This window comes from Haliotis asinina, chromosome 6, assembly GCF_037392515.1.
Source record: "Haliotis asinina isolate JCU_RB_2024 chromosome 6, JCU_Hal_asi_v2, whole genome shotgun sequence".
In the NCBI taxonomy this organism is placed as follows: Eukaryota; Metazoa; Mollusca; class Gastropoda; order Lepetellida; family Haliotidae; genus Haliotis; species Haliotis asinina.
The window spans coordinates 62,110,586-62,385,207 of record NC_090285.1 but is presented as its reverse complement, the minus strand read 5'-3'; the positions used below and the strand labels follow the sequence as shown (position 1 = coordinate 62,385,207).

The following is a 274,622-nucleotide window of genomic DNA, read 5'->3' as shown; positions in this document are numbered from 1 at the left end:
GGACCCGAGCTGGATTTACACCATCCCTTCAGCTGCTGGCGAGTGTAAGAAATTTTAGCCAAAATTAAAAGAACACAAGTACTATGCTTAAAAATCCTGGAAAGTATAAATTTACTTTGAAAATTTTTGGACGTACGTACCCTCTCAGGAGGACAATAATTTTACAATACTTCAACCCCCTTTGAGGGTACAGCCACCAATGATCAATGTTCCTAATCTATACTACCATCCCTTAAAATACAACTATCTACAGAACATAGCAATTATAATTCAACCAGGAAATCAATTTCCTTTAAAAATCCAATAATTAAATGAGCATTTACTGTGTTAAAGAGATCCGAAAGTGTTTTTACATTAAAATATTTATCCCTTATGATGGAGAATTCAACACAGTCAAGCAGGATATGCTTGACCGTGGTTCTCTCACCACAAGGGATGCAAAACGGAGGATCTTCACCTTTCAACAGGTATGCATGTGTATACCTTGTATGACCAATACGACATCGTCGTAATATGACCTCTTCAAATCTGGACTGACAACCCAAGTGGGTATAACCAACGTAGGGTTTTATCTCATGTAATTTATTGATACCCACTTGGGTGTCCCACTTCTTCTGCATCAGATCACGGATATAAGATCTAATGGTGGCTTTGTAATCACTGTAAGGAATAAGAAGTGGTGTCACAGATTTGTTGAGTGCTGCTTTAGCAGCAAGGTCAGCCAATGTGTTACCAGAGATTCCTACATTGCTTGGTAACCAACAGAAGACGACGTCGTATTGGCCAGTAGCAAGATTATTATACAATTCAATAATTTCAATTAAAAGTGGATGTTTACAAGAAATATTTTTAATAGCTTGAAGGCAAGAAAGAGAGTCTGAATAGATTATATACTGTTTATGCTGAGGGTGTCTTTGAATATATTTAAGAGCAGTTAGTATTGCGTTAGCTTCAGCTGTAAAAATAGAACTGTTGTCTGGTAATCTAGAAGATATTGTTCTGGATCCAATGACAGTGGCACAAGCCACTGCGCCACCGTCCTTGGACCCATCTGTAAATAAGGATTTTGATGATATTCTTGTTTGTATTGTAATTCATTTGTTGCTGATTTTTTAAATGTGGTCAATGTTAGGTCCACTTGGGGCCTGACCAACTGCCAATGAGGAGATGAAAGAAGACGGGAGGGAGCTATGTTTTCCAGCTCAATGCCGGCCGAAGAAAGAAAGGGTTTAATTCTGTGTCCTAGAGGCGGGACAAGCGAGGATTTCTTCGTGTATAAATCCTCATGAAGGGGAGTGAAAACGCAGTTATAGGCAGGGTTAGAGTCATTAGAGTATAACTTAGTAATGTACTGTAAAGCTAACTTTATACGGCGCTGCTCAAGAGATGGTTCATCAGCCTCAACGTAGAGACTGTCAATAGGTGAAGTTCTGAAGGACCCAAGACAAAGTCTTAGGCCTTGGTGGTGGACAGAATCGAGAAGTTTAAGGTTGCTTTTGCAGGCTCCGCCATATACGATGGAGCCATAATCAAGTTTTGAACGGACCAGTGATCGATATAGGTGTAAGAGGGTCGCTTGATCCCCTCCCCACTTTGAGTTGGAAACAACTTTCAACAAGTCGAGAGCCTTGAGGCATTTAGTTTTAAGGAACTTAATATGAGGCAGAAATGTTAAGTGGGAATCAAAGATTCCTCCTTTACAACTCTGATGGGAGTGCCATCTAGAGATACTTCAGGGTCCTTATGTGGCTTATAATTTCTGCAAAAATGTATACAATTAGTTTTGGATTTAGAAAATTTAAAGCCGTTTTCAAGACACCATTTATTTATTTTGTTTAAACACAACTGCAGTTGCCGTTCAATAGTATGCATAGTTTTCCCACGACAAGAAATATTAAAATCATCCACAAATAGCGATCCATCAATTGAATCATTTAAAACTTTTGATAAACTATTTATCTTTATACTAAAAAGAGTGACAGACAAAATACTGCCTTGTGGAACACCCTGATCCTGATTGTAATGATCAGACAGGGTAGAACCCACTCGGACCTGGAATTGTCTGTTATTTAAAAACTTGGCAATAAATTCAGGCACACGACCTCGCAAGCCGAAGTCATGTAAATCTCGTAAAATGCCATATTTCCAGGTAGTGTCATATGCCTTCTCAAGGTCAAAAAAGATAGAGACAGCGTGTTGTTTTGTGATTAGTGCGTTTTTAACAAATGATTCTAAACGCACTAAGTGATCGACAGTACTTCTATTTTTACGGAAACCACATTGTATATCTGTGATAAGGTTATTTGTTTCCAAGTACCAAACAAGTCGATTATTTATCATGCGTTCCATGGTTTTGCAAACACAGCTAGTTAGTGAAATTGGTCGATAATTGGACGGATCAGTATGATCACGTCCAGGTTTAGGTATTGGTACTACTATGGCGTCACGCCATGAGTGAGGAAACTTACCCGATGTCCAAATATCATCAAAAATATTGAGAAGAGTTTCTAGGCAGGATTCTGGTAAATGCTTTAGGAGTTGATAATGTATGTTATCAGCTCCTGTAGCAGTATCATGGGCTTGATCAAGAGCAGTATGGAGTTCATGAAGAGAAAAAGCTTCATTATAATCCTCCCCATTATCTGAATGGAAGTTAATAGTTTTCTTTTCTTGTTGTTTTTTATACTGCTGGAATTTAGGTACATAATTAGAAGAGGAAGAATGTTTAGCGAGGGTTTCACCCAGTTTATTTGCAATATCTGATTTATCCGTTAGTAAATGATCTCCATGTTTAAGATGATGGACAGTAGATTTAGTACCTTTACCTTTAATTTTCTGGACCATGTTCCATACCTTGGACATGGGTGTCCGAGAATTTATTTTGGATACATAATTTTGCCAAGATTGGCGTTTGTTCTGTTTAAAAGTACGCCGTGCTTTAGCATTTAAAATTTTAAATTTATTTAAGTTATGCACCATAGGATGGCGACGGAAATAATGTTCTGCTTTTTTCCTTGCCTTCCTAGCTTGTTTGCAGTCATCGTTGAACCATGGTTTTCGGATATGTGGAACAGCAGAGGACTTTGGAATACACTCATCAGCAATGTTATTTAGTTCATCAGAAAAGCACTTGATAGCATCAGGAACGTCAATAAAATGTTCAGGTTTAAGTTTGTCAGCACATTGTATGGTATATAAAGGCCAGTTAGCCTTTTTAAAATTCAATCTGGATAATGGAAGAGTATCAGATGGGGTCACACGTTTAAGTATAGTAGGAAAATGGTCACTTCCACAAAGGTCATCGTGGACTGACCACTCAAATTCATTAAGTAAGCTGGAGTCAGTTATTGACAGGTCAAGGGCTGAATATGTTCCTGTTCCAGGATGTAAATATGTATCTGCACCATCATTGTAGATACATAAATTATTATTTGAAATAAAATCTTCAATAATTTTACCTTTAGTGTTTGTGGTCGCACTCCCCCAGAGCGGGTTGTGGCCATTCAGATCGCCCATGAGTACACATGGTTTGGGAAGTTCATCATAGAGAGACTGAAGATCAGCCAGAATAAGAGTTGATGATGGCGGAATGTACAATGAACACAGAGTAAGTGTAATGTTCAACGTAAGTCGTACTGCAACTGCCTGAAGGTTTGTTGTGAGTTTCACATGACTGTGGATAACGCCATTTCTGACAAGAATGGATGATCCTCCAGTGGCCCTATTTTCAGAAGGAGAATAATAATTATATGCGCTGAACTGACGAACGTTTAAAGAATCTGTCTGCTTCAGATGCGTTTCTTGTAAGCAGATTGCTGACGGTTGAAAGTCTTGGTCTAATAGATGTAGCTCATGCAAATTATTTTTAAGGCCTCTGCAGTTCCACTGTAAAATTTTCGAAGAAACTATTTCTTTGGGGGGTTTATTGGGGATCTACCCCTTGACTTTCGAGAGGGTGACAGACTATGTGCCCTGTGCTGGATGTTTTCGGACACGTCCATGGCTTCAAGGGATCCAAACCTATTGTATATCTGGATCTTATCTTCTGCACCTTTAGAGGCTCTGCCACTCTGATTTGTCTTACAAGTATCATTGTTTGGTTTCACTTTGGTTTTTGAAACCTGTTTTCCATAATTTCCAAGAGAGAGTGTTGGGGTAGACTGTGATGATGATTTATCCTTTGACACTGACCGAGATTGAACTTCAACTGTGACTGGTGTTTTTGATTGTGATTCAATCGTTTGTGTTGACTGGTGAGGTGAGTATACCTCAGGTGTATCAGTGTCAACCCATGTCAAATCAGTTTGGCATGATGTGGAAAAGGTGGACATAGGTGCAGTTGCTTTTTGACTCGTTCCAGCGGATACTCGAGTAACTGAGGCATATGACTGATTTGGTTCTGGGGTCTGAAGAGCAAGCTTTTTGGCATCAGCAAAACTAATATTTCTGGTGAATTTAATTTTGTTTATTTCCATCTGTTGTTTCCATAATGGACAGTCTTTAGAAAAAGATGAATGAGTGCCAGTGCAGTTTGTACATTTTTTAAAGTTACTATCACAATCTTCAGTCACGTGAGTTTTTTCACCGCAGTGAGCGCATGTTATGGAATTTGTGCAGCTATTGACACCATGTCCATACTTTTGACATTTAAAACACCTCAGAGGGTTTGGTATATAAATGTCAACGTTGATATTGCAATATCCTGCTTTAATTGATGTTGGAGCAGTTGGCGAAGAAAAATGGAATAAGTAGGTATTTGTTGGTCTATTTTCAGAGTTTTTCCGGGTCATAAATCGTTTCACAAAAGTTACTCCTTGGTCCTTCATTTCCGAGGCAATGTCCAGTTCATTCATATCGGCAAACAGTTGGTCCCGGTCTCGCACAATGCCTTTACTTGAGTTCAAAGTTCTATGCGGAGTAACTGATACCGGTATTCCAACGAATAACTCAGTGGACATCAAATTTGTTGCCTGCTGTTTTCTACTACATTCTATGAGCAGAGAACCTGTACGTAACCTTTTTATGTTAGAAACTTCACCAGCAATACCATACACACCTTTTGATACCGCAAAAGGATTGAGTTTTAGAGGTGATTTGTCAAGTGTCTCGATCACGAGAAATCGTGGCCAATATTCATTTGAGTTTGAAGGTCGTCGATCATCATCATCACTGTCCAGTTGACGCTTGTTTCGTTTTAGGGGGGTTTTGTATTCCATAGTAAGTGTATAAGTTTCATCATCCGAGCTCCCCACCCACCACGGAGTATCACAAGGACAATGCTAAAAACAAGCGGGTCTCCAGCTTGCAGCACCAAGGATACCCGGATGATATACTCCAGTAGAAAAATTAAAAGATTAATGATTCCACCAGATTGGCCCATGAGCCACCGCCTTCTGGCATACAACTCTAGGCAAAAACAGACATTAACTTAGGTATTGAAATTCGGAGTCCGAAAGTTCGCCAAGACTTTAAAACATATCAAAGTATAATTTTCAAACTTTGGTGCAACAGTACAATATGTAGCACAGAGCTTGGCGTGACCAGCCGATTGATTGAATTGGGCCTATTCAACCACCCGTCTAGGTGAAGTTAGGGCCGAAGTGGTGTGTTGGGCAACAGGATCACCTAGTCCTTGTTCCAGTGCCCTCAACCACCAGGATCCCCTCCTCCACCGACACAGGGGCGCAACCCACGGCCAACAGGTTGCCCAATTTGGTCGCCTCTTACGACCAGCAATGGGGTGCTGTGGACACATTCTGTCCCGGGTCCACACGGGACGAAATGCTGTGAACTGTAGTGAGTGAGTGAGTTGATATTTAACGTCACATCGGCAATATCTCAGCCATATTGTGACGAGAACCATTATTGTTATACATAATAGTAAATGGTAAAAAATCTGTCAACGAAGGACAGTAAAACAACTAGATTATCGCAGATAGATATTTAAAACTAGTAACTAAATCTAAAACAGATTAACTACAGAGGACGATACAATGTAATAACATACCATGTGATCGGTAGAGATAAGTAAACACATGCACCAGATCCAAGTTTTGAGAGCTTCTGACACTTGACATTAGACTGAGAAGTCGTTGTCAAGACAAACGTGCACACGTAAATGTTTTCCTCAAGGCCGATGCCGCATTCTTTCTGAACTGGAGCATAATTTCTACACCTCTCTCCTGTATACGACTTGCCAAGAAACTCTTCAAATGCCACAGGAATGCCAATCCTATGGAAACTTTCTTTTTCCGCAATTGCGTGCGATACTTGAAGCCTGCGTCCTTAACGGTCTGTCAGTTTACAAATATGAGAATGATTGGTTTCGGCTTAGCTAAGATAAATAGCGTTCACTAACATGGACGCTATGCAGGACCTCCATAAAAACTTTGTCGCACTTTTGCGCACTCGTTACGAGTATGTGCGCACTCTTTTCGACTCTTTGTACTCATACATACGTGTGCGCCCTATCTCCGTTATCAAAACATCCAAAAATAAATGTTTGCAAGCCATCAAACATTTCAGTCGATCGTTCACATATCAGCGGTGCCATTTTGAATCACGTGAGGCGAAGGGGTTTCCCTTCCTACAACAGTAACACCTCGTTCCAACAGTTCCATACCTCGTTGCTTGGTTACAACAAATTTCCATTCACTTTAAGATAAGTAAAACGATTGTAGGGAGAATTTCATTTCCAATCTAGACTGACTGACCACCCTCCTTTTTCTACAGCTGCTTCCGAAGGAACCCGGTGCTGGTGAGTTTTCAACGCTTCATATAATAGTGGATTATTGTTGTCACCTTGATGTTCCATGTGCGTTTCTCTACTACACCTGAATATTTTCTACAAAACACACTTTACTAATAACACTTATTGAATTTTGGAATTAAATAACTGCATGCACACTGCCTGTGTAATGATTTAGTGAGGTGTGACAAAGCTAAAAGTGTTTCAATACCAAATTGGCAATGACTATCTTTGATACCAATCTTTGACAGTCATGACTTTCCTGTGCCAATGAAAGTACATGCTTTGGAAAACAAAATCGGTGCCACTATTTGATGATACAATTTCCATTCATCCTGCGTAGGAACATCTGGCGACCTATATTTCCTCATCAGAACACCATCCCTGTAGTAATAACAAACTGGAACCTTGCAAACCTCCTCAAAAGAAACAGACTTACCAGCCAACTGCTGCACTTCAACATCCGCACCGCACCGCACCGCACCGCACCGCACCGCACTAATAAGCTGCTCTCGGGACAGAATGTGATCGCCACCTTACAAACTATCAGACATGTAAAGAAGGCCTGAAGAGATACTAGTACTGTTCTTTAAAGATAAGTTAGCAGTCTCTACCTCGCACAAAGAATAATCCATGGAAGTACCTGACAAATCATTAATGGAATCATTTGGCAAAGAAGACTTGTAAGATATGCCTTTCGACATTGAACGAGTCACTGCACGAGATAGAAAAAACCGGAAATCCATCCTCCAAGTTTTCTACACTAACTGGCTTCTCTGGAGACTCAGTGATAATTGGATCAGCACCAACTTTGACCCCAATGGGGGAGAGCCAAGTACACCAACTTTCACCTCACCAGAAATCAGATCCAAAGTCAAATTTACAAAATGGAGAGGAGCAGAAGAATTGCCACCTATAACCTGAAGCAAAACATCCGAGTCAGCTGAAGACTCATCAGAAAGAGGCAGTATATCCTTCATAATCAGAGATTGAAGAGCTCCAGTATCCCTTATACCATGTGGTAGAATTATCTCTAACTTCATGTTGCCGATCACCATACTAGGGACCATGGCCATGGGGTCTTACAGTACCTTTGCTACCTGCATGGACACTTCAGTCAGTGGCCGAAATTGAAATAACAAGAATATTACGATTAAAAAAGTCGATAGACTTAAATTTACATTGAATGTTTTGGGACTTACATACCCTCTCAGGACAACAATCTTACAATACTTCAACCCCCTTTGAGAGTACAGCCACTAACAATTCTAGTTACTAATCTAAACTACCAATCATTAAAATACATACATCTACAGAACACATTATTAAAAATTCAACAATGAAATCAATTTCCTTTAAAAGAACAATAATTAAAAGTGAACTAACTGTGTTAAATAGATGCTTAACTGTTTTTCAGTAAAATATGTATCCCTTATGATGGAGAATTCAACACAGTCAAACAGTCAAGCAGGATATGCTTGACCGTGACTCTCCCATCACAAAACGGAGGATCCTCACCTTTTAACAGGTATGCATGAGTAGATCGTGTATAGCCAATACGACAATTCTGCAAAATGACCCCTTCAAATCTGGACTGACAGCACAAGTAGGTGTAACCAATATAGGGTTTTTATTTCATGTAATTTATTGATACTAACGTGGGTGCCCCACGTGTTTTCGATTAGATCAGGTTTGCAAGTTCTAATGTTAGCCTTGTAATCAGAGAATGGGATAAGAAGTGGTGTCAGATTTGTTGAGTGCTGCCTTTACAGCAAAATCGGCTATTGTGTTCCCAGAAATACCAACATGGCTGGGTAACCCACAAAGGAGTGAGTGAGTGAGTTAACATTAAAAGTCACATCGGCACCATTTCAGCCATATCGTGACTAGAACAGGTTGTAAATCCACCAGAATTACATGTAAATTATTAAAATCTGTCAACGAAGGACATTAAAACCAACTAGCCATATCGGAGTAATTTATAAGTAAAACTAGCGTTTTTCTGTAAACCATCAGTTCAAATGCGGACAAGACAGTATACAAATGGGCTATAGATCGCCAACAACTGAAGGTAGATCACCATACCATGGGGACCATGGGGACTCGCATGCTTCCTGCTGGATTTACACCATTCTTTCAGATGTTAGCAATTTAGACATCTAGCCCAAACTTTAAAATACACATATACTACGATTAAAACAGTGGAATGTTTACATGTACTTTGAATGTTGTGGGACCTTCGTACCCTCTCAGGAGGAAAATATGTTAAGGTACTTTAACCCCCTTCGAGGATACAGCCAATAACAATCTTTGTTACTAATTCAAACTTCCAATCATAAAAATATTTATCTATTTACAATACACTTAACAAATATCGTCGCAAAATGACCTCTTCAAATCTGGACTGACACCCCAGGTAGGTATAACCAATGTAAGGTTCTATCTCATGTAATATATGGAGTCCCGCTTCTTTTGCAATAGATCACGGATATAAGATCCAATGGTAGCTTCATAAACTGTGTAAGGAATAAGAAGTGTTGTCACAGATTTGTTGAGAGCTGCCTTAGCAGCAAGTTCAGCCAATGTGGTACCAGATATTCCAACATGGCCAGCAGAAGACGATGACGCATTGGCCAGTGGTAAGATCATTATATAATTCAATGATTTCTAATAAAAGTGGATGCTCGCAAGAAAGATTTTAATAGCCTGAAGGCACGAAAGAGAATCAGAAAAGATTGTGTATTGTTTATATTTACGGTGTATATCAATATATGTAAGAACTGTTAATATGGCATTATCTTCTGCTGTGTAAAAAGAGCTGTTAATGGGCAGTCGAGAAGATGTTGTTCTGGATCCAATGACAGTGGCACATGCGTTCTTGGACCCATCGGTAAATAATGTTTTGTACTTATTGTAGTTATTTTTTAATTGGTTGTATTCCCCTTTATATTGTAATTCGTTAGTTTCAGATTTCTTAAACTTTGTCATAGTTTGGTCAACACCAGGCCTCACCAGTTGCCAAGGAGGCGAAGAAAGATGACGGGAAGGCGATATGTTATCCAGCTCAATGCAGACAGCAGACATGAGTGGTCTAATTCGAAGCCCAAGAGGCGGAGCAAGAGAAGGCTTTTTGTTATACAGATCCTCATAAAGAGGAGTGAAAACACAGTCAAACGCAGGATTAGACTTGTTAGAATATAGTTTTCTTATGTACTGTAATGATACTTATACTCGACTCGAGATGGCGCATCAGCCTCGATGTAGAGGCTGTCGACAGATAAAGTTCTGAAGTATCAATGACACAGTTTCAGACATTGATGGTGTAACAAAGCTAATAATTTTAGGTTGCTTTTGCAGGCTCCATCTTATACGATGGGTCCATAGTCATGTTTAGAGCGGACCAGTGATCTATAGTGTATGTAATAGTGTAACTTGATCACCTCCCCACGTTGAGTTAGAAACGACTTTTAATAAATCGTGCGCCTTCAGGCATTTAGTTTTCAGGGATATGATATGGGGAAGAAAAGTTAAATGGGAGTCGAAAATTTGACCCCAAAACTTAATAACCTCCTTAACAACTTTGATGTGAGTGCCATTTAGAAACAGGTTCTGAGTCTTTATACGGTTTGTATTTTCTACAAAAGTGTATGCATTTAGTTTTCGACTAAGATAATTTAAACCCGTTTTCATGACACCATTTATTTATTTTGTTTAAGCACAATTGCAGCTGCCGTTAATAGTATGCATAATTTTGCCCTGACAAGAAATGTTTACATCATCCACAAAATGTGATTCATCTATTGAATCATTTAGAACATTGGATAGACTGGTGATCCTGATACTAAAAGCTGTGATAGACAAAATGCTGCCTTGTGGAACACCCTGATCTTGATTACAATAGTCAGAGAGAGCTGAAAGTACTCGGACTTGAAATTGCCTCTCGATTAAAAAAAAAAAATAAAACTGTGATATAAAGAGGGGTAAACGACTCCTTACACAAAAATCATGTACATGCCATGCCTCTAAGGGAATTTGGAACCTTTCTCCAAGATTATCGTTTGTTTTGTTTGAAAGTGCGATGCGCCTTTGCATTGAGCATTTTGAATTTAAGTTATGGACAGCTGGATGACGGCGGAAATAATGTTCTGCCTTTTTCCTGGCTTTTCTGGCCAGGCTACAATCTGCATTGAACCATGTGGATTCGCAGAGGTCTTTGGTATACACTCATCAGCTACCTCATTTAAAACGTCAGCAAAAGTTTGAATCCGTTATATCACTGAAACATTCAGGGCGCAGTTTTGATTTACACATAGTTTGATATAAAGACCAGTTAGCCTTCGAGAATCTCCACCTTGTAAATGATGGAGAATCAGATCGAGTAATGTTTGAGTAGATAGTTGGGAAGTGGTCACTTCTTCAAAGGTCATTATGAACAGACCAATCAAATTCATTGAGGAGGTTAGAATCTGCAAGAGGCAAATCCAGAGACGAATAGGTGCCAGTTGCAGGCTGCAGATAGGTGCTTGAATCAACGTTAAATGTGCACAGGTCATTATTTGCAATCTAAATATGGCTTCGGGAGTTGGTCATAGCTTGATTGAAGATCAGTCTGTTGAAGTGTTGAGTGAGTGAGTGAGTTAATATTTAACGTCACATCGGCGATATTGCAGCCATATCTTGACGAGAACATTCATGGAAAAAGAAATGTATGCATATGGTAAAAACCTGTCGACGAAGGACAGTAAAACAACTAGAGTGTCACAATAAGAATTAAAACTAGCGTGAAAAGTTAAAACCAATATCACTATTTGGACAGTACAATATAAAAACAGGCCATAGATCACCAACAACTGAAGGTAGATCATAGTACTAGAGGCCATAGAGACCAACAGTACAGTACTGCTACCTGCATGGTCCCTAGCTGGATTTACACTATGCTTTCAGCTGCTGGCGATTGTATGCAAGATTAGCCACAAATTAAAATGACAGAAATACTACGGCTAAAAAAGAAGACTAAATTTGACTTCAAATGTTTTGGGGCTTACGTACCCTCTCAGGAGGACAATAATTTTACGGTACCCCCCTTGAGGATACAGCCACTAACAATCTCAGTTACTAATTCATCTTTCAATCATAAAATACTTATTTATTTACATGTCAGTCAATAAATTCAATTCTTTTAAAAATGCAATAATTGAATGAAAACTTAAGTTACTAAAAAGGTCCTTCATAGTTCTTGATTTGAAATAATTGTCCCTGGTGATGGAATATTCAACACAGTCAAGCAAGACATGCTTGACCGTGATTATTTCATCACAAGGGATGCAGAACGGAGGATCCTCACCTTTCAAAAGATATTCATGCGTATACCTGGTGTGGCCTCTTCAAACCTGGACCGACAACCCAAGTAGGTGTAACCAACATATGGTTTTACTGCATGTAATTTATTTATACCAACTTGGGTGTCCCACTTCTTCTGCATCAGATCACGGATGGAAGATCTAATGGGACCAGTGACCAATAGAGGTGTAGGAGAGTGGCTTGATGCACTCCCCACTTAGAATTTGAAAGCACTTTCGACGAGTCAAGTGCCCTCAGGCGTTTCGTTTTATGGATTTAATATGCGGCAGAAACATTAAATGACAGTAAAAACTTAGACCGAAGAACTTCCTCCTTAACAACAACTGATAGCAGTACCAGTCAGAAAACGTTCCGATCGTATGCGATTTATATTTTCTAAAAAAAATGTATACAGCTAGTTTTGGATTTAAAAAATGAAGCAATGGTTTCCGAACATGTCAAGTTGTAGAGAACTTTGGTATGCACTCATCAACAATTTCATTTAAACCGTCAGGAAAAATTGGAACAGGAGAAGTTTGAAAGGCATACCAGTCTGCCTTGGGAAAGTTCCATCTTGTATAGGATGAAGAATTAGTTTGAGAAATTGTTGATAATATTGCTGGAAAGTGATCACTTCAACAGAGGTCATTGTGGACTGACCAATCAAATTCATTAAGTAGAATAGAGGTTGCAAGAGAAGAGTAGGTGTCGGTTGCAGGATGCAGATCAGTGTTCAGATCATCACTGCATATATACACAATTCATTATTGGAGATAAAATCTTCCAGTGTTTTACCTTAAGTGTTAATATCTGTACCACCCCAGAGTGGATTATGGCCATTGAGATCTCCCATTAAAACACAGGGTTTCAGAAATTGATCCTGGAGAGCTTGTAGATCACAAAGTTGAAATGTTGAAGAAGGTGGAATATATAACGAGCTCGAGCATATTCTGAAGGCAACATGAAGAGTAAGTCTCATTGCAACGGCATGAAGATTAGTTGTAAGCGAGAGTTTTAAATAACATTCAAAAAAGATCACATACACTCCAGGGGGTGCAAATGCATAAATCACTAATTGACATCGATATAAATGAAACCCCGTTATTAAAACTGCTCAATTCGATCTTTAATTACCTTACGTGAGTGAGTGAGTTAATATTTAACGTCACATCGGCAATATTTCAGCCATATCGTGACGAGAACAATTTAACGTGAAATGGAATATATTTATATCATACAAAAACTGTCAACAAAGGACAGTAAAACAACTAGAATATCACAGAGAATGTAACACTAGTAATTAGATCTAGAACAGTTCAACTATAAGAGGACAATACAATATAAAACTTGGCTTTGGATTGCCAACAACTGAAGGTAGATCAGCATACTAGGGACCATGGGGACTTACATTACTTTTGCTACCTGCATGGACCCTAGCTGGATTCACATCATCCTTTCAGTCATTGGCTTTTATGCGGAGAATTAGCCATACATTAAAATAACAAAAATACTGCGATTAAAAACCTGGAAACCTTAAATTTAGATCAAATGTTTCGGGACTTACGTACCCTCTCAGGAGGACAATAATTTTACAGTACTTTAACCCCCTTTGAGGGTACAGCCACTAACAATTTGAGTTATTAATTTAAACTTCCAATTATAATATATATATATATATCTATTTACAAATCAGCTAACAGATCTAATGCTTTTAAAAATCCTATGATTAAATGAGAAGTGTTACTGTTAAAAAGATCCTTCATTGTTCTTGAATTGAAATAAGTGTCCCTTGTGATGGAATACTCAACACAGTCAAGCAAGATGTGCTTGACTGTGATTCTTTCATCACAAGGGATACAAAACGGAGGATCCTCACCTTTTAATATATATTCGTGCGTGTATCTTGTGTGGCCAATGCGACATCGTCGCATAATGACCTCTTCAAATCTGGACTGACAACCCAAGTAGGTATAACCAACAGTGGGTTTTATTGCATGTAATTTGTTTATACCCACTTGGGTGTCCCACTTCTTCTGCATCAGATCACGGATATAAGATCTTATTGAAGCTTTATAATCAGAGTGTGGAATAAGTGGTGTCACAGATTTGTTGAGTGCCGCCTTAGCAGCAAGATCGGCCATTGTGTTACCAGAAATGCCTACGTGACTAGGCAACCAACAAAGGACGATGACGCACTGGCCAGTGGCAAGATTATTGTACAAATCAATAATTTCTATTAAAAGTGGATGTTTACAAGAAATGTTTTTAATAGCCTGAAGGCAAGAAAGAGAGTCGGAATATATTATATACTGTTTACGTTTCGGGTGTCTTTGAATATATTTAAGAGCTGTTAATATGCCGTTAGCTTCTGCTGTAAAAAAAAAAGAACTATTGTCTGGTAATCTAAAAGATATTGTTCTGGATCCAATGACAGTAGCACAAGCCACTGCGCCACCGTCCTTGGACCCATCTGTAAATAAGGATTTATAATTGCTATATTTATGTTTCAATTGATTATATTCTTGTTTATACTGTATTTCATTCGTTTCTGATTTTTTAAATGTCGTTAATGTTAGGTCAACTTGTGGCCTAACCAATTGCCAAGGAGGAGGAGAAAGAAGACGGGAAGGCGATATAATTTCCAGGTCTATACCGGCAAAAGAAATAAATGGTTTAATTCTGTGCCCAAGAGGTGGAAGAAGAGAAGACTTTTTGTTATACAAATCCTCATAAAGCGGATTGAAGACACAGTTATAGGCAGGGTTAGATTCATTAGAATATAATTTAGTAATGTAGTGTAAAGACAATTTTATACGACGTTGAGTAAGAGATGGTTCATCGGCCTCAACGTAGAGACTATCAATAGGTGAAGTTCTGAAAGACCCAAGACAAAGTCTTAAGCCTTGATGGTGGACAGAATCAAGAAGTTTAAGGTTGCTTTTGCAGGCTCCACCATATACGCTGGAGCCATAATCGAGTTTCGAACGGACGAGTGATCGATATAGGTGTAAGAGTGTTGCTTGGTCCCCTCCCCACTTTGAGTTGGAAACAACTTTCAACAAGTCAAGAGCCTTCAGGCATTTAGTTTTAAGGGACTTAATATGAGGCAGAAATGTTAAGTGGGAGTCAAAGATTAGGCCCAAAAACTTGGCCTCCTTTACAACTTTGATGGGAGTGCCATCTAGAGATAGTTCAGGGTCTTTATGTGGCTTATATTTTCTGCAAAAATGTATACAATTAGTTTTGGATTTAGAAAATTTAAAGCCGTTTTCAAGACACCATTTATTTATTTTGTTTAAACATAACTGCAGTGGCCGTTCAATAGTATGCATGTTTTTGCCACGACAAGAAATATTAAAATCATCCACAAATAAGGATCCATCAATTGCATCGTTTAAAACTTTTGATAAACTATTTATCTTTATGCTAAAAAGTGTAACAGACAAAATACTGCCCATCCTATTGTAATGATCAGACAGGGTAGAACCCACTCGAACTCTATCATTTAAAAAGTTGGCTATAAATTGAGGTAAACGACCTCGCAAGCCAAAGTCATGTAAATCTCTTAAAATACCATATTTCCAGGTTGTGTCATATGCTTTTTCGAGATCAAAAAAGATAGACACAGCATGTTGTTTATTAATTAGTGCATTTTTAACGAATGATTCTAAACGCACTAAGTGATCGACAGTACTTCTGTTTTTGCGGAAACCACACTGTATATCAGTTATAAGGTTATTTGTTTCCAAGTACCAAACTAGTCGATTATTTATCACGAGGAGGTGGCTCGCCACGGGTGCCTAATTACCTTAAATCGACTTGTTTGACAACAGTGCACAATTCTGAACTGCAAACGAAATTTCAACCAATCAGAGCAGCGCGTCTCCGTGACGTAATAGAAGGTACCGATCGATAAGAGCGTCTGTGCAGAATTCCTCTACATTTCAGGGGGTAAACTATTTCGTTTACGGGCTTGTACAAACCTGAAATCGCGACAGCTGTTGTGAAAACTGAAAGCTCTATGTTTTCACAATCTCCTATCATTTAGTTTTGTCTCCTGCTTTGCCTAGTTTCCGAGTTAAAACCCTTATCTACTTAGACGATTTTGTCAAAATGACTTCATGTCGCTAGGTTGTAATCCGTGTTAGATGATATAAACCTACACGTCATCATTCACTTGATGCTCAGTTAATGAATTTATAGCAGGTATAATTAGTGGTAACGCCACTTAGATTACCCGGCAAAGGTCCCCATTTGGCATTTATTGTATCTGGATCGATCAAAGGATTAACCGATAACACGCTGATTGATTAATTACTTTTATAAGGATTTCAAAGGGGATTTGTCAAAAGGTAGTGTTTATGTATGTACATTTACTAATCTATACTGAATACACTTGATTAACCGCCATTACATTGACTGATTGCTCATTACTGGCTAACTAAATTACGTTTTTAAATGAGTGACTCACATTATGCAATTACTTGCCAGGTGTGCTATCTTGAGTGGCCAATGAGACTATACAGCAATATGAAGAACCTGAAACAATACATTTCGTATATTAGATTGTTGAAAGACACATCACTTGGGAAATCTGTAGATGACTTATATATCACTCGTTTTTGTGGATATTGATGGATACATTCCTCGAATAAGCTATGAGCCTGACATTGCTCCTATAACTTTAATTTGTTTTAATTTCAATATTTGCATTTTGTTTTTATGAAGTTGTCGTAGCTTTCAACAGAATCATTGTTTTCGTCGTGAAGTTGTAATGATACAGACGACATACACTAGGGCGTGCGTGCGAGTTGTGATTCATATAGGCAAACTATAAAATGTCTAGATATTACATTTCTGTTATACATTCGCAGATTGCTTCTTTTTGTTAAGTTCAAAAAATGCATACAAGTATGGTTATAAAGTAATTAGCATTATGAGACCAAATATAAAGACGTATATTGACAAGTGTCTACATACTGGTGAGTGAACGTTTAAAAACCAAGTAAATTTAGCAAGTGTAGAAATTTATCGCGAAGTATTTTCTCTTCGACCCCGACCTCGCTTATGTTACGTTACAAGTTGTGTCATGCAAACTCCTTTTGGTCATGATTCAAATACATATTTAACTACTAGTAGAAAGTAGTTTTGCCTTTCTAACTTGATGAAAACAAACCACAGTCTCATTAATTCAAATGGACTTTGGCTCGTGACTTCACGGTTTTAAAGAATGGCGGCGCCCTGTCTGAGGATAAATGCTATTTAAGTTTGTTGTCACAGACTTACAAAATCAAAATTACTTTCTTCTGATAGTAACATGTATTTGATTAATGGATAATAGGATTTTGCATGGCATTGCTTATAACATAACAATTTCACTCATGGAAGCGAGGCGTGGGTCAACTTAATATTACTTACGATAATATTGTGGATTTGACCACAAACTCGTTTCCGAGGAAGAAATCGTTATGCTCATGCAAAATCTTTTTGATCAGCAATGTGTAGTAAGTAGTCTTGATTTTATAACGCGATGAAAACAGATCTCTAGCATGTTCTATCCTGGAAGCGGGGTAGGGGCGAATCATCCGATTTAGTGTATACCACAGGCTTCCTTCCCCAACGCTCGCTTCGCACGCACAAACAACCCATTTAGCACAAACTACGAGGTCCGATGGAAATCCGTGCAAAGTGACACCTTCACCCGACCCCAAGGAGCAACTGACGGCAATACAACAATTCGGCATGTCGGTTGACGTCGAGAAATCAGCAAAATGGCGAGCTTCCTACACATTTTCTGTGACGTCACCGCAGCGCTCTGGCGACAGAGTTACGTAACCAGTCTGTGCTTTCGTTGGCGGGCGAGAGTCAACCAGAAGGCTTTTAATCGCTCGGTATGAATTAACCACACGTTTTTAAAGAATGAGTTTGGTGTTCCGCTTAAGACTGACCACAAGTCTTACATAGGTAATGGTTAAAAGAGTAAAAAAATGCGTTTATTCGTTCTTTGAGGGATTTGATATCTGGTAGAAACGTCAAATGTAAAAAAAATAAACCCAAGAACTTGGCTTCCTTTACAACGTTGATGGGAGTGCCATTTAGAAACCGTTCAGGATCTGATGCGGTTTATATCGTCTACTAAATGTTTACAATTAGTTTGGGGTTGAGAAAATTTAAAACAGTTATCAGTACACCACTTACTAATTTTGTGTAAACACAAATGCAGTTGCCTATCAATAGTATGCATATTTTTAAAATAAAAAATTGATCCATCAATCGAATCATAAAGAACCTTGGATAAACTGTTGATAAAGTGACAGACAAAATAGTGCCTTGTGGGACACCCTGATCTTGATTATACTGACCAGACTGGATAGGACCAACTCGGACTTGAAATTGCCTGTCATTTAAAAAAAATAAGGCAATCGGCATCGAAATTTAAAATCATGTAAATCTTTTAAAATGCCGTATTTCCATGTAGTGTCTGGTAGACACTGCATGCTGCATGTTTTGGGAAATTATCTTTTCGGAGGTATGATTGGGGATCTTCCCCATACCTTTTTAGACGGCGATACGCTATGAACCCGCGGCTGGATGTTTTCAGCCACATCCATTCTTTGAAGAGATCTAAACTTATTGAATAGTTGGATCGGATTATCCAACCCTTTGGAAATAATTTATTTAATGTCCTTTCGAAGATTTATTTCTTGGTTTGTTTTGTTTCACATTTCTTTCAGATATTTGTAGTCAATCATATAACTGTAACATTGCCGAGCGCGGTGTAAAACTAAATTTACCCACTTACAAAAATATACATGTTGATGTCTATATAGAACTTGGCAATTGTGCACGAAGTTTATTATTTTGAAGTTCAAACTCATGATAAACTGAAATGATAATTAATGATTTAATACTGCACCCTGAAAAGCAACATTTGAGCAACATTTAGAAAACCCTGGTAACAGTCACATACTTTGCTGCAACACCTTGGGGAACTAAATGAACACTGTTGTCACCTCAAGGAGAGTAGTTACATTTCAGGGTCCTCATTTGGTTTTGATTTAATCCAAACCGCACTGATGCTGAGCAATTTCCGTGGACTGGTTGAAACCTTTGTTATTGTTTTTCTCCCGTGAGTACCCGGATGATATCCCAGAATTCGTGACCTCTGCTGCGCAGCCGTATGCGCAATTGAGAGTTTACTCATAGACAGATCAACTAAGGAGTCAATTTTCCTTCATTGGTGAAAACCTGATAAACCTCTCATTGGTCACCCAAGATACACCTGGCAACTAATTGTATGATGTCCGCCATTCTAAGTAACGTAGTTAACCAATAATGAGCAATCAATCAATCAATCAACGCAATGGTGGTTAATTCTTTGAAGGGAAGATGTTTTTTTACAGTCACACTTTACGACAGGGTATAGTCACTATAAATTAGTAAATCTACACACATAAACACTGCCTTTTTGACAAATCCGCTGTGGAAGTAATTAATCAATCAGTGTGTTATCGGTTACTCCTTTGATCGATGTTTTTTTTAGTAAGTCAGCTGATAAACCCTCTTGCATCACTTACATGCACATATTAAATAACATATAATACCTTTGTCGCTACAGACCTTAATTTATAATGTTGCGTATTTACTCCAGACAGGACAACTGTCCAATGTTAACCTTTGTTGTAATCTGAGTGGTGTCATCACTAATTATACCTGAGTAGTAGAAAAGTAATCCGTTCAGCACAGACAAAAGCATTCCTGACGAATACAATAGACATTCCAGAGGAGTAATCCTCAAAACTCCTCAATCTATTGAGGATTCACCCTTATATAACAAACATTCCAGAGGATTGAGGATTCATCCTCAAAGTATTCAAACCATTTAACGATATCATTCCACATATGTATCCTGAATACAATAGCATTCCACAAGAGCACCTCTTAACACTCTTAAAACTAGGCAAACTATTTAACCTCAGCATTCCACAAAGCGCTCTTTAACAAAGTATTTAACTATTTAACGATAGCATTACACAGATACATCCTGAATCAACTGAAACCGTTCAAACGATATGCGGTGAACAACCAAGTTATACATTAACCTTTGAGCACCTCGTTAGCTTATAAGTAAATGGTTTTGTAATCTTCTGTCAATATTCAGATGTATGATAGAAGGTAAAGGTTAACTTTATGAAACATGTTCCTACACGCTCCCAAAATTGAACGTCAAAACGCAGACAGGGACGAGGTTACACATTAGGTTTGCTGTCACATCGACTTAGCGGTTGCTTTTGAGCGAATGTTCCCGGTTTATGTACTATGTCATGGCATTGTAATGTATCAATATCCTAGCATCATAGCAAACGTCAACACCTTTAAGTGCGCTCACAAACTCTGTCCACGCATGTAAGACATGTTACTCAAAGGAACACAATAAATGAATGAAACTTACCTTAAGTTGAACATAACAGGGTTTGCATATGCACTCCGGCGTCGTCTTTAGACAGGTCATGTTCAGTTTTTTCAAAAATGCTAGCGTTAACACTTCTAGTTCCACCACACATTTGATATTTAAACACAGTCTCTTCCTAGTTGCTTCCTTAAATATTTCCAGATTGTCCTCTCCTCTCTTCCTCTTCACTATCTTCTCTTTCTTTCTCCTTTCCTTAATTGTTTTCTCTTCCAGTCTCTTCTGTTCTTTTCTCTTTCAGCCTCTTCAGTTTCTGTTCTTTTCTAAACTTTTCACAATATTCTTTAATTATGGGTTGATTTTCTAATATGTTGATTTGTCGATCTGCCTAAGTAGGAGTCTGATTTTTAGTAATTCTTTGGCTTATTTTCATAAAACCTAACACGTTCATATATTCTTCCATCACACAAGCAGTAAACTCTGTCCGCATGTACAGAATATTCATCACATAGATAAACACACTCACATCATACTTGACCTAGTATTTACTGAAACGATGTTCTATTGAAAATACCACAATCTGCCTTGTGGTTACTGAGCGTGGAGTTTATAGGCGGAGGGGAACTTATTTGCAAAAGAACGTGAGCTAGTTTAACAAAGCGCGGTCACTACCCATGACCAAGGTTTTGATATCGGTCATGTACATTTCTTTTTATTGCAATGTCTGTAAGAATACACCCACCATGACTTGTAGTTTTGTTGAAATCTATGTCATGTTTCCCATTTTTCAAAGCTGCGACTGTGCGATATATATAAGATCGTATAAAATCATTTTGATCAAACGGAATGGCTTATCTAAAGTATTTCACCTCCTGCTTCGGGATACGATTTCGCTATAGTTAAAGCAAACCATAGAATATCTTTTTGTTCTACACATATTTCATTCGAAAATTTCAGAGATACCTTTGGATTTATTTTTTCAAAACTTGTATCACATCAAAATTATAATTATCCTTTTTCGCTGTATGAAACACTTCAATTCTGTTCTGAAAATTTAACTACAATTTATCTCTCACCAAATGAATTTAAGGACATCTACCTAGGTTTCCTCAAATTTAATTTCGACCAAACCATTTGTAAAGAATTATTCAGCTCCGTCTCTACTGGCATAGTTGATGTTTCAATGATTATGTTTTCTTTTAGTGCGATGACAAATAAACCACACAGTTGGAGTTTTAACGGTGTAACATATTGTACACAGTTTTCCTTCAGATCGTGTCATTTTGACAATAAATAGATAGAAACATATCAGTTTTCTAATTGTCATAGTTATGTACGGTACGGAGTTATGTTCATGTAGCAGTGTGACAGAACGAAGCTCGGCTTGTTGAGAAAGAGATGGAAGCAATCTATAAGGCATGTTCATGTTTACAAAAGTCACCCTTAATTTGAAAAGAGAACGTATAGTCTGGTTCATAATTATTGAGAATTTTTCTTTTTACTTTGAGCTATCCTAACACCTCAACTGATTCACTGATACTTAAAACTAAGTAATGGTATAAGGGAGGTAACTCATCTTGGCCTACTGAGTATAGTACAATTAGAGTTACCTCCCCTGAATTTGTAGCAGACGTCATTTTCCTCAGCACTGTCAGCAATGTCTGCTGAAGATAGAAGAAGGTTGATTTTTGTGTAATCAAGGAATTGATGATGTAAATACATTGGCAGAGAGAACAGGAACTCCTCTTTCTACTGTGTATAGGATTAGGAAGAATTTTAAAGAGGGAAAGGATTTTGGGCACCAGAAAGGAGCAGGGAGACCCAGGAAATTGGACTTCTCAGATCGCGTCCGGCTGGGAATTTTAGCGTCTAAAAAGCAAAGGGCAAGCATCTCCAACATCAGGTATGAAATGATAGAAAGGGGATCAACAGTTGTATCAAAATCTACAGTTAGAACAAATTTGATTGATCTTGGATGTGAGAAAAAGACTGGAATTCCTTCTCCTCTCATGAAACAAGAACATAAAGACAGGCGTGTTGAGTGGTGTTTGGCACATGAAAACTTTGACTGGGAAAATGTGATTTTTACTGATGAAAGCTCAATATGGGTATATCCCAATAATGTGAAAATATGGACAAAGTCTGCGTCAGCACCGTTGTATCGACGACCTAAATACAGCCCAAAGTTTCATGTATGGGGAGGGATATCCTTATTAGGAACGACCCCGCTGTGTGTGTTTGAGGGAAATCTGACAAGTCAACGCTACACTAACATATTAGATAATTTTCTCCTTCCAAGTGCACATGTGTTTTACGGAAATGACTGGATTTTGCAGCAAGATAATGATCCTAAACACACCGCAAAACATGCCAAGCAGTGGTTTCAGGAGAAAAATGTGACTGCATTACCATTTCCTGCATATAGTCCTGACTTAAATCCCATTGAGAACATTTGGGGGGTGATGAAGGAATGTGTGAATCAAAAGGGGTTGACAAAAATTGAAGACATGACGAGAGAAGTGGTCCGATACTGGGACAGCATAACTCACGAGACACTAACCTCTCTGATAGGAAGTATGCCTACCTGTCTTAGACTGTGCCGTGAAGCTCAGGGAGACTTGATAAAATATTAAATTGTTACCTACACAACATGAAAAGGTCAGTTCACTTTAACAATACATTCAATTTTATCTGATTTGTTCTCGTTTAATAATATGAAATGCTTTAGCTATTCTCAATAATTTTGAACCATACTGTATTTTATCTTGGACAAATGTTTCACCATGAATGTTTCATTGAAAATATATGTCGAAGTTTATTCATAGCTCGTGCGTAGCTGAGAACCTAAGCGACGATGTCAACAACGTACACCGGCCTCGCCTAAAGCTTCCCATTCATACAGTGTGTGACCTGTGTACCGTATTTATGATATATTAGGCAAGATGTGTACCTTTATTATTTTATAAAGGGGGATATTTAAGAGAGGTTATGGTATTTCCCATTATGAAACCTTTGTTTCTATGGTGACTATTAAATGTAACCTGTATTCAATAATTTGAATTAATTGTGGTCATAATGTGCGTGGATGCCCGTACATGGTACAAATATATCCGAACATGAATGTATGACACCTTTCAATAGATCAATTACGACACGCAACATGACTATGAGTGGGGTTAGCAGTTCATATTTACAAACACATCGTCAATGACATATTTCGGATGAATTAACTCGGCTTCACACATTGTCTAGGGTTATGTTCGCCCGCTCTGTGAACAGTGACACATGGATAATAGGCAGGAGGTTGTAGCGTTTGTGTTGAATCCTCTCGCCCTTGTAACGGTAAAATACGCGTTTAAACTCGCCATTGAAACGATGACACTACGTCTTAGATGTATTGCTAGCAGTGAGTGAATATAGTTTTACGCCACATGCGGCACTATTCCAGCTCTAGCACTTTGGTCTGTCAATAAACAAGCATAGATTAGACAATCCAGTGATCAACAGTAGGAGCATCGCTCTGCGCAACTGGGAACCGATGACAGGTGTCATCCGAGTCGACCAGACTGACCAACCGATCCCCATCAGTCTCCAATAGACATGGTATAGTGAAGGTGGATTCAAACCCACACCGTCATCGTTATGACGAAGACTATGGACTAACGTGCAAAAAACCAACCCAAAACAAATCATTCATTTATATCATTTATTGATTTGATTCAGTCGATTCCATACAAACCCGTTACATACGAATGGACAATAAAATTCACTTCATTCTAGTGCACAACAGTTTAGTCACTGGTATACACAGGCTGCTGCTTCTATTGTTTAAACTATAAGTCCGTGTTTTGAAGCACATTTTCGAACTGTTGAATGTGCAATTCACCTTTCCTATAAGCTGTTTTAAGGTCTAACTAATGGTTTTCTATAGTCAATGCTTTATCCTGAGCGATTTCAGTCTCGGGGGGGCCCCAGTTTCACAACTCCTCTCTCGTAGAGGGAAATGCGGCGTTTCTTGTTGCCATTCGAGTTTAAGAACGCTTTTCAACATATGAACCAAGCTGGACGCGGGTTGAAAACGCATCTTCTCCCAACCTGTAGATGCTCACACTGATACAGCGATATCCTGAACATGGATAATTATTCTTGATCGGTTTGCTCTTCCTCATCGTCACCAGCATTATCACCATCCTCTGAAGCCAGGACAGATTCAGTGTCACTTTCTACTTCGGGCATGTCTATGCGCCTCAGAATGTCTTTCATTTTTGGCTTCAGAAAGAGCTTGATTTTCTGTATGAGGGTGGATTGCTCCGTGGAAGGATTCATATCTAACAGACTGTCCAGAATGGCTTGAAATAGAGGTGCCTGTTTAAAGTAAGCAGTCTATTCTACTACGCAATTGAGGCTACAGGCCAGTTCATTTTCCCAGAACTGTTTGATTCGTTTCTCAGTCCATTCTACTGTTCGTCCCTGCTGCTTGTACTTTTTTCTCTTGAGTTTCATCACGCCACGGTGCAAGTTATACACACGCTTCGAGATACATTGTAAACCTACGTTTTGCCACTCCTCGGCTTCTATGGGGCTGGATCAAGTCATGTTGGAGCACGTGAGAGGTAAACACAGACTTTCCACAACCACTGGGTCCCACAACGAGTGCATTCGAGGGGATGAGGAATTTGAATCGTTCTCGAAGATCAGATATACTTGGTAAATGAGGATGTGATGTGTGGGCTTGTGGCGGTGGCTGGTGGGTTTGTGGTTGCAGGTGGGCTTGTGGCGGCGGCGATGGGTGGTGTACTTGTGGTGGCGGGTGGGCTTGTGGTAGCGACGGGAGGGTTTGAGGTGATAGCGGATGGTGGACTTGTGGTGGCGGGTGGGCTTGTGGCGTCGGCGGGTGGTGGACTTGTGGTGGCAGGTGGGCTTGTGGCTGCGGCGGATAGGCTTGTGGTGGTACGTTATGTTTATATCTCCTGTGTCGTAACATGACATCTCTCCTAGAAAATATTTTCTGACAGTCCAAACAGGTGGTAACCCCCATAGTGTTACAGCAAGGTGTGCGATTAGGGAATACGAAGTTTTCGTTTATACCCTTGCCTCTGTTCACGCTGCAAGGCAGCAAGTGCCCGTTCAACAATAGCCTTCACCTCCGAAACATGTTGTGTTCTCACGGGTTGTACTTTCAGTTTAGTCTTTGGTCCCTGTTTGGTTGTGAACATTTTTGTCGTCTTCTTCTTCTGTGCAACCTATCTCTTCTGGCGTGGTTTTCTTGCCTTTACCTTTGCCTTGCTCTTGCTATACAAGAAAATATCTCTGGGTATATCCTCTAGAGCTGTCCTCATGCTGAAAGGGGACGTCTTATCCATTTGCTGCCAAGAGTGAAACTGTCAGTCGCCTGACCTTAACATGGAGTTTTATCCTAGCATTTCCTGTGACATGCACAGGAGGAAATCTTAGAAGACACTCTTTTCTTTAGGGGAGACTTGTGACTATGAACTAAAACGCGAGGGTTTGTGAATTTTCATTTGGTCTGATAATACACACAGATATGTTCTTAACAGTTACATTCATTTAGCATGCAGAATGACGTGTAAACCATTTATATGGGTTGAGCAGTTCTCTCTCTCCAGGGGTGTAATCATGATGCTCTTCTTCTTTCGAGAACTCATTGGGAATTGAAGCTATCGCATGCGACTAACAAATATATAAAAGAACAAGAATGTGTTCTATACAAGTTTTTATTGAGATGCATACATCTATGACATATTTTCTGATAAAATATTCACTTCGGGTTTTGGGCAATTGGATGTCTTCTTTAACATATTATCACTATGTTTCCTTCTCTTCTCAAGTATGTTCATGAAATGTCTTCTTCTCCACAAAGCTGTACATGGTAATTCAAATTACACGTTTGTCTGCACTGTCCTCCATTTCAAGTGCATAAATTACGAAACATTTACAGAGTCAGTATATGTCCCTCAAAGTCCTGTGATATCATGTCTTTCATCATCCCCTCTTCATCATAGTAGCACATGCAGTTCATGAGATCCATACAACACACATGACACTGAATTTGCCCACTATTACAGCTCATGTAACGCAACCTATTGTTGTAACGGCATACACTGTAACTTTTCTGAAGAGGAGTAGGTTTCTCTTCCTGATAGAGATCTTCCATGATTCCACTGGATGAGTCAACAGCTTGTATGCCTGCGGCTTTTTTCACCTGCTGTTCTATGTCCTCCATGAGTTGAGTGTAATCCAACAACCAGTCGTCTATAGTAGGTGTTATGGGCTGAGTCGTGAAGGATGGAGTTGACACTGCTTGAGAATCTTCTCCCATGTTCCTGAAAATGACAAATAAGATTGGAGAATGTAGACCGCAAACACAATAACACGTATTTTCGTAAATGAAAAGCTGTTCCAAATGATATTCACATTGATAAACTATACACTTACCTTGGTTGCATAGGAGTGGATTTCTTCTTTTTGGTCTTCTGTTTCTGACCTCTTTTCTGTTCCTTCACTTTCCTTGGTTTCTTAGCCTTAGCAAGACGCTTGTTGGGTGAATGACGTTTTCTGTTACTTGAATTTCCATCCTCAGAGGTGACAGCAATTTTTGAATAATCCAACATCAAGCTCTTGAGAGCAGGCGATAGCGAGGGGAATTTCTGATCTAGAGTCTTCATTCTCTTGGACATCTCTCTGTGAGTGGTTTTATACAACTCGCTTGTTCGCATCGTCGTTTCGTGCAAATGGAGCTGAGTGTTAAGAATATCCTTCATTTCTTGAAACATACTCGAGAGCAACTGGTCTGTTGAAAAGTCCACATGTTGAAGGTGAAACATCTTCTGTGCCATATGGATTGCAAACGGAGGTGTCTTTCTGAAACTTGTTCACTCGATAATGACGATTAAACTGATTTGAAATGTCTTATACTGAAGGTGCATGTAGTCGCTGATTGGATGTAGAGTGGTGCACACGCAGTTTGGTTGGTTAACACTCTACATCAGTGGAATATTTTATTTATGTTTGTTCACCGTGACATCAATATATTGAATGCTTTCAGGAGCTTTAAGAAATACGTCACTGGAATGCTTATTCATGTCTTCTGGAATGTTATTGTATTCTGTTGAGTGCTTTGACTCTCCTCTGGAATGTTTGTTCACCGTGACGTCAATAGATTGAATACTTTGATAATTAATCCTCTGGAATGTCTATTGTTGTGCTCAGGAGTGCTATTGTGCTCTGGAATGCATTGTGCTCATAGGGGGGATTAATCCTCAATAGATTGAGGATTTTTGAGGATTACTCCTCTGGAATGTCTATTGTTGTGCTCAGGAATGCTTTTGTATTCGTCAGGAATGCTTTTGTTCTCTTAGGAATGCTATTGTCTGTGCTGAACGGATTACTTTTCTACTACTTACCTGTTATAAATGTATTAACTGACCATCAAGTGAACGATGACAAATATTACGTGTAGGTTTACACCATCAAACGCGAGTTACAGCAAGGAAGATGTAATCTCTGTGTCGCATGCAGCCTGAAAACACTTATGGACCTAAACGGTTTTGAGGATACCAACGGAATTTGTTGTTACATACGAAAACCACAGAGGCATTTGCTGTGTACTTGGGTAAATAGGTGTAATCATTTTTTTTTACATAAGAAAATTTTCAGATTTCTCTAAGAATGGCAAAGTCGTTGTTTTTAGTTTACGAATTCAAATAAATCAACTGTGTCTTTTCATTTTCATAGATAATAAACCAGGGTAGCTACCAAATTTTACGTATGCTTTTTGCTATGACAACTGAGCCAACCCTCAAAACTATCTAAATATCTTCCCGACTTAAATGAAACAAATGGCTTGCTACGTGCCTGTAGACATCATATTTTCACATGACATGATAAAATATCGAGGTAAAAAAACACAGAAATAGCATCGAATTGGATCAGTCACTATACCACCCAGGCATCAGAAAAAACTACACTGCTGGGATATTTGTTACAATCAGACAAGGAATACCATGGATAGTTTTAAATAATGGCATATGATGGGCATTCGACCTCTTGACTGTTTAGAAGAAATTCTGCTAATGTGGACAGTAGCCCAGTCCCTTTGTCCGTCACGGTCGAGGGAGCGGGTGTTGACCAATTTGCAGCTTGATTTCGTAATTAGACCGCTGGCGAGAAACATTATTCGCTCCGCATCAGTGCCCCTTTAATTCCGCTCCGCTTCGACTTGACATCCAACGATTGGCGTTGGAGACGCGGTTTCGTCGGAAACTTTTGCAAGTGAGCCGAAGACGATATGTAGGTAAACAGAAAGGTAGTGCTATGAGCGTTCCATTAACCTAGATGACCGCTGACCGCATGTAGTATCTTGAGTTCCCTGAATGTTGTATGCGTGTTTGTTCCGCTGAGGCTTACCCTGGTTACTGGCAGGCTACGAACGAGAACGTCCCCTCACATAAAACCGCCCAGGGAGCTTGTATTTCAAAAAAGTAAGAATGAGTTTAAATTGCGGTCATTCAGTGGTCATTGAGTTTGTTGATACAAAAGAGCAGGCAGTGAGCTAGAACTTCAACCCTCACATGCAATCGATGACCGGGTAACATCAAATTACATAGCATTGTAGCTAAAACGGATAGAATTATCATTTAGACGCCAGCACGTTATCACAAATGAGTGGAACTTGATAATGCCCACAAAATGCTTGACGACGGGCCACTATCATATCCGTTGTTAGGCGAAGTCATGAGTAGCTCAGCTGTTAAAGTTCAATCACCTACGGCTCGTTTGAACTTGAGCTCATTATTTACTATCTGTCTGGCTCACATCCGCCACTTGTACCTGAGCCATTATGCACTTTCTTGCCTGTGCAAACCATACCAATTGTACCATAAATTACAACATACAGCAATGAAAATATCGACTGGAAGTCTAACGTTGTTGTTGAGCACTGAAAACAATGGCGGCTGGTAGTATGGGCAAAGGTCAAGGTCGAATGTCGTCACTCTCAACAGTGGCATCATCTGTGCGGTTCTGTGACCTGTCTAGATTTGTGAAATGTGTGTCAGTGACCTCCGTCGTTTGTTGTTCGCAGTAAATGCTTCTGAACCGATGCCGTTGTTTTAGTCTTATTTTATTAATAATTCTATTCATTTTAGCTATAATAACGGTAACGCTATTTTTCAGGTCATTATCATTTGCAGGAGCCCTCTGTCTTTTCAACTGCCCTCCTCGGGCTTTTGCAAATGATAATGTCCCCCGAAATACAGCTTTACCCTTATGTTGTAATTCATTAAAAAAAACCTGTATTGACGGCTGAGAGATATTTGTTGTTTATAGCGTTGCTGCCTCGTTTTCATGCAGAACTGGTATTAGTGCCAGTACTGGGCCACGCACCTGTCTGTTATCACCATGCTTTCAATTTCTTTTCTTCGTAGATAAACCATTGAAGAACCTGGATATCACTGACATAATTAACCAAAATATTCCGCTGAATGCTGCAATACTGAAAAGAAATCACCTTCGTCGCTGGCATACAAACCCATAGTGGCGTCACATAAACACCAGGTGACCGAGAAATTTTCTTTTTCACTATAACGCCATTCACAAAGTGAGTGAGTGAGTGAGTGAGTTAATACTTATCGTCACATCGGCAATATCGCAGCCATACCGTGACGAGACCAATAAATAATTACATTGTATGTCGAGGATATTAGAAACTAAAACACTGTTGACGAAGAACAGTAAAGCTACTAGTATATCACGGATATCCATTTAAAATTAGTAATTAAGTCTAAAACAGCTTAACTGTAGAGATCGGTACATATAACTGAAGGTAGACCACCATAGTAAGGACCACACCAGTCAAAGCAATCAGTGGTTTTGGTGTAAATAAATATGATTACACCTTGTACTCTTATCTTTTGAATGTGTTGCGAGGTCGACAGTTTCTATAAAATAAGCCTTATCTAAGAATTTGAGTGAATATAGGTTTACGCCGCACTCAGCAATACTCCAGCTATATGGCGGCTGTCTGCAAACAATCGAGTCTGGACCAGACAATCCAGTGATCAACAACATGAGCATCGATCTGCGCAATTGGGAACCTATGACATGTGTTAACCAAGTCAGCGAGCCTAACATCCCGATCCCGTTAGTCGCCTCTTACGACAAGCATAGTAGCCTTTTATGGCAAGCATGGGTTGCTGAAGTCCTATTCTATTCCGAAGGCAAGAAAGAGAGTCTGAAAGGATGATACATTGTTTATACTAAGGGTGTCTATATGTATTTTAAGGCTGTTAATATGGAGTTTGCTTCCGCCGTGAAAATAAAGCTGTTATCAGGCTATATTGAAGAAGATATTGAAATATTGTTCTGGATTCAATGACAGTGGCACAATCTTCATCCTTGGATCCGTCTGTAAATGAGGATCTTCATGTATATTTAGTACATAATTGACTAAATTCTTGTTTACATTGTAGTTCATTAGTTTGTTTTTTAAATGTTGTCAATGTTAATCTAACAAGTAAAAGAGTAAAATCATGTGGCTATCAACATCTTTGGAAACGATAATGGCATCGTTGTATATCGAGTTAGCGCAGCACCTACAAATATCCCACGCATTCATTTATTTCTAGTCGAGAAGGGTGGTACATTTCATTACACAGGGAATGAAGGCTTATACCAATTTCTAGTCAATCCACCCAACAAGATGTACCTCTGCGATTTCTGTCTCCTTTCATGGCTCCTCATCCAAGAAGCAGGGTCATTCAGGGGTAGACAAATTACTCGCCAAGAGACGAGCCATGGAAAAGATGTTGAAAGAGGACTGTTGCAAATTTGGCATGATAAATGATAATTTTCTTTATGAAACATTAACCTCCCTTAGCCTCCTACATTCACTTATAAAATCTGCATGTCTTTCATTGATAGGTTTCATTCGTAGTTTGTCAGACCCGTAAGCGTTGCACGAAGAGTACCGACATTTGACCTATCCCACATATTTTGCACATTGACACGAGCCCTTCTCGTATATTGGGCACGTTTTGATGATTCGGTCTACCTAGTTTGTACCTAGGTTCTGCCTAGCTTGCCATATGGACAATGGTGTAAATACATACTATAAAATGCCTCAGAAAAACAGTGCAACCATATTGCCCACTGCAGAACCATGAACGTTATCCACCGTCCAGGATTTTATGAGTTGTGTGAAGCAATGGTGTCAGCTCGTGCGAACAATCCATGACAATGCTGACCAACATCTTGTTTAGTCTGGATGACGAACAAGAGCAACTCTGGGAGAAAATAGAAAGTGTCGAGGTGGAACAATATGGATAGCCAGAAGGTGCGACAGATGCTTGAACCAACCCCAAGGTGGACCTACCTTTCGTTGACTGCCGTGTTTCTCAAGAAGGCCGTCTACAAGACCTAGAAGCACAACACACTGACCAGCAGACCTGTTAATAGCCAGGCAATCAAGATGAAAACAGAAACGACCAAACCAGTTTCCATGATCAAACCCAGGCACCCCTTCTACATGCAGTAGAAAAAGGAAACGTGCGGGAGAGAGAGAGAGAGAGAGAGAGAGAGAGAGAGAGAGAGAGAGACATGAAATTCCAGTCCGCAATCTTTTACGGGTACAAAAAGGTAGGATTGTCAAGGCGTGAGGCAGAAGGCTGCTCAAAATGACATGCCCAGAATATCGACATCTTAAAATGTATCCATCATCAACATCAAATGCCCTACCCTGTGCCATCTATGCCGACTTTGAAGCCCTCATCAAACATGTCAACCTTGACACACCCAACACACCCGAACAAAGTTCCATGTACATAACCCAGGAACACCAAGCTTGTGAGTTCAGCTACATGGTAGTCAGACGCGACAGACAAATGGCTGCTCCCGTGGTGTACCGAGGTGGAGACGCAGCTCAAACATTTCTTACATCCTCACAACCAAAAGAGAAAACCATCAGGAAAGCTTTGTTGGACCCTACCCCCACGCCTATGACACCAGGGGATGAGCTTGCTCATGAGCGAGCTAGATAGTGTCATGATTGCCAGGGACCCCTTAAAGACGATTCCGTGTGGGATCAATGTTACATCACCAGTCAGTACTGAGCTGCCACCCACAGAGCATGTAACTTGAAGTTTAGAACCAAAACCATACCCATACCCGTGGTGTTTCACAACCTTTGCGGGTATGTTGCCCACCTGTCAGGCATCATGTCTTGATGGTAACACCAAGTGCATCCCCAACAACATGGACAAATATATCTTCTTCTCATTAAGAGGTCTGAGATTCATTGACAGCATCCAGTATCTTCGGTCATCCCTGGACAGTTTGGTCAAAGCCAATGATCACAGATCGATACACTCACGTGTCAAGTCGGTCTTTGCTGCTGAGGTAGGACGTTTATCCATACGAGTACATGGACAATTGGTCTAAGTTTGAGGACATACGGTCACCCCCCATCGACCGCTTTTAATGCCAGTTGACTTGCTCGAACATCTCCCTCGATAACTACCACACCCTCAGAATTAAGGTGATTATCATTATCTCTACGTGAAAATGAACGTTCTCCTGCTGGCCGACATCCTTGAGATTTTCAGAAAAATCTGTTTGAACCAATATCAAATCGACCTTGCTTGGTACTACACCAGCCCTGGTCTGTCGTGGGAGGCGCTCAAAAAAGAACCACAGTTGGAACCAACTGGAATTGTTCACACATCATGACATACACTTGTTTGCGTGGCGGGATTTCTGTGGTCTTGAAATGCTATGCGAAAACCAACATAAGTACGTGAAAAGCTATGGCTCGAATAAGTTCGCCAATTATCTCCTCTATCCCGATGCTAATAATCCCGTAGAAAAAATCACACCCCACTTAATGAACAAGAAAATATATGTCGTGCAGATGTGAACTCTTGTATACCAACACCAATCTGTCATTAATGGAAACGTTTATAAGGACGTGTATGGGGATGTGGCGAAACACATCTATCTGTATGACACCAGTGATTACTCCTCAGATTATGCCCTACACAGACAAATGAATAAAAAAAGTCCTCGGTAAGATGAAAGACTAATGCGTGGGCACATCCATTACACAGTCATCACACAGTCATCACACAGTCCTCGTAAGGTTGTATTCCCCTCGCCTCGCCTCTGGCTCGGGGAATACAACCTTACTCGGGACTGATAAAATCCCGTATTTCCCGAGACACGATGTGATAAGTTATAATATGTATTCGATTTAAAAAGTCAACAACGACAAAATAAAAAAAGTCAAAGCGGTCACGAAATACGTCATGAAAACATATCAAACACACACCCTTTAAACAAGCTCTCTTTCACAATCAAACGTTCAAACATCAAATGAACGCATTGAGAAATGACATCGCCATCGATGGTGTTCATACTTATACATGTGGACATGAGCGCATAAAGTAGAGAAAACAATAGGTGTCTACATCATTGGAATGAGACAGTTCTCACAACACGTGGTCTGTGCGACCTACACCAGGGGGCTATCTAGGTTAGTGGAATGTTCATAGCATGAGCGTTTAACTTACCTACATGTCATGTACGGCTCACTCGCAAATGTTTCCAACTTGAACGCCACTTGCTGAATTTTCAGTTGAACACTCTACCATCAGGCTGTCGGCATGGCGTCTTGGCTGGCGAGCTAAGTGTGTCTTACACGCTCGGGGTTCATTTTTCACTGGGGGGCTCTGTGTGGAATAGAGCCATAGGGGACCCTTTGATAGAACTCCCTCTATATAAATACTTTGTAATAACCCGTTGCTATGCGCCTGATCTAATTTCAAAGTTTTGAGGAGATTGGATTCACAACAGTGAAGCACAACACCTTTCTTAAGTGACTGCAGTTCATGGATTGATACCGAAGTGACCACATTTGTGGATGTACTCTGAAGTGACTACACAATGTGGCTATAACAGTGTGAATTTTCATCATCATTATCGGATTGAAGGAATGTTTTGGATTAACACTGTTCTAGTGTATATGGATATGAAGTCAACTTACTCTCATTTAAGTTCATAATATCCGTAGGAATGTCCAGTGAATCTGCATGCGGAATAACACGGTATTTTTCAAAGCCAGTGTAGATGTCTTGTGGGTGTGACAGGAAACCCATTCATGTGACGAAAACAGATTGAGTCATAATCTGCTATGAATAAGACATTTGCCCACCCATGGTTCCTTTATTAATACAACACATGTACAAAATAACAGCAAATCAAAGCTACGCATTTGTTTACTATCGCACCAGGTGTTGACACAATAGATGTGACTCATGGTCTATATATAGACTGTTTCTAAGGTGTCATTCTTAAAAAGAGACACAAATGTTGCACTAGTTTTAACCGTAACTGTGATATTCTAGTTCTACAATATACACATATCCCATTTCAATTTCAAATCTGTTCTCGTCATGATATGGCTGGTATATTGCCAATGTGACGTTAAATATTAACTCACTCAGTCACAAATGTTGCAAACGTCATAAAAACAAAATGCCGGATTTGAGACTCAATATCCACGCTTGCAACACTAGCACTTCATTGATAATTTGTAAAGCCTTCTATTTTTGCTGCCAATAGATGAGATGTACTGCAATTATCTTTGCAAATGAAATCCCAGCTGACCTAACAATTCCAGCCTTCTGTTAAATGGTGTATGTACAAGAAAGAGCTGAAAGAGCGGGGTGGTAAGTCACTCTAGATTTGAAATGAAAGTCTCCATACAATTGCTTTTCATTTTTCTGAAAAGGTATGGAAATTTGTTGTAAACAAGCAACGCGGTATGGAGCACGTATGTTACTGTTGTAGGGAGGGAAACCCCTTTGAGTCACAAGATTCAAAATGGCTCTGCTCATATGTGAGAGATCGACTGAGCTGTTTGATGGCTTGCACATATTTACATATGGCTATTTGGATAACAAAAATAAGCTGGTGCACATCTAAGTATTAGTACAAACAAGCAACACATACAAACTTTACGTGCACAATAATCGTAACGAGTGCACGTAAGTGTGACTTAGGATTTCCATCATTGCTAACTATGGATGTGCTGCATAGCATTCATAGTAATGTATCGGAGCTAGTTTTGTCTGTGCTACGTTTCTCTGGTTCATAGTGCTAGGGGATAGATGGTGGATTGCTACAATGTCCATGTCTTCCACATTAAGTGCATGAATGGACTTTAGATCCAGAATAGCTGGTTCTGCATCTCATTCGACAGGGATTCCACACATAAGCAGGTTAGACTTCCGTAAGTAGATCTTCCGTTCAATACACGATTTGACTCAATTTCTGTCATCATGGTTGTCTTTAAATTCTGCAGAATCAACTCAGTAGTGGACATGAACTCCCCATGTTCCTGTGCAGTGCAGTAATATCACTTTTAATTCTGTCGTTTTTCTCTGCCGTATGTTCCTTTAAACATTTAAGCTATGAACAGGGTCATGTCCTTGAGACTCGTCGGGTGTGTAATGGCTGACCACGTGGTGTAGCAGCACCACCGGAAGTCAGCTGGAAATAACATAATCTTAAGGGGTCACACTGATAACCAGCATCGGACTTAGTCCTGGACTAAAACGTTTGAAGGTCACAGAATCAGGATGCGGTACGTTTAGGTGTGCCACACGTGCCACTTAAAATTTCGTGGCAACTGGTCATCCATTGTACACTTTAATCTCACCTAGTTCTTCTTCTGTGTTAAAATAGTTATGTCTTATCTTGGCGCTAGGTTACATCCCTATGCACTACTATATCTTCAAGTTTATGTGGAACGTGGTATCCTCTCACATATGTTTTATATATTTCTTGTTACTGTACAGGGAAGTATATTTCAAAACTGCATAACAGTACGCTTTGTGTGACTATCACAGAGTGGATATACGTCCAATGGGGTGATGTGTGGAGGGGCCGGGTATCCTAACTACTGCATTACGTTGTGAACACAATGCTGTTTTTGGACTGTTATAGAATATTAATTTATGAACACCCACAGTATTGGACTATTGTTGTGTACATTGGAATGCGTATCGTGATCAGTGTTGTATGTGTCGTGTGCAATGAACATCGTGGGATGTCCTTTGATAGCTGATTACATTGTAAACATGCTCTAATAATTAATCGTAATTAAGTTTATTGTTTTGCCTGATTATATAAAATATCATCCTATGGCTGTGTAATGAACTCGTTTATTCACTCAGGCCTTGTATTGTGTATGAGTTGGTGTAGCAGAACCTCTTGCCAAGCGAGATAATTCCACAAGCACACACTTATTAAATAAATATATGTGCAACTCATCGTTCACTCAGCTGACAGCTTGGACACCAATATATATTCAATGCACATATTTATTAGCCAATTGTTCGTTTAGCTAAAACACAAGGTGAGGTGAAGGGAGGTTTGAGCAGTAGATTGACTGGAAAAAGTCCACTTCTTCTTTTTTTTCTGCAATTGTGCTGGGTAACTCCGGAGTGGATCTGGGATAGAATGTGTCCACAGCACCCCATTGCTGGCCGTAAGGCGATCAAATTAGGCAGCTTGTTGGCATGAGTGCCGACAGTGTGGTGGTTCAGGATGGTATCCCAGTGGTGGAGGACATAGGTCCCAGGAATAATGTTCGTTAGCCCAGTACACCATTTCGACCATCCACCAAGACGACTGACAGAATTGAGTCTGGTCTATCAATCGGCGGGTGCTGCCAAGTCCTGTGCATGTATAGTTTGCTACACAGCGTTTTGAAATTATTTAACTTTCCTGTCAGTTGTTCTGGCCAGATGATGATATATTTGCATTTCGATTGAGTAACTCCAGTTGAGTCATTTGCGTAGAGTCCTATGCCTGGAAGGTGATGTGGAGCCAAATACCTTTTGATTCTGTTTGAGTATTTATCATACGGGTGTCCTTGGTGCTGCAAGTCAAAAGTCCGGCTGACTTTGAGAGTGTGGGTTCGAATCTCAGATGGGACTCAATCCAACAAGAATACTAGAATCTACACTTTACTGAGGTGTAATCCAAAATATAACCACTTTGACCACTTTCTTAATGCATTGTCCTTGTGATACTCCGTGGTGTGTGGGGAGCTCGGATGATGAACCATGGCGTATGAAAGCTCAACAAAAACAACATATTGACCCTGTTGATACTGACCATAGACAGTCTGCATCGATTGAGTATTGACCGCGTTTCGTTGTGATTAAGACTCCTGACAAGACACCGTTAAAGTTGAACCCCTTTGCAGTATCCAAGGGTATTCAAGGTATGGCTAGGGATGTGAAGAACATAAGACGCTTACGTTCGGGTGCCCTGCTAGTTGATTGCGGGAAACAGCAGCAAGCAACCAACTTGATGAACATTAAATCTTTTGTGGGCATTCAGGTCATGGTCTTTGCTCACAAGACCTTGAACACTAGTAAAGACATCATCAGAGATCGTGATCGATTGTTTACTGATATGTCCGAAATTGACATAGCATCAGAAATGAAAGATCAAGGTGTGCTGTATGTAAAGCCCTTTTCAACCCGAAAAAGCAATGAAACATTCCAAACAAACACGTATCTGTTTACTTTGTCCTCTCCAAATGTTCCTAAATCAGTGAAGGCAGGCTATTGTAACATACAAGTAGATACCTACATCGCCAACCCGCTCAGGTGTTTTAAATGCCAGAAATATGGACACGGTGTAAATACTTGCACACTGTCTGTTGTGTGTGCTCACTGTGGTGAGGAAACACACACAACAGAAGATTGTGACAGTGATTTTAACAAATGCACCAACTGCTCAGGCGACCATTCCTCATTTTCTAAACAGTGTCCTATTTGGAAAGAACAAATAGAGATCAACAGAATCAAATTTACTCACAATATCTCTTTTTCTGGGGCCAAAAACTGGTAAAGAAATTTGATCTTCCAGAAAGTTATGCTACAGTAGCAAAAACATCATCTAAGTCTATCTCTAAAATAACAAAATCATCCACAGGCTGCCAAACTACCTTGACTTGGGTAAATTGCGACTCTCCAAAGCGTTTGTACCCTGTTATATCATCACAGACTGAGGAATCACTTCTTGGTACATCAAAGTCTTCTGATTACAAATCATCATCATCTCATTCACACTCAAAATCTCAATCGACATCTGATAGTCAACAAACTGTGAAAAGTAAACCGAAGCCAAAGCCTAATGCTTCAAAACAAAAAAGTGGCAGAGCTCCTAAAGGGTCACAAAATAAAATTCAATTGTTCAATAAATATGGGTCTCTTGAAGATATGGACGTTTCTGGAAAAGTCCATCCTAGGGCACATAGCTTGTCGCTCTCCAAAAAGAGTGCTGGGTAGATCCCCCAATAAATCCCCCCAACAGATAGTTTATTCCAATGATATTGTACAGTGGAACTGCAGAGGATTGAGGACTAATTTACATGAATTACAGCTATTAGTCCAAGATTTTACACCTTCAGCATTATGTCTCCAAGAGACATATTTAAAACAAACAGATACATTTGACCTTCGTCATTTTAATGGATATCATTGTTTTCACCTCCGGGTGATATGGCCACTGGCGGCTCATTCATTCTAGTCCGACAAAACGTTTTTCAAAGCCCTGTTCCACTTATTAGTAATATGCCGGCTCTTGCAGTGAGAATTACTTTACATGTAGCGTTTACGCTATGCTCTCTCTATATTTCGACGTCTGCCAGAACTGATCTTCAAGCTCTATATGACCAACTCCCGAAGCCCTGTATTATAATGGGAGATTTAAATGGGCACAACCCACTCTGGGGTGGTGTAAATACAAACACTAAAGGTAAATTGTTAGAGGACTTTTGTTCTGACAATGATTTATGTATTTACAATGATGGCTCCAGCACATATTTCCACCCTGGTACAGGGACTTATTCTGCTCTCGACTTGCCACTGACAAATTCAAAACTGCTAAATGAATTCGAATGGTCAGTCCACGATGACCTCTGTGGAATTGACCATTTTCCTACTATATTAAAAGCTGTAACTCCATCTGATGTTCCTCCAACATCAAGGCGGAATTTTAAAAAGGCTAACTGGGCTTTATATGAAACGTTGTGTGCTGCAAAGCTTAAACCTGAACGTTTTATTGACGTTCCTGATGCTATTAAATGTTTTTCTGATGAACTGAATTCCATATCTGATGAGTGTATACCAAGGTCCTCTGCAGTTTCACATATTCGAAAACTATGGTTCAACGATGACTGCAAACAAGCTGGGAAGGCAAGGAAAAAGCAGAACATTTATTACTTACTGATAAATGAGATATTGCGAATAAACTGGGCGAAACCCTCGCTAAACATTCTTCCTCTTCTAATTATATACCTAAATTTCAGCAATATCAAAAACAACAAGAAGAGAAAACTATTAATTTCAATTCTGATAATGGGGAAGATTATAATGAAACGTTTTCTATTCATGAACACCATACTGCTCTTGATCAAGCTCATGACACTGCTGCAGGAGCTGATAACATACATTATCAACTCCTGAAGCACTTACCAGAATCCTGTTTAGAGACGCTGTTATCAATTTTTGATGATATTTGGAATTCCGGGAAATTTCCCTCTTTATGGCGTGATGCTATAGTAGTATCAATACCTAAACCAGGACGTGATCATACGGGTCCATCCAGTTATCGTCCGATTTCATTAACTAGCTGTGTTTGCAAGACCATGGAACACATGATAAATAATCGACTTGTTTGGTACTTGGAAACAAATAACCTTATCACAGATATACAATGTGGTTTCCGTAAAAAAAACAGAAGTACTGTCGATCACCTAGTGCGTTTAAAATCATTTGTGAAAAACGCGCTGATTAATAAACAACATGCTGTGTCTATCTTTTTTTATCTTGAGAAGGTATATGACACAACCTGGAAATATGGCATTCTGAGAGATTTACATGATTTCGGATTGCGAGGGCGTTTGCCTGAATTCATAACCAAATTTTTAAATAACAGACAATTTCAATTTATAAATGGTGTCTTGAAAACGGCTCTAAATTTTCTAAATCGAAAACTAACTGCATACATTTTTGCCGTAAATACAAACCACATAAAGAGCCTGAACTGTCTCTAGATGGCACGCCAATTAAAGTTGTTCAGGAAGCTAAGTTCTTGGGTCTAATCTTTGATTCACACTTAACGTTTTTACCCAATATTAAATCCCTTAAAACTAAATGCCCGAAAGCACTTGACTTGTTGAAAGTGTTTTCAAATTCTAAATGGGGAGGAGATCAAGCTACCCTTCTCCATCTCTATCGATCACTCGTGCGTTCTAGACTTGATTATGGCTCCATCGTCTATGGTGAAGCCTACAAAAGTAACTTAAAACTATTAGATTCTGTCCATCATCAAGGTCTAAGACTTTGTCTTGGGTCTTTTATATTAGAACTTCACCTATTGACAGTCTCTATATTGAGGCTGATGAACCATCTCTTGAACAGCGTCGTATAAAATTAGCTTTACAGTACATGACTAAATTATACTCTAATGAATCTAACCCTCCATATAACTGTGTTTTCAATCCCCTTTATGAGGATTTATACAACAAAAAATCATCTTTTGTCCCGCCTCTAGGACATAGAATTAAACCATTTCTTTCTGCTGCCGGCATTGAGCTGGAAAACATAGCTCCCTCCCGTCTTCTTTCTTCTCCTCCTTGGCAGTTGGCCAGGTCCCAAGTGGACCTAACATTGACCACATTTAAAAAATCAGAAACTAATTAATTACAATATAAACAAGAATATAATCAACTAAAACATAAATATAGCAATTATAAATCCGTATTTACAGATGGGTCCAAGGACGGTGGCGCAGTGGCCTGTGCCACTGTCATTGGATCCAGAACAATATCTTCGAGATTACCAGAGAACAGTTCTATTTTTACTGCTGAAGCTAACGCCATACTAACGGCTCTTAAATATATTGAAAGACACCCTAAACATGAACAGTATATAATCTATTCAGACTCTCTTTCTTGCCTTCAGGCTTTTAAAAATATTTCTTGGAAACGTCCACTTTTAATTGAAATTATTGAATTGTATAATACTCGTAATTTGCTACTGGCCAATACGACATCGTCTTCTGTTGGTTACCAAGCCACGTATGCATTTCCGGTAACGCAATGGCCGATCCTGCTGCCAAAGCAGCACTCAACAAATCTGTGACACTACTTCTTATTCCATACACTGATTATAAGGCTACCATTAGATCTTATATCCGTGATTTGATGCAGAAGAAGTGGGGCACCCAGGTAGGCATCAATAAATTACCAATCTGTGACACCACTTCTTATTCCATATTCAGATTACAAATCTTGCATTAGAGCTTATATCCGTGATCTAATGCAGAAGAAGTGGGACACTCAAATAGGCATCAATAAACTACATGAAGTAAAACCCTCCATTGGTTATGCCTACTTGTGCTGTCAGTCAAGATTTGAGGAGGTAATCAATCATGCGACGATGCCGTATTGGCCATACAAGATATACACATGCATACCTGTTGAAAGGTGAGGATCCTCCGTTTTGTATCCCTTGTGATGAGAGAGTCACAGTCAAGCATATCTTGCTTGAATTTTGATTAATGTGTTGTAGATAGATGTATTTTAATTATCGGTAGTATAAATTAGCAACTGGTATTGTTAGTGGCTGTATCCTCATAGGGGCTTAAAGTATCGTATAATTGTCCTCCTGAGAGGGTACGTAAGTCCAAAACCTTTTCTCAGTTTTATTTTTGCTTACCCGATTTTAAACGTAGTATATTTGTTCTTTTAAAAATCTGGCTAAACTTTCGCACAATCGCCAATGGCTGAAAGGATGGTGTAAATCCAGCTAGGGTCCATGCAGATAGCCAAGGTACTGTAAGTCCTCATGGACCCTGGTATGGTGATCTTCCTTCAGTTGTTGGCGGTCTATAGCCTGTTTTTATATTGTATTGTCCTCTAGAGTTAACTTTTTTAGATTTCATTACTAGTTTTATGTGTCTGTCTGTGATAGTCTAGTTGTTTTACTGTCCTTCGTTGACAAATGTTTTACCATTCTCTACTATGTATCTTATCATTGGTTCTCGTCACGATATGGCTGCAATATTGCCGATGTGACGTTAAACATGAACTCACTCACTCACTCACTCACTCACTCACTCAATAAATTACATGAAATAAAACACTATATTGGTTATTCCTATTTGGGTTGTCAATCCAGATTTGAAGAGGTCATTATGAGACGATGTCGTATTGGTCACACCAGATACACGCATAAATGCCTATTGAAAGGTGAGGATCCTCCTTTTGTATACCTTGTGATGAAACAATCGTGGTCAGCCTGTCTTGCTTGCTTGCGTTCAGTATTCCATCACAAGGGATATCTATGTTAAATCACGTAATATGAAGGACCTTTTTACTAATATCAGTTCTCATTTAATTATTGTATTTTTTAAAAGAATTGGATTTGTTGAATGAATTGTAAATAGATACATGTATATCTTTATTATTACTGGTAGTTTAGATTAGTAACTGATATTGTTAGTGGCTGTACCCTCAAAGGGGCTTGAAGTTTTGTAAAATTATTGTTCTCCTGAGAGGGTACGTACGTCCCAAAACATTCGATGTAAATTCAAGTCTACCAGGTTTTTAATCGTAGTATTCTTGTCATTTTAGATTTGGCTAGCAATTTGTACACTCGCCAGCAGCTGAAGGGATGGTGTAAATCCAGCTAGGGTCCATGCAGGTAGCAAACGTACAGTAAGTCCCCATGGTCCCTAGTCTGGTGATCTACCTTCTGTTGTTGGCAATCTATAGCCCATGTTTTATAATGTATTGTCTTCTTTAATTACAATGTTTTAGTTTTTCATGCTGGTTTTCTATTCATATCTGTGACATTCTAGTGTTTTTACTGTCCTTTGTAGACAGGTTTTTATATTGCACATATATTCCATTTCAGTGTAACGTTCCCGTCACGATATGGCTGAAATATTGCCGATGTGACGTTAAATATTAACTCACTCACTCACTTTCTTAATGACATGTAGAGAGTGATAGCGAGAGTGAATCAGATTGTAAAAGTAACTGACATCTATACATTGTAAAGTTAGTAAACCAAAACAGGCATCATATGACTGTACAAACAATTCAATTAAAACATAAAATGATTGTTTTCCCAGACGTGTTGTTTTCCGGGGCAAGTTCTGTGACGATTCTGTATGTCCATGCTTTGCATGAACGCAACATTCTCTGATCCCCTATTTAACGAAGTTAACTCGATCTGCCGTTTGTGCCATTTGACCTCCCAGGTCATGCATACATAGAGTAGCTCAGATCAAGCTGGACAATCTGTGTGCTGCAGTAATCATACAAACATCGCCAATTGCCAAGGAAGTCATTCATCCCTTTCTCAGTATCGGCCCATCTGGAAAACGAAGATGCAGATCAACTGGGTTAAAATCACGATAAACATCAGCTTTGACGAAGCCCCAAAATTTGTACAGTCCACTGAAAACATAGAAACCTATGCCTCTATCGCTATAATATATACATCAAACTAAATGTATGGGAACACCCTAAATTGTGATTGCCATATATAAACTTGGTGAGGTCATCCATATTTATATAGGTAAATGCAACGTTTCGTGTGCTTAATAGGCACTTCATACGGCATATTAGAACGCGCAGAGAAGCAACTAAATGTCAACGAAAACATTGTCAACGAAAATCAAGGGTGCTGAAACACTCAAAGAGAACCGACTAGTAAGTGGGTGTAACTACAAACGTTAAAGGTCACTTACTGGAGGACTTTTGTTCCGATAATGATTTATGTCTTTTTAATGATGGTTCGAACACATATTTACAATCTGGTACAAAAGTCTTCTCTTGACTTGTCAGTCACAAATTCAGAACTGTTAAATGAATTTGAATGGTCAGTTCACGATGACCTTTGTGGAAGTGACCATTTTCCTACTAAACTAGAATCTGTAACTCCACCAGGCTAACTGGACTCTATATGAAACACTGTGTGCAGCAAAACTTGAACCTGAAGGTTTCATTGACGTTCCTGATGCTATTAAATGCTTTTCTGATGAACTGAGCCCCATATCTAATGAGTGTATCCTCAGCAGTCTTGCATATCTGGAAACTATGGTTCAATGATGACTGGAAACGAGCTAGGTGGGCATGAAAAAAAGCAGAACATTATTTCCGTCGCCATCCTATGGCTCACAACTTAAATAAATTTAACATTTTAAATGCTAAAGCACGACGTTCCTTAATCAGAATAAACGCCAATCTTGGAAAAATTATGTATCCAAACTAAATTCTCGGACACCCCTGTCCAAGGTGTGGAACATGGTCCAGAAAATTAAAGGTAAAGGTACTGAACCTAGTGTCCAACATCTTAAACACGGATATCAATTACTTACCAAAACATCAGATATTGCAAATAAACTGAGTGAGACTCTTGCTAAATACTCTTCTTCTTCTAATTATGTGCTTACATTCCAATTATATCAAAAACAACAAGAAAAGAAAACGATAAATTTAAATTCTAATAATGGGGAAGATTATAATGAAATATTTTCTTTTCATGAGCTCAACACTGCACTTGAACAAGCCCACGATACTGCAGCAGGGGCTGATAACATACATTATCAACTCGTGAATTACCAGAATGCTGTTTAGAAACTCTTTTAAACATTGTTGATGATATTTGGACATCGCGTAATTTTCTTCCCTCATGGCGTGATGCTGCAGTTGAACCAATACCTAAACCTGGACGTGATCATACGGATCCGTCAAATTATCGACTAATATCATGAACTAGTTGTGTTTGCAAAACATATGGAAACACGTGATAAATAATCGACTTGTTTCTTACTTGGAAACCAGTAACCTTATAACGGACATACGATGTGGTTTCCGGAAGAATAGAAGCACTGTCGATCACTTAGTGCGTTTGGAATCATTGTTTAAAGCGCACTAATTAATAAACAACACCTTGAAAAAGCATATGACACAACCTGGAAAAATGGCATTTTGAAAGATTTACATGGCTTCGGATTGCGAGGGCGTTTGCCTCAGTTTATAGCCAACTTTTTAAATGACAGGCAATTTCATGTCCACGTGGGTTCTATCCTGTCCGATCATTACAATCAGGATCAGGGTGTTCCACGAGGCAGTATTTTGTCTGTCACACTTTTTAGTATAAAGATAAATAGTTTTAAACAATTCGATTGATGGATCATTATTTGTGGATGATTTTAATATTCCTTGTCGTGGCAAAAATATGCATACTCTTGAACGGAAACTGCAGGTGATCAAGCTACCCTCCTCCATCTATATCTATCACTACTCCGTTTCAAACTTGATTATGGCTCCGTCATCTATGGTGGAACCTGCAACAGCGACTTAAAGCTATTAGATTCTGTTCAGCATCAAAGTCTAAGACTTTGTTTTGGGTCCTTTAGAACCTCCTGTTGGCATTCTCTACGTCGAGGCAGATGAACCATCTCTTACACAACGCCAAATAAGATTTGCTTTACAGTATGTCACAAAACGCTAATCTAACGGATCTAACCCCACATATAACTGTGTCTTCAATCCTCTCTATGAGAATTTGTATAACAGAACGTCGTCTCTTGTTCCGCCTCTTGGGCTCAGAATAAAGCCATTCATTGCTGCTGCTGGCATTGAGCTGCTGGCAAATATATGTCCTTTCCGACTTCTTTTTTCTCCGCCATGGCAGTTGGTTAGGGAACGAGTTGACCGAATATTAACTACATTTGAAAAGTCAGAAACTAACGAATTACAATATAAATAGGGGCTCCCGTGGCGAGCCACCTTCTCGTGGTGGGTGCTGGGTAACGCTAAGAGCTCGCCGACACCCCCGTAGTTGACCCGGGGGAATATTTGGTCCACCGTACCCGTTTGCCGTGGGTTGCGGCCCTGTGTCGGCGGAGGAAGGGATCCTGGTGGTTGAGGGCATAAGGGGCTTGCCTTATTTACAGATGGGTCCAAGGACGGCGACGCAGTTGCTTGTGCCACTGTCATTGGATCCAGAACAATATCTACTAGAATAACAGATAACAGCTCTATTTTTAATGCAGAAGCAAACGCCATATTAAGGGCTGTTAAATATATTGAAAGACACCCTAAATATAAAGCATATATCATATATTCAGATTTTCTTTCTTGCCTTCAGGCTATCAAAAATCTTGAAAACATCCACTTTAATACAAATTCTTGAACTGTATAAAGGCTACTGGCCAATACGACATCGTCTTTTGTTGGCTACCCAGCCATATTGGAATCTCGGGTAACTCACTGGCTGACCTTGCTGCTAAGGCAGCACTCAACAAATCTGTGACACCACTTCTTAGTCCATACACTGATTATTAAGCTACCATTAGATCTTATATCCGTGATCTGATGCAAAAGAAGTGGGACACCCAAGAAGACACCCAACCTTATGTTGGTTATAGCTATTGGGTTGTCAGTCCAGATTTGAAGAGGTCATCATGCGGCGATGTCGTATTGGCCATACGAGATGTACTCATGAATACTTATCGAAAGGTGAGGATCCTCCGTTCTGCATCCCTTGTGATGAAATAATCACGGTCAAGCATTTCTTGCTTAAATGTGTCGAATATTCCATCACAAGGGATAAATATTTCAAATCACGAACTATGAAGGATCTTTTCAGTACCACAAGTTCTCGTTTAATTCTAGCATTTTTAAAAGACTTAGATTCGATAACAGACTTTTAAATAGATAAATATTTTATGAGTGGAAGTTTAAATCGATAACTAAGATTGTTAGTGGCTGTATCCTCGAGGGGGGTCGAAGTACTGTAAAATTGTTGGCCTCCTGAGACGGTACGTAAGTCCGGAAACTTTCAAAGTAAATTCAAACTCTCCGCTATTTTAATCACAGTATATATGTCCTTTTAAATGTATGGCTAGATGTGCCTAAATTGCTAACGAATGAGGGTCTGGTGTAAATCCAGCTAATGTCCATGCAGGTAGCAAAAGTAATGTAAGTCCCCATGGTCCCTAGTGTAGTGATCCACCTTCAGTTGTTGGAAATCTATATCCCATTTTAATATTGTATTGTCCACTATAATTAAACTGTTTTAGATTCAGTTACTAGTCTTAAATGGATATCTGTGATATGTATATATATATATATATATATATATATATATATATATATATATATATATATATATATATATATATATATATATATATATATGTCCAGACATTGGACTGGCCCTCTAAGTCCCCAGACCTGTCCCCAATTGAACATCTCTGGGACGTTCTTGGTCGAAGGGTGTACGCCAGGGACCCAGGACCCGCCAACCTGGCCCAGCTTGGTACAGCTCTCCAAGAGGAATGGCGGGCAATACCACGGGCAACCATCCGGAAATTGATTAACAGCATGCCATCAAGGTGCCGTGAATGTGTTGCCCAACATGGTGGACACACCGGGTATTGAACTTGACGCCTAAAATTGATTTAGTGGATATTTAAAGCAGTTTCAAATTCGCTATTATTTCATTAGTTCCCTTATTTCCTGTCGGTAGTATATATTAGTGGTTTTACTGTTCTTTGTCAACAGGATTTTAGTTTCTTATATTTGTTCATTCTACAATGACATTATTACTTGTTCTCGTCACGATATGGCTGCAATATTGCCGATGTGACGATAAATATTAACTCACTCGCTCACTCAGAGTCAAAAACAGTTGTGAAATAAATGAAGGGACACTACAGTCTGCCCTTATGCCATAATGCTAGATACTTTCTTATAACAGCAGATATAATAAAAATATTCTCCATGGTCTGAAAACCCTTTCTGAAACTGGCCTGCTCCATGGAGATACATTTTCATGGGTTGTACTAAAAAAATTCGAGAATATCTTACGACATACATCCAAAAGTGTAATTGGTCTATAATTGGCAGGCTGGTTACCATTGCCCTTTTCATGAACTGGAATGAGAACTCCCGATACCCATTCCATAGGATAGTTACCTGATGATAAAATCAAAGTAAAGAGTAGTTGCAGCATTTCATGACATCTCCGCGGAGTGCACTTGAAGAATCCTATAGACATACCACTGCAGCTAGGTGCTTTTCCACAAAGCATTTCACTTACTGCTTTACATATCACCATATAGGAAATATCTCGATCTAAGACCTGGTTGTCACCAATGCTGTCAATCAGATTTACAGATATAGAATCAACAAAATGACTTACAGAATCATAAAAATCAGCTTCGTGCTCAGCAACGTTGGTACCTTGTAACAATTCATAGAAATACAGCGACCATTCCTGAGGTCAAATTACTAATGTTATTACTGACAGCTGGCCACCTGTTGACACGGGACCAGAGGAGTTTACCGTCCTTACAGTACAATGCGTTTTGTAATTTGTCAATAAGTATGCCACATGAATTACTATTACTGAATTTCACTTTACATAAATTCTTGTAATGATTGATAGCACGCTTTTAGTTGAGTTTATTCACTTCACAAATGTGCGCCCTGAAGCGCCCTCCATTCGCTCACATTCTGCACAAGCTTCTTTTGTCTTTCTGTCTCAGTTTCTCTGGTCAGCTTGCAACCTATTGTCTGTTCGTTTTAGAGGTTTCTGTGACACATAACTTGGCACAGAGATCATTTCAAGAGGATCGGGTCACGACAACTGATGTGTTTGTGGAACATGTCTGCAGTGTAATGGGGATGTTATTACTTGTACCCTTACCATACTTTCCTTTCTTAGAATGCTCCATGATGTGCGATCCTTGGCTACATGAGAACTAAGCTACACTCAGTGCCACACAGTGGTATGTGTGCTATATACATGATGTTCTATGTATTCAGGTATATTTGTAATATATGTATGAATAGTATCCATGTTGCTATTCATATATTTGCAATATGTTTACTGGATATTCTAAACGATATATGTATGTAATGAATAGTTCTCATATTATTTACACTACTACATTGTCCGGACTAGTTGTATTCTGTGAATATGTTAATAAGTGTTATATATGCATATCTAAGCATATTCTATCCCTTTTTGTACAAATACCTAGTTTTGTATGTATGGTTTCGGAGTTACTTCAAACATTCCTTTTAAAGGAAATAAAGGCTGTCATCTGTGATCACCAGTAGCATTGTGTTGTGTGTGGTATCTCCATCCACCAACATTCACCGTATCACCCTCTGCCACATGTACGCGGTGGATCCTCTAGGTAGCCCAGGCTCTGACGAAGTGGTAGGTAGTTGCTGTCGCCTTCCATGATGTAATCGTGTGCAATGCTGCCGTTCCCAGTGCGGGCGTTGAAGTCATCATCATCACAGTCAGAGTAGTCTAATCTAAACTGAGATATGTCTTGTTCTAAGTGACGTTAAATATTAACTCACTCACTCACTGTTCTCCTAACGTATCAAATATGGGTTCATTGGAATTGTGACTACTGCCCTCTGGTGAGTAATAGACAGCACCAAAAAAGATGACGGACTTATAAGGCATTGGGATTTTGATCCACAGTATATTGTCTTATGTGATTGGTACTAATTTGATTACACGATGCCGTTTTTTAGAAAGTGGTCAAATGCAACATATGCTCAATTTGGGGTTTCACTTTCTTAGTAAAGTACAGATTCTAATACTTTTTGGTTGAGTCAGGCACCTAATCGCCAGCACACAAAGTCAGCCGCCTAGCCCGCTCAGCCACCGCGACTTCCACAAAGATGGAAGTCGGACAACTGGTAGTCTAGACTGCGTACTTTGTGTACCCCACTGATAAGTGTAAATTGGCACGGCTCCCACGGCCGAAAGCTATGATTACACAATGCCATTTTTAGAAAATAGTCCTATTTAACATATGTCATATTTGGGATTTCACTTTCTTGTAAAGTGCCTGACTCTGGTGGTGCGGGTTCGAATCCCAGACGGGACTCAACCAAAAAAGTACTAGAATTTGCACTTTACCGAGAAAGTGAGATCCCAAATATGACATATGCTGATACTGCAGCAGCTTGTTTTTAATCACAATCTATATTCCACCCGAGTTTCTGTTTGACTTTGGATCTTTGCATCTCAAGTTTTGATGGTGGACATAGACAGTACCGTCACACTTTCACTTTCACACCAGATTTCAAGGAGAACTATAACATCAAACGTTTTGATAAATATTAGAAAGGAATCGATGCGTAGATGTCTCTTAAGACCTCCTGTATTCCATACAAGGAACATGTATTGTTGATTGTCTTGACGATGATGATCGATATAATTTAGAAACACACAAAACAATTACCAACTAACCACCACGTAGTTCCTCCCTGAACTCTTCTGGTAAATTTCCGAATTCAAATTTCAGAATTTCAGGCATGACTTTCATCAACTTTCACTGGTACTTGGTCCCATGTTACACCATGGTACACGGGTGTGTGTGTCTCATAGGCCACACATGTGTGCCTCGTTGCACACGCATGTGACACGGGACTCAAACGTGTTGCATACGTGTTGCACGTGTGTACACGGGACTTTGCACACCCTTGTAACATAGGTGTTACACGAGTTCTCAACGCGTTTAAGGGGGAATTTGTAGGCAGTAGTGTAACTAGATATCTATTGCAAAATTATCATTTCGGTTTCTTCCAGGTGGTGTGAGCTTTTATGTCCAAGTACACTTTACGAGACATACATTACGCAAATGGAAGACATGAAACAGCTTTACCAAAGATGAAATATGCACAGCTATTAATCCATGCATAGTTTACCACCTCGCCACTGTGCCGCAGCATGTAAGCAAGTGCCTCACATTTCCTTATTCGTCATCACGTGTAAACCTTTGTGTTAGCTCACAGCTGTAATTTCCTTCAGGTTTCAGTTGGTGGTCTCAACTAGATGATAACGTTTTCAAGGAAGATGAACTTTGACGACGTGTTGAGACAACTGGGGGAGTTTGGCTCGTACCAAAAATGGTTGTATCTACTTCTGTGTCTACCATCAATACCAATGTCTGTCCAGATAATACAGGCAGTCGTCTTTCTGTTTGCGGTTCCTGAACATAGGTATGCATATTTAGTCAACCGTTTCAGTATTGTCATGACTGCTAGTAAGAAATCTATACTGAACAGCAAAAGAAACGCGACTCTGGCTTTATGTATATTGTTTAAGTAGAAGACATAAACATGAACGCTTACCTTTATGAGAATCCGTGTTTTCGAAACTTGCCTTTTTGCTGTTCAGTGTATATACCCCATATGGGTGTGTCTGCAAGAGAATAATAAACGGATGTTACCATCATTTTCATAAAACAAATGCTGTGATAGAGATGTATTCATGTATGAACTGAGGATTCAAGGATCTTCCTAATATCAATATGCCACAATGCCTCATGATCAAAGTATAACGCTGAAAACAGTTATTCATTCAATGGATGCATGTATATCATATACCGATTTTGTCACATGGACATAGTTTTTATTATTATTACTTTACATCATCCGTGAAGATCCGGGGTAGAACAGATCTTCAGCAATCCTTGCTTGACATAAACAGGCAGCTATGCTTGTCGCATGAGGCGACTAGCGGGATCGGGTGGTGAGGCTCGCTGACTTGGTTGACACATGCTGTTGATCACTGAATTGTATGGTCCAGACTCGATTATTTACAGACCGCTACCATATAGGTGGAATATTGCTCAGTTCGGCGTAAAAATAAACTCACTCACTCACTCACTCAAAGGTCTTGAATCTGCTTGTATTAGCATAATTCTTGTTTATCACACTGTGTAGGTCTTTGGTCCATTCTAAACTGCAGTGTAATGCAGTGTCTAATTTTCGGGTATAATATACAATGTATGTGTAATTATCACAACCGCACTGAGCACTGAAACTGGGAACAGCTAACACCTCTTCCTCCGCTAACAGCCCTTCTTGTCACATTGACCTCTGTATAAAACCCCTGAATCCGTCGAGTAAGCATCGTTTAAAAAGAAGAGGTGCTCAATCCATTCACTCATCATGGCACTACTTACAAGATGGTTCATATCGCAATGAAGAGAGTGAGTGAGTTTAGTTTAACGCCTCAGCAAAGCTCTTGCTATATCTGTACATAACTGAGACTACACCAGACAATGCAATGATCAACAGCATGAGCATCGAGTTCTACCGCATGAATGGATTTGGGGGACCAGCAAATTTTACATGTGTATTGGAAGGTATTTCCTTGTCACCATTACATATTTTAGGATGGACATTTCTTTTCGTATCTCCAAATAAGAGAAATAAACTCTTTGATAAATTAAAACACAAGTGCCGTGTATGTACAACAACAAGCAAACTTTGAAGTCTACCTATGCACTTAACAGAGACAAGCCGTCACCTAACAGCACCCCTGGTATTTTGCCTCATAGTAGAGTTATGCCATGCTCCGAGCCAACGATACTGTGGAGTAAGTCGTTTATGTATAGGGCGGAGAGCCAATCTGATAACACACGACCCTGAACTACCCCCCTGTTTTATGTCAAATACATCAGAAATACAACCACTGATTTCATTGATTTGGACATAGTGCATCTAAGTCACCATAGTTTAACCTCGAATTCCGAAGTTGTAAAACGTATAGAAGAGTCTATTCAACCAAACTCTGCCAAAAGCTTTCTCAATATCAAGGAAGGCACAATAAACTGGTGAATTTCTTTCGACATGGTAGGCAATACTTTCAGTTAGCGTAAGCACTGCCGTTTCCGCCCCCTTCCTAAAAGCAAGCTAGAGTGGGTGGGGGAATTCATTGTCATTTCGTCCATGTTTCAATTCCTTTGAGAAGTAATCTTTCAAAAATGTTTGAGAGAACAGGCGTAAGAGTGATACCTCTATAACAACATGGATCATGCTTGCCTTCACCATTTCCCTAGTGAATTGGTAGAACATTACCAACACTAAAATTATTTGGTACATAATCAAAGGATTTTGAAACTCTAAAGGACTCTTGGATGTCTGCCTCAGTGATTGATAAATTTCGTCAAATGTTTCTCATTTCTGTAACGTTGCTTAGCTGAACAATGGTTTCTCCGAAATGTACGGTTAGCTTGTTTACATTCAATAAGCTTTGTCATCTGAGTTGTGGCTTTTACCGTGAGAAATCAAAATTTTGCGGCAATTACGCACATGAGCGTCCTGTTTTTTTTACGTTAATACTTCCTCTAGTATGACCTTAATTGTGCTTGAAATTTGGAAGTAGGAATTGCAAGTGTATTTGCAGCATATAGATATTCTGTGATATTGTGATACTCAATGTATTCTTCAGGAGAAACATTAAAGTGCACATTTCTAAAGTAATTTTCGTTTTCATATCGATATATCACAAAATCAGTACAGCTTGCTCTCCGCCAATTTGGACGTTCACCATGATAATTTACATTACAAGCGTCCACACTGACACATACTAAGATAGGGCTGTGATGGGACGCTTGTATCTACGTAATAACCTACAACACTACTGTGAAGTTCGAGTTTTTTAACACATAGTCAATCATGCTAGCATTTACTCCAAAATGTGTATGTACAGCTGCTGTCTAGTGACACAACTGAAGGTAGTTGCAATACCTTTCAAGGTATCACGTACACAGATATTGGCATTAAAATACAAGTAAAATAGTTTTGCCAAGTCGCGAACATTCATCACACACGTCTAGCATACATACATGACATCAGAGGACACACTATCTTGGACGATTGATGACGGTAGACGAGCACCAATAATTACAGGGGTGTACCGTTTCTGATTAGTTTAGCTTCAGCGATATGGTTGCTTACATTTATATCTATACTACTGACACTCTTTCTCGCAAATAGCGCAACACCGCCTGCGCCTCGTTTTGAGGTATGCTTGCCCGGCATGTCTGAAGTAAGAACAGGAAGGTAGAGAAGTCATCTTGAATACAAACCCGTATCTAGTCACATTTGCACCTACATCCCTCCCAGCATCAATCAAAGCAGGCTACGTTGGTACACAGTGGAGGTGTACGCGCCCAGTCTGTACCTATGTTCAACATGTGAACTATTCCGCAACGCTCGGACCTCTGTGATTTTTCAAGGACAGTGAGAAAGATTTCGGGTATTTCTGCTTCTCAAGGCACCATTTATTAATTTGGATTAAATACATCTGTAATTGTCTGTCGATGGTATACATATTTTTACCACGATACCAGACGTTAAGATCATCCACAAACAATGACTCAATTGAGTCAGTTAACACAAGTTAATAACTGAGAGACTATTGATTCTAATGCTAAACAAAGTCACAGACAAGATATTGCCATGTGGAACTCTCTCATCCTGATTATTATGATCAGACGGTTGATCCAAAATGAACTTGAAACTGTCTATCTGTTAAAAACTGCGCTATGAAAGAGACAAACAGCCTCTGAAACCAAAGTCATGTAAATCTTTTAAAATGTCACGTTTCCATGTTGTATTGTAAGCTTTATATAGCGAAATATAGATGCAACATGTTGGTCATTTACAACTGATTTTGATGAATGATTCCATGCGAACCAAACATGCAATACTTGAACTATTTTTGCGAAAATTACATTGGACATTCGTGACGAGACTATTCGTGATTTCTAAAAACAACAGAGTGGGGGGTTATTTACACTGCGTTCCATGGCCTCACAAACGCATCTCCTCAATGAAATAGGTGCATGTTTAGATAGATAATCCCGTCCGGGCTTAGGTATGGGAACAACAATGGTATTATGCTACAAATGTGGTAATGCCAGTTGTCCAAATATCACCAAAATTACTTTAGAATGTTTACAGAACTGAGTTGGATAAACGGTCCAGAAGCTGATTGTGGAAGTTATCAGCTCCTGTTGCGGTATCATGGGCGTTCACTGAGGCAGTGTAAAGCTCAGGAATCTGTTGTTGAAACCTGTCTGGGTGTCACATTTCTTTGGCGTGATATCTCTTATAACCAGCTTGTAATCAGTGTATGGTATATGTTTTTGCATGTACTGCCTGTATCAGAAATTCCAACATGACCAGCAACCAAAAGATGTCATATTTGCAAGAAGCATGATAATTCTAAAATTATGTTTACATAAAGTATATGCTGACAGACACATTTTTAATACCCCAAAGTCTTAAAATATTGTTTGTAATTGGACTGTTTATTGGTGAGGTGAGGTGAGGTGTGATGAGGTGAAACGGGGCTTATCGTCGTACGTGACATTATATCGCTTCTATGTACGAGTGGTTGGTTGTACTTACCCAGGCTTTAGCTGAAGTTGTAGTACAAGCTCAGTGAGACACCATGCCGCAGGTAAGCATCAGACACATTATACTTAATCCGAGCCCAGCAGTCCTTGTACCCATTAATGCTGAGCGCCAGGTGTTGCACCCACGGAAAGGGGTGACTGAAACAGCGAAAGATAACAGTAAGTTGTTCAGTCAATCATCAGCTTTTCATGATGTACAAGATGGCGTAGATGACAAAGACATCTGGAGTCATTCTGTGACGTCATATTTTGTGATGCTAGCTAAGATATCTATCTATGATTGATTATCAGAGACACATAACCCAAGCGTCTGCTGGGTTTAACCAGATCGATAATACAGCATAATTGTAGCTCAAACGTGTAGACACTATGTATGTCAATTCTAGAGGGCTAACACAGACATGGAACAACAATTACCATAGTTTGACGCCTTTTAGTGACTGAGTGACTTAATATTTAACTTCACATCGGAATATCTCAGCCATATCGTGACGAGAACATTTAACATTAAAATAAAATATATGCATATTGTAAAAGTCTGTCAACGAAGGACAGTAAAACAACTAGAATATCATAATTTGAATTAAAACTAGCATGGAAAGTTAAAACTGATATCACTACTTAGACAATACAATATGAAAACAGGCTATAGATCGCCAACAACAGAAGGTAGATCACCACACTAGTTACCATGGGTACTTAAAGTACCTTTGCTACCTACATGGACCCCATTTGGATTTACACTATCCCTTCAGATGCTGGAGATGTAAAGTAGGAAAAGTAGGAAAAACTAGCCAAAATTAGAACAACAAGAATACTACGTTTAGAAAGCCTAGTAAATTTACATAGACTTGAAAGTTTTTGGACTTACGTACTCCTTTTGGTATAACACGACAGGGCATCGAAGCCAGGCGGACGCTCTAACAACTAAACCAAGGACGCTCTTTACATTTAAAAGCTCTGGATCTACTGTATGCTTCTGTTGTTGAAAAGGAGCTGTTATCTGAGAACCTAAAAGCTATCGTGTCAGTGACTGAATAGATTTAGTTTTACGCTGCACTCACCAATAATATTCTAGCTATATGGCGGTGATGTGTAAGTAATCAAGCCTGGACCTGACAATCCAGTGATCAATAGCATGTTCATCGATCTGCGGAATTGGGAACTGATGACATGTGTCTTCCGAGTCAGGGAACCTAACAACCCGATTCAGTTTGTCGCTTCTTACGACAAGTATAATCGCCTTTTCTGGCAAGCGTGGGTTGTGAAGAATTATCCTATCCCGGACCTTCACGGCTCGGCAATATGAGTAAATGTTGTTTTTAGTCGCATCTGACAACCGATCAACCCGATCCAGTTTGTCGCTTCTTTCGACAAGCGTAGTAGCCTTTTATGGCAAGTGTGGGTTGCTGAAGACCTATTCTACCCCGGATCCTATCTCATCAGCATTTGTGGATCCATCTGTGAATACAGATTTGTATGTAATGTATTTGCGTCTTAACTGCGTCTTATACAGTACATGTACTGTATGCACTGAAACCGATTTGTGTTTGATTTCTTAAATGCGGTGAGTGTTCGGTCTAACTGAGGTGTTGACGCTTTAATAACAAAGCATGAGGTTTCAAAATATGTAATTCCATATTTTTTCATGCTAATGTTTACAGCACGCATTTTATCCGTGCTATTTTCAACATCAGGTGCGCGATTCCAGGATTTGCCAATGACACCTACGAAATTCAGAACAAAGTTCACGAACAACTCGTAAATCGATCCATTCCACTGGTACCTGGTTACTATGGTGATGAGAAGTATTCCCACTGCCAACTGTATCGGGAAACCAACATCTCCAATATTTGGTCGTCTACAAGAAATATCACAGAGCCTTGTAGTGCCTGGGTGTACGATCAATCACAGTTCATATCCACGATTTCCGAGACGGTGAGTTTTAAACTAATATCCTGATGATTTATGATTCCGTTGAGTTCTTATGCAAGAAGCATAATTCTCCCATGGCACATATTAAGATGGTTTCGGATGTAAATTCATCAACTGATCAGGACGTCGTACTTGACAATATTTCACTGATGAGTAGATGTGACTACTTGTACCACAGACAAACTGTAGCGCAAATGGGTTGCGCAGCGTTGAGAAAATCACCAGTTTTCTTACATGCGAGCGAAGCGATCAAAAGTTGGCAACGTACTTTCCTCTCTTCGGTTCGAAAAATAGTTTTCATGTCAAAATAAAATATCGCCATCATCAAAGGTATACACCCAGTTCTTCACTAAGTTGTGCTCTCACATTTTAAACCCCATGTTGAACAATTACTCACGTTAAATATGTTTTTTCAACATTTTAAGCTCAGCTCGCTGTATATCGGACCGTTCTTCGTCTCCTTCCAGTTTCCGGAGTGAAAGTGAAGAACAGGAGGGCATTATTCCATATGGAACACTTACAGTTACCTCCCCTGCTTCATTCGCCCATTACGCCAGAATCGCTTTATGTAATAAATGTTACGAAAATTCTAACAATAGCGACGAGAGATAAGACAAATAAACTCCAACAGGATAAATTTAAGCAATATGGTATTTCTTCATAATTTCTGCTTATTCTTGTTCCGTCACTTCGTTCAACCGGAAGCTTCCACGGGTAATGGAGCCGAAGAACGATCTAAATACCACGAGTGGTGCTCAAAATGTTGAATAAAACATATTTCACGTGAGTAATTATTAAACATGGGGCAGGAAATCTAAAAGCACAACCAAATGAGGAAATGGGAGTGTACCTTTGATGTTGGCGATGTTTTATTTTGACATGAAAAAGATTATTCGATCCGAAGCTCCCATATGAGTGGACTTGTCATATTCTCTATGCTGCACAACCCCATTTGCGCTACAGTTTGCCTGTGCTTGTACTAGCCCAGACTTAAGCTAGGTTTAATTTGCAAGCTCACTGAGATACCTTGCTGCTGGTCACGGTTCATATCCACGGTTGCAGAGAGGGTGAGTTTTAAACTGCGAAGAATGTATCGTGATGATTTATCATTTCATTGTAATTACACCCATGAAGATCAGGGTTGCAATTGGTCTTCAGTAGCCCATGCTTGTCTTATGAGGGTATTAAGGGGATAGGGAGACCAGGTTTGCTGACTCGCTTGAAACATATCATTGTAGCTCTGTTGCGTAAATACTTGCTCGCGCTGTGCATCACTGGTTTGTCTAGTATAGACTCGATTATTTACAGACCGCCATCAGAGTGATTAAATCTTAAAACAGGCAAACATTGAACTTGAATTCCATTTCACCAACAAAACATCATATGTCTTATTCTATAACCTATAATTGGACAGGTGTTTACATACTGTCTTTGTCATAGGATGAGGTAAGTGATGAAGATTGTTTCACCCAAACATGTAACCATGTGTGTACGGCTGATCCTACTGGTCCAGACTCACGCCGGTGTTTTTGTTTACATCATGGATGGACTGAATGAATGTTAATAACCATGACAACGGCTGATCCTACTAGTCCAGACTCACGCCGGTGTTTTTGTTTACATCATGGATGGACTGAATGAATGTTAATAACCATGACAACGGCTGATCCTACTGGTCCAGACTCACGCCGGTGTTTTTGTTTACATCATGGATGGACTGAATGAATGTTAATAACCATGACAACGGCTGATCCCACTGGTCCAGACTCACGCCAGTGTTTTTGTTTACATCATGGATGGACTGAATGAATGTTAATAACCATGACAACGGCTGATCCTACTGGTCCAGACTCACGCCGGTGTTTTTGTTTACATCATGGATGGACTGAATGAATGTTAATAACCATGACAACGGCTGATCCTACTAGTCCAGACTCACGCCGGTGTTTTTGTTTACATCATGGATGGACTTAATGAATGTTAATAACCATGACAACGGCTGATCCTACTAGTCCAGACTCACGCCGGTGTTTTTGTTTACATCATGGATGGACTTAATGAATGTTAATAACCATGACAACGGCTGATCCTACTGGTCCAGACTCACGCCGGTGTTTTTGTTTACATCATGGATGGACTGAATGAATGTTAATAACCATGACAACGGCTGATCCTACTAGTCCAGACTCACGCCGGTGTTTTTGTTTACATCATGGATGGACTGAATGAATGTTAATAACCATGACAACGGCTGATCCTACTAGTCCAGACTCACGCCGGTGTTTTTGTTTACATCATGGATGGACTTAATGAATGTTAATAACCATGACAACGGCTGATCCTACTGGTCCAGACTCACGCCGGTGTTTTTGTTTACATCATGGATGGACTTAATGAATGTTAATAACCATGACAACGGCTGATCCTACTAGTCCAGACTCACGCCGGTGTTTTTGTTTACATCATGGATGGACTGAATGAATGTTAATAACCATGACAACGGCTGATCCTACTAGTCCAGACTCACGCCGGTGTTTTTGTTTACATCATGGATGGACTTAATGAATGTTAATAACCATGACAACGGCTGATCCTACTGGTCCAGACTCACGCCGGTGTTTTTGTTTACATCATGGATGGACTTAATGAATGTTAATAACCATGACAACGGCTGATCCTACTAGTCCAGACTCACGCCGGTGTTTTTGTTTACATCATGGATGGACTGAATGAATGTTAATAACCATGACAACGGCTGATCCTACTAGTCCAGACTCACGCCGGTGTTTTTGTTTACATCATGGATGGACTGAATGAATGTTAATAACCATGACAACGGCTGATCCTACTAGTCCAGACTCACGCCGGTGTTTTTGTTTACATCATGGATGGACTTAATGAATGTTAATAACCATGACAACGGCTGATCCTACTAGTCCAGACTCACGCCGGTGTTTTTGTTTACATCATGGATGGACTGAATGAATGTTAATAACCATGACAATGGTTCTTCATTGTGTATGATCGATTAAGCAATATATGTTTACAGATGGATTTTGTCTGCGTCAAAAAGTCCTACGTGAGCCATGCCAAGATGCTCGGTATGTTTGGACATTTGATTGGCAGTCTCATCAATGGGCCGTTGTCAGACACGTGAGTGATTTATATCATCTCCATTAGTGATACTTGTGGACCATTCTGTCATTTCGAAACATCACATTTATGGCATTGCGTAAAACATTGTGAGTGACCGCCTAAGTGACTGAATGCATCCACTATCATTCGATGATCATACGAAACATTAGACATAGGTGATGTTGTATTGCAAGGTTTGTGCGTGCCATGCCATGGTACGTGTCGTTGCACCGTCATACATTGATGCTGAGACTGGGACGGAGACAAATCAATCACTAAAAAAACTCTTTTAAAAACGTACAAGATACGATTTGAGTTTGTGAAATCTTGTGATCACAATATGTTTTCAGACATGCACGCCCATTAAATGTTGTCACACATTTGTACGTCAGTTCTTTCTATCATCGTGCTACAGATTATCAATGCATTTATGACCATTACTTGAAAGCAGAATGAAAAATAAAAACAATCTCACCAGAAATCATCAAGCCAGTTTAGGTGCAACTACACATGCCTCTCGTCTCAACACTAACGACCATATGCGTTTACGAGGCTCGACTTAATGTGGATGTAACAAAAGCAGTACATAAAACCTACTACATACATATTCATTTCTGATCTATTTCTTAGATACGTTTATGAACATGGGTGTAAGTCGTGTATGGTGTGAATGCATATAATCACGTTCTTGAATGTTCAAAGTCATGTATGTATCAAAACTAAGTATTTATGCAGTGGAAGGGCAATGTTGTAGTAAAGATGAAATGTCATCGATTTTACGAACACGTTGTGACAAGGGGTCCAAACTCAATTTCAATTAATGGCTCACCTCATAAATCAGCCACCATTGTAAACGTTTGCTTTATTACGATAGGTGTGAGTGTGTGTCTGTGTGTGTCTACGTGTCATTCATTCATTGCAGGTTTGGTAGACGACCGGTTATAATCTCTAATATGTTCATGCTGGTGCTTCTCAGCATCTGTCTGGTGTGGTCCAACACGGCCCCGATTGTCCTTTTCCTTGTTTTCGCATTGAACGCCTTTTGCATTGGCCAGTATCTCGTGTGCTTCGTGTTCGGTATGTCAGTGGGCTGATGAAAGTCAGCTTTACTTAAGTGTTCTTCAAGGAGTGACTGTATTGATTTTTCACAAGGGATCAGTAAACCATTGTCTTGAAAGGGTATTGTTAATACTGTCAAGTGTTCTTGACAAGGTACTGTCAAGGTATTTTCTTTCTAACAGTTCTTTAAGAAATATGTTTGTTTCATAAATAGTCATTCCCGTCACTTGTATACATTGAACTGTCTGGTAGATTAAATTGGTAGAATATAGTTGTCAGTTGCACCTGGTAGTCGTTGTAGTCTTGGACGGGGTAGTCTGAAATTATTGCACCATGAAATTATTGGAGAGAGCATCTAAAACCACATTTTTAAAGTTGTCTACGTATTTTGGCTAGTATGATTTTAAATATAGAATGTTGTTCTTTCAATGCAGCTAAAGTTGTCAAAGGTGCAAATATTTTTAACCCTGTCAAATGTTCTTAATCGTACCGTAAACGAGTATGTATGTAATCTACACAGTTTTGCCATTACAACACAATGTGTATGTTGGATCAGGTATGGAGATAGTCGGTCGCTCTAAGCGTATGTGGGCAGGGGTAGCCATGAACCTCTTCTGGAGCGCGGGGAACATGGTGTCAGCTCTTACAGCCTATCTGTTCCGGGACTGGAAAACTCGGCAGCTGATTGTCAGTGTCCCAGCAATTATCTTTGCTTATTTGTAGTAAGTACGAGAATTTGATGTAGTGTTTTTAAATATAGCACATTCTTTAAAGTCATCACTTCAGTAAGTTCTCTGGATTCAAGATTGTACATTCTGAAACTCTTGACGATTGACAAGGGCACGGCCTGGTGAATAATGACAGAAACATTTAATTAACATGTCTCCTATATGACCCCAACTGTGCTATTACGATACCAGAAATATTCTTATTATAGATCTTGTTATGAAACGGAACCTTAAACTTTAGAATGAACGCTTAATCCACCAGTTGCTTACAAAGTGACACAAGCTCTGAACCATTTGAAACATAAAATTTTAATGTACATTTATACATTGAACTATTTAATTGAAACACGCATTTCCTTGCGTCTTGAATATTGTTATCTGTAGAGGGAAACCATTTAGCCATGAGAATATTATCATGTTCATGTCTCTTCATCACAGCTTTATCCCAGAGTCTCCGAGATGGCTTCTGAAACATGGCAGAAGGGAGGAAGCGAAAAGAGTTGTTGCAAATATTGCGAAGAGGAACAAAGTACCGATAGATACTGACGATCTTAATGAGGTCGATATCGATAAGGAAGAGGTAAAGCAAGAACCATTCTGGAAACTTCTGAAGTCTCCTGTGATGATACGGCGGATGATCATGATCTGCTATAACTGGTACGAGTTCGGTTCCCATTTGGCATTTTGGTTTGACCATAATTTTGTCTATTCAGTGTGTGAAAACCTGTTTTTCAAGAATAGTACCACATTAGTCTGTGGAAGCCAGTTACACTTGCGAGCAAAATAAGAGAATGTGCTTCGTTAGTACGTAAATTTATAAGCTTGGTTTCACAGCAATATCCCATTAATATCATAGCGAGGGAGACTAGAAATGAGCTTCACTTAAACGTAATATTGAAATATGGCCACAATAAAGTAGACGTAATTTTAGTGAGTATATGACTACGACAGAACGTCCCATTTTAAGCATTCGTTCTGAATTTCACTAGGAAAAGACGACATGAAAAACCCTTTGCACTTTGTTAATCATTACTCACTATAGGTTATACTGATTTTTCAATTGAAAGGCCACAACAGAGAAAAACTAACTGTTATTCTTACTTAAGGTTTGCAGTTGGAATGGGTTTCTACGGCCTCAGCATGAACGTTACTAACCTATCTGGAAACATCTACCTCAACTTCTTCTTATTCCTCGTCGCAGAGGTTGCTGCATATATTTCATGTTTTTTTCTAATGGATTGTGTTGGTCGCAAGAAGCTCCTGTGTATATCTCTGTCACTAACAGGAGCAGCTTGCATTCTTCCTTTGATTCCAGTACTAGTTGCTGATACACGTACGTAGCATATATTGTTACTGAAAATCCCGGATGTGTTTACAGATGCACAAAGAAGATTTAAGATGTCATTTAAACGATTTCACACATGTGCATATGAAGGGGAAGTGTTGATATTAAATATTAGAAGGGCACGTTAAAACTGGGTCATACGACACTTCAACGGAAGTTGCACAATCAAGGTTTCACCATTCAAGGAATGTTTTCAAAACGTTTTGAGGAGGGCTTTACGTTTCAAATTTTGAAAACGTAATTATATGCAAGACATGACTTGATACACGTGAAACACTCACTCAAAGAAGTTTTAGTAATTGTGTCGCAATAGTATGGTTCCATTCTCTACATCACTATCTCACGACATACTTATTAGAATACGTCTTTCCTTGGTCAGGATTACTATGTCTTTAATTACATATCTATCGTGAAGGATCAAGATAGCATTTCGAATTCAAAGGAAACGACTTCTGATTTTAGCATTGCATCGTTCATGTATACAATGCCGGACTTTTTCTTTTGAAGCATGGAGATCCATGCAGTTAGCACAGGTACTGTAAGTCACCATGGCTCCTAGTATGGTGATCTACCTTCTGTTGTTGGCGATCTGTAGCCTGTTTACATATTGTATTGTCCAAATAGTGCTATTAGTTCTAGCTTGTCATGATAGCTTTAATTTAAATTGTGTATTCTATTTGTTTTACTGCCCTTCGTCGACAGTTTTTTATAGTATACATATATTCCATTTCAGTGTCAAATATTTCTCTCGTCATGATATGCCGATGTGACGTTAAAAATTAACTCATTCACTCACCCACAAAACTCACTGAAAACTGGAAATGGTAGGCTATGCCTATCCGGTTTTCATTCATCCATCATCACAGGTTTTCTTCCCCTTTTTCCTAGTCTGTTTCATTGTTCATCAGAGTTGCAATTATTTCTTCACATGATGGAAAAGAACAGGCATGTTCATTCAGGCATACTGACGATCTGACATTTATATTAATTCTCTCCGTTAATTCTACACAACCAGCGGAGAAATGGGCAATCAACATTCTCGCCCTCATCGGAAACATGTGTGCCTCTGCTTCCATGTGTACCGTCTACACCTTCACAGCTGAACTGATGCCGACCACGTCAAGGACATTTGGTATGTCATTGAGTTCTGTGTGCTGCAGAGTGGGGAGTCTGCTCTCTCCCTATATTGCTGACCTGGTAAGTTGTACAACATCCTTGTGATATGCATTTCATATGGCTACTTTGTCCAGAGATAACAGAATCTGCTGGGAACGTTTAAATGTTAAATGGATTTGACACTGACTTGCTGATACGATAATCGGCTTTCACGCTCTACGTTAGGATTAAATTAAGGTAAACCAACTTCATACTTTACTTTAGTCACCACCGCCATATGAAATTGGACCTTTACAAATAATCTTGCACTTCAGACCATGTACATATCAGGACGGTTCGGTCAGATTCTCCCAATGCTGGTATTCGGGGGTGTCACAGTCTTGGCGGCACTCCTGGCTCTGCTCCTCCCGGAAACGCTCAACAAGAAACTAGCGGAAACCATAAAAGAAGCGGAGATGCTCGGAACGTAGGTATTCCATAATCACCTCAGTGTTATGCTCAATTTATGTTGCTGATTCAGTAATGAAAACATCTGTCACACCATCGTTAATCTCAGGCCATTAATTCTCAGGTGTGGGAGTAATTGATATTTGTTCCAATTCCATGTCATTTCACATCAGTGAACGCCTGTATAGGTCTCAATGTGCTTTCTGAGCAATGCTTTCATTCGATATGAAAATGTTTCAGTTTTTTTTAGTACTATCTTTAAGTAAATTTGACATTCATTTCAATCAAATAGCAAGAAACCTTGCGAGTCGAATGTAATCAGATTTGTAGTTCTATGTGAGTGAGTTTAGTTTTACGCCACACTCAGCAATAGTCAGCTGAATAACGATGGTCAGTAAAGAACCGTGTCAGGACCAGACAATCGGGTGACCAGCAGCATGAGCATCGATCTGCTCAGCTGGGAACCGATGACATGTGTCAGCCAAGTCGGCGAGCCTGACCACCCGATCTCGTTAGCAATCTCCTGCGACAAGCAATGTAGCCTTCTGCGGCAAGTATGGGTGCTGAAGACCTGTTCTACACCGGATCTTCATAGGCCTATTTCTGTATGACAGCGATATGAAATAAACCCCATGGCAGGACATTGTCTTTTATGCAGAAAGTTCAAGATATTTGATACTGCATGTCAATTCCGCATATGCCGCATTTGGAAATATTTTGGGACTCAGTCCAACAAATGAACAAGAATCTGTGCTGTACTGAAAAAGTGTAATGAATGGCATTGTGTTTTAATGTGGATAGGCTTTTCGGTACATCCATCCACATACCGTAGTCAAGCACGGATGAAGTTAGCCTGCACAGGTTAACAGATTAGCATGTACATCTAATGAGGATAAATTATACAAACTAAGAGCGTACATGAGAAACATTATCAGCAACAAAGGCAACCTGGCATCAAGGTATATATTGTAAGTGACAGGGTTATAAAAAATGTAAAGGGGTGTAACGAAGGAAACACACCTTGTTCGTTCCAGGGCGAATTTAGCAACGCTCATAGTATAAACCCCATTAAGATATGCACTCCTTTCAAGCCAACCGATTTACATAGACAATGAAAACAAATCGAGGCAGTACCTTGGGTGCTGGGACTTTAAGAAGCTCTAAAAATCAAGATTTCCCGATTCCGAGGCAAAATACCCAAGTTTTGTACAGCTCATTTACCTATTTACTCTTCTATTTTATCGTATATACAAACGACATACACATTCTGTCGGAGACACAGCTAACTGTCATAGTACGCTTACGTACAATTATACATCCCAAACACGATTGCGTCGTGCCCAGTTCTTGTGATCAAGAGGCATTGGTGTTGCTCAACACCTTTACAGAATTCACCGAAGACGAAATAGTGAAGCTCATCCGAAAATCTAAGCCAACATCTTGTGTTTAGACCCAATTCCTACGCCACTCCTATTAGAAAATATTGATATTCTTGGGTCTGTCTTCACAAACATGATAAACATAAGCCTCAGACTTGGCATCATGCCCACTCCGTTAAAGTCAGACACAGTGAACCCTCTTCTGAAGAAATCAAATCTGAATCCCGATGAACTTATAAATTATCGGCCTGTATCCAACTTTATTTTCATGTCCAAGGTCATAAAGGATAAGCTTCTCACGAAGGCGTCAGCTATACTCCTTGTCCTCTCATGGTAATGACACGACTAGCTTATTGCAACAGCCTCTTTGCCGGTGCAACAAAATGCCAGATTGGTAGACTGCAACAGGTCCAGAACATAGCAGCAAGAATAGTCACTCTCTCACCCAAGTCATCATCCCTGTGTTGAAGGAACTCCACTGATTGCCCATTTCACAACGGATCACATTTAGACTGTGCATTCTTGCCTTCAGATGTCTCTCTGGAAATGCGCCTCCATATCTGTCCGACCTCCTTTCCCCATACAAACCAACAATATCCCTCCGCTCTCAGAAACATAATCTTCTGTGTATTCCTAAAGTCAAACGGTTACATTTGACCAAAGAACGTTCTTTTATGCTGCAGCTGCGTGTGGAATCATCTCCTATAACATTGGAGAGAAATAACAGAACTTTCAACCTTTCGAACATCGCTAAAGACCCACCTTTTCCAAAAGGCCTTTTTGTCCTGACATCGGCGCTTTGAGCATGCATTATGCCTGGAAATACGCGCTTTATAAATGAACTATTATTATGTTTTACAGATTAGGATAGAATGCAGCAGAGAGGGTTCGGGTGATCCTGGCATAGTCAGGTTGGTAAAGCTCATCGTCAGCTCAGGGCCCTCACACACACAGCCTCTACACACAGCCCAGACTGAGAAAAGGGACTTCTTCCATGAAACACTGCCTGGTCGAACACACCAAGAATTTTTCAGAGTTATGAAGTCTCCCCAACACCGCAGCCTTCTGCATTACCCAGATTGTCAGAAGTGTTGTGCTTCCGGTGGAGAACCCGGGCACTCTCCTGATCTGGGCCAAGAGATCAGGAGGCACCAAACCAAGGGCACCGAGAACAATGGGGAGCGTGACGACAGTGTACTTGGGATGCAAGCAAGACATTTCAAAGGCGAGGTCCGCATATTTATCATGCTTTTCCTGAATCTTGCCAATCACATTACTGTCAAAAGGCCGGAATTTTTTTCTGAGGCTGTATATTGGCCTGTTCCAGAGAGGTTTAAAAGGATCGTTTTCCAAGACGTGACTGGTCCTGAGCAGCAAAGAAGAACCCTCAGTTTCACATTTGAGACCAGCCGATTTCATCCTGGCGAAGGAGTCGGTTGGACTGCTGTTCTGTTCCATACACAGCATGTACACACGATGAAATGGCTTCTCAGACAGCTTCTCCTCCAAGGACCGACCCTGAGTAGACATGGTAAAGGACTTCACCTGGTTTACTCCCATCACTTTACCGTCCAGTAGCACATCGCCATCTAAAAAATCAACCTCAAATTTCAGATTGTGTCCAACAACCTTGGCACGCTTAAAATAGCTTTCATCGTGAGTTTTGACATGCATCACCATGGTATCATCCGATAAATAAATATGTGCAAATGTACACAATAAAATTCTATCATGAAGAGCCTCCACATTCATCAAGCCCCGACCTCCCGTACTGACTGGCATATATAAAGGTATCTGGCGCTTGTCTCGACAAGATGCTCGATAGCTCCTCCCCCTTGTAACTTGACCGACATGAAGATTATTACATTTGTTAAGTCCAAATGTCATGCCAATGTCATTACAAAAGGACTCGACAAAGAGAACCTTTTCTTTCAAATTGGTATCTCCTGTGGCAAGGAGCTTGATGTCATCCATGTAAAGGTGGTCCAGGATGGTAACCCTCCTTCAGTTTATATTCTGAAGTCTGCACCTGCCCTTGCGAGTACATCTCCAGTTTAGTCGAGCGGCAACCCATCAAAGACTTAAGTGAATCAAGTAGCCGCTGAGGGAGGCCAATACACTGAACAAACTTCAGAATCTATTCGTGAGGGACAGAGTCATATGCCTTTTTGTAGTCAAACCAGCACATGGAGACGTCACGATGATACGTTTTAGCCTCTTCCAAAATCATTTTCTGTACAAGAGGTTGATCCTTGCACCCCCAACATCTCTTTCTTCTGCTCTCTATAAGTTATGTCATTGGAAGTGCAGTAAGATCACACGAGGTTTGTCAAACACCCTGTGAATAATCTGATTTGTGTATTCAAACATGTGACAGGGCGGACGTTTTGGGGATCAGTCAAGTCTCCTTTCTTGGAGAGAAGTTTTGTGCGACCTTTGTAGAACCATGGAGGAACAACACTTGTGTCCACAAGGGAATTGAAACATTGGAGTAATGGTGTTTGGACACAAGGGAACAGTTTCCAATACCGGTTTCGAATGCCATCATCCCCAGGAGCTGTATTAGATTTGGACTTTTTAATGACACTTTTCAGGCAATCTGATGAGAAGTAACAGGCAAACGACATAGTTACTTTATCATGCAGGATGGTCATAATCACTGACCAATGGTGCCTCCATGTTACAGTCACCGGGTATAGACCACAACTGTTTCCCGAACCTTTCATTGGCATCCATGGGAGGTCGTTTATCATGCCAGCCATCACTACTTGTCTTAAGTTGAATGTAGAATTGCTTTTCACTATTTCGAAAAAGTTTATTATGTTTGATAAATTATGTTTATTGTTAATAATAATTATTTACTTTTATTATTATCATTATGTTTACCGTTTCAGGAATGAGAACGGGGAGAACACTGTAGATGCATCTGTACCTGCTGAGCTTATTCCTCTTCCGTCTCAGATGAAAGAAAGCATGGTTTAATATTCTAACGATGTCCCTGTCGGAAACAATACACTGGAAATAGCTACATGGAATTGTTATTAGAATTTCGATGAAATACTTCTTATGTAATAAATATACCGACAACCGAAGTCCAATTAGGATACATGTCGGTGCATTGGAGGTTTTTATGAGGCTATAAGGTGGAAGAATATACGCGTCACAGATCGTAACAGCGGAAATTAACGGTGGTCCGACACTTCTTGTACCTAAAACATATAGTTTCGGATCAATCATTTTCAAATTCGGAGACGGAGTAAAACATCCATTTAAAAAGCAGGAATATGAAGTACGTTGCTCATTGATATTATGTGGATTTGACATGACAACGGCAAAAAGTAGCCAAGATCCTACATTTCAACTGAAACTGGAAAAACTTGCAAATGTTTATCAATGGTTCGATAATCCGGTTTTCACCCCTAACTTCTCATAATTCCAAAGCTTCTTTTATTTCAAAGCATGATGTCCCAACATGGCTCAACCACATATTTGTGTATCCATCCGTCTTATGAAGAAATATTGTTTACAAAATAATGTTAATGTTTCAGATGTATATATCCAGGGTGACAATGGCTCGACTATACCTGTATGTATATAAGTTACAGCTGCGGGAAGGTGAACAAAACTTATGCTTGCTGATTAAAGAACAATAACTGCATTCGAACCGACTTTACACGAAACGTATTAGTTAACAAGACGTGATTTGAACTGAAAATAAGGTGTAGTTACCGAGGACGATTACAACACATCAAACAACAGAGTTAACTATGTGCTGACCGGAACAATGATAATATTGTTCTGTCTTCAGAGTAAGAACCATAACAGGTAGGCGCAGCATGTCTATTGGGCAACTCCAGTCTAAGATTCCATCACACTGTTATAATAAACCTGGATGAAAGTTCTAACAAGTGCCCTGGGATAGGGGCTAACTGCCTGTTGGAGAAATATGCAGTAGTTTCATAACATTGCAGCTTGTTAGATATGCGTGGATACGCGTTGTTATTATTAGAATTGATTGGATTTAGTTTAGGCGTAATTAAACGTGGCACGAGGTTTGTCATGGGAATTCAGTGTCTCTTCAGAGAGGTCGTGGGTCATTGTACATATTGCCCGTTGAAAAGAGATTATCTCTATTACCGGTGGAGACATTGTTTACAGCCGCTTTTACATACACACATTAACTTACTGGAGTATATTTGCTCATGTAGGCAAATTTACTTGTGATGTGTAAACTGACCATACAAACGTCACAAACATCTACTCCTGGATTAAAGTACACGAGCCTCAGAGATAAAGTATAAGGATATTCACTATAGGAATATTTTACTCTACTATAAATAGGTTTGGCATCATATTTTCAAATATTATTTCATCATTGTTTTATCAATGGTTTTTCAAAAGACAAAAGTTTCATTGGAATAGACATGTTTTCATAATCTGTTCGACTATTTATATGCGATCATTACATATCAATACTATTCAAATTGTCCTTTTCTCTATCAATAATTATATAATACACGTTGTTCTGAAGCATTTACACGGTACGATCTATACAAAAAGATGTGTAGCATGCGAAAAAATTGGGCATGTTCAAATGTTCGTGACACAATGTTAGCTACTTTAAATCGTTACGACAAAGGGGCTTATCCGTTTCGATATCGAACTGATTTAGGTTTTTACTACATTGCTGCAGACCTGTGAACGTCCGGGGAAGAACAGGCCTTCAGCAACTCATTCTTGCCATAAAAGGCGACTATGCTTGTCGTAAGAGGCGACTAACGGGATCGAGTGGTCAGGCTTGTTGACATGGCTGACACAGGTCATCGGTTCCGAATTGCACAGATGGATGCTCATGTTGTTGATCACTGGATTGTCCGGTCCAGACTCGATTATTTACAGACCGCCACCATATAGCCGGAATACTGCTGAGTGCGGCATAAAACTAAACTCACTCACTTACATGGTTGCACCTTAAGACTCCCTTCAATGTAGAAGACTTGCGACCTTGCTAGGTCGGACTTTCAGCTCGGAAAAGCTACTTAAACTTCATATAAAGTGTGAGCGTCAGGGATTCGAATCCTCTTGAGACAACATGTACGTGTTAAGGTGTTTGGAAGCCCCTTGTTGATTAAACAGTTCAAAGAGACCCACTCACATTTTAGGACTCCTTTTGAAAGATCAACTCAAAGTCCACAATTCAAACATTTATTGACAGAAATAACAGAAAACCGAACCACACATGAGACAATTTCCTCGCTGAAGTCATTGTGGAGGTTCAACAACGTTTCATTGATAACTTCAGGCAAGACTGGGTATCTACGTTAAGAGACAGTTCACGTTATGCCACCTATGTTAAAGACACTTAGAACTTGAAAAAGATTTACCTTGTCTTCAAGGTAAAAACATTAGAAACGCAGTTGTTCGATTTAGGCTAGGCCTTACAAGTCTAATGATCAATGAAGGTAGAAAACGTGATATAGAAAAGTATTTACGATTATGCCCTTGGTGTAGCTCTGGAATTGAAGATGAATTCCATTTCATGTGTTTGTGCTCAGCTTTTAAGTTACTGCGAAGAAAATATCTTGGCGAACAATGTTGTCCAAAACATGTCAGTTATACCGTTTTCACTAATCTCATGGCTACCAAAAATGAAGCAATTTTGTCTGATCTGGCATTATATGTACATCTCTCACTGAAACTAAGACCTTTGTATGATTATTCTACCTGCACACTGAATGTTAACATCCATGTTTCTAATTATTGAATGAGTGATTACAGCTGCATGAATTACATATTGTATCTATGGCTTGTATACAGGCTTGTATATAGGTTTATTTCATCCAATAAACACTTGGTTTGAACTTTGGTTGTTGCACAGGGTCTTCATTGTCTACCTTATTCTGAGTGAATGGGTATTCTGAGCGCTCATGTATCATTTTACAAAGGTTATGGATCAAACAGGAGAACTACAAGAATATCTTGTTCTGAGAGACCAAGAATATCTCAGAGTTTCCAAAGACACGAGCGTCATTTGCACTACCAGACCATACAACATCCATGTCTATGATAATATACGTGTAATCACATGTGGCCTGGATTGGGATCGAGTACCGTCCTGTCCTGTTTAGATAGTCACTATGCGCCATGGATGGTGCCATGGTGGGAATATGGCTTCCATCTACGGCCCCTCTGGAAAAGTAAGGCGAAATGGGAGGTCTTACGTTCACACTTTTCCATGCATGACCTTGGCCTCGTACTTGATCCAACATAAAAACCGTCAAGCCAATTAAATACATCATGCATCCAGCTCAACAAGAGGTCATTACTCCAAATAACGGGACAAATAGGTTTATACTGGCTGTTAGCCATGAAACATGAAACAACCCACAACACCTAAAAACTGCTGTCATTAGTAGGCGATTACTGTACATGACCATCATCACCAGTTCTTGCCAGTTCCCAGTGTATCGGCTGTCAGGACAAGATCCCCAACTGAAATATTTCGGGTCTGAGATCTCCAAGGATGTCTGACAGTTAGTCCTGGCAAGTATTCTCTTTGCCAGTGTTTACAGAAATAATCCGCAAGAACCTGCGGTTGCCGCCACGTGCGCAGGCTATTAATTTCCTTGGGAAATAAATGGTCAGGTCTTTGGAATGGGTCTGCTCTCCCGATGAGGAAGTGGTTGGGGGTGAGTGCTGTGAAGTCGTCGGGGTCAGTACTGTTGTATGTCAGTGGACGACTGTTGAGAACAGCTTCAATCTTCATATTGTAAACCATTGTTTCCCTTGAGAGTTCTTTAGAAGGTGTATGTCTTGTCCATCTTCCGCGTGTTTTCTCAAAGGAGATCGAAATAGCAAAGGGGTAAAAGTCAGTAAAGTCAGACACTCTGTCCTCGTGTCATTTTCAACAAGTCATACAGATTCTGGTTACATTTATCACAAATTCGTTCCAACGAGACACTTTATCAATAGGAAGACGCCTTGCAACTTTAATCGAAAGGTATGAACTGTTTACGTCTGACGAATAGTTCAATTGAGAACAGTGATACAGTCCCGTAATAGCACATGGTGATGGATCATTGCTGTTCACCACCGGACCACAGGCGATTCGCTCCATAAAGACCCTTGTGACCTTGATACGATGACCAAAGGCATTTTTCAGTTCTTGTAAGGCAAGCGCATAGTTGCGACCTGAGTAACTTAGTCCTGATACGAAGTGCTTCTCATCCCCTTCTGAATGTGATAAGGATCCATACGACGGACATCATTTATGCCTGGACGTGAATGCACCTGTACATAAAATTTGCTCATGACGGCAGTCATTCCACTGTTTTACCTATGAATTTTGGTAAGTTGATTTTAGGGACTTTCACTTTCCATTTTCACTAAAGCCTGAGCTAAAACACTATCTGTGTTCACATATCCATTGCCCAAGACAGTTTCCAATCCTGGGTTTAACCTATCGAGATAGGTTACTAAAATGATCATAGCATACCACAACAAAACGTTCTCTTCATAACCTAGCAAAAATCATTCACAAAATATCCAACAATAATATTGTTTTTTAGATAAAAAGTGGTCAATGAATCCAAATTTTTAGGAAAGACATTTGCAAATACATTGCCTTTTATCCCACGTTAAAAATATTAAAACTAAATATCTAAAGGCTCTTGATGTACTAAAGGTAGTTTCAAATGCAAAATGGGCTAGAGACCAACAAACGCTTCTCCACGAAACAGTAATTAGGTCAAAACCCGGTTATGGCTCAGTTCGTAAATCCTGTATTTAAGAGCTTGACACCTTTCATCATCAAGGTCAAGGTTCAAGGTTCAAGAGCATTTAGAACTTGTCCGGTTGTAAGTTTGTTTGTTGAAGCTAAGAACCCTGGTCTTGACCTCACACGAATAGAACTGGCACTTCATACATGAAACTAAACTCCATTCTAATCCATCTAATCCAGTTTATAACGATGTTTTCAATCCCCCCCGTCGGACGTTATACGGTACGAAACCTAACTCAACTGTCCATACTGAACATCGTATAACACATGCAAGTATAAGTTTGTCCACAATTGCTGATTTTAAACTGCCGGAAATACCACCGTGACAGTCGATGGCCATGGTGTCAGTTTGGAATTAAACAAATTGAAAAAGGCTAATACAAATTCAACAAGTCTCCCCAGAACTAAAAATGACTCTACCAATCATGCAAATATATTCAGCTGTTTTTGGTTGATATTGTTAAATGCCATTAGACTCTGTATCTGGCTGACATCACAAGCCTTTTCTGCTGGCTACCCAGTCACGTAGGTATTGTGGGAAATGCTACAGCATATTTCACACCTAAATCTTCTCATAGTGTATCTGAAATGGTCTAAATCGACGAGATGAAGTTGTGATCCGAAGGTGTAGCGTTGGACAAGCTCTTTATACCTACTCATTTATACAGATGGGCAAGGATCCCCCTCTACGTATCATCATCATCTAAATGTATCAATGTGTCATCATAGTCTTATGACTGTGAAGCACCTATTGTTGCCTTGTGTGGATTTTTTGCTCATTTTGCTCATTCACCATCGATTTTATACCGTTCAGACTATTTCTGAAACGTTACATACTATTTCTGACGCTTTAATTTTAGCTTATTTGAAAGAAATAAGATTTTATGATAAGAAGTATTTCTGAATTTCAGTTCTTAGAGTTTACTGTGACAATTAACTTCAATTTTCGTGATCACCTTTATGTTCGTTACCACAGGCAAATATTTGTAATTCGACTAGCGGCAACATTGCAGATGCGGCTAAAACAACATTTACTCATTCTACATATTGCTGAGCCGTGAAGGTCCGGGATAGGATAATTCTTCACAAACCACGTTTGAAATATAAGACGATTATGCTTGTCGTAAGAGGCGACTAGCGGGATCGGGTGGTCAATTGGTTTCGGTTCTCTTGGTTGTGCACATCGATGCTCGTGCTGTTGATCACTGGATTGTCTGGTCCAGACTCGATTATTTGCAGACAGCCGCCATATGGCTGGAATATTGCTGAGTTCGGTGTAAAAGTAAAGTCATACTGTCGGTAGCCAGAGGGATGTTGTTAATCGTAAGTCTAGTGTGTTCTAGCACAAAAACAAAACGTCTCATAAACAAAGTGTTACAATAGAGAATGAAATTGATATACACGTTCAAATGTAAGAAAAAAGGAATAAACACGGCTGTTGCAGATAGAAAACATTCAATAGGTAAAACACACAACACATGACTTATTTTACTAGAAGAATGTCAAAAGCCGAACAATTATTATGTATGTTTGCGAACTAGCTGACCCTTAAAAGCGTAATCATTACCATACAATTAACTAGCAATGGTTGTTTGCCAAGCCGCACTGTTAGAAATATATTAAATAATATATCTCTACGTGAGCCATGGTTGGAGTTAGTACCTTCTAAATTATTTGGTCCTGTTTAAAATGTGTCAGTGTACGATTCACAAGTATTTGGATATAAAGGGAGGTGAAGTGCTGTGATTTAACGTTTTAATGTGTAAAAGTATTCCACTTTCATAACAATAATCCTTGTGCATGTTCGCGCTTGTGTGTGAAAGGTTAATAGAAGCAACAAAACCCTTTCCACATACATCAAAAAGCTATGATAAGAGCACAGCCCATTGTATAAATATGAGTTAATATCCACTTAATACCACTTCGACCTTGACCTGAGAATGGCCCCAGTCCTATCAAACGGCTGGTCACCCCAAGCGCCATGGAAGTGATTCTTAAGAACATTATTACTGGTCTGTTAACTTGCCCAGAGTCCCATGCCAGATGGCCAGAAGACCTGAAGGCGATTGCTCATGGGGCAATCCGGAAGGGCTTATCTTTGGACGATGTTTCCTTGGATTAGTGTTTCTTTAAGCAATAGGCCAGTCGACCCTAACTTCTGGTAAAGTGGCATCGTCCTGGTCGGTCCATGGTGGGTGGATTACCAGGAGGGTGAATCATATATTTCTACCATGGCACCCCGAATTTGAAAAAGTTTACATGGATCTAACGATTCGTTTTATTCAAAAGATGAAGCTCAAGTAACAAGGTTGTAATATGTGCACCTGAGGATAGAATCTTTTTGCTGTAACAGAGGGCATTTTGCTTTGCCCGGGGAGGTGAAAGAAATTAAGTAGCGGCGATCTGGGTGCAGGAAACAAGATTTCACTCACAGGTTCAAATCTCATACGTTCAATAAATGCGTAACGACATTTGCAAAGAGATGAGTTTAATACTGTTCTAAACACAGCTATGTTTTCTCTTCACGCAAGCAGACCATCTTTTGAAACTGGATGTTTTCCATTATGTCATTTTTCATATATGTATTTCCAGCTTTACCATCTTTCTCCTCAGATTCAAGTGGAACTAGTTCAACTGGAGATGTGCCTGTCACATCCTCGTCGTACGCCCTCCTGTGAACAACGAACATGGGTCTTCATGAGTGTGTTCATGCTAGATATACAGTAAGTCAATGCGTATATATTGATATACAGAAGGAAGCATTCGTCCTAATTAAGCCAGTTATTAGACGCACTGTTAACAAAATGCGTTTATTGATAAACAGTCTGTTTGTAATCGTGGGTGATTTCCACCAATATACTCCACATCTGATTTGCGTCTTTAGACTGGATAAAGAAGTTATATAATATACACCTTACTTTCGACACTTCGACCCACAAAGCGTTCGTAACGATACGACCTGTCGTAACTCTGTAGTTTATCATTGGCGCTACATTGTGTGGATCGGGATCCAAGGTAATATGTATGGTGATCATATCTAAAATAATATCAGACAACTGCAGTCAGTAGTTACAAATGTGTATCCTTATAGTCGTTAAAGTATAGAATAAGGAGCGACAGAAATGATAATTAATGGAACAATTTTATTCCGATATTTGCGTTTAAACGCAAGTGCAGTATATCTTTGTATGGTCTTTTCTTGCACAATCAACGTTTCTTTGCATTCTATTTCCGGTTCACGGGACAATAAACACGGTAAGGTTATTTTTTGCATATACAATAGTACCAAGCAGATTAGAATATCCAATGAATGTGTTAAAGCATTATGACCTGTTTCAACAGTTGGGAATGGTTGGGAATGGTTCGATTCCCACATGGGTACATGTGAATGGCCATTTCTGGCATTCCGCGGCGTAAGACTATACACGCACACTCAATCACTCATTCAACTGGCCTTTTGAACTAAAACTGTAATTGATTGGTCTCAATTGACATGATCTTAATACTGAAATTGGGTTGCATATGAAATGAATCTCTTCAGAGACAAAAATGAAGCCCAGACGCTGGGCAAACCACAAAACGACTTTCCATGTCTAATACTGATTCAGCTACAAGAAATGAGCATAAGAGCTGATTGTCATAAATAATGCTTACGTCCCGAGCATCTCAGCTTCCTTGATGGTTTCCGGGAGCCTCTTGTTCAGCGTTTCCGGGAGGAACAGAGCCAGAAGAGCCGCCAGGATTGTGATTCCCCCGAATATCAGCATTGGAAGAATCTGACCAAAACGTCCTGATACGTGCAAGGTCTGAAATGTGGCGATACATGTTAGTTCCTAATTTCAAAGAATGAAGTGAAGATAGGGCTCTGGTTTCCATTAAGACGTAGTTTGACACATTGCTATGGTTATTTTTAATGTAAACACACGACACTGCCGGACCATATACGTACAGGACATTGCAAGGACCACCATTGATGTTGTGTTCAAGTTAAAGAACACGTCCTCCTGTGAGATACATTTAAGTAGACATAAGATGACCAAGGTTCCTCACTGTTTATAGTTGTCTCATAACTACACGTATATCGTAACAGGTCCCACATTTATCTCTCACTCAAGCCATACTTCTTCCGGTTACCTGTTGTTATTTTGTTCTTAAACAATAGTTGATCAGTATACGTGTCTTATAGCTAGCCTGTAACGTCATGGCTTATGTTCTTATTACCTATCTTGAAGTTAACCTACAGCTTCAGAACTTATGCTGTTAATCCATAGCTCCCATACCAGTCTTGATTTAACAATAACTTCAGAACGTATGCTGCTAATCCATAGCTCGGCTACCTATCTTGATTTAACCTACAGCTTCAGAGTGTATGCTGTTAATCCACAGCTCCCCTACCTATCTTGATTTAACTTATAACTTCAGAACTTGTGCTGTTAATCCATAGCTCCCCTACCTATCTTGGAGATAACCTATAGCTTCAGAGTGTATGCTGTTAATCCATTGCTCCCCTACCTATCTTGATTTAACCTATAACTTCAGAACTTGTGCTGTTAATCCATAGCTCCCCTACCTATCTTGGAGATAACCTATAGCTTCAGAGTGTATGCTGTTGATCCATTGCTCCCCTACCTATCTTGATTTAACCTATAACTTCAGAACTTGTGCTGTTAATCCATAGCTCCCCTACCTATCTTACAGTCAGCCAGTATCTTCACAACATATGTTCAAGAAAATAATAGTTCTTATTTCACTTCAACCTATAGTTTCAAGGCTTATGGGAACGTTAATCTCCCATAATTATATCTTAGTTAACCTATAGCTTCATAATGTAGTTAGGTACATCTGAACCGTGTACGTTTCCGCGGTTACCTCAGATATGTTTTATTAAGACATAGACAAGAATCGTGACCCTTGCAAGGGAGGTAACTTGAGGTAATAAATGCAATAGTTGCAACAACTTCAACGGAAGTAAAGAGAGGAAAAGTCTCGAACCAGGACTTGGCAGTTCCGAATATTATTTGAACAGTTTTCGCCAGAAGTGATGTAGTCATGGTATTTATCAAACAAACCCCACACTGTTCAAAGATCTAATCAAGTCCCCCTGACAGCTAAATAAACTACGTGCAATAAAGCCTGCCAGAACTGAATAGGTCATTTTGAGACTTTGTCGTGTTGATCACAGCGGACACAAAAAGGATGACGATCCTTCGTTTTGTGCCCCATGTGGTGAGAGAATTATGATCAAGCACGTTCTCCTTGTCTGTTTTGACTTTTTGAAAACGAAATTGATTTATTTGATTCATGTTGATATGTTTTGTAACTGTAATTAGTCAGTGGATAATTATTTCTTAGAATAAACAAATAACTTTGTTAGCATGTATACCTAGTGATTGAAGTAGCGTAAAATATTTATCCCCCGAACGAGTACGAAAGTTCTCTTTCAGTCAAAGTATTTCTGTCTTCCGTAAATTTAATCGTAGAGAAAATGTTCTTATAAGTTATAAAGATGTTTCAAATTTTCATGCTAGTTTTACATTTACGACAGTGATATTTATTTCATTTTACTGTCCTTTGCAGACAGGTAAGTATATTATCTAAATTTGTTGTATTTAGTTACAGAGAATACTAAACTGTGTCCCATGTGCTACCATATTTACGAAACGAGTGAATGGTCTGGTATCTAACGAACGAAAGCGAAATATGGTGTTACACGTGACATAGTTTTCTACTTTATTTATTACTCATTTAACATGAGGAAAATAGTATCGAGCAAAGCACTTCTTTCCTAATAATTCACCGAGTGTGGTGACACTCAAGTTTCGGCGAGTTATGCAAGGTCTAATATTATTGTGACAGAGGTATTAGCAGTGTGACGTCATAAATTTGACGTCATACATACGGCACCACGCGATGTTATTACACAATGTGTAATAACCTGGTAAAATTCTTAAACAGTGATATCTCCAACGGGTGAGTAATAAATAAATGTACACCATTCTTAGTCACGATATGGCTGAAATACTGCCAATGTTATATTTTAAATCACTCACACTAGATGGATGCTTTCATGTACCACATTTACAACATTCCGCCACCTCATCACATGGCATCGATGTTTCGGACATTCTATTGAACTGCTCTAGATTGGTCTACACATGTGTCGTACAACTCACCAGGTCAACAATGTATGGAGACAGAAGACTTCCCACTCTGCAGCACACAGAACTCAGTGACATGCCAAATGTCCTTGACGTGGTCGGCATGAGTTCAGCTGTGAAGGTGTAGACAGTACACATGGCAGCAGAGGCACACGTGTTTCCGATGACGGCGAGGACATTGATGGCCCATATCTCCGCTAAAGGACACAGGGGCACAGACAGTACAGTAGGTTTGCTGTCATAGACATTAATTTAAATGTTGCACACACGTAGAAATAGATCTTTAGGATTTCCCTCATGCTGTACCTACAGATTAAATACACGTGTGAGCAATGTCAACAATGTAAATTCTGACAATGGATTTTATCGATATGCATTTGCACATATGTTTGGCTGATTGCATGTGTCAGCACAGTTCTTAATTCTGTTTTATGCTGGTAGACATGTTGCAGAGCATGGATGCCCTAGTGATACATTATACTGAATACGGGCAAGCCATGCTGATGATGATTTGGAGATTTTAAGTGGGTAGGGCAAGTCCTTTTGTTCACTTTCAGGGCAAGTCTGTCCCTTTAATCCGAACGCATGGGCGAGTATAAGTCTGTTGATCTGAACCCTCCAGAGAATCGTTTTAGAAGTGGCAATGATACGAGGCCGTAGGTATGCATTACAGACTTAACACATCCGAGGAAATAAAGGACAATATTGTGAAGGAAGAAAGTGCGATATGCAAACTTGTTGTCCGGGAATTCGCTTTCAATGCTATGTCCCATCTCGTTTCCATGTCAGAGATATGTATGTTTGTCATTTCTACAAATGACAAGTGAATGTATGCGAATTCTCGTGATGAAACTTACGTATATCCGAAACCAGAACTGGGATCAAAGGCAGAATGCACGCTGCCCCTGTAAGTGACATCGATATACACAGCAACCTCTTGCGCCCAGTACGATCCATTAGGAAAAAGCAGGACACGTATGCAATAGCCTCCACAGTAATGAACAAGAAGAAGTTGAGGTAGATGCTACCTGCGAGGTTATTGACGTTCATGCTGAGGCCGTAGAAACCCATTCCAACTGCAAACCTGCAGGGCCATTGGAAGACCGAATTGAAGGGATGAAAAGTACTTTTAGTATTATATCGTTAGATTCAATATAGCGAAAGAGAGTAAAATTATATAAGCATTGGTGCAATATGTAAAGTAGTCTCCGTTGATGTTGTTTCAGATATGGTCTATTCTAGTCGCGATATGGGTGAAATATTGTCGACTTTAAATTTTACCTCTATCACGCACTTGTTGATGTGGACATACAGACAACATGGTAAGACTACCTTCACTTTTAATGAACCTTCCCAGGGAAATGTTGCTACTAAATCTCACCTTGTGAAGTAGAGAGTGAGTTTAGTTTTATGCCGCTTTCACTTTTCTAGCAATATCACGGCTGGTTACACCAGAAATCGACTTCACACATTGTACCCTTGTGGGGAATAGAACCCAGGTCTTTGGCGAGACGAACCGAAATTAACATTGAAATACATGAACAACATTGTTTAAACAGTACCTCAAAGCCACGTGCGTGTCTAATCTACTTAACATCGTACCAGTTATAGCAGATGATGATCATCCGCCGCATCATCACAGAAGACTTCAGAAGTTCCCAGAATGGTTCTTGTTTTATCTCTTCCTTTTCGTTATCGACCTCATCAAGAATATCCCGATCTATTTTAGATTTGTTCTTCTTCGCCATACTTGCCACTATGATTTTAGCTTCTTCCCTCCTCCCATGTTTAAGAAGCCACCTTGGAGACTCTGGGATAAAACTGTGTGGTGCATATACGTAAACCATGTTTGTATGCAGCAATACTGATCAGTAATTCATTTGCCTCAAAATCAACAGTCATTATGTCTATTTTTATTTACCTATTTAGGTATCAGGGATTTGGAAACCTGACAGTGTGATGTGACGGGTCCTGAACAGGTTTACGGAGCAATATTTTGTCAAACGAAATCAACGCTATCGTGTCCGATTGGTATTGACAGAAACTGAAACCTTTTCATTAGCACAATAAATAAATTACATCAAGCGTAACATTCACAGCCATATACTTACTACAAATAAGCACACAGAATTGCCGGGACACTGACAATCAGCTGCCGAGTTTTCCAGTCCCGAAACAGATAGGCTGTAAGAGCTGACACCATGTTCCCTGCGCTCCAGAAGAGGTTCATGGCCACCCCTGCCCACAAACGCTTAGAGGGTCCGACTATCTCCATACCTGTTTGCAATATCCGCGATTAGTGTTTATTGTTGGTTGTACGTTGCGGAAAAATGAAATACCTATTGTCCTTTAATCATCAGTGGTCTCATCAGTATCTATGTGTTTTACCCGGGTTTCTCTCGTTTTCTAGACCCTATAGTGAATGAAACTGTGAAATAATCAGACCAGCGACAATCCAAGCCATTGGAACATTATCGGGGATGACCACCCTTTCCTCTTTATACATATCTTACGAAAGCATGGCGTATCTTACTGTCTGCGTGATGCTCTTAAGGAGACGAACTGTCGTCTTACTAACAAAGACATACAAGTACACTGCTCCAAAGAGATACCAAAATAGCATTGTACTATTCTATCCCATATTTCGTTCTTACTTATATACATACACATGAAACCTCTTCAGCTTAGGCCTGTTCTCAAACCCGCCTATTGTAATGTTGCTGGCCTCGAGTTTGAGAGATGATAGATGACTGACCATGAATCTACAGGCCACTTCCTTACCAAATACGAAGCAAACGAGATACTGGCCCAAGGTGCAACAGTGAATGATAAAATCAAGGAAGAAGATCACAGGGGCTGAGTTGGACCACACCAGACAGATGCTAAGAAGCACCATCAGGAACGTGTTAGAGATGATAATAGGTCGTCTCCCAAACCTGCAGAAAACACAAGATAATCTAACGAAGTATTCTCACAGCTTATGGAAATATTTACAATGAAACCCGATAACGTGTACCATACGTAATATGGTAACCACTATCATTACTGGGATAAAATAATTCTCTTTGGTTATGATATGTTGATATCGAAAAGACATACATGAACATGAAGGTATCTGAACAATGTACCTTTGGTTTAATTGTTTACCTTACCCTACAGGACAGTCCTTGTGAGCTTTCCACTTCCCCCAATGAACTACGCACCCCCTTGTAGATAAATAAGGGTGTGGAAATTGGATCCAAGGAAAACGTTTAGCATCAACGAAAATACAACTTGTCTAAAACGCTACAGGGTCAGTGCATTCTGTATTTCAGAGAAGATTAAATCGGCAAACAAGGACGGGGTGTCTTACCTGCTCATTCGAAAACACGGTAAATAGGCTAATATGTTGCCTTTCCTATCTATGCTGTTTGATAAAAGAGCGTAGTTATATTACAGGCGTTGCAAATTACATTTATGGAAGGCCCACCGCTGTATACGTTGACAAAATACATTATTGTTCAGTCGTGCGCATTCGAGGTCACATCTTATGATCTCTATCAATTACTGTCACTGTTTTACACTACTGGCATATTGAAGGCCTGAAAAACTCTTTCCCAGATCGTACAGTTATTCTAGACCAGATTAGGCCCAAGTATTCCATGCATGAAACAGCCGACAGAAACGAGTGGTCAGGATTTGAGTCTGGTTCGATAACGTCGCTGGGTTAGTAAGGATTGAAATGGATGCAATGCGTGATGCCTGTGATGCCCACCTTCATATTGCTGTAGTATTGACACAACCTACATGAAAACATCCAATCAATGGACTGATGCAACAGTTTTTTTAGATCCACCTTTGACCATATCGACTTGGAGGAACAGGATCATTGCTGACCAGCGTGAAAAAACATAAGACAACATAGTGCATTTTCACAATGTCATGCCATCCGTTATGTATACTCACATGTCTGACAATGGTCCATTAATCACACCGCCAACCAAATGCCCAAACATACCAATCATCTTGGCATGACTCACGTAGGAATTCTTCTCGCAGACAAAACTAAACTGGAAGGAATGTAGCGCAATCAAACGTGTTAACGTTAATTAATGTCATACAGAAATGACCGATTCGTTGCATAAAGCCAATAAACTTTTCCTAACGGCGAGAATACCCATAGAGTAGGCAGTCATAGTGATTTGAAATGCTTTAGCATTGATTTCCAATTCATCTTAAGGTACCACCTATTGCATATTAAACACTGAATTTGTCCTTGAAAACTATTTGACAAGTATCATTTCTCCTTGGCTCTTAAATGCCTCTTGTTTCGGACTTCCTTCCTATGTACTCTTAACTGTATATTTGTACCTCTTACGCCGAGTATCCGGTCTGAGTGTAATACAAGTTTTGTTCTGATTCATGGCACAACGTCACCAAAATTCTTATCAGTTGATGCAGTTTCACTCAATTCCAAACTTAACCAACTGAATATCTGTCACAGACGATAGGCTTCTTTGTTTAAAACTCACCGTCTCTGAAATTGTTGATATGAACTGTGACTGATCGTACACCCAAGCATTACAAGGCTCTGTGATATTTCTCGGAGAAGGCCAAATATTCGAGGTATTGGTTTGGCGATACAGTTGGCAGCGGGAATACTTCTCCTCGCCATAGTAACCAGATGTCATGGGAATATAACGGCTTATGAGTTGTCCGTGAAAGGCATTCTGAATTTCGTAGGTGTCATTTGTAAGACCCGGAATAGCGCACCTGCCATTGGAAGTAGCAGATATGAGTAACTTTGCGAAACACGCACCTGTAACAATCATTTGTGTTGAAATGTGCAAGTCAAAGTGCGTTATTTATTTCTTGGAGAAAGCATATATGTTTAAATGTGAAGCAATAACGGAACAAATTTCGGGGTATACATTTGTCATTGAAAACGTACATATTATCTAACCTATCCAAATGTATATACATCCTGGAAACATTAAGTGGAAGTAGCAGTTTGTTAATCTGTGAGCTGGACATAACGATGAATAGTCTTACCTGTGCTCTGGAACCGCAAACAAAAACACAACTGCCTGTATGACCTGGACAGACCCTGGTATCGCTGGTAGACACAGAAGGAGATACAACCATTTCTGGTACGGGCCAAACTCCCCCAGTTTCCTCAACACGTCGTCAAATTTCATCCTTCTGGGAAAGCAGCGCCTGTTGAGTATGAGTGTACTGAAACTGCTGCAGTGACACAGCACGTACCTGAGCACGACCTTAATGACCTGTTAACAAATATCTTCCCCTAACAGTAAATTTTATGCTGGCGCTTTTTTTCTCCACGCCTTGATGACCTGATTCCTCGTTGTCCTTCACTGGTCCACGACTTCTAATATCGCAAAGGAAACCATGCGTGCACGTTTACAAGTTACGGGGGACCTCATAATTCATCGTCAAGAGGTACATACTATTTATATCACAAGTGAGAAAGATATATCCTACTTTTACGGACGATATGTCTTGGTACATTGTACTCATTTAACGTATAATTACATATTTCCATTACACAAAGAACATGCAATATTATCAGCATCATTGTAGAAAGATTTGTGAAATCATAGCATACCAATAGTGTTCATTAAAATAATTTGAACTGTTACTGGGGAGTCAATGCTTCAGAACCTGATATTTTGAGATATACCAAAGCAACGTTTACCTAATTAGGTAAAACTCCCGTCTTGATGTACAAGAATGCACGTACTTGGACAATACATTTTAAGCTATTTGTATACTACTAAACTATATTTCACGGCATGTCGTGTCCAGGTTGAAACTACTAGAATCAGTGGTCATACAGATTATAATGGTTATTTGTGTGGCGCTTCATTTTCATCCGTCACAACTCACTTGTAGTAAACTCCACGCGGACCAGAATGACAAGAATGGCAGTGGTCACGAATGTAATCATTCAAAATAACATAAACGTTATATTATTTCCTAGAAGTTGTGCATACTCAGAAAAAGTTGAAAACTCATCTTTTTCGTCATCTTTTTCGGGTCAGTGCTTAACACAAAATATAATGAATATTCACTTTAAAAACTGTGTTGATGTTTCAGAGTACTTACACACACTTAAATATTCCCTCCCCTGACGTTTATCTTAAAAAGAACTTTACATTCTGTACATTATTATGTGTAAACCTGACGTAGAGTGGGTGAACGAGATTATTGTTTACGCTGTTTTAAACAGAATTCTGGCAATATCACGGCTGGGGACACCAGAAATTGACTTCACACACTGTACCCATGTGAGGAATCGAACCCGGGTCTTCGGCGTTACGAGCGAACGCTTTAACCACTAGGCTTCCAGTAAACAGCATCTGCCCATGGATGTCACTGAACACAAGGTGGAAATCTTGATCAACAACGGAACTGTAAGCTAGACAGTGCATGCATGGGTGCTCAGTGTGTTGTTCCACGTGAGTGGAAAATTTGTAGTACGGGAATGTTTTGTGTGGAAATTAACCGGCCCTGGACATACCTCAACATTGAGGTAAGGAAGTGCTTGAAAAAGGCCACCAAGCGAGACAGTGATTGACGCATTAACACGAAAAATATATAACATGAGGATGGGAATGTGTTTAAGCCAGAAGTGTTGTGAGCGAATAGTGCGTGGGAACAGGGGTGGACATCGAGGGTCAACGATTGTGACCTGCATCTCCAACCCCACACAACTGGATCCATTGTTCTCTAGACTGGACATTGGATGGTCAGTTTGACACAGTTTGCAATTGGCTATGGCGTCATATACATTTCAATCAATCAATCATCAGTATTTAGTGAAAACGTGTGTTGCCCGTGACATTCAAACTCACTAATTTACAATGAACATAGTGCTCTGCAAAAGCTGCGTAAGTGAGTTTAGTTTTACTCTGCTTTTAGCAATATTCCTGCAATGAGAACATCAAACTATGGGTTTTACACTTTATACAGAAAACCATATCTGTACCAACTTTTGAGATTCGGTTATTTCTTCCACTAATTTAACTGGACGATGTGGGAAATGAACCAGGGCCTTCTGCTTGACCAGTGAACGCTTTAACCACTAGACTACCCCACCACCACCAAAAGATATATGAACGGCAGCCGAGGAATGTATGCAGTCAAATTCCGATGAGTCGAATCGCTGGGGACCAAGCAATAAATTCGACTTATCGATGTATTCCAGACATACGTACGTCTATGAGGGTAGAAAAAAGATCATGTATATTAAATAATTCCTTGATTCAGCACATCACATCAAAATATGACACATCAATATATTTGGTGACATAGATAATGAAACCAAATAGTGTATAATAATGAACACATTTCAATACCAGCACAGTGAAATGCAAAATACATGTACATCTTAAAATCCATGAACAAAATCTATCGGCAATAGATGGCGCCACCTGAATCTCCTGTCAACGTTAGCAAATTATATGAAGGTGAATAGGTTCCTTTCAAGTGCAAACTGTCAACTCTTGTGACATTTTCACTGAGGAAATACACATTGATGCTACTGAAGACAAACCAAATCAACTCACAAAAGATTATTCAAGTTCAAAAGTATTTCTTGGAAAGAATGTATTGCTGCTTTTCAACAACTTCTGTTCTGCTGAGTAAAATATAGTGCTGGGATTAAGGATTGAAAGGTTTTCACACAACATTGAATTTCTTTACTGTTCTCCAAGTAAAGAACTCCCAACAGAAAGCTAATATTTATATGCATGGTCCATCTGCTGAATCATGTTGGATGTTACTGGGGAGCACTCCAAGCACACATGTAGATATAAGATCAGGTCAGCAGAATATAGCATTTCACAGAGAAGAGAATGTCAGGTGTCAATGATGTGTAGAGTTGGTCCCTAAGGTCACTGAAAACAAGTGCTCAGGGGTGAACTACACGTCAGCTCCATGAACGTTCTTTTCTAGATTCAGCTGTTTTGCATTGTATTTTGTCAGTATCAATTTTTGTTCACAATATCAATCACAGTTATGTCTGGAGTATTTATATCCGAGTGAGTGAGTTTAGTTTTACGCCACACTCAGCAATATTCCAGCTATATGGCGGCGGTCTGTAAATAATCGAGTCTGGACACCAGACAATCCAGTGATCCACAGCATGAGCATCAATCTGCGCAGTTGGAAACCGATGACATAAATTAACCAAGTCAACCATCCTGACCACCCGATCCTGTTAGTTGCCTATTACGACAAGCACAGTCGTCTTTTACGGCAAGCATGGGTTGCTGAAGGCCTATTCTACCCTGGACCTTCACAGGTTATTTATATCTGAATCTTGTCATGCATTTGTCCAACAACAAAAACAAGACACTCTATCAACCATTGTAATCTTATGAACACTTTGGCAAGTGTGGGCCATACTGAAATCTCAAAAACAGATTTCAACATTACATTAGAAGTAATCATCACACAGCGACCACAGACAACTATGATCTGTTTAATATAATTTACTTGCCATAAATACTACATAATACATGTCAACACATTCAACATTCTTTCAAACATTTATCTGTTAAGAACCAGATGACTCAATATTCTTCACAATTTTCAGTATATTCTTTGCTTGCAGTAGAAGAGGCATGTCAATCATGTTTCCATGAAAGGTGAAGGCTCCCTGAAATATGAAACACAGGATCTGGGTTACTAAGCACACAGTTTGAGTACATTCTGCTATTTATTTAAGTCCAGCTTCATATGTTTTGAGAAGTTTTGCTCTGGAAGTTGTGCTCTGGAAATGAAGCCCACCTCTCCATTCAGAGACAAAGTTTCCATGGAAACCAAGAAAAATAAAAATGACAAAAATCTGCAAATAGCAAAAGGCACCACGGTAGATTCTGTTTCATAAATCTACCAGTTTATGTTGAAAGGTATGGAACGGTTTTCAAGTTGTGCTCCAGAAACAAATCTCATCTCTCCCTTTGGAGAAAAAGTCTGGATTGTTTCCATGGAAACCAGGAAAGAAAATGACAAAAATCTGTAAATAGCAGAAGGCACCACTTTGGGACCTGCTTCACATATCTACCAAGATTTGCTGAGAGATAGCTAGAGGTTTTGAAGCTCTGCTCCTTAAACGATACCCACCCCTCCCTTTCGTGACTAAGTCTGAATTGTTTCCATGGAAACTGAGAAAAATATAGTGAGTGAGTGAGTTTAGTTTTACGCCACTTTTAGCAATATTCTAGCAATATCACGGCGGGGGAGACCATAAAATGGGCTTCACACATTGTACCCATGTTGGAATCGAACCCGGGTCTTCTGCGTGACGAGCGAACACTTTAACCACTAGGCTACCCCACCACCCGAGAAAAATATAAACATGACAAAAATCTGTAAAGAGATAAAGAGTTTGTTTAACAATTACACATTTTTTTAAACTGTTGGTGTTCTTTGTCATAGCATTTTCCATGTTGTGTTGTTCACATTTTGATACAAAGTTCATATCATTTGTTTTAATATTAGCATAAAATAATGTTATGAATCATTTTAGAGCAACCTCTTAATCCATGTAATGTTTTAGATTTGATTTTATTTTCTGCGTTTGGTACTCTCAGTCCCCCATTTTCAACTAATCTGCTAAGTGTTTTTTCTAGTTATCTTATTGGGTTTATTTTGACAAATGAATTTATAGAATTCTGAGTTTAATTCTCTTATAAATGTTGCATTTGGATTAGGGAGAGGTTAGAATAAATCAATCAGTTTAGGCAGTATAAGACTATTCAATACAACATACCTACTTTTAGGTGTAAAGACTTTTGCTGACCATTTCTTCATCGACAGTCACAGTTCTTTCAACTTATCTTTGTATGTAGCTCCTTTCCACCATTTCTGACAAATTGTGCATGAAAATAATCCCAAGGAGAGTAAGTTCAGTTTCATTCCAATTTAATTTACATTTTTACATACGATGTCTTTAGAATTTTTCAGAGATTGTATTTTAACTACTTGGGTTCTGTTCATGTTAAGCTTTAAACCCAAAAATGATGTCATAGGATTTGCAGAGTTCTTAAGGTAAGTTTCTGTACTATCTAAAGCAGTGTTGTGTCATCAACAATTGAGATGAAAGAAATTTTGTATTTCCAATGGTTATTCCTTTTATTTTAGGGATAACTCTGTCAAGTTTTTTTGTTTTGTTTTTTCATGTAGAAGACATAAACAAGAATGCTTACTTTTAAGAGATTTCATTTTTTGGAAACTTGATTTTCTTTTGCTGTTATCCTGGACAAAAATAGTTAGGGATATATGTAAATTTTGAAATCTATATTCATTTATCGACACACACGTAAGATATCAACCATAAAAATACCAATATCCCTAATCTATTTCGTCCAGTGTATATTATCCAGGCAGTTCATGTGAAACACTGGTGCTAGTCATATACAGTAATGATACTTTAGTAAAATCTAAATATTTTTTTAATTTCTACACTTATCCTGCACTACTTACTTCCTGCACTTATTGCTTACGACTGATGTTGGAAAGTGTAGAACTGTGAACACTTCCTGATCCTGGGTAAAGATCAGTGTGAACACATATCACTGGAAAATGACATCTGCCACCTCTGAATAATGCAATAAACCCCTCAGATGAAGATGAAGAGAGGAGGAAGCTGAAAGCACAGGGTAGGCCCTAGCGTAGTGTTTCCCTCGGAACAACTCTTTCACACCCAGAGTCATTATGCTTGATGGGGAGAAATATCATGAATGAAGACACCTTCATGGAATCTGGAAGAATGGTTGACAGAGAGGGATTATATCTCAATGGCACTTTGCATATAAGCCATGTATGCTTAAATGGAAAAGGATCGCAAGATATTTAAAGTGTTATCAGCTATAGAAAAGCAGTTAACAGGCAAGGACTTCCGTCTAACCAAGTGTTACTCCTTCACTGACATACCCACTTGTCATTCCCCACACAACATCATGGTACTTTGTGGTGAACAACAGGGTCATATCCGTCGGGGACTGGTGAGGTGTTGGTCTGGCACTGATGGTTTGAAGTGTTGGACACATAGTGTGGATACTGACTGGCGAAGAATGTGCCTGACGTCAAGACACAAAAACATGACTGCATCAAACTTGACCCAATTAACACTAAGCACATGACTTTCGTCTCTATCATCAGTGGTTTGTAAGTCACACCGTGTAGGCGGTATAGGAATGCGTTGAGATTCATGTTGGGTTGTCAAAACTGTAGCCTGTGTACTCAAGCACTAAATAAGCGAAGCATGCATGGTAGCTCCTGTCAGTGAGGACTGCTAAAACGAAGGGTCTTGCCACGAGCATAAGTGGCAACCATGCCCTACTTGAAACTCCTTCCTGTAAAAATATAACGAGGAAACTGCTAAAACATGCTTGATACATTCTGCGGATCCTGCTTCATGGCACCACAAAAGCTGGAACAAATGCCCATTGTCATACAGGTGCCTAACGGGAGTCCAATGTTCATTGGCAATGCAGTAACAATATACTTTGGTCAAAAAGCAATTGGCACATAAAACTGCCTGCAGATGCAGTGTGTTAAATGAGCTGTTCTGGCGTGGGATGAGACTGCACTAGGATGTTTCCACATCTAATTAGTTGCAGAGGAGCTCTTGACACTTGGTTGCTCAAAATCGGAAACTAACATCTGGTTGGTCATCTGGGACCAACTACATTTAGTCGAAGTCAAGCTGTTAATTCTTGATTGTGACTAAAACATTTGGAAGCAAGACCGTAAGAAACATATTTTGTTTGTAGCACCCCCAGTAAAGGATTAAGCCATCCACTGCCCAGAATGACCATCCAGAGACAGAGACACATAAACTAGTATCTCTTTGTCCAGCATTCATTCTGTGAAAGACACTCTGTCAAATCCTGATATAGCATTTGCTACTAGGAATATTCTCAGATGGATATGGGTGTCGGCTATTTCTGGAAACAGACAAATTCTTGTTAAACCATGCAACAATCGTGTTGCCCAGTGACGGATGGCGAGGGACACTGCCATGAGCTCCAAACAGCTTATAGATCTCATTGCCGAAATCCTAAGGTTATCAGATCTAGTAAGTGCGTGCCTCAATTCTGCATGAAGGCACCAACTAACACATAGGTAGTTTGGAAGTTGCTCAGTCAAAGTGACACCACCTATGGCATCTAAGGACAATTTCACTAAAAGAAAAATAAACTGAGTTAAGTGAAACAGGAGACACAAATGTCCACCTGTCATTCCCTGTTGGACATCAGTCTGGACAGCACACGTGGGATGAGTTTCTAAAATTTGTACCATGCAGCTGTGGGGAGAATTCCAAATGAGAATCTTTTCTGCTTGAAAAACGGTTTCTAATGTACACCAGGGTGAGTAATGGTACAAGGTCTAAAATGTCACAGTTAAGAAGTCAACTCCACCCAGTTAGCATAAAGATGCATGGTGAAAAACAGCTGCTACCTGTATGCAGATTGTGCAATATGGCAGACAGCACACTAAATTATCACATCATAGAAGAGAGGTGACGGTCCTGTATATATTCAACTCTGTCAGGTCTTCAGAGACAGTGTTAATAGCCAAAACAAAGTTTGAGATAGGGTGAAGCATCCATGTGATCTTCAGATCCGCGACTGTCATCCCTTGAGTCTCACACCTTGTAAGACGCACTTGATGGAGAAATACTGTCACACGATTAATTTCCTTATCCTCCTGGGCTGCCCTATTGATGAATTCAAGACAAAGGATTGCGTAAACGCCATGCCCAGTCTTAGGTAGATAGACACATCTTTGAGGGCAAGATGTGTCAGTCTGCCAACGTTGAAGCCAGCGTAGACAGTGGCGCAACCATCAGCTGCCAAACTCTTGAAGATGTGGGAGGTTCTGAACACTGGAGTCACTGGATGTAGTGGAGGTGTCATGTAGTTCCTGCATCTGGTATATGCACTGGAGTGAGTGAGTATGGTTTTATAGGCCACTCACTACGATGTTATATGTGCTAGATCCAGCAGATCTAGTAGAAATGCCATACAGACACTGGAGTGAGTGAGGATGATTTTTATAGGCACTGCACAGGCACTGGATCTGGTAGAAACTCACCTTCTGGTGATGTGTGGTGTTTATCTGGGATCAGGAAGTGATCACAGTTCTATGTGTTTCAACATCAATGATCTGGCACAGCCATGTTTTGAGTCATAACCAATAAATGCAGAAAGCCAGTAGCGCAGGATTAGTAACAATTAGTTTATTGTCCAATGACCGACTTAAAACAAACTTAAAATCATGCAAATGAACATTTGCTCACTTTAGTTATATATTCATGGGATCGATTCCATATTGAACATAGGAGTTACTTCTCATTACTGGGAAGTCACAAGCAAATGACATCAGTGCAAGGACTCCTGCTGTTAACTTTCATGGGTACAGGTAGCCCAGATACTTAAATGTTATTACTATGTTGTAGTATTGCTGTAATTCACTTACTGTTGTACTGTGTATCATGATCATCACATTGTTACAGTAATCAAATTGCGAATGATACCATAACCCAGCTAGCAGTCGACTCAGTGATAACTTATTGTTATTTGATCAAAATTTTTACAAAAACTATTTGGACTGTTTTTGCATCCATGTGGATGTGCTAATAAATTTTGTAGCATCCATTGTCAATATTTATTCATATATGATGCAGGAATTTGTGTCCTGTAAATCACTGCTTGAGTATGAATGAGGCCTATACGTATGTTACTGTTTGATCTAATGTAGACACACCACTATGTCAGTTCATCTGGATCTCTTTATGGAAGATACAATTCCCAAATGTTTCAGAAGGACTGTCACTGTCAGCAGTGATGACATTTTTTCTAGGGATATAGATTTGTAAATCTGGCATACAAAAGTTTCAAGAGATCTGCATACCTTGCCTGACTCTTGGTGCTGTTGAAATGCTGCGACCAGTTCTGTCGCCCACTGCACTCTTTCCTCACTGGGAGTGAAGGCGTCTCGAACTGTGGAGACCTGACCAGGGTGAATGACCTGTTTCCCAGTGTACCCCATCCTAGCTCCCTCCAGTGACTGATAGCGCAGAGACTCTGTATCTAGAGAGAGACAACTTTTATAACACCCCTGAATTACATCTCCCTCAAAGAGTGAGGAAGGTTATTCATGGCTTTTAGCAATGTTCCCAGGAATATATAAACAGCTGACACCCAAAACACACTTCACACTTTGTACCAGTCCATGGAATTGAACATGTGTCTTCAGCATGACAAGTAAATGCCATAACCACTACATCATCTCACCATTCTTCTCCACACAAGGCCAAATACTTTTTGCAAAATACTACTGTCCTCTGAGTGCATGTTTGTCTGTCTGTCCCCCTGTCTGCCTCCATGAGTCTTGTTTAATGCCCCTATCACCAATATTCCAGCAGAATGTGCAAATAAAAAAAAAAGAAGAAAATAATAAATAACTGGGACACTTACTGATATTTCAAGCTATGAGCCATCCCATCAAGGTATCATAACAGACCATCACCCACGTCACAAAGTCACTTCTTCTACCAGCATGGATGAAATCAACATTACAGATGGTGCAACACCAACCTTTGTTAAGACGAAACTATTGCTGTGGTAGAATTCACTGATTCACTGACTTGGTTGACACGTTATCATATCCTTGTTGTGTAAATCAATGTTCATGACGCTAGTCTCTGGATTATTTAAAGACCGCTATGATATGTCTAAACATTACTGAGTGCTTTCAACAAGCAAATCTACAGGTAACCCAGCTCTACAGTTATCAACCTGGTCTGCCACCCATTCATGTTTATAAGGCAATAACAATCAAACGTGGACTAAAGAACTATTTTGTTCTAGCGTCCCAACAGGATAGCACATGTAGTTCCACCTTTGATGTCGATGAAGACCAGGTCAATGGCCTGCAGTCGGAACGCCTTGGCCACCATCACCACCTTCTGTCTGGCATAAGTCAGTTCCCTTGCATCTATCGTCCTGACAGCTCCTGGTACGCAGAAAATATACACTTCAGTCTCATCATCAATACACATAGCTAAACTTAGCACTTATCCACAAGAAATGTTCACTGTCACACTCACACTTTGGTAAATCATGAAACTAATGTCAGCATTTCATTAACGTGAAAAATGCATCTGTACTCATCTTGCATCATTATAATGATGCATCCCAGTCTGACCACGTCAACTTTCGACAACTCAAGACAGAAAACATAAACCTCTTGTCATCTTTATTGCCTTCAGCTTTGCATTTATCATAAGAATACAGAATTATTTAATATGACTATTTAGATATCGCTCACAAAATAATTGACAAATGAGCACTAATTTCCATGACACTAATTGATATCCCTTGGACTTGCTCATCGGCAAATTACTACTACATAAAAACAATGGAAGTGCTGACACTACACATTACATCCAAACAGGTCACTCCTTACAGGTATCTCAAGCAACATGTAATTATCACTGGTTACAATCACTGGTCATTGTTTAAAGTCACTCAAGCACATCAGGCAGACCAGACGTTCTCCAACCACACAGGATCATGTCGCGATCTTTGCTCACCTTGAAGTGTTTCAAGCCAGATTAAGTTTAAAAGTGATGTTATGAGAAAACTTGCAGAAAACAATCACATGATCGAACAAGGCAGCGTAATCAAGATATTGTCAGCTCATTTCCATTCATTGCTTAACAAGGGCAATTCAGGTTACTTTGTAAGTAAATGCCTCTCAAGAACCTAATAAGTTTGAAAATGAACATTAAAGATTAAAGGTGACCTTCAAACTCGCATTAAATTTGTGACGCATTAATTTCATGATTTATACCATGTCTTAAGTGTCCATAAATGACTGTCAGTTAAAGACAACACATGCTGACAGAAAAGAGCCTAACAGGTGTTACCCATCACAAGAATATGCAAAGTCAAGCCAAATGTGCACTGTGATTAATATTTTACTGTGCAGGCTCCTTGAGAATTTCTCTCAGCATAGCGGGTTGGAACTAGAAGGGAATGTCTCTTGGAGCCAGTATTCAGGACAGACTTAATGTTGACTGACAAATTATATATCAAAATCCACATTCCTATGATACATGCATACAAAGCCTTTAACTTGGCAGAATTCTGAGCTCAGTGTTGACTGTGTTGATCAATGGTGTGCCATGTTTTGCAAAACCTTCAGCAGATTCATCATCCATGCTATTAACTACAAATATTGGTAAGAGACTGCGAAGAACATCAACATGGTTGTCAATCTTGATATTGCAATCCACTCAGTTTTAGGTGTTACAATCTGAGCAGCTGTAGACAATATCATTTTCAAGTTCGTGAGCTACTAACAGAGTCAGGGGAAGGACTAATCATATTCCGTGTCTAACAAACATGTACAGTTAAGTTTTATTTTCATATTTCTTACCAATGTCTGCACAGAAGTCGTCTGAGCCAAACACAACGCCGTCCATGTAGAACACACCTTGTATGGAGTATTGCCTGGCCCTCTGTAGAACATCCTGCATGTTTAGAACACCCTGGGCACTCTCTACATAGGTCAGCAGGTATGGGCAGTAGTCCTTCCGGTCTGCAGTTACAGCTTGGAGGAGGTCTGTGAACTGCAGCACCCATTACACACTGATGATAACAGCAATTAACTCAAACTAGTGAGTGAGTGAGTATAGTTTTACGCTGCACTCAGCTAATATTCCAGAATTTGGCAGCAGTCTGTAAATAATTCAGTCTGTTAGTGACAATCCAGTGATCAAAAGCATGATCATCACTCTACCCAAATGGGATACAATGAGTTGTGTCCATCAAGTCAGCAAGCCTGACTACCTGATCCCTTTAGTTGCTTCTTACAACAAGCATGGGTTACAGAAGATCAATTCTAACACAGATCTTCATAGTTCACATGAAACAAGCTTCCTGCTTCACATAGGGTTTTCATCCATGTGCAATGACATTTGTGACCAGGAAAACCTAATTCAAGAGGTACTATGGAATGAGAAGTGCTGTATTCTTTTAAAAACTGATCATAATTCTTAAACAATCAGATGTCTACATGTCTTATAAAGAATGCAAATTGTATGGGAAAATGCAGAATGAAGACTGTACATGCAACAGACAACACACCTCACTCCCTTACTGTACTGATGTGTGTACACAGAACATACTAACTAGTGAGGTATTTGTGAAGTCAGGGAGTATGGAAACCTTTTATTCAAAATAACTGATTCTGTTATATGTACTTATCTCCCATTTATCTTCAGTAAATCAATATTTTTAACATAAAACAGTTTACATGGTTTGATTCTCCATCATGATGTCTGGTCAGCAACTGGTACCATATCTAGTGTTCAGACGACTGTGTTGGTGTCAGTCATTATCACAGGAATAATTTCACAGCATAAATGTCTAGCTTGTCCAACGTAATATTTCACTACCTCTGACATGTGGATTACACACTATTTCTCCACCTCTGACATGTGTCCTACACACTATTTCACCTCTGATATTTGACCTACACCCTATTTCACCACCTCTGACGTGACCTACACACTATTCCACCTCTGATATTTGACCTACACACTATTTCTCAACCTCTGACGTGTGACCTACACACTATTTCACCTCTGATATTTGACCTACACCCTATTTCACCACCTCTGACCTACACGCTATTCCACCAACTCTGACCTACACGCTTTTTCACCAAGTCTGACATACACACTATTTCACCAACTCTGACGTACATGCTATTCCACCAACTCTGACCTACACGCTATTCCACCAACTCTGACCTACACGCTATTCCACCAACTCTGACCTACACGCTTTTTCATCAACTCTGACCTACACGCTTTTTCACCAAGTCTGACATACATGCTATTCCACCAACTCTGACATACACACTATTCCACCAACTCTGACATACACGCTATTCCACCAACTCTGACCTACACGCTATTCCACCAACTCTGACATACACACTATTTCACTAACTCTGACGTACATGCTATTCCACCAACTCTGACATACACGCTATTCCACCAACTCTGACCTACACACTATTTCACCAACTCTGACATACACACTATTCCACCAACTCTGACATACACGCTATTCCACCAACTCTGACCTACACGCTATTTCACCAACTCTGACATACACACTATTTCACCAACTCTGACCTACACGCTTTTTCATCAACTCTGACCTACACACTTTTTCACCAAGTCTGACATACACGCTATTCCACCAACTCTGACATACACACTATTTCACCAACTCTGACGTACATGCTATTCCACCAACTCTGACATACACGCTATTCCACCAACTCTGACATACACACTATTCCACCAACTCTGACATACACACTATTCCACCAACTCTGACCTACACGCTATTCCACCAACTCTGACATACACACTATTCCACCAACTCTGACATACACACTATTCCACCAACTCTGACATACACACTATTTCACCAACTCTGACGTACATGCTATTCCACCAACTCTGACATACACACTATTTCACCAACTCTGACCTACACGCTTTTTCATCAACTCTGACCTACACGCTTTTTCACCAAGTCTGACATACACGCTATTCCACCAACTCTGACATACACACTATTCCACCAACTCTGACCTACACGCTATTCCACCAACTCTGACCTACACGCTTTTTCATCAACTCTGACCTACACGCTTTTTCACCAAGACTGACATACACGCTATTCCACCAACTCTGACATACACGCTATTCCACCAACTCTGACATACACGCTATTCCACCAACTCTGACATACACACTATTCCACCAACTCTGACATACACGCTATTCCACCAACTCTGACATACACACTATTCCACCAACTCTGACATACACACTATTCCACCAACTCTGACATACACGCTATTCCACCAACTCTGACCTACACACTATTCCACCAACTCTGACCTACACGCTATTCCACCAACTCTGACATACACCCTATTTCACCAACTCTGACATACACGCTATTCCACCAACTCTGACATGCACGCTATTCCACCAACTCTGACATACACACTATTTCACCAACTCTGACATACACACTATTCCACCAACTCTGACATACACGCTATTCCACCAACTCTGACATACACGCTATTCCACCAACTCTGACATACACACTATTCCACCAACTCTGACATACACGCTATTCCACCAACTCTGACATACACGCTATTCCACCAACTCTGACATACACACTATTCCACCAACTCTGACATACACGCTATTCCACCAACTCTGACCTACACGCTATTTCACCAACTCTGACATACACACTATTCCACCAACTCTGACATACACACTATTCCACCAACTCTGACATACACACTATTTCACCAACTCTGACATACACACTATTCCACCAACTCTGACATACACGCTATTCCACCAACTCTGACCTACACGCTATTTCACCACCTCTGACCTACACACTATTCCTCCACCTCTATGACCTACACACAATTTCACCACCTCTGATATATGACCTACACACAATTTCACCACCTCTTATTCCACCACCTCTATCCTGTGACCTACACCCATTTGCCCCTGAACTCTGATCTGTGACCTGGACATTATTTCACCCAACAAATAACCTACAGTTTCCCAATGCATAGATTTGAGGCAGACTAACTATTTCCACCATCATACAATTCACCTGTGTTAAATCCTCTACAGTGTCCACTTTAGGCAGGAGTATTGTTTGAGGAAGTCGGTCAGCCTTGAAGATGACCCTCAAGTCCTCCTCAACAAGACCACTGGAAACAGAGTTGACTCTGACAGCACAGTCCACTCCTGAGAAGTCCACTTCATCCAGCATCTGACGGATGTTCTCCCGAGCTTCAGCCTAAAACACAAGTTCGGGGGATTAGGATGTCAAGCACCAAAGAAAGTGGCTTCATATCAGTACTCTGTTCTCACTTGAGACAAGTGACCTCATGAAGAGGGAGACCAAAGGAAACTGGATTGCAGTGGTCCCGCCTTGAAGACATAAGCAACTTACAAGACTGATTTGCTGCGTCTTCAGTAGATACGGTCAAACAGAAGCAAGTCAACGCAAATCCACAACCACTCCCCTCCCACCCTCTCCCCAGACAAACTCACCTGGGAGAAATTCTCTCCAAAAATATCAGCCAAACATTATCTCCTCCCCACCCTTGACATAAGAGTGAACAAAATCCCCCTACTCATCCTCAGCTTTAAAGGTTCTTGTTTAATCCTTGTTATCAAGTTTTAATTATTCATTAACAGTTGAAGAAGAGTTTGAGAAGATTGTTTTAGCATTGTAAACTGGCATATAGTTGGCAAAAAATGGACAAAATCCAAAGGTCTGTGATAAGTTTGCAAACCACAAAACATCATGGAAGTACTTCAGAGCAACAAGAGTGGTAAATAAATGTGTAATGAATGATGTCAAAAAATTGATCAAGGTATGTGCGATGTGTTCTCTGACCATGTTAGGTGCACCAACTGGCAAAAGCTCTGTTTCATCAGAGTTCAAATTCAGTTTATTACTGGGCATCCATTCCAAAACGTCAATGCATGATTGGATACCATGTTTGACTGCTATGAAATCCTGAGGAAGACGACCTTATCTAGGTGTTGTCTGCATATTTCTCGAATTCTTATGCATGATAAGAGATTATATCTGAGAGTGGTGGTACATGTAAAAAACAATACTGGCCACAGGACAGAGCCCCGTAGAACGCCCAGTGGAACGTGAGGGAACTAGGTTTGTACTGCATGGAATCAATTTCAACTCTGTTTACGTCCACCGACAAAAGATTTAAACCTGGTGTAACTTTTAACTACCTTCTGATTGAGGGCCACTCCGTCTTCGCACTCCAACACAGCACAATCCACACCGAGTTTTGGCACTTTCCGCAGCTTGTTCACATCATGTCCAGGTACATACATCAGGGTTCGCCTCGGGATGTATGGCCGATCATGGTAGGCTTCTGACCTGGCTGAGTATTGCCGATGTGGGACAGAGTAGGATGGGCTGCCAGGTGGCGAGGGGCTGAGTAATGGGGGTACTCCGAGAGTTGGTACTGCACAAACTCTGGGAGTCTGTGACATCAGTTGCTTCACACAACAACGTAAATTTGATAGGGTCCTCATCTTCGTCGTCTTGATCTATAACAATGAGAAGAACATGAATAAGCTGTTAGGGTAGAACAACTTCTATACAGTACTGGATAAACTGCATGTTATTAAGGTGCTTTTCGTTACTTCTACATCTTACCTTTGTATTTTTCAGGAAGAGTTCCTTCTGTCCCCCAAATTCTTTCTTCTGCAGATAAACAGTGGCAATACTCAGTGGTTCAACTCAATATATTGTACTTAATTTTTGGGCCTTTAGATCTTTTGTCAGTCCTCTAGTAATTGTTGTGTTAGGTTTTGTAAATAATTCTAGTATGTATCAATATATAAATGTTATTTGGGATGGGGGAATGGGAGGAACTCTTACCTATTTTCCTTTTTAAAAACTTAGTGGGGGTACGAAAGGTACACATACGACACTATGAATATACCTTGATTGATGCCACAATAATACTTTCGCTAGTCTGAGGGTTATGAACGTGTGTACGTTCTTGAATGGAATTCATCGTGATCACCTATTCCTTACCTCATGCAGTTGGTCTTATTAGAGCCTTCCCACCAACATCTGATCTACTGAGTTGACTGACGTAAGCGTGCTCGTATTTGCTCTTGATAACCAGACACAGAAACACTCAGTTCTGCGGCCATGAACTGAGGGGCTTTAACTCGAGAGTTACCTCCCCTTGACCATTGCACTTCACACTTCACAGGAAGTGTCTGTCAGCCTCACGGACTTGATATGGCATAAAGGTAGAATAAGGCAGTGTATGAAATAGCATCTGCCCGTCGGCCCGCTGCACACAAAGTCAGCCGCCTAGCCTGCTCAGCCACCGTGACTTCCACAGAAATGAAAGTCTGACACAGAAAATAGTTTGCACTATTGTGGTAGCTATAGACGACCTCTGTATGTATGGCTCATGATCGTCATGATCAATCAAACCTTAACTTCCACAGATCAGCCAACCCCTTTATCTAACACCAAACGTGATTGGTCTAAGAATGCTTTCAGTGACCAAGTTGTTTTTGTTAAATTGATGTTGCGCATGTTTACTTTTCACATTAAGTGACGTCAGGCTAAAAAGTCTGTGGGGTGTGGGGTGTTTTGGACCCTTTTCCCAGATTTATAACAAATGTGGCATACACCAATTTATTCCGTCCTTCGCGACTGTTATAACCTTCGCGCCATGTGGAACCTAGTGCCGAGGTTTCCGAAATTGTGGCTTTTGAAAAAAACCCTTTCGAACCTACTGTCGACGTTTCTGAAGTTGTGGAATTCTTCAATGACAAATCTCCTGTACTTGTCAAGAAATCTGGCCATACGAAGAAAAGGGAAGTTCTGCACAAGCGCTATCGTCGAAGTAAAAGTCAAGATTTGTTCTCATCAAGCAGAAAACCTGGCACCACAAAAAAAGAAAGAAAGAAAAGAAGCATCTAAGAAAATTAAATCTGCCAAACAAACTGTTGAACGGAAACGTTTCTCCGATGCCAAGCGTGTCTCACATTTCCCGACCGATTCACGGCAATGACGACAGCGTTGATTCGTAAGCTTAAGACAGTGATAGGATAATCATAAGATAAGATACAACTTTATTACCTCGGAGGATTTTTTGTGTCAAAAACGGCCACAAAATGAATATATACTAAATTTATAAAAATACACAATAATTACATGTACAGATGCTGGTGATTCCATACCATTAACCACGTATTCAAACAAGCCGAAGAGTCGTTATGATGACTATTTAAAAACAACAACAGTTTTTGCAAGAATAACACGAACATCGGATGGCATGAAGGGCTGTTGAGCCCTGTTTATTTAAGGGGAGGTAATCGAAAGCGGCCTCCTGATGGAAGTAGTTCAAAATGGTGAGATAAAATACGGGAACTATCAAATCTTATTTTAGTTGCCCTCTTTACAGTCTGGCTCTCATAGATAAAGGAAATATACTCGAAAGACACTCCGGTAAGTTTGGTGGCAGTATTAGATTTTTTAAATGTTTGTTTTCGTTGCGACCCCCGTGCCAACATAAAAAAGGTAAGTCACTACACTTTGAATAAAGGTTTGTTAAAAAAACGGTCGATATGTTTTTCTTAAGCGGCGAAGGAAATAAAGTCTTTAATGTTTGCCTTTTTTCGTAAATTTGATCGGTGTGCTTGGAAAACGACAGTTGTGAATTTAACACGTAGATACGTGTAATGGTCCACTCTTTCAATTTCAGTATTATCAATATAATGAGGGCGTAGAGGTCCCTTATTTTCTCCGACAGTCAACCACTACGTCCTTAATCTGCTTTACACTCAGAAAAAGAAAATTGTCTATACATCAAGATAAGTATTTTGCAATGCCTATGCAATAATTATGCTCAAAATCAGAAATTAGGCCAGTAACAGCGACATCATCTGCGAATTTTACAGTAAGCACGTCACTTATTGACAAGTAGCAGCCACTGGTGTACAAAGTGAAGAGTAAGGGTGAGTAAGTTCGGTTTTACGCTGCACGCAACAACATTCCAGCTGTATGGCGGTGGTCTGTAAATAATCAAGTCTTGACCAGTGATCAACAACCTGAGCATCAATCTACACAACTTGGAGCCGATGGCACGTGTCAACCAGATCGCACGACAGGCATGGGTTAAGGCATGCCATTATTATACCCCGGATCTTCACGGGTGAGTAAGGGTGAAAGTGACACGTGATGCGATATGAGATGGACACCTGTGCTGCAAATGCAAGACGTATGTACTAGATGATGTTGGAAGAAGTGTGCCTTTAATGAGCATAACTTGGGCACAATGCACTCCACCCGACACATCTGCATGTCTTACTCTAGCTCGTGTTGTACGCCAACATTCCGAGTTTTGGCGTCCTTGTCACAGTAAAACTAAAAAATAACTGCCACCAACCTTGTAAATAAGTTGATAAATTCATTTGGGTTAACTCTTATTATTAACTGAACAAAAATGTTGGTGAATGACGTTTCATTCAGAATGACGGCGACTGAACTTCAAACTCTTCTTTCCAAATGCGCAATGTTCACGCAGACAAATCACGTAAGTTGTCTGACGTAATTTTGTAGGCCATTTCTGTTGATAGCGGGGGAGGGGCTTTGATATTCGTTGGATTTAAATGACTTTTGAAGATGTCAGACGCAATGGAACGTGTATAAAAGTAGCATATACATATTTGTACTTAAAATATATCCGAAGGTGAGTTTCGGTATGTTCTCACTACACTGATTTCAGGAGACAATATATACCATGATCATACATATCCTACCATATTTAACTTAGATTTTAAACACTTAGATTGTTGGGAGGTATTTATATTGTTTTTCAGTCTTAGAGAGAATATCTTTTGTAATTAATAGATTAAGTAATAAGAACGTAAGATTCCAAATGCCAATGAAGGAATCATTAATAGAGTAGTTTGGAACAATACTTTTTAAGGTGGTAAGAGGTCCTCCCGTTTTCTCCCATCCCAAGTAATTTACGTAAAAATTAATAACAGAACTCTTTCCTGTGAGTTTTGAACACATGTGGTCAGGTGATAGAACGTCCATGACACTAGGATACCACATAACATGTAACAGATACGTTGTAGCCAAGATATACGTTTGCGTTGAGAGAAGGAGCAATGTATTTTGGGTTGGTTGTTTGCAGTTTCTTGATTTCTCTAATGTTTTGATTTCCTTATATTTTGGTGGAGATGGTGGGGATTTGGTTTTCTAGGGTGGTGGGGTTTTGGTTTGGGTGTGATTTTGTGGGTTTCTTTTTCAGTATTGTTTAAAAAATGTTCCAATCACCCAGTTGCCGCATTTGTGGAACTATGAATATTCATCTAATTATATTAACGGATATTGAATCTCGGACCATGGTTGGTTTGCTTAACCATGGTATAGATAGCTGAATAACGAATTGGATCTTCGCCTATCACTACGTACACTTATGTGACCTGATTTATCTATTCAAGAAGGAAGTGGGATTAAGGAGGATAACTGGTGGGGGTTATCTTGACAAAGGTGGCTACCTAAATATTTGACCTACACTTAAAGGTAGTCATGGGATGAACTTTGTTTTTTTCCTTGTCAGTCATTTGACCTTATATTTTACAAAACACTTTAAACCTTCTTGTCTTTCAGTGTCCATTCGCTTCTGTTCGTTTGTGATGTATAAGTATATAATATAAGTACATAATATGCCGGTCGAAATCCTCAAAACAAAATTACACCACCCGGATTGGATACAATGATCTTTCTAGGTATGAAAGGTCGATTTTAGTGATTCCAGTCAGTTAGTCTGTCCAAATACTTTCAGTATTTTCTCTCCATAAGAGTGAGGATGGTTAGGTAGGCAAGTTGTTACAGCGTTCGCTCGCTACGCCGACCCGGGTGCGAGTCCCGACATGACATAATGTGTGAAGACCATTTCTGGTGTCCCCAGAAGTGATATTGTTGGAAAAGCTTTAATAGCGGCGTAAAATTAAACTCACTTACTTATTTCACAACATGTATCTTTTAACACAAAAAACTCATGAATCACTCATTTCTGTATTCGTTTCCTTAACCAGTGTTTCATTCGAGGAAATACGTTTTCAAGCAAAGGTTCACATTTTGATGACACCCGGATGTCAGTATCCCCATTTCTCTCCCCCTACGCTCCCTTGTGACGCTGTTCCACTTCACTTGATAAATCAGGATATTTTGAACACACTTTATTCCTGGCGTCATATCCGGCAGCCTGGTTCGCCGTGTACGGTGCGCCGACGCTACACTGACAGAGGCAATGACTACGCAATGGCGGCCTTTGCTGGGCATACAAGTGAAAGTGGGGAAGTGAGTTTAGTTTTACGCCTCATGTAGCAATATCAAGGCAACATCACGACGTTGGACACCAGAAAAGGGCTTCACACATTGTATCGACGGTGGAAATGGAACCTGAATGTCGAGTACCTGTGTCTAAGTACGTCTCAACTAATCATCGGATTCCACCAGTACATTCACGCGCATGTTTTTTTGCGAGTTTCTGAGCTTCTTAAGTAGAGCGAGGCTTATGATCAATGTGTATTGCAAAGTGATTGAGTGTGATTTTACGCCGCATGTAGCAATATTCAAGCAATATCACGACGGAGGCTTCATATATTGTATCCATGTTTGGAATCAAACGCCAGTTTCTCCCATATTACACTTAACATACAGAGGGTATTATATGAGTGCCCGTCTTACTCTGTGTTTACGACACGAGTGTCTAAATGTTGTGTCCAGGGACGAGTGACGTAAGCATAATATGCTCTGGGCACGGATACAATATTCTGTTTAATACCGAAGACGTCCATTTGAGGAAAATAAACCCAGATCTACTTTCAAATATAGGCTGGGAGAACGCAGTCTCTGAGGAGAGACATGGCGTCATAGCATTGTTCATGACGTCACGTCACCATGTGATATTTTGCTCTAGGGCATCGTACGAAAAATATGAACCCCGATGTTTTCGACCTCCTAAGTTATTTAATGTAGAACATGGTCACATAGGCGATATGAATGAATTCACCCACTCACAATAATTCACTCTTTCCAAAAGACAAGCTGAAATCAGAAATTGATTGTGTGGCTTCAACATAAGAGAACACCTTATAGATGATCTCAATTAGGGTCAAGTCATTGGGACAAGCGGACAAGTCCAATATTCTTGACGACCAGGAGGCTGTGCTTTGGACTTCAATTTTTTTTTGTGCGGATAATTCTTTCTTTCTGGAATTTTCCATGTCGGTTAAACGTATTAGCACCAGTGTGTCGTGGACGAACGTAGAAACACAAACTGGAGATACCTGGATTCAAACCCAAGGTAATAAATAGCTTTGCTGCCCACCAGAATGACGATCTGTGCTCCCTTAGTCGACTGGGGTTCGGCGTCCACATACGCAGAGTTCACTTAACGCCAGTTTTATTAAATGCGTTGTATTCATATGCATACGGACCCGTGTGTCGCTGAATAAGTACCTCTGTCTTCGTCATGGTATTTCCATTTTAATCTGATTCTGACTCCGATGTCCAATTGTTCTGCTTATGCTGCTGAATAACGTCACCGGTCAGAACAGACCCCAGAGCCACATGGCTGGTTCAAAGCCGACTGATAATGACCTGGTTTTGTTCTGGCGAACAATTGTGACCCAAAGGAAGTACGTTGATCATTCTTTAAGTCACCGAATCCACCATTGCCAGACAGTTATTACGTAGATAATTCTATATTACTGAAATAGTGTTTCACTTACTACTTCATAAACATACATTTCCCATAATTTGATCTTTAAAAGTAAAAGTGAAAGTTATTGAGATTCTTTACAGGTATACGCAAGTAAACATAAAAGAGAGGCCAAGTTACTATCCGTGAACATCCCGGTTGGAATATCTTCAAGAACCATTGTTGATCCTCGTATCTCAAATGCATAGATCGCTGCTCATGATGATGATCGCTGGAATTTCTAGTCCAGATTCGATTATTTTCAGTCGGAAACATTATGTGCGCGAGGCTGAACAAAAAAAGAAATAAAACAAAAACAAAAAAACTGTAAATGTTGTAACCAAGACAACTACGTTAAAGATACCTACGTTTTATTCCTGGCGTCATGCCTTAAAGTAAACAATGAACTGACAGCTGAGCGAGCCTCGGACCGTAGTGGCTTTAGACAAAACCTAATATTAACAATTGAATATTTTAACATTTACACATTTTCACTGACTAACATATAACACGAGAAAGGGATATGTAAAAGAAATGTAGGTAATTTGAAATATTGTAAATATACATGCACGACGATAATGTTTGCATTTGCACTCTACATAACTGAATAAACATGATATTTATTAAGCATCCGCGACTCCAGTAGCTAAAATATGTTATTTTAAATACCATAAACAACTGCCACATTGATTCGGATTCCCAGTTATTCCGTATCCTATTTGGTGTCTATAACTATATGAAATATACCAAGTGGTAAATTCGAACAGCACGTTTCATATTATTCATTAATTCGTGGATGAATAATTCAGAAGGACTTAAACCAAGTTCAGCAAATTGGCAAAGTAATACACTAAAGATGACTTACCTTTAACAACAAACGTGAGGATCTCAGGTATGGCTGGAACAACTCATTGGAGAGCCTTCCCAGTTTTTATATCCGAGACCTCTTGTCCAGATTGGAAAGCAGATCGATCCCGGACTCAACACATGCTGGTCACGTTATGCAGTAGTGCAGCAGAACTTTGAAAAACATGAACAACATGATGAAAAGAACTGACGTAGTCGAAGCAGTGATGGCGATAAATGAATTAGAACTGGGGCAAGATCTTCGCAAAGTGATTTGACCGTCAACCAGAGGTTCTGCAATGAACTGGAATGTAGTTAGTGTTTTGCTCGTACGTTCAGCTTCAGTTTAAATATAGAACGTCAGTGGGAAAGAATACCAAGTCTTGACTATCCTCAAGAAAACATCCATTTGGCGTAAAGGACTCTTTGTTGGCCATTTAACATCAGAAATTCCAAGAGCAAAATGTGAAATTTTGGAAGGGTAAACTCGTATCGGTAGTAATACGTGAAAGGGCGGAGCCCAAGAAGTGACGAAGACGAGCAAGATTGACACCTTGAAGGTGCACAATCCGGTGGTGTGAATCACAAAACCGAAGGGCGCAGGATAAATACAATAATGACATCTTTAGTGGATAGAGAGCATGAACATGGAGTAGCGACAAGACACACGATGACACGATATCACACGATGACTGCCAGGTCAAGTGACAGTGAGGACTTGTTTCTGTAGAAAAGAACATTTGAGGCATCAACAGACATATGCTGAGGTGGTTAGGGGTTTTAGACATTGCGAAAATCGAAGAAATCTTTGATCAAATTGTACGTTTACAATACTGAAGAAGTGATTGCTTTGTGGATGATTACACTACCTTTGTGAAATGATAGTGTATGACGAATTTATCAACTAAAGAAGGAGCTGATGTAGAACTCTAGGCTGTGGGAATGTCGAGAATCAGAAAACAAGGCTAAATAAGGTGGAACACCATGGAGTAGTGTCGATTGGCATGATGCCGTGTTCACAGGCACTGGCAGAGAGATAAACTTATACCTTTCGAAATGTTCGAATCGAAGATGACAAGGAGACTTTATTATGTACACATGGGGCTTGGTATTGGCAAGGATGAATTTGGCCTGTGAGTAGTGATGCACTTCATTTCCCTGGAGCAAGTACAAATTTTGGTGCATATTCGATAAAATGGAAGACATGTAGTTGGCAGTTTGTTCAGGAATTTTGGAGGTATTAGTACAGGTGATAGTAAGTTTTACCCATGCATGATTTGTGCTCTTCAAGATGCTGGTCAAGAGTGTTGGAATTTATGAATTTGGTGGGTTGGCTGGATCAAAAGGAAAGTAATTTAGGCAAAGGCGGACTGAATATAATTGGTATTATTTTTATGCACCGCAGTGGCTGCGAATGCTATTATTACAGTGCATATATTTCCTCATACATTTGTATATTTTTCCAAAATTATTCTTAACGAAGGAAATGCATATATGAGCAAGTCGCTGTGCATAATGTATCTTGTTTATGACATAACTTGTCAAGCACAGCGACTTAGGAAATATATGTACTGTAATACAATTATTTTTTTACTTTTAAACCATTTGATATATGTTGTTGATTAATACCATAAAGTTGAGAGAGGAGGACATTTGGCAGCTTAATGTAATGTTTGATAAGTGAATGAATATTCTTATCATGCGGGTTTACTTCTTCATTGGAGTTCTGGAAAAGGATCCTAGACTATAAAACCAGGACTAAGTTTAATGATTTGTTGTCATTTGTAGTTTCATTAAATTGTAAACCACACCTGCTTCTATAAAGTTTGAGTGCATTTGGATTTGGTACGATAAACCACAATTTCCGTTGCCCAGGTGGCACCCACTCCTTTTGGAAATGCTACCTCACCGCCTAGCAAACCATTGTGGAAACGATTTCACCTAGACGTCTGATATCCATGTCTGTTTCGCGTCGTGAGAAAACAGTTCTTTTAATTATAATTCATGCCTCTAATGCATTATGTTTTAACTATTGATTCTCAAGTTAAAGTATTGACAGGGAATAGGTTCGTGAAAGAGTGTAGCGTGATCAAGCAAAATGCTGGTCTTCTTGTGTCTTGAGATGTAATGAGAGGCTGCAGCTAGATCCTCTTTCATCTTGACTCACACATGAAGGTCGTTTTATGATTGTCTGAGCGCTCTTCTATTACTTTCAGTGTATCCCACTTACAAGCGAGTAACATTTTCTATGTAGCCCTCTGTGAAGGATCCCCGCATGACGAAAGGGCCGTGGAAAGATTATACATCTATGTTGTGTATTTTTTGTGCGTACTAGTCCTGTTTTGAATAGATTTTTTAATGTTAGAAAGGAAACAATGACAAACAACAGGTGTATGTAATGGTTATATATTTCATTGCAAAAAAGTCACCGTAGATCGCACTGACATTTCACACTCGGTTGGTCCTGTCAGCCTCAAAAACAAGCACAGCAGTTCCATCGGGCTAATGTCTCCAATCTTAAAGAACATCCATGGCAGCAAACATCTCGTCGTGGGTCCTGCTGGCTGTTGTTCTTGTGTACAGTTTCAATTTCCCATCATGCAAAAGTCTTGCATGGAGACCCACCTGCGTAGCTCCCTTATGTAGAGCAGGGATGAGTTTTTACAGACCAAGAGTCCGCTCGCCATTTCTGGCGAGCATGAATACATAATCTTATGTAAATGATTTTTAGATTTCTATGATATGATATTATATCAAGTTACCCCTAACAGAGTTGTTGTTTCAGATTGTCTGACAGACCAGTTGCTGACAGCGAATGTGCTGGTGCCATCCATTGCCAGCTTAAGTAGTCGTACAGAGACATGAGGCCTTGTGTGGCAGATTTATGCTCCAGTGTCAGGAAGACTGCTCTGATATGACGGGCTGGGAGGTAGGCCAGGGGCATGACTTCATTTATGAATTTATGCACGCACTGATCGGTCCTGTATCATTTCTGCAATTAATATATTATAAGAATTAAAGTATCATGTGATATCTTTTGAAACAGTTTCATTATCATAATCTGTTCTATATAAAACTGTTGTGGTACATGTACCTGAAGTCCCAACTTTTGTCATTTCCTCCAAATGACCTGAGTGTGGTGGAAAACACATCCACGTAGCCTCACGCTTGGGAGGAGGACACCTACAGCACGCCAGGTGGCAGTCTCACAGTCAATACTCATGACCTTCACTTGAGGAAGGTTGGGTAGGCACTCCAGCAGCTGCCAAACACCTTGATGTAGCAGAGCTTCTTCTGGGTGACAGCAAAGAAGAGAAGCACCATCTTCATTAATAATTTTGCATTTCACCTTTCAGAAAAGCAGGCACAGACGTTAATTCATTAAATGGGTCCTTTACAATCGTGAATGTACCATCTATAAACCAATGCGGGGCATGTGAAAGTTGGGAGAGTTGCCTTTCTGTAGCAAATAGAAGGTGCGCTCTTTAACGTCACCGCATAGGAAATTCTCAAGCAGGAAATCATCTAGAAACTAAAGAAAATTACCCGACGAAAACATGTTGTCTATATAGTTTACTTAATATCTGCGTATATTTTATTACCAATAATCTCCTTACTTTTAAGTACGTTATGCATTTAATACCTCAAAATCCAAGTTCTTTGGGTCTTTAGGCCGAACCAGATTATTGAAGTTTGACACTGCTGTCGCCTTCACCTTGAATATAGATTAGAATCAAGATTAGCTGAATCAATAATCACCTGTTCTTGTTAATTATCTAAAATATTACATAAGAATTCATTTAATCCCATTATCACTTAATAGAGTAGTAGCTAGTTTTAGTCACTTCGAAGCGACAGAGCATTTAAGCCTCTCGCATGCTAATTAGAACTTTAACGAAACGTCTTGACGAGTTAACGCCTTACCTTCAGATTCACCTGGGCCGGTGAAGCGAGCCTGGCTCAACTGGATCATTATGTGTATGGGAACCTTTCACAAATGTGCCTGTATTCTGAAGCACAGTTGCAGCACACTTGGTTCGCCAACTACAACGCCCGTAAACCTTCTGACTTTGTATTTGCTGAAAACCAAAGGAAAAGACATTAAATCAAAACCAATGTTTTAAATCAACAACTAATTGAAACTGTAAAATTAAAGTTATATATACTCTTTTATTATATCATCACTTAAGTCTAATATTCATATGAATTATTTCAATTATACACATTTTAATGTATACCAACCTTTTGAAAATAGGTACTAGTATATCCTTCCCTAAACGAGGCGAGGCTCCCCTTCTGTGTGCCCCTATCCAGCACTGTGTAGTCAACTTTCTCTGGTTCTCCAGGACATAATGTACCTTCTTCAGCTGAAAGTTCCATGGATCTCTCAGCTAAGTCTGTGATATCTTGTATATCAGCACAAAGGTCTTGGTCAGATCCTTCTCCTACAGAAGTCTCCAACGTTACACAGAATGACCGACTTCAGGACTGACAGATGCAGCAGCATTTCCAGTGGACTGGCACATGTGACAGCTAAAATGAAAAGTTAACAATTCCCTCTGTCCACAAGCTGTAAATGTTTTTTCTCTTGACACTCCTGTCTCACATGTTCTGTGGATCCATCTTGTGCAACAATCAAACTTGACACCATAAAGGTTCTTCCCCACTTCCCACACTTTTTTCTGCCACAGTAGGGGAAGTGATATCCACAACAAGTCTGTCCATGATCGTATACTGTCACACATTGACACACTATTTTAGTTTCTTACTGGTGTATAAGACAAAATGTTATGGATGTCAACATCTTCTTCATTATTTACAGAACGTTTCTGAGCTATTCCTTGCCCCTTCGTTATGTATCAGGAATAGCCCAGAAACGTGTAAATAATTAAGAAGAAGTTGACATCCATGACACTTCAAAGTGCCTCTCAAGAACCTTCTTACTGGCGTGTTGTGATACTATTTTTAAAGACATTGTAATTGTCGTAATCATAAATGAAACATATAAACATTAAATCTGTCATTATTTTCTCTCCAAAAATGTGATTAAAACGGGACTAGCATCACAAAATATACACTCGATAGATGTATAGCCTTCTTGATATAATGTTATTATTATTATCATTGTATTTATGTGGGGGCCTTTTAACTTCTTATGCAGCCTATTTGACCTTTCGATGCTTTTATGATGTGGTATGTGGCAGTCTGTATGCAAATTGTGAAAAAAAAACAAAGCGGGATCTCTCTCTCTCTCTCTCTTTCTCTCTCTCTCTCTCTCTCTCCCTCTCTCTCTCTCTCTCCCTCTCTCTCTCTTATGATGTGACAGATGAAAATGTAAAAGGGCTGACATGACATTGCCTATGTCCCCCAAAATATTTTCTGGATAAGTGTGAATAACAAATGTATATAATTACACATACGAGTAACTGCCTACATACATTGTGCTGCTTCTTGGTTGCCATTCATATCTCAACAGGTGTTTAGTCCATAACAACACCATTAAACTTTACGATCTTTCTTCATCAGGAAGGAAAATCGATCCGTGATGTGTGAACAAGAATGGCATTCAATACTGTGACCTGACACTGTGTCGACTACCATCATATAGCAGGTATCTCTGAAATGCGAACCAATGTTTGTCGTTAGAAGTAACTGTATCGGGATTGGGTGGTCAGGCTCGCTTACTTGGTTGACACATGTCATCGTACCCCAAATTCGTAGATCGATGATCTTGATGTTGATCACTTGATTGTCAGGTCCAGGCTCGACTATGTACAAACCAGAATATAGCTAAGTGCGACGTTAAACAATAACCAGCCATCGAACTCTTGGGAATATTAACAAATTGAGGTTTTCGATATTTACCGTGATATTTTTGAATCAAAATGGAGTGTATATTTCATGCTAAGATGAAGTCATATATCATACTCTGATCTTTCATTGTACTTACGCTTTAAGGTAATGTGTTTCTGTGACTACGTACTTGCGTGTGTATGTCAATGTTAATACGTACATGATCCCGTGAGGGGGTGTGGTTCCCCAAATGCACCGTGCTTGTAGGTGTTGTAGGCTTGGGTGTTGTATGCTCTGCTCTTTGGTGTGTTTGGTCCAATAGAACAGTTGCTTAGTCGTCAGTCTGTGGACAAAAGTTCGATTCTCTACATGGAACCCGTGTGTATTGTGTGAAAGAGATTACTATCGTGGTCCCACTTGGTTTTGTTAGAGCTTTCGGTTTCCAAAAGCGGCACAAAACTTTATCGTTCGCTCACATCATTCTAATTCGAAAGGCAGATAACAATAATGAATCTGAGTTGAAGCATGATTGTAACGCGTTCGGTCATTCACTGGCAAAGTGCCAATGCATATATACAGTAACAAGTCTGCATCTTATGAACAATCATTCTCAGAATACGGAAATACGTATGCAATTGTCCTGTTTGTCTTAGATACCTCACGATGAAGGAAGAAAGGAGTATTGCTTCCTCTTTCGAAGCGAAAATTGCTACAGTCAGACGCCAGGAGATCACGTGACAACACGGAAGCCTAAACAGTCGATAAATACAAGCGAGCAGGCTAACTTTACACATCAGCTGTCTGCGAGCCGAGGAGGTTGGAGAGAGATTACGTTAAACATGCCAAGCGCTAAGGCCGAAGTTGTGGACCCCCAAGGTAAGGTTCGAAGGGTTATTTTGACTCATTTTATAGAATTATGTCTGAAAATAGTTTTGTGGCTGTTGTCAAATCGATGGATTCCGTAGACATTGTAACAGCGACATGCATATTAACGGTACGTCCTGAAAAGCTTGCACGGTTGTACAGATCGTTTAAAGGGGGAAGTGTGCCTTTTTAAAAGATTAGGCTGTGAGACACATGTTTGTTGACACGAACAAGTTTTAATACTTTTATCCAAAGGATTGCGTTTTATCATATTCTGTCTGGTGGTGTCTGGGCTATTTTGAAATTGTAATGGCATGTCATGCAACTGAAAACCCATATGTGCAGTCAACATCGAGAAGCCTTTGTTTGACAGTAGAATATTCGGAGATGTTCCGCCGAGACATGTGTCGTCATATCGCATAATGAAGTGTCATACATTTGTCGCGGCCGTTGTCTCAAGTTTAGTTCTTGTCAGTTGGTTCGTTCCCATTAAAGCCACGTTCTCGCAATCTATCCTTTGTCTCCAGCAGTGGCTGTGGCTAGGCGAGCGGCACCGTGTGATAAATGGGAGGGGGTGGTGGTTGGCTGTCTGGGCCTGGTAAGGGCGACCCATACGCAGGAGTCTTGAGTAACGGGACAATGTTTTGAAAGGATAACTACTTCCGCGTCATAGAGATGTAAATGACATAAAAAACAGTGTGTGCTGAGGATTTATACTTTCCATTAAAACGCATTTTCCTGCAAAATTGGAGTAATTTATCGATCGTTTGAGACGATTACTCTGATCGCCGACAAACTCGGCTGTCACTTTTAATAAATATATTGAATTATCACAGATTGGATAAGTATGAATGGCGACGTCGAGTGGCTGAAGTCAGTGTCTACAAAATTCATTTGGGAGTTAACAGCGGAAACGAACGTTTTATATTGAATTATTGAATAAAACGGTATGTAATAAGCACTGACGACGATCCGGTACTTGCAATCTGTGAATATTTTCCAGAACCTTCTAGTAATGTGGTTGTATTAGAGAATTAGATTGGTGTATGAATGTAATGGCGCCACGACGGGCAAACGGGAGAAGAGGCGTGAGTTGTAATATTAGTCTGGAGATGTGTATGTGTGTGTGTGTGTGTGTGTGTGTGTGTGGTGATGGGGGGGGGGGGGGGGAGTTTTGGAAGGCGGAAGGATGGTATTCATCTTTTAGGGAATGTAGTGATTAGTGATGTGACTTTATACCCGAGTACAAAAGTCACTCCTTTAACCGACTTTATACCAGCTGAAAAGGAAATTGATCTTCGTCCAGGGCGAGCTGGATTTAATAATTCTCTCAAGGTAAGGTGTCGTTCTACGTTGACGGTGGTCCCTGTGTGACGTTTACACAGACATGCTAAATATTCCAGCACCCCAATACGAGGTTATTTTGGCTGCGGCGGCGAACCCATAAATCCGATCGATTTGTGCCACGAGTTCGTGAAAATAGCTGAAATTTATTTGGCACTTCACATGTGTAATTATTTATACAACCTTAACACGCTTTGACAAGACGAAAGGTCGCTTCCTACAGTAGTGTGTTTTTGTGTCTCTTTCGTAATGGGCACTGCAGCTAGTCGGCCAGGTCAGGCTCTATACTGCCTTTGAGCCTGGGTTACAGCACGTTGGTGGGTGCGGCAGGGTGCGGCTCTTACATGTTAGTGAGATGGGGATGAGGGTGCTGCCGCTTTATGTATGGTTTGTAAAATGTAGTTAATTGATTAAGAATAGGTTCTTTGAAAAGAAGTATTTCCTCTGAAAGATGAGGCTGAATATGAGTTTATTCACAACAATCTTTATACTGTATACAGGATGGCCATTGAACATTTTTTCTAGAACAATATATTTTTAAAATGTTGTTCTCCTTGGACAAAGTCGTGAGGGAGACAAAGGGTGTTGGCGGTACATTTACAGGAACGTTTGCTAACGATGGATTGGACAAACCAGTGGTTGATGTGATGAACATCGGGTATTGTAAGGACACGTTAACACACAAACAGCCAGCCAATTCGTTTCGACTGGTTATCTATCCACATGTATGTAATCTATTTTCACCGGTTTTCCCAGTTTGGGGCGACTCGTACAACACCAGCACTTGATCCATACATGAATAAATATTTGGAAAACTAATTTTGAAGGGGCCCACGTAAATTCTTCGAGTTACCTAAGGTTCGGCACAACCAACCTTTTACGCGTGACAACCGTAAGATGGACACAGCGTGTTTGTACATGTATATCTAACGGTGACCAGCCTCTGGAATTGTATTTGAAGTCCATTTAGTAAAGGCGGTCCTGTTCCTCAATGGTAGAAACGTTGGCCTGTAACACCTGATGTCCTTGTTCAGAGTCTCAACATCGAAGCCGATGCGTGGTGTTTCTTGCCATGATATTGTCGGAATTTCATCACAACTCACTGATACCTAGTCTCACTAGTTCACTTGAAGATAAACATCGATGGTTCAGATAGGGGATCTAGGACGTGTGACCTTCCCTGTGACCTTCATTGACCACGGGGTACGTCTGAGGCGAATTTTCACGAAGATGTCAAATTTTCAAGACGTTGTCAGCGTTCTTGCTTCTGGTGGGGAACATAGACGTGATAAAATGGAGATGGAGGATGCAGCGATAAATCGACACGTCAATACTTTGGAATTTGTGTTAGAAAAAGAAAATTTCATATTTGTCGAGTTCTAGTAAAATCGTATCGTGCAGGCGAGATGTTTGTGTACATCAGATACAAACAACGGCAAACAAATAGACAGCCACACTGTTGACAGAATCGTGAAATTCTATGTAACAATGTTGAACCAGACGCAGTGAAAACAACACACTATAAGTATTCACAGAACGGCTAACCCGTGAATTGATCTTCAGCAACCCATGCTTGTCGTAAGAGGCGACTAAAGGGATCGGGTGGTCAGGTTCGCTATCTTGAATGACACGTGTCATCGTATCTCATTGTGTGGATAGATGCTCATGCTCTGGATCACTGGCTTTGGATTGCCTGGTCCAGACTCGATTATTTACAGACCGTAAATAGCTGGAATATTACTAAGTGCGGAGTAAAAGTAAACTCACAAGTACCCTCGAACATTAAAGATGTACAGCACACAGAACCACCATTACATATCTACCCGTCGACAAACAGTCAAAGTAAACATTGAAACGTAAATTCAGCACAAAATGTGAGTTGATATGCTGGTGCCTGGTCCATGAATGCTTTTGAGCACATGAAATATATCGGGAGTAATAATAGCATGTATAGAATCATCCAGGAAGTTCAGTTGCCTCGAGAGTGTTGGGGTCGGAGTATGATATAATATAAACTTCCTTGTCTGGCGCTGTTAGTGACATGTCGTTACGCTTTTGTATATCGTGACATTTATTATCAAGGACTTGTTTCAGAAGGGAGTATACAATTACATGCAGTGTACATACTAGATTATCTCACTCGAGTATCTTTTGACATACGAGACTAGTCGATAAAGTTTGAAACCTTCGCTGGGAAGGTGTTTAAAAAGTATTAATTTAATTTACATCAAACAAATAAACCTATAAAACACGGCAGCGATATTAATTGGTGAAATGCTTCGAACGAAATTAGCACTGCCAGTCTGTGTTGCTTTGCAGGATGGCGTCCCTTAGGCACGGGTGGAAATTAGAGTTTTGGGTTCGAATCCCGGTTCTCATCGATTTAGCGCCTGGGTTTGTCTGCAGCATGGCCGTACTTCACGTTAACTCTCTCATTCTCTCACACACGCTCGTTGACACTCACTCACTCACTCACTCTCCATTGGATATATTGCTTGTCGTGCACAGTTTCTTGATGGGTTTCCCAAGTTTCCGTATGACAACATTCAGTTTATCTGTAACCCGACACTTCCTTGTTTGAGGTTAGTTATATGTCTTGTTTTCATGTTCCTTCTAATTCCTTGTATGGTAATTCATGAAACAAACATACAAATGACCTCATGTATTCCCATCTGACTGATATTTCTCTTAATCAAGCAAAGACGGGTTGTTCCCTTCCACATTATCGCCACGAATAGCTGCAACTTTACTGATGAGGCGTTAACCAATATTTACTCACTCCCTTTTTATAGATTAAATACGTACACTAATCCTGATGATATCTCGTTATCTGGCGGGTCAGGGTCTCCATGGTCTCTTCACACCGAAAACCCGAGTTCGATTCCCCACATGGGTACAATGTGTGAAGCTCATTCTTAGTAATCCGCCACTGTGGTATTGCTGTAATATTGTTAATTGCGTCGTAAAACTAAACTCACTCATAGTGTTGCCAATAAACATCAATACACTGACTCCGTTGACTCTTGTGTAGATGGTAGATGTTCTTAGATGCATGTACTTTATGTGCTTGACATTAATTTTATATTGATTCATTTTCCAGTCTAAGTAAACTTATCCTCAGAACTTTTCGTTACACTCCACCACGGAGACTCAGTGGTGGAGTATAACGACATACGCTGGGACTAAGTTTAGTTAGACTGATTCATTTTCCTAAAAAGGAAGATGAATTAATTCATTCCTCTGAATACTTTGGATGGTATTTACGTTAGTCTCTCAATGACGTAGATGAAAACAGATCACATTCCCTTAACAGTTTCTTTATTCTTAGAAGGCATTTCGCCGAAAGAGAATTTAACTTCCCTATCTGACTATGTCATCGTGAACTAACCCACATATCTTGGCATGTGTGTTTGTTTATTCCTAGTATACACATTGGTCTCGAATACTTCGGAAAATCAGAAAGTCATATATTCCGTACATATTCAACACATCCATCCTTGGAGAAAGTCAGGTCAGTTATACAAATGTGTCCGTTAGGATTCCACTTGACTTATTACACGTTATTTTCAACGATTGGTCGAGCTCGAGACAATCCAATTCGTGCTTGAAACGATTCTTGACCACTCTTGTTCAATTTTAAGTGTCAGCGAGTGTAATTACATTGGATGAAAAGGCAAAACGTAAAGATCTTGTAAATGGGAACTAACTCCTTCAAACTGCTTCATAGAAGAAAAAATGACCGCAACAGTAAAATGATATGTTATAAGCATCGATGATTTTAACTCATTACTTCAAAGTATGAACATTTACTGCAATCTTTGTGCACCAGGAAGCAGAATGAATGGTCCCGACATCCTCTACTGGTGTTAGCCAACCAGGAGTCTAATGAGTTGAATACGACCTCGATTTGACGGAAGGAAAGGGGAACTTTAGTTTGTACATTTACACTTCACTTGGCAAATTGCCAAAGTTTTTTTCATTGTGTCAACTCTCTTGTTCTTAATTTCAATAATGTCAGACACAATGTGTTATTTTTAAATAAACACCTACAATCGCCATTTCATGTGCCTCGTTCATCACTGTTGCTAACTTTGAAATAAGACAGGTAGAGCGATAAGAGAACAAAATGGTCATATATAGGTTATACATTTAAGTATATTTTGGGTTTTGTGTACCTTGTGACCCCATTAACATTTTTTGTCATTGCGCCCTGCGGCTAGAAGAGATATGACCGGAAACCGAAATGAGAGACCAAAATATGGAATATGGTGATGGAACGAAATTACCCTATAAACAAAAATATAATGTGTTACTGAGAATATTCAGGTTTGTGCAAGATTATTTCTCCGTGTGAAAAGCATCACTACACAAAGTATCACGTGTTGATAAAAACAGACGGTGTTACACCCAGTGGGTGACACGTTTGCTTGCGCTGACGTACACATTGGTTCGATTCCCCACATGACACTGTGTGCAGCCTGTTAGGCTTAATGCCTAATCGAACACCGGTAATATTCAGCTTTACATTTACAAGTAAACACGGCCCCTGGGACTGGGCTAACCTCTAGCACCCGGTGCGCTGGCTATTTGGAAACACGCCAATCGGCCAAATCGTACATTTAGCTCTCGAACAGTTACAAATCCAATGCTATGTGCTGATTTTTTTATTTTCTGACATTTTTAAGATATAGTCTTGAAAACAGTTTTCTGGCATAGCATGGATTCGAAGCATGGGTCCTGATGTTGCATATACCGAAATCAGTAGCATTGATACAAGTATTGATTCTTCCAATGGTAAATATACATTATGTGAGCCCAATGGCCAAGAATTGAAAACATCCAGAAATATCTATACTGTACTTGGGGAGAAATTATAGTCACTTGAACTGGAGTATATTAAGTAGATTGTAGAGCCACTTCAGAGTGACAGACGGTATCATGTAAGTGTTTCTATTCTCATTACAGTGGTTGTGTAATTGCTCATTCGTTCATTGTCGGGATACCAAAGTAAGAAACGTAATTTCGTTCCGATGCTGATCCATATTTTATATGGCTAATGTCACGTGTTACATTACTCCTTATGTATTCCGTTACATTGCTATGATATTTATTCGATCTACACTGTGATACCTTAAACTTTAAATTAGTGAGTGAGTGTGTGAGTTTGGTTTTACGCCGCTTTTAGCAATATTCCAGCGATATCACGGCGGGGGACACCGGAGAATGGGCCTCACACATTGTACCCATGTGGGGAATCGAACCCGGGTCTTCGGAGTGACGAGCGAACACTTTAACCACTAGGCTACCCCACCGCCCCAAAACTTTAAATTATGTATTTAATTACTTTTGTGAAATGAGACTCAAACAATCTGTCTGTCTCTCTGTCTGTCTCTCTGTCTGTCTCTCTGACTGCATGGCAAATTAATCCACAGTAATCATTCATCAGTTAATCTTAATTCAATTCCGTGTCTAACAATTCAATGCATTATGCCATTAAACCCATTATTATTCCGAACGGTCCATCCCCTGACGCTACAGGCGCCACGTATTGCACGTGCTGTTAGGGTTCATCCATATCCATGGGGTTCTGCTGTGTTTTAATGTCATCGATCATGTGCCAGATCAAAGACGGTATGCCGACTCGAGGCCGGATTGATGGGATCTGAGGCAGCCTCTAGTTTATGTCTATATTCATATGGTATTGATTCTGAAGCAATGAACAATACTAGGGATGGAGAGATATTCCATGTAGACGTTTATGTCATTTCTCGAGGTTCGATAGCGTGAAGTGACTGTGAAGTGAAATGTCGCCCCGGTAGACGCCGGGAATGGCAACCCTCGGGGAGTCAAGATGTGTATTATTATTATGATACCACAGCTCCCAACAAGACAAAAATCGACACAGGTCCTCAACCCCGTCACCGCATTGCATGTATCACATTAGTATGCAGTGTCACTGTATCAGAGAGTGAATGACGTTTTACGCCGAGGCTAAGATCAAAACTAGTGACTGATGACATGAACAACATAGCGACAACCAGTGACGTACAATCAACTATATCAACTCAATGGTCAGCCCAGGTCAGGTCTGGGACAGAACAGGCCTTCAGCAACTTATGCTAGACATAAACAGCGACTATGCTTGCCGTAGGAGGCGCCTAACGGGTCAGGCTCGCTGACTTGTTTGATACATGTCATCGCTTCCCAATTGCGCAGATCGATGCTCACGCTATTAATCACCGGATTGCATGGTCCAGACTCGATTATTTACAGACCGCTGCCCTATAGCTGGAATATTGCTGAGTGAGGCGTAAAACTAAACTCGGGTTTTCGAAGTTCTCGTAGAACGAAGAGTTCATGTTAATGTAAGTTCATGTTTATGTAAGGTACTTATCTCAGCTCTAAGAGAGCTTAAAAAATTTAGACCCTGTGATCTTACGTAAATTTCTTCCTTTAGCTAAACAGCAGCCTTAAAGCAGTAAGTTATAAATGTTACGATAACTAATAATATGAGATCAGTTCTTTGCAATTGCATCTCCCGATCAGCTCCAGATTGCGCTAAATATAAGCTGTAGATAAATATGGATATTTACCCAAAACATCGATAAAGGAATGCAGGCTAATCATTTAATTAAGTACAGCTGTAGCTTTGTTTTATATATATATATATATATATATATATATATATATATATATATATATATATATATATATATATATATATATATATATATATATATTCACTGTCTAGTACCTGTAGAGCCAACCAGTGGATGATCAGTATATAGGACATCATGTTAGATTATATTTCCTTGGGGTTAGAGGCGGCTAACGAGATGGTGAGGTCAGGCCCGCTGACCTGGTTGACACAGTCATGTCATCTGTTCCTAGTTGCGCAGGTCGACGCTCATGCTGTTCATCACTGGATGTTCTGTTCCACACTCGATTATTTACAAACCGCCTCCATATAACTGAAACATTTGCTGTGTGCGGCGTAATTATTCTGAGTTGTATTTGTGAGTGAGCGAGTTTAGTTTTATGCCGCACTCAGCAATATTCCAGCTATATGGCGGCGGTCTGTGAATAATCGAGTCTGGACCAGACAATCCAGTGATCAACGACATGAGCATCGATCTGCGCAATTGGGAAGCGATGACATGTGTCAACCAAGTCAGCAAGCCTGAAAACCCGATCGCGTTAGGCGCCTCTTACAAGTTGAGTCGCCTTTTATGGCAAGCATGTGTTGCTGAAGGCCTATTCTACCCGGTGTATTTGTGAAGTTCTTCGTGATGGAATACAGAAACTGTCAGACACATTTCTCGCTCTAACAGGCACCCTGCCAGGCATGTAACCGAAATATGCTGACTACCTATCAGATCTATCAGTTTCCGTTCAGTACGATAGTTGTAATCAATCACTGATCAACTCAATTGCCCTGTGGGTAATATCTTGAATATCTTCTTTTCAACTGACATTTTCCCACCTTTCACGCCGGCGTCGCGCGTGATTACAGAGATTCTGCTCGAACGGACAAAGTGATACGGGGAATTAAGTGTTTGAAAATACCATCTATTTAGTTTAACGTTCTAATCTCCAGACGAATAAACACCAAGGCCCAATCCGTTACAGGCACAGTCCGAGTGATTCCTCTGTACATTCCTAGAATATCTAGCTGTATGGAATTGCTTTCACAAATGGTTTTATTTTATCAACGGGTTAATTTTGAACACCAGGAGAGAGTATCTATTCATTCAATTACATGAAGCAAAACACGACAGTCACCTGTCAACCAACAACACACAGAACACAACATAATTGTCAAAACATCGCCGAATTTTACAAGTTCATATTTCAACATGTCTGTTGACTGAACTCGCTTACGACTGTGTTGGAAATCGCCAAGCTTGTATTCTCTTTTAATAGGATCCAAATTCGAAAACACAAATATTTGGCTCAAACACCTGAGCTCAGACAGCCTCGCTTCCAGGGCGGTGTCACGGAGCTGTGTTTATTGTAAAGAGCTTGTTGTCGCTGTTGTGTGTATTTTCATGGTCTAAGTCATATTGCTTTTACCTGTGACAAATTCATAGAGCTTTTAAGACTGGTATGACAGGGCGTAGGCGACGTCACGCGTTTACAAGACATCTATTCTCAGATCAATTTGTCCGAGGGCATTAGTAGATGTACTTTGATGTTGTATGACGTTAGTAATCTTGTCAAAATAGCCAAGTTGTTTCCCGTGTTACGGGACAGCGCTGTGGTGATCTACAGTGCTGTTATTTTTGTTAATGACAGCTGATTTGAAATGTATATCGTGTTCGTGAACATCTGATAATACGCCAATGTTGTGTTCCACGTCTGTTCCAGTCGTCAATGATTGTAACATTGTTTCCAATATTCGCGATGATAATGTCCAGTTCAAACCGAATACCTGCTTCACCTTAGGTCTTTTCTTACATAGCTGTCTCGATGTGAAGTACAGACATTATAATCTACTCACTCACTCACTCGACCCCAGCAGAGGACATATCTATTCAGCAGAGGACATATCTATTCACGATGCGAATTACAATGTGAATAGGAAGGTATTCTCACTGGTTTTGTGTCCTTTGTCATTCTATGTAATTCAGTTCCGTGTAATTCATTTACATTGCATGTATGTAGTGAGGGGGATGAACAGTAGGATATCAGTATAACATTTGAAATAGCTGACTTGTAAACAAATTGACTGACCTTTAGGAGAACTGCTATCTCTCTCGAGTACACAAACATCTAAATATTATGGACGCTGTTACACAATATATGCCAGTGTTGGTGTATCGCGTAACCAAGGTCACGCTGACCTGGTTATTAGGTTATGGCGTTGTAACAAAAGCAGCTCAGGGGCACAAGGACAATATGTACTGTGACATTGTTCTCAATGCAGCTGTCGTGATGGTGTTATTATTTTATTTTTTTATATGTGAAAATGAAAAAAAAATAAAAATGTGGACTGGATTTAATGCGAGTTAGTTCAGGTTTAAAAACGAGGTGTATAATCAACAAATGACAAATAGTAAGTAAACGAATACAATCAAATAGATATTAGTCAACTTACTGAAACGTGACGGTTTTGGGGGGTGTGAATGACAATGACGACGAAGTGTAGAATCTATTCGGGAATCAGAACGTCGTATCTCAATACATCTTGCTGACCAATACTCTCTCTCTGTCTGTCTTCTCTCTCTCTCTCTCTCTCTCTCTCTCTCTCTCTCTCTCTCTCTCTCTCTCTCTCTCTCTCTCTCTCTCTCTCTCTCTCTCTCCAGATGTGACTGCCTGATGACCCTCTTGCTCTGTAATCACAAACTATTGCTCTGTAATCACAAACTACCATATTTACAAACTTCCTCTTCCCCCTATTATCTCGTCAGAGAGCGCACGTGATTGCATGGGTCATCAGTCAGATGATCCCAGGGATGCTCACAACACCTCCCACAGCCGGTGCCCGCTTTAAGCTTCCTCCAGGGATCCTAAAAATCCTAGTATCCAGGAACCCCCTACTGCTGACTGCCACAGCTGTGGCTTTAATAGATCTATGTCACCGCGGATTACCCATTCACTGCCAACATTATAGTTTTAGCATGTCGACTTCTTAAGTTAAACTTCTCGTAGGAAGTTCATTACATTTCACAACATTACTTCCGCCAGCCATTTTAATGTTGATTCAACACACTTCACGTACTCAAAAAACAAACTGAGCAGCATTTTGATTTACTGATTAAGGAGAACTAAAATATATGTTGATAATGTCTTCATGGTTAGTTGTAATATTTTTCTTGCTCGTCTCGAGTGCGTGAGTGAGTCAACAGTTAAAGTCACATCGGCAGTATGTCCGCCATATAGTGACTTTACGCTATGATTTATCGATTGTAAGATGTTTGATGTATAGGCCTTCCCGTAGTTCGACTCTACGGCTCCTACGGCCATTCATCTAGAGAATGCAAAGTAATGCATTGTATATGTTTTGTTCCCGTCTCCCCATCATGTTAACGCCAATTTGTTTCAATCATGTTTAGCGAGCAAAGTTGATTTCAAAAAGATAAAAAGTTATCATTAACTTCGACCTATTTTCATCTCCACTCAAAACAGCTACCTTCATACTTGTACTCATGTACATGTATTGCTGCAGGGGAGATACATGAGTCTTATATGTAATTACTTAACGATATTTATAATGTGAAATGTAACTGACTTCGACTAAACAAACCCCTGACTGATATAAGAGCAAAGATCCCTCTGGAGGGTACAGTGGCATGTTTAGGGTAGTGTGGGTCATGTAGTATAGGACATTTTATTTGGATTCAGTTCAAGATTACTTTGGGCACTCGTCCACTTATGACCACGTTCTCCAAGTCAGCTGATGCTTACACGTCTAAGACATGCAGTTTAGTAGTGTTTACTATCGCTGCACATAATTTAAATATATTTTGTACTTTCCCCCCATCTGAATCGATCCCAGCAGCCTATATGTCTCATAGTTGAGTTCAAGAGCTCGAGGGGGTCAGCACCAGTCAGTGTTTGATTGACGGCTCGGGTCACAGATCATAAAATCAATCAGTTATTTGTCTGAAATAGACTGTACTATTTACATGCCGTCGTCACATTGCCGGGAAAGTTCTGATTCAGTCACAAACAAATCATAAGTCCTTTCTACACCTCCATACAGGGAATTCACGATATGAAACAGAAATCGAAAACAGTACTGGTCCTTCAATTATATATTTTCATTTATATTTCGATGTTTGTTTAACTTTATTTCCCTGCTGCAGGTGGAAAGGCGTATGGGAAATTATTGGAGCAGTATGAAGCCAGACTAGATGAAACCAACAAGGTAATGTCTCAAGGATATGAATAATATTTGCAATGTTACTGAACACATGAAACAGGAATAATTATTATGATCATTGTGATGTTATGATGTGTAAGTATAATTCAGGACGTTTAATGACAGAATGATGAACTGTATAACATGAATCATCAGAAATAGTAACAGAGACTGCGCTGACACAGAGGTTCAAACAATGCCATATGCCATCGCGAGTTACGTCCCTTCTCTCATCGACGGAAAAATTATTGGTTGTGATTTTATGGCGCACTCCTATTAGACACTCATTATATTTGCCTCATTTATTTGGGGAAACGAATTTTATGCATTTTTACATAATATAAAAATGTATCATGTATGTCATTGCGAGCAGGGTTGTACGCAACTGTGTTTTGGCTGTCATATCACTATTATAACTAAGTGCACCAGAGAGAGGTTTGGTTGCCCTGACAGTTATTATTACAATTGTTATTATTCAGAGATTCATCGAGGATAACGATTTTAAAGATGTGGAGGACCTGCCCGAGAAACTTGAAGCCTATAAGCGTGAGTTGTCATATTGGTGCATCAAACGCGTGAAGAGGGTCATGCAGGACTTCCGGTCATGTAGGACTTCCGGTCCAACTGAGTGTAGATGATCCAGTACATGTTGTCATATGACCAACGGTGTATTACTGCATACATTACTCAACATCCTGTCGTCAACAGGATATCGTATTACTAGCTGTTGACCACGAATATATGACTCATGTAGATTTTGACTCATTTTAGGTTATTAATGAGAGAGTTGAGTAAATGATGTATCCTGAAAGTGGAAGAGCGAGACCATCATTGGGTTTCGAAATGTTTAACTTTATGTGGGTTCGGACCCTGCACAAAAACGGGTTCAGGTACTAGTCGATATTTAGCGAGTGAGTGAACTTGATTCGTACGCTTGGTTTAGTCTGGAATATTGTCATTACTATGATGCAAGTCCTCTGAGAGTCCATGCTTTAAATCAGTACTCCTGTTTGATATCATTCAATCTTTCTGAAAGATATCTTTTAGACAGTACAGTTCAGAAATTCCGAACAGCACTTTCAGATGTAGTTCTCGCGATCTTCCTTGAAAAAAGAAGACATTTAGGGATATCAAGAAGAAAACCGATTTTGTAAATGTTGCACTTATCCTTAGGTAGAAGATGAATGCCATGTCTTCCTTGTTTGTCCATTGCATCCTAATATCAGATAAGCATACACAAAGAAATATTTCTGTCTGAACCCCCGAACAGACAAATTCAACACCCTCATCTAAAAGATCAATACAGTTACAAATACCATATTACAAATGTGATATTATTTACGACATATACATGAACTACCCGTCAAAAGTTTAGACTCACTAGTGTAAATGTATCCACGTACTTCAATCACAGTTCTAAACTAAATACTACAAAATATTCCACACTGTTTAGAGGTACTGTTTACATATGAACTGATGTATTGTTAAACAAATTCGTAACGTTAAAATCCTTAGTGTAATGAGTTTAATAAATGATGACATAGAGCTTATTCCACCGTAGGATATCCATTGAATCCTCAGCATAATTGCTGAAGTATTCACCTTTCAAATATTCCAAATTATCAATTTCATGTTCTCTGCGTTTCTGCAGAGCCTTGACAAAGCCGAACTCGCCAGTATTATAATCGTTATTGTTTTGCTTATATCAGCAACTATCTTGACAGGGTTGGTCCATTGTTATGACAAGAACATATCAGTGCGATAATGTTACCGCTATATTTCTACCCAGCTTGACATGTTACAACTAAAACCTTGTGTGTAGTGATACCTCTTTAATCCAAACACCTCTTTCCAAACCATTACTCGGGTGAAGGGCCGTGTAATCATATATGCATGTATGTATAAATACGTATATCTTTGATACGTTTTACCTGTGGTAGGTCAACTGATGTGAACACTACTTGACGTATTCCGTATTACATTTGAAACAATGTATTAGAGTATTATGTTTGCTGAATATTTTGTGTATGTGATTTCCATTAAACCTCACTCTTTGTCAGATATTTGATCAATCGTCATTATCTTCTATTTCAGTCAAATTTATGGAGTGTGATCGTGACCATTCGGGGGACCTCGGTAAGTGATGCACCTTTGTTTCACGGTTTGTTTAAAGCCACGAACTGTCACTACCCACAATGCTGTGCGCGCGTAACGATCCTGGTTAGAATTTGTGTCCGGCACCCCATTTGTGTCGTAAGAGATGACTTCCGGGATCGGGCTAGTCTCGCTGACTTGGTTGACACATGTCATTGCATCCCATTTGCGTGGACTGAAGCTCATACTATCACTCGATTGTTTTGTCCAGACTCGATTATTTACAAACCGGGGTCCAGATTTTCGAAGCTCTAAGATGTAAGATAGTCGTAAGTTAATGTCAATCAGAGCACTTACGTCTATCAGAGCGCTAAGAGAGCTTCGAAAATCTAGACCTAGAGCCATATACAGCTGAAATATTGCTAAGTGCGGCGTAAAACAACAAAGAAAGAAGTCTACAATACCAGCTGTGTCTATCTTACCGTCTCCATTACATTATGGCCAAACTATGACAGCTTGATAAGATCACATGCAGAAACTTCCATCGTGCTTGAGTGTCGTTTGATTAGATGACATTTTTTTAAAGCTCGGGTTTTTGCACAGGGTAACACAACAATGAAAGTGATAGTTTGTGCGACTATCTGCTTTTCAATCTCATGAAAGAGACACCACAAATCTGCTTCAAATATTACCCATGTAGGGAATCGAACCCGGGTCTATGAGTTGACGAGAGGACGCTTACCCACTAGGCTACGCTACCGCACTCACTTAGATGGCAGTTATGATGAAACTCCGGCGTAATGAATGTTCACTGTAAAGCCTCCAGCAATGCGTTTATCCACAATGTGTTTGACCCTGCCCTCCCAATACACAGATGCTCCAGATACACTTAAAGACTGAAGTCACGTTTGTTATTTGTGTGTTTATTTACATTATCGTGATGACTATTGCAGACATGATGGATGTGAAGTATATGTTGGAGAAGCTGGGGCAGGCAAAGACGCACTTGGAGCTGAAGAAGATGATCCAGGAGGTGGACACTACTAAGTCCGGCACCATCAACTACAACGACTTCGTCAGGATGATGCTTGGGAATAAGTCCTCTGTACTCAAACTGTGAGTCGTGCTGTCATCAAGAACCGTGTGCGGACGCGTATGTGTATGTGGCGTGTGTATGAGCTTTCCTGTCTGTCAGTGTTTCAGTGAATGAGTGAGTATAATTGCGTAGTGCGTGCATGAGAGAGTGGCGAGTGCATTGTTTCTGTATGTCTGTGATCTAATACAGACTTCCAAAGAGATAGTATGTTATTTCGGTAATAGTTGTGATTTTAAGTATTCCATTCCACTCATTTTTCCCCAAACACGCTTTATCTGTCCTGTTATAAAATCACTAAGTCAGCATTGACTCGTGAACGAGCACAGGGTCACAAGTATCTGTGGCTCTGTTGGTCGGGACTCGTTCGTCACGACGGATTTAGCACCAGGATGGCCGTAATTCTAATTTAGTGGAAAGAGATCTAAATCAAATATCCTGCTGATGCTAACATCCCCATATAGCAATGAGTTCAGTTCCGGTCTTTCGTTCGGTCTGTACTAAGGGACTTCACTATAGTGAAGGTCCTGGTGGTCAGCTATGGTGCTAATCCGGTGTAATGAATTGCGTTCCTTAGTTTTCTAGGACCAGTCTACAATGTGCTCGAATCCCAGTTTCGTCTAGATTTTGATCATCGGTCTTTCCGATGCCATGACTTTCATTAAAATTATAAACGTCCCCTTTGGCTTCCATGTAACTTATTTATTACATAAATATGATATTTTACATAAATATGATACAGTGAGTAGGTATTGTTTTACGTCGCCTTGAGCAATATTCCAGCAGTATCACGAAGGGAACATCAGCAAAGGGCTTCACATGTTGTACCCATTTGGGGAATAAACCGGTGACTTCGCCTTGACGAACGAACGCTTTAACCGCTAGGCTGCCTGCCGCCCTTACACCATGCAGAACTGCACAGCTCTCAGAATGAAATGTCATCCCTGTAAGACTACTGTGATGAACCGACTGGAGATCAGCGTGTTTTACATGCTCTAATAACTGACTTTGTTTATTTTCTCATCTAGTATCCTGATGTTTGAAGAGAAGGTCAAACCCATCGAAAAACCAGTCGGTCTTCCACCAAGGAGAGATATTAGTAGTCTCCCCTGAAAACGCAGATATTGATTACGTCATAACAACAGGATCTCTGGGTCGTCTTCAGTTCATCACGTGACCACCTACTGCAGCAGTCTCTTTGCAATTAGCGATTTCTTCTGCATATTAGTGCTTTGTCAGAACACCTCTATGACGCAGCTCATTTTTCAAGCAACACAACAAATGAACTCGAGAGCAGTTCCTTTCAAACATCATTGATTGCACATACATATATGCAGGACGAGCATCTTTGATAGGCCACAGATTCATGGCATTCTCAACCACTATACATGTACACATCTGCTAAGTTCCTGTTAAATTTCAGTCGTTATCAGTGAGATATAAGAGAGGTCAAGATCATTTTGATTTTTACATTCTGATTTTTAACTACCATTGTACGTGTCTGTCTTCATAGCAACGCGCATATTCGCACAGACATATGTCGCGGAACATGAATGCACAATGTGAGCACTTTTGCAATTAGTTTCAAAGTTTAGCTTATCTTGTTAGACAAGCATAAAACTCGATGCTTCATAATACTAAGGTGTACATCATAACTTATAACTAAAGAAAGAGAAGAGAATTGCTTGGTCCTTGGTTTACTCTGAGTAGTATAGATTTAGGTTGGGTCCTCTTTGTCGATTTATGAACAGTTCGGAAACTGCTTCACTTCTATATATGTCTGTTTTTGTAACTGTGCTAGTGTTTACTCTAGGATTTGTTCGTTTACTGCCACAGCTGCACGCACCTGCATGAAGCCTGGACATTGGCGTTCACATCAAGCGGTCATTTGTACAGATTTACTTTTTGTATATATTGTGAATAGAATTTTGTATCTCAAGAATAAAGAATTGAGAAACACGACGGGTTGCTGTGTTGTATCGAAGCTTCAAATACAGATTTGCTGTAGAACTTTGTAAAGCAAAAGGAATGTAACGACTGTATGTGTGCGTATATATGTGTGCGTGTGCGTGTGCAAGAAAATATCCGTTGTGATTTAATGTAAATTCGATTAATGATGCCCTGTTATTGCTCCATCTTACTGGTCTTCAGTACACCAACGCTTTCCATAGGAGCCGACTGACGGGATTGGTGTCCGGTTCTGATGGTTGGCACGTGTCATCGTATCCCAGTCGGGTAGGTAGGAACTCATGCTGTAGATTGTCACAGGAGTGTCTGGTCAAGACTCGGTTATTTACAGACCACGGCCATATAGCTGGAATATTGCTGAGAGGGGCATTAAACAGCAAGCAAAAAACAACAAACAAAACAACACACATACAATGCATAAATTGTAACATAGATGCGCCACGTAGGCTGTCAATGACAGATCATATCTTTCAATGCAGGCTCGGTGTCAACAAGTAGCATCATTTAATTTTAGTATTAGGGTATTGCGTATCTGCGGACCGGAACATCGACCTAGGGCTAATTAGACACAAAATTTCTCTTCAAGACAACGCACCCTGTACACACATAACGCGTACACACCTTGTTCTATAGGTCCCTTGCTTTGCCAAGAGAAAACATTCCATGGGTAAGCATGATGCGATTAAGATTGGGATATGAAATATATCGTACGGACATAAATGCATTACACATATACGCCCTCTATTTACCGCAGAGTGTTCAAATTCCCCGAATTCCCTCGAGGTGAGAGGTTCACGACGGCCGACTTCACAAATAGGTAAATTGTAATACTCAACTCGAGATTCTGATATATAGTTTATGATCACTGCAACAAAAAACGTAGCGCCGTCAAAAGGAGGCAAATAAATCTCCCAGGCGGTCACACATTAATCAAATTACGTTATGTGTCCGGAGGGATTTTAATGTGAGTATACAGAGATGCACAATACCTGCAAAGGGACCTCTTTCTATCATAGAGGGCAATCTAAGGTGATGATACTCATCGCATTCAAAACAAACTTCAAAATCAAAATCCCATGGAAACTGCAATAATTCAACATAAATACTCGGATCCCCATTAACAGGCACAATATGTTAACCGCAATAAACGGCATTCAGCATTCGATTTGATGTTTAAATGGCATATTTACATTTGCATCATGTATATGTGACTGAAAAGATACATGTCTCTAAACTAATGAACGTTTACAAAGTAATAAATACGGTTCAAAGTTATTATTAATACTTGTGCTGTAATAATGTACAACCGCGATGCGCAGGTTTTCAAACAAGGGGCATAACTCCGCAAGGCTTCAGTCTCAAATCGTCGCTACGAACACACGCAGCCTGTCCCCTCTTGAAAAGTTATTTGCGCAAGTACGACTAACAAATCAGCTATTTGATCCACATAAGAATATTATTGTAGGTGTAAGTCTTGGGTCTGAACATATGCCCAAGATTCGGTTAATCGTTCAATCTTTCTGCATATCATACTTAGTCTGATATGAATGATTCAGCAAATGTCCCATGAGTTGACAATTCTTCTAGCTGTGCGACCCGGATCTGATTCCCATCATGGGTGCAAGTTATGAAGCCCATTTCTGATGTGCCTGTCGTGACGTTATTAAAATTAAACTCAGTCATTCAGTCACTTACTCAATCAATGGCGGCACGGAACAGTCACAAGTCGCTTATGGGAAACATACGATTCACTCTTTAAATAGCTTATGTACCGTGAGACACAAAATGTCAACCGGAAGAAATCGTTGTAAATATATTGATATATTGTGTGCACTTTTTCACAAGTGCGATCAGAGTGGATACAAACCACGATTTGTTAGATTAGCCTACACTTACATCACGACCTTGGCATTCAAAACTGACAAGGATGGACCTCGCCTACGTGGTCGACAAAGCCATAAGGAGCGGTTGGGTAGCCTAGAGCTTCCGTTCGTCATACAGAAAGCCCGGTTCGATTCCCCGCATGTGAAGTCCATTTCTTGTGTCCCAATCGCGATATGGCTGGGGCATTGTTAAAAGCGGCGTAAAACAATACTGTCACTTAGTTCGTCCAAGCCAAGATGTATGACAGTATCATATACGTGGTCTGTCAAAGGTTACTGGTTTGGTAGATAAGGAAACATACAAATGTAGGAATACAAACCTTTTTATATATTTTGTACACGGAATGACGATGCAGATTTGCATTCCAGGATGATGGTTATGTCATGCTGAAATATCACATGTCACCGTATCACGACAGCGTGGGACGTTGTCATAATATCGTCCACTTGTTTGTCGTAGCCAGTCTCCTCTGGTTTCAGCTCTACATATATCTGGAATGCCGCTTTCCGCGCCTCAAAACAACAACCAGTGACACATTCATGTATGATTTTATGTACATAAAATATCCCAATAAATATGCAGATAAACATGCCGATGGCGACGTGCAAGTACAAGCAATATGCCCATTATTAGATATGGACTTTGACAGCAATACTCATTGCAACATCCTTGGGGCTCGCATACATTTGAAATAAATATGTACTTTACTAAAATATATATCTATGCGATTTGCATGGATAAAGTCAAACATTGCTTTCAAAAACAAGAAACGCCCTGAGATGAAATAAATATGGAACTAATATTTCTCAAACACAAAACCACTTTTCACAGGCCTATAATACTTTTAAAAAACAAGCTAAAGATAGAAAACCGTAAGCTTTCAAGCCTGGTTGTCTTTTGCGCTATTAAAATGTGTGTGTGTGTATTATATTTTGTCTTAGCCTGTTAGGGTGTGACGTCGCACGCTCATCAGCCCTGAGTTAGCACCGAACTTCTCTACCTTATTACACTCTTTTGATTGGACGGCTATCATTAGCGCATTACAATCGAATCAGACTAAAAGATCGATGATATCAATGGGGCTTCTTTTCTCAAGTCGACATGTGGTTTGTTTACCAACCAAAACCAACGGGCACAGAGCCAGGAATCATAAATACCCAATACAGGATTCGAACACAGAAGAAGTGGGATGTTTGACAGCGTTGTGGAGTTAAGGGATATTCTATAGAACATTACATGTCAACCAGAAAATGCAAGAGTTACCGTTGTCCTGAGAAAACCTACAGCAACGCTCATGATCAACTGTTGGAGACCTGACCCGTATCTCCGCAAAATCTGCTATTGCCGATATCTAATATTCAACACTTACGACTGCCATTAGACATTACGACGAACGTAACTTAAATGTCTCACTTAAGAGAATGAACAACGTCAAATTTCAAGAGAATCATGATATGCCAGGAAATGTTAGATTATGGTACGTCCATGTGACTGGTATCAGCATTTCAGTCGGAGTACTCTCTCCAACATGACAATGCTTTAAACATGGATTACAGGACTCCACTTTACTGAAAGGAGACCCGGTCTGACCATTTTATGGGGTTCCCTCCCATTAGTCGCACACGTCACTTGGCACACTCCGATTTTTCCAGTTGTAACAGACAACGGTAGCTACCTGAACTGACATCAAACCAGGCCTGACTGCAGGAGGTAAGGTGCAGGGAACTGAAAAAGTATATATGGTGTGGAACGTTTACATTCCATTCTGATTCTCATCATTAGATTGTCCATATACTGTCAGCACGCCTGAACTAACAACGTGGGTATAAATACCTCACTTGTCGTTAACCTTGTGACTTCTGGTCTTAGATTAATCCGCGTCAGATGACGTTGTCACGTGAACCTTTGTTTCAAAGCCGGACAAAGCAACATACGCATCACCGTTACAGTTAGGCACCAGAGCACTATAACAACTATTTTGTGCTCACAAAGCACACAGTGCTTCTTGCAACTAACACCTGTGTAATACTATGTGTAATACTATAGTAAACACTTGCATCTTGAGCACTATCTGATGCTGACGCTCCCTCAATGAAACAACCCTGGATCCACGAGCATATAAAAGATGCACCTAAATAACCGGTGATCAAATAAGAAGCATCTCTAACGCAACCGACAACGCATTGTTTATGTTTGTGAAACCGCCACGCAATTAATTTCGAGGTTAGAATCCGGATGGGCAGCGATTCAGTACGGAGCTACCTTGGTTCCTTAGATCTGACCCCGACCAACTATCACTGCAAGCACCTCCTAATGAAACAGCCCAAACATAAATGTTGACAAAATACTACAAGCTACTGAAGAACTAAAATTTAAAGGAATAACCTAATTAGAGAATACCAAATTAGTATTTAATTTTGTGTTTTTCACACGTACCATTGCATTACATCAGGTATTATAAAATGCCCGGCCAGAGAAAACCTGAATTTGATCAAGACAATACAAACGTCATTCAAATGTTATTGGACAAATCACTCCAAACGTAAGGCCCAAACACATGTACAACAGTCAAATCCCTATCACTTACATGACAATCGAATGAACGGTTTATTTAATGTTTTATCAACGTCAGACATGGGTTACCTTTTTTCTTTCCATGCAGTTTATCGAGTGGTTTTATTCCGACAAGCGACACACACAAAATGATCTACCCTGCTTTCGAGTCTACGGGCAGCTTGCAGTCTTTGGCACACTTTGATATCAACGACCCTTGAGACTTTGTCAGCTGTACGTAGTAATGCAGCATATAATTTACATTCCATTTGAATCATTCGGCATACACATAAACAGTACATTCTCTAAGTAAGGATTTTCAGATAAATATCATCCTGACTAGCTATTCTCGAAACACTGGTAGCACTACGAACTTCGCAAGCCCCTTCTACGCCCATTGGCTATGATGAACGTTAAGAATTCTTAGGGCTACGCACGTTTCGAGAATAAGGGCGCTGGAATTCCTATACATGTACCAGACGGGTGGTTAGGGTAACCCGGTGGTTAAAGCGTTCGCCGAAGACTCTGGTTCGATTTCCCACATGGGTGCAGTATGTGAAGCCGTGATATTGTGCTGGAATATTCCTAACAGCAGCGTAAAGAGGCCTTCACACGACAAACTATAGTTTGCCAACACATGTAGCTGTCACACGTCAAACACAACTTTCGTGTCATGCGAGTGTCACGTCCCTAGTAGTACGGTCTCGTGACAATTTCGTTGACTGCAATTCGTCGTTTCTGAACAACTCGAGTTTGACACCACCAAAAGTTGTAACAATAGAGACCGATCCTATTTCTTGACAACAGTTTCACAACTATGAAGTTGGTGGTGGTGGAGATTTGTTGGAATGTTCACACTCTCAAACCCGTGTTTTACTACATGTGTTGTCAAAGTTTGTCCTGTGAGGGCCGGTTAAAACCTCGCTTACTCAAATACACGACGATAGGTAACAGAACCCTGTTCAGCAATACTGTGTTATCGTTAAGACAGTCGCGACGCTTATATGTTAACGCAACTTATTAACCATGAGTTCACGTTGTGTAAGGAAGCCAACTGTCAGCAATATTAATTCTGTGGACTCAAATGGTTGTGATATAAACGCAGATGGATTTGTGAGGTGTCACAAAACTCCCCGAACGTTATTCCATCATACGCTCATATGCAGGGATACTAACTACAAAAGTAATTCATAACCGTGAACAAAGTGAAAAAGGGTCGTGCAATTAAAAGTTGAGGTCTTTCGGTTGTTTCGGAATGAAATGTTCGTACCCTTTAAAACAAGTAAATCATGAACTCCGTTATCGTGATCTCCATAACAGGTGTGTGTGAGACAAGTTCCAGCATTCACACCACTTCAGTGCCACATTTGTTATCTCGGTCAGCGCTCGCTGGAATCCATAATTATTGTAAATTTTGCATGCGCATCCTAAATGAACGGCGCTGGCCAGTCATTGTGATCAATATGTGATCATTAGCGTGTCCATTTCAACCCCTCACGAACATGTGTAAACTAAATATCCGTTCTGCATGCAATACACTATTTTTTACAACAAAATGGCCATGGTAGGAACTTCATGGGGCGGTATCTCACTTGAGACTGATTATAGATCATTACTGTAAGATCACTTTTTGTGCCCTAGGTATTATCAAACTGGCGGACTAAACCGAGTAAATCCGGAACCTCGTGGAATTGGTTTTAGCTTTATAAACAGATATGACTGTAATGAATGCTCTCACACTACGTGGTTTAGTCACCAGGAACATCTGACGTGTAAAAGACATTAATCTGAATCCACAAAATGGACACTGAATGCAAAGGAGTCAAGTGAAGGTCAGATAATTCCCACAAAGGTCATGTCATCTATACTGACCACTATAACGTTTTCGGATAAAATTCAAGCCGACAGAAACATATCCGATTTAATGTCATTTTGATTTCGATAGCTCACACTGAATGTTGTGCTGGATTGTTCTCGCTGTGATGAAGGTGGCTAAATGTCATGGGCTAACTCCGTGTTCCCCACATCGTTGTTTTCTCGAACTTCAATCTCGATGTTATCCAGTTTGGCGAAAAACTGCAAGAAAATTAGAAAAATATAATTTTATACAATTAGTACGTACATGTTGCAAAGACGCCATAGATATCGTATCCAGTTGTGGCGTTGTCAGCGCCTTACGTCATTTATGAACTGTGAATTACGTGTTTTATCAACAGGATGTATGGGATTTCAGAGCTTAATGGTCCACAAAACACGAGTGTGAGACTCATTAATTCCGTACACTCTAACAAGGACACAAACAGCTTGCTCATAAGTACAAACATGTATTTGCTAGGAAATATGTTCATTGACGTTATCTGATTTGTGTTAGCAACGCCGGTGGGTTCCTTACGGTACATCGTTACCGTAAATTTCTATAGGGATAGTAACTCTGTAGATGACGTCATTGTGTCCGTCTAGGCCGGACGGCTATTCAAAGGATTTTCATGGATTATATTACGAGTAACAATAATAGCCTTCGCTCTAATATGACATCTGAAAGTTGCCTTTGTGGTTTGGCGCCACGATGGCCCTGTAAATAACCAGTTTAACGAGCTAATCAGTGTCAGTGCCGGACCACCGAGAACTAAACCCAGTTTCATGTCACGTGGGTTTGATCAGCACGGGGTATTATGGGTCTAATATTCCCCTGAAATCCGGAAATCCCACGGGGATATACTAGTAACTTACGTGACTGTGTTACAGTTGATAATGCCATACTTGTTGCACATACCACGAGAACAGGACCGTGACTATAATGACCAGTCTCGCCATATTGCAATAGGCAAGGCAAGATGGTGGTAAGCGGAAACCCAGTAGGAACCAGTGGTTGATTACACTCATTACAGAGACGATGTGCTAAGGTTACCAGATGGTGGGTCAGCGCTCATGCTTTCGGTCACTGGATTAACATTAAGTCAGTTGTGTACAAGTACTGCTGACAGAGGTTTTTTACAACCTTCACCACATCTCAAAATAGCCGAGATCAAAACTTAATCATGTCAATTCTCCACAAGGATCTCACACTGGCCGAGGTGAATGAGACAAGGCTTCAACACGAGGACATGACCTAAGCGGGAGAACATACACATGTACAACGAGACTGATAATCCCCGTGGAACAATTCTCTGATCAGGGGCGTAAGCTACCATTATGAGGAAAAGCCCGGGCTAACACGTGATTTGTGCCAAAAGCTTGGACGAACCCATAATGCTACCTAAATATGTAAGTTTTCGAAACATATCAATCACTTGTTTATCTGATCCGATTATATACAGGCTGCAGTCCTAGATATTGCTCACAACAACCTCACCTTTGGTGGTTTTCAAGGTGTCTCGGATGTTTACATGCCACTGAGCCTCTACTGAATGAGTCGTTTATGCTATCAACCACTTGTTTAACTTGCCCAGACTCAACATAGTTCTGCTCTTGCTGACTGCTGCCTTAATCAATATGGACATGGTTTGAGTGAGTACAGCAAATAAAAACAAGTTCCATTTCCTCAACACCCAGATATAAATCATATTTATATTGTAATTATTAGGTTTTGAGGCTTTATTGAGGTTTTCTGCAAATTGGTTAAAACCTTGATTAAATGGATTTAAAGCTCAAAAATCTCTTCTATCATTTCCTCCGCATGAATAATTTTCCCATCTCAAACCTAAATTCGAATAAAGTGTGATATTATTTGACGAATTGGATACAGCTATAAATTGATGAAAACGTTTTATCAAGTTTCCAGTTTTACGGGTTTTAGTGTACTCGATTCTCTAAAGTTCCACCATTTGAAACAACAGTTAATTTTCTATCGATGTAATACAGTCATCACCAAGGTCGTTCGCGTAGATATCGGCGTGGTCCAGTCAGAATGGAACATTGCGGCCGTCAATGTAAACTACTCAATAATATGCGTACATTTGAAAACATATAATGTTTATCTCCTTATTGAACTTCAGCAACAGACATGAATACGACCTTTAAAAAAGAGACTTTCATACAGACCACTCGCGTAACAAAACTGACAATTGATGAACACCCCCAGTTTCCAATGCGCTACTGCCCAAGTTCCCATATGTATTTGTCCTCAAGTTGGCTATGTTATCTTCATCAACATACCTCCTTCCCGGCTTTCTGTCGCCTGTAGTCCGCTTTGATGAATGCTACAAGAAGAAAACATACGTTATGTCAGGCTTACCGTGAGACCTAGTTTTACCATAACATTCCATAACATACGTTATACTTGGGATTGCGATACGTTTAGACTAGCACCAAGTCTCTGAATATGTATGCTTTTTACAGCAATAAATAAACTAGTTTCATCAAGCTAAAGGTATCTAATAATACAAACGATATTATTCAACAACAACTTTAATTTCACTGTGCACTACGTCTGAGATATTAAAGTTTGTATGTCAACCACACATACAGAATAAACAAATTGAAAAACTGAAATAAATCCATTTACATTGAATAGGAGCCTTAGGGAGACCTGAGATTCAGAACCTGAGGAAATCTAGTTATGCTTCATATAGGGCTTTAGCACTGCAGAGAGGGCTAGACGGTACTGAAAATAACGTGTTTCAGGGAAATCTACCGTGAAATCAGTCCCCAGTATAACGTCATGTTAACCGTAACGATACATACTACCCTTTCTTAATGTCACAGTGTCTTCATAGTCTACAATAGGAACTGCCCGTTAAGGTCCGGGGTGCAATAGGCCTCCAACAACCCATACTTCCATAAAAGGAGATTTTGTTTATCGAAAGAGGCTACTAACGGGATCGGGTGGTCAGGCTCGCTGACTTGGTTGACACACGTCATCGGTTCCCAATTGCGCAGATCGATGCTCATGCTGTTGATCACTGGATTGTCTGGTCCAGACTCGATTATTTACAGACCACCCCCCATATAGCTAGCATATTGCTGAGTGCAGCGTAAACCTAAACTCACTCACTCTCTCACTCACTCACTCATTACAACAGGAACATAGATTCATGTCTTATTGTCCAATCTAGTTACCTTATGGTTATATCCATAAACGAAAATAAGCATTCTTCAGGTGTTTTACAAAATCTATGAATAATATAATCAATGTGAATGAATCTGAATGTGTTTCAGCAATAGTACTCAGCAGCTATATCTTCGAGAGCCACATTTAAACGTATGTATGTGGGGTGGTTTTACGCTGCTTAAACAGCATTCCAAATTTAGTCAAATGTACTCGACAATAAGATGGTTAATTTACGACAGCACCAACACACCGAGTACTCAGCTGGATGATCGCCAGTATTAACCATATTCCAGCAAAATCACCACGGGTCACACCAGAGTTGGACTTTCCACATTGAAATATCGTTTTTTTATATCCTGTGCTAGCTATTGCAAACGGGTGTTTGGTTGACAAAATGAAAACACTGTTGATCGTTTTGGGAAAAAAAATCTTTGAGGGTGCTTCACTTAAAGGGCCAGTCAAACTATAAAACATAAAATGCATGGTCTGGTGCACATGACTCGTTAGAATAAAGTTGAATGTCTGAAAACAAGTCATTCTGTTCAAAACAAGCGTTTACATCTAAACAGAAAAGCAGCCATTGTGTGACGGGTTATTTAGGAGATTAAGTATGTGGAAATTTAAGATTTGGGGGTACAGACTTAGAGAAAGGGCAGTATGAAGTTTCAGGACTGGAGACAGACCAAGGCATGATACCTCGGTTAAGGACGCTAGATCGCATCCTTTGTAACTGAGCCTTTTTAGCTGATGGCTGTGAATGATTAATGGGCCATTACCGGGAGCAAGTTGCAAACTAAGTCTATCGGAAATAAGGTATAAATGATAGAGATTTATAGTTCTTGAGTTCAGACGGTTAAGAAGAAGAGTTTCCTACCCGTCATGATGCTGCCGACTAACAGAGCCACTGCTAATGTAAGGTTGCCTGCAAGCACTCCAAAACGGTTCATCATCGCACGCATCCCGATAGTAAAGATGATGCCAAAAAACTGTAAAATCAATAGATTAATACATCAAGTATTGATCGTTCCATTGGCAGTACCGGCGTCCAAACAGTTTAACCGTCTGAGTGGTCCTGGTGGCAAATACTCGATAAGACAATCTATAAAAGGTAAGCGTTTTCAAGACAGTAATATGTTCCTGGAATCGCTATATAATGAAAGAGTGGTTCAATGCGGAATTACTGCACATCCCCAGTTTTGTAGCTATTCTGGGATACGGTCCATAAAACGGTTACAGGTTCAAGGATTAAGTGTGGTATCAATATTAGCACATACATCTTCTCCAGGAGGACCAAGCATCAGGTTTTTTCATAGTTCCTGTTGACGCCAGTCAAACACTGCAACCTGTTTACCCAAACTGGTAAACTGTATGTGACGACCTGGCGGTTAATGGTAACACCGAGGCATACAAATACATACACTGTACTGATAAGTAGGTTCGGTGTTACATCCAATTTAGCAATATTCCAACAACATAATCGTACGCGTGTTGTGTATCAGAAGGCAGCTTTATACATCGATTACGGGTGGGGAATCAAACCCAGGCTTGCGGCATGATGGCCGAACCCATCAACCTCTTGGCCATGGCAAAATATACTTAGTACAGCAATTATAATTGTTATAATAATTATAATAACTGTGAACAATATGCAAACCAACCACAACATAGTTTAAATCGTTTAGTTTAAGAGTTCTGATACCCTTGTTCTTTCTTCACATTAAAACATTGAGCAATTCATCCATAATTACCCACCGTGGATCACGAACGGACATTTCCTAATATCTGTCATGCAGCTGCCACAGACAGGCAATAATGCTCTTAGAGTGTACATTGAAAATTCAAATTTTCGCAACGCGTTTTTTGGTTCTGTGCATATTTTTTAAATAGTATATCATATAGTTTAGTGTTGAAGTAAATATATCCAAGTCGAGTATGACAAATTATTGTCTAATTTTCAAACGTGTCTCATGATTACTTTAAACTATTTTTGAGACACCTTTTTACGAGGGACTAATATAAAACCGGAACACAGATATCGTGTTATGTAACAAAGAAGTATTTCTCACCTGAGCAGATGCATTGAGAAGACCAGAAGAGGTGCCTTCGCCTTCAGGAAATGTAATTTCTGCCGCAAACTCAAAGCCCACTGGCAGATAACCCGTCATGAAAAAACTGAAATAGGGAGACATAACGAGTGATAACATTATCAGTTATTGTTGTACAGCAACAAAGCGTGCAAGGTGATTGATTGCCGTGCAACGCCGCCTCAACAAACTTCTAGCTAACCTGGGCCAGACAATCAAGTGACTGACATCACCAGCATTGATCTTCGCAATTGAATACGAAGACACTTAAGCAACCAAGTCGCAGAGACTCACCACCTGACAGCCGGCGTGTGCGTGTGTGCGTATGTGCGTGTAATACATAGTGCCATCCTGTAATGTTTTGACTTTAAAAGGGCAGTTCTTAAAATTCATTGGATTTAATGAGTCAAACGAAGAAATATTTCATCGATTTCCATACAAGATCAACATCATGTTGTTTACAGTGCCAGAACCTTCTTCTTGTTAAAACACAGCTACAGCTCGTATTTGCTTATGTGGGCGACACAGCAGCTGCTGAAGTAGACATTATGCCATATCGTCTTTGTTCCTTCACATTAAACAGTTAGCCTCAAGACATGATGGAGAGTGAGTAATGGGTTCTGTTGTACCAGCGTTCTAAGTATCTTAAGTTCATCTACTCGGCGGGCGGGTTAAAATTCAGACATGTATATGAAGATATTCCCTAATTTCAGAATAATGAATCATTCATTATTCATCCACTTATAAATCTGAAATAAACAGGCGTTTCCTTTCTTGGCGTTTTCATTCATTTATTTATACCATTATTAAGCGAGTGAGTATTTTTGTAGGCAGGTAAGCTTTGGTTAAGGTCGGCAAGTTTTACATCTAAGAAGCTCTATGGTTCGGCTAAAAGTTTTAGGAGTTTCACATCCTGCTTGAAGTGATGAGTTAAAACGAGTGAGTGAGTTTAGTTTTACGCCATATTTAACAACATTCCAACAATATCACGGCGTGGGACACCAGAAATGTTTCACACATTGTGTACCCTTGTCTTCAGCGTGACGATCTCCCTGGTTAAACAGACTTGTCATATAGGTCGCGAGCATTTTACAGAAGGTATGCAGCCTCCACGACATGGGTGGCCGTCCTGCACAGCATCAGCACATTTAACAGTGAGTAATGACACCACCCTGTACGTGATTCCTTCAACCTCCCACGCCCAACATCGCTGAATGCGGCGTACAATAACACTCGCTCCAAGAACGTACTCACCCTAATGATCCAGCTGTTAAGAATACGATCCAGATGTGACCCAGATTCATGGTGAATGTGAACACAACCATGCCCACCATTGACAGAATGTAGATTGCGAGTGAGGTGCCCCTGGAAATAATTATAAGTATTGTTAATAAGGAAAATGATACTGCTGACTTTGCATTACGAACACCTGAGTGCTGATAAATGGCATTTGTGATGAGGAAATAAGAAGGTCTGTGATGGTAAATCTCATGTTGGATGTAGTTCCAATGAGACAATCTCTACATCAGCATAATTTGAGCTACATCTGTTGTTTCCAAAATCTGACTGAAATCATTTGTTTGGCGTAGATCCAATAAAACAATATCTATATCAGCATAATTACAGCAACATTTGTTGTTTCCAAAGTCTGGTTGAAATTCAGATCACTTCGTTTAAACCGAAAACGCCTATACATATACGCCTATACGTGTCACGCACGCACTCACTCACTCACTCGTCGACGCATGCACTAGTCCACGCATGCCTCTCTAACTCACTTGAATGTCTTGGTCTTGTCCAGCCATATTCCAGCCACCACTGACCCCAGCACCCCTGCCAGGACGATAGTCAGACCAATACGACCAGCGTTTTGTTCCTGGCCCTGGAATGGGATGAGGCACGTCAGAGTATAGGATAAATTAATATATGCTAAACTGTATATAATTCACAATCGCTCACTGCTGCGATGGTGAGCCGTAGGTCAATATGTAATAGATACGAGGACAGAGTCGGAGATGATGCCGTTGGCACATGCAACAATACTGATGACGAAACCACAATCTGAAATGATTATTCAGTATCATTAATACTGTCATTCATATTGACTACACTTGCAAAATTCAACAGCCATTTAACAACAACGATGACTTGTTGCAGCAATTACGATTATTAAGAACGACGTTTTAGAAATAATCAGAAACATATATATGCACATTGTTCCAGTCACTGACAATGCCGTGGTACAGGTGTCCTATGGTCTACGGCGCCGAAATGTGGAGTACAGATGTGCGTCACACATCAGCGGTGGTTCGAATCTTTGTTCATCATGTTCATTTTGTTTGTTAGCACCATAATCAAGCGGTTTCATGAAAGTGGTAAACGTTTGCCACATGCGTCACTCCGGGTTTTCCTCCATCTTGTCTCTTACACACCTTGACATGGCCAGAATACGTAACACCGAGGAATCGATGGGATATTAATTCCGATTACCTAATGATCATTGCGATATTTATGTAAAGCTATTTAGTATAATCATGTATATACAGGCTGTTCGTCACACCTAACTTCTAAACGACACACAAAGACGTTATGTTTGTATCTGTTGTGTTGTTTTGTAGATTGACGAAGCACAGGTCACAAATCAGGCAAAGTTGGCGGCGGATAGCAGTTGGATGGTTGGTTCCGTTTCGCAGCTTCACACAACAGCGTGGCTATGAGGTGGCTATGAGGTGGGTATGAGGTGCTACACTGCTGCAATGTTGTAGACGCCACCTTATACAACTGGTTTTGTTTGAAATATAGCTCTGTTCACCAAGAGGTGAATGGGAACGCGGTTTGTATACCTCTCAATGAGTCGAGAATGAAACTCGATGCGCACACAAAATCATTGACCGACAATACTAAAATAACGTACCAGAATGACCATGGACGTGGGGAACAGACACGTCATTAATGGCCTCATTATTAGATGTCAGATGTATTTTTCTGTGAATGATGTCAGCCTAGAACTCATTACTCATTATTCCTGAAGGCTTCCTCGTCCAGTGTAACCTCCTAGACACATTCCAGTACTCTCCACTCTCCGCAGAGTAATACCACATGGCATGTGTCCTAATGGAAAGCATGTCACGCAGACAGAAGCTATCAACAAGAGCTACTACGGCTTAGAGTGCCGGTAAAATGACACGATATGCTTTTGTACAGGACTGCAACATAAGGATTCGTGAGTTATGACAGTAAGAAATCGCACACGATAATAACCTCTGCGCACCGTTAAGAGCTAGTCAGTATTGCTCTTCAGTCGATGCTTGTCGTTGGAGGAAACTAATGTGATCGTGTGTTCAGTGAGTGAGTAAGTGCGGTTTTACTCTGTTTTTCGCAATATTAGAGCAATATTAGCTGGAAATACCAGAAATGACCTTCACACATTGTACCCATGCTACCACAAAGCTACCCCACCGTCCCTCGGGTGTTAACCTTGTAAATGCATGTCAACGTATCTCGGTTCGAGGCTAATTATATCAATCACCGAACTGCCCACACAAGACCGACTACATAGATACCGAAGTCATCACGGGTGGAACATTGGTAAATGTTGCGGTATAAAGTAAGATCATGCTCTGGCGTAATATAATTGATATTTATAGGGCCATACTAGACCCGTCTAAATACTCTATTCCACACTGCCTTATCATGAGATTCATGTCGATCAATAAACGCCCAATACTCAATACGCAAAAACGCCAACAGTTACATTTGGGGCTGGAACAAAACAAGCATACGTACCTCATAATAGTATAGGACAACAGCATTAAGCAGCGTTGATATAGCATAGTAAGACCCAGTATTGATTCCTGAAACGAAAAGTGATTAAATGTATTTTGTACACAAACACGAACTTGCAGTCATTATACTTTAGCATGATAGTTGCATTAGCCTTGACATAAAACGTTAACAATTTGAAAGGTTAATTGACTTTAAATGATTTACACAACCACGGTAACTGCCTTTATTCATGTACACGCACCAAGGTTCTTCTACTCTTTGATGAGCGATCCACAAAGTTGTCTCCTATAGAATAAGGTCCACGAAGACCACAACCCCAGGACGCCACAGAAATTAAGGGTGTCTTCCACTCTTCATTTACATCATGAACGCTAACCAATATTGCGACTTGACGTGGGGAACAAATGATATTAGCCTGACATTACATTGAATCGGTATGCCGTTCGGTATTCTCTGAAGATACCACGGGCAACGGCGAAAGAGATTTTGCAGTTTCTCGGATGTAATCTATTTTACTGTTTAGATTACAGCATCTACAAGAAAGGTACCCTGACACCGTGAAAGGTGGTTTCTATTTTTCTGGTGAAGGAAATAAGCAATGAAAGCCCGCAGAGTGCGCGGTAACATTACAGTGATTGATGGGACGTGATGAATGAGTCAGAGTTGTGTAGGGTTATCTGGAATCGATCGGAAGGTTACACAAGGTCGTAATGTATAAACCAATAGCCTGACGTAACTCGGAATATAACCTCGCTCCGAGGGAGGGCCATTCGCTCTATAAGGGGAAACGATCTTGAGGTGAAAGATTTCAAGAAAATGAAATGCATAAACTTGCGTTTCCATGACATTCGTCTACACGGAAAAAGCCGATTTCTAGATGTGATGCAAACATTCATGTGCAGGCATCGTTTCCTAATGCGATTTCACCACGTTTGGAATATCTTTAAAGGAACCAGGTATTTGAATATAGTAAAGCATGGCATTTTATAATTTTCCATAAATTTCAAACCTCTATAAATCGGATCACGTAAAGTGCATATGTTCCGGTATGTTGATTCATCATTTATTAAATGACAGTAAAGACTTCATTATGATCATGCATTCCAAATATGTGACTCCTAAACATACAGTTATACATGGCATATGGTTTTCCAAACGGGCTCTCACCTATAGCCATAGAATAGACCAAATCTAAACCTTATTCTAAAATTGAGAGATAGGGATTCACTCTTTCGAACAGTGGCCTGTCTGTGGCAGAGCATGACTGGAGAGACCTGTAATGGGTTTTCACGTTATACCCATTTTCGGTGTTGAACCCAGAACCCCAGACCACATCCCCGCCCACACACCCTTTCACAACAAGCATGTATGTGTTGTTGAAGATCAGTTCTAGCCCGGATCTGTAAGGGTATGAGACTAACCGTAGGATATTGTAAGGATAATGAATCCCGGGTTCTTGAGCAGTCTGAACAGGGATGACAGGTAGTCCTCGTTTTTAGAAGCTTCCACAGCCAGCATCTGAGCCCGACTTGGGGGTTTGGGAGGCGCATCCTTCAGTACTGAAAGATTATCATTAGTTACATGTGTAGACTTGCACAAGTCTGAACAGACTGTCGTGCCCTTTAATTTAGTCTTGACTCTTTAACGGATAGAATTACTGTACATCCACTGACCTAGCGTTCGGTACAGACTTGGAGCAAGGTTATACAATGTAATGCAAGGTTACTCCTCTAAGATATTAATTAAATACAGGGCCTATGTACAAAACCCTGTATTGTATATTTCTGAAGGTTAAATGCTTGAACCAAGTTTCCCATTAGCAACAAACAGTCAGTTCTTTCATTAGTTTTAGACACTAATGTACAAATCTGAACACGGTAGAACTGAGCATCGATTCAGTCATCCCTTGTTCTTCTCTAACGCAACACACACCTACAACAATGGCGATGAAGAGCAGCGTTGTAAAGGCGGCCGTCCCATAGAACATTATACTGAGGTTTCTACCTACATCGTCTAAACTGTCGGAGTTGGGGACTATTTCTGGAGGTAGGAGGAATCCAGCTGCCACACCCACCTACAACATAGCATGCCAGTACAACAGTAGATATAAAGACACAACATAACCTAAAAGTGTAAATTAAAGAAAATATTTCGTGTAAGTGAGTTTTACGATGCTTTTGGCAATATTACAGCAATATCACGACAGGGGAAGCCGAAGTGGGTTTACACACTGTACGGTAACCCGTGTGGGGAATCAACGGTCTTTGGCGTAACGAACGAAAGCTTTAACCACCCGTCTACCTCACTAACGCTGACTGGAGAAACGCAGCTGACACATACACTATATAGGAAACGATGAACGTTCTACAGAGATCCAGCATTTGTCTAGGGGTGTACTCACTATGAAGTGAGTAAGTTAAGTTATAAGCCGCTGTTAAAAACTCCTAGCATTTCCTACTCTGTAGTCATAAAATATCGTTTGATTATCGTTCGATCATACAACAGCTGTGTGTACTATCACAGCATGACAAGAAAACTTGATAGATGTTACTACATTGTTTTGTTTGTTTGTTTTTTAAATGAAGTTCAGTCAGTCAATTTTTCGCTTTTATATATTAAAAGGTTTATGTTGCTTAAACGTTTTCAACACTACCATGATAAAGAGATGTGCAAGAGTGATTGAGTGAGTTTAGTGCCATATGAGCATCGATCTACGCAAGTGGGATACAATGACGTGTGCTAACCAAGTCAGCGAGCCTGGCCAACCGATCCCGTTAGTTGCCTCTTACGACATTAAGACGTTTATGTTTTGCTGTAAAAGTGTATGACTCTTATTGTTTAAGAAGAAAAAAATAGTTTAGGTCTTACAAAGGACTCGGGTATCAAATCAAAACAAGTTAAAACCATCGCAAACATGCCATGCATGCGACACGGGGATGTCTTATTTCACAGCCTTCACCTTTACCACCTGCTAAAATACATCACATTATACGTAACTAACTAGATGTATACTCACCTGGTTGCCAAATACACCTATAGACGTTGCTGTAGATACTTCATTGGGCCCGAACCACACAGCGGCTAACCGTGCAGGGATTCCTATAACCCACATTTGAGCACAAGCACATATTGTCTGGGCAAACATAAGCACCGCAAATCTGTCCCCACTCACACTGGCGCATTTAATCCAGGCCCCTATGGCGTTCAACAGGGACCCAAGAATGTGGCAGATGCGTAGACCCTTCTTGTCTAGCACCCACGTTGCCGGAATGACGAGAACAATGTACGCCAACATGTACAACATCGACAACCAGTCTATGGCCGTTTCCCTCTGGAAGGCGTCCTCGGGGAGGCTCTCGTTGTAGAAGCGGAGAATGACGTTGGCGATGATGTTGATGTGGATCCACTGAAAGGCGCTACTGAAGCTGTAGATACTAAATAACGCTAACATCAGCCATCGGGACCTGTACACCTGTGGATGGTCCTCTGTCGGTTGTAGGTGGTCCGTCAGACCGGGTGTTGTTGGTGTAGTGGGGGAGGTAGGGGTGGTGGGAAGGAGGTTAGCGCTTCCATTTTCACCTGGATCTGTGGAAGGACGTTTTCCTGAAGACTGACCTGAAATATGAAGCATGACATTAAGAAAACAGGTCACGAGGGGGAGTTGTACAAGTTGTTAACCATAACGTCCCACTGTAAACGCTGGTCAACCGACGTTATCGGGAACGATGGCACACATTAGCTAAATTGTGAAATCCTTTGTGAACTATGGTCCAAGGCACTGCTGCTGACTTTTCTAACGAGCTATGTTCAAGTTAAGGGACTGATAGGGCACTAGGGGTGGGTGATGTGCCCGTACTCTATATATTGTTAGTTAATGCATTGCATCTTCCAGGTGAGACTCTGTACTTATGTCCTGGTCGGTCAGAAGTGACTTCACTGAACAAATACCGGTGCAGCAACATGCGCTCACCTGTTCAGCAATACCTGCCATCACTTGACAGTGATTTATATACACATGCTATTGTACAATAGACCCCACATTTAGCACAGATGTGCTATGTTAATGAACATGATTTTGGCAAGGCATATAGAACTGTATGGGAAACATTCGGTATTGTGTAACAGCGACAGTTGATGATCGTCTATATCTATCCTTCTATCATTCCTCCATGTTCATATATCGCTGAGCACTACCAAGGCTAGGTCTGTCTTGCGTTTATCAAGCTGAACTGCAGGCCGATATCAACAAGTATATAATCATGGTAACAGATTGTGTTTTTTTTTGTTTATGACGTATCACAATGTCTCTTGATGATTGGCATTTGAACACTGTTACAATAAAACAGACAAATATGTATTTAATGATGACATTTTCGAAACAGGAAACTTGATGGACAATAAACACCATTAGCAGTCTATAACATGTGTCGGAGTACTCAGATGCACAATGGGTGAGTGAGCGAGTTTAGTTTTACATCGCTTTTATCAATATTCATAGTGTTGAACAACGGGGAATACCATAAATTGGCTTCACACACTGTTTGCATTGGGGAATCGAACCAGGGTCTTCGGTTTGAAGCGCGAACGCTTTAATCACTTGGCCACCCTACAGGATCTGTTTGCAGTGGGGTCATGTGAAGGCGAGGTTGGAGGTCTACTTTAGAAATGTCTACTTTAGAAATTACCATATACATCTATACTGGTAATAAAAATGTCAAGTATCAGTGTGCAGGACTATAGACGTCAACGTCAGAAATGTATGCCATATCAAACTCCATCATTTTCGTAGTAGACGTGAAACCCAACATCACATACAGTAACACAATACATGCCCCTATCTGCATAGACAGGCTACAGTCCACACAAGCCTCACAAGGAAACGTGCTGATTATACCAACCTTAAAAGTAACGGGATGATTCGTGGTATATAGGACAATTAGCATGAATCTTTCTTTCACTTGTTGCTTGTAATTTTTGGACAGAGGCTCCAAAATATTTGTCTACTTGTATTGGCGAGTGGAAATGATTTGACGCCATTTTTGCGACATTCCAGATGTACATCAGTGGGCACGTGAAATCGGCTTCACATACTGTATCTATGTGAGAATTCGAACAGCTTAGGTGTGAAGAGTGAACACTTTCACCACAAACCTACCCCATCGATCATTTGAAAACAAGTTATGTACCACGAGTCACATGCGTCATTCTGGATAATTCAGAGAATAATTCAGCAAAATAACTTACCCAACACAATAAACAATCAACCAAACCCGTATCTGATCATTGTTACGGAAGAATATTAACAATTGGAATTCAATAGTAGTCATGACGTCTGTATACACATGCACAGATATTAAAATAGAGCAATCAGCATTAACTAAAGAGAATTAGCATCTACTGACAACACCTGGTGTCACCACTGATTGATATTTGCATAACATTTTCTGAAACCTATAACGGACTGTTTTGACAAAGATTTGTTATTAATGATATAATTATGAACATGGTTCGGTCGTTCTATTTTTCTAATTGAAAATTCAGATGAAAGAATAATAAAGAATGATAAGCGATTTGTACAGCACGTGGTATCCAGATTGGACATGACTGCTCAACCGTGCTTGCTGAAGTGAGCAGGAAAAGATATATCTTCAGATGAGTTCGAAAAGAGTCTTTCGTCAGAAGGTCTCTGATTTCCCTTCGTAAAGCAATCCATAGTTATGGAGTTGCAATGCATGGACCCTCTTCACCCATCATTGTTTTAGTTTTGGGAGCGCGAAGTAGTTTATCATTGGCTGATCTTAAAGCTCTTATAGGTTTTGAGTCATTCAAGGGCTAACTGAGCTACAGAAGTACAGAGGATCCTTTCACGAAGCAACCTTTCCTAAGGTTTACCGTAACTCCCATTCTTTAACACCACACTAAGGTTATATTACTTAGGATCAGCTTTCTGAAAGGAGACCCTGGGTAATTACCACTTGTGACTACGCTCTGATCTCTGTAACTACAAACAAATATGTATTTTAATTCATTATCCCTATGTACATGATATATATGAAGGTCGTATTTTGATATCGCCCCAATGATTCAATGATGCGCGAAATATTGACAGTTCAGGTTTATCAGCTCGAATAACAACTTAACCATGCATCACACTGACGTTCACAGCGAAAAGAACGACAGCTGGCTTGATAGTGTTCATCCTGGCGAGGCCACCCGCTACTGTCAATATTTAACTTCTGATGTTGTGGTTGTTAGTAGTATGTGAGATATGCGTGAAGTAGTGATGGTTCTGTAACTTTCCGCTCTGTTGACAATGACTGGGAAATGACCGACAGTTGGAATGGTAGTGTCCATCCAGGCGAGGTCACTCGCTATTGACAATATTACGGATTTGGTTGTGAAATATGCACCCAATTTGAAGACCGGGAGGACGATACGCATTGATAAAAGTTGAGCAATCATATTTTACGTGAACCCGCACGCGCGGACACACACGCATGCAAACCGAATTTTAGTTTAGTTTTATTAGGGTATTTTGTTTTGGAAGGGGGGAATGAGGTTGGTTTTGAGGGGAGATGAAGTCACGTTCCACATGTGTAGTTTTCTGGGGTTAGGTGCCTGACTGACAGCCGTCCCTGACAAACATGATGTAAGTAGGGTAGTAGGGCTAATGATAAGGATTAGCCTCCCACACTGCACTGTAACTGGGCCACGCACAACCACTCACAATTACGAGCAGGACACAGAAGTGAATCTTGTTAAATGCCACACTGAATCGACCAGCTATGTAAACGGGAGACAGTTAGTAGATAATGATCATTGTGATGACACCGCGTTGTTGCGGCCTCAAGTCCTTTCAGTCAAAATGGCACTCACTATGGTTGCTAAATGAGAGGGGAGAGTTTAGTGGCCGATAGATGGTAGGAGCAGCGACAGCACGTCATCATTACGGCACATATAGAAATGAATATTTGTTTTAGAGGTACATAGGTTAAAAGGCAGGTACTTTAGATATGCATTTGTGAAAATTAATGTGCCTATCCGTATTGATGATCTGAATTTGAAACAGCACATCAATCATATTGTTTGATTTTGTTTAATAAATCAGTAACCTTGTAAACCTGTAAGCTGTAGGTGCAGGATTTCCTGAACACTGTCTTGAACTGTTCACGTAGTCTCAGTTCAATTTATACTCAACCGAGACTGCAAGAATAGCCCAGCTTCATTTCTCCTGATTAGTAACCTAACCCACAAACTGTTATCATCAAAACGGGATTTCCTGTCCTGGGTACTGGAAGTCAAATGACCACGCCCATGTTGCTGTGAGATTGAGTGTACCAATAAGTCAGGGAATGCAAAGACAGGTTTTCAATAATTTGAATTGTTCCGACCTATTGCATTTTCCTTTAAACGGACCATAGGAAACATTAGTTTTCTGATCTCATGTGGGAACATTGAAAATATTTTGAAGGAAGCTATCGAGCTTAAGCTAAAACTGGAAGGCACGAAATATGTGTGACCATATTATACATGATTATTTAATTACCTTCTAACAATCAGTTATGTGTCATGAGTCGAATAACTGGGAGATGTTAAAACTGTTTGATAACGTTAGCTTCCATAAGAGAGTAGCGATTTGGAGACCGCGTAACATTTTAAAACAAATGTGTAGCTGCAAGGTGTTTGAACAATAAGCTTCTAGATATGGGTTGGTGTTCAAGAAATATACAGAAAGTTTTAAAGCAATATTTTCATTTATGATTAAGCAAATATATCAATTGTTACATATTCACATACTGGTTGATATATAGATTTATTTACACACGAGCCCAGCTGTCATTCAGTGATACCTGTCGCGTTATTCGAGGAATACACGACAAAAGCGCCATGTTCTCGTTAGTGTAGCAGATTGTCTCAGTTTCAGGTAGGGAACAAATTTGAATGGTCATATGTCTTCATCTAGCATAAAGGGCATGGCACTGACTTAAATTAAAACAACAATGAACAGGTATACACATTAACGCTATAAGCGCGGAGAGTTTCAAGTCGTGTAGATGTCAGCAGACTAAATCCCTCGCGATCATGGGTATTATGTTGACAGCACAGACATCAAGATGAATCTGTGAAACATGGGTTCCTGTACACCTGAATGACGCCGCTCTGCGGTGAGAATAAGGGTGTGTTAGACGGACTGGCCAGGGTACACCTTAACACGATGGGCGGGCGTAGTTTCATTCTAAGTAGAATAATATCAATAGGTCCATCGGCCTACATAACACGGAGATCTTATTAGACTGATAGCCAGTGTCAAGTACAGCGAAAACTTCATGTGCGTGCGTGCATGTGTGTTTGTGTACGTTGACAAAAACACATGCATGATTTTTTTATTGTGAATGAGTCTTAAAATCTCTCTGTGTGTATAGATGCATGTTTGGACGTTATGTTTAAACGCAAATGCATATTTAGAACACACACACACATACATACACATACGTGCATACACACACGCACACATACACATATACACACACATACATGCATGTACGCACGCACGCACGCACACACACACATACATACATACATATCCACATACATTTCTCGATAATGAGAGGGCCTCAAACCGAGTTCGATTAGTTGCCTTTTTTCTCACACATCCACACACACACACTCATACACTCACACACACATACACACACACACACACATACACACACACGCACACGCACACGCACACGCACACGCACACGCACACGCACACGCACACGCACACATACGCGCAGCGACATACATAATAAATCTGTTTGGCCACAAGTAACATTTGTAGGAAACTGTTTTTTGCGGAGGATGTTTTCTCCTCTTGATATAATTGCCATCGGAAAATCACAACGGACATGCACGAAACATTCCCATAGACATGTATTTACTTTTAGAGAGTAGAACTAATTGATGTGTGCTTAATGTTAATAGCATATATGATGTTATGATGTGTCTCTCATAGATCATGTTTGTGTGACAGAACGGCGGATGGTTGTTTTCTTAAGTAAAACACGTACGTCTCAGAGTTGACATGCGATTACGGGTATGTCTCAAAGACAATTTAAGGAAACGAGTTGTGATGAAGTTTGCAAAGTGTACATAATCTGGAACACAGCTACAGCGTGTAGTTCTCCAAGTGAATTTATAGGGACCTTTCAGTGGCATGTGGAAGTAGTGCGTCCCTTTGTTTGTGACGCTCGATAAGCCCAGATCAGGTCACTTGTTTTAACATCATAATTGATACATATTACCATTTTCACATTATAAAAAAGAAATAATTTTTTTGTTAAATAATAACAGTCATATCTCATATCTGTGGGTGGGGGAAGGTGATCCCTGCCCCTGCCGATGCCCCTGCCCCTGCCCCTGCCCCTGCCCCTGCCCCTGTCCCTGCTCCTGTCCCTGTCCCTTTCAAAGTACAACTACACTGCTGATTCAAGTTCACTTCTCACCAGCCAACATTTATATCACCACCATGGTCTTCGAGCTAAAAATACCATTCGAGCTTAATAAAATAACAATGTCACCTGCTCACCTTGACGCACAGGTATTTTGACATGTTTAATCTAGACATGAAAACATAAAACAGACCCTATTACGCGAGAGTATGGTGAACCTCTCTTCTCCTCTGAGAGGGAGGGCCTTGACGAAGACAAACAAATCTAACTCGTATATATGATCACGTCTCGTCTTTCAGTAGCCATTTTCGGTCTATTCACCTTGTTTTTCTACACCTTGTCGAAATATATACCACGTAAAAGTTTATGGGCACATATTCGACGTGCCCTGGAAACTCAAGCAACATCATGATCTGAATAAACATTTGTATTAGCAGCTGTCAAACTAAAACGTCTCGTGACCACAGTAACTATGAGGTGATCGAGCTCCCAAACGATAACTGATAAATTTGTTTAGTGTCGTAAAAGACAACTGTGTGAGTAAGCTGATTTCTAATGCCATTGTGTAACTCATTATTCAGCATGATCAGGCGCAGAGTCCATAAATCATTAAATGAAAATTACACAGATACTAATTATAGTAGGTTCCCCATGAAATAGAGCATGTCACTTTCTGTAAATAAAGCACACTGCGCATCCATGGTAGATTGATCTGAACTTGTCAAACTATATAAGCGAAATTGTTAATTTGAACAAAACCTGAATGAAATCATGTATGAATTAAAAACCGATGCCAGTTAAAAAGCTTCCACAAGCTCAACTAATTTAAGATCAACGCCCTTCACCTCTACTGTCAAACGTCTCATACAATACATTACTGGACGGAGGGTACATTTGTTATGAAATATGAATAAAATGGTATGGGGTTGGTTGAAAAGCGTGCAATATGTGTGTTTGGCGAGACGGCAAGGAAACAGTAAGACGGGGGCTCCCATTCCCACAGCTGAACCGCTAAACCACACATCCATGAATGTTAAAGTAGCGCTGTAGTAGTGAATTGAACAAATAGTGTTGACTCACCCATGTTGTCCAGTAGAATGGGTGTGCTCATACACAGACTCCCTCCAGCAGTGGCAGGACATCAGGTTCCCCTGATCACTTGGACAAGACTCCACACATGACCCGTCTCTCACTGAAACTCATCCGTCGTGTGCAGACTCCGCGCTCTCGTGCCGCCATTTTGGCAGCATTAGGTCGCCTTGACCCTGGGTCTTAGATTAACGGCAGGTATTGATCGGAGAGAAGAACCGCTGAACGGCTTCCCCAGAATCTCGGATAAAGGGGCGTTCTTTTTTGTTCGCGAGAAGGCTGAATATTATTGAACGCATGGCTGGGCAGGGTTTTCTTTGTTGCTTGTTATTCTGTTATTTCAAAGATTTGAACTAAAATATATGTGATACTTCATTATTCAGGTCCAAATTACTAGGACCCAGGAAAGGTGGTTTTTAATCATTCAGATAACCCCGTTTTTGTTTTGATTAAAATACGACTTGAATCGTGAATGTATGTATCAAGTCGAGTCACGTCCTTAGTCTCGCATACCAGACCAAGACATGTAGAAGGTGCACTCATAACAAGCACTATTTATACAACGTTGGGTTTAGTGAACGTGCAATAAACGAACTGAACATCGTTTTCAGAAAACAGAAAAATACTTTTTTTTCATTTGTCAGAAACTGCAGTAACCAAGACTTGCAAGATATTAGGTTCTATGTGTGAATGCTGTGTTTGGATATGTTTGTGGCAGGCTATATTCTCTGCTCACAGCTCATAGCTCACAGCTCACAACTCACAATTCTCGGCACATACACACTTAGTTCACGACTCACAACTGGTAACTCTCAACACTGCACACGTGCTTCAACTTGCCGCTCACGACAAGCTTTTCTTCATTTATGTGAGCTGTCAGATAGTCCTGGCTGTGACGTGTCGTTTGTTGTTGTTATTGCAAGAACATACCTCGCCACAAACAACACACTCATATCACTACAAACACGGCAAAACACCCACCTTACCACCCAGTCTACTTCACCTCACAAAACTCACCTCGCATCACCTAACCAGACAACACCTGTTACCATTACAATGCGTTATATATCTCACCATAAAAACTACAAAACACTGACCTCACCACATGTCAATTACCTTACACACCTTCAAACTCACTTACAAAAGCACGCAGCTCACCACACTCAGACTTCATCACTCACATCTCACCAAACCTCACACCTCATCATACACACCTCACCTCATTACATCGCCTGACCTCACCTCACCTAGTCTCACCGCATGCACCTCACCACATACACCTTGCCACACCCTAACTTCATCTCACACATCACCGCATCTTAAAACACGCACCTCACCTCACCTCACCTCACCACACGTATCTCACCAGATACACTTCAGCACACTCACCCCACTACACATCTCACCATACTCAGTTAATGTCACCTAAAAATTACCATACTCACCTAACCTCACCTCACCTCACCTCACCACACTCAACCCACGACACATCTCAACACACTCAGTTAACGTCACCTCAAAAATTACCTTACATTCACCTCACCTCACCTCACCTCACTACGTCTCTATAAGTTATTAACCTTCACTGGGGAGATTCCTCATGACAAGTATATTTTGTATCTCGTCATCACAACTGTGTCTTCTCTTGACAACGCCAAATGCAGTTCATACCCCATGTCTCATAGCTTTTACAAATATTTCTTTTTTATAAACGGTTGCAGGATTTAAAAATAGAATATTATGATGTCGTCAATACACAATCCATTCGCCTGTCATGTGAACGATTTGTGTTTACTCTACACAGTGTAAATATTTCAAATCAAGCCGTCACAGTATAAATATTTCGCCTTGTAAAGGTCGTGTGTTTGTGTAAAGAAATTCCATTGTATTACGAAAGCTACGCTGAAAATTGTACATGCTATAAAACATTGCAGATATTTTAATAAAAAATGCATATGTTTTGATTTGACCGGAGTCAATTGGTGACAGCCGCCCGTGTAAGACTGACGAGCTGGAAAATACAACAAACAGTGCTGATCCTTGTTTCTAAACCCTGGAACCTGGCGTGTCTTACTCATCGGTGGCTTCAGCCGACTGACCCCTTTTCTCGCTCGTCACACCAAAGACTCTGGGTCGAGTCCTCACATGGTTATAGTGTGTGAGGCCCCTTTCTGATATCCCCGACCGTATATTGGAATATAGCTAAATGTGACGTAAACCTAAACTCACTCGATCACGGACTCACACACTCACCTATGGCGCTGATAACTTGCTGTATTATGACCATGTTGCAATATTGCTGACTGCGGAATAAAACAACTGTCGTCTTCAATAACACTATACGTGAGCAAATGCTAACAATTCTACTTCAATTTCACTCCTTTGAACTCAATACGTTTTCAGTTTATTAACATATTACAGCTGTCCTATATTTGAATATCCTTGAATATCTACGTCAAACTAACCTCACCATGTTTGCTATGGTAACGGTGTGAAAGCATGAATAATTTAGTCAATTATTTCCCTGCACATTTCACCACGTGTGCACAAATAGCTTTTTCCAATATACATTGACATGTCTATATTCTGTAATTACAAACAGTACAAGCAATGGCGGAGAGACATATGATGTTAATAGATGTGTTTGATGTCAACTAGAAACATACGATTGGCTGCAGTCACAATAGCGATGTTGTATGCACTATTAACCAACAGTTAGAGGGTGAATACGTTTTACTGACTTAATGAGGCACATGCTGTACACAAGTCATGCATGCAGGGATGCAATTACGTTGACGTGTAGAATACTGAATGTTTTCATCACTCACAGTTTAGTTTAACGCCGCACTCAGGAACATTCCAACTAACATATATGGCGACGGTCTGTAAATAATCGAGACGACCAGAGGATCCCGTGATCAACACCATGAGCATCGATCTACGAAATTAGGATACGATGACATGTGTCAACCAAGTCAGCGAGCCTCACCACCCGATCCCGTTAGTCGAATCTTAGACAAGCATGGGTTGTGGATATATTAGTTCTAACCCGGATCTTCAGGGAACACCTCGATGGTAATATCTTTGCCCCATGGGCAACTACCAGGTTGGTTTTCAAAACATGCATGAAACTACCCTGGTGATTTATTTTGCCAGGAACCGCCATATTTGGAAGGGGCGAAAAGAACTACTGAGGGAGATCTTACTGCTACAGAACACTAGCTTGTGGAAATATCTCCCCGATGTTAAATGGACCAGATTTTATTGCTTATCGTAAGCAAACAAATAATTCGAAAACGTAAAAATATAATTTGAGACCTTGTTTCGTTTCTCTACAGACGTTGCTAATGATTCAGTATGGATGTGACGAGTAATAGCCGGTGTCATATCAGTCTGCCTGGACCACATATACTGATTGATTTTATGAGCATATATTCTGTACTCGTATTATAAATTTTGTGTGCTCCATTTCAGTTAAGGGGTTCCATGAAATCCCTGAGCCATTATTTCAGTAATTTCATGAAACCCCTTGCCATTTTAGGGAATACATGAAATCCTTGGGTGTCACGGTGATTTCACGAAATCACTGACACTGTTTCCCTGGGTTCACCCAATCCCTGAAACACTGGAATGTAAACTAGTGATTGTACTGCGGTCACCAATGTTGGATTGGATTATGTTGCTAGAAGCAGTTTTCAGGTTCACGAACATGACACACATGACTTCTAATCTGAGAATTTAAGAAGTTATAGAATCTAACAGAAACACTTCCTATCAGTTTCGTACTTGTATCCTTTGATCTTCCATCTACACTCAAATCTGAATGAGACCTCAAACGATATTCCGTGATTCATTCTCCTCAGCCTTGCACAAATAGTTTTCAAAACAAATATATTTCGTATTGATATTTTATGGCATGGTGTGTAATTCTAGTTTTCATTAAGCTAGAAAACATTTATGATGTTAAAATATAAATACGTAGATTAATATTAGAATAATCTGTAGGTAAACTGATATACATCCAGTCTCTCAGATAAACGTATGCATGTACATTTACAGGGAAAGTAACGACCCATTCTTAAATTCTGTTCATAAAATGTGATAAAAAAGATCCCAGAATTGTTTTCCATTTTCAGAAGCTGTGATAATGTAGACTTACTACATACTCTAATTTGCTATAGTCTTCATTGGATATATTTGTTTCAGGGTCTGTATGACCTACTCGAGATGTGTGTTAGATCGGTGTTAGGCAAGCAACGCTTGTTAACAAGGGGCGACAAACGAGATAGGGTGGTCAGACCTTGATGTCGTATACCAGTTGTAAATCATGCCCATAGTTTCAAGCAATGGATTTTGTTGTTTTTTTCTGGTCCAGATTCGATTATTTACATATCGTCGTTATTCAGCTGGTTATTGATGAGTGCGGCGCAAAACAACAGTCAACCAATGTTGTTTTCATGGAATGCACAAGTGACTGACCAAGGGTAATTAATACCCGAAAAACGTAAACAAATACTGAAATGCGAGAATCGCCCAATGACGCCATGTATAAAGTGTTTGCCTCCTGTCAGTGTTTGATCCCACGTCCCGTTGACCGCATGCCAAAGGCAAGAAACCACAAACACACGTCTAAGATGTCACTGGCCATTGTCCACGTGAGTAACGACAGATTAGAGTGATAACTAACATATTGTGGCTTTTAGTGACCAGCGTCTGCAAATACCGGAGTTAAGTGCACTTTTAACCTTAGCTGACCCACGCAGGTAAAGCATTGGTGCTCCGTAAACCGTATCCCCAAACAAGTGTTAGCTAAACAGAGGGTATCCCTTGCATGTTATCGCCCACCCGTACCCTTCTAAAGAATTCAACACTTGAAGTGGAGTCTTCTGAATCAAACACTATTCCATCAATCGCATGTAATTGAATAGAACATGTTTTCAGAATGGAACCCGTCACAATATGTCACTGTATGGAACGTTCAACCGGAACATGCTTCACACCCAAACAATATCGTTATATGATCATCCTAATGGCTTTGGAACTCAGGTATTTGAAACGCTTAACATTAAGAAATAGAGTGCCACTGTGTGAAGCTAAACACAAACTTGTTTTAGAACCAAACACTATCGTATTACAATCACCATAATGGGCTTAGAACTTCATGCACAGGTATTGCACAGATATTGCTAGACGGTTTGACGTTAGGACTCGGAGTGATCCAAATCTGCCTTCAACGGACCTCTTTTAATCCACGTTTACATGCAAGGTTGAGGTATTTATATTAATGCATCTGTTGCAACAACCCGTTGCATCCAGTGTGAAATCAACCGTTAGACTGCCAGTTACTTTAGTCCGTCAAGAGGAATAACACCAGCAATCCAGCACGCCATTAGGTCGGCAATGTAGATTAAGCTGGTACTGTACCGGACTTTACAGACGTCATAGACAAGCTGCGTAAACCCCACTGGCGACTTATGTGTGTATACTAATTCACATTTGGATACATACAAGGAATATAGACAACCATAGTGAGAAACGGTTATACAAAATATAAGGAAACTGTAAATTTTATAGCGTAAGTGCGCAATGCTTCAATAACACACACCTGACTATACACACACAAATTATAAACCCAGAAAGCCCAAGCTGCCTGTGACGCGCTACATGGTCAACAGTCATACGACGTATTCCGCCAGGTACCCATTAACTGCTGGGTTAAGCCGGACAATTATGAACAAACTCACCTGCCTAGGGTGAGATCACATGTGACACATGTGCGTCGTTGGGGAACTGGACTCAAGTCCTAGAAACTGCCAGGAGTCAAGCTGACAAACACGGTCACCCATCCAAGGACCGTCCGTGACGAACGTTGCTTAACTTCACCTGATTTGTGACCTGGGTCTCTACTCATGACGACACTACGCCACACTGAGATATAACTTTGCCATGGACTCACAGAGTCGGTGCAATGTACAAGCGATGTGCCTATGACTCTTTGAGAACACATTTTACTACATACGGAGAATTGACGAGATACGTACATAAGTCGAACAAAATGTACATGTCAACACATGTAATTAGAACATTAAACAATATGCTTACAGGGTATTTGCCATGATGTAAGTAAATCATGATCAAGTAAGCCTATTGCGTGCTCAGATCAACTCATTGCGTGCTCAAAAAAGCAATCATTTCCCTAAACACACACTAAGCACGTGTACGCTTCGTAGCGCTCTCTCATCCAATAGATGCCAGTGTATAATATGTCATATAGCTAATGAATAACCAACTGTTGTGTAATACCATACCAAACTATGCCATATAATACCATATTTATTAGTGTGATATTTTACGGCAATATTAAACTAGTGTAATGCCGCTAGACGTACGGCGTCATAAAGGTTTACAGTTATGACGTCAAAATTCTAATGCCCCTGTCACAACGGTATTAGACCTTGCCTGACTCGTGAAAAACTGAGATCAACCACACTGTTGGCAGTTTCTGTTAAATTACGTCGGAGAGTAATAAACAGAAAACTAAACTCGCTCCCGTGAAATATCACTTTTATTAAACTCGTAAAACATTCAGTATGAAACGAGGGAAATAGCGCGTTTAATTAATGGTATTACACGGAAGGTCATTTAGTATCTTCTATGTACAATATTTTGATAAGCACGTGCATTTCAAGCTCCAACATTCCGTAAAATGATCACCGATACATCCTACAGTGGGCTACACTGTACACTGTACCTACACTGCTTGAGAGTATATGGCAGTGTAGAGTAAAACAAGTCTACATTTCACATCACTTGACTAAGGAAATATTCAGTCTTTGTAAAACGTAGAGATGTACTCAAAGTATACGTTCCGAATTGTAAAAGGTAATAAACAGTCACAATGGCCTAACCCTGTTGCTTGCACATTCGTACAACTAAAATTAAAAATTGCATAGCGATTAAATGTAATCATGAAGTGCATTTTATGTTATGCCTCAATTAACAACTCATGCGTATGCCCGACTATTATCAATTAGATGCATTAATGAATTCTATATAGATTTTGTCTGTGTGGCGTGTTGTGTGTTAGATAATAACTGAATGCATCCTGAAGACTGTGTTGACAATACGTATGCAGGCAGTATGCAAATATTGGACATCACAATATATCTGATATTTGCCTAAAAGTATTTCAGTAATATTACACGCATCCAGCAGCTGTGTAGTCTGTCCTCAACACCCGAGAGAATGAAGGTCAAAGGAGTCGAACCGAAGAATGCGTGGGTAAGCTTAGATTGCCTCTGGTCTGAAATTGATAATGATTCTGGGCGACCTTTGGATGGCATTACGTGGACTCAACCCTATACAAATACTTCAAGTTGAATATGCATTCAAGGACCATGATAATTAGACCAGCATGATACACATTTGAAGTGTGGAGATGACAGTTGCTGAAAGATAAGGATACTTTATGGTCTGGCCTCACGTATACACAGCAACATTCCTGGTGGTGTTGAACTTTTGATCCCATGTTAATGTACACCTGATTTCAATGGCTACGGTCATCCGCCATCTATAGCACTGTGGGGATTCATAGTTCGAACTGATCCGCTACATCCTCTGCCCAACATCCTTTACCTGGTCTCTAAAAACCGATGTTGGTCACCCGGTCCCTAAAAAACCTATGTTGGTTACCCCATCCCTAAAAACCTGTGCTGGTCAAAACATTGATCACACAACAGTTCCGTTTCCTGTCGACTGGGTTCCGTCCTACTGCACAACTTAGTGCAGAATTATTAGAATAATTCGTTATACGGGATACATAAATATTAATCAGGATAATCTGATACATCTAAGGACTTGTATATTGCAACATTACGCTCCTTCTAATCCTTGCAAACACGTCGTACAACATGCTCTGTTGCACAGCGAGCTCTGACAAACGGAGACCTGGAAATCTGAAAACGAGACTCTGCCGCTAGATACTTTTGGCGGTCATTATATATATATATCTGATATAACTGATATTATATCTATACACAGAACAAGCGCAAAAAACACATGATATGTGTAAAAAGTGAGCCAGATGCATTGTGAATCATTTTACGACCTCATCAAACAGGGACAGTCTGTGGTGTCTCAGTTCAGGCTATGCTGCCTACACCTTACCGGTGACTAAAAACCTACTAACGTTCTTCTATGTTTTAGTTATAACCGGTTTGCAAGTGTATACATTTTGCTGTATTAATAAACATGTGCATGACATATGACTATAGGTATGGGAAAATGTGAACCCTTATAGAAGAATGAGAGTTCACATCAGCATGCGGCAAGACAATACTGTTGATTTAAAAATGTATGCGAAGTCATTTAATGAACGTTCCTGTGTCTTCTCCTGAACCAGCAAGGAACACTCTTCCCAGTGATGTTAACTTGTCCCCATCATGTACATTCTCTCTGATGACAGTGATGTCAATGTGTCCCCATCGGGTACATTCTCACTGATGAGAGTAATGTCAGTGTGTCTCCATCGGGTACCATCTCTCTGATGACAGTCATGCCAGTGTGTCCCCATCAGCTACATTCTCTCTTATGAGAGAAATGCCATTGTGTCCCCATTGGGTAATACTCTCTGATGACAGTCATGTCAATGTGTCCCCATCGCGTACCTTCTCTCTGATGACAGTGACGTCAATGCGTCCCCATCGGGTAATACTCTCTGATGACAGTGATGTCAATGTGTTCCCATCGAGTACATTCTCTCTGATGACAGTGATGTCATTGTGTCCTCATGGGGTACATTCTCTCTGATGACAGCGATGACAGTGTGTCCCCATCGAGTACATTCTCTTTGCAGAGAGTGATGACAGCTAATCAGATGATAAGGTGTCTTTCATGAAACTACACAGTAAAGAAGATGTCTTCCTTTAGGGAAACCTGTCACCAACCTTGATCATCTGTCGGAAATAGAAATGGAAACTGTATTTGACCGAATATTTTGACATGAAATACAGCATTTTTATGAATAATATATACCAACAAGAAAGAAAACTAAAATGGTGACGGAAACGTCCATGTGTAAACTGGTGATTCGGAACACCTCTTATTTCGAGTCATGTACCATAGTGAAGCATCTGTAAAATCGGGGCCATGTGTCGCTACATCGTTAGTTGTGATGATCCGTAAGTAAGTGTTTATTAATCACTATCTAGTGGACATACTGATGTAGCCTTGTGGTTATAGCGTTCGCTTGTCATGCCGAGGGCCCTAGTTCGATTCCCCACATGGAGTCTATTTGCAGTGTCCCTCGCTGTGACGTTGTCGGCTTATTGCTGAAATGCAGCGTGAAACCATACACTCTCACTCACTCAGTGGTGGAGTGGTGATACCTGTTTATTTTCCAAATACATACATACATACATACATACATACATACATACATACATACATACATACATACATACATACATACATACATACATACATACTTACATACATACATACATACATAGATACATACATACATACATACATACATACATACATACATACATACATACATACATACATACATACATACATACATACATACATACATACATACATACTTACATACATACATACATACATAGATACATACATACATACATACATACATACATACATACATACATACATACATACATACATACATACATACATACATACATACATACATACATACATACATATGCAACAGCTAGCTAGGCAACTCCAAGAGAATTCAATTGATAGCGATACTATAGCAGGAAAATATGTCATATCAGGTGTCAATTTTACAAAACGGGGAACGTTATGTACACATACCCAAGAGGAACATACATATCTGCACAAAGGTAGATGTATTTTAAGCCATTTCGCCTGCACAGTCTTCCCCTCTTCTGCACAATGCCAGTAAGGTTCTTCTGAATACTCTTCCCATCAAACAGTAGAATATTATGTTAGCTGAACAGTTAGTGATGGTCATGAGAGTGTCATAGTAAAACATCGTTTTAGCCGCGGATTTTCCAACACCTTCCTGAATGCACACTAGGACGTACACATTCACAGGACCGTGTGTTCCCACAAACATTGTTGTAATTGCCAGGACAAGTAGCATCAAACTTTTGCTCCCTCGTTCTGGGGATCCGCGCTGATTGTTATCTCCCCTGACAGATCGTAGTCTACATCTTGAAATGACCAGGATGGTGTTACAGATGATTATCAAGAATATGGGAATGAAACCTGTAAACATGGAGGTCATATAGAAATTATAGTCACTAAATCTCCATGTCCCGTTGGTACTGTTACAGCTGTCCACAACTTCCGGTGACAGTGTCGACGGTACGAGGTGCAAGTTGCATAAAAATGTCCAAATTGCAATTCCTAACAGTAACCTGTTCACAACAACATCTCTGGTGTATGCAGCAAACGTGAAAGGTACTGCAATAGCAAGACATCTCACAAAGGAAATTAACACAGTGAGGTACACTTCGAAAGTGAGTACCATAGTTATCAATAATGAAACAACTCTGTCAATCAACATGTTTGAGCGACCATCCTTTTCAATCAAATGCATACTAACACACTTGACAAGGATCAGAAGCAGAAGGACCACATCAACGACGTTCAGATACTTTAACAGTCTCAAGCTGCTCCATTTCATTTTGGAAAGAATGTATGTACTCAGTAAATTTCCAGAGATTCCACAGATGCAAAGTAGAATAGTAGCCACATAAAGTAGAAGAGCATCCATCATGTTTCAACATCCTACCGTGTATCGGAGCAACAATCGTCGAAGCCTCAACGAATGTAACATTTGGGAGAGGGAGAAACCCATGGTTTAGTGATATTTCACATTGTTCATGACCATTGTGTATGCATACATCATGAAAATGTCTGTGCCCAGAAGGATGATACGTTGTTCACAGCACATTAAATATTCATCGATACACGATTCGTCCACTTTGGTTTGTTCTACATGTGATTCTACATGCAATACATGATACATCCTGTGTTGTGCTGTGATCTGCTCTATAACTCTACATGCAATACTTGATTCATTTGGTATTGTGCTGTGTCCCAGTTATACGATGGTGACCTGTAACTGATCGACCTGTTAAACCAACCATCAGAGATTGACAGCATGAGCAGCAAACCACGGTCCCTTCAGACACCATGTGAGAGTTGACTAAGCTTTAAACAGTATTCTCGTCGTGTCCGTGGGATGTGGGAGAAAAGCCCGGGGTGATGCATGTCTGAGACATTAGCCAAAACCCACGACAAACCCTCGTTCAGACAAACGTCAAACCAAGGCAGCCGATTGAAACCTCAATCACAAGCGGCTAGTATGCAAACTGCTGTCAAATGACGTCGGTACCAATTTCTACCGTGGAACACAGTTTTGTATGGTGAACTTTTGAATCATGCAAGATTACAATTATGGTCTGATAAACATGTTCATGACATTAACAGCTTAATGATGAAACCCACATCATGCCAACAAAATCTTATTCTAATCTATTTTTGTTATACTTTGCTAAGTTTCTGTATTTAAATTTCGGGCATGTGAAATATTTTGTCGACCAGTAACTTTCAGGCATAGCTCACCCGACAGACTAGAAAATTTGGAAACTATTTCGCTCACTGCATGAAACGCGCGTAAAATGCTACTTCTAGAGAGTATATTGAAAATCGTTCTATTCAAAGAAGACTTGGCGAAAGAAATGTCTCCCATCTTTACTAACTTTGCGTGATAGTATACGAAACTACATGGAATCGTCGGTATTTTTCATATAAACAAGCCGCAGGTTTTCATGTTTACTTCCCGAATTCCAGACAATCGGCGAATGACAGATTTTGACGAATGCTAACATTACCAAATGTTCGAAACATAATTAAACCCTGTCACATTACACTCACGGGGGCTTACTGTTCCGTTAAGGGAATTATAATGTCATGTATTTGAAATGATGCCATTCAGAATATATATCAAATGACTACAGCGGGACGTTTTCAAATTAGAGGATAATGCCAAATTTTGATGTTGACAAAATGTTACCACATGATGTTTTTAATTAGCGTCGGATATGTACTGATAGGGATATTTAATGATCTAAAATGATACGTGACTCAGAAAACTGCGTTTGAAAAAACCATCACTGTTGTCTTATCCGATCCAAAGTTTAATAGTAATCGCTTGTAATGGTGTCTATTTTCAAATGGAAAAAGTAGCTAGACCCAGAAATATGTGGAACACAGAGAGAGAGAGAGAGGGGGGGGGAGGAGACACACACACACACACGCGCGCGCGCGCATACGTACATACACACACACATACACACGGAGAAAGAGAGAGAGAGGGAGAGAGAACATACATACATACATACATACATACATACATACATACATACATACATACATACATACATACACACTAAGCCAACTACATCAGCAGGCCGGACCATCTCATCCCGGGGTGCTGAAGATCAATATTCCAACCAGGATCTTCACGTGTCATATGTGATGCCGCATGGGTACCGTACTGACAAGCCTAGAATGGTGATGACTTTGGGATTCGAACAGCTCGTAATAATAGACAACGGTTTCTTTAAAATGTAGCACACGAGAGGACACCGATATATGCTTAGAAAGGACTACTAAGCTGTAATACTCAGATCACTCATACAACATCAACTGCTGCCACCTCTCTTTACGCCTTCATCATCCGAAAACGATCTCTTTCAGCTTCTTTCAGCTGAAGAACGTGTGTCGATGTAGTCTCCAAATGCCGTGCCTCGAGTAACTTCTTTATGAATGTCTACTCATGGACACAAATGAGGGAACACATGAAAGTACAGGTGTTTCTTTATTCTTTTTCAGGTCTCTTCACAAGGCATGTATTGCACTGTGCATGAAATTCTTTGAATTCTGGAAAGGAACACTTGTATGTTTATTTATTTCCTTTGTTTCCATGACTATATTTCTTTATGAATATAAAGTGTGACGTGTATTGGTACTTAAATACGTCTGTGCTCAGACAACTGCGAAACTCTTGTAGAAGTGTTTGGGGCAAGACATTAACACTGATCTCCAAGGTGATAGAAGGTAATTCTAATCTCCAAAACGTCTTTTCTTATGATCAGCGACATCTATGTACATCCACACAGCAACTGACTGTCTGTCTTCTCCTTTGTTTCAATTATATCTTAACATTAAGCTATTGTATGACAAACGTGGAATGCTGATGACTTTTGGATTTGAACAGCCCATAATAATAGACAACAGTGTCTTTTGAATGTAACATACGAGAGGACATCGATATATGCTCACCTCGGTCCAGAATCACCTGACCTTGACGTGACAGTCAACTCGATCAGTCTGATAGAATTCGGACAAGGCTTTGTTGTCGACCACGGGCAAAATGACATCCCGAAGTAATGACATGTTTCCAAGAATACAGTTAAGTCTGTGACATATACATATTGATAACAGACATGTTTGGTTTGTCCAAAAAAGATCAAGAAACAAACATATAGTAGATTTCCTCTGCATAGGATATAGCGGCTTAATCTAATTTGTTACACTAAACACACATTTTACCCAATATTGTATTATTTTTCTTTTCCTCGATTTAATGTCAGTATACTGAATAAAATGATCCAGACATGGCAACGTACTGATGGCTCGTTCGTTTGAGGCGACGAAGTTCTCATTAGAGAGTTGCCTACTTTGTGCATGCTAAGATTGAAGGTTTGGATACCAGCACCATCGTCGTGAGTGAGTGAGTTTAGTTTTACGCCGCCTTTAGCTGCACACATTGTAACCGTGTGGGGAATCGAACCCGTGTCTACAGCGTCAACACACGCTTCAACCACCAGGCTACCAAACTGCCCCATCATCCTCGTGTTTTTAATGTCCGTGAGCTGCATTACTTGGAACTGTCCTCCCACACCAGCTGGCACCGGCATACAGCTGGAATGCTGAATAATACTGACTGAACTTTTATACTCAAATCAATCATGATACAACATCAACTGCTGCCACCTCTCTTTACACCTTCATCATCCGAAAACAATCTCTTTCAGCTTCTTTCAGCTAAAGAATGAGCGTCGATGTAGTCTCCAAATGCTCTGCATTATTTAAGTTCTCCATGAATATCTACTAATGGAAACAAATAAGGGAACACGTGAAAGTACAGGTGTTTCTTTATTCTTTTTCAGCTTTCTTCACAGGGCATGTATTGCACCGTGCATGAAATTCTGGGAACAGATGAAGGAACACTTGTATTTTCATGCATTCCCTTTGTTTCCATGAGAATATTTATTTATGAACATAAAGTTTGACGTATATTGGTAAATAAATACAAACGCAATGTGTTTATAAGTTTGGAAGTATTTATCTGTGGTGGGACAACTGCGAAACTCTTAATAGTAGAACTGTTTGGGGCAAGACATTAACACCGATCTCCAAGGTGATGGAAAGTAACACTTATCTCCAAAACGTCTTTTCTTGTGATCAACCAAAGCTATGTACTTCCACACAGCAGTTGATTGTCTCTCAGTTGATTATCTTAACATTAAGCTATTGTATGTTAAGAAAATTTATATGCTGCTACCCTTGACTCGACCTTCAGGGTTATATATAAAACCTGCGGGTTATACTTTGATATATTTTCAGATATTCTAATGTACAAGGGTGTTGGTGGCCTCGTGGTTAAAGCGTTCGCTCGTCACGCCGAAGACCCCGGTTCGATTCCTCACATGGATACAACGTGTGAATCCCACATCTGGTGTCCACAGCCGTGATATTGCTGGAGTATTGCTAAAAGCATACTCACTCACTCACCCTAATGTGCTACTATTAGATTAGTAATAAGTAATAGATTACTAATTATGTTCAGCCTTGTTACATCGCTCAAGTATATGTTGTGACTAAGTATACTGAGTGTGCATTTTATGTGACACCCAACCTGGGAAATGTATTAATTAGAGTGTGTCGTATGTGCTGTATCCATACACATGTTAGATGCTAGCATTGTTTGCTCTGATATTTATCGTGACTAATGTATCTTGTGCAATTCCTTCATAGCTTAACTGTTCCTAGTATTAATGTACTTCAATAAATGATTGAAACATGCCATTAAACATGACTTTATGTGTTCTAGAGACTGCTATCCCGTATTTATGCACTTTTTAGACATATTGTTTTAATGGCAGGTACTATCGGTGGGACAGGGTATGTTTTTCGTTCTTTTGGGTATTTTTCCCTTTACACAAAGTGGAATAGTCAAGACTGGGTATTTTTTGCATAATATGATAATTTGAAATCCACATATTTCTCGACACTTTTAAGTCTCTGTGCATAAGTAAGCTTTGTTTTGAAGTGTATGGGAGCAGATATGAATATATATCAGATGAAGTTGTAATCCATGTATGTTGTTTTCTATGTAACAAGTACTTAATATATGAAAGGCCTAGAGTGTGCGTAAATAAAAAGGCTGCGGGAGACAAATATACACTTAAGTTAACATGTCCACGTAAATAGCACGTTTTTGGTCTATTTTTATTGCTCTGAAAAAAGAACGAAGAGAACAAGCACTGTTTTTTTTCATCCTGAAGGTTTTAATAAGCAAAACACGACCTTACCTTAATCTAAAAGCAAGTACATTTCTCAAAATAACACTGCGATCCTCGACAACTTGTTTATCACAATGCACTCATCAATGTCACGAACAGCTGATCGATGTGTATCAGCCACGAGCCAACGTTGATGCTTGCACGCTGTGCAATAGACACCGAAATCGATCATGTCTTACGACCTCGTGGCGAATGACAGCTGACGAGCGCCTGGTAAACAACATGATATCAACAAACCTGAGCCCTTGAATGGCCGCCGTTATGAAATCTGAGAGCTGGACGAGGTCGCTTCCTCATGTCTTCCTGTTATGTCTATCTCAGCAAGGCCTTGACGTGCTATAGACTCCCTTGTTGTCGGTCTTCCTGTTGTTGTGGTGTACACATGACCGCCGTTGTTGTGAGACTGATATGACTCCGGCGTTGGATATCATGAAGGCTGAAGTCGTGATTCAAATGAGGACATTCTACAGAAAATTACCCTGCTTCTTGAAAGGGTAAGTTGTACATGTGTTTCTCCGATGAGTATATACAGAGAGGTAGTCTGTAAACACCAGTCACATTTACAAGTTCCGGTTTAGCATCCTTTATTCTTTTTAACGTACGGAGGAGTAATTTCCTGACGATGGGATCTACAAAATTAATGCTGTTGTTGTCAAACAAAAGTAGACTCTTACGTCCCGACAGATATAATTATGTTATAAATCTCTGTTGAAATCTCATCTCAATCAACTGAACATTTAGTAAATGTTGATATAATATTTAGAGTAATTATGAATTTTAGAATAACTATTTGATATATTATGACACAGGTGATATTTGGCGGCGTTTCATATTACGTACAGGTTGTATTCCGGTTCATTATGTATTCCGGTTCATTATGTACTCCGGTTCATTATGTGTTCCGGTTCATTATGTATTCCGGTTCATTATGTACTCCGGTTCATTATCTACGCCCATATATACATTTGAACACAATTACATTTATGGATTTTATTGATCTAGCATTTTGCATTGCATGCCATCTCATGTTTCCAATATTAATCAACAAGTGGTTGTTGCTTTCCAAATGATGTAAAACCGCCATATATCCTGCATAGACATCGAGGTCAGTCGGACCAGGGGCTGACAGCATGAGCAGCCGACATTGCTGCCGGGTTAGCATGCCACAGACAACGCGTTTAGATTGTGTAGTCTCAAGTAGCATGGATAATGATGATAAGTGGTGATGATGATGATGATGATGATGATGACAATTATTGGTTCCGATATGGCCGTTACTACTACTACTGTTGCTGCTGTTACTACTACTACTACTACTACTACTACTACTACTACTACTACTACTACTACTACTACTACTACTACTACTAATGATGACGATGTTGCTACTATTGATAATGGTGACGATGTTGCTACTATTGATAATGGTAACGATGTTGCTACTATTGATAATGATGACGATGTTGCTACTATTGGTAATGATGACGATGTTGCTACTATTGATAATGATGACGATGTTGCTACTATTGATAATGATGACGATGTTGCTACTATTGATAATGGTGACGATGTTGCTACTATTGATAATGATGACGATGTTGCTACTATTGATAATGATGACGATGTTGCTACTATTGATAATGATGACGATGTTGCTACTATTGATAATGATGACGATGTTGCTACTATTGATAATGATGACGATGTTGCTACTATTGATAATGGTGACGATGTTGCTACTATTGATAATGATGACGATGTTGCTACTATTGATAATGATGACGATGTTGCTACTATTGATAATGAGCAATATTTCTGAGTTTGATACAAGCTATGTTAATATGACAACACTAATTCCAAAACTGACGTTAAACATTTGAGTCATGAATAGATTACGGAAATGACAACGATGACGATGACGGCGATGATGATGATGATGATGATGATGATGGTGATGATGATGATGATGATGTTGATGTTGATGATGATGATGATGATGGTGATGATGATGATGATGATGATGATGATGATGATGATGATGATGATGATGAATTCAAACATAGTAAAGTGATAATATTCATATCTGTTTATGAGGCAAAAACATTTAATCAAAGTATAGACTAGTATCTACATATAGATACGCGTACAACATTAAATACGGTCACAGTAAGTAGCCATAAGAACGTTTGTTACTATGGATGATTCATCGGGCATGGGACGCCCTGCCTGGTTCTTCAGCTGGTGTACGTGCTGCTATTTCTGATGAAGAATGACAAAGCGGAAAACACGTATATTTATATCTCATATTTCCTCTCATACAACTGCCGTGTTGTTTAAGGTGATCACATAACGCTATAATGAAGCACATCCCCGTTTTTTTGTCGTTGTTGATTTGGTTTGCTTTTGTTGTTTGTTTTGTTGTTTGTTTGGGTTTGTTTGTTTTGTACAATTGCTTTCATTACTTACTGTAACTCCACGACATGTCTAAGGCGTGAACATGATTTGAATTGGTGCATTGTATCCCTAAATGCATCACTTTAGATCATTTTACGTTTTTTAGTAAAGTAGTCATCATAGTATTGTTCACTGGTTTGTGATAAACATATAAGTTGTTGAAAACATTTTGTATACCACCTTAAGTATAAGATATTATTTGTAGAACAGTCCATGAAAGCACACAGTGAAACGACTATATTCAGGGGAGATAACTCTTGTCAGTCTAACAAGTCTTTCAGACTGAGGCTCAAAACCAATTTGATTTCTTATGTTTGTTGTAATCTGGGGTTTGGTTTGAATGGGGCTGAACGGCTTGATGTTTGAGTGTCTTTGATTGGGAAATGGGGTATGTTGTTTTACGCCACAATAAGAAATATTCCAGTGACATGTTTGTTTCAAACAATCCATTAAAAGTGATAAATTAATGTTTTCATATTTATGACTGTTTTCAGCGATGAACAGGTGAACAATGTGAATGCATAACTGCGACGTATAATTATGCCCTACTGTAGCAGCATAAATTACCCCAAAGTCAGCCTCACTAGAACCGCTATATCTACTGAGACACGCATAATGACATATATTGGTTTATACCTATGATTGCTTTGTTGTTGAAATCAACCTAGCTGTCTGACATTGGACTGTAAATGACCGGATCAAATTATGCTGTGACTGACATTCAGTCCAAGTGAGAAACATTGGTATGATTTGGTCTCAACGATTTCGATTCTCCAGACTTCTGGTAGTCCAAACCGTAAACTATAACCAGCAACCGCCCAGTCTGTTTGTGAACCTCACAGTTTTGCAGATGAACATGTGTTTGTTTGTTTATAACTATCCCGCTATCGAATAGCTTCATACACACCACAATGATGACAAATTGTTATATTAACATATAGGGGGTTGCATTGGAAGTTCATCTCCAAATAAGTATATCACTTTACAAAGTACGAGTGCCAGATCAGCTCTCCTAGAAGCGCACGTGAAATCACAACACCAACATGTGCCTGTGTGTCTGAGATTCAACAGAAGGCTGTGTTGGGTGGAACATCTCCAGCTGCGACGTGTCCCAATGACACATACGTCATTCACGAGTCTTGGAAACCGTTTTTGTTTTGTGAGTCGGTTGTTGTGCAACTTGGATACCTTTCAAACCACCTCGCTTTGAGCAACCGGGATAACAACTACTGTATTAGGTCAGATTAGGTGACATGGAATTGAACTTCGGGTTCATGACGTTTACAACACAGCTTGTACCATTACGACCTAAGGTCGATTTTATTCCTTGGATTGAGATAGATGCCCAAGTCAGATACAGTCTACTTCGAGCCTCACAGACTTCACTTATTCCCCTGGCCGTCAGTAGGCAGGGTATCAACACGTGCTATCTTTCAACCGTCGTTTGATATAACAGCATTGAACCACTGACCTCCCTCCCACTAGGTAGAAGATATGTCCACAGGACCACGGATCTATACCACAAGCGCGCGTAACGTTACGATCTGTCGTAAATCTCTTGTTTATCACAGGCTTATGTCCTAGCGCTAACTATTTTTTTGTGGATCGGGGTCCAGGGTTCTTATTCTCGAAACGTTCGCTCCTCTTAGAATTCTTAACTTAGAACGTGGCTAATGTGTTGAGAATGGGGTTAAGACGTTCATAGAACGTTTCGAGAATAGCTAGCCAGAAGGATAATGACGTGTACTGGCCTCTTTCGCTACACAATGTCTTTATGAGTTGAAATCCTTCGGGCATTTCAAGATTCAGCTTTGAATAGTAGCAGTAGAAACGAAAACAGGATTCGACTTGGTTCTCTGTAATCCAGTGATTCGTTTTGCAGTGGATACCACAATGATAAGATTCCTGAATGTATAAATTTCTTAAAGTCGCTTAATCTTCATCCTCGGGCTCTCCTCCAAAATATTGTATACATAATCTTGAAGCACGGATCTAGTCAACATGTATCTCATATTCAACAAAATCACTTGCTCACTTAACTCTAGACTAACGCTGAGTGACTAAATGCATATAATTTGTATTATAACAAACAAACGAACGAACGAACGAATCAATAAATAAATAAATAAATAAATAAATAAATAACTAAATGAATTCTAATGTGATCTAATGTGGTACATGGACTGTGAAACAACTCAGTACCGGATATCGGATCATCAGATATCGGGAAAATATCATATATAACGTTATCAGTAAACTCAGCAAAAGATATGACCTACACGTAAACATTTAATAACACAGTGTACACAAATGTATATTTTCAGCATTGAGTGTGATGTATATTACATATTTGCGCAATCGTATGACTGCATGACTGCCCTTTACGACACGAGGCCAATAGAGGTAGGTTCATCAATGGTAAAGATGTTCGCTGGTCATGCTAAAAATACGCGTTCATTTGTGGAATTGAGGTAGCTTTGCTGTCGATGCAGTCGACACAAACTGTACTTTGTTTAATGACTCAGGTGGCTATCAGACAGAATAACATAACAAAAATGCCAACAGGAGCATCCCACTCTACCGAAGTGTGACAAGTGACCATCAACGACAGGAAATGACGGAGGTGCAACATGATCGCATTGAAAAGACTATCATTACTGTATGTTAAAGTATGGGAACACCGTCGCAGCGAACAACGCCTTCTGCCGAGGGCTGTCTTGATATAAAACTTAGACGTCATAGTGACGTAGATTTCCTGGGAGGAATTAAGTATTGAGTGACCTCATCTCTGCAGTTTTTGCATTACCTTTGAGGACGTGCATTACGATTGCACCACGTGTCACGGTCGATTTGCACGGATGGACGTTGAGTATGGAATATACGGGCACGAATACTTGAACGCAACGTTAAGAACGCTCAGATAATGCGAATGTGTTGAGTGAAACGTCATTGAAGTATATTTATGTATTGCACATATTTAAGAAAACTAAAACTAGATTTTAACTTTAAAAAACTTGTACCCACCCACTTTGATACCGGTCCGTACATTATTTGTTAAGAATGTGCACTTTCCTTCGCTTTCCCTGACACTATCGTCAAGGGGAATAACTCCAAGAAATCGCTAAGGGAAGTTAACTGTGTTTGTCGTTGACGTCGCTGCGGTGAAAGTGTGGGAATAGTGTGGGCTGGGACGTCAATTGTTGACGACTGTGGGTTTTTAATCGATGAGACTAAACGTGTATACGCCATCACAATCAAACCGGACCTAGCAGCTGCGTATCTACGTTGCGCCTGCATCCGGCATACAATCATATCCCAATCAATATACATTGTCATATGAATCCGGGTTCACTAAAATAGAAGCTGCACAAACAATAACATTTATATAATCATTTGGGAACGGACTGAAAACAGACTCAGAGCTAATGTTCAAAGTGATATTACCCAAGTCCAAACTGATGTAAACCTCACATGACACCAGCGATCATAGTGATGCCTAGCAATAAACCATAGGATCCAGACTTGCCAAAGGGGTGCAACTCTGCACGACAAATTGAGGCGGCTCAGAGCCAAGGAGAAGATCGGCACTGTGAGGCTAATTAAACATCAGAACCGTAAAACAATTTAGCTATCTGATTGAACAGTCTCTGCGTTGTACTTGATTTAGATGCTTACCCTCTTTACTAACTACTGATGTCATTACTAATTATTGTGTCCACCTATATAATCATAGGTATAGGTAATATGGCTCTTACGAACAGTGGAATCTTTTTCGGAGGTTAAGAAGGTTGGTTGTTCTGGTGTTCACCAAAGTAACTCTAGATCAGACTGATGTGACGATTTGTCTCAAAATACAGCCCATTATCATCTAAAAGTTTATGTCTATGCATCATGAACAATCCACACTTATTTACAAATATGCTCTACAACATGAAATGTAACGCCACTGACCTTATCTCTGTCTCCAGAGACCCTTGATGGTCCGGGCTAGCATAGGCCTTTAGCAACCCATGCTTGCCATAAAACTTCGACTATGCTTGTCGGAAGAGGCGACTAACGGGATCGAGTGGTCACGCTCGCTGACTTGGTTGGCACGTCATCGGTTCACAATTGCGCAGATCAACGCTGACGCTGTTGATCACTGGATTGTCTGGTCCAGACTCGAGTATTTACAGACCGACACCACATAGCTGGAATAGTGCTGACTGCGGCGTAAAACTAAAGTCATTCATTCATGCTATCCTCAGATATGCAGAGATTACTTAGCCATTGCGAATACAGCCAAATGGGTTTTATTTATGCAAGGGAAGACACCATGGGCAAGAAAGTTCTGAGAACCATGATAGTCAGCAAAGCAAATAATACAACACTTTTAGAATAATTGTATTTATGTTTCACCTGAACAGACTGCCTGGGTTGGGGTGTAAGAACGGGTCTGGTACCAGATGCTTGAACGTCTTTACATAACATGTTGATTATCTTGGTCTGGTAACAATACGGTTAACGTGTTGAACAGTTCTTTTGTGAATATTTGATAGCCGGGGGTTACCTTTGTTTGACGAAGGGGCTCCAGTGTAATGTGAAGTTTACGGATTCATTTAATTGAGCTCCCTGAAGACTCGGCGAACAATTACGACATGGCCTGGAGGTCGTTTCATGAAATATGCATACGGAGTCTGCAAGGTGGTTTTACAGGTGTGCTGGGACCATGCATTCTATTAACTGGAATCGTCGGTTGCTATGATCGTTTAAGATGGACATTCCGGTACAGCGAGGGTTACTTCATGATCTAGCAAACAAGGGCCAGTTCATGATTCAGCACAACATGGATGACTTCATGATCCAATAAAAACAGATTAATTCATGATCCGATAAAATACTGATTAATTCATGATCCAATAAAGTATTGATTAATTCATGATACGATAAAGTATTAATCAGCTCATCATCCGACTGTTGTTGTAACCACTGTAACATCCGGTACAAGCACTGTAACTACTGTTGTTGGTGTAACCACTAACTACTGCTGCTGTAACTACTATAACTACTGTTGCTGTAACCACAAACTACTGTTGCTGTAACCACCATAGCTACCGTTGTTCTAACCACAAACTACTGTTGTTGTAACTACTATAATTACTGCCGTTGTAAACACTATAACTACTGCTGCTGTAACCACTATAACTAATGTTGCTGTAACCACTAACTACTGCTGCTGTAACCACTATAACTAATAGTGCTGCAACCACTAACTACTGTTGCTGTAACCACTAACTACTGTTGCTGTAACCACTAACTACTGTTGTTGTAACCACAACTACTGCTGTTGTAACCACTAACTACTGCTGCTGTAACCACTATAACTAATGTTGCTGTAACCACTATAACTAATGTTGCTGTAACCACTAACTACTGTTGTTGTAACCACTATCTACTGCTGTTGTAACCACTAACTAATGTTGCTGTAACCACTAACTACTGTTGCTGTAACCACTAACTACTGTTGCTGTAACCACTAACTAATGTTGCTGTAACCACTAACTACTGTTGCTGTAACCACTAACTAATGTTGCTGCAACCACTATAACTATTGCTACTATAAGTTTCACAACAGCTGCAAGGTTGTCGCAATGGTGGTAGTATCCTCAGCAACAACAGTAGTAGGATGAGATGGAGGAAGTGGAGAAGGAGGGGTATGATGAGTAGCTGAAGTGGTAGTAGTAGCAGCAGAGGTGGTAGTAGCAGCAGCAACAGTCGATGTAGCAAGTGTCTGTATCCAAACTCCGGGCTGTAGTTATTAGTTTCAGTGTCATTTGTCGTGTCAGAACAGATGTCAGTGTGTTGGCGGAAGAACCTACAGTCCCACCCACGAGAGACCGCCACCAGCCACGGCGTTACATCACCGATCATCTAGTGTCGGTCGGACTCTGTTTAAGGATCGATTGGTAGACAATCCTGTCCGCGTAAACGTTTCACACATTTGTCAAAATTCCATCTGGAAGATTGTTCGCGGAGACCGATAGTGTTTATCAAACATGTCTATTTACATATGTCTAATCTCATGTCAAACATCGAATATTTCAGTTCCATTACGCTTCAATATATTTGGTTCATATATACATATGTAGGTCGATTTGGACGGTGAACTGTCCCCTTTCCTCGGCACTCTTTCTTGTGACTCAGTATAACTTGTGCTTGGGAAAATGGAAAGCATGAAACACCGGGGAACGTGTAGAAAAATATTCTTTAGCCTGGATGGGTTTACATAGATCAAATCTGCATTATGAATACTGCTGTTCGCGGACTGATCTCAATATCTGAGATATGATATCGGTCAGGAGATATTGAATTGATCGGATGACATAATAAAGTGTGAAGATATTCAGGGATGAAAACCATCGTGGGAATTATTACGGCTGATGCCATCGTGATGTTCGGAACGAAGAATATTTCCACCATTGTTATTTTGAGAAAGAACTAAAAGAAACATGTTGGAATTATGCTCACTATGAAATCAGGAGGTATGTTTGTAAAATGTAATATCTGAAATTGTTATGACATCTCGCCGTGGTATGAATATTTATGAGTAAGGATGAAAGCTGTTTCAATGCACATTTTCTGAAGTGCTGATCGATTGGAATTCCGCTGTGCATCGCTGCAACAATTTCTTTTTTACATCTCACACGAGCACATGGAACAGACAGAATGACTTTATCAGATGTGGCTAAACAGGTCTTCCCGGGCTGTTTCAAAGATAAGCGAAAAAATATCGTCATTTAAAACTGAGCTAAGCCACCTCAGGGTTGGGTCCTATTTTTCTCTAACGTTATACGATGAGGCACGTTTGCGTTATAACAGTAACAGAAGACACCATAGCAAAAGATGCGCCCGTATGCTGACACCAGCCAACTATTGTCCGCAACTACTGTTGAGTGTTGATGACTTGGGAAAGCGTGTCGGCGGTATCTGGTGAACAGCCGAAGGCAGACTGTCAGCCTCGGGCGACGCTTCTATATTTCACATGACTGCCGCTTGCAGGGGAAGGTGTGATTAGGTCCAGCAATCTGCTGTCAGGGGTCTACTAGTTGTAGAATGACTTCCTTTCCACAGCGCCCCTCCGATTGATTGTTGTCATTATTTGGTGTCGTCTGCAAGTAGCGGGAAGCAGACGACAGTTTCCCGCGTTCAGAGAGAACGTAAACAACACGGCTTGTAGATCGGTCCTGTTGTGGTGCGTTGGATGTTGGTGATTTTGTCGCTGACTGTTGACATTTGTTGGAAAGTTGAGCACCTGTGGATGTGGATTTGAAGTTCTAATGGTGGAGTTTACATGAACACTAGCCCAGTGGGTTGGTTTCAAAAACAGCCATGTCATTTTTCGGGTCTGCAGTCAAAATATCGACACTAAAGAGGTACGTTACAGTTCATTGTTTTACAAATTGTACGTATTGAACGATGTACATTTTATGAAGGTTGCTTGATCCATTAATTGTTACCAAACACGAATTTGGATTTAGTAATGTATTGATATACACACACTTGAGGATATATGCGACAATGTATCGCAACAATAAGATACAAATATTCATAGTTGAGCTATCGATCGATCACCTGTTACTTACATTCAGTAACTTATTATATTCATAGCACGCCTTTCAATATATTTTACTTATATCTCCAGTGCGTCTTGGTTAGACAGATTATACTAGTTAAGAGTACACCAAAATCTGTTTATTTTCTCAGCCTCGTTAATCCGGTCGCAAGCAAACCGGATAAATTCAGGGCTGTGTAAAGATAGATGCAGGACAATGACTGCATACCGATGATTCGCTAATCCATAAAATTGACAATCATACCTCGTGTACCGTCTGTAGTAACAGTATAGGGTACAAATCATTATGCATAGTTTTCAGTAGCGTGTTGGTACATTTGTACCTGATCACACTCTCGCTCAATGTTCACAATGTAAGGGAGAATGGGGGAACGGGTCTACTGTTGAGAAGATCAACAGGTCGTGTCGAAATATGTGTCATTACACTGCCTAATGTTGTTAGTGTGCAATGCCACCATGTACTCGCTGAAGACTCTCCTCTACACAGGCATATTAGCTTTCCGACCACGCCGTTGACGATCGTTGTTCGTCTTTCACTCAGAACCATTCATTGCAGTTGTAATGACTCAAACTTCTGATAACTTCACCGACTTCCTCATAATTCATTTCCAATATTTACAACAGGCGGCCACAACCGCAGGGGTATCAAATGTTTCAACAAGCAGCTTAACCCTTCCGGAGCTAAAGCTGACTTTGCAGGAATGCTGTTTCCTCCTTTGAAACAAGAGTGTATATTTGTATTCCAAATCATGTAATCTTAACCTTTTCTTTTGCACGGTTGTTCGGTTCACAACCGATGCCTGTCACAGTTCATCAGGCAATGAGGTCAGTTTTGACCGATCTAGATTTTTCAAGGCACTACAACATATGTATGGTGCAACATCGTTCAAGTTTTACATTTCCGAACCCGTGAAGATGTGGGTTAGAATAGATCTTGAACCAGTGCATGTCGGGACTTACAAAACCGGGTGGGTCAGGTTCATTTAAGTGGTTCGCACATGTTATCGTATCTCAGTTGCTTAGGTAGATGATCATTATGTCAGTCACTGGACTGTCTGGTCCAGACTGGTTTATTTACAGACCGTCATCATGTGGCTGAAATATTGATGAGTGCGATATTAATAACTACCAAATGAACCAAAACCAAACTTGTTAGGTCCTTGTCTTATTTGCTTAGAGTTATATGATATCCGCTTCCAGTGGCTGAGGACTCCAGAATCTCTGCCGACGACACGTCACTAGTCTGCTGACAGTTTTATTACGAAACACGATCCTTCATGATTTGGTCATTTCCTGTGAATAGTGCTGGGGAATCACGACAGACGGCGTGGAATCTCGTGCATGGTATATTCTTAATTAGGCAAGGTTCTAAGTATATACCGTTTGCAGCACGTACTCTCTCAGTCACACATTTCGTGAAAAGTTTTCAACAACCTTTATTACAAACCTTTTTTAGTTTTATACAACAACAAACTAAAATCATTATTCTCTCAATGAGCGGTTAAAAGGAGCAGTGACTCTGACCTGTTTGAGTGTCTCCGTTGGTAGTGTTAGTCAACTAACGGGATCGAGTGGTCAGACTCGCTGGCTTGGTTGACACGTATCACAATTGCGTAGATCGGTGCTCATGATGTCAATGGTGGGATTATTCGGTCCAGTCTCGAGTGTTTACGTACCGCGGTTTTTTTGTGCGCAATATTGACACTAAACAGAAAAAACAACAACCAAACTTTGCTGGCCTTGTTGCAGTTTTTAAAACGTTTAATACTTAAGTAAGCTGCAGGTACGACCCGTATGACTTATGTCATACAGGTAAATGCATTAACTTATTTTCTTGGAAATCAATTTTCATGTTTTCATCAACGTTTAGATTATGTTTGAAATGTATATGGAAGTGACATAGATTCGACTGTTGATGACGCCATTTGAGCATATGAAGAGTCAAAGACGTTTCAGGGAAGAGAATCTCACCTAGCATGAATACCTGCATGGTTGATGTCATCAGACACTTAATATGTCGTAGTTTTTTCCCTTAACGTGAAGCCTCAGTGCGTTTGAGGAAAAGACGCCTAGCTATGAGTTCATGTCGTGTTTTGGTTTTGAAATGAATATCTCGGTTGTCCTTCTTTGAAATGTAAATGGTTTGCCACTTACGGTCGATTGCTATGGAGGAACGTTCGTATGGTGCAAAAACTATGTAATAGCTTGTCTTTTTTTCACAGGATGAAACGGGTCGGATCTGCATAAGATCGATTGTGGTAATCAGTCATTTCTTGCAGAAACACACTAAAGCATGATAGAGATTTTTTGATCTACACGAACATCTACACATATTACCAAAGCGTGATTTAGGGTTTCAAAGAGTTTCATCTTCCGGCACGTACACCTTGTAGGGGTGTGGGGGATGGGGATAGGGGTACATTGGGGTCTCATGTCCCCAGCACTTTAGTTACAGTGTGTACCGGTCAAAATTTGGTTACAAGGGCTAGTAACTACATACATTGTGTCGCACAAGTCACCTTTACATCCAAACACGATTTGGCAAGTCTCTCTTTCTCGAAGCTGTGATGATTCTTACTGTCCAACAACCACAAAGATTTGAACGAATTACGTGTTTGTCCCGAACCATCAATATCGTTAATATGTATATAAGGTCGATATATGTGGCTTGTGAAAAGATCCCATCTCACGTGTCGAGATATGAATGTCTTGTGTGTGGATGAACATATTCTTTGTCGATGTATGTGTCTCTAGTGTCCAGATGAACAAATCCAATCTTGGGTGTTAGGATATGTGTCTTTACTGTATAGATGAACATATCCTACTGTACATGCCGAGTTTTGTGACTTATGAAAAGATGCCATCTCGGTGTGGCGCTAACAGACTCCAGTGTGTTGAACACCATCTCATCATCTCATATGTCGAGATATTGGTCCTCTTACACTAACAACTAGTCTCTGAAATGAACATGTTTTACTGAAAAAGACACATTTTCTACACATGCGTGGGCTTTCTTGGATAAATTTGCTTCAGGTTCTGTACGACAGACTATGTTCCTCTGTGTGTAGACAAATACGCCCCATCTCATATGTCGAGATATGGTCCCCTGTGTGTGGATGAATATATCCGATCTCATATGTCGTGATATGGGACTTCAGTGTGTAGATAAAAAATATCACACAACGTTTTAGTTTCCCGATGAATATATCGAATCTGTTAGGTCGCGGGACGGTATGTAGGTAAACATATCACGATATGTGACTCGAGTGTGCCTTGATGTTGACATATAGCACTGTCACACTGTCAACACAGAGGAAGTCGTGATGATGTAGCTGCGCTTTGATCCACCGTGCTACCCTTCAGCAGACACTTAACACATTACATTCCGAGTTATAGTTACCAATGTTACCTTTTGTATGAGGTTCACAGATTATGGTTTACAGTTTACAGTCAACGTTTGTGTCACTTTACTTCCCAAGGCCAACAGATTACAGTCACGGCCCGTGGTACCTTACCTCAAAAAGGTTAACAGATTATAGTCAGCTTTCAAGTTACCTCATCTCAAAAAGGTTAACAGGTTATAGTCAGCTTTCAAGTTACCTCACCTCAAAAAGGTTAACAGGTTATAGTCAGCTTTCAAGTTACCTCATCTCAAAAAGGTTAACAGGTTATAGTCAGCTTTCAAGTTACCTCATCTCAAAAAGGTTAACAGGTTATAGTCAACTTTCAAGTTACCTCACCTCCCAAGGTTAACAGATTGTAGTATTAGGTTCACAGATTTCACACGGAATTGACGTCACCTATCTTACATGACTGTAATAGGTTCACAGATTACATGCGGAATTCAAGTTACCTGTCTTACATGAGTGTGTTAGGTTCATAGATTACACGCCAAGTGTACGTTACCTGTCTTACTGGTGGTTTTATGCATTACTGTATACGTTTTGAAGATTACACATTTCACTCACATTACTTGCCCTGTTTATGTATCTCGGTCGTCTCGCAGAGTGGCATGGTGTTTCAGCAGCATGGCAAATGTTAATTTCAAATTGCATTGAGCACATGCACAAGTGTCTTAAAACAAGACAAAGCCTAATTATTTGCGTTCTCATGATTTATTCTGGGACAAGAACGTCGAAAGAGGAAAGGAATCGGGTGCTATATAAATTCATTATCATTTTAGGGGTCACCTTGGGATGCAAGGAAGGTCACGGCGGTGTTAATAAATTCGAACACGTACTTTCCATAACGACATACAAACTTTGCTATAAACGGTTCCGACTTTTGAATAATGATTCATTTATTAATCCCTGTCAAATGGGGATGAGTCGTGTGTTCTCGTCGTGCCGATGGTGCCCCTCACACAGATCAGAAACGACAAAACGAAATAACGTCAGAAACGTTACACGTTCAAAACGCCATTTTGAATAATATTTGAAACTATTCTCAATAGTTCGCCATAGCCATAACTGAAGAGCACTAGACAGTTGTGTGTTCAAGTCTTTTATTCATGTCTTTTCCTTTACTGCTTTATATTACCGTACTTGCATACCAGAAAGCTTCTACTGGTGTGCGTATATTGGCCTTTAGGTATAACATGGTTGTATTGTTACTGGTGATAGTGTTAGACTGTGCATTTGTCGAGAGTATTTGATGAGTATATTCTTCCAGACATGATGCCGGCGTTAACTGAATTATTCTTGCATCCTGCAGACTATCTAGCATTTGTAATTATGCAAATATGTGCGTTGGTCAGTAATGGGTCAGTTTTGCCCGTGATGCCCCCTGTTAATATGACCAAAGACCACTAAAGGTCACATTAAACGGCCATTACCCAAATCCCCTATCACCGCGTTTCTCTGTGTGTCCATACATTAAACGACTTCCTTCATATGTGCGTTGTTGAGGAAGGTGACAAGATAGTTCAGTGCAAATGTGTTGCCCAGCAGCTAACTTCCAGACAGTTCGACACTTTTCAAGGTGAAATACTCACCTGTAATGTTTCCTGACTACGATGTAGTAATAATCAAGGTCAAGAAATGATTCGCTGTTCAAAAAGACAGAGTTTCAAATCCAAAGTTAAACTAAATTATGTTGAATCAAATTTATAGATCCCCCTTGAGATTTAACAGGTACCACCAATTTAGGATTAAGTCTAGGATTGAGGAATTATTTGCTTAAGCAGTTTAACGTCTGTGCGCTGTTACATTAGTATTTAGGCTATATCTTACAGTTTGATTGTTTTGCCTCAGGGAATCCCGAACCTCACCTTCTTACAATTATTTGAAAATTAAAACAGACATTGCTATAGGAGTGTTTGGACAAAGATGGATTGACGGAGGAGTGTGAAGCACGACTCCTGTGGGTGTTTTGTCTGGCCATGCATGTGATATGACACTCGTTTCATGTAACTGTCACAGCAATATTGATGATGCATTATATGTGGTTAGCAAACATCATGTGTTAGCGTCTCTATGTGGTTACTGTTCATATGAGACTACACATTGATGTCTCCATATAACTTCAGCTCTCATAAGCTACGATCAGTTGATGCTTTCATTGCAGAATGAGAAATACAACCTGACATGGAAACTTGATTACTGACTAATGAGTTGTGTTACCGATTCTGAAGCAGTATCTTAGCATTGCTTTACTCCTGACAGAGCTGGCTGGATACATCTGCGCTGTCAAGAGGTTTTTGTGTTTGTGGATAACAATTACTCTAAATGCATAACGAGCGGTTCGTAATATGAGTTAGTGAATGTTTTGGATTTAGCCAGATTCTCAATCTTGAAATCAAGTCAGAATATTAATATACAGTCTCAGCGTTGTCATGGTAACGCGAAATATGCTTCGCAAACGAAGTTGGATTGTCCCCGATTCTGTGTATATTACTGTAATTAGTCTGGAAACAGGAAAGAATAAGATGTTGTTCTGTTGAGCTATTCGAGATGAAGGAATCTGAAATTTGTACGCTTCTTGGTGTGCATTCCGACATTTCTCGTGAAGTGCAATCCAAATCAATCTTTGACAAAATTTGTCCCGTAAGGATAAACCGAAGTGAAATGAAATCTTTCGCTTGTCTTTCGGCTGTCCGTAATAAGAATTCCTTTAATGTCATTTTAATAATATATGATTAGTGCCGCGGCATGCAGGATGTCACTTCGTATCAGCGGATTCTTAAACGACTAAGGGAGGCAACTCTTATGTAGTGATTGTTTCAGAATTAAAGTAGCGACATCCCAACTGTGATGTATAGTTTTGCCGTCAAAAAGGACCGATAGATCCCTACAAAAGAGGCAACTCTTATACAAAGCTCGCTTCAATGTTTAAGTAACGGCATCGCAACACTTGAGTGTATAATTTTGCTGTCTAGTTTTCCTCAACATTGTTCGACATCCCTTTGATTAAGATGCGTTACTTTAGCAACACTGCCATATTTAACATGCCGATGTTTCACTTGGACTAAACCTGATGTTTATCCCGCGCTGTGAAGTCAGATGAGAAGGTGCTTCCTGATTGCCATCCCGGACTAAGCCCGATATAACTTTCATTGTTTTACATCCGCCAACTACAAAGCCTTTTCTTAGTGAGCTTAGTAAAAATAACTCCGAATCTGCGTCAGTCCATTCGGACATTTGATATAGGATAGGATAAGACAAATATCTGCTCCACTCTGTATCTGACATAAAAGGTCCTAAGGGGAAATCGCGCCAATCTGGACAAATAAGAGACCTCGATACTTGGCTGGAAGAGATATTAGAGAACTTTGAAATCATTGCAGATTTTCAATAACGAATCTCCAAGTATCATGCTAAATTTGTGTTTTTGACGACTTTTTATGGATTATTTAGATTTTGAATTAACAGCGTGTTACGCGACGTCTAACACTTGACCGTAAACAAGGATTTCCGAACACAGACGTGTAATCCTCGCTGTTGAGGGTCTTCACTGTGTTGACTGAATGGCTCTAGACTTCGGCAAACGTTGTGTAATACCGGGCCTAATATGACACCTAAGACATATTTGTACTTCTCCTTTTGACAAAACAGATATTGATAATGGCATCTGATAATGACAGATGCAAGTGAGGGTAGTTAGCCTAGGTAGCTGTAGTAGTCTTGTACCAGTACAATCAGTAGGAATAGTTATTATAGTGTAGGCAGCTGTAGTGCTGTAGTACTTGTGGATATTGGTATCATAGTGTACCTAGGTGTAGCCATGATCCATTAGAAATAGTTGTCATGGGTTAGGTAGCTGTAGTATGTAGTCCTAGTAGGGGTAGTTATCATGGCGTAGGTAGCTGTAATATGCAGTACTAGTAGGGATAGTTATCATGGGTTGGGTAGCTGTAGGTATCCATTCCTAGTAAGGATAGTTATCATGGCGTAGGTAGCTGTAGTATGCAGTACTACTAGGGATAGTTATCATGGTTTAGGTAGCTGTAGTATGCAGTACTAGTAGGGATAGGTATCGTGGTTTAGGTAGCTGTAGTATGCAGTACTAGTAGAAATAGTAATGGTGGGTAAGATAGCTGTAGTAATGCAGTACTGGTAGTCATAGTTAGCATGGATTTGGTAGCTGTAGTATGCAGTACTATTAAGTATAGTTATCATGATTTAGGTAGCTGTAGTATGTATTACCATTAGAGGTAGTACCCAGGTGACTGAAGCACCAACGGACATTGACACCTTGGAACATCAAAAATGATTTCAGTGAGGACAGAATGTCCGTGATCCCTGGAACTTGATGGCTTTTTTCTATAGACGTGGTGTAATCGCCATTAGAATCTCACTGGCAGCTGGACTTGTCAGAATGTCAAACTGAGCCTCACTGTTTTCGCAAATGACAAGTTTATCCTGACTAACCTTTATCATTACTGACACCGGTGTCTTTGCAACCACTAAAAGCGCACCATGGATAAGACATAATATCAAAACATATACTATAGTGAATACCGATCGATATGTCCAGTGCTCTCGGTGTCCTGCTTGCCATTGCTTGTTAGATGAGATGAAGATGATATGTCTGTGTGGGACTCCAGGGATACTGACCTGACAGATCCCCCATGACATGTGTATTACCATTCCTTGAGATGTGCCAGGGGACGAGAAACCTGAAGCTTGTAAACTTATCACACTCCATGAGAGATACGCACGTAGCTTAAAGTACTGGGATATGGTTATGTCAGAGTGAGTGAGTTTAGTTTTACGACCCTGTCAGCAATTTCACTGCGGGAGACACAAGAAGCTGGGATTCACAATTTGCACCGATGTAGGGAAAGGAACCTGAATCTCAGAGGGTCGAACAAGAGTCTTGACCAGAAGGCTTATAGCCTAACTTTCCGCCCACTCGACAAGATATAACACGGCCATGCTGAACAAGATGCCAAACAAGACAAACCCGGATTATGACGCAGGAAGTGAACGCTTTAAGTAGTTACCAACAACACCAGTCACTCACTCACTCACTCACTTGATGGTTTACGTCGTTTCTTACACCAGTCCAGCAATTTCACGACATGGGACACCAGAACTGGGATTCACAAATTTTACCGATGAAGGGGGTCGAACCCGGGCGTAGGTGTTACGAGCAAACACTTTAACCCCTAGGCTAGCCTACTGTCCTCTCAACAGGATATAACATGCCATACTGAGCTAAAAGTCACTAAACCACAATAATAAGTTTGCAAGCAGCTTCCCACCGTCCATTCCATGCTGGGTGTCTTTGAAGTAATCTTTGGGGGTTTAGCAGTAATGGAATCGAGGCGGGGTACGGACAGCTCCAAGGCGTGGAATAGGAAGTTGTGGGGTCTATAGATTCACACTGCAGGATCTGGTAATGTCCATCCAGTGACGAGCAATCCTTGTCGCAGTTTCTATCGTCCCGTTATAGTTTCTGCTAGGATGTATTGACTTATCTGAGGAGATAGCAACTACAAAGTTGTGGTCACAAGCAGCGAGGGTCAAATGGTCATATACGTGTTGATAACAGATGACCGAGTGACGCATAGCCATAATGGTCAAACGGTCACTCACTATGTATATTAAGTTGACATAGTTGACCAAAGGGTCGTTTTTACGTAGACGTAGGTTTCCTGAATAAATCCTGTTAAATCCCGTTCGTTATCGTGCTCCAGTTCACTGAAACTTTGAACAGCAACTCCTGAAACAGAGAAGGGCAGCAACCCTGCATGGCGAATTAAACAATTTTCCACCATAACCCCGCGTCATCTCTAACGTTCAGTTCGATTATCGATGAGTAAACAAGGACAACCTAAACCGGGGTCAGATACAATAATCAGCTTACCCACACTGTCAGGTATGTTTGAATGGCATCGTATGTTTGAGATAATTCAAAGGGACTGGTGTAGCCTAGTGTTTTTAACGCGAGCGCTCGTCAAGTCGAAGACCAGGATATGATTCCCCACATAGGTACAATTTGTGAAGCCCATTCCCTGTGTCCGCGGCTGCCATATCACTGGACTATTGCTGATAAGCCATACTCAATCACTAACACTGCATAATATCATCTTGCCGAAACATCTACATGTATATGTTTTTATACATTAAAGGTCGTTGTTCCAGAGGTCCTTATTCGAAGTTAAAGAAGGAAATCAGCATGTGTAAACGACAGTTTTCTTCCCATGCAATCAAGTGAGTTGGGTTGGGGTGATGAAGTTCCAATCAGTACATCAACGTCTATCATGAACTGACGGATGTAACGAACTGGGTTTGGGTTCCGAATACATGCTGATTATTTAAGTCGAAATGCCTAAAACGAACTAGGGTTATTACAACTAGATTTGGCGGGACCCTTGAAGACTTTGCACCCCTGATGTATTGTATAACGCCTAGCTCTATACTGTGCATTGGGTGAATGTTATCACAAGAAAAAATACATTCAAAACCAAATGTCACCACGACTTGATCAAATGCAATAAACGCGCACCAAACTATACATAATATAAGATAAGATATGGAGTTAAATGAACGTTGTATCAGTGTAGGGTGTAGTTTGACCCAGTGGCAGATTTCACACAAAAACACGACCACATATATATTGCCTCTGCTTATCAGGATTTATAACACCTGTTCATTTCGTCCAGCTTGGCGCTGATTTCACATGGTTGTCAAGCTCTGAGTATGGAATATATGTCAAAATGTCCTTTATTTGATGGTATGGCTATCAGCTGTGTAGACTGGTATCTGGCGCCGCAGGGATATAAATCACGTTCCATGGTCTGATCAAATACAGCAATCTTTCTTACTTTGGCCTCAATGTAATGAGACCAGATCAATAAATACAAACAAGTCTAAAGACTTAAGGATATTATATTTATTTAACATTTAGTCTCTGAAATTAATATATTTTACAGAATAAATAGTTTCGTAAATGATAATAATAAAATATAATCAAAAGTAGGGCTACTTTTAGGGAGACTTTCTTCATTTTTCAGAAACTGTGGTTATCTAGACTTAGCACATATTGTAAACGTTCTTGGGATTTCTCTGACGCCTTCTTGAAATACTGGGGCCGTGTTTGTTAAAGAATATCAGAAATATCAGAAAGGAATAAGAGATGTGTGTTGTATGTAAGAATTAACAAGATGACTTATTGAATCTGACGGTACAAAACAGATCTTGACTGTCATTGGGAAACCTGTAGACGTGGCCCATACGTGGCCGATCAAGGCTACACAAAACCAATTGCAACCAATACACTTCTATAGAAGCAAAGAATATGGATTTTCATGGATTCAAGCAGCATTACACGTGTGCATAGTCTTGTCTTTTAATCTGCAATAAAACATAAATTTGGCTAACTTAACACGTTTTCCTCCGAGTAAAGGAAGGTAACTGCTCCAAATTTACTCTCGAAAAAACATGAAGATACATCATAAGTCGTCATTTTGAAAATACATCACTAGATATTAAAAAAAAACACTTTTTATAATTACTGGTGAAATGAACATGTGAAAACTCAATTAAACGTTTACATTATATCACCCTGTCGCAGCTGGTAGATAATTCAGTCTCGCTAACCGAACAGCTGTTTCTGATGTGCTGTAATATTAATTGAATATCCTGTTAATAGAATATGTGGCCGGGATGTGTCACCCTGACCCTTTTTCATGATACTATGCTCACTATATCAACCACCTGACAACTATTCAAGAATCCAGTACTCGCAGGAAACCTTGATGTAGTTAAGATATTAAAAATTATGGCGTAGGGCATTTGCTTACCATATGTTTAGATGGAATCCTCACCTGTAACAGTACATCAAATATATAAACCAATCATTATCATATTACGATACAGAACTGGGCTTCGTCACGACTTCCAATAATCAGTACACCCGTTACAACTCCCCTAATAAAGCGTTGGTGCTGAGCATTAGCGTTACAATATAGACATAATGAGAACTCGAAATAGCACAGTATCTTATTCAGATTTTGTGAAACCTTCATTCGTCATAAACTAGCTTGAACTGTAACTCCGCGTTTTATGACTGTAGTGTATGACGTCAGTGTACTTGATATTAACACTATACTGGCCTGAGTCTCATCTGTGACATATTAATAGAAACACGGCAACTGTCAACAGGGAATCCGGAGGTACAAATGTGATTAGTTTGCTGGTAATGTGGTTAGCTTAATTCAACATACTGAAGTACTTGTAAGAGTGCTTGATTGAAATCGCACTTCTGCTGGCGGAGAGCTCGTGGCTAGAACTGTCACTCGTCGCGCCGTGTCCAATTCCTTACATAGGTGTAACATAAGTCCTATTTGGGGGATTTCTACTTTGTCATATTACAGGCATTGTGTTACAGCTTGTTACAAGGCATCACAAATGCATGTGCCTGAGGTCTAGAACAATTCGATTCGACTAACAGACCCGCATCCTTCAGTCAGTTGATGGAAATGTTTGGTATTTCAACCAGACACATTTTATGCCCAACGCCGTAAAACATCTACATCCTCTGGACTAAAGCAATTCTGCCCCCTCATCAATGTTCTGATCATGCTCTGGCCCAGTAGGGGAGGGTGTGTCACTGTGCAGAATTTTCAGAAATAATAGTCATTGGTTTGAATCCACGATGGTGATTCTAATGGTTGGTGTGTTGGCAGCTTCCTGGAAGATGTTTAATATCTGAGTGTCTGTTAGCGTTCTACGTAGCTGTAACTCTGACAGTATACACGCAGTTTTGATGATGCCTAACATGGAGCAGACAAGCAATGGTCATTTGCCGATGACGTTCTTGAACTGTACGTCATAGGAACTTCTGTCTCGTGACGTGTTGATAACTTTTGCAATGATTAGGTCAGATTCAGTTTTCAGGTGTATTCTGTCTTATGCATGGCAGGTCTGTTTGAAGCTATGTTGAACCCTACTCGATTAGTGTTCAATCAAACGTCATTGCAGCCAGACAATTCACAAGGAGGTGTAAACGTTTAAAATTACAAGTGACACCGACGACTTGGTTAGATTGTCCGGAACCTGCTGCCCTGTCACATTGCTAGAGTATTTGTCGGTCCCATCAAAGTGGTGAACATCTGAGACTTAACTAACGTTTAGTCTTTGAATACATTGAACACATATAGTTTTTGATAGTGCCAAATTCCAGTTAAACTGAAAAGGAACCCCAGTAAGATGGGGAATTCAGGACCAGGGTCTTCATTCACAAACCACTAAGGTGATCGTAAGTCACTAAGGTGAGCCTAGTGCAGTGTTAAAGAAAGGGAGTTAGTGGTTAACATTTGTAGAGGTTGTTTCTTGAAAGGAGTCCCTGAACGTATAGAACGCCTGGACAAAAGAAAAACGCCGGTCAGAAGGAAGGGCGTTAGACAGATGGGAAAACGCTAGTGAGAGGGAAAAACGATGAACAGATGGGAAAACGTAGGGCAACGGGGGAAAATGACTGGCAAAGGGGATAGCATTACAAAAGGGGAATAACGCTGAACAGACGGGAAAACGCTGGACAGAGGAGATAGCACTAGCAAAAGGGGAAAACACTGTGCAGAGGGAGAAAACGCTGGTCAGAGGGGATAGCACGTAGGCAGAGGAGGAAAAGCTGGCCACAGGGAGGAAACGTATGACAGAGGGAAAAACGCTAGACAAAGGGGAAAACGCTGGACGTGACAGAGGGAAACCGCTGAACAGAAGGAAGAAGGCTGGGCAGGGTTGGTGGGGATGGGGGTGTGAAAGCTAGAACGACAGAGGGAAGAACGCTGGACAGACGGGAAAACGCCGGACAGATGGTATTGTGAGACATGCTAGTTCTGGACCTGCGTCAGGGCTGTAATGCTGGTAGACCGTGATATTACATATAAAATCAAACTCATCGATATAGCTGGAATGTGTGACATACAAACTTTCTGAACCACTTTACATCTACCTCCTCCAACATGACCTACTCTCGCTACACTCCCACGTGAACATCGTGATGCCCCATGAGGATCCGGGCTGATTATTCTGATAGAAGTGTCTTGCATCACAAGGGATCCCGCTGATCGTTTCCAATATATATCTGTGCAATGCCCACTCACTCAGCGTCCTTTAAAGGGAGTCAAAGACTCGGTGTTCTTGTGAAAACCATCACAGATTACCGTACGTGCTGACAGAATGCAACAGTCTTGCAACATATCAATATATCAGCCAGTTTGAACTATCTTAAACTCAACCTTCAACTGAAAATCATTAATGTTTTAAAAGCAAGTCAGTAGAATAAGGATTATTACCATTAACGTTAAGTAATTAACTTCTGACATTTGATGTAGCACGTACTGAGCTGAAGATACCGGACGGAGTCGGAGGAGGGGAGGTCATCACGAGGTCATGGACCAACCGTTAAGATGATTACATCTTTTTCTGCTCAGCGGCCCCATTTCTGTTGTCTCCGAGTTTGCAAGGAATGTAATTTAGTTGATTAGGATTTTCTTTTAGATAAATCAATCCGATTCAGAACTGTACAAGGCGTCTCTTCCCAAAGGCAGTACGTATCCAGTGACTTGTACCATATTGAGGGGCGGCGGGGTAGCTGTGCTGGTGGTAAATTTAAAGTCGTTAACTCATCTGGTTCCAGATTCGGTTTCAGTGCCTCTGTTTAGAACAGAGACAGAAAACAATTTCTGGATATCTTCGACAGAATTAGCAGTGTTTCGGCGTCTGTTTTCAGCCAAATAGCGTTTTGATAGCGTTTGTAAGTTTGGAGGTGAAATTCAAGTCTCAGATGTATATGGCCTATTCTTGGCCGGCAGATTATTAATGAAAATTAAAAGCCATCCTGACAGTGCGCGCCAGATAAACAATAATGGTTGCGTAAAAGTAGCGATGTCAATTTATATGAATATTTTATTACTACATCACTGTAAATTGACATGAATATTGTTTGCCATTTCATGACACTTCAGGCGTCCGTCCTTCATCCTCGCTGACGCTCCTAAATAAATGTCCATCGGCAATGTTTGGTCACAGCGGCATTGAACTCAGTACCTTGGAACTCGCACTGTGCTTCAGTATCGCCCCACTCATTCCAGCGTGTTTCAGATAACAGAACAATATTTCTTTGCTTCCAATGACTGAGAAAATAAACTGTATACTGGGCTCAGACAATTTCTTTGTAGTCCTCTTACAGGTGTAGTAGTCGTCGTCGCTGTCATCATCATCAGCAGCTGCAGCATCAACATTATCGCCGTAGTTATCATTATTAACACGATTCAATTCTAATACTAGTTGTTAACAATTTACCTTTCCTTAATACCTAACAAATTACCAACAGAGAGGAGTCAAACCTTAATTAGAGCGAGCAATGGAACCCAAATTGCCCTGATGGAGTGTCATCTTCTTGGTCGAAGTGTTAATCAATATCACAGTGGTGTTCTCCATCGGTGACTAATGAACGCGAAGAGGTTATTACGACATAAGCCCCACCGGGGCAGGAGGGTTATAAAACAGACTTACCAGGGTGATGGCCTTTTAACGATTTCAAGCTAAAATCGGCGAACTGTGTTTGGTATTTGATTGCATTTATTTCAGCTGCGTTGTCGATGTGACTGACATGTGATTACCTCCACGCCGCGACACATCGTCCACAGTGAAATCATCAAACGTCCATGGTTTTACAGGGCTTTACGGGATGATTGGGTGAGGGGGGGGGGGGGGGGGGGGGGGGGGTACTGCCATGATAGGTTCGTTTGCCATAATGCATATGTGTACAGTACATGAACCCACCTGTGGAAATTCTTTGTTCTCTCAGGTATATATTCCTGAAAATTTAGTTGCTTACTACATAGTGTAACTGGTTAGTTTATTTGGAAACTAGATGCAAATATTATAGTTTCCTTGGAAACCTCACAGTTTTTAAGGTGTAGAAACATCTCCCGTTAACCTATATTACAGATAGCTTGCCTTTTCTTACATCACAAACATTCTTTAAGACATAAATGTAATGTAAGAAACGTCGCTCTTCTTTCGTTGTTGAAGTTCTATGTTTGAAATTTGTTGGGTTATTTTTTCAGAATGCTCACTGAATGTTTCACCCATATATACTCGTGTCCGATTACATCACTGAATGTTTCACACATATATACTGGTGTCCGTTTACATCACTGAATGTTTCACACATATATACTGGTGTCCGTTTACACCACTGAATGTTTCACCCATATATACTCGTGTCCGTTTACACCACTGAATGTTTCACACATGTATACTCGTGTCCGTTTACATCACTGAATGTTTCACACATATATACTCGTGTCCGTTTACATCACTGAATGTTTCACCCATATACTGGTGTTCGTTTACATCACTAAATGTTTCACCCATATATACTGGTGTCCGATTACATCACTGAATGTTTCACACATGTATAGTCGTGTCCGTTTACACCACTGAATGTTTCACACATATATACTGGTGTCAGTTTACACCACTGAATGTTTCACACATATATACTGGTGTCCGTTTACACCACTGAATGTTTCACCCATATATACTCGTGTCCGTTTACATCACTGAATGTTTCACCCATATATACTGGTGTCCGTTTACATCACTGAATGTTTCACACGTATACACTCGTGTCGGTTTACACCACGTGGTTGTACTCTTCGTTTGAATGCAGAAGACGCGTTGAAGCAGTTGGCAAAAACATGTCGATATGATTAAACTTGGTCTTGGATTTCGAAAAAGTCAATAACTGCCTCAAACCTCAATATCTTTCCAGACATTGTAACCTAAATTTACCCTTGGTCTGGTATTAAAAAGGAACGGTTGGCTAATCAAGTCCCATCATGCTTATTGTTTAAGGCTGCAGTATTCTAGTCGTTTAACGGTGATCTGGGAATATTCCAGTCATCGATATCATGAGCACAGGCCTCCGAAATTTGAATGACATGCATCAACCAAATCAGTGAGTCAGAGCACGCAATCCCAGTAGTCATCTTTTATGACACCAGTACAGGTGAAACCAGTAACCGACATCATGGGGACGAATCCAAGATACAGGCAGTGCCATAAACAACTGACATGGTCTTTTGACCTTGAGTCTACACCATGATGGGAAGTTCATAATTGTGACATACATCTATTAAGTACTGGAAATTGTCATGGCAACCATTGGTCAAGTCAGCTATTGCCAAGTTTGGTCCACTTGTAAGAAACCTTTGATCGGGGGTTCGAATCTCATATGTGACCAGGGGTCTCACGTGAGAACTACATCAATTCAGGACCAAGGGATAAAGCCCTGAAACGTTGTCTATACAATAAAGAAGTTGACATCCATAATATTTTGTCTTATACTCGCATCAAGTCAGCTGTTTCTTTTCACGAAGTTGATAAATACAACTAGAATACAAGACCAAGGCATCACGGAGAATGATATTGCCAGAAAATGTACAGACTGAGTAGAGAGGAGTACTCCTCAGTAATGTAGCGGAGTGTTTGTTGGCCCAATAGACGCGGTGGTTGATAACATTTGCTATGACATGTCACAGAATACGCTTTATGTCAGTTTGCTAAAAGTCCAGACCAATATCAAGTTGGATCGAATGTCAGAAAACGGCAAGAAACACATCAAACAACAAAATATGTCTTTGTTCAGCAAGTTGTCACCTTATAAATATTGAAACCGAAATATGTGAATAAAATTGACACGATGATTTCCATAATAAAACATTGTCTTTAATAATTGAACAACGGCGATACGACATCACAACTGTAACGACCAATGCTTAATACAAATGCACCCTTTAATCACCACTGTTGCTCGTATGTCACAACTAATCTAGTCCATCACTCTATTACGAATACGTTACGTTTCCCGACAACTAATACGGGGCAACCTTACCGATTGGTTGATCAGACTCAGTGACGTCTTTAATGTATCCAACATGCCCGTATCACTGGTTTGTCTGGTCCAAACTTGATTATGTACAGATTGACGGTATTTAGACGGAACGTGGTTTCAGTGCGGCGTAAAAATCACGAAAGTAGGCTGTGTTTCTTTTAGACCGACGCTTAGGCCCCGATTTGTTGTAATTTTGACAGTAATGAATAATAACTTTTATATTGGCAAGGAACCCTTCCTGAACCCGTGGAAATGTAGACGTCCTTCATTTTGGGATTAACAATGCAGGGAGGCTAGTCATTCGGGGAAGTAATGTGGTTCTGGTGACAGGCTATATTTCTTTGTGAACTGGTCTTTATGAAACAACTTGATATTTAATGGTGGAATTACTATGAGAGGCTTGCCAAGGAATCGCGAATCGATGAAAGGAAAGGTTCGATTATTCACAGACTCTCATCATATAGATGGGTTATGCTGAGTGTGAGCTAAACATTCAAACAAACTATTTATTCGCCGTTGTGGATAAGACACCTATTGACCTTCTCAAGGACAGTGCTCGCGTATTTGAAAACAAAGCTGACAGTAATACAAGCATAACTAGGGTGTACTTAAGCTGTCAAGTGAACGTGCTGCGAATGGTCAAGGTTATTCTATGCCATTTGTGTAACAGAACTGTTGTTTTTGGCCGAGTACTTCCTAGTGTCTAGGTACGGCCATGCGATCCACTGACTTTCGCCCAGAGATCAATGCAACGCTATTTACATCACCTCGAGTTACCCACGGTCTGTCGGGGCTCATGTTCTCGCCAACAGGGCCCAGCCTGTGATTTAGTAACAAAGTCGCCGCTGCTTCTAGCTACATATGTGCTCAATTGAAAATAGGCTGGAACTCTCATTTGTTGCTGCAGTTGTTTTGGTCGTTTAAGCTTCTTTCTTTCACAGTGTTGTCTTCGATTTAATGTCATATGTTTTTTCGTTCAAGGCTGTTTTCGATGGTTTGTTTATATTCCGTGCAGAAATATAGGCCGTTCGGGCGATTGTCTATTTCGGTGTGTTTTGAGATTGCTATCTTGAGAGCGAATTTTTTTTTTGGCAAATAAATAGATTTTTTCTGGAACCTAGCTCATCAAGATGTTTACGAGTCTGTCTCACGTGCAAGGGGATTGTAAACAAAGTTTTATTCTAGTTTGTTTTATGCTGTTTGTTTCGTGCGCAAGAAACTAGCCAGATTGCTTTCGAACCGGGATTAGAACTACATGCGCGTGACCTTATTTAACCAAACATTCTACTATGCATCTATCTTTGCAAAATAATACACTAGTATTTCCACAGAAAATGGATATAGACTGTGAAGGTAAACGCATGGCATACAGACAATGTGAACTATTATGAAGCATAAGCACATAAGTTGTTGACGTGTTGATTTTACAAAACGAGGTCAAAATGGTTTTCAGAAAACCTGTAATGTTGATGACATGTCCAAAGTTAACGCATCACGGACACACGTGATGTCTGATGCAGTTCACGGTTTTAACTTCAGTTCAGTGTTTCAGCTGAATATTTGACTTGGTTGTGCGTGTGTTTATGATCGGCGCCATTATAAGGTATGCTTCCTTTTCGCAAACACCTTATATCTTTATTTGGTTGTGACCACATGATCATGTAATAGAGTTGGAATTTTGCATCCAACTTTACATTTGGCCTAAATATATTTCTATCTGAAGACTCTGTCGCTGTAATGTACACGTACTTATCCGCCATGCGGATCCTGGCTCTGCAATGTTGAAGCTTCCAACATTCCTACAAAGGAAACATGCATCCGTCAAGCCGGCTTTAGTAGACTGGATAACATTTATAATTATAAGACGTTAAACATTGCAGATTTTGCAAAACAATGGTCTAAGATGAAGTAGTGCGCACAACCGTGATCAAAGTTTTCATAACAAATATATCGTTTTTTTAAATAAATAGCAATTAGTATTCGATGATAGTGTACGTATGCTACGGAAAAAGAGCTTTCACAACTAGAATTCTGTAGAGGAAGCAATCTCATCTCTACGTCGAAGGGGATATTTGCATACATTGTAACTAGTCTCAGGTAATTTACTTGACTTCATATGTCAGGTGCTGTTCCCTTTATGACATGTGTCATGTATATAATATCATGTGAATATTTCATTCGACTAAGCGTGAGTTTGTGACGTGCCTTGTGGCAGGTTACGTTGACCTTTTCTCGAGAGGAAGGTGTCATCTTAGTTAACTACTGTTTCATTGGTATAACATTGCCTGAATCCTTCAAAACACTCAGCTATTCTCAGATATGTTTTACTGTCACGGAAAGCCATTTGTCCCATTTATTCACAGCTTAGGGACTTGAGAACAAGACTATGTTACTTACAAAATCACACATTAACCCAGATCAGGTCTAATCCAGATCTTGAGGCTATCCTGAAGGATCCTTGTATTCGATTCGCCTCAAACGTCTCCTTATGTAATGGTCGACTGATTATCATGGCTGTAGGTCACTAAGACAGAACCAGGATGAAAGAGAACCCAAGTCGCCGCGGGGGATAGGCAGTGACATGGCAGGTCCTACAGGTTGTTCTAAATGATTTTGACCTGGTTGAGGCATGAAGGTTTAAATGTGGCTATTTAAAGAGTTGGTCGTGAGTAGGTTATTGATATACTCACATACGTTAGACAATGCTGTGATGATAAGGCAATGACTGAACAGCAATGTTGTGCTTGACTGCATAAAGGCCTCTCTGTTCATGAAATGACTTATGAAATGATGAATCGTACTTGTATCCAACTCAGATATCCAGAATACGTTTCAAAGTGATCACCAAAATGTCTTGTCTAATGACCATTCATGTACAATTCATGGCGGTTGAATGTACGTGAAGGGGGCATGGATGGGTAGTCTAGAGTACCGCAGTTCGTGCCAGAAATCTGATATCATGGGTTCGAATCACATTTTGACCCTGGTTACGTTTTGTAATCTTTTGCTCTGACGTATACATTAGTGGTACTCTTCAAAATCCCGACGAGCTCCGGGCTTTCCTCCCAGTATCAGGAATTTGAATACAGGTTTTCTATGAAGAATGTAATGTGTATTATACAAAGGGTATACCAATTTCTCTTATGTTCCTCTTATAGCTACGTAGGTGAAAAAATATACACTAACTATTGCGTATATCCTTCTAAATCCAAGTTTTATAATTATCCTTCCGACAACCAACGATTGTACCCTACTTGAGAATCTAACAATGTCATTCCGTGGAACACCAACTTGAATTTCAACACTTGATCGAATCTTAACATCTGTCTATTCGTATGCAGTTTGGTGCCGATGGAATACACAAACGGAATAAGAATTGACTAATTACAGTTACATTAATGAAGACAATTATTCTGGAAATGTACATGCATTTTTGTGGTATAGATGTACAAATGCTAAATACATACATTATATTTTTACTTCAAAATATATTTGTTTAGATGACAAAAATGCAATTGCGTCACGTATTTATTTACATATAAACCTCACAAAAGATGGTCCCGTTCCCTGTCTCTACTGTTAGTGATGTGTGCATGTACTGAAGGGGTATGGAGATTGCCCAGTCATTTAAGGCAGCGCAGTTGTCTGTACGGAGTTATGCCCCTTATGCTCATAAAAGACCTGCGATTGTATGTTCGAATCCCGGTTTCTAGGCTTGTGAGCCGATCCTCGTCAGTTTTACCACAGTGGTAAAGGACTGGCAGGCCTCAGGCGTCCCCGAATACTAAGCAAACCCGCACTGATACGATACGACGTAAGACACAACTCATTCACTCCTAATGTAACGAATTCCCTCTACGAGAGTGCATTCTGTAAGTTCTAAATCTCACACAGGACTTCCGTAATCAGTGGATCATTTATCATTGACATCACAAGACGTCATAGCTACAAAAACGTTAGACGTGGTCTGTAATCTGTGGGAAATTGACAAACTTGAGGAACAAGTCTTCGCAGAAACGTAGATTAACACGAAAAAACATCGAATCGTTAACTACTCACAGCTATGACAGAGAAAGGTAACTGCACGCCTTGAAGATAGCAGAACGTTCTTTGTTCAGAAACCAGATGAACTGACGTCAATCTAGATATGCGACGACGGGACGGCGACAGCACTCCATCGTGCATGTATACGTCGCCGTGTTTTGAGTTTAAAAAGTACCAGTGATGGATGAGACGTTGCCGCGGGTATAACGAGGTTTGTTCTACAAACGATAAAAACCCTCTCCTCACACAAAACAAATCACTGCTAACTCCAGCTTGGACATTTCCACAGAGTCAAATCATATATACTGACAGAAGCAAATAGCGGAACTGTTTGACATTGAACGTTGAGCATTGGGTTTGAGTGTTTGTTGAGTTTGCCTTGCTTACCGCTGCTGTCAACATCTGTATGTAGAAGTCGGAAGCATTGTGATGACTACCCGAGATGCTACCCGAGATACTACCATTCCATCTAGTCAAGAAACAACTCAAGAAATACGTTTAGCGAACACAAATTCAGCCTTCATCACTGAGTCTGCGTTCACCTATTTCAGATCCCATCATGTGTACTGGCACGCTGTATATAAATTAAACGTCAAAATCATTTCAACAGCCACCCGATGTCTCTTCTAAAAGCAGAGTTGACAGTGTTCGATTCCGACTATAGTAACGTGATCGTGTGCTTTGGAACAATGCCGATAAATCAGCACCATCTTTGCTGTATTCTTCTGTGAACTAGGACATGTTTAAACAATTTGTTGGTTATGTAATGCTGACGTATTACAATCTGTATATCTCCTTGCCACATAATTTGAAGTTCATTCATCGAACCATCATGGATTTGGACAGACATCAAGTGTGAACACGTTGAATGATCATGCTCGGGTTAATCAAACAAGACCCATCATTTGATACTTTATAAAGGTCAGGTTTGTTGCAAAGATTAATCGTTTAACTGAAGAAATATACTGTGAATGTTGTGTTTCAAGGCGAGTGTAATTGCCACCATTTCCAACGTGCTCATGTTGTCATTAACTGACATCAATCATTGTCGAGATTAAACTGTTTCATATACACCGTCGTGTTCCTAAATAATTGAAATGGGCGTTTTCCTGTCACGGAAACTAGATTACATTTACAAGCTAAACAAGAGCAAACAGTTTTCTAATAACACTAATTTCAGACCGAACCGACCGAATTTCAGACACACACACACACCCTCCCTCCCTCCCTCCCCCCCCCGAACATGTGTACAAAACTGATGACCTCAGTACTGTCATGTCTTCCTTTATTCGTTTATAAAACGACTGGAATAACGCTTCATTTCCTGATAACATCTTAGGTGGCAGTTTTGAAAACCCATCATGAAATTATGTCATCCCATCGATTATGCAACGTTAACAACACTGGACGTATGTTACGTAACCATATTGATTAATTTGTTCAGTCGGTCAGACGTTGTATGTAATACTGTAAATATAGAGTAATATGATCCGATCTCTTTTGTTGTATCGTGAATGGTACGTGCTGTCTGTAAACTGAAATCGTTAGATGTACGATATAACGATTTGCAGGTGATTATGGGTAATGACTCTAAACTGCACCTGTTAACCATCTAATTGATATTAAGCATAATCTCCGGGGTTGTCGTATGTGATTAATTAAAACCTTCCCTGGTGGGCAAGAATCCTAGTCGTACCTAGTGGGCATGTTCTCGTGATGATATCGTGATTCTGTGAAATATATTCGGAAGAATCAGCTGGAAGACTGCAGTCATCGCTAACCAGGTCTACGGGACTAACTATATTCATGTTGTCCGGATAAGAACATATTTTTTACTTTGTAACTGTCCAAGAACAGCACTGTGAATGATGTACTGCGTGCCAGTCTCAAACTGGAGTCTTTCTTCATGCACTTGGAATCTACAACACCACATATTATTATCAATGTTTTTTATAATAATTAGGTAAATCATATTTCCTCAGTTTGTGTCTCCATTTCATGGCCGGCATATTTATCAATTTGTTCTGTGATGTGCTGTATACTACATAGCGTGGCATCTGTTATAACTGTTGGGCTCGACATCTCTAACACCGATAACAGAAGTTCAATGTGTAGGGGCTATGATGTTATCATTAAAATATTTTACGTCAATCGTTTGAAATAGGATGTGATTTAAATATTACGATCACCATTTGAATAAGGTCATGGAGTGGATGGTTGAATGCCCTTGTTTCCTGATGCATATAAAACTCAAATAGAATATCAACACCTGTGACTGCGTTATACACGCGTCTAATTACAACGAAGAGAATGTCCCTCGATTCATGGTAAGGAGGGTTTCCCAGGTAGTCTGTGGTCACAGTCCATGAAGGGCATATTGTTCTGTTCCGTCAGCCTTTTCTGCAGTACTCAAGCTACAAATGAGTCAAATCTAGATCCTCCATCCATCCAAGTTTCCATCCGTCTGTGCTTGTCGTCAAATGGATCTTTTTATCCCGATACCGTTAGATATTGCTCATACTGCAGTCACCTGCAGACTCAATAGTTTATCAGCAAGTATCTTGTAGCTGGCATTTTGCTGAGTAAGACGTAGCACAACAAAAACCTGTAATAAACAACGATGTGACACTTGAATGAAATACCTGTCAACACTGGAGGTATAAGTAGCGTGTGTGCATGCACCCACACAAACTCTGTCGTGACACACAAGGTTGATGGTGTTTTGCATGTCGGAATTTACACAAGATGTACTTAAGTTTTGTTCAGTCATCGAAATGGTGCATAATAATTGTGTCATGACACAGCAGATATTGTATTGTAGTCTGATGGTAGCGTCCACTTGTCATGCTGAAGACCGGGTTCGAATCCCACATGTATACAATATGTGAAGCTCATTTCTTCTTCCGGTTGTCCCAGGCAGTGATATCGATAGAAAATTGCTTTATGATAAGTCAAGAGACGTGACACCACTCACACATGAAGAATAACATTAAAAGAAATTTATATATTTGGTGTCACTTAGCCTAATAATAACATGTACACGAAATTATGAAATGTGGTAATACATTAAGATTGCGGACTAAGGGAACAAGCGGTTGATCTCGACCTCGATGGTTACCTGTCACCCTAAGCTAACATGTATATCAATGCTCATTGTGTGACATTATAAGTTGTTCACTGGTCACTAGTTGGCCATGGGTTGATGTACCCCCGATGATTGTTTAAGTTACCCTTGCCCTTCCGGGCCAGGGAATGAACAAACGTCGACGGTATATCAACCCATGGGCCCCAAGGGAACAGTGAACAACGTATACACCTCAATGTCAACTGAACTGTTTGAGCATGAGTTTCGGATCGTACTTTTCAGCCAAACTGTGTGAATCAAACGATTCGAATCTTGCACCTTGCTGTTTTCCCCAAAGGTATTATCTTAGTAGTATCTCTTCTAATCTAATAATTCCCTTCTTAATATTCACAGGTAATACATTTGAACGCTTTGTCAAAATTCATGTATGGGAATACGAAACAAATCTTTTCGTAGCCATCGCCAGATTTTGCAGACGACACAAGAAAAACATAATTAGACTGAGTTATCTCCCTTCCATCGATTTGCATTCGCAAAATATCGGTAATTTCAATCATATGATTCAATATAATTCGAAATAAAGTAGTACAACCTCGAAGTACCGAATCAGTTGTCATTGGCAGCGGGGTACGTTAACAATAATAGAATAGCTCTTTACCTATTTATTTATTTCTTTGTTTGTTTTGTTTGTTTGTATATTTGTTTATTTGTCCATTCATCTTTAAGGTAAGCGTTACATATGTCACAGTGTCAACACTTTTATGAAACACAGGGGACACGGATTACCTAGAATATCTGCTTTTGATAACATTTGATTCATCTCGTGATTTAAATTTGAATTGGGAAAGTATGAATGTTATATTTGTCCTTATACCACGAATGAATCCAGTCGTTATATTGCTTTAATGAAGCAAACACCATGCATTCATATTCCCTCTTGGCCTACTGTATAACCCGTGCTACTCGTGCAGACACTAGTATTGTGAAGTCTCAATGGCTTCCTGTCTTCTAAACGTTTCACATCATGAACTGCAGCTCGGCGGTCGTCAATAAATAGCGCGCTAAGAATTTAGATTATTACTACGCAGTCCATGAATGAGGAAGACGCAGAAAATCTGACACTTGTTTTCTGTAGGAACTCAGATTATCAGTCGACGCGGAGGAACGACTTGGCTGTAATCCCACGCACGACATCTGTGCCATGACAAACGACGACTTGGCATTACCTGGGTCTTCACATTCAGTTGGTTGTAATATCGAGCCGGGGATCTCAAACCTACAATGAAATAAGTCGGTACTGTTACACAGCTGACATTTAGAGGATGAGACTGAGAAATATGAGATTTACACATCTGTCCAAGAATTCTAGTCTTTGAATGACAGTGTCTTATTTCTGTGACGTTGTTTAGGTGCATATAAAACCCGGAGTCATCCAATACATTTAATGGTGTGAGGCTGTTCTGGATACTAGGAATATTTACATAGGTCATGTCAAACCAGAAAAAGCTGTGCTGTTTTGTTGATTATCATATATTCATAGCTCGAGGAAATAGTTTCAGTAAACAGATCATAGGCAATCAGATGGAAAGCTGATTAAGGGCTCGCGCATCCTGTTTGAATGAGGAAAACGAGTCATTCCACCGCAAAATCCAACCACGTATGATAATAAACATGGTGTTATTACATGTTCTAGTCAATGGCTACAGTGTTTTGCTGTACAGCTGTTCAACGTCAGACAAAGATTTACTTTTTATGCAGAACGTGAGGGAAGGATGGATACTACTAGTCTGTCTCACAGTCCCTGAACCACATTATATTCGTTACTGCCTAGCCCTATCTATACTGCTACAGCCACAAATGAAGCAAGTCCCTGGTCTGAATCTCCGGTCTACCTTTGACTCCTTTTCAATTTAAATGATCTTATTTCCTACTATCAGAAGTATATAAGCATTGTATATACGGCAGCATTGTATAGTCTCCCTTGGCATATTTATCCCACTCCCGTACACTGGGTGTCATCACTGCTTCTCAATAACCCATCCATATATAATGCTCACCACTATTTCACCATTTCTGTCCACTGAAATCTGTGCCGGCGGATAATCGAGGCTGACCTGTCTCTGCAAATGTGAATTTAGCGTTAGCAGCGCGGACGTCGGAGAAAGCAACTTATATAGCGTTTCAGTTATTGTCCGTAGCTGGCATGGGAGGGATGTTTAATTTATGGTACGATTGGTGAATAATTTGTACAAGATCTGCCAGCGACGTTGATGGGCTTTGATAGTGTTTGTGAAGCGGTGCGTGTCACGTGTTAAGAAGTAATGTGTATATACGTAGGTCAAAATACATCTACATAATGAATGACGTCGTCAGGTTATTCAATCATGTCTGGATGGTACGAGGGTCTCTTGGTCAGTATGTGCTGTCTTCTTACGTCATAGGCTGACAGTGACTTATATGTATAGTGACATTGACATAATGATATACAGAACAATTATATCAGGGAATGATCACTGTTTCAACTGTTTCATAATGGACACTTGGTAATTGATTTTCTCTACCTACAATATCCTTCGAATATATTCTTTTCTTATATGCTTCAATCGAAAGTGTTCTGTGAAACAATATACAGTGATGCGTATTTCTTTAAAAAGGGAAACCGTCGAGAGAAAAAAAACATCCCAGTACATAGTGTTATCTTATTTAAAACACCACTGTGTAGTGAACATACGACAAGGGGTCCTCTCCGAGTTGTTTATTGTGCCTTACTCTTGTACTGGACGATAAATAGCAAGCACGGATTGTATATTTGTTTTATGAGGTTTCAACACAATGTACAGACTTTTCAATGAGGGTAGTAAGATTTACAAGCGTTTACCCGTCATAATGATCACGACTCCGTGAACTCAATCTGATCTATGGACATGGCGGTTATGTCTGATATTTCCTCATTCTCACACAAACACTTGCCCGTCATAATGATCATGACTCCGTGAACTCAGTCTGATCTATGTACATGGTGGTTATGTCTGGTATTTCCTCATTCTCACACAAACACTTGCCCGTCATAATGATCATGACTCCGTGAACTCAGTCTGATCTATGTACATGGCGGTTATGTCTGGTATTTCCTCATTCTCACACAAACAATTGCCCGTCATAATGATCATGACTCCGTAAACTCAGTCTGATCTATGTACATGGCGGTTATGTCTGGTATTTCCTCATTCTCACACAAACAATTGCCCGTCATAATGATCATGACTCCGTGAACTCAGTCTGATCTATGTACATGGCGGTTATGTCTGGTATTTCCTCAATCTCACACAAACAATTGCCCGTCATAATGATCATGACTCCGTGAACTCAGTCTGATCTATGTACATGGCGGTTATGTCTGGTATTTCCTCATTCTCACACAAACACTTGCCCGTCATAATGATCATGACTCCGTGAACTCAATCTGATCTGTGTACATGGCGGTTATGTCTGGTATTTCCTCATTCTCACACAAACAATTGCCCGTCATAATGATCATGACTCCGTGAACTCAGTCTGATCTATGTACATGGCGGTTATGTCTGGTATTTCCTCAGTCTCACACAAACAATTGACCGTCATAATGATCATGACTCCGTGAACTCAGTCTGATCTATGTACATGGCGGTTTTGTCTGGTATTTCCTCAGTCTCACACAAACAATTGCCCGTCATAATGATCATGACTCCATGAACTCAGTCTGATCTATGTACATGGCGGTTATGTCTGGTATTTCCTCATTCTCACACAAACAATTGACCGTCATTAACGATATCTTTTCTTCCATACCAGACTTTTTTATCTGCCCCACTATTCAGGGCAAACGCTCGGCCATTGGTTGCCCAGCAACTTTCACGCGGAACAACACGTCGGCCTTTCCAAAATAGCATCATCAAGTGGCGAGCGTTTGTTTGAATCTCCAGTAATAACACCATGTTCAAGGATTTTTCTTGTGAAATTTACAGCATTTCGTTCTCCATTATTTCTTTACGATTTATGGTGTAGCTATCTCCGAATATACGTAACATTTCAAACGTAGTAAGAGACATGTAGTTGTAAACGCAAATATATCTTGAGCCTGGCCAGGAATTTTACAGTCAGTTGTGTCAGCTGTCACTTCACCTGATGGAAGAATCTATAATGACCCCGAAACGTTCTGTAGGAAAGAATTAAGAAGCTTAAATCCACAAAATATCTTGGTAACTACAAATAAACGCCGCTGAAAGATGTTATTTTAAACCTGTCCAATATAGTTCACACACAGCTGTGTTGTAGAAACAAAAGACAGGTAAATATAGTACATAGTACCAGCCATTGTCAATAGCACAAAGCGAAATGGGAAACATAGCATTTGTATGTACATTTTGAAATGTGGGGACATCACAAGCTAATGACCATCACTATCTTCACTGAAGACATAAATATGGCTATTTACAATAAGCACACACCATCAAATATAACTATTTTCCTGTTACGTATTTTCGTTGATCATTCATTTGAATCTGCCGCGTCAAAACACGAGAAACATATTCCTAAATAGGCAGAGATGTAACAGACACGTGCACGTTTCAACACGTAGAAGTAATTTGTAAAGTAAATTACGAGTTACGGAGAATGTTTAGACATTTATGTTACTTGACTGATCTGGACAAATCAAATCACATTAAGACACTACGCAGTTTCGACATATCTCCTTATCTGTCTAACAGTTAGCTCAAAGAAAGAAGTATAAATCGATCGGGTCACCTTGGGCTACTTAGCTCGCGAGGAGCGGTTATCAAGCGGGATCAAATATGTCAACAATACCGTTGTCGGTAGTAATAGATGGGGGATCATTAGCGACGTTTACATGAAACTGTGAGAGATTGGTTTCCAAATGAGTGTAGAACTGTTTGATTCCAGGGGCTGAATTCAGGCATGTGTGAGATATGTATGACAACCACGGAGCCCCATATATGGTGCTGCCTCTTTCGGTCTGTATTGTTTGATAGGTGGCGTGTTCTAACTCAGAATAACCACACCGTCCATCCACAATACGGAACTTCAGTGTATATTCCTTGTATGTGTGTGTTTGGATTCACAGATGCACTGGCAGTCAGACTGATTACCCTTGAAGACCTGGGTCAAAAATCCATGTTCGTCCTGAAGGGCGACTAACGGGATCAGGTGGTCATGCTTGCTGACTTGGTTGATACATGTCATAGTATCCCAATTACCTAGGTCGATGCTCATGCTGTTGGATTGTCTGGTCCAGACTCGATCATTTACAGACTGCAGCCATATCGCTGGAGTAAAATGCTGAGTGCGGCATAAAACCAAACTCACTCACTCAGTACCTACCCATCAAGATGTCAATCGCTTACGTGTCTGGTCCAAACTCACTGTTTCCAGTGAGCCAAACCAAATTGAGAATGGCAGCATCAATGCGGATCTCTAGAATGATCAGTTCGGATTTTTGATGGTACCAGGTACCGGACCTCTGGCGCCATCAGTGCTTACTCTCCGTAGTATCAATGCTGGCACGTGGTAGTGTCTGGGGCTGATTCCTGGCAGTATCAGTTAAGACTCGTTAAGGTCGTGTCAGTGCGGGTTCTCTGCTAACCATTCATAAACCAATACCATCTCCTCACCTTGGCCTGTGTTGTCCTCTGTAGGCCACTCGGAATGACAACCATACTCTGCACGATCACAGCAGAATTTCTATGGGATCGGTCAGTTATTATTGGATTCGGTGTGTTTGTTTGAACTGTATCACATTTTGCTGATAAATAAATTGTTCCCAAATTAAATCCCCCAGTTTAAAAATTATTTTGACTTAAATAGTTCCTCTGTGATACTGTCGTTGTCGACGTTGGAGACATGTTATGACAGCTTGCATACTGTAAAGTGTGGTCAAATGCTGTTAAAATACGTTGGACGTAAATACATAGGGGAAATTGTCACCGTGAGTGTCGTGATGCTCTGTGCGCTCCTCGCGAATAGAGGATCTGGTTAGGCGATAACAACCTATTGTCAGCGATTTGCCTACTTGAGTGATCCCCCTTAGGAGACTCGGAGATTGTAATGTGGTCGATGAGGTGCCCTCGAGATATGCTTGTTTCATTTTCCATGACAACAGAAATAAGCTTAGACTGAAATCGCCAACAGTATGAGCGGTGTTACGTCTGTACACGTGAACCATTTCGCATATTGGGAAGGAGGTTTGACGCATTTGTATTCTGACTGAACTCAGTTTCCGTACTTGCGTCTACTTTGGAATGTGTTATCTATATGTATTGAGGAACTTAAATATTTTCTATCATTTTATATCCAAAAAATAAGTCAAAAGGGGGGATTATGTTCTTTCTTAGTATAACATATGGTGTCTGTCCATGAAGAGTTCTTTCATAATGAATTTACGTTGACCTGGTCTTGTGCCCCTTAAATGTGCCTTATGTTGATATTTCTGATTGATCGACGTGAATGAGTATATTGTTTAAGAAAAGATTGCGTGTATTATCAAGGTTTTTATTGTATGCTATATTATAGATGCAGACATCGAAACTGTGGAATACTTTGAAGATCAATGATCTAAATTCCTGCTCACATCACGTTTGTCTGACTATGTCCGTGGGTGGAATGTGGTGTGTGTGTGTGGGTGGGGTGGGGGGTGGGGGTGGGGGTGGGGGTGGTGGGGATTAGAATAATTACGTAGCAACGTCCTGTGACATTTAATACGGCCAATTATCACGGATGATGGTCTCGGGCTCGTTTAAAGATTAGATGGACATAATGTCCCTCGAATTGGATGATGCATTGATGAGTATCACTTCATCTACTCACTATAGTCGTACCCAAGTAGTCATGACTCGATCCAGGTGTATGTGGGGTAGCCTAGTGGTTAAAGCATTGGCTCGTCACGCCGAAGACCCGGGTCCCCACGTGGGTACAATATGTGAATCTCTTGTCTGGTATCCCCTATCATACTGCTGGAATATTAAAACTGGTGTAAAACCGTACTCACTCACTCACTCCTGGTATATATCTCGGCAATATAGAATTTCGTATTACTAAGTGTCTGTTACACACAGAGTGCACTTCCCTGATAACGAGCTAAACATTCATGTACAAGGAAACAGGATACACATTTAAGTAATTAGAAATATTTGTAAGCGAGATTCAAAGTTTACAGAGACACAGCTGTTTGGTGTGGTTATAGAGTCAGGGTACGTCTTCTTCTAGACTTAAGGTCACTTTCTACAGTTTTCCAGTTACATCTGGCTGTGTGACCTTGTGCTTATGGGTATGTGTGCGTGTGCGTATGCGTGTGGTCTTAACCAAGCGGGTCTTAGATGTAGGTCACTTTTGTGGAGTCCACGAGTATGGATACGGCGGACCGGGATTCGAACTTATACTATAGGTTATCCTGTGCCTAAGGAACGAGTGTTAGTCAAGGGGTGCCATACTAATACTACCAGCTCATAGTTTAATGTCTGTTCTGGGTTGATGGACAAGACTTAGATACGGAACATTGGTCTTGGAATGCAAATACCAGCATTAGCAAGAAATGTTCGACTAAACGTGTTGTGTCTCCTTTTACAAGAGGTTATGCCTTTGTTCCACAAGCGTCGGAGGGGTAAAGACTACAATGGTATATAAGGAAGTTGTCATTGTATACTACCCGGGGAGTTCAAATGGAATGGAAATGCATGCTTGCTCACTGACTAGGATAATAATAAATTGGACCATGAGTGTAGATTTTGTGACTGGAATGGTACCACAAGTGTTCACGTAGTGAATGTTTAGGTCCTGGATGTATTTCATTCGTAGGTTGTGCGGTGTCAAATGTTACATTTATTGTTTGGTATGTTGCCATGGAATCTTAGTCATGATATGGTCCTATGTGTTTTTACATAGTGAATGGAATTGGCCCACGAGTTTCACTTTTCACGAATATATATATATAAACATTTCTCATGGAATGGTCATAAGAATATGTTAGGTCGGCAGCGTGGGGCCATTATTTCTTAATTTGTGTAGAGACATGAGTTTGCATTGCACGGATGTCCATTGTGTAAGGCTTAATATATATATAAATGGACGTACATCGCTTGCACCATGTTAAGTAAGGTCTCATTCGTATCGCTGTTCTTGTGACGCAATGCACAGGTACTTCCTTCGGCCGTTTCTTCATCGGTTAAGTGTATTATTTCTTGATTCTGTTGTTTTGTTGATATTCATGTAGTTTGATGGAAACGATCGTTGCTCCTGGCCGTCATGCTGCCAAATCCCTGCAAGGATCCAAGTATTTTCCGTCCGCTTCATTTTGTCGTTTCGCCATGGATGAAGGGAGGAAACTCCAGTCTGTGTGTCCTCAGGTGGCACACACTCCAAATTAGATGTTTGCGGTATTCCACTTTCTATTCAAACACGGTCACCTAAATCCGATGGAATGGTAGAGACGCATTTAGTCCCTTAAAAAAACATGTCTTTTTTTATAATATTACCTGAGAAATCCGAAAGGAGCACAGCAAGAGACGTTCCAAATCACTTCAGCTGACTGACCACCTACCTGCCTGCCTGCCACCTTCTAACACAGTAACAGTGTCTTATGCAGTATATCATTTTTTTCATAAAAGAAACCCTGAATTGTGAAGATGGGTTTCTTAGACAATATATCAAATTAGGTAATTTCAAGTCATTGAAGTATTATAAGCATAATTATATTTCTCGGATACTTGGCAATAAAAATATATAGTTAGATAACACTACATTCAGTGACATAGAAACATTTCTTTCACGAAGAGTACGCAATATTTACTGCATGTGTTTTGATTTAATAGTTCAGCATATTTGCTTATTTTTCAGGCTGCATTCAGTTGGTCGAAATGTTTTTCAGAGTTCATCTTGATACAAGGGTGATTATATAACATCCTTTCTATGGCAGCTTGCTGCTTGAGGTAACGCGAACACATATATCGATTTATGTTATAGACAGGTTGTCTCCTGAAACATCGTCACGTGAACATACGGAAATCTACGTCAGCATAGTAGATAAAACAACGCTTAGTGGTCTGTTTTGGAGAATTTTGTTTGTTTACTTCAATTTCTGATTGTGTATTCAGTCACCAGTTACTAGAATGCCAATAAAGCACTTATGGAATAGTTAATTCATTCATTTAAAGCGTCTAAGCTATATAGCACTACGTCTTGCGTCAGTGACGTCCGTTCATAGTATAATGGCGGACTTATCTCTTTTGTCACAGACGGAACCTACAGATAATCAGCTGGAAATCATCACTTTTGTAAAGTCTCTGCATCAATCTCTCCCATCATTAGTTCAAATATATCTACTAACACTTTATTCAAGTCAAACATTGAGTACACAACGGTTTTATATTTACTGTCTTGTTTTCCTGCTGACTGGATTCCGTCCTTTTGCATGCGTAACGTAGTACAATAACCACTCCAGAATTTTGAGACCATCATATTCAACTGAATTTATAGATATTAATCACTATCAGATGATAGATCTCATCACTTATATAGTGCAACACCACACTCTATCTGACGTTATATCAATCACACACGTAATAAGCTCAAAGAACACAATAGCAGGTGTAACATGTGATCCAGATGAATTGTGAATCATTGTACGACCTGTTCAAACAGGGACAGTCTTTGACTTCTTAATTAACAACATGCTACCCAAACCTCGGCATAAAATATAGAAAATTATTTTATTCATAACTCCACATAGGGCGGGTATTTGCTTATTTTGCGGCGTGAAAATCACATTTACCCAAGTAATATCAATTCTGGGAGTTCAAAAAAACGCATAAGAATAACTTAAAACCCAATACGTCAATAATACCTTGCGTACTTTACTCAAATTCTAACCCGGATCTTCTCGGGGAGTGAAGCATGGGTTACTGGAGACCAGTTCTAACCCGGATCTTCTCGGGGAGTGAAGCATGGGTTACTGGAGACCAATTCTAACCCGGACCTTCTCGGGAAGAGAAGAATGGGTTACTGAAGACCAATTCTAACCCGCATCTTCACGGGAAGAGAAGCATGGGTTACTGAAGACCAGCTCTATCCCGGATCTTCTCGGGGAGTGAAGCATGGGTTACTGAAGACCAATTTCTTTCCGATTACTTTTTTTTTTATTGATTCCTTGATTCCTCAGTCAGAGTTCAGTTCCAATTGAGTAATATATTCCTATTTGATCACAGACAGACAGATAGGTGGTTTATTATCGACTCACCTCAAATATTGCATAAAAGTTACATATGATATTGAAATGAACCACATGTTTGGAGGTACGAGAGACTAAACATTAAAAATGTACACGTTATATTTACAGAAACACAAATGAGAACTAAAACGAATAATGCACAAATAAAAACTCAAAACACTAAAATTTATGTAAAATACCCTGAAGTAAATTCAAAATGGCCCTGCAGGATTGACACTTACATGTACACCATTTGGGCTGACCAGGATAAAACATAACCTAAGATATATTATACTTACTTTCTTATTAAAGTACAAATTCTACTAAGAAAGAGAGTGAGTGAGTTTAGTTTTACGTCGCACTCAACAATATTCCAGCTATATGGCGGTGGTCTGTAAATAATCGAGCCTGGACCAGACAATCCAGTGATCAACAACAGGAGCATCGATCTGGGAATTGGGAACCTATGACAGGTGTCAACTAAGTCATCGAGTCTGACCACCCGATCGCGTTTGTCGCCTCTTACGTCACCCAGAGCATGGGTAGCTGAAGGCCATTTCTACCTCGGACCTTCACGGTTCCTACTAAGAAAGTGTAATCCCAAATATAGCATGTGTTACATTTGACCACTTTCCAAATGGCATTGTGTAGCCTTAACGTAGCCTGTGGCCAAGCTGGGGTTTGTTTTTTAGCAATAAATGGATGAGGGTATAAGGTACTCTACTGATCGTTCCATTCTACAAAATGTCCTCGTCTATACATGAGAATTTCAAATATAAACTGTAACTACAGATAGATGTACATGTAAAATACATTCGAGTGAACTGTCGAGTAATCTGGATCCGATTTCCAAAGGAAACAGCCGGCACCGGCGTCCTAGTTAAATATGTAGTTAATATGTAAGTCACGATGACGTAATTGGGTCCGGGTCTTGAAATAGTTAACGTTGTTACTAGGCAACATTCACACCGGAAACATCAAATTACAGCCACCTGCAGCTTCTGCCTATGATGTGAATTGGTATATCCCTGACACATTGTTCATACTGAGAGAAGGTGAACAGCGAAACGAAGACTAAGATTACCCGTCGTTGAAATCTACAAAGAAAATGTCCATAGGCCGCTTCCGTCTTAAAAGTCGTATTCCCGTGGACAGATTTGCGTATTCCGAGGCCGACATTGAAGTTTTTAACGAGGAAAGTTTAAGCAATTCTAGGTAAGGCAGACACGAATGGGTAAGTGGTTTTGGTGTAACAACATTAGGAGAGTGTTCCATGCACTAGGGCTTAGTCTCTGAATATGTATAATCTTGATAATAGGAAAAAAACATTTTAATTGAAAAGGAGCCCCGGGGAGACCAGAAACCTCAGGGAATCTAGACTTGTTTCATTTAAAGCTTTAGCACTGCAGAGAAGGTTTGGCAGTAGGCAAAATACTGTGGTTCAGGAACTGTGAGACAGACTAAGTATTCCATTATCGTCAGCTCGACGGGTGTATGTTTGTGTGTGCGTTTGTGTGTGCACGAGGGAGAAAGAGAGGGATAGGTGAGGGGGTGAGGGGGTGGGCCTCACATGAAGATGGTCGAACAGACCTGGAAAGTAATGAGGGATTTGAACCTACGACCAAAGGATCCTGTCACGAGTAAGGGACACCACTATTTGCTTGAGTTTGATTACAATAACATGATGGTGATGTATGAACAACATTCGACATCACACATACATTCGGAATGGTGGGTGTAACACGATCGCGATCTTGTAAGCTCGGATTAACTTGGACATTATCAGTGATTATCATGATGATCAGCTGATCGTGATATTTTCAGAATAGGTCTGTTTCTGTTAAAGCTTGTGAAAGGAGAGGGAGATAATGTCTGCCATGTATCGGATTGTCGTCCACACCCAGATAACTCGTGTGTGTAATTAGTCGAGACGAAGCACTTGTTACACTGGTTTCAACAACATGGAATGTTGTGGGTGGTGAGAGCACATACTTCAGTACAGTGCAGCACTGATGCGAACATCATCTTAACAATACACACATCCCATTTTGAAAGACGCTTGGGAATTAATCCATTTCCTATCATTTACCCAGAGAAAGCACGCATAGTACATACTGATATCCATGTAGAATAACAACGACATAGCGTTAACCCTATAGCTACCGGAGGCGACGTTAACAATGCATTGTCAATATAGATATGTATCTGACCTCCGTCTTGGGGCAGGTCTTCTGACATATATACGGGGGTACAGAGGTGGATCCCCACTCCTTCCCGCAGCCCATCCCTTTGTCTGTCTCACAGTCCCTAAATCACATAATGATTATTTTCCCTATTTCCTAGATCTTCCTGCGATACTAAAGCCCCAAGTAAAGCAAGCCTGAATCTCCGGTCTCGCAGGGGCCCCTTTTCATTTATAGAGGTTGCTTTGTTCCTATCAAAATTACATATATTAATAGACTAAGCATTAGTCTACCCACGACTCTTTGTAAGAATACTAATCATGTTAGTATAATGACCTATGTTTTCAATAAATACAGCAATTTGAATTACGTTTTGGCACACGAAAGGAAATTGTTTACTTAAATGCACAATTGCTTTTTATATATTCGTTACATGTAGTGTAGTGACAGATTACCTTTTGTTGTGTCGTGAATGACAGTCTTTTTGGATGACCAACTACTTTATTGCATGATAGTGACATTTCGGTGTACATATTTATACCGTTTTCAAGTGTACATACCGAAACGTCCCTCTGATACAATCAGGAAACTGTTCTTCCATACAGACTGAAAGTGTTATTCCTGTTACTCGCAACTTCGAATTCTACAATGCCGACCCGTGAAGGTGTAAAACTAAACTCACTCACTCACTCTACAATGCCTCTCGATCAGTTTATATTCGTATAATCGGTGGTTCTTTTATGTCTCTTCGGGTACATGATTACTGATCATTTCTATTGTACGCGTCTATCGTAAACGTCTGGCTTACATTCAATGAAAGTCATACCTGATCTGATGATCCATGATAGTGAGACTGATAACAGGTTTTGATATCAAATCCAGTGTACATATCATATCTGGAGCACACACTCTACGGTAATCTAACAGCGGCTGCCTTGTACATTTCATGCCCGCTCACTGCTCGGTCTCCATTTCACGAAGGGTCCCAAATGAACAGGTAGTGTCAGTATTCAGTTAACTGTTGTATGTTTCAATATCTGTATCATCCAGGACGACTGATGACATTACGTTCCACGCGGATGTCGTTACGGAATGTATCTGGGGCGATGTAATTTACAGGACATTGACACTGCAAGTTATACCTCAGTCTAATGACCGACTGAAACATTTAAATCTTTGCAGATCATGTCACTATATGGTTAAATTACGATACTACGTTTCTGATTACAGTATTCTTTGTATGCCAGTGGCGACAGGCTAAGTGGTGGTCCTTGCTTTAAAAAGTTTGGTTCGTATTATGCAGCGTCTCCGTTACGCCAGAAACCCGTGGCATTAGTTCATGCAGATCACGATTTGCTCCGTCTATGTTCGTAGATGTGTCGGCACCATGTCCGCGGGTGTTATCAAAGTGGGAAACTTCTACAACCTACGTTTCTCTGGGTTCAAGTCTCACATAAGCCGACATTGTGTGATACAACTTAAACCCTTTTGAAAGCGGCATCAAGTCAGACTCAGGCCGTAATTCGGTCTGTCGGGAGAGAATTCAGACTGGAGTATAACTGAATAGGAACAGATTATATGGAAGCACAACTTCTTAATTGCAGTGAATGGGATGTTTCAGTGTAGATGCTAACAGTGCCATCGAGCAAGTAATACACACAATTTTACACAAGGAGAATATGCACGTGAATGATATTCGCGTTTATACAATTGGCGAGGTTGATGTACAGTGCGTTGACATACTGATAGCTGTGATACAGATAGTGGCTATGTAAAGAGATGGACAAAGAGCAGGGAAGGGTTATATTTGATTGACCTCGGCCTGGATTAGATGATTGTATGTTGTAAGGATTTAATAACCTTGATCTCAGCATTGTCGGTCTGAGTTGTTTGATGTGGACTGCCTCTAAGGGTATTTTTATCTTGTACTCAGATCGGTTGGATTCAAGGATGTTGATGTTTTTTCCAATTGGTGATTTGATTCTGGCGGGATGAGTGTGGACGGAAATGGCTGATTTGGAGTCTTTTTTCTTTAAATTTGCCTGATGTTCCTTGATTTTCGCTGTTCGGGCCAGGGCGTTCACCTACCTCCGACACACCACATTTGCGCTGAATGTGGTAGCTCACGCCCGTACAGTTGGTTTTGTAGTGTCATCTGCAACTGATTGTGTATCATACGAACTAGCTGGATTCATCTATGCCTGATTTCATATGCTTGGGTTTATGTATCTATAGTTGGCCCTGATATGACAGGAATATTGACGACTGTGCCATGAAACAAAATGACTATACAACTGACGTTAACAATGTCATGTTCAGAGATCAGGATATCGTCTTGCAAACTACCGCTGAGTTTATCGCTCGTTCACCCTGACATGCTCACATATTCTGTTTCTGTAACGCTGAGTGTGTGTTTAAAAGACCCGACATGCGCATTATTTTGTCTGCAATATACAACCAACGCGTGTTGCTATCAATCACATGCCTGTCGTGATAGCGAGGGTCATTGTTTTGCTCGCCTGTATATGTTTCATACCAGGCCAGCTGAAGTGCTGATGTCTGTCGAGTGAATCTATACGCTGCAATAGATTATAAGGTTCAAGTCATCAGTGTTTATTTATCATAATATTAATGTGTAAACTGGCTTGAACAGGTGCAATTTATTAAAATCACAAACAACATCCTAACATGTGTCTGTTTAAATGGCAGTCCTTGTAACAGGACAGTACGGTTGTAAGCATTGCCTCGTCAGACCAGTGTCGTTGACATACTTGAAATATGTTGTTAGTTGGTGTCAGAATAGTTCTGGTTGTTGAAATACAAGCAGTCGAGATAGTCGAAATAATGTTCCATCTCACCCCTTCGGCATGTCGAGTTTGAACAGATATAACCTATGGCACTGGTCACAGAGACGGTGGCCCTGTTCGGAGACGTTTGAGTTCAGGTCAGCGTTATCCGACAGCATGTTCACAATATCAATCACTTGACTGTAAGCAGTAAATTGGATTAATTATCTTCTGACGTCTTTCTGTGAGAATATTGTTGACTGCGACATAAATAGATACATACATACTTTTGAAATGGTATCGATATAGTTTCGGATCTATCTATGCGTGTATAATTGTCAGATGCACATGTAATCATATAGTTATCCACGGGTCAACATTTTGTCTGTATTTTGTGTTCTTTGTGCATTTCTGAAGTGTTGGTCTGTGTGGGCTTCAGAACCTTTTGGTCACTCGTGACCAACTCGTGTTATTCCTGGACAAGCAGAATAGCGAGGTTTGGATTCATCTTGGAGGTTTCGGACAGGGGCGAGCGGTGACAAATGCCATTTGGTCTGTGGTGTCTCAACGCACCCGCTTCAAGTGAATGCATATTCCAGATTGTGGTTTGATTGTAGTTCTTGAAAGGTGTTTAATAAGATAAGGTTGCAGTTTGTTTTGATTGTGTTTCAGGCACAGCCTTGCGAATGTGGACATCGGGTCCCGTCTGCCCCGGGGCGTGCGGAGGGGGTCGACCATACCGGGGCTGGGGGTGGGGTCACCGTCCGACGCTTCCAACAGGCAGCAGCTTCTTGAAAGGTACGTCCTGCTTCACCAAGTACGAACGAATAAAGTGCTGAATGGATGGCTGAAATCACTAGACTCTCTGAAACCGACAATTTGACAAACATTTCGTCACATTCTACAGAGGGCGGTGAGGTAGCCTGGTGCTTCAATTCCCCACATGGATACACCCCGTCACCCCCGTGATATTGCCAGAATACTGATAAAAGCGGCGTAAAACCATACTCACTTGCATACGACAAACATGGACGCATATGGTAATGAATCACCATACTATCACGCCAAAGCATATATACCTCTAGTTAATCCTCTTTTGAAGACGACCTGCGTTCATATTATTTGTCCGAACTCCTGACGGCTTGAACATTCATTCCAATGCCTACCCACTTCCCCACCGCACCCCTCGCGCTTCTTAAACACGTATTAGTTACACAAGATACGGTTACACAACCAGGTCCGCTTCCGCCCAAGTTACACCATCATTGTTAAAGTCCTTATCAAGTCAGACATGCATCCAGCTACAGCTATTAGACATGTACTTACAACACTTTCTTTGTGTGTCGGTGACACGGCCAAACCCCGCATGGTGCTCGTTAAGATTAGATCTGAAGGACAGGCCGTACGCAACGCGATGTATATAAGGAGAGTTTCCATTACAAATCAAGCCCAGATTTATAATAACAATTCTTGCCCCTAGTTGTGTCACAGACGACTGATACCGGACATATTTGCATCAACAACACGTAAGCCAAGCGCCCCTGCTGATTGGCTTGTGATGATGACAGGGATTTATACAGGGGTCTTTCAGCTGTTGTTTGTCAAGCCTGTTTATGCCACAGCGCGTACTCTGAAAGAAAGAAAACACCTCACACTGAACGCTCAATGACGGAGGAACGCGGCGTGGCTTGTTTACGACTATTGCAATGCGCTTCGTGGATTGTGATTGAATGGCTTGTAGTGAATAATATCCACGCCTTTAAACGACCAAAAATCAATCACTGGATTAACTTATTTCAGTGGATGTACAGTATACAGACACATGGGAAGACTGTGCTCGGCGCGGAACACACGCGTTTCAGCTGCCGTGTATACGTGATTTAACGTTATCTATAGTATATTTAAATTAGGTTATCTCACTTCACCGTTTTGCTAGAAAGAAGGTGACAGGAAAAACGGACACGAGATAAGAAACTATTGCGAATAATGATGAAACTGTTCCAAGTGTGGATGCAAGGTTCGGGAGATCTGTTATTCTAACACGTCCAGGGGGTTGTTTACCGAGTCAGTGGTACTGGACAGCGAGTTGTGAAACTGCGTCGCGGATCAACGTATTGACGAGGAAGTATAATTAAGATGCTTCTCAAGCGTGTGTCTTGTTTCAAATGGATTATGATAGGACATAAAAAACGAGTGCAAACAATTCAGAACAGGTATGTATTTTAAACAATATTAATTAAAAAAACAAATATGTATTCCTCTGTGTTTGTATAAAACACCGAAAGTATTGCCCACCTCAAAAAACATGTTTGTCATAGTTTATTTTACTTTTTTAAAAAATGATTGTGATTTTAAGCCGCTCAGGCAGTAGTCTCGGTGATAAGTAACCAGACCTCATCTTCACAGTTGATTCCATGTGGAGAATCCAGCCCGGGTCTTCAACGCTAACGACCAGATTTAAAAACCAAATATGTATTTTCTGCTATATGCTATAATATTTAATTACAGCATCCAGGCAGCCATTATTCAACTGTTCCAGAGGAAAAAGCTCAAAGAGAATGAACTGGGCATATTGCAAGAAAACGTGAGGTACGTGGTTTACTTACCTCGTGAAAATATCATGCGCTGATGCACTGATGTTTGTTTTATTTATGTATCATGAGATGCACTGCGTGTGTTGTAAGGGTTGGGGCATGTACTATTAATTTTTTAAATAAACCAAATAATTCGGGGAAAAAAATTCCCTTGTTTAACAAGATTCACAGTTAATTACATGTCACCAAAGAGATTCAAGTGATGTCTTTTTTAACAGGCTATGTCAGAAACACGTTTCAAGCCGGGGAATGTGTGTGTGTGTGTGTGTGCGTGCGTGCGCGCGCGCGCACCGTTCTAACTAAAGCATAATTTCCAAAGAGGACTGCACCCTACATTTAACTCATCAACTGGTTTCAAATCATACCATTCTTCCAAAGACGAAGGAGTGGGAGCTACAATACTTCCCCATCACACCTCAACTGCACGTATATTCACCCTCGCATCACAATATTTACTGTAGCTAGGATAGTCAGCGAAAATATTCAGTGAATTCTAATTTACTCCAAATGCGAGTCATTCTCATAATGCACATTCATGAATTTTATTGAACCCCCGAATCAAATCAATTTGAAAAAAGAAACAACTTTCAGTAAGTCCATTTTCTATATTGTTGCTAATATAATCAACATAATCAGTATATTGATCTTGATAATGATCAATAGTATTCGCGGAAATTCGAAAATATATCGTGCAGGCGAATTTCAAGGCAACATGACCCTGACCACAGTCGATGCTGTTGCGCACGTAGCTGTGCACTCAGATGTTTTGATACACGAGAATGGCCCGAGGCTAGGTGGTGTTGTGGTAGTAGGCAGAACTACATCTTTGTGAGTTAATGTATTGACTTCGTGTGGGTTGTCACAGAGAACGCCAGGGAGCGGAGCAGGGAGTGAAGCTGGGAGAAATCGATATATAATACATAGCCCACTTTACGTTCACCGACTGTTACAGTATTCAGAATCGATAATATTTCAATGTTTTTTCAGGTACCTCGCGGGCACAGAGGCAGGACCTCTTATTTTAGATTATTACAAGGTAAGATATTATTATGGAACGATATCTTGCAAGGTGAGCTTACAGTAGTAACGCTTGACTACAGCCAGTGTTTAGCCGTACACACCCACATAAGTTTCAAACTAATACTCTCACAAGGCCTTGAACAAAGATTCACTTTGAAAGAAACGTAGGTAGTGGGTGTACAAGGCATTGGCAGAAGGCCGGATGTGTGACGTGTGGGTTTTCCCCAACAGGACACCCCGTTAATACTTGGATTGCCCCAATCCCCGGAAGGCGACAGCTCTTAAGAAAGACCAGTTCCTCGATAAATGAGCTCGGCTCTTGCGTAAGGAATCCTTGGCATATGATTCACTCTGTTGTTACCGGCAACGAACAACACATCTTACAGCAAGGACAATGTGGAGTTAGTAAACAACTTTTATTACGCTGTAGACACATCCTAGTTTGTATGACGTCACTGTAACATACATGGCAAGTCGTTGTTAGTGACACGTGTGTAGATACAGGGTGTCCTAGAAATTTCATTTCATAAATGTTTAGACTGGACACATATTTTGCTTGGCTTACGCATTCGGGGACTTAAGAAATCGAAAATTCGGGAGAAAATCAGAACGATATTATGAATTTGCTTTATTCCAACGATAGTGAAAGCAAAACTATCAAAGGGATTGTACATGACTAAACGTAAAGACACGGGAAATGTATTATGACATACACCAGGCCTCGTTATTCATCACCTGCTGACAGAAGATCAAAATGAGTGAAAAAAAACATATACTATGATTTTTTGTCAACCGTTTCTACAGTTGTCGCTATCAAATGTAAGCACCTTTCCCTCAGGCTATGTTCTTAACGGCATGTTGAATGTTTGGAGAAGAGCAATAATACTTCTTAATGTGATGGAACAATAACGCGAACACACAACAGGGAATTAAATTTTGAAAAATAACTTTAGAATAACATCGACACATATTTCCAATTAACCTCTTTTTAAATATACGATGTAGCAAAAATTCTAACGTTTGAATCACCAGCTGTTTCAGTAAAACACTGGTAAAAATCATATGTTCCTCTAGAGCAACGGATTTCAAATTTAACATTGACAGATTACAGAATTCATATATAACCAAAGCTCCTTAAAAATGCAGCATGGGCAGCTGGTGTTTATGCGTGTTCCGGACATCTTTTAAGTAAAATAGGTATTACGAACAAAAGAGTGGTCATTTTATTAATTAAATACACCAAAAGGATATTGTTTGTTAATATTTGTTTATCATATACTTCTGCAGTTTTATATTATTATATTTCGTGCGTCTTGGGCCAAGCTTTCGACGAAACCGATTTCCATGTATTAAGTATTGAAGTTATTTCAGTAATTCTATGAATGTTAGTTGTCGGACTATTGTGTTCTGCTGCATATGTCGACGTGGCAATTTCATCATGAGAACAACGTGCGAAACATTGTTTATGTTCCCTGATATGATACATCTGAAATATTGCAAACACGGCGTAAAATCTCACTCACTGCCAACACACCCTGTCGTAAAGTCGCCCGTCTGCTGGTCGTGTGTGTAGTAATATTTATTGTTTTGCAGGATCAGCTGTTGAAGAAAGGAATGGTCATTATGCGGGAATCAATCAAGAACGACAGAGGTGAGGTCTCTAATAATTGATAAAACATCATACAATTACAATATGAAACCCGTTTTTAAACTCAAGCTCTCCCAGTACATATATTCAATGTATGCAGATAGTAACTGTGTAAATTTTGGTATGTGTAGAAAAATGACCTCGCTGGATGACTCTCTCCATGAGACATCGGGGAACATTCGCATTCCACCTTTGTCATTCCCAACTGCTCACTAAATTCGCATGCGGCAATGTCCTCGATTATGGGATCGCAAAGTCTTTAATATAATTTTTATGGAAGGTTGTCAACGCACGAGACGCCGCAGAGTATTTTATACGAGATATATGCCGGTACGTTTATTGAGTACAGTTGCTTTCCAGGCATAGCCAAGATGTTTCCCCTGTATGTATTCCGTTATACCGTTACAGCCCAGCAACCTAAACTATAGCAAGCTACGTATACTGATAACGCATATGTGATTAAATATAAAAAAATACATTCGATATCACTTTTGCAGCCATTGCCATCTATTTTTCTAATCATTTTGAACAGGCACTGACCTCATGAAGAAGTTGGGAGAAACCTGGGATTACTTCTACACAGAGATACTGCCTGATCTCCAAGCGGTGCTTTACCCTCTCAAGGTGTGTTGAGTGAGTGAGTTTAGTTTTACGCCGCACCCAGCAATATTCCGGCTATATGGCGGCGGTCTGTAAATAATCGAGTCTGGACCAGACAATCCAGTGATCAACAACAGGAGCGTCGATCTGCGCAATTGGGAACCGATGACATGTGTCAACCAAGTCATCGAGCCTGACCACCCGATCCCGTTATTCGACAAGCAGAGTCGCGTTCTATGGCAAGCATGGGTAGCTGAAGGCCTATTCTACCCCGGGACCTTCACGACTCTATGTTTAACTAGACGCCGATGTGTAACTTTGGACATACCGCTAGATCATCACAAATGTAAATGGAATAATTAGCTTGTATCATGACACGTATTTCCGAGAAAATGTCCCGTGGCATTTTACAAGCACATTACACTTAACTAAGATGATGACACAGTGTTGAGACATGTTCTCACTGTTACAGACAACCGGAGCCTCAATTCGACAAGTAACCTTAGTGGAATTCAGGAACATTGTCATGCTCAAAGTCAGCATTGAAGGTAGGGTGCTTGTGTTCTTTATATAATTAATGTATGTAAACAATAACTATGCGCAATATATGCGTAATTTAACTATGCGTGTGTGTATATATATATAGTAACTGTGTATATATATACACACACACACATACACATATAAATATATATACACACACACGCATGTATGTATGTATGTATGTGTGTATGTGTGTATGTATGACATTGTATATGTGTCTGTATCTGCATATAGACTTACTTACCACTATGTGGGCTATATGCGAGCAGCATGTGAATATCTGAGTGTAGACCAGGTAGTTCAGTGATAGCTATTGTGAGCAAAGATTCACGATCCACACTGGGTACTCTAACGCGCCATCAAGACAGTCTCGGAATCTATCATTACGACATGAACTCTTTGTCAACCAGTTGTCCCACTGCCCCAACCTGTTTATGTGCTGGGGCCGATGGGGTAACGCCAAAGGTCCGGGTTTGATTCCCCACGTTGGTACAATGTGTGAAGCCCATTTCTGGTTCCACCGTCATTACATTTGTGGAATAAATACGGCGTAAAACTAAACTCACTCACTTTTTATGTTCAGACAGTCGTTGCATTATCTGGAATGGTGCTGACTGCGGTATTCACTAACTCTCTATCGATATTCATTTGTCCCACATTTACTTTCAGACGCCTTAGACAACCTGACCGGTGAAGTGCCTCCATCCATTCGGCAGATGCTGCTGATTCTACAGGTGAGCCAGTAGGCTGGTGACAGTAACGCCTACCGCAGCGAAGGCGTCCAGTGTCCCACCGGTATTAATGTTATTCCCAAGAACAGGCTTTTGCACTCCACATACGAACAGTTTGTGTAGCCTGTCGTGGCCTCAAGTTTCTGTTTATATGCTGCAAAAAAAACCCACTCACTGTGCACAATTTGAAAGGACGTCCATGATTGTCATTCAGCGTTTGATCGAACATTTTAGGATTACCGAATCAAACAGCATTCACTCTTTGAAATTTGGTTCCCTTAACGTTACCAATATTATTCACCTTTACTACATAACAGATTCACATTTTTTTCTTTTATTTTCAGAGTGTTTGCGAGCCTTTTCCTGGAGAGAATTATTTTAAACTGGAGAAACTAGTCGCTAGAGTTGTCGTTCCTTATCTTGGACTCCGTGGGCTCTATATGGGGAACCCCGAACCTGTCATACGGTCGTCATCACGGGTTGTCCCGAAGGTCACAGTTTCAGGTAGGTTCCGTGTAATGAAGTTAGAGAGTAAGTTTATTTGTACGCCACTCTCAGCAATATTCCAGCTATATGGACGGATCATGCAAGTTGGTAAACGACGTAAAGAAACACTGATATATTTTAGGTGGGCCGTTTTGGTGTGACAATCAAACACTATTTGACATCAGAGTAAGGCGACTAACGGAATCGAGTGATCATGCTCGCTGACGTAATTGCTGCATGTCATCGGATGCTCATGTCAATCACTGGATTGTCTGTTCCAGACTTAGTTAGTTTCCGACCGCTGCTATGTAGTCGGGAAAACTGCGTATCCAGAAATTGTCACATTTTCAATATTATTTTCAAAATACCAACCACTTATCGTGAAGTAAATAGTATGTGACGAAATTGTTCCACATCTTCATTAAGAAAGAGAAATCTTTGATGCCACACACGACAAGGCTTATTCTACAAATCAGCTCTTGGCTATTGGCGTCATAGGAGACAGGTTTTGTTTATTTGCTGTTAAACTCCACAGTCAGTAACATTCCAGCGAAATAGTGGGGTCTATAGATGGACCAGACATTCCAGTGTTTAACTGCATGAGCATAGATCAACGAAATTGGGAATTGATGACGTGTCAATCAAGTCAGCGAGCCTGATTGACCAATCCCAATAGTCGCCTTTTACGACATCTATTGGTTGTTAAATACCAATTCTAATCCTGGTACATGCTTGAACAATGTGAGAAGATCACATCTGCTGTGATTATATCGTTATGATTGTTTTCTATTTTCAGGTAGCAAAGAAGGTATATCCAAAGAACATGACAGGAATGACGAAACAAAACACACATGGTCGCCCGTGATGACTAAAAAACACGCTCACAGGTTCGGGAACGGTCTCCATGGTAACACCAAACTTGCACCTGTGTTTGAACATGTTTATGACGGTGGCAGAAGACATAGTATAATCTCCTAGCACCGATCTGTCTCGAATTTGTGACAAATATTCGATATGGCAGCTGTGTCGCCTTCTTTCAGCTAACACGTTACACATCTTCGGGATCTACTACCAGTCTCCAGAGAGTTATTCAACCTGCTTCGCCAACAGGTGGAGTTCAAAAAGTGACATCCAATCGGGAACTGCAAGTCAGAATTATCTGTCCCCGAAAGCCATGTCCGAGGGGCGTCGGTTGTGTCTGAAGCAACACTTGAGTAATGTTGAGAAGCAGAACGTATGGGATCGCGGTTAGTTCGAAAGGCGACTGACAGTTCAGAGATTCGATGTTCGAGAACTGACCCGGATGAATTACCTTCACGAGGCAACCTCGTAGCGGATCTGTCATGTCATTCTAGGACCATTTGTATGATGTTGGGTGATGTCGTTCGCTGTGTGCGTCTGAGCCCGTTCTGGAGAGTGGCAGGCGCCGCGTGAATTATATTGGATTTGCTTGCTTGGGCCAGATTTACTTTCGTTGATGATGTCTTGCTCAATGAGAGGACTTGTACTACATCCACTCTTGTCTTTCATGTACATAGCAGTGCCCGAGTGTCTGTGTAATATCATTCCGAGTGACAGGAGTAATACATTGTGGTTATTTTGGTAACAACAAAACGACATTCACGATTTGCCAAACATGTACGTTACCATGAATGTCACAAATGGATCTCCTGAGTGCTTTTTTTGGTTTGCAAATGCTTGCTAATTGCTAAAACGTATATACATAATGTAATGGCAACGATCTCATCCTTTTTCTTACGCTTAAGTCAGTCTTGTTCATTTTAATAGTAGGCTGTTCAAGGTTTACAAATCGGCGTCGTTGTTTCAAAGGAGTTGATAACGGACATATGGTATTGTCCTCTTATATGATGTGTGGATTGAACTGTATCTACAATAGATGTAAACCCTTTCCGCAGTCATAGGAATCTCGTGCATGTCGATTGTACGATTCTGACTATGTTCTGAGCTCGTGTTTATGAATGACCATCAGACAGTGATGATGCCGGATTCCCATCACCAGCGTGGTCAAAACACATGCAGAGTCAGATCAATTGTTCAACGAACAATGCTGTTTTATGAAGGTTTCATGTTTTTACGTCGTGTTCAAGTATGTATTGTTGCGTTGGGAGTATTTGGAAGGCGCTGGTATGTTTAATACCTGACTGTACAAACCTGTTTCTCATTGGGAAAGACACATATCAGGACCAGATATTACTACAGCAGCATGCGTTCTGTGCCTGTCCAGCAAGTTCATCCTCAGTGCCATCCTGGGTGAATTTTGGCATCTTCCGTGAATTTGACGACCATGCCAAATATGATTATCATATCATCTCATGTATGCACAATATCCGTATCGTAACATCCATGGCGGTCATGTGATAACTAAGTCATTCCACTTCATGATTTATTAATGTGTTTCGGATGCAAGAGACATCCAGTGATATAAGTTATTTATTTATTTTGTAAAGACAAGAATGATTTGTTAATATTGTTTAAATATTAAATAAATTCCATATGAAAATTGGGTTTCCTTGTGTTTGACATTTTATTTCCATGTCGTGTTGATAGTAGGGGGTGTCTTCTTATCAGTAATATTCTGGATTCCATAAATAATTTTAAATGACAAAAACATTCATTAGAAGTCAGTACACAGAACATTTCCGACTGTTATCATTATCATTTATTACCTAATATATTCAATAGTGATGATACGGTGTTCGCATATTGCCTTTCCGTGGCACTCGTTACAAACACGCAAGGACAAGTCAAGTGTTGAAACGAAAAGGCACTGGGACATCACATACTGACTGAAGTTGTGAATCGCTGCAGACACGATTTTCGTCCCTGGTGTGATCAACTGACTTCTTGTGGCCATTTGGCAATATTTACGCAATATCACAGCGAGGTACACCAGAAATAGACTTCACTCATTGTACCGCTCTGGGGAATCGAACCCGGCTCTTCGGCGTGACGAAGGACCGCTTGAACCTCTAGGCACTCCGCCGCCCCTGGTGCATAGGAATAATGTAACTAGGATCGAATAGCTGGAAATGTGACGAGCGTTGAAAAGTTCGTAGAATGAGCGTGCAATATATAGCATACTGATGCACTTGGTCTGTTGAGTCAGTAGGGAAACTGATCAAGGCCACCATATTCAAGTTAGTATGTCTTTGATGTTAGATGTAATAAAAGCTACAAATGTGTTGGTAACTTTGGGTTGGTTTTGCGGCTGTTCACGGTAAAGCAAAGTGCACAGAAGGTATCCTTATCGAAAACCCCCCAGGCCTAAACTTGCAAGGCTATTGTGTCCATGGATATGACAACCATATGTCGCGTCGGTCTACGTTCGTTTGACTATCACGTTAAAGCCAGGACCAAGCGTTGATACCATGAGCAACCCATACCTGGACGTCTTAATCCTGGAGCCCCTTTCACAAAGCAACCGTTACTGAGGTTGACCATAGCTTCCATTCTATAACACTGCACTGAGGTTACCCGGGATGTGACGGTAGGAGTATGTATTTGTGTTGCGCAGTTATTTCCCATTTTCTTGCTTGTAACTATACTCTTGGCCACACACGCACTTATTCTGAGGCAAACCTGGGCAAGAGTTATCTCCCCTTATTAATTTGGATTTTATTTGGAGATAATACTGATACCTCTGTTAACATCATTTTGGAATACTAATCTAGTGTGAATCTATTATACACAATTAATTTTACTTTACAAAAGTCTTGTTATATTTTTTTTATTGATGAACCAATATTTTTTTTACTTCTGAGTTTTTTTAGATGTGTCAGATCTCAGATCTTTGATTTTTGTGTCAGATTCTACACACTGCCTTGAAAAATGCTGTTTCTGCTTTTTTCATGTCGATATTGAAATATCTTCATCAGGAAACACACACTGAATAGTAAAAGTAAACAATTTACTTTTAAGCGAACTTTTATTGACATATTACTTTTAACAGACGGTTCCTCGGGGTGGCACCACTTGGCAAACAACTCGCTATTTATATTACATAATTGGATTCGGGACAGATGTTTGTACAAAATTATACCAAAATTCCTTTTTGCTAAACTTGTATAAAACACATATGAAGCGAAAGCTATTTGGGCAATACGAAGGCAAGACGTTTGATGCATATGAGAGCAGACAGAGATGTGTCATGAATAAGAATGCTGACACGTTTGTCATGCACACAGAAGTATACATGGATATTCCATGCCAAACAAACTTAGTGCATATGAACCAACTGCACTCTGTTAGAGTGACATTGTTTTACTTTTGTGTATTTGTCTTAAGGTTTGGTAACAGCTGAGTTCGAGGCGATAGCCGGTCAATGTGTTACGGTTTAGTCTGACAGTATACGTTATCACATCGTGTCGAGGGAAATACGGGGTTTGTACAGCCTTACTCGGAACTGATAAAACCCCGTATTTCCCTCGACACGATGTGATAACGCATTTATCTAGCTGAATGTTTTCACTAAATCAAAACAAAACAACACACATCGAATCGACTTGGTGCCATGTTGACACCAGCTGATCGTTTGACCTCAATGCACCGAACGTTACTAAAGGCTTGTCGGTGCACGCTTTTCTCACTTCGCGTCGTCACCGAGGCGTAGCGGAGTATACGACTTATATACTCCCGCTGGCGGATCGTGATGGGTGTACATGGTATTTTATCAGAGTCACGTGGACCAATTAAAACTCGACATTCTTACATGAGGCTGGACAAAACTCCCTATCATCAAGGAAAAGAGGCGGCATACTCTTCTGTCAAATCCAATCTACAATCGACTCTTTTCCGCAAGTGCAAGTGTTTTATACTTAATTTATGATTTAAATCAAAATGAAAAATATTACTTCACATCTAGCACCATGCTTTTGACAACTCCTTAAAGATAAACAGTATCTACACATACAATAGACTAGAGACTTAGGACTAGGTCTCTATATATTTAAGTTGGGACGATCAGCCAAGGGACAGTCAACCACAAATATTACCGTCGATAAGAGTTCCTCCCGTTCCCCCATCCCAAATCATATCTACAAACTGATATATACTAGAATCATTAACAAAATATAATATCGCAGTTACTGGAGGACTCACAAAAATAACTAAAATTAAATACAATGTATAAGGTTGAACCACTTAGTGTTACGTCTGTTAATCTGCGGAAGAAAGAATATGTGGGAACGGAAGGAACTCCTTTCTTACCGTCTCTTGGGAATGGGTGTAAATGCTTTCAGGCCATGACATTTGTAAACCAATGAAGGGTGGGTTAGAACTAATCCTAGCCACCCATATTTTCGTAACTAAACTCACTTCATGACCAATTAACCACAAGGCAGAGGGTGCCTGACTACACCGGGGTTAGCAATATTTCAGCAATATCAAAGTGGGGGCTCTGAACCGAAGCGAAAGCTTCAACCACTAGACCACCACTCTGCAGCCTACAACAAATCCACGTTTCGTAGCCACGACCTCGAAGTCTGAATATCAATACCCTAAGTGCGGTTACATTGAGACGTGATGTCACACCCAACACACCCTGATCCAGGCTGGACATTCAGTACAACACAATTACTAACTCACACACTGATGTTTTCAACAAAACTAACACTAGTACCAAATGGGAATGTTTCTGTGTGTCTTGCATAGAGATGTAGTCCTTGGTGATACTTCTGTGTTCTAAAGACAGCCTCCTGGCGAACTGAGTCCAGTTAACTTGTACATCTTACCATTTGACCTACCAGGTAAACTGGGCGTCTGGAATGTTTGGAACCTTGTCAGTAACACCGTTGTTTCAAGCAATGTATCTTCTCAGTCGTGCCATTGTGGATCATGGTTATGAATTTCTGATTGATTATGTTGATTGCAGGTGAGACATACTAGGGTACTGATGAGGAGGTGGGTCAGACAAGGTTGGCGTCCTTGGCGAGTTTGTAGAACAAGCTGTCCGTGTTCTGCAGCATATTGGCCGGAGAGTCGAACGCCACCACACGGCCCTGATCCAGGACCAAAATTCTGTGGAAGAAAGAGAGAGATATTTGAATTCACGAAATTCATGGCGACTGATGTGTACTTTAACGCCCCACTAGGCCATATTTCAGCATTAAGACGCGTAAATAATCGAGCCCTGACCAGACAAGTCATCGTAATTGGAAAACGATGATATGCAAGCACCAGGTCACTGAGTATGACCACCAGATTGATCCCTGTTACGTGCATCTTGCAACAAGCATGGAATTTGTAGACCAATTCTAATCTTGTCAAATCAGGTCTTTTGTGAGATTCTGCTATAAGTTAGTTCTTGTTTTTGTCTAATTGATCATTAAGTCGGTTTAAATCGATGCATTTTGTTTAACTGACACAATTAAGTGCGATAACTCGAGAGCGATAGCATTACCATCAAGCTAAGCTCTTTAGGTGTACCGCTGTACCAATTACACTCCTATTCCGAAGTACGCAGGATGTACTTTGTACATCTTTTTGAAATATATAATAACTGATGTCTAATACAGAGAGTTGAGTGTTGGGGTTGAGTCAGTGTTTGCCCGAGGAACAGTACAAATATAGTACAAATGTAATCTAACTGCGGTGATCTATGTCGGTTCGATCGTTTACCTACTACCTATCTACATGCCTACCTACGTACCTACCTACCTAATATATTGGAAAGAAATGGAACAGTGGCATCGCATGACCGTAAACGCAAAACGCAACGCCCCCTCTTTCTTCAACACGTGGGCTGAATTTTCAGAGAGTTTATACCCTGAGTAAGGAGTCAGTCCTAGCACTACTGCCACAAAAGTTGTGTAATTTAATGGAAACGTAAACTAGTGATGCATGTACTAGTGAATCCAGTTATAGGGAGTCGTCCCATTGCTTGACAAAATGACATACGGGATTGACAATGGACGTATTGCAGTATTATTTGATGCGGCGTATATTCTCTATTAAAGGTGATCTGGACGCTTCTATTGAATGGCTGAACAGAAAGTTTTGCCCACTAGATAGTAATGCATTGGACCAAATTCAACAAGTGCAGCTGGTGAACGTGTCATGTTATAGTCACGTGGTAGAATATAGTGCCAAAGTGTCCTCCTCCTCTGTGGGCCGACGTGACATTTTGGAAGGGGTGTGCCCAGTGCGACCTACCTGTCGTAGTCCATGACGGTGTTGAGTCTGTGAGCGATAGTGATGACGGTTGAGTCGTGGAACTCGGTTCTTATGGTTTCCTGGATCAGGTCGTCCGTTTCCATGTCAACGGCTGCCGTAGCTTCGTCCAGAATCAGGATCTTGGTTTTCCGCAGCAGACATCGTGCCAGACACACGAGCTGACGCTGCCCGACACTGAGGAGTCAACAATGTGATACGATCAGACTACAGCTAACTCGCTATGACGTTTATCATCGGTATCCAATTCTACCATGTCCGGATAGTGCTGTCCGGATTTCCTCCTTCATGTTGGGAGGATGGAAGGCATGTCTTTTAAGGCTGGACACATAGATATTCTAACAATGCTCTTTCACTTGTTTGTTGTGTAACGCCGCGTTCCAGCTATACGGTGGAGGTGTGTAGTTCACCGCTTCAGAACCATTCGTGACCAGATCATGTTTTTTTCTGGGACAAACCGAATAACGTGAACCGACTCGTGATGCTCTTGAAGGGTTTCGTGTTAGCCATGAAATCCGAACTACATGTACATTAGACAACAACGATAACTCTATTCAACATATGTCATATTTGGGATTTCACTTTCTTAGTAAAGTACAAATTGGTTGAGTCTCATCCGGGATTCGAACCTAATCGCCAGCACACAAAGACTCTGAGGGTGCGGGTTCGAATCCCGGATGGGACTCAACCAAAAAAAGTTCTAGAATTTGTACTTTACTAAGAAAGTGAAATCCCAAATATGACATATGTTGCATTTGACCACTTCTAAATGGCATCGTGTAGTGAAAACTCTATTCCTTTCTGTTTCCAATGGTACGTCATATCGCCGAAGCAGTCGCACATTTACTGAGGTTTCATTGTACATTTTTGTTTCAAAGAATTAAAACTTGAGAAATAACTAAAAGAAGAAGAGAAACATATTTGTTTAAGACATATTAAAACTTCATTACTTCCAGTTCATCTAATATTTCCAAATATATTTGTCTACATTGAGTTTAAGAATCATAGATGGGATTTGATTAACTGAGTATACAAAATAACATATCTTTTTCATATACAATGAATACCTAAGCAGATACTCAAAAATGACCTTAAAACATTTCTCAAACTGAATATTCGTGTTACCCGGATGCTATTCTCTTGATGGAATTATAAAAAGATTACTCTAAAACTATCATAAATGAATGAATGAATGAATGAATGAATGAATGAATCCCTCCAAAGAGATGTGAAACATAAGTTCAATGTTAGATTAGAATTAGTTACATATGAATGTAATATTATTTTTAAAGCGAGTCGCAATGTATTAACTATAGTTCCTAAAACTGTTAGAAGCGCACGTACAGTGTCAAACACAAGTCTGCAGTTTCGCCTCAAATACATTCAACTGGGCCCATGAGAACCATTTTGTAAAGAAACGCATAAGTGTGTATTTGAATCTCAATCGCATTATTCTTATTAACAACTCCACGTTAATTCAGTTAGCTGCATTCTTTGTACTTTCAATTTAACGACGTATATTTTTCATGATTTTTCAAACAATGACATAATGCCAAGGGAGTATTTTTGTGAAAGCACCGCAATCACCACGGGCGTTCGGATTGGTTTATTTTCGCACATAACAAGCAAAGAGACACAGACGAGTCATCGTGAACGTTACGGAAGGGCGCGACCGGTGACGAACGTAACAGCATCAACATAGGTCAGCTCATTATGGACACAATAATGATAACCAGGTCTGACAGTCTGACCACGCAATCCCGTGAGTGGCCTCTTCCGACAAGCATGGACTACCGAAGATCAATTCTAATCCGGATCTTCACGGGTGTCTCGATACGCCAGAGTATATAAGTAATCTAGTCTTTCCCAGGCAAATCAGTGAATGAAAACATGTGCAGTGATCTAGGCGGTCAAATGAGCCTGGCCAATCTATTCAATATGCCCTTACGATCATAGAATCGATACCTTTGTAAACAGTGAACAGTAGCGTTGCTAGTTACACAGCTACAGACCGATGCAAGTCGCCATCGGGCGGTTCTCTCTCATAGTCTGTCATCTCTGTCTTTGCAGTTTCAAAAAAAAAACCAATATAACAGCTGTACGAATTGTGTGAATAGTCTCACAAAACCCGAGGACACCATATCATTGGACACAAGCCTGACTGTTATTGCATATTTTGGTGTCACCTGAGATTTTCACCTCCTTCTCCACACTGGTAGTCCAGGCCGCTTGAGAGAGAGCCTACAAAGCCCTTCAGGTGGGCTTGACCAAGGGCCACCCAGATCTGAGCGTCTCGGTACTGACCGAAGGGGTCCAGATTCATCCGAAGGGTTCCACCGAAAATCACCGGGTCCTTAAAGATCAGAGGAAAAGACCGGATGTATTATTCCTTAACAATCTGAGCTGGTATGGTTTTAGCTGACACCATTATATTCATATTTTACTGGTTATCCTTGCACCTTCACCGTTCCGCATAGGTGTATTTCAGACTGCACCTGTATAATAAGAGTTGATAAATTCCGTTTTAGCACGCCGTGGTGAGATGTACATTGGTTTGGTTTTATAATACTTTGATTATATCAGCACTATCATTGACCACACCCTGAAAGGACTTCACAGATTGGATCCATGAATGAAATATAATCAGATCTGAGTGAGTAATATTTTATGCCGTTTTTAACAACATTCCAGCGATACCATGACGTACATATGTGGGGAATCGAACCTGGGCCATTGAGGTGAGGAACATAAGCTGGCTGGCCCCACACCACCAAGTCGTCTACATGCCAGAATGAGTGCCTATTGTGCGTACCTTTGGGAGAATAGTTAGCTTTTCCCTGAGATCGTGTAGGCCCAAATTCGAATCGAACCTGGGCCATTGAGGTGAGGAACATATGCTGGCTGGCCCCACACCATCATGTCGTCTACATGCCAGAATGAGTGCCTATTGTGCGTACCTGTGGCAGAATAGTTAGCTTTTCCCTGAGATCGTGTAGGCCCAAATTCCCAACGCTGTATCCGTCTATAAGGATGTGTCCTGAGGCTGGTTCTATCAAACGGAACAACGCCACCGTCAGCGACGACTTGCCCGCCCCAGTGCGTCCAACGATTCCGACCTGGGAAGTGAGTGAGATGGTTGTTATTTAAAACGGTTTTATCAGTGTTTTTTTCTGTTGCGTCACGGTTTGCAATTTATGTTTAGCAAACCCGTCGTTGGTGTCAGAAAAGCGGATACCATGCCTACAGACCATAGATCAATATTTGGACGAATGTGACACGGTAAATAAGTGGGCAACTTCACAAATGCAGTCAATAGCACAAATATGTCATAGCACAGTATTCGTGACTTATGCAATGCTTGACAAATACAGTATTTCATAGCAGACAATCGCCAGTGATACCACTGTTTCACCCTTGGAGACGCCAAAAAGAGATATGTTCACAAAAAGAGGAATCAATCCAAAAACATCTCAAGGGAAATATAATTCCGTGCAGAACGTTCGTTATTTGGCGTTTGGATACTTCAGCGGACAGTCCACGCACGGTCAAGAGGAATCAACGTTAATTACACGTTCTCTCCAAATTGGTCAAGTTTTCTGTCAGTGTAACCCGAAAATACCTTTTCCCTAGGGGCTATCCGGCAGGATATGTCTTTCAGGACCAGATCTAATCCAGGCCTAAACCTGGTGCTATAGCGGTCAAACTGGACTTCGCCTTTGTTAGGCCAGTCGATCGGAGGATGGGTAGAAAATATCCTTAACGCGGCCTGGAAGAGAATTGCGGATAAAAATGAGAATAGTTGATGATCTGACTTACTGCTATGATATGATCTTACTGTGACAAACTTATATATGTATAGCATAGTGAGTAATGTTTTTGTGCAGCCAAGGATATGGTTTACTAGCACTTTCAATGGTATACCTGGTAACTTGGTGCCTCTGCATTCTTGCAGCCCCTTAACTTGTGTATAGGAGATGGTTTAATACCCATCACCATTGGTACCTGTGGATTATATTAACACCCCAACCTTCAGTTTGTGTAAAGGAAAATACGGTTCTTGGCCTACCTCCATTGGTACCTCAGTGTATTCTTTCAGTCTCTCCACAGACACTATCTGAGTTTCTATGTCAGATGTCAGTCGCACTAGCCAGTTAAGGCTGATGGTAATCTGGAAGAGATGAACTGTCAAATCTGTCTCTGTCATGATACCAACAAAATAGTCTTGTGACAAATTGTCTACAGGTAAACCTAGCCAGGTTCGCATTAATGTAACAACGTAAACAGTTGTTCCAATCTTGAAATGAATCCTTTCATGCAAGCAACGTTTTAAGTTATTGCTCGCAAGGTTTCTCAATGGAAGGTTGCTGCTCTCTAACCATTGTTGAAGCATGATTATAACAACAATAATTTGAACACTGTTAATGCTCTGATAAATATGGATGTCAGTATAGCATGTACAGATAGATTTGCAAAGACCCAGGAATGGACCACCATTCGTTTTCTTACATCAAGAGCATACGACACCGAAAGTCCAATGGTGCCACCGCTGATGGAATCCTTCAGGAAGACAGATAGAAGAGACGCCAGGAACACCACCAGAGCTCCCAGGAACTCGATCCGGATGCCCAGCCATCTACCAAACAGCGTGGGATTTGTTTACAGTTACACTCAGTTTCCCTCGGTTCTTCTATCCAATAACTTCATCATCCCCCGTGCCTAAATTGCAGTGTGCCGAGTGAGGAAACAAACACATGCTCTGTTACGGTATGGTGACAATCACCGGATTGTCCGATTTTGACCTGATTTGTTTAAAAACAACATCATGCAGCTGTAATACTGCTGAAACAAATATCTTCTCATGATGTATTGTCACGAGTGTACAATCGACTTTGCTTTAGGCAGAGATTTCTTATGGATGTGAAAAAGGTTTCGTCGCATCTATTATGTTAACTGTATGGTTGGTGCCTGCCTCCGGGAGGGCGGGACATTCATACCCTTTCGCAAACACCTGGTGTCATCACAATTCCAAGCGCTATATTGCATTTTACGAAAAGAGGAATCGGTTTCGGCATACAATCAAGTCGTGACTGGCTAAACACTCTTGCTGACTTTAAAATTGTCAAAAGACAAGTTGAACTAACTCTACAGCAGTCTGCACTTAGTGTACTCTTAGTCGCGCCACTACACGTCATTACATTACTCCTTTTATTAAAATAAACACTTTGTGGACTTGACTTAAATTTGGAAGGATTCGAAGAAATCTAATTTATTTCAAAGCCATTCCCATATCTGCTCATTTCTTAAGTTATGCAGATCCAATGACTCCTTATGATAGGGCAGGTACTTTACACAGCTGGAATTTCAAGTTGTAATAGCTTATGCTCTTGCTGCTAACCGCTGTTATCCATTTAGTGAAGTGGGTGTAACACCGCAGAGGCGTAAAACAGTCTACAATAAAACAATCTGAAAATAATGGTAGCTTTCAAGATATCGACGTTGCACTCATGATATTCATTAACAAAGCCAGCAAGCTTCACCATCGGAGTTACCTCACATAACAAGCATGACCTGCTGAAGGTCAATCATGATCCCGATCTTCACGGGTGAAACAAGTGTTGAGTGAGTGAATGGGTGCTGGTTGAAGTCATCAATATCTCGTCATATCACAGACGGAGGTATATAATAACCAACAGGTGTGCTCTTGAAAGACCTGGTGTACCGCAGAAAATGAACTGATACCTGTTGGCTGTGTTGGAAGCGAAGGAGAACTTCTGGTTCATGTCCACGAGTTTCTCGGAGTGTCTGATGAACCTCTCCTCGGCCTTGTACGTTCTGATGACGCTGCCTCCAGACAGGGTCTCGCTGAAGTGAGCGAAGATGGGAGACCGAGTCTTGGACTCCAAACGTCGGAGCTGCCTCGATGTCGGTATGTAGAACCTCTGTAACATGAGTGAGTGAGCATAGTTTTACGTCTCTTTTAGCAATATACCAGCTTGGCTTGGGGAAGGGGGACACGAGAAAAGGGCTTCAGACATCGTACCCACGAGTGGAATCGAACCCGGGTCTTCAGCGAGACGAGCGAACGCTTGAACAAAATATGATACCAAACGGCCCCTCTCCAATCTCCAATATCAGCGAAGTGTAGCTGGTACATGATGCAATGATACATTTGCTAGGTATCTTACGGGTTGAATACCGTGACGTCTTCATTGATCATACACAACGTTCCAGGACTACTTCTGGGCCCTTCGTTAGAGTGTGCTACTGGTGATGACACCGTCGTTTCATACGAGATGAAACCACTGAATTTCAGCAGTTGTCGCACACGTTTGCATGCATAATGAAGATGTAATCGATCGTTTGTGCTGTTTATGAATACAGTGTTTTTCTCAGAACAATCTGTAACCAAACTCGAACCATGTAAATACATATGAAAAGTTTTGAAAACAATGTACATTTATGCGTTGGAAGTTTGACGGAAAAGAAAGAAATGTTAACAACTTTTTTCGATGTAGCTTTTATGTTTTGTTTGGGAGGTCTTTTATATGCATGCATATTTCATAGGATTATGTACCCCAGCACAGCACCTTGCACATTTGGGGCAATGACCGATGACATATGTCCCGAGGCAACAGGATCATCATTGACCCCCAGCTGCACCTGCACATACCTGTATGATGGCGTAGATGAAGAAGATGGGCACGACAGCTGCCAGGAACAATGGTGTGGTGTAGCTGACGACGATGACGGTACTAAGCACTGTGCACACACGGCCAATCCACATCATCACCGTGATGGGCAGCTCGTTGTCTAGAGTATCGATGTCTTGGGAGAAGCGATTCAGGATCCGCCCAATGGGTGTCGTGTCAAAGAAGGACATTGGTGCACGAAGGACATGAGCTAGCATTTTGCTGTGGACGATCCTGGAGGCATGAACCGACGTGACGGCCATCAGAATAGAATACACGGTGATGGCGGCAACTGTGTAGAAAACACCCTCAGTATTACACGCAACAGACCCTGTTAATCTGAATGGTAAATATGTAATAGATCCCCAAGGTTATCAGTTCGTGAGGATGAAGCACATGTCTCAGACTCCATTTTTTTATGTTTTACAGATTAAGATACATGTGCATCAGAGAGGGTTAAAGGTCATCCTGGCACAGTCAGGTTGGTAAGGTTCATCATCAGCTCAGGGCCCTTGCCCCTTCTACACGCTGCGCAGACAGCGACTGGACCTTCACCCAGAAAACGCTGCCTAGTCGATACCCAGCTCAGATACTCAAAGGTGTTTTGTTTTTCCCTCGATCACCTGATGTCCATCTCAAAGGCGCGTGATATTAGCAATCCCAACTCCCTGTGGATCATACAGTTTACTTTCCAACTAATGGCGACATATATGGCAACTGAGCATTCCGTGACATAAAATGAACCATCAACCTCACATATTGTATTGAGTATTGTAACCCACTGTAACCTGGGGTAGTTGTTGAAATTGTGCTGTCTTAAGTTGTCTGAATGTCGCACTTAATACTTCCCTCGGCCTAATTACCTTTACAATGAGACTGCTACAGTGTGTCACCATAGAGTACCCCGTTCCTGTCATATTCTCTGATATTTCACGTTCAGACTGGTTATGGGTTAATTTGAAACGCTCGTCCCCGATTGCGTTTGAAAATCTACAAAAACGTAGGGATTTCCCACGGAGCCAATGTTATGAGAAACTGTGAAAATGATTCACTGACATCGGAAACACAGAGTGAAGATTCAGAAGTACCTTGAACGACTCCAAACAGACCATAAATGCCCATGAAATATACTGTCCTATCTCGTCTTTCTGTACTGTTGGTGGGAAGGGAGACGTTGTTGAGTTGTGGGTCATCTGTCCAGTCGCTAAGCCAGACACTGGCCGCTATAGTTCCTGCCTGGTACAGGATGAAGGACAGGATCATGACCACGGAGCTCACGATGCCAAGGGCCTTGGCGTACGACAGGTACACTGCCTTCTTTACCTGTTGGGGAAAAGATTAGGATGATAAATTTATGTATGATCTCAGTATTTACACGTCCCCTACATAATGATCTCTTCTGACATAGCCGACTGTCATAGATCTCATAACACACTGTACAACACCTTCTATCATTGACCCTCATCACACCTGGCTCCACAACCTTTTCTGACGCTCATTTCACCTGACTGCACAACCTCCTCTGACCTGATGCACACAGCTGCACAGCCTCATTTATCTCTGACCATCATCACACCTGCCTGCATAACCTCACATGTCACTCACAACACCTGACTGCACAACGTCCTCTGATACTCAACACACCTGACAACAAAACTTCCTCTGATACTCAACACACCTAACTGCACAGCTTCCTCTAATACTCAACACACCTGACCGCACAGCTTCCTCTGATACTCAACACACCTGACTGCACAACTTCCTCTGATACTCAACACACCTGACAACAACACTTCCTTCTAATACTCACCACACCTGACTGCACAACTTCCTCTGATACTCAACACACCTGACAACAACACTTCCTTCTAATACTCACCACACCTGACTGCACAACTTCCTCTGATACTCAACACACCTGACCACACAACTTCCTCTGATACTCAACACACCTGACAACAAAACTTCCTTCTAATACTCACCACACCTGACTGCACAACTTCCTCTGATACTCAACACACCTGACAACAAAACTTCCTTCTAATACTCACCACACCTGACTGCACAACTTCCTCTGATACTCACCACACCTGACCGCACAACTTCCTCTGATACTCAACACACCTGACAACAAAACTTCCTTCTAATACTCACCACACCTGACCGCACAACTTCCTCTGATACTCACCACACCTGACCGCACAACTTCCTCTGATACTCACCACATCTGACCGCACAACCTCCTCTGATACTCACCACACTTGACTGCACAACCTTTTCTCATACTCACCACACCTGACAGCACAACTTTCTCTGATACTCACCACACATGACTGCACAACCTCCTCTCATAGTCACCATACTTGACTGCATATCCTCCTCTCATACTCACCACACCTGACTGCACAACCTCCTCTTCTATCAACCTGTTCATGTCATTTATTTCCACCCTGCTGTCCTTCCGATCCCGCTTTACTCTTGTGGAGGATGACAATCCCTCCAGCAGAGAATCTCTGAAAGCCACAGTACGTACACATTGCTGAGACATTCATGCTATATTTAGACAAAAGTGATCACTTTATGCACCTCTCCTTCCTGAGCCCCTATTCTCGATAGGGCCCTAGCCCTAGGATATCTTAACTTAGGAAAATGCTAAGATAGGTTCTGTCCTAAGTAAATCCTAGACGAAAACAACATGGCGTCGCACTTATTTGTTCATTCGATGTTTGGGAATAAAATGTCAATAGGAAGAATGCCTAAAGGATATATCGTAACAGGACCGCGCCCCTCGATGTATTTGACGATGTAGATTTCGTGAATCGATACCGCTTGTCAAGGCGACCGATTCAGGACGTGAAAGAGCTGTGTCGGCCCGAGCTAGCGAGAGCCACGCAGCGTTCAAGAGCCCTAAAACCCGATCTTCAGGTACTAATAGCCCTTAGATACCTTGGCAAGGGTGGTTTCCAGTCGGAGTTGGCTGATTTGCACGGGGTTTCCAGTTTACCGTATATCTTGCTATTGGTATCACTGTTGACATCTTGTCGAGGAAACTAGACTTTATTAGTTTCCCTAAAGATGCAACCTCACAGCGAGAAGTCAAGCAGGTCTTTCATGCACTTGCTGACTTGTTTCTTTATACAGATAGACATACAAAGTCAAACAAAGGAATCTGATAAAACCTTTAACCGAAGCCCTAGGTACAACAAAAGTTTGACATCGTAACGGTGGAAAAAGTTACAAAGCCAGTTTATTCGAGTGATTTGACCACCTGAAGTTTAAGGGAGCAGTTAAACCACCATTAGTTACAAATATGTCCCCAATGACGTTTGATCAGAACTTCGTGGTCACCTTCTCATTTTCTCAATAGTTCGATCAAATTCGTCTGCTGACGTCTCCAGTTCGCTGTCGGTAGTGTGGAGCACCTTCAGCCGCTCAAATACTTCCTTCTCCATCTCCTGAACTGGAATAAGTATATCTTTATTTAAGAGAGTTGCCATTTTTGATCCCGAGGATGTTACAAATACAACTGATGTTGTGCACTGACTAACCGACAACATTTGATACAATAGTTAAGCTTCGAGAAGACCATACTGATGTGTGACATGGTTGATTGTGTCACCCTGTTCAGATATCGATGATTGAGTGAGTGGGTTCAGTTTTATCCCACACTCAGCAATATTCCAGCTATATGACGGTCAATGGTCGAAGCTCTTGCTGATACTCCCTTGCAACAAATGTATTGAGATAAATACGATATTTCATACCAACGTCGTCTTCGGAGTCTTCTTCTTTAGTCTCCGTGAAATACGTCATCAAAAACTGAGAAAAGGCGCCATGGTGACTCATCAGCTGGTTGTACGAACCAATCTCAGAGATCTTGCCGTTGGCCATCACAACTATCATGTCCACCTGAGGCAGCCAGTGGACACCGTGGGTAACCAGGATGCGTGTCTGTGGAATATGGACCGCTGATCTAGTAACATCACGGAACATTCAGTACAAACATTAAAGAAAGAGTGAGCAACATACAGAATGGTGCATTGTTCCCTTTTGACACTGCTTGACATAGGATCAAGTTCTCAAAGAATTATAACAAAGTTAACTTGGAAACCTCACATACTAGTTGATAGTTACTCTTGACGCATCTGTCTATGTTACTTTTAGTGACTAATTCAATTCAGTTTGTAATTACCCTATACAAATTGGTTGATAAATGTATTTGGTTACTTTAGACGGATGTTTCAAATTCTGCAGATCCATGCAGATCTTGAGAGTCACTTATAACAGGATATGTCATTTAAACAGCTAGAATGCCTAGTCTGAACTATCTGTTGTCTCCATTTCGAGATACGGATGAAATATTGGGTAACACAATCTATATGACAATCCTTGCTCCTTTTACTACCAAGAAAAGATTTCTTATTTAACGCCGAACTCGGCAATAGTCCAGCTGTATATCGGCTGTCTGTCGATCATGAGTGATGAAGGAGGTTTTTTTATAAATCCTCACCTTCGAATTGCCAGTAAGGAACGATTCCAAAATAAGATCATGTCTCGTGTGATATTTTCCACTCGTGTGTTGTGTGATGTTTCATACTCTTGTTTCTTTATGAATCATACTGTTTTGTCGTCTCTGTCTATTACGTACTGTTTTACATAAAATCAGCATTAAGAAAAGCATTACACAGTGTTGCGTTAAAGGTGAATGATACGTCCACTATTGAACAACCAGTATACTGGGTCGTGTCCAACAGTTCAGATCATGCTTGGCCGACTACCTTCTTCTGGAGAAGTCCGGTCTTGCCCACCACTTTACTAAAGATGTGCTTGCCCACGTGACTGTCCACGGCACTGAGAGGATCGTCCAGGAGGTAGATATCAGCATCGTTGTAGACAGCTCTAGCTAGAGACACTCTCTGCTTCTGTCCTCCACTCAGGTTGATTCCCTGATAACGAGATATCACACTACATGAAGAATGATGTTCGAGCCGGCCGGAGACACTTTCTGCCCCTGTCCACTATTCAGGTTGATGCTAGGATCGAGATAGGAAACAAGTACGTATTCTAGATGTAGACGACAGTCCTGGCTTAATACACTCTCTGCGTCTGTCTGTGAAAAAGGTTCTTGAACACACAAAATATTCTAGAAACAACAGACGGTCGAGTTTGTTCAAATGAAATGTCTCTGTGCGGATTTGTTCACGAATCGCAATGACATAGTCATGATACCAGGTGTTCGCGAAATGTGGTGTCTGTCATTACCCTTTTGGCATGTGACATCTTTGTGGAAAGAGCATGCTTAATAATATATAAACAGTAGTGACATCAAGACGCCAAATGCGGAAGTTGTTGGATTAAAGTTAGACTCAAAGGAAATGTTGACCATTGGAAAATGGAAGCAATCCCTTTACTAAGTATTCTTGCAGGCAGATTATTTTTCTTTCAAGCATTTTTGTACTTATCAAAAGATCAAATATGCAAGGTCATTTACATGGTCTGTTTTGTCCTACCCCAGGGACATGAACGGAACTGACCGATCGCAGATTATGTATACACCACCTCCTAAATTTTCGAAGCTCTCTTAGCTCTAAGATAGTCGTAAGTTAATGTTGATATGTGACACTTCTGAATATCCAAAGCATTAAAAATATAAAAAGGAGTTTAAACAGGACTTAAAATCTTTCTGTTCAGCCATACAGTATAGAGATGCGCCAGCAGGAATTGAGCACTGGTGACTGAACCTTTTCCCCGATCTCTGTTTTGTCGCCCCCCGGAAGTATATCCAGATCTTGCTTCAGTGCGCATGCCTCCAGAACCTTGATGTAGTTCCGCCGATGGAAAGGTTTGCCAAACAGAATATTATTTTGAACAGTGTCGTTCTGTATCCAAGCTTGTTGAGGTACGTAAGCAACCCGTCCCTGAAAAAGTATTGAGAGATTCATATATAGTGTAGATGAAATATGAAAAAAAAAGAATATTATTAACATTTGCTTGGGCATTTTTATATGAATACCTTTATACCAAAACATTTCTCTACACGTTTAATATCAGTGAATTATCATGGTTAACACCTCCCTGTCGTAAGAATCAATAATGTCTTCATAAAGACATCATTTCACCTTCATTCAACAAAATTTCCATTTCCAAAAATATATACAACCCCATGAAGTCACCAAGGAAACATGGGAACCCCGTTCACCTCCTTGACTGACCATATATGGGTAGCCTCGCAGTGTTCACCTTTCATCGCATAGTGTTGATAGATTTGATCTAAAGACACTCAGTGAGAATCTTTGTATTATCCCTAATAAGTAAGAAATATTTATTATTTTTTTTACATTTAAATATAACAGTTTCTTTGATGTTTTATGCACCACACAGAATCATTACTGCTATATAACAGTACATGTAAACGGACCACAACAAAACTAGTGATCGATGTTGTGAGTGAATTCAACGCAGTCTGGAAAGAATGGCACTTTGCTGGATATGTTTTCGACAGGTATTCACATGGGAGTTTGTTTGATTACATGTATCATGTCCGGCTTATGTGTGTTAATGGCCTACATAGGTCAACAGAACTCACATTGACGTTGACGTAACCGTCAACGGTGTCCATATCGCCGAGGATGGCGGAAATGAGTGATGTTTTGCCCGACCCCACCTGTCCAACAACAGCCACCAGGCTCCCCTCAGACACGCGCAGCGTGATGCTGGGGACAGAGAAGAACGTGATATACCACTATTAAGGTGGCGTCGTGGTTAGCAAAAAACATGTATACGCTTGAATTTATAATTGACCGAAATGATTACGACGTCATCAAAGTATTGCTCGGCTTAAAAGTGGCACTGAAGCTTAAAACACGACTAAACTGGTTGGTTTCCTTTGACCCCACAGTTTATGGTAACATTCCCACGCACTTTATTCAAATCATTGAGAAGATCCACAAAAGTATTATTTTGTTGAACAGGGAAGCCCATTATAGTTTTGACAGAAATATAATTCAGGTCAATCAAGCATTTGAATCCATGATCAAAGGTTTCTGGAAGTGGCACTGAATTTGCAGGCTTGGCCGTTTGTAAGTCGAAGTGTTACATAACATCCCCTTCATACTGACTGTACCTACTTTCTCAGTGCGGGTGGGTCGTCTTGGTCCCAGGTGAATGTCCCGTTATTGACAACCAGGGGGTGACCTGTCAACATGGACGGGTAATTCATCACGTAGTTTGTTAAAACATGCACCTGCTTCGCATGGTGGGACCTTTGTTAGTGAGCAGATAACGGCCATCATTATAGAATCTTGTTTATCAACAAACAGATAAAAATAATATAATAATAATTTAATGATGACAATTTCCAGATTACTGACTATTGACTATTGACTCCTAAGTGGAGTCAATTAATGTAAACTCCATCCCAATAAGTAATTGTCACGATGGTTGGCTTTGTCTCTATATATTCATCAAACTGATATGAATTTTACCGAATTAACAACAACAAATTACCTTTTTCGCTTCTTGTTGCTGGTTTAGCTTTTAGATCACCATAATGAAGAAACCGGTTCACTCGGTTCACACTGATGACAGACTGTAAACACAACCCCACTGACAGATGATATAAGGGTGGCTGACAGTAATCTCCCGGCATCTCTCTTTCACACACACACACACACAGAGAGAGAGAGAGAGAGAGAGAGGGAGGGAGAGAGAGAGACAACAACAACTCACCACACACACACATACACACACAAATTATATATTTATTAGAATATTTCCTATCTAATCACCCTGGAGGGTGTGATGCCATTTGTCTATATTGTCGCGTAGGTTGCGCAATGCCAAATATACATTGTCAAATACTATTTGGAAACATATAAGGGAAATTTTTTATTCTTGCCCAGGTTTCTTCAATAGGTATATATTGCACTGTGTGAGTGAAATTCTCGAATCAAATACAGGAAAACTTGCACTTTCATGTGTTCCCTTATTTGTTTCTATGATCATATATAGAACCGGGTAAAAATCTGTGTCCCTATGCAGACACATACTTTCTTAATGATAGTTCATATGTATTTAGTTCAAACATTCAGTATATACCAAGGAAAAGGAGAGCATCTAAGTGTACAGAGGATATTTTTATTTTGATTTTATGATTGTCCTGAAGATACCCATAGAGTTGAAGTAGTAACTATTGTATTTCACTTGCGATCTAAACATATCATTGATCATGATGCAAGTGAGGTACAGTTCACAATGTCGCAACAAAACGACGGATTCGAACTCACAGCTTAGGCATGACGAACGTACACTTTAACTCTAACGGTTCTAACGTTAGTTAAGCGAGTGAGTGCTTAGTAAGTATCAGCAACGCTGCAGCTATTCGCGGTGACCTAAGTTAAATGTAAGAGAGTTAATTTGATACCTTCACAAGGTCACTGAATATTTTGGGTGAGAGTGTCAGAGGATTCTTCATTGTGTTGAACAGAGAAAGGCCAACAAAAGCAGTGCCGGCGTCCAGGGTATGAGATCCATTGAGAAACACGTAGGCCACGAAGGTGAACAGGCCAACCTGCAACACATGCATACAGCTTGGGACATGGATTGGACAAACGCGGAAGCACAATGCACAGATGAAGAATAGAGGCGGTGAGGTTAGCGTCGCTTAGAGCAGTACCATATGTCAGATTGTTGTGGAAGGAAAGTCTGACTGTAAGCGTTTACGACTCGGCTGCGAACCCAGGGATACTGTTTAACAAAGAAAAAATATCAACGGGGGTCTGGATAGTAAATGTCGCCGCAAAGGTACTTAATCTGAAAGGTAAGGGTGGCATAGCTAAATATGGTTATCATGGCGTGACGGCACTTACGCTGAAAAGGGTTATCATGGAGCGTCGTTACGCTGAAAGGTGTTATCGTCGATGTGAAGATGTTTACACCTTAAGGGGGCTATAATGAAATAACGGTAGTCACGATGAAAATTGTTGTCATGGAGTGATGGCACTCACGCAGAAATGTGTTATCGTTAAGGTGAGGATACTCACGCTGAAAGGGGTTATCATGGAGGTGACGGTCAGAATGACCTGTAGGAGAGCTATCCGCCATATTATCATCAACTCATTTTTCCGGATCCGGAGTATTTTATCCCTGAATGACTCCTCCCAGGCGTATAGTTTCAAGATCTGGGAAATAGACAATACAAGGGTACCCGATCTACTCATTCATACAACGGACAATCAGAGTAGGGCTATCAAACCAACCAAGGCAGATGTATTACAACATTGTGTACATGCTTATAATGTGGAAGTCTGTACATCGTTACATTTATTACACTCCTACCAGAAGTTTTCACTACATTGGGGGTTTTTGGTATTCGTTACATTATATCCAAACTGCTGCTATTAGGTTCTGTAAGTTCGTAACTAACGCTTCAAATATATTTCTAAATCCAAATTTGTTTTCAACCCATTATAAATCAATTATTATTATTTTCAGGATAACTGTTATCCAAGAAAACAGGACAGTGTTATCCAGCACATTCATTCACTTTCATCGAACGATTATTAGGGACGTCCATGGGTGGGAATGGTTGTAGGGCTTTCCGAAAATGAACGAAACGACCGTCCCTTACCTTGATCCCATTCAGCACCTCATTCACTAGTCGGATCCTCAGGTCCTTAATCTTCATGAGCCTGGCCTGTAGGGAGCTCATCCTTGCCATGACCAGGACGTTGAGACCAATCATGAACAGCAGGAAGGCCAGGCCGGCGAACATGGCTGTTCCAAATGTTGAGTACAGCAGATATAGACATATAGCGATCTCTTCTGGAGCAGCCCATACCCAGTAGATCTGTTCACAGTACTTTTGTATCCTTGTCACGTCCACGGACATCAGGTTGACAATTTCTCCGGACGTTGCCTGCTTCTTTGCCTCGTTGTTCATCGTAAGTGCCTGAAGAGGAGGAAATTTGATCCGATGGAAGGGCTCGTATGGGTTCGCCATTACTGGCAACATATCAGGGAACACTCTGTTTTCTGATTTTGCACATATATGGGGATTACAAAGTGAGTTTTCGGGGGTTCGAGCTAACTGTTCTTTCTCAGTGTTATCCTAATGACCCACGGGACTACAAGATGGGGTTGGGGCACACTGGGATAAAGTCTCTGAATCTCTGGGCATGGACACACAAAGAAAACAACCATCTGGACAATCCTGGACTGGATCTTTTCATTGAAAGCAGCTTTCATTCTGTATATCTGGTTGTCCCTTTTACTAGGTTTCACCTGACGTCTATAAGTAACATTTCTGGATGTTCTGTCATATTAAACGGATCGGCCATAAGATAAAATGGATGCCACATCTGTCAGAATCTGGTTATACAAAACCCGTGAAGATAAATGTTAGAATGGTCTTCAGAAAATTATATTTGTCATATAATGCAACTAACTAGGTTATTTACAGACCACCGCCATATTGCCGAGTGAGGCGTTAACCAGCAAACAAACACACTCTCCAAACAGGAGCGCTACCCACGAGTATTCTATCCGGTGAACCTTTTCCTAAACGAAATCTCGTCAGCTTCACTTATTGAGAATAAATGTATAACTCGTCTTACTACATGTGGCACCCGCTATTTTGATGTTACCTTTCTGTATCTTGCCGATGTCAATGTCACCTTTCTGTATATTTCCGATGTCAGTGTTACCTTTCTGCGTATTGCCGATGCCAATGTTATCTTTCCATATATTGCCGATGTCTGTGTTGCTTTTCTGTACCTTGCCGATGTCTGTGTTACTTTTCTGTATACTGACGATGTCAGTTACCTTTCTGTATATTTCCGATGTCAGTGTTACCGATCTGTATATTGACGATGTCAGTGTTACCTTTCTGTATATTGCCGATGTCAGCGCTGCCCGGACCCTGATGCCGAGGGCTATAGTGTAGTGATTGAGGACGTGGAAGGTTATCGCCTGCACCAGCACACTGACGAACATCCCCAGGGACAGAAGGTAACCAATCCAAACAGGACTACTGGCATCGCCAACAAAGGCAATGAGGGCCCTGTGAGGGACACGTGTCCTATGATAACTCTCATTTAGGTACATTCGAAATCATAACAATTGTCGCGTATATGTCAATTAAATGGTAATGTTTTGGGGAAACCTCAGTTTCTAGGAACCATGATGACGATTCTCAGAGACATATGTTTGGCATTAACTGCCGCCATCATGGTTCCTAAAACTTCATGCCAAACCAGGCAGTCTGAGAATCATTTCCAATGTATCTATATTCAGTGTGACTCCTATGCGTCGTTGTTGTCTCTGCAGCATTACCTACGTCAACCATGCGAAACACCTGTAATCTTGGATTCGAATCCCAAGTTCCTGCTATTGTTTCAAGGCCTTTCAGCGCTATACTAATGTTTGTGTACTTCAGTTAAGGTTCAGGATCTGCATTACTTCGGTCTTTCATGTCTCACTGGGCGCAGTGGCATAATGAAAATACCCTGTGGTGAATGCGGTTTTCGAGTCTACTCGCTCACATCTAGAGTACATATCTAAAGTGCTATGCTTGATTGTGTCAGGAGAAACGGCCAATAACAAACGTCTGTTGACAATATGGTATTTGGATGAGTTTGTGCTGTTTGGAACTTTGGTTTCCCTAAACACAGATCATATTGTAAACCACTGCTTTTATTGAGAGATGAATCTTTGTCATTTAGACTCACATACCGCCACTAGTTCACCTCACTCACTTGAGTATAAGAGGGTTGGTCAAGATGAGCACATCATTGATGACCTTCCATATTTGTGCCTGTAACAGTTCCAACCCAAACGTCTTGAACAACACCTTCCACAACGACGACATTGGGCCTATGGGTGACGACGATGTGAGTAGCGGTGTTGATTCACTCATGTCTCCAGTGGGTAGCGGCGTGTAGCTGTAGTTATTTTTGGTTGTTCCATTGGCTTTTAACGATACTGAGCCGTTGGTGTACCTGTAGTAATCAAACATAAACATTATATTGACTTGAGCCACAGTACTCAGGGCATTTGGATCACCTGACTCACAGCTGCATGGGTACTGTGATCGTATAATTTACCGTGATGGCATACAAGTACTTGGATCACATTGTCTGCATCAAGGTGACTTGTGTACCTGGATCATATGACCTACCATGATGGCATCACAGTAACTTTGATCACAGTAACTATGTACTTGGAGCATATCATTTAAAAACCTGCATCCTAGAGACTACTGCACTTAGGACATGTGACCCACAGTGCTTGGAGAGTGCACAATGCAGGTTTCATATTTACTTCTTCTTATAAATCATTATAATTGGTGATATTAGAAATATTCAAAATGTCAGTTTGCGAGTCTTAGACGATACAAGGTCAGTACCGAGTGCAACCTCCATGTGACTGTATGACAGCCATCACACTTCTCCTCATACCTCTTGTAGGCCTCCTTATCATCTGAAGGGCCAATCTCCGCCTTTCCTCCCTCGTGTCTTTTGTACAGGAAGATCCCTTTGTTGCACTCGTCAACCAATCATGTCCCAGATATACTCCACGGGGTTAAGATCGGGGCTCATTCAATCGCGAGATATGTCAAGGAGTGCTTAACTAAATTCTTTGTGTATAGATAGGTGAAGACGTATCCAGTAGTTATACCTCCATGAGTCAGTTTATGATGTTTCCTCACGTTTGGCGGGGTGCAGACGTACCTCATACATCCATTTTGGTTGATGGACTTGGTCCACTGTCTTTTCACGTCTTTCCTGGTCTGCTTCACCATCTTGTCAAATCGTTCTATCACCCCTGCAGACTGCTCACGAGGGTGAAGGTCATACACATCAGTCTCGGTCAAGGTCTTTTTATATCCCTGGACCATGAGCCTGTTAAAACATATATCAATACATTGACTGTACGCGGAAATCGAGTGAATATAACGACAATCATTAGGAATTGCGACATAACAGAGAAAGATAACTCAAGTACATTTCTGCACATGCAGAATTTTCCTCCTATTGTCAGTGAGACTTTTAGGAAAATAAAAATACGTTTAACGGGAAAGATATGAGTGAGTGAGTTTAGTTTTACGCCGCTTTTAGTAGTACTCCAGGAATATCACGGCCTGACTTGGACACCAGAAACGGACGTCACATATTGTACACATGCGGGGAATCGAACCCGGGTCTTCGGCGTGATGGGCGAATGCGTCTTCTGCTTGGCTACTCTACCGCCACTAATGGGTTATGAATGATTATTGACCACATTTCACGGTTTTACGGAACGTATGTTATTATTTTATTGTCTAAAAGGTATATTTCAATCTTTTTAGCAGACTGAATAACTTTATTTGCCCTGTTAAGTTGTTCTTTGTTCTAGACATAGGATGATGTTTACCCTGTTGTCCATGAAAAGGTCAGCCGGGAGAGGTAGGAAGACTCCAGCTCGGGACATGGATACTGAGAAGAAAGAAAGTGGACATGAGCGTGATATATATTCCTTATTTCCATAAATTAAACATATGATATTTCCACAGTTTATAGGTCATATACGTCACCACTGCAGACCGGCAGTGAATCAGTACTCAAGACATACTGCCAGAGGGCACAACTCGTTCAAATTGCGACGCAGTATTCCTGAGTTCCAGTGCAGGATTGGACCAGTAGGACTATGATTCTGCCAACAATGTGACGATGTATATTTCCGATCATCGCTTTGGCTTGCATTTTTTGTTAAAGCAATAAGGGTTAGGTATAACCAAGAGATAAACAGTCGGGTTTTAACTACAATTCGTAATCTGTACTGAGTGTATAAGTAGTATTTAGTAGTATTTACGCATTATCACATACATGCAAAGACGCTTTCATTTTCCCTCGATCACTGGATGTCAACGGGACATCGCAACCTCATTCTGCAACTCCATGGGGACCAAGCAACTCTCTTGCATCCGGTTAGGTGCACCAACTTAATGTGGCTTTACCATCATTGTCTGAACTGTGTGATTCATCAATCACTTGATTTTGTAGAATGTGTACAAACTGCTGCTTCGAGGCGTCGGAATGTAAATTCTTATCTCCTCAGGCAAATTGTGTGAAGGGATAACATGTTATCATACACCTTCAGTGATCTATAAAATTGTCCTGACTAAATTGACCCTCACACCTAAATGACATATGTTTCTGGGGATAACTAAGACTGGGTATTGTGTTAGACTATCGTTGTACATCAAAACAGTACACTGACATGTACATCATAGCAATCAAATACTATAGCAATATATTTATTGAAACCAGCTAATACAGCGTCCCTCAAGCAAACTCTGCAACATGTTGGAGGATGGCGGTCTTCGAGTATGTATTGTTTGTGCATGAATAACTGATGCCTATTCTCGCTGGATCCGAGTCATTTCACATTAATGAACATACTCTTTCATACTATTAGAACATACACATTCTACATTCTGTTGTAAGGGGTAATATCAGTGGTTCAAGTCCATAGTATGCAACTTACCACAACACTGGAGTAATCCCTGCTCTTCTCGGCAAAACAATGAAGTATGAGTTCCACCAGCATGAAGAAATAGCCGATATAGAACACAATGATACGCGTCATGTCCCTGTAATCCTGGATTAAACAAGAAACAACACCGGCAGTATAAGTGATCAGATAGTCCAATAACAGATAAGGTGCAACTGCTAGCTGCGCTCTGATGCTCATTCTTCCTACTATTGTAAGCACTCCTCCTATTGGCTGAACTTTTTGTGAGTTAGGTACAGGTGGGGACTGAAAGACATGTGGAATGTGAATTGTCCATTGTTGCCAAGGAATATGGAATTGCCCATTCTTGCCATGGAATGTGAAACTGTGCATTGTTGCTAAGGACTGTGTGTGAAACTGTTGTCTAGGAAAATGAAATTGTGCATCGTTGGCAAGGAATATGAAATTGTGCACTGTTGGCAAGGAATATGAAATTGTGAATTGTTGCCGAGTTGTATGAAATTGTGCATGGTTACCAAGGAATGTGTAGATTTAATGAGGAAAGACAGACCCAAGTTCTAACCTCTGGGTATCATGTGATAGGTTGCTCTCCGGAACATGGTTCCCAGACCAACGCCATGTGTGATCGTGCAGGTGATTATTTGGTTCACGAAACTACTAGTTAACTATTAGTTTTTGGGGGGGTTGTACAAAGGCACTGGGACGCAGTCGTAGGCCTAGGACGGGGTGTGGTGAGGGGTGTCGTATATCAGAAAATTAATATTACCCTAAAGAGAAGACAATTAATATTTTAATTGACTATAGACTAATTGGAATACACAGTAAGAGATATATTTATTCATTACATTTACCTTTTCTATGATGAATGTGTAGAACGGTACAATATTTGCTGCCACCATTAAGAACCAAAATATAAATAGCACTCCAGATGTGATGAAACCTCTCGTCCTCTCTAGTATGATGAATAGGAAAGCAAGAACCTGAAAACAGTAATATGCATGTGAATAAGTGTAAGCGCCATGGTGTGACGTCAGTATTGTTCTATGTGGCCTATAATTACATTCAGTCATTATGAATTCTAGACCTTAACCGTTTCAATTATTTAATAATCAGTGAATGAGTGGGTATGGTCTTACATCGCTTTTAGCAATATTCCATCACCAGAAAAGGGCTTTACATTAGTACCCATCGGGGAATCCTACCAGGGTCTTCAGTGTGACGTTTACTATCTTTGTGTAGTAATATTTGAATGTACCTACTGACGGCTGAAAAAGACTTACCTATGTATATATGTATATTGACAGTATGAGCTGATAGGTTGTAAATAATCAACATGCACAATCCTGCATGATCTCTGTGGTATGATCTCTGTGTAAAAAAGTATGAATGTTCCTACTCCATTGCTGCCTTGAAAGACCCGTTGTTACAGTGACCCTCTGGGAAAACAGTGACTATTATTTAAAACATCGACCGCTGTACCATGTCCTAACAAATAGGACATTCCTGTATGATCTATCTTCTGTATCATTACACGATGCCATTTAGAAAGTGGTCAAATGCAACATATGTCATATTTGGGATTTCACTTTCTTAGTAAAGTACAAATTCTAGTACTTTTTTCGGTTGAGTCCCATCCGGGATTCGAACCCACACCCTCAGAGTCAGGCACCTAATCGCCAGCACACAAAGTCAGCCGCCTAGCCCGCTCAGCCACCGCGACTTCCACAAAAAATGAAAGTCGGACTAAGAAAGTGAAATCCCAAATATGACATATGTTGCATTTGACCACTTTCTAAATGGCATCGTGTAATGATAGCTTTCGGCCATGGGAGCCGTGCCAATTTACACTCATCACAGGGGTACACAAAGTACGCAGTCTAGACTACCAGTTGCCCAACTTTCATTTTTGTGGAAGTCGCGGTGGCTGAGCGGGCTAGGCGGCTGACTTTGTGTGCTGGCGATTAGGTGCCTGACTCTGAGGGTGTGGGTTCGAATCCCGGATGGGACTCAACCGAAAAAAGTACTAGAATTTGTACTTTACTAAGAAAGTGAAATCCCAAATATGACATATGTTGCATTTGACCACTTTCTAAATGGCATCGTGTAATGATAGCTTGCGGCCATGGGAGCCGTGCCAATTTACACTCATCACAGGGGTACACAAAGTACGCAGTCTAGACTACCAGTTGTCCGACTTTCATTTTTTGTGGAAGTAACGGTGGCTGAGCGGGCTAGGCGGCTGACTTTGTGTGCTGGCGATTAGGTGCCTGACTCTGAGGGTGTGGGTTCGAATCCCGGATGGGACTCAACCGAAAAAAGTACTAGAATTTGTACTTTACTAAGAAAGTGAAATCCCAAATATGACATATGTTGCATTTGACCACTTTCTAAATGGCATCGTGTAATCATAGCTTTCGGCCATGGGAGCCGTGCCAATTTACACTCATCAGAGGGGTACACAAAGTACACAGTCTAGACTACCAGTTGTCCAACTTTGATTTTTTGTGGAAGTAGCGGTGGCTGAACGGGCTAGGCGGCTGACTTTGTGTGCTGGCGATTAGGTGCCTGACTCTGAGGGTGTGGGTTCGAATCCCGGATGGGACTCAACCGAAAAAAGTACTAGAATTTGTACTTTACTAAGAAAGTGAAATCCCAAATATGACATATGTTGCATTTGACCACTTTCTAAATGGCATCGTGTAATGATAGCTTTCGGCCATGGGAGCCGTGCCAATTTACACTCATCACAGGGGTACACAAAGTACGCAGTCTAGACTACCAGTTGTCCAACTTTCATTTTTGTGGAAGTCGCGGTGGCTGAGCGGGCTAGGCGGCTGACTTTGTGTGCTGGCGATTAGGTGCCTGACTCTGAGGGTGTGGGTTCGAATCCCGGATGGGACTCAACCGAAAAAAGTACTAGAATTTGTACTTTACTAAGAAAGTGAAATCCCAAATATGACATATGTTGCATTTGACCACTTTCTAAATGGCATCGTGTAATGATAGCTTTCGGCCATGGGAGCCGTGCCAATTTACACTCATCAGAGGGGTACACAAAGTACGCAGTCTAGACTACCAGTTGTCCGACTTTCATTTTTTGTGGAAGTAGCGGTGGCTGAACGGGCTAGGCGGCTGACTTTGTGTGCTGGCGATTAGGTGCCTGACTCTGAGGGTGTGGGTTCGAATCCCGGATGGGACTCAACCGAAAAAAGTACTAGAATTTGTACTTTACTAAGAAAGTGAAATCCCAAATATGACATATGTTGCATTTGACCACTTTCTAAATGGCATCGTGTAATGATAGCTTGCGGCCATGGGAGCCGTGCCAATTTACACTCATCACAGGGGTACACAAAGTACGCAGTCTAGACTACCAGTTGTCCGACTTTCATTTTTTGTGGAAGTCGCGGTGGTTGAGCGGGCTAGGCGGCTGACTTTGTGTGCTGGCGATTAGGTGCCTGACTCTGAGGGTGTGGGTTCGAATCCCGGATGGGACTCAACCGAAAAAAGTACTAGAATTTGTACTTTACTAAGAAAGTGAAATCCCAAATATGACATATGTTGTATCTTCTGTATGTAATGAATGTATCTGCTCGCGTGAATACAAACAGTGAAATGTCCGTCCTCACCAGTGTTATAGTCTTTATGATTGGTGCAACGACTTCTGCTGTGAAGTCTATGGCCAGCCCACCGTCCTGTTTGTGCGAGAACATGCTGCTTATCTCCACGACGCCTAGTATAATGAGTATGATGCTGGAAAACTGAAGATGGAAAAGTATTAGGATTAGCACTTCATTGATGGACAGGTGCATCGGTGCAATATCAATTTATCAGAACACTGACCAATGTCAAGATGCGGGAGATCAACCATCAATCCTGAATACAGGAGTTTAAGGTGTGCGTCAGACCTGTTGCAGGACAAGTGATTCAAGTCACTCAAAGGTTAGGTTAAGGTGTAATTCAGCAGTTAGCATATAACATTTGCCATGAAGGCAATGACATACTGGAATGGTATTTTTGTAACCAATAATTCTTCCTACATACAAAACTAATCAATTCATTGTTTGCGAACAGGTGTTTGCAGTGTGACGTCATTAAAATGCACTGTCGTAGATTCATGACGATTTTATGTGACTTCGTTCCAACAATGGAGGAAATCAGTTCATTTGTCCTCCACGAAGCGCATTTTACTACATTTCTGAAGCATCAAACTGTTGATTAAAATCCCGTCTAAGATGATCTTCTAAAAGTAAATCATTCCTACCAGTTTCAGATGGTGTGTAACTCAGTTTACCTGTAAAGTTTTAAATGTATATTGTGGCACTATGTCACGTAATGGTTTTGCCAGTAACAGTTACCATAGTGTGCGAGGCGGATGCTTTCTGAAGGGCTGCTGATAACAGACCTTTTTCCAGAACACCTGGTGTCGTCTTTTATTTTCATTGATTCATTCAAATAACACATACCTCCTTTTTACTCTTATTTTCCAATAATGTCTCTGCTAGCGGATAATTTATGATGATGGTTCTCAGGTGTTTATATTAATTTTACATACCAGTTTTGTTTGCTGTAACAGTGTATGACGGTAGCGCCTGGTGGGTTGTCGAACGAGGTAATAGACGTAGAGGGGTGTCGTCACAAACAACATCCCGCACGGCCCGTACACTAGCGCGGTGTTCACGAAGCATGACGTCACACGGGGCCAGGAGCTGGTGAGAGTTAGGTTACTGTCCTGCAATACAGATTAGAAGAGTAAGAAGCACCTAATACGTTCGTATAGACCCGTGAAGATCCGGGTTAGAATTGATCCTCAGTAACTCACGCTTGTCGTAAGAGGCGACTAACGGGATCGGGTAGCTAGGCATCCAACTGCGCAGATGGTTGCTCATGATGTTAATCACTGGATTGTCTGATCAGGCCTCGATTATTTGCTGATAGGCGCAACATAGCTGGAATATTGCTCAGGTTGTTCATATAATGGAACCTAGGTACAGAAATTACAAATTCTATCTTTAAGGTCCACAGGCGTCGGGGGAGTGTCTGGCAACGCTAGTGTTACTCGACGCCGACAGCTGTTGGGTGGAACTCATCACTGTTTGTTGCAATTTGAAGGGCATGCGCCATCGACACAATATCTTTCAAAATCATATTCTACCGTTTGTGTAAATGCACATACATCATGTAACGTCAAGTCACTAAAAATCATTCTATGTTACTTATCGCTGGTGTAATTTACTTATTAGTATTTTGTGTCGCAAGACTGAAACTGTGCCTTTCATAAGTGACTTACCATTCATTAATCTCCTGTGGCCATTTATCGATGTCATAATCTTGTGTTCGTTGTTTGTTGATTGCCATTAGTATTCCAATTATACCATCCCAAAAAGAAACACATATGCGATTTGCATTTTTTAAAATCAGCAGGTTGAAAGAGATTTGCCGGCGAGCCAGGAAACCCGAGGTGTTTAAATAATCGAGTCTGGACCGGACAAACCCGTGACCAACAGCATCAGCATCGATTTACGCTAGATGTTGTTTTACGCGTACGATTTGCGTGTTAACCACTTTGTTTCACCTCGAAACAATATTCAAAGTGGGCTTTATTGGAAACTTCCGTCTCTATTTACATCTGATCCTGAAGATGAGAACACCTCACCAAGTGTTGTAGTTCCTAAGTCATATAGGGTTTTATACAAATTTGTATCTATTATTATCAACTGTCACATGAAGACCAGTGTACAAAATGTAATCAGCAACTGTATATTATAATACTGGCTTAAACTGGATAATTTTTCAGATGCTTGCTTCATAGGAACAGCTTCACTGATAAAAATGTCATTATCATATATAGATATATGATATATTTGAAAGCATTTGTTACAAACTGCATTGTATATTATCCATCAGTGCACACAAATATGTGGTAATTAAAAATACCGTATCAAAACATTGCTACACTTTCGTTATCAGTTCTGGAGGGCTATATCATACATTAATTATTGACATATTCAAATACAGATTAACAGATATGTGCTTCAGGTGTGCACACCATATGTGCTGGACTTGATCGTTCAAAAGCGCTGTTGTATGGCGGGTGTATACCTGTGTCGACAAACGGACACTTTTTATGCAGATTGTGTAATTTGGTGATGCTGCCGCTTGGTCAGGCTTACCTTTTCCCGAACACCTGGTGTCAACAATATCTGTCATAAACTGTATGTGCCCCTTCCCAGAGTTCGACAACATCATGTGCAGGTGTTACAGAATAAATACCACTGTCAAACAGCGGTGGCGCTGGGTAGCCAGCCCAATCTTGGGGACCCGTTAAACACTGTTGCAAAGCAACACGTAAAGATACAGGTTAAAATTTGTCTTCAGTAACCCATGCTTGCCCTAAGAGACGACTAACGGGATCGGGTGGCCATGCTCGCTGACGTGATTGACACATGTCATAACGTCCCAGTTACGCAACTAATGATATTGATCACTGGATTGTCTGGTCCAGACTCGGTTATTTACAGATCGACGCCAATATTGCTCAGTGCGTTGGACGACAATCAAATGAAAACAGTTGCAAATGCAATTTCTTTTAACAGAAGAGGTATATACAAAAGTAAATAATGAGATCACATTTCAGACTATGGCAAACAGTTTCACAGAGAGGCTGCATATGCCCGTTTGCCGAGTCCGAACATTGAGAACTGTGAGGTGACACCAGTAACCCTGAATAAATCCTTTTAGCACCTTATCTCATTATCTTCACGCGACTGAGATAATAGTTGCATAATGCAGTATATCCAGACAGTTTTACTATCTATACGACACATCCAGATGGCCTCGTCACACTGTTACTGTGAACACAACATCAGCCATTGTACCAGACAACAAGTCATTGGCTTTGGATGGGCTAGTAATAGATACAGGTGTTACGTGACGTCACTGTTTCAAATTCTAGGAGATGTTTTTGTGAGTTTAGCCTAACGCCTTTGACTTGTGTTCTGATATCCAGCGACATGTTTGCATGGGGAGGAAATCCCCCAGTGACCCAGGTTTTAGCTATTTGCCACTGGTATCAAATCGCAGAACATCGGCTTCTAACTAAAGTATACTAGTGTCTGCCGTTCGACTGTGATTTCTACATGAGTTTAGTGTCACGTCGCACGGAGCAATATTCCAGCTATATGGAGGTCGTCTGTAAATAACTGAGGGGTCTGGACCAGACAACCCAGTGATCAACAGCATGATCATCGATCTACACGATTGTGAATCCCCTTTAATGGCAAGCATTGGTTACTAAAGGCCAATTGTCGCCCGGATCCTCACGGGTCGACATCTACGTGTATTAGATCTGGCGATCAGATGTAAGAGATCCTAAACAGATGGCCTTTTCACTTCTGGAGTCTCTGAAGGGCATTTAGAAGTGATACACAATTGCAAAGGATTTGCTATGCGCATTCTCTGGGGATGAATGTGGACCTGCTGGCGCCTCTGCCATTGGGGTGCAGGAGGGTTTTGATGGTGGTGATACTACTAGGAAACTTACGAGATCTTAAGCTTGCGAGAGCTTTGTGAAACGGGTCCCTGATTCACATGAATCGGATGCTAATATTTCGGTCGTTGAGTAGGACGTATTACTGGAATAATGTACACATACTCAACTCGCTGCTACACCATATCATTTTCATAAAACGAGTAAATACTTTTTGATACCAGGGGTTATCCTAACTTATCTGTCCCCAGGCACTTCAAGGACATAGCTCCGCATAGTTCAATATACTTTTATGCACATGCGTGTGCCTGTGATACCCCTACGGAGATCTAGATGCAGTTCAGAGAGGAAGGAATTTATGTATTGGTGGGAATATTCGGAGTAAGACCACCTACAGGAAACGCCCGTTACTCGATATGGAAGGAAATATACTTTCTTTCTTTCTTTCTTTCTTTCTTTGTTTGTTTGTTTGTTTGTTTGAGGACGTTCATAAAAATATTTCAGAAATATGACAATTTAATCATCGATATTATTAGCGACAATTCACGTTGGAGAATGAGGACCTGAATGCATTCTGGACTGTCAAATTACTTCGGGATAAATGTGCATTATTGTACCAAATAGGGATTTCGTACTGACAACTTACTACGAGATAAATGTGACTTTATGTACCAAATATGAATGTATTCTGACGAGTTACTGTGAGTGAGTCTGGTCTAAGGACAAAACCCAGTCTCCCAGTATGGCGACGTGTCAGCAGGATGAGGGAGGCAAGCCCAGGGAGATGTAGGTATTGCGTCTCCACCACTCAGCTGTATCCTGCGAGCAAGAGTATGGAGCAGACAAGACTATAGACACTTTATCGGGCCGACACAATCAAAAGGGCGTTAAAAGCAATTCAGCCACTTTCCCTTGAACGAGATGTTCGGAAAATCGTATAAACACGATAACCTCTTTTCTGTACTATGTACTCTTGATAACTTGGTAAGACGTAATATAATACCATTTATTTTGAGAAAATATCAAACAGTTCTGGAAAATACTGCAGAAACAAATTTACCTGGGGACTGTAAAAAATACAACGTTAATATGATGAGGGCAAACAAATACTGCCCACTGACTGGGCTGGAGCAAACAGCCCCGTGATTGACTATATGCACTAATCCTGCAATTGAAAAAAGAACATACGCGGTCAATCAAGTAGCCAAAGTGGATTGCCTGATTCAGTTGTCGTCTTTTGGGGTTAAGGTCGAACACATAGCCCTAAGGTTAACCCAACGCCCATTCTTTCACACAGACTTACGATCATCCGATTTAAACTCGGACCCAGTGCTCGATTCACAAATCGTTCTTTGCGCTACAACATTCGTACTCCTGTTTTAGTCTATAGAGTTACGACAGGTTGTAATGTTACGAAAGCTTTCTGGATCGGGATTCCTGCTGATATGTGCATCTATTTCTTACTCAGAATGCCTCGTTAGAATGCTGACTAAAAACCCTTACCTGCAATTAAATGAGCCGTCATTTATAGTGCGTTTTACCCCATACATGTATTTCAGATATTAGTACACACAGGCCATGATAATATTGGTAAAAGACGAGGGAAAAATCATATTTACCCAGAAGGGTTCTCCATCACAGAACGCCATCATGAAGAAGAATTCAGTCAACCCATTCCAGAAGACACACAAACATTACCGGTATAATCTGCTTGGCACGTGTCGCGTAGTATGGGTCTCCGGTCCTCGTGAGCTGGGCCACCTTATCTGTCCGTGTGGAAAGTACCAGTTGTTTTTATTCACACACACGCCACAAGAAGCGAGGCCAATGCGACCTCAAGCTCACTCGCATGCAGATCAAATCTGACTTTTCCCATTAACATACGTTCAGAACATGTTTGTCACAAATCTGAACCATCTCGTTTGTCAGCATCGGAACAGTCTGTATGATTCTGAGGATGGGTTTCTTGCGCTGTCCATTTTGAACTTTCATCTATGAGTTTTGTTAACTAAATATTTATAGTAAAAGCGGATCAGTCATTATTCGTGTAATCCTCGGGGGTTTTTTTAATGAACCGTTGTTGTGGAACATCAGTTACAGTGGGCATATTTATGACGTTGGTAATTTAATGTCATATGGACGTTAATGTGGTTTCTGGGTCTGTTTTTATTAAACCATACACTGCTACGGATCAATATGCCACTGAGTTTAATATTCATGAATGACCACCACAACAGGTGGATATTGCCATAGAAAACTAATATGAAGCTCCGTATGCTTGGATTATTGGATTAAATGTATGTTTTCCTTAGATCTAATTACAGTTCTTGTCAAAATAAACGTTACTGCGCCACAGTGGTGTAGGTGTGCTTTTGAATAGTAGTGTATGCGTGTGTGTGAATGATGCGGACGTATAAACGTCTACCTATTAAATACACTCAAGTCCGTAATATTTGTTATATTTGGGATTTACACTTTCCTTATAAAGTACAAATGCTAATACTTTTTTGAGTTGAGCCCCAACCAAGATTCGAACCCACACGCTCAGAGTCAGGCACCTAATCGCGAGCGCACAAAGTGAACCACCTAACCAGCTTCAGCACCGCGACTTCCACAAACATGAACGGCGGACAACTGGTAGCCCAGGCTGACTCAAGCCCGTGTTTAAAGAATCGGCAGTAGAACGCGCTGCTGACAAGACAACTAACCATGACATGCCAAGTCATGTCGTGTCGAAACGACCCATTGCCTACTCATGCCAATGCACTAATCATGCGGGTTTTTTTCCTATTGTTTTGTTTGTTTGGGATTTTTTCGACGGCCAGCAATATTCAAGAATACAGAAGTCACAGAACACAATTAAATTTCAAATAAAGTCTCATTTGTTTGATTACAGCCGTATCAAGGACATATGTAAACTTATTACCCACGTGCTCAACGTATGGGTAGGTGCAAACTAATACCGTACGTCGCACGAGTGTCGTATCGGGTTGACCTTAGATTGGCTGGACTTCGAGATTCTAACGATTTGATTGGATAACCGATGACCACTACATTTCCATTCATAACAACACGTGAATTCATTCTACAACCTATATGCATTGTAGGAATGTAAACATTGCGAAAGTTGCCGTTGCACTGTTTAATTGTCAGTCGAACTGAGCATTATATCCGTCGAAAAACATAAACGCAATGTTTCCACCATAGATATTAGCTGAAGGAGTCAACTGCGAACTAAGAAACGGAGTGCTACGGAGTAGTTTAGTGTTCGAGGCGATGACAACAGATATGCATAGTGACACCACACTCGGTCTCATTACATACCTCGCTCAGTCAGATACCACAGGAAGGACACTCGTTTCGTATAATTCGTTTTTAATGAGACCTCGTGTAGTATGCTTTATGTTTCTCTACCTTATAGTGACAATACAACTTGAAGGAATTCATGAAAAAGGTGAGCATGTCCTGCAACCCCTAAGGCACATGATACAAACACACGCAAAGACAAGTTAATTGTTTTCGCCCGAAAAAGGAGAATACCGCTCTATAGAATAGCAGGATTTACTGAAAGGATCTAGATCCATAACGTTTAGATCAATGAAAGAATTAGTGTGACTTGAAAAGATCAAGACAAATATCAGTATTCCATTGTTATATGACCATGTAAATAAGTGTAAATCAATGTTGTAGTTATATTTCGTTGTTTCTGTTGAAAGTCACGTGAGTGAGTTTAATTTTCCGTCGCGCTCCACAATATTCCAGCTATATGGTCTGTAAATAATCGTGTCTCTATCAGACAATCCAGTGATCAACTGCATGAGCATCGCTCTGCGCATTGGGAGAAAGTCAGTAGAGGACATTGGAGCGGTTGTTTCTAAGCTGAGACTAGTCAATTATAAGAACACCTCAGACCTCAGTCCAGCATACTCCAATCCAGCATGTTAGGGAATGTTCTAGGAGAGAATTAACGCGTGTATACAGAGGGGAAGCACTGGTCGCTCATTTAACATGGAATCAGCAATCTATGGAGATCGTATGTTCCCCTGGATACCCGCTTAAGCCTGTTTTGGAAGTTCCATAACTGGTGCTTCTAGAATATCATAAGTTGCGATTTTGCGATTATTACAGCCACTATACAGTATACTGCCACAACAATTGTACTGTCCTTGAACCCACCCTTCTCCCCTTTTGTTTGTAATTTTATCATGTGAATATTAAATGTATGGTATTTCTTTTTATTCGTGGATTTCACACATAGTTCACGTATGTTGACTTTTAAGGTATCTAATTGTTTCAATTTGGAAATCAACACAATGCCCTTTATAGACTGCATTATTCGAATCTTGAATGTTTAAATGTCCCAACTCTTTAGCATATAAAACATGCTCATGTCAGACTTAAAAGGGATCATACGTTTGCCTGTTTGTTGCTCACATCCGGAGCAAACACACCATTGCTTGACATCACCAGAATGGCTCTACAGAAGAGGGATACAATGATATGAAGCAACATTGACTACCCAATCCTCCCATTCGCCTCCTATGACGAGCACGGCTTGTGGAAGACCATTGATTCTTACTTGCATCTTTACAGCCCTATGTGTCTGCGAGTTTTCTTTAGAAGCTTATTTGAGAAAAATCTGGGGTTGAAAAGTTGAAGGGAACGCAAGTTCCTTTGATAGTCAATTTCTTTATTGCAATAAGTGCGACGTTTCTGTGCTGATATTTATCAGGTTCTTATCGAGCAAGCACAGTTATTAAGTAAGTGTTTGCATGATGACGGTGTCATTACATACACAAAATGTCTTCGTCGCACTCATTGCAATTAAAAAGTTGACTATCCATACAACTTGGTTTTCCTTCTTTCAAGGCTGTTTGATCAATGATGCAACATTCAAGGCCTTGTAAAACAAACAAAGTAAACATGCAGAAGACACTTTCAATTTTGATCCAGAGGGAAGAAAGCCAGTGATGTAGTTATCTACACATGAACCATGTTTCCCCTCTCTTGTTCACATGAACAGATATTCTGCAAGTACTTGTGATGGGTTGGACTGTTAAACCAGAGCTCATTTAAATTTCAAATAAAATCTCCACTGTTTAATTACAACTGTATCAAGGGCATGTGTAAATGTATCTATACCTTATAGTGATCATACAAGGAATACGTGAGTATATCCTGCAACCCCTAAGGCACATGATACAAACACATGCAAAGGCAAGTTAATTGTTTTCGCCCCCCAAAAAAGCAGAATACTGCTCCATAGAACAGCAGGATTCAATGAAAGGATCTAGATCCATAACGTTTAGATCTATGAAAGAATTAATGTGACTTGAAAAGTTCAAGACAAATGTTATTGTTCCATCGGTATATAATGATTCTTCAGCAAGAATGTGATATCAAATCACAATGTTTATGATAAAGTCAGAATTGTAAGATGGGCTCTATCTTCAACATGCAGTATACCCTGGTCATAATACCCCCGTTTGTCCAGGAGAAACTATGGCATTATACCCTGGGTATGTATGCTACATGCAGCCAGCATAATTGGGTGAGTGAATGAGTGAGTTTAGTTTTATGCCACACTAGGCAATATTCCAGCAGTATGTCAGCAGTATGTAAATAACTGAGGGGTCTGGACCAGATAATCCAGTGATCAAAAGCATGAGCATTGATCTGAGCAATTGGGAACCAATGACATGTCAAACAATCAGCGAGTCTGACCCGTTTGTCGCCTCTTATGACAAGCAAATAGGCACACAAATAGGCTTCAAAGAGGACGTTTTAAATTATAAGTCAATAAAAAGAGAAATCATATAAACCATATCACCATTTATTTTCATATAATAATAAAATATAAAATAGATAAAATAACAGTTTACATATCATCATCATCATCATCGAACCATGATCTGGTCTATGATAAAAAACAAACACCTCTTACCTTCACAAAAAAACATAATCCAAATAAACATTCCAAGGTGTGTAAAACCATTATTACCAAAAGATCTCTGTCCTATACACGAATAAGCACACAAATGATTCCATCACATCCCCCATTCCAGACCCCAAGCAACTCCTACCCTCACACATGTGGCACATAATTCAAACGATGTATTGAATGTTTTGATGAAGGTAAATTCCTTTCGACAAAAACTGGAGTTCTTCTTCATGAAAATAATTATTGAATGGTATTCCATTTCTCAGTTCTACCTACACAATCTGTAAATTTATAACAGAATGATAAGTATGGCAGGCCACAGGAATATGAAGCTGGGATTAACTAAAATGGCCTGTCTGTTTACATCTAACACTCCTCTCTACGTATACTACCCAACAAAAGTTTAGACTCACTAGACTAAATGTAGCCATTTACAACAGTCAACTGTTCTCAACTAGATTTTGCAAAATGTTCCATTATTCCAATATAAGGCATTGTTTACACATGAACTGATGTATTGTGAAACAATGTTGAAAATATTATTATCATGAGTTCAATAAATGATGAAACTAAGTGAAAACTGGCAAAATGTTAACAAAACTTTATATCAAAATGGAGCTG

General features: G+C 40.4%; 7 protein-coding genes across 10 annotated transcripts; 3 read left to right on the top strand and 4 right to left on the bottom strand.

Moving 5' to 3' along the window:
• The first annotated feature begins 51,505 nt into the window (after positions 1-51,505).
• On the top strand, positions 51,506-65,653 carry LOC137287580 (organic cation transporter protein-like). The gene is made up of 9 exons (XM_067819950.1): positions 51,506-51,651; positions 57,563-57,803; positions 60,850-60,953; positions 61,858-62,012; positions 62,551-62,716; positions 63,161-63,379; positions 63,829-64,055; positions 65,083-65,264; positions 65,498-65,653. Exons 1-9 carry the CDS (start codon positions 51,506-51,508, stop codon positions 65,651-65,653), a joined length of 1,596 nt encoding a protein of 531 aa, XP_067676051.1.
• An 11,607-nt stretch (positions 65,654-77,260) lies between these two features.
• LOC137287485 (organic cation transporter protein-like) lies at positions 77,261-86,163 on the bottom strand. Its single transcript, XM_067819819.1, has 10 exons — positions 85,979-86,163; positions 85,459-85,699; positions 84,893-84,996; positions 83,729-83,883; positions 83,059-83,224; positions 82,550-82,768; positions 81,805-82,031; positions 80,963-81,144; positions 78,444-78,595; positions 77,261-77,461 (listed from the first exon to the last, which is right to left on the bottom strand). Exons 1-10 carry the CDS (start codon positions 86,122-86,124, stop codon positions 77,299-77,301), a joined length of 1,755 nt encoding a protein of 584 aa, XP_067675920.1. The 5' UTR covers positions 86,125-86,163; the 3' UTR covers positions 77,261-77,298.
• Positions 86,164-89,427: 3,264 nt separating this feature from the next.
• LOC137286405 (citramalyl-CoA lyase, mitochondrial-like) lies at positions 89,428-102,922 on the bottom strand. 2 transcript variants are annotated; one of them, XM_067818252.1, is made up of 8 exons: positions 102,679-102,922; positions 102,295-102,342; positions 101,862-102,185; positions 100,708-100,896; positions 97,406-97,598; positions 95,864-95,977; positions 94,874-95,052; positions 89,428-89,609 (listed from the first exon to the last, which is right to left on the bottom strand). In XM_067818252.1, the coding sequence occupies exons 3-8, from the start codon at positions 102,168-102,170 to the stop codon at positions 89,508-89,510; spliced, it is 1,086 nt and encodes a 361-aa protein (XP_067674353.1). In that variant the 5' UTR covers positions 102,171-102,185; positions 102,295-102,342; positions 102,679-102,922; the 3' UTR covers positions 89,428-89,507. The 2 variants fall into 2 exon arrangements, with proteins under 2 accessions (XP_067674353.1, XP_067674352.1); XM_067818251.1 differs by lacking the exon at positions 102,295-102,342 and having other exon boundaries at positions 102,679-102,827.
• A 12,790-nt stretch (positions 102,923-115,712) lies between these two features.
• On the top strand, positions 115,713-133,243 carry LOC137286390 (allograft inflammatory factor 1-like). The gene is made up of 6 exons (XM_067818229.1): positions 115,713-115,903; positions 128,044-128,105; positions 128,579-128,645; positions 130,194-130,235; positions 131,147-131,309; positions 132,315-133,243. The coding sequence occupies exons 1-6, from the start codon at positions 115,867-115,869 to the stop codon at positions 132,397-132,399; spliced, it is 456 nt and encodes a 151-aa protein (XP_067674330.1). The 5' UTR covers positions 115,713-115,866; the 3' UTR covers positions 132,400-133,243.
• A 6,338-nt stretch (positions 133,244-139,581) lies between these two features.
• LOC137286684 (heme transporter FLVCR2-like) lies at positions 139,582-159,382 on the bottom strand. The gene is made up of 11 exons (XM_067818661.1): positions 159,126-159,382; positions 151,628-152,226; positions 150,544-150,685; positions 150,033-150,170; positions 148,612-148,679; positions 146,604-146,707; positions 146,080-146,190; positions 144,808-144,913; positions 143,616-143,727; positions 141,847-141,890; positions 139,582-139,767 (listed from the first exon to the last, which is right to left on the bottom strand). The coding sequence occupies exons 1-11, from the start codon at positions 159,154-159,156 to the stop codon at positions 139,684-139,686; spliced, it is 1,539 nt and encodes a 512-aa protein (XP_067674762.1). The 5' UTR covers positions 159,157-159,382; the 3' UTR covers positions 139,582-139,683.
• A 15,629-nt stretch (positions 159,383-175,011) lies between these two features.
• On the top strand, positions 175,012-234,704 carry LOC137286659 (proline-rich protein 5-like). 3 transcript variants are annotated; one of them, XM_067818633.1, is made up of 10 exons: positions 175,012-175,281; positions 225,234-225,359; positions 227,070-227,150; positions 228,143-228,191; positions 229,769-229,826; positions 230,356-230,447; positions 230,896-230,971; positions 231,636-231,700; positions 232,042-232,201; positions 232,980-234,704. In XM_067818633.1, the coding sequence occupies exons 1-10, from the start codon at positions 175,196-175,198 to the stop codon at positions 233,159-233,161; spliced, it is 975 nt and encodes a 324-aa protein (XP_067674734.1). In that variant the 5' UTR covers positions 175,012-175,195; the 3' UTR covers positions 233,162-234,704. The 3 variants fall into 3 exon arrangements, with proteins under 3 accessions (XP_067674734.1, XP_067674736.1, XP_067674735.1); XM_067818635.1 differs by lacking the exon at positions 175,012-175,281 and adding an exon at positions 184,172-184,653; XM_067818634.1 differs by lacking the exon at positions 175,012-175,281 and adding an exon at positions 184,525-184,653 and having other exon boundaries at positions 232,042-232,205; positions 232,984-234,704.
• A 3,403-nt stretch (positions 234,705-238,107) lies between these two features.
• On the bottom strand, positions 238,108-269,712 carry LOC137286351 (multidrug resistance-associated protein 1-like). The gene is made up of 30 exons (XM_067818159.1): positions 269,680-269,712; positions 265,127-265,303; positions 264,201-264,332; positions 261,423-261,551; positions 260,584-260,697; positions 259,471-259,532; positions 258,789-258,959; positions 257,814-258,056; positions 256,942-257,119; positions 255,689-256,009; positions 255,102-255,239; positions 254,483-254,629; positions 253,567-253,648; positions 253,188-253,254; positions 252,647-252,773; positions 251,802-251,978; positions 250,839-251,006; positions 249,825-250,011; positions 249,409-249,520; positions 248,453-248,573; positions 247,149-247,383; positions 246,042-246,352; positions 245,111-245,310; positions 243,878-244,004; positions 243,438-243,539; positions 242,991-243,137; positions 242,329-242,487; positions 241,558-241,724; positions 239,354-239,548; positions 238,108-238,219 (listed from the first exon to the last, which is right to left on the bottom strand). Exons 1-30 carry the CDS (start codon positions 269,710-269,712, stop codon positions 238,108-238,110), a joined length of 4,641 nt encoding a protein of 1,546 aa, XP_067674260.1.
• Positions 269,713-274,622: the final 4,910 nt, after the last annotated feature.

Bases quoted from the DNA above. Each gene is read 5' to 3' on its own strand.
- LOC137287580 (XM_067819950.1), top strand. From the start codon at position 51,506: ATGAACTTTGACGACGTGTTGAGACAACTGGGGGAGTTTGGCTCGTAC. The intron at 62,717-63,160 runs GTAAGTACGAGA...TCTTCATCACAG, and splicing joins ATTATCTTTGCTTATTTGTA to CTTTATCCCAGAGTCTCCGA. The intron at 65,265-65,497 runs GTAAGTTGTACA...CTTGCACTTCAG, and splicing joins CTCCCTATATTGCTGACCTG to ACCATGTACATATCAGGACG.
- LOC137287485 (XM_067819819.1), bottom strand. From the start codon at position 86,124: ATGAAATTTGACGACGTGTTGAGGAAACTGGGGGAGTTTGGCCCGTAC. The intron at 82,032-82,549 runs GTACGATGTTAA...ATGGCCCTGCAG, and splicing joins ATCATCATCTGCTATAACTG to GTTTGCAGTTGGAATGGGTT. The intron at 78,596-80,962 runs GTGAGTTGTACG...GCCACATTTCAG, and splicing joins CTCCATACATTGTTGACCTG to ACCTTGCACGTATCAGGACG.
- LOC137286405 (XM_067818252.1), bottom strand. From the start codon at position 102,170: ATGAGGACCCTATCAAATTTACGTTGTTGTGTGAAGCAACTGATGTCA. The intron at 97,599-100,707 runs GTGAATTGTATG...TGGGTGCTGCAG, and splicing joins CTGTAGAGGATTTAACACAG to TTCACAGACCTCCTCCAAGC. The intron at 95,978-97,405 runs GTAAGAAATATG...TCTGCGTACCAG, and splicing joins CGACTTCTGTGCAGACATTG to GAGCTGTCAGGACGATAGAT.
- LOC137286390 (XM_067818229.1), top strand. From the start codon at position 115,867: ATGCCAAGCGCTAAGGCCGAAGTTGTGGACCCCCAAG. The intron at 115,904-128,043 runs GTAAGGTTCGAA...TCCCTGCTGCAG, and splicing joins CGAAGTTGTGGACCCCCAAG to GTGGAAAGGCGTATGGGAAA. The intron at 130,236-131,146 runs GTAAGTGATGCA...TGACTATTGCAG, and splicing joins TGACCATTCGGGGGACCTCG to ACATGATGGATGTGAAGTAT.
- LOC137286684 (XM_067818661.1), bottom strand. From the start codon at position 159,156: ATGAGCACACCCATTCTACTGGACAACATGG. The intron at 150,686-151,627 runs GTGAGTATACAT...GCTATGTTGTAG, and splicing joins TAGGTGTATTTGGCAACCAG to GTGGGTGTGGCAGCTGGATT. The intron at 146,708-148,611 runs GTACGTATGCTT...ATCCCATTCCAG, and splicing joins TTGTCCTATACTATTATGAG to GGCCAGGAACAAAACGCTGG.
- LOC137286659 (XM_067818633.1), top strand. From the start codon at position 175,196: ATGACTCCGGCGTTGGATATCATGAAGGCTGAAGTCGTGATTCAAATG. The intron at 175,282-225,233 runs GTAAGTTGTACA...ATTGTGTTTCAG, and splicing joins TTACCCTGCTTCTTGAAAGG to GCACAGCCTTGCGAATGTGG. The intron at 225,360-227,069 runs GTACGTCCTGCT...ATTTAATTACAG, and splicing joins AGGCAGCAGCTTCTTGAAAG to CATCCAGGCAGCCATTATTC.
- LOC137286351 (XM_067818159.1), bottom strand. From the start codon at position 269,712: ATGATGGCGTTCTGTGATGGAGAACCCTTCTGG. The intron at 255,240-255,688 runs GTAAGGGACGGT...TCTATTTCCCAG, and splicing joins AGGTGCTGAATGGGATCAAG to ATCTTGAAACTATACGCCTG. The intron at 252,774-253,187 runs GTAGGTACAGTC...CTCTGTCCCCAG, and splicing joins GACCCACCCGCACTGAGAAA to CATCACGCTGCGCGTGTCTG.